General features: G+C 40.1%; 2 protein-coding genes across 5 annotated transcripts in view; one reads left to right on the top strand and one right to left on the bottom strand.

Moving 5' to 3' along the window:
* Positions 1-5823: 5823 nt before the first annotated feature.
* Positions 5824-163363, bottom strand: NLK (nemo like kinase). 2 transcript variants are annotated; one of them, XR_012913046.1, is made up of 12 exons: positions 161753-163363; positions 80716-80845; positions 69954-70009; positions 41177-41283; positions 39293-39378; positions 35188-35397; positions 32057-32158; positions 23705-23791; positions 12192-12390; positions 11191-11284; positions 7504-7630; positions 5824-6579 (listed from the first exon to the last, which is right to left on the bottom strand). XR_012913046.1 is itself a non-coding variant. In XM_020280950.2 (11 exons), the coding sequence occupies exons 1-11, from the start codon at positions 162208-162210 to the stop codon at positions 7576-7578; spliced, it is 1584 nt and encodes a 527-aa protein (XP_020136539.2). In that variant the 5' UTR covers positions 162211-163363; the 3' UTR covers positions 5824-7575. The 2 variants fall into 2 exon arrangements, 1 of the variants encoding a protein (XP_020136539.2); XM_020280950.2 differs by having other exon boundaries at positions 5824-7630.
* A 116908-nt stretch (positions 163364-280271) lies between these two features.
* The window catches only part of LYRM9 (LYR motif containing 9), a 13690-nt gene continuing 5603 nt past the window's right edge, over positions 280272-288358 (top strand). Inside the window, exons 1-2 of one of the 3 annotated variants that reach the window (XM_075994325.1) lie at positions 280273-280351; positions 288239-288288. The gene's annotated coding sequence lies outside the window, so the exon portion shown is untranslated. Of the gene's footprint in view, positions 280352-281167; positions 282305-288238; positions 288289-288358 lie in introns of those variants that run through there. The other 2 variants (XM_075994324.1, XM_075994326.1) reach the window with 2 other exon arrangements.

Below are 288358 nucleotides of genomic sequence, written 5' to 3' on the forward strand. Positions count from 1 at the left end.
ACTATAAGTAGAAAGAAATTAATTGGTCAACTAATATATATATAGAAAAAATTAGCCGGGCATGGTTGCACATGCCTATAGTCCCAGCCACTCGGGAGGCTGAGGCAGAAGGATTGCTTGAGCCCAGGAGTTTGAGGTTGCTGTGAGCTAGGCTGACGCCACAGCACTCACTCTAGCCTGGGCAACAAAGCGAGAGTCTGTCTCAAAAAAAAAAAAAATGAAATTTTTGGGTACAATCACTTGAATATGTAGGGCATACTAGGTAATGTATCAATTGTTAAATTTCTTAGAAATGATAATGGAATTGTAGTCACATAGGATAATGTCCTTGTTTTAAGAAGATACATGGGTGAGGTTTCATAATATTTCAGTGAAACCAAGAAAGTACATATATTTGTATATATAAATGTACACATATGTACATATTTGTATATAAATAGTCTAATAGAGCAAATGTGGCAAATTGTTTAAACTGGTGAATCTAGATGAAGGGTATATGGATTTTCATTATAGTAGTTCTTTCTACTTTTCAATAGACTTGCCATCTTTTTTTTGGTTTTTTTTTTGAGACAGAGTCTCACTTTGTTGCCCAGGCTAGAGTGAGTGCCATCGCATCAGCCTAGCTCAAAGCAACCTCTATCTCCTAGGCTCAAGTGATCCTACTGCCTCAGCCTCCCGAGTAGCTGGGACTACAGGCATGCGCCACCATGCCCGGCTAATTTTTTTGTATATATATTTTTGGTTGGTCAATTAATTTCTTTCTATTTTTAGTAGAGACGGGGCTAGTTTTGAACTCCTGACCTCGAGCAATCCGCCCACCTTGGCCTCCCAGAGTGCTAGGATTAAAGGCGTGAGCCACGATGCCGGGCCAGCTTGCCATCTTTTGAAATAAATAGTTTTTGGCAGGACAGAGGTAGACAAGCCTAACTGCCTTTTCAAAGGAAAAAAAACCTTTCTTTATTAAATAGAATTATCAATTTTTTTTAAACAGAACTGGAAACTTAATTCTATATTTAATTTTTAGATTATGTTTTTCCAGAGGACTTCATTTAAGTATAGAGTTTATTTGAGCTCAAAGCTTGAGGATGGTCACTCAGAATTATAGATTCAAGCTGCACTGAATATATACTGCCCCAGAAGACTTTAAACTTTATTATAAAATCTTAGGGAATACATTAAAAACCTAATAGAACTAATAAATGAGTTCAGCCAGGATGCAGGATATAATATCAATATATAAAAATCAACTGTATATTTATATGCTACCAAGGAATAATCTGAAAGTGAAATTAAGAAAAGTCCAGCAAAAAAGAATAAAATTCTTAGGAATCAATTTAACAATGAAAGTGTAAGACTTGTACAGTGAAAACTACAAAACACTGTTAAATAAAAAGCTAAATAAATGGAGAGACATCCCCTGTTCATGAACTTAATGTTAAGATGGCAATATTCTCCAAATTGATCTACAGATTCAATGTAATCCCTATCAAACTTTAGATGGCCTTTTTGCAGAAACTGACAAGCTGATCCTAAAATTCATATGGAAATGCAAAAGACCCAGAATAGCCAAGATTATCTTGAAAAAGAAAGAAGTTGGAGGATTCACACTTGCTAATTTCAGAGCTCAATACAAAGATATAGTAATCAAGACAGAGTGGTACTAGCAGAAAGACAGACATACATGTTGATGGAACAGAATTAAGAAATAAACCCCTATATTTATAGTCAATTGATTTTTTTTTATATCCTAAAATGTGGAAAAAAGAATGAAAATAAACAAGTAGATTGCCTAATGATCTGTCCATTTCTGGGACAGCACTTTATGAATTTTGCATACATTTAAAATTATGGTAAAATATATATAACATGAAAGTTGCTAATTTAACCATTTCAAATGTACAGTTCAGTGGCATTAAATACATTCACATCCTGCAAACATCACCACTATCCATCTCTAGAACTTCTTCTCAGACTCAAAAGTCTATGCTCATTAACTCCTCACTCTCTCCTTCCTCCTCAGCCTCTGGTAACCACCATTCTACTTTCTGTCTCCATGGATTTGACTATTCTAGGTACCTCATATAAGTAGAATCATACAATCTGGCTTATCTCACTTAGCATAATGTCTTCAAGGTACATCCTTGATGTACATGTATCAGAATTTACTCTTGTTTTGAGCCTGATCACATTGTATGTATATATCACATTTATCCATTCATCCTTGATGAACATTTGGGTTGTTGCCATCTTTTGGGTATTGTGAATAATGCTGCTATGAACATTGGTGTACAAATAATCTGTTCACGTCATTGCTTTCAATTTTTTTTTTCAGAGACAAGGTCTTGCTCTGTCACCCAGGCTAGAGTGCAATGGTCTGATCATAGCTCACTGCAACCTTGAACTCCTGGGTGCAAGTGATCCTCCCACCTCAGCCTCCCAAGTCACTGGGACTAACGGTGCACACCACCAGGCCTGGCTAATTTTATTTATTTTTTTACAGAGACAGGGACTCACTACATTGCCCAGGCTACTCTTCAACTCCTGGCCTCATGAAATCCTTCTGCCATGGCCTCCCAAAATGTTGAGATTACAAGTGTGGGCCACTGTGTCCAGCTTCAATTCCTTATATATATACCCAGAGTGGAATTGCTTGATCATTTTTTAGGAACTGGCATACTGTTTTCTATAGCGTCTGTACCATTTTATATTCCTACCAGCAACGCGTACATGGGTTCCAATTTCTCCACATCCTTGCCAATATTTCTATAACATTTTCTGATAATTTTTAATCATTAGCTTTAAATATATTTTTACTAATTGGAAAGTCCTCACTGGCAAACCAAGCAGTCAAAACAGATTTACCTTCTGTTGGAAGAAGTCTGTGTTCATTTTATACATGTTTCCACAAAAACCATCTTCACTTCTCAATTTTAAGACAGGCACAGCTGTGCCATGAATCTGCTGCCTGGAAGAAAGAAAATACTGCCAGTCTCAGTATTTTTCCTAATGCTCTCTTTGGTTTACTTTCCAGGGGTTCTCTCTCAGGATTGATGGATTATGAAGTAGTGAGATGAACGAGGTAATGGTCTTTATAAACAAAAACTGTTTCAAATTGTCCCTTTAGTTGGTAACCCAGGAACACTGTGTGCCACATTAATATCTGAGATGTATAATAAGTACATATTTTTTTTGTAAGTGGGAGAATGATGAAGAGGGAAGGGAGGAGGAAATCCTGAAGGGAAAGAGAATGGGGGTGGAGGAAAAAAGGCAGTGATATTAACTGTCTTAAGAACCTATGTACCGGCCGGGCGCAGTGGCTCACGCCTGTAATCCTAGCCGGCCGAGGTGGGCAGATCGTTTGACCTCAGGAGTTTGAGACCAGCCTGAGCAAGAGCAAGACCCCATCTCTACTAAAAATAATAATTAAAAAAAATTAATTGGCTAACTGAAAATAGAAAAAAAAAAAAAAAAAGAACCTATGTACCCATGTACCTCCTAGAGAGTCTTCATTTATCCTCAGGGGGGTGTGTATCCCAGTTTAAAGAATGCTGCTGTAATTTATCACCCCCACCCCCAAACAAGACATTATTATTTTATACGGTCTGTGATGCTTAATTTTCCCCACATGCTCACCAATTTCTTTACTATTCTTGCACTGGAGATCTGCTTTTAGTTATTACTTTTCTTTTTTTTGAAGTAACTGCCCTTTAGGATTGCCTTTGGTGAAGCTCTGTTGATAGTAAACTTTTCTGAAAATGTCCCCAAAGTTGTCTTAATTTCAAAATCCATGCAAATTTTACATTCTATTCTTTTTTTTTTTTTTTTGAGACAGAGTCTCACTTGTTGCCCAGGCTAGAGTGAGTGCCGTGGCGTCAGCCTAGCTCACAGCAACCTCAATCTCCGGGGCTCAGCGATCCTCCTGCCTCAGCCTCCCAAGTAGCTGGGACTACAGGCATGCGCCACCATGCCCGGCTAATTTTTTATATATATATCAGTTGGCCAATTAATTTCTTTCTATTTATAGTAGAGACGAGGTCTCGCTCTTGCTCAGGCTGGTTTCGAACTCCTGACCTTGAGCAATCCGCCCGTCTCGGCCTCCCAGAGAGCTAGGATTACAGGCGTGAGCCACCACGCCCGGCCTACATTCTATTCTTATTTAAATATTTTATATTAAAAGATCTATTAACATACCATAGAGGGAAAACAAAATAAAAATTCTAAACCTTATGAGCCATTACAAGAGATTATCTCCATCTTCTGGTTTCTTAAGCTGCACACAAATTGCAGATGATTACAGCCCTAACTTATCTGTCCATACTGACTCTATTGGCCTTAGGAATTCCACATTTTTGCAATTCCCAACAATAGAGAAATAAGACACAAATCCCCTTCGTTGGGTAATAAGCAGGTCAAAATATTTTCTCTAATACTTACCTGTGAAGAACTTTAGTTTCAAAATGTTCTATGTGCTCTGAAGGAAAAAAGTCAAAAATACAAAAAAAATGTGCAACCCATAGATGTGAGTGATGTAATTGTAAGTGATGAAAGCTGGTGTTCTTATTTAAGAATTATTGATATTAATAAGGCTTCCTTATAAGCAATTCTTGCTCTTAGTAAGTATTCAAAATTTTGTTGAATAAACTAATAAATATATATGTATTAATTTATATGAGTTAGAACAGTCAACTCTCCCACGCTGGGAAAAAATCCATTCATTTTGCTAAGTAAAGAAAAGATAGGAAGAAGTCCATGCCACCTCTAAACTCAAGAGCAGTGTTGCTTTATCCGGCCTCAGGGAAAGTATTCTGAAGTTAGGCAGTCTGATTTCAGGCCTTGATTCCACCACTGAGCTGGGAATTCTTCCTGGCCTGGAAGTGCCTTTGGGCTGTTAGGGATAGTAGGCAGAAAGGAAGAGCAGAGAGGGAGTCAAGTCCCTTCACCAGTCTACTTCATACAGAGCAATCTACTTTTATTTAATGTATCAGACTTGAATATATTGGAGTAAGATTTCACATGAAGATCTGGTCCTTTGCTTCAAAAGAAAAAAAGTTTGAAAACAACTGGATTAGAGACTCTAAGGTCTGGAAAGACTTCCATATTTTAACTTATTTATTTATTAATAATTTCTTTTTACAGGGGAAACTGTCCCTTTTTAACATTTTTTAATTTTTCTTAAGTGATAGGGTCTCGCTGTCACCCAGGCTGGAGTACAGTGGCTCACTATAACCTCGAATTCCTGGGCTCAAGCGATCCTCCTGCCTTAGCCTCCCAAGTAGCTAGAATTACAGGTGTGTGCCAGCACCTGTAAATTTTTTTTTTTTTTTTAGTAGAGGTGGGGTCTCACTGGGTTTCCCAGGCTGGTCTTGAACTCCTGGCCTCAAGCAATCTTTCCACCTTGGCCTCTCAAAGTGCTGGGATTACAGGCATGAGCCGCTGTGCCCAGCCAGTTAATTTATTTATTTGAGGCAGTGTCTTGCTCTGTCTCCCAGGCTGGAGTGCAGTGGCACGACTGCAGCCTTGAACTCCTGGGCTCAAGCAATCCTTCTGCCTCAGCCTCCTGAGAAGCTGGGGCTACAGGGGCAAGCTACCAGAACTTGATATTGTATATATTTAAATCATGTCTTTGATATCCATTAACTAAGTTTTCAAAATGTTTTTGTCAATCTAAAATTTCTTGGAAGATTTAAAAAACAACTAATTTCCTCAAAGATCAAACTGGAAATATAAATAGGAAAAGTCTCAAAACTTTGCAAAGTCAGGATACAAGCCATACTGAAGAGAGAAAACAAAGGGAAAAAAGTGAAATAAAACAGATGACACATCTTTTTCAAATGTCACATTTAATGTTTTCACCACTGTACTTCAAATCTACATTGTACAAAGTGACCAGAAAGTGTGCCACGGTAATTGACCAACCTCTGAGATTGTACCTTTCACACCAGTGTCTTCTTGGGCTCTTTTGATACTAAACACGTTTCTCATTCAAGTGAATTGAAATGCTTCAGTTGGGTTGATTCTCAGGAGCCTCATAAAAAAAAACAAAGATATTGCACCATCTTTGTTTAGTAATTCAATGTTTGTTTCTTTCACAGCAAATAATTACTTCATTGAAGTTAAAACTTCCAAACATAACTTATTAATAGTCTTCAAATTCAGCTCAGATCACTCAAGATGAAAATACTCTGCTAAATACAGATAACTTACAATAACTTTAACAGTTAATTGTCCATAACACACACCAAGGTTTTTTCCTAGACCAATTTTAAGACGATCCATTAGTATTCCTTGTACAGGTGAAAAACGATCTTCAATTTTCTTGTCTTTTTATTTTTAATATAAAAGTTGGAAGGGACATTCAAGTTTCAAGTCTCCACATTGAACTTAAAAAAAAAAAATAGTCATCATCAGCATGTGGAGGTAAACAAGCCAAGTTGTATAACTCCAGGAGGTAGAGGCCTTCAATTTGTATTCATATATACATATGCACAGAAGAATTCAGTGTTCCAACAGCAAAAAGAATTTGTCAAAAAGTAATAAGTTATTTACTACTGTGACATTTCAAGACTCCCACAGCTTTGCCTAAGGACACAAACACATTTGACATAATTCCCTATGTGCCTTTTTTTGTGGCTTTAAATTTTTTAAAAATTTGTTTTTGTCTTTTATTCATTATTTTTTTACTGTCCAGTGCAGGAAAAGTCTCACAAAATTTCACAGACCTAAAATGTGCAAGCTAGTTCTCTCTCTATACAGTAATGTTGGGATTCTGTTGAAATTAGCCCAGAAATGAATTATTTACACACATGAAAGATGCATGCTTGGGGTTCTTTTATGTAAGAAAGAGCAGAAAAACTTCTAATAAAAATAGATTAAATATATATATATATATATTTATACTGGGTGAGGAAAACAAAAGTTTAGTCTCGCCTAGTCACAAACTCATTCTCTCTACCCACAACATTGGATTTTAGACAGCACACATCACCATCACGGCTCTAATGAGAAGCTAATTATAGGGCTTGATCATTAGGTGGCATGCCCCTCCTCCCCCCTCCCCCCAGGTGCAGCCACGATCAGCTCACGTGGCTCCATGATTGGTCGCAGGCAAGGTTTCTAGATTCTTTAGTTTTAGAAAACCCCCAAATCTTTAGGAATGGCTCAAATATCAAAATGTATGACTGTTCTTTGTGTGTGTGTGTGTTTGTTTTGTGTGTGTGAACAATCTCACTTCATTTTAAAAAAGAGAAACAAAACAAAACAAAAACATAAAACCCCAAACTCCCAAATTTGGTTCAATTCTCTTTTGTTCTGAGGTGAGCCATAACAGCTGCACTAAATTCATAAAACATGTGCAACTCTGGATAAAATATTTTTCTTCTAAAAGCACAACCACTTTACAAGATTAAAAGTCTAGTAACATTTCTAAATATTATTCATATCATACAAGTAGTGGTTGTTAATTTAAAACTTCATTAGTAAAATTACAGTACAAGCATGATTAACCTCCAGAATTGCAAATCCCAGACTCCAGTGGAAAGCTACATTACATCTTCAGTAGTACATTATCTTCCACCATCACTCCCACACCAGAGGAGATGGGGGCATCTCAGATGGCTGAGCAACAGTGGAACTGGAAGAAAATGGAGAGATGGTGAAATTAGTTGTAATGCCACAGTGGGCAAGGGGGCAATTCACTACTGCCTGTTTTTTTTTTTTTTTCTTTTATAGATATATTTTAAGGCTAGTCAAGTGAAGCAATAGGAGTGGAGAAGGAACAAAGGAATCTGTAACTGGTTCTGATCAATTAGTTGTAAACACCACTGCATTTGGACCAGCCACTATTGCTTGATTTACTCTCTTCCTTTAAAAAAAATTGTAAAGTCCATTTCTGGATTTTTATTTGTTTCTTTAATTTCTCTAAAGTTGAATTTGTTCCAAATGTTCATTTAAGGATCTGTTATCTATCATGAGGCAATATGGTATGGTGGCTAATACATGGGCTTGAAAACAACATGTCATTTACTAGCTGTGTGGTATAGAGCAAGTTCCTTAATCTTTCCTCACTTGGAAAGAGATAATACTGTCTACCTCGTAGCATACTGTGATGAATAAATTGAGATAATGTATGTAAAGTGTTTTCTATGGTGCCTATGTCATAATGTAAAGTAAATGGTAGCTATTATAAATAATAACGTCTATAATCAATCAGGAAAACAGCCTTTTATTTTTTTTTTGAGACAAAGTCTTACTCTGTTGCCCAGGCTACAGTACTGTGGCGTCAGCCTAGCTCACAGCAACCTCAAACTCCTGGGCTCAAGCGATCCTTCTTCCTCAGCCTCCCGAGTAGCTGGGACTACAGGCATGTGCTGCCATGCCCAGCTAATTTTTTCTATATGTTTTTAGTTGTCCAGCAAATTTCTTTCTATTTTTAGTAGAGATGGGGTCTCGCTCTTGCTCAGGCTGGTCTCAAGCTCTTGAGCTGAAACGATCCGCCCACCTCGGCCTCCCAAAGTGCTAGGATTACAGGCGTGAGCCACTGCGTCTGAAAATAGCCTTTAAGGATGTAGAATTATTCATTTAAAAGTAGCCTTTCAGCCGGGCGTGGTGGCTCACGCCTGTAATCCTAGCACTTTGGGAGGCCGAGGCGGGCGGATTGCTCAAGGTCAGGAGTTCGAAACCAGCCTGAGCGAGACCCCGTCTCTACCAAAAATAGAAATAAATTAATTGACCAACTAAAAATATATATACAAAAAATTAGCCGGGCATGGTGGTGCATGCCTGTAGTCCCAGCTCCTCGGGAGGCTGAGGCAGTAGGATCGCTGAGCCCCGGAGATTGAGGTTGCTGTGAGCCAGGCTGACGCCACGGCACTCACTCTAGCCTGGGCAACAAAGTGAGACTCTGTCTCAAAAAAAAAAAAAAAAAAAAAAGTAGCCTTTCAAACTACAGTGACTTTGAGAGGACTTAGTGTGAATGAGCCTCACATGCATATTTTTATCAAGTATTAATGGGGTAGTATGGATAATCATTTAGTATCTGTTATCAACAGATCTGTTATTAGTTATTTCCCATGTCAGGGTTGCTAATTGGATTGTAAATTTGAGGAAGAAGGGTGTAACCACTCCAGGACCCAAGATAACTTGCACCTGGAGGGTGCTAAAACACCTAACATCGACTAGGTCACTGAATCTTAGGGGAAATTATTAAAACAAAGTAATTTAAACCAAAGAGAAGTAAAAATGCAACTTAATTCCTTCTTTCTATGGAAAAATACATGGAAGAAATGAGTGTCACCTGATTTACAAATTTTAAACAAAAATTCTTGACTGTGGTTCAACAAACTACTTCGACCAAACTACTTCAATATAACCTGGGAAAGGGAAAGAGAAGCAGGAAGATGGGAAAGGAGAGGTGAAAGGAGACCATGTGGCCTGTCAGATCCAAATCCACCCTTCTTTGTACTAATTTGTTATACTAGAGCCAGCCTGTTCATGACTCCCCTTTGGCACCTGGCTTAATGTTAGCCTTTGTCAACAGAGGGCGCTGGGAGGGCACTGCAAGGCTGCAGCATCAGAAAGCTTCCCTTCCTGGGGGTGTGGTGGTGGTGGTGGTGGTGGTGGTGGTGTGTGTGTGTGTGTGATTTGGAAGGCCCAGCATGTGTATGTGTGTGTGTGTGATGAAGGCCCAGCATGTGTGTGTGCGTGCGATGTAGAAGGACCAGCGTGTGTGTGTGTGTGTGTGTTATGTAGAAGGCCCAGCGTGTGTGTGTGTGTGTGTGATGTAGAAGGCCCAGTGTGTGTATGTGTGTGATGAAGAAGGCTCAGCGTGTGTATGTGTGTGATGAAGGCCCAGCGTGTGTGTGTGTGTGATATAGAAGGCCCAGCATGTGTGAGATGTATAAGGCCCAGTGTGTGTGTGCATGCATGTGTGTGATATAGAAGGCCCAGCTTTGGTCGACCGAAACTCCCTGGCAAGTTTCTCAGTGGGTCTCTTTGATGGACCAGTTCTGCCCACACCTTTTGGCCCATTCCTTTACCACCTTCATACTTTGTGTTCCTGAGGTTGCCATACCATCTCCAAAGAGGTTCTTAGGTGGAGGGCCCTCTTGTAAATTCTTAATTTCTTTCTTGTATACTCTCCCTCAGTCTACGGGGAGTAGTTGCTTTCTGCATTTGCTATTTCAAGACCCTTCGGAATCCTCTTTTATGCCTTTTAGTAGTTACCCATCTTTTCCTAGTTAATGATTACTGTTACTACATTTTCCCCATTCTTTTTTTTTTTTTTTTGAGACAGAGTCTTACTCTGTTGCCTGGGCTAGAGTGCTGTGGCATCAGCCTAGCTCACAGCAACTTCAAACTCCTTGGCTCAAGCGATCCTCCTGCCTCAGCCTCCCAAGTAGCTGGGACTACAGGCATGCGCCACCATGCCCGGCTAATTTTTTATATATATATTTAGTTGTCCAATTAATTTCTTTCTATTCTTAGTAGAGACGGGGTCTCGCTCTTGCTCAGGCTGGTTTTGAACTCCTGACCTTGAGCGATACTCCCACCTCAGCCTCCCAGAGTGCTAGGATTACAGGCATAAGCCACCACGCCTGGCCAATTTTCCCCATTCTTATTACTAGAGTGGTTTCTTTTTCCTGACAAGACCCTGATTGATATAAAGAGTTAGGGGAAAAGGGATTAAGAGAAGGAAAGGACAAAGAGACACAGGAGAATGAAGCTTGCTAGGTTCCAAAGTAGGTTGATAGCTCTACCATAAGCCTGTTGGCTTCTCCTCTTAATAGCCATACCAGCAGTCGACCTATAAAAAAACCCAACATTTTCTTGCTTCTAGTTATTATTAAGGGGGTTGGAATAGTAGTGGGAATGGAGGTGACCATGACTAACTCCAGGGCAGGTGGCTGCCATGCTGCTGCTGCAGTGGGACCTCATATACACGATCAGGTGGCACAATGGTCACCTGGGGGAAAAACTGCAAAGCAACCAAGGTGAACTGGCAATAGTGTGGAAACTGAAACTTACATTTCTAATATGCTTTTTCTAAAGCCAAAGTTCATTAACAGAAACTGTTTCTGTCTGACCTTTTATCTATGTTATCTAATCTAAATAAAAACAGAAATATGCCAACAAAATCACAACAGCATCCTTTTAATTCTAAAAAGAATGTCAGAATTACATACATATAGTTACCTAATAAAGCTCTTAAAAGCAGCAGACTGAGGGTTGATGCAGAGAGGCACTCTGTTTCCTTTCTGCTGTTCCAAAATGAACTGGTGAATAATTTCTGTGGAGAAAACAAACATCATATAATCCATGCCAATTTGCAGGCCTGGGAGCAGTGAATTCTCAGCTAATTCTAGCGAGCATTTGAACAGCATTTCCTACTGGTTTAATTAAATCAAATACACATCATCTATCAAGTAGAATTCAGCTGAACTTTCCTGAAACTAAAATGACAGTTGTTGCTAAACATAGGCAAAAAACCCAATGGTGACATTACCTAGAAACCCCATCAGTGGGAAGAATAAAATGTTCTACAAATTTGAGAGAGACTCCACAGGGTTAGCATTACGAGTGAACTCTTCTAGGTTGTTGGTAATTACTGCCTTTTTGAAGATCATTTTAAAAACATTAGTTGGTAGCTTTAGGTATGCAGTTTTGGGTAGTTACTTTGGGGACTACCTTTTCTATTCCAAAATGTCCTAGGAGCAAGTCACTAAAATCATTCAGAATTTTGGATGTCATTATTCCCACCCTATCATAATAGAAGATTGTGCAATGCAATTTTACAAGTAAACTATCAGAAATTTCTTTCTCTTGTCATCATCCAAGCAATGATTACCTCAGTAAATTTTTATCCTTTTTGAAATTTTGTATGTTACATAAAGAAGTCCAATGTGTTTCACTCAATGAAATGACACTGAGTAAATACATATCAAATATGTTTTGAGTCACATTCACTGAATAAACTTTGAAAACAAGGACAAAATATTCATTTCTTTCTTTGACCTTCCCCTAGATGTAATATTAAATCAGCATTTTTATATCCTGGACAAATAACTATATTCAAGGTTGTAAAATAAGCCTATGGAGAAGCTTTGGTCACCACCCAGACCTCAGCTCTTCCTGGCCACCTAACAGAAAAAGTTACTAGTCATCTTGCTTGGCCAAAGGCCAAAACAGATACTCACCTTTAACCTGTCGGACAGAACTGAGGTTCTTCTCAAAAGTGTCATCAAATTTGGGATTGGTGACAGGCTCAAAGTCACTGGTATAAACTCTTCCAGTAGAGGTGGAAAAGCAACATTTACACATACAGGTGTGATAGCGTAGTCGCCCTTCATCTAGGTAGGGGTGGGCTAAGGCATCCTTAGCGGATATTCTTTTGGACTGAAATCAAATTTAGAGACCAGTACATCAACACTACATATAAACATGACTGTCCACACAGGATCTTTCACAGGACACAATAACTGCTTTACAAAGCCTACACTTAATTTAGAGCAAATCCTGTGCAAAGAAGGATCACTGAATTTAAAGATGGGTAACATAGCATTTATAGGGAGTATATGACTTAGGAAAACTACTGTTATCAGCTACTACTATATAGCACTTAGAAATGCCTTTTTGCTAAAATTCTGAAAAGTTTCTGCCTTGAGATGTATGCAGGGTCAAAAATGACAAATATCATGACATTAAATATGTAATACTTCCAAGAGGGTAAGTTTACATTTTAAATAACAGGCTATATTTTCTAAATATGTGCCAACATTTAGAAGAGATGTGATCACACTGGCAATTTTCTGAAGTTGCTTGAAATTTTATTCTCTTCAAATATCAGAGTAGGGCAAAAGCATATCTAAAGCTGCTGGAATTAGGCAGCAGATAGTGATCTGACTGCCACATTTTGAGAGCTCAGTCTGAATACCAGGAGTCTAGTCTAGCCTGTGTTTTTTGGCACTTTAAATCAGAATACTTAATATTCTAGTTTCAGGTTTACTTGAAAATCATAAACTTTTTAGCTCATTGCTCCATTAAAAAACTAAGGAAAAAATTATCCCCTTTTTTAGCTCAGTAAACATATGAGTACTCTAAAAGAAAGTGAATTTTAAAGGATTTAGGGATGGACTCAGAGTACAGAGTACAACAAAAACTGTCACTTTGCCCTGTTTCCAATATGATCAAGTACTTGACATAACACAGTTAAAAAAAAGAAAACCATTTTGTACTAAAAAAAACCCCCCATAAATAACTAGATCATCCTTATTGGTTTGGGTCCCCCAAATAATGTTTCCCATAAACCTGGATTCCCTAAAAACACTTTTATCTCTGATTTTTGCTATTCTGATGTAAAAAGGCATGTCATGAACTTTCACGATAAGATAATCAGAGAAGAAAGAGGCTGTTTATCCACCATGAACAGACAAATGTAAACTCGGTAACTCTGGTTTTTTAACCTCTCAATACCTGTCATGTTTTGTATTTGGTGATCTAGCTCTTCTGAAGTCTGATTCCCTTGGACTCTTAGCAAAGTAAATTTTTTCTTCTTTTTTTTCCTTAAAAAACTCTGAGCCTTCCCTTTGTTAGCTATTCCTGGAGGTTCCACTGGGATAGAGTTCCACTGTTTGAACCCAAAGAAACAAATAGGCTGACAGTGCACTGTGCCCAGTCCTAGACCCCTTTGAGCCCTTAGTTCTCCTTCCTTGACTCCTCTGGTCACCAGTTTCATGTATGGGACTGAGCTCTCTGGCTTTTCTACACTAAATCTGGCCACATCTGTTTGTGAATGAACATGCCTACTCTCGACAATGGTGGGAGCAGTGATTGAGTCTGGGTTTTAATTTTATTATCTGATCGTTAATTCATTTTGTCAGGTGGCAGAGAAATTGGGTCTCAGTCAGCTGCCACCAGCAGCTGGAATCTGCTTCCTATGTTATACTTTTGTGCCTGTGAATTGTGAAATTTCCTGAAACTTAATACTGCAGAGATGAAAAGATTTTGGTGTTTCCGTGACTATGGATAGCATGCTCTGTATGTTCTGTGTGTATCAATATGGGCTTCTCTAAAGTGTTTTACCTAAGAGAAACCTTTGAACAAAAAGTAAATCAAATCCCTGGCAATGAAATCAACTTCCATTTCTCTAAACCAGGCGGCGTCCTCAAACTATGGCCCGTGAGCCACATGCGGGTGTTTTTGCCCGTTTGTTTTTTTACTTCAAAATAAGATATGTGCAGTGTGCATAGGAATTTGTTCATAGTTCCAACGATCTGAGGGACAGTGAACTGGCCCCCTGTTAAAAAGTTTGAGGACCCCTGCTCTAAACATATTAATGTCTCTTTAGGACTTCTTAAATAAGACTAAAGAAAGGAGACTATCATTTTACAAAGGGTATGAACATTGAAAAGAAGAAACTGTACTGCTAAATTGAGAAAGAGATCACAAAATTACTCAGATTGTCAATAATGGTGTTCTTTTGAAGGACCTAATGGTGCTTAATTACATATTATATATCTTAGTTACATATTGCACATATCTTGTTTCTTTAAATGATCAATATTTGTAATAGGTATGGACACCTGCTCCTATACTAGATTTTGTTGATTTATCAAAATTGGCTCCTCTAGTTTTGAATGAAATCTAACAAAATTTTGCATTTTACAAATATAAAATATTTCTAAGTAAACAAATTGATGTACTTTGTATAATTTAGAAGGGAACTGATATATTATGAGATCTCATAAAATTAAATGGAGCAAATTCCTATTCCAATAAGCTTTTAGAAACAATATCAATACATTAAACATATGTAAAAAAATTTAAAGATTTAAAAAATATTACTCTTTCTTTTTTTTTTTCTTTTTTCTTTAGCTAACTACAGTGAAAATGAATACTCTTTCTTATGCATTAAATATGTTGGTTCTTTAGAAATTGTTTCTTGCTAAAGCTGTGATTTAAGGATTAAATAAGGGGCCAGACGTGGTGGCTCATGCCTGTAATCCTAGCACTCTGCAGGCTGAGGCGGGAGGATTGCTTGAAGTCAGGAGTTTGAGACCAGCTTGAGCAAGAGCGAGACTCCATCTTTACTAAAAATAAATTACATGGGCAACTAAAAATAGAAAAAAAAAATTAGCCCGGTGTGGTGGCACCTGCCTGTAGTCCTAGCTACTTAGGAGGTTGAGGTAGGAGGATTGCTTGAATCCAGGAGTTTGAGGTTGCTGTGAGCTAGGCTGGCACCATGACACTCTAGCCTGGGTAACAAAGTGAGACTCTTGTCTCAAAAAAAACCCCAAAACTTAAAAGTTTTAATATCAGGTATATAACTGATAAGATAAAGAGGTTATGTGATATTTCTATGCAAGATGACTCTGGACAAATTAGTGTGAGTTAACAGTTGTACATTTTAAAACATATCTGTTTTCTTTTTGATCTTACTACCATGAAAAAATAATGCTAGCAAAATATTCTAGTTTATACCAGTTTTGAGTTTGTTTTCTTACAAATGGTCTAATCATTTCTTTGATTTTTTTCTACTGGTTTTGCTGCTCAGATAAGCTAATATCGCTTTGTCTAATATTACAGAATTGCAAAATTATGTGTTATGTGCATGCCTATAATTTCAACTACTCAGGAGGCTAAGGCAGAAGGATTGCTTGAGCCCAGGAATTTGAGGTTGCTGTGAGCTAGGCTGATGCCCAGGCTAGAGTGCCATGGCATCAACTTAGTTCACAACAACCTCAAACTCCTGGGCTCAAGCAATCCTTCTGCCTCAGCCTCCCGAGTAGCTGGGACTACAGGCATGTGCCACCATGCCCGGCTAATTTTTTCTATATATATTAGTTGGCTAATTAATTTCATTCTATTTATAGTAGAGATAGGGTCTCACTCTTGCTCAAGCTGGTTTTGAACTCCTGACCTCGAGCAATCCTTCCATCTTGGCCTCCCAGAGTGCTAGGATTACAGGCATGAGCCACCACCCTCGCCAAGAAATTAGTTTTTATAATGCTACAAATCATAAGGACTGAGTATGTTAACTTAAATTTTAATTTCCTGATTCTTAGTTAACATTAAGACCCTACTAATATTGCGTTAATAAAGTGTTTGTGTACCCAGACAACATAATTTTATACACCTAGGCTCTTCATTAGTACATTACAGAGTAGCCATCAACAAACAGTTAAGGCCAGGCATGGTGGCTCATGCCTGTAATCTTAGCACTTTGGGAGGCCGAGGCGGGCAGATTGCCCAAGGTCAGGAGTTCAAAACCAGCCTGAGGAAGAGACTCTGTCTCCACTAAAAATACAAAGAAATTAATTGGCCATCTAAAAAATATATATATATATAAAAAGCCGGGCATGGTGGCACATGCCTGTAGTCACAGCTACTTGGGAGGCTGAGGTAGGAGGATCGCTTGAGCCCAGGAATTTGACGTTGCTGTGAGCTAGGCTGATGCCTTGCCACTCTAGCGCAGGCAACAGAGTGAGACTCTGACTCAAAAAAAAAAAAAAACCAAACCAAACCAAACAAACAAAAAACAGTTAAAAAAAGATGTGCATGTACCTTTGGGTTACGTTAGAGTACATATTTGTTTTTTTAAAGAATGTAAATAAGAATGGGTATTATGGTAGGAAGATGTGCATGCAAGAAAAGGGATGCATTTTGTTTGTCAAGGGGAAAAAGCAAATAATGTCTCAATTCTTTAACATCATTGTTACTTATTGTTGTTAAAAATATTGCTTGTAACTACCTATTGTCTTTGGATAAATTAAACTCTGGAGATTTGCTTAATGTCTTTACTATTTTGAGGTAATAGCTAATCAAATCTTTATAAATTAATTATTATACCTCATCCATTCTAATATTGTTGTTAATTTTTATAATAAAAGAACCACAGCCCTATTATCTTAACATACTCTGGTGGTTTCTGCCTTTTTCTTTTCTACATTTGCATAAAGCTTCCTCATATAAGCTAAAGATCAGGAAATGAGTCTTACAGTGAGTTTTCTGTAAGAAACCTTATAAGGACCTCAGTAAATAATTGTATCAGGTACTTCTGACTATTGTCATCAGGGAATAAACGCATAGTTATGCTTGGGCCCAGAAGTGTTTAGGATTTTGGAATATTTGCATATACTTTTTCTTTCCCCATTATAGACAGGGTCCTGTTGGAGTGCAGTGGTGTGATCACAGCTCTCCCACTGCAACCTTGAACTGCTGGGCTCAAGAAATCCTCCTGCCTCAGCCTCCTGGAGTAGCTGGGACTACGGATATGTACCAGGAATATCTGCATATACTTGATGAGCTATCTTGGGGATGGAACCCACATCTAAATTCGTTTCATATATACCTTATACACATAGCCTGAAACGTAATTTTATACAATATTTTCAATAATTTTGTGCATGAAACAAAGTTTGTGTATACTGAACTACCAGAAAGCAAAAGTGTCACCATCTCAGCCACCCATCTGGACTCTCTGTAGTTGTTTGGCAATACCATCAGTCTTAACTGAATTTATATGTTACTGATAGGCAATCATTTTCTGACACTTATTCACACATAAGTCCTTAATGGTAAAAAAAACATGACATACCATAAACACAGTGAAAAACATGTGTTCAGGGTAACTAAGCAGCACAGTAGCAACACCAGAATACCTGTATCAGCTGTTAAACAACGGCAGCGATGAAAATGGTAGGCTTTCAGTCTTCACCTATGATACTGTGTTTTGATTAAAAATGGTACACTGTCTAGCGTCTTATTATTTTTGGTGAAAAGAAACATCGGAAACAGTTGAGGAGCAAGGAAATGGGTTATCTAGGGATGAGGAGGCATACTGCTGGATGGCTTTTAAAAATCTTTCCTCTAGAGTCATCTTCCTTATTAACGGTTTTTGTCTTAGAAGTCTCTCTTTGATTTTATAAACTGACATGATTTCTTATTCTGTTATGAATGCACGCTGCTCTAGTCCTTCGTTCAAAAGGCCTATCACATTTTCACCATCTTGTCTATAGGCACTTTTCCTGCAATGTTAATGTCATCTTTTTTCCCCCAGCCAAATGGAGGAGAATGCTGTATTCATCAACACTAACATCATGATCACCTTGATTCAGAACCATTTGAGCGATTTTACCATTGGTCCATGAATAAACAACTGGAGCCTCATTATCAATTAAAAACTTTTTTGATACCCACTTCTTCCAGCTTACTGATATATTACTCTGAAGGTATATTTTCTATATATGGAAAGAGGTCAGACATCTTTTTTTTTTTCACTTGACATACTGAAGGAATCCTTCAAAGTTACCACCATGTTCATCATCATCACTGAACATAGTTGCAGGCCAGAGGTTGTGCCAGGCACACCCAAGTGTATCCTTAGTCACTATGTTCTGAGCACTGGCAACAGCATATATGGCATCCTTCATGCCAAAGTCCTTGGTAAACTTTCTATACCTATGTGTTTGTTTGTTGTTGCTAGCATGCTGTCCAAGAGCGTTTTATATTTAGTCTTCACTGATTTAAGAATTCCTTGGTCACATGACTGAATTAATAAAGTCAATTAATAAAGTCATTTGGGAGAAAGTACATGGCATAAACATTATTTTCAATGAGAATTTCAGCTGGAGAATAAGCAGAACAGTAGTCAAGGAATAACAAAATCTTACAGTTATCACCTAGTCCAGCTTCCCTGCAATAAGCATGAGCTGGTGATAAAAAATGTTAGTGAAACCAATCAGAAAAGATGTCCCTGGTGACCCATGCCTTTTTGTTAGCATAATACTGGAATGGTAAGAAATTTACTATTTGAAAATGGTAAGAATGCAAGCTTGTGCCTATCACATCAAGTTTACACTTATGCATGCCTGCTGCATTAGCATATGCCAGCACAGTTATTCTGTCCTTGGTTTCCTTAATTCCCGTAGCCGCTGTCTCATCAGATGTAGTCAGTGTCTTTCTAGGGCAATAAAACCAAAACAGTGATGTTTCACCAGCATTTTAGACTTGTTCTGGTGTCAGATTTTCATCAGCAATGACTCTGGTAAACTCACCAATGAATTTTTCCACTGCTTTGTGATCAGCAGATGTTTTATCACCACAAATCCATTGGAAAATTTCATGCTATGTCTTTTCTTAAATTTCTATAACCAGTGTGTTGAATATTCATAGTTCCCTTTAATTTTCATTTTATCTTGATAGAGTTTTGCTTGTTTTATGACCAGCATGGCATTAAGTGACATGTGTTTACTGAGATACTGATGGATCCTTACTTAACTACATGACCAAGATCTTCATTTTTAGTTTTATGCAGTGTTTTTCTATTTCTATTCACTTTTGTTCATCACTCTCAGCACAAAAACTTCACCAGATTCTCCTTCTGTTTCTTCAGGTCGTATATTGTAGTCATTTCAACACTATATGTAAGGCCTTTCACACTTACATCACTGTCCAGTTTCTCTAACAGCTTGACTTTCTATGCTACAGAAAAACATAAATACTTCCTCTTTTTATTTTATCACTGTTACTCGTAGGGGTATCTGCTGGCCTTTTGGACATTTTTAACAAAATCTTTATACCACAGAGCAGAAAATAAGCGCGCACACACACACACACACACACACACACACACACACACACACAGTGAGTAAGGCACATAGCTCTTGACCCCATGTGGGGCATCACTGAGAACCTGTCATTGGCTTGTCTGGCCCGCACACACACTATTTTATTATCCTTTGTGGGCATGCTTGTGTGAGGTGATCTGGTTGTGTTTGGAAAAGAGATATGACAGCTGAAGAAGGCTTGGAGGGTCTTTTTCCCTTGGGGGCACTGAATAAACTGTGTATTATTTGTCTGCATTTTGACTACGACTTGTCATCACATAAGGTCAGATGCTGAATTTTCCATTTGTGGCATCAAACTCAAAAAGTTTTGGAGGCCAGCTGCAATGGCTCATGCCTGTAATCCCAGCACTCTGGGAGGCTGAGGCAGGAGGATTGCTTGGGGCTAGGAGTTCAAGATCAGCCTAGGCAATAGTTCAAGACACTGACTCTACAAAAAATAAGAAATATTAGCTGGGTGTGGTGGCATGCGCCTATAATTCCAGCTACTTAGGAGGCTGAAGTGGAAGGACTGCTGGAGCCCAGGAGTTTGACGCTGCAGTGAGCTATGTGCAGGCCACTACACTGTAGCCGGGGTAACAGTAAGAGATTCTGTCTCTAAAAAGAAATATAAATAAATAAAATAAAATGCAGATTCCTAGGCTTTATCCCTAAAGGATCCTGATTTAGGGAGATGGAGTGCTAGGAGTCTATAAATTAAAAAAGAAAAAAAGGCCAGGCGCGGTGGCTCACGCCTGTAATCCTAGCACTCTGGGAGGCCGAGGCGGGCAGATTGCTTGAGGTCAGGAGTTCGAAACCAGCCTGATCAAGAGCGAGAAAGAAATTAATTGGCCAACTAATATATAGAGAAAAAATTAGCCGGGCATGGTGGCGCATGTCTGTAGTCCCAGCTACTCGGGAGGCTAAGGCAGAAGGATTGTTTGAGCCCAGGAATTTGAGGTTGCTGTGAGCTAGGCTGACGCCATGGCACTCACTCTAGCCTGGACAACAAAGCAAGACTCTGTCTCAAAAAAAAAAAAAAAAAAATGAGAGAAAGAGAAAAAGAAAAACAAAAGGAAAAGAGACTTGAGCTAGCACATAAGGATGTTCGGCTCCTTGCCATGTGACTCCACAAAGAGTCACCACCAACAACAGGGCCCTCACCGGATGCTACCCCTCAACCTTGGACTTCCTAGCCTCTGTAACTATAAGAAATAAATTCCTTAAAAAAAAAAAATGGGGGGCTGGGTGCAGAGACTCACGCCTGTAATCCTAGCACTCTAGCGGGCAGATTGCTCGAGGTCAGATTGCTCGAAACCAGCCTGAGCAAGAGCAAGACCCCGTCTCTACTATAAATAGAAAGAAATTAATTGGCCAACTAATATATATACAAAAAATTAGCCAAGCATGGTGGCACATGCCTGTAGTCCCAGCCACTCGGGAGGCTGAAGCAGTAGGATTGCTTGAGCTCAGGAGGTTGAGGTTGCTGTGAGCTAGGCTGATGCCACGGCACTCACTCTAGCCTGGGCAACAAAGTGAGACTCTGTCTCAAAAAAAAAAAATTTTGGAGTAGCAATGCTCTACCTGTGTATGTCTGTGTGTCTGTGTGTATGTATCTCACCATAGACAGCTGCCTCTTAGATTGAACCAAGTAACTGAATCAGAATTTCTAGTAATGTTTCAGTCCAGGAGAGGACATGTTGTGGCAGTAGACCGTTTAGCCCAAGATCAACAAAATGAGAATTAACTAGTTACCTCAGACTAAATGGACTAAATAAACAGTCTGATTTAATTATGATTAATGGTCTATTTCCCAAGGATATTAAAAACAAAAACCTCATTTCTTTATTCTTAATGTATTGCCAACTCTCAGTTTAACAGGTTAAAATCAGAATGAAACTCTCTTTAAATTGTTCTGACTGAACCCTCAGAACTAGAAAGAAAAGAATCCTTAATATAGATCATAAACTTATAAAGCATCAGGCCAATTTAAAAATAGTAATTCTATAAAATGTAACAACATATATGGGTTGGCCTTGTTCTATAAAATGATAAAAATGGCTAATTATTTAGGTAGTGTGCATTAACTAAATTTCTTTTTTTTTTTTTTTTTTTGTGAGATAGAGTCTCACTCTGCTGCCCGGGCTAGAGTGCTGTGGCATCAGCCTAGCTAACAGCAACCTCAAACTCCTGGGCTCAAGCGATCCTCCTGCCTCAGCCTCCTGAGTAGCTGGGATTACAGGCATGTGCCACCATGCCCGGCTAAATAAATATATATATAAAAAATATATATATTTTTTTATATATATATTTATATCTATATATATTTATACACACACACACACACTTTTAGTTATTTAGCTAATTTCTTTCTATTTTTTTAGTAGAGACAGAGTCTCACTGTTGCTCAGGCTGGTCTCGAACTCCTGAGCTCAAACAGTCCACCCTGCTAGGCCTCCCAGAGTGCTAGGATTATAGGCGTGAACCACCGCGCCCTGCCAGATTTCTTTATTTAATGACCATGTAGTTATTTATGTAGATTCAGTAAGAATATGTCCTTCTCCTTACAGATAAATCTTTGTATTTATAATTGACCACACCAAAAGTTTCATTTAATTAGGTGTGATAATCCCACTGTTAAGGAATAAGGACTACATTTCATGCGTAGAACTTATGTCTAAAAGGCCTCCCAGGAAAATGTGCTTCCTATGGCTAGGAAATTCCAGCCTTAAAGGTTGTAAAGACTGACTTCCTGGCAGATCAGGAGTATTAATAAACATGGGATCTCAGAAAAAGAGGATACCTGACAGCAAACCTAGAAGTGAATTAGGAGTTCCTCATCTAAATAGAACTAAAAAAGAAAATATTTCTAATACAAAAGTAAATTTTAACCCTAGGGCCTTTACAAAATCCTCTATGAACAGATAGAAATTACCTCTGAAGCTTGAATTTCACATGGCTCTGTGTTAACCATATAAAAGGAGTTTCTTTATGTATTAATCAACATCTTCTGTTAGCTTTGTAGATCATTTTGCCAAATAGCACAAAATATTAAACTAATGATACTAAATCACTAGCTTATTAAGCAAGTTATGTGACTGAAACTGTCCTTAACGGTGGTGGGGGGGGTACCTGTCCACAAGGAGAGACCATGGAAACAACTGCCACGTTGTCTTGCTTCTAATATCACTAAATACTCCACATCCCACAGTAAAAAAAAAAAAAAAAAAAAAAAAAAAGAAGAAAATAGAACATAAACACCAAATAAAAATCTACATTGTACCCTGAGATGTCACAAAAATAACCTGAGTTACCCTGATGGTTCTGGTCTCCCAAATGATAAAATCTAGACTATTTTTCAAAAACTTGGACTCCTGAACAGAATTTTTTTATCCCTAATCTTTGTTATGCTGATGTCTAAAGATAATTATGACCTTTATGGATCTGATAATCTTGTGAGAAAGTTGCTGTTTTCTCATTATACAAATCCATGTAAACTTGGTAACTTTGGTAGTTTTGTGTTTTTCTATCCTTTAAAATACCTGTTGTGTTTTGTATTTGGTGACTTCTTTGTATTCTTGGCAAGTAAAGTTTTCTTGTCTAAATGCTTCCATTTTTGAGTCTTCATTGACATTAGTTATTGGCACAGATGTAAATAATAAATATTCTTTGGATGAATGAATAAATGAAGAGCTAAACTTTGGTGTGATTTGTAGATATCCAAGAAGAGTCCAGAAAGGGTATTTGGAAAAGCTTCTGTCTCAAAACAACCCACACTAGACATTTCCTTATACATAATATAATGGGTAGATTTTTTCAAATAATCCTAAAAATTTTTTTCTCCTGATTTAACTTGAGGTCAAACTCCTTTTACAAAAACTGAGATAAGTAAGAATGATATGGTTTGTTTATCTCTTCAGCTCCTAGACTCTTATGTGTAAATAATCAAAATTCTGTGTGATGAGTGAGCATGATACACATGAAACTGGGGGTTTATCTTTTGAAAAGTCATTATTTACATTGCCAATCCATTCAAAACCAGGATGTTTCTCTTAGGACATATATTTTTAATTCATTAAAGAGATATAAAAATAAATACTACTTACTGGATCAAAGACCAACATCCTGCAAAGGAGATGAACAGCTTCATGTGTAGCCTGGCTAGACAGGGTATAGAGTACAGGAAGAGATGGCTGTGAAAAAATTAAAATATTTAAGTAAGTCTTTGTGTAGTCATGGAATATAACCAATTTAAGATAAGGTAAGTACTCAGCTAAAAAGAAAATGTTGCACGTAAGTCTAAATTTAAGGGGAACAAGTTTTCCCCTCATTAACCAGTCTTGGGAAGGCTTGAGAAAACCAAATGAGTGCATGTTAAGACTACTTAAAATTTTAAATGTCTCCCTCCACCAAATTTCCCCTTTGTTTACAGAAGTACACCCTAACAAATACACTAAAAATAAAGCTGTCAGTTTGAGTTAGAACAGCCATATGATATGCTTTCTCCTTTTCTGTTTATATGTGTGTTAGAAACACAGAAAAAAAGGAGTCAGTTCATTCATGCCAATACTTCTTCAGAAAGGTAGCCATTAATAATTTAGTTTCTAGCACTGGCTCCATAGGAAAGATGCAATACTATGGATGCTGCATTTCTAATTTCACTTTCTTCCCTCTAATTCACCAGCCATTATGGTTAAAGCCAATTGGGCCCAGTATACCAGCAACAGATAAGAAGTTTATTTTTCTTATAAGTGCAATGGAATCAATAGGAATGAGAAAAAATAGAATGCTTAGAAATATGCCCTAAACATTTCATTTGGAAATGTTTTTGCCAATTCTCCCAACATTCACACATGTTAATTTCCCCATTTAAAATAAACCGCTCCATTTTCTGTTTGTTTGTAAGTTCTGCAAGTTTGTAAGTCACTTAGCAATGTGGGAGTGGGGGCCACTGCTGAGTCATGAGGACAGGAGGGGTATAAAGAGTGCTCTATTAATGACTATGATTAATAGTCAGTGAAATAAAGCAAGGATGAGCTCCTGGACTTGAGTGAGAGGCCCTAAGTGATATGCCACAGTCATCATAAGCTAACTGTAGGGCTAGTTGCTGCAGCAGAGTTGGCCAGACTGTGCAAGTGTCCTGAGCAGACACGTTCCTATTAGTTTTCATCCAACTACATATAATTTTTAGACTTTACACTTGATGTAGTAATCTGTGACTTTAAAAGATAGTATATTAGGCTGGGCGTGGTGGCTCATGCCTGTAATCCTAGCACTCTGGGAGGCCGGAGGCGGGCGGATTCCTCGAGGTCAGAAGTTCAAAAACAGCCTGAGCAAGAGTGAGACCCCATTTCTACTATAAATAGAAAGAAATTAATTGGCCAACTAATATATATAGAAAAAATGAGCCGGGCATGGTGGCGCATGCCTGTAGTACCAGCTACTCGGGAGGCTGAGGCAGGAGGATTGCCTGAGCCCAGGAGTTTGAGTTTGCTGTGAGCTAGGCTGATGCCACGGCACTCACTCTAGCCTGAGCAACAAAGCGAGACTCTGTCTCAAAGAAAAAAAAGATAGTACATTAGGTTCTCCTTCTGCACATGTATACTGCTGACCTTTGAACAACACATGTTTCAACTGCATGGGATTGAAGTGGATTTTTTTCAATAAAAGTCATACCCAGTGTGCCTACCTCTTCTGCCTTCCCTTCTACCTCCTCTACCTCTTCTGCCTCTACCACCCTGAGACAGCAAGACTGATTCCTCCTCTTCCTCCTCCTCAGCCTACCCAATGTGAAGACAGTATGGATGAAGACCTTTCTGATGATCCACTTCTACTTAGTGAACAGCATATATAGTTTCCTTATGATTTTATTTATTTATTTATTTTCAGACAGACTCTTGCTGTTACTCAGGCTAGAGTAGAGTGCCATGGTGTCATTATGGCTCACTGCAACCTCAAACTCCTGGGCTCAATCGATCCTCCTGCCCTAGCCTCCTGAGTAGCAGGGACAACAGGCTCATACTACCATGCTCAGTTAATTTTTCTATTTTATGTAGAGACAGGGTCTCATTATGTTGCTCAGGCTAGTCTTAAACTACTGGCTTCACTTGATCCTTCTGCCTTGGCCTCCTCTAGCCTGCTAGGATGCTCACAGGTGTGAGCCATTGCATCCAGTTCCTTACGATTTTCTAAATAACATTTTCCTTTCTCCGGACTTACTTTATTGTAAGAATATAGTATATATAACATATAAAATATGTGTTAATTGACTCTTTATGTTATGGCTTTTGGTCAACAGTAAGCTATTGGTAATTAAGTTTTTGGGGAATCAAAGATTACATGTAAGCTGAGTGTGGTGGCTCAGACCTGTAATCCCAGCACTTTAGGAGGCTGAGGCAGGAGGATTGCTTGAGTCTAGGAGTTCAATATTAGCCTAGGCAACATAGTGAGACCCTGTCTCTACAAAAAAAAAAGTTATATGCGGATTTTCTTTTTTTTTTTTTTTTTTGAGACAGATTCTCGCTTTGTTGTCCAGGCTAGAGTGAGTGCCGTGGCGTCAGCCTAGCTCACAGCAACCTCAAACTCCTGGGCTCGAGCGATCCTTCTGCCTCAGCCTCCCGAGTAGCTGGGACTACAGGCATGCGCCACCATGCCCGGCTAATTTTTTTTTTATATATATATCAGTTGGCCAATTAATTTCTTTCTATTTATAGTAGAGACGGGGTCTCACTCTTGCTCAGGCTGGTTGTGAACTCCTGACCTTGAGCAATCCGCCCGCCTCGGCCTCCCAAGAGCTAGGATTACAGGCGTGAGCCACCGCGCCCGGCCTATATGCGGATTTTCAGCTGTGCAGGGGGTTAGCACCCCTTGCCACTGCATTATTCAAGGGTCAATTGCATTTTTGTTTTTTAATTAAATAAAAAGTCCCAATAAACAATAATACATATTTCTATTTGTACAAATATATGTAAATAAATGAAGAAAAAACATGTCTGGAAAGATGTTCTCAAATTAATTCAGAGGAGACTGGGACTGGGGGTGATAGTTGAGAATGACTTTAACTCCCTGTAAAATTTCCATTTTATTTTACATGTACTCACATATGACTTGCATATATACAAATGAAATTTTAATAAATCTGCTATGAGGTGTAGGTACCAGGCAGCGAATACTGGCTAAGAACACAGGTTTTGGAGTTAGAGAAACCTATTTTTGAGATCTGGTTTATGACCTCAAACACGTTATTTAACCTCTGTAATCTTCTATCCCCCATCTGTAAAAAGGAATAATAATGGTACCTTATAGTGTTGTTTTGAGAATTTTTTTTTTTTTTTTTTTTTTTGAGACAGAGTCTCGCTTTGTTGTCCAGGCTAGAATGAGTGCCGTGGCGTCAGCCTAGCTCACAGCAACCTCAAACTCCTGGGCTTGAGTGATCCTTCTGCCTCAGCCTCCCAAGTAGCTGGGACTACAGGCATGCGCCACCATGCCCGGCTAATTTTTTTTCTATATATATCAGTTGGCCAATTAATTTCTTTCTATTTATAGTAGAGACGGGGTCTCGCTCTTGCTCAGGCTGGTTTTGAACTCCTGACCTTGAGCAATCCGCCCGCCTCGGCCTCCCAAGAGCTAGGATTACAGGCGTGAGCCACAGCGCCCGGCCTGTTTTGAGAATTTAATGAGCTAATATATAATAAGTGTTTAGGACAATACCTAGTGTATAACAGACTTCTAATTATTAACAAAAAATGGTTATGTGCATCTACTTTGAATAGCTACTTAAATGAAAACTAGTTGAAAGCAGCTTAGTTTTTCTTTTTATAGTCCTAACTAAAAAATCTTGTATTGAATTTTTAGAAGTATTTCTCATGAATTTAAATCATCAGTTTAATATTCCTACATACTGAGTAATTGAGAATAAGCAGGCTGGGCATGGTGGCTCACGCCTGTAATCCTAGCACTCTGGGAGGCCGAGGCAGGCAGATTGTTTGAGCTCAGGAGCTCCAGGCCAGCCTGAGCAAGAGTGAGATCCCATCTCTACTAAAAATAGAAAGAAATTAGGTAGACAACTAAAAATACGTAGAAAAATTAGCTGGGCATGCTGGCGCATGCCTATAGTCCCAGCTATTTGGGAGGCTGAGGGAGGAGGACTGCTTGAGCATAGGAGTTTGAGGTTGCTGTGAGCTATGCTGACACCATGGCACTCCAGCCCAGGCAACACAATAAGACTCTGTTTCAAGACAAAAAAAAAAAAACAAAAAAAAAAACGAAAGAGAGAGAGAGAGAGAGAGAGAGAGAGAGAGAGAGAGAATAAGTATAGTAAGATATAACTTGCTATATCTGAAGACCTTCACTTAGCAGCATCACTGAGGATTACTAGTTTTTTGGTAAAAGTTAGAGACTCTTTGTTATTTTTATACACACACACACACACACACACACACACACACACACACACACACACACACACTCTTCTTCTTTGAGACGGGGTCTTGCTCTGTTGCCTGGCTAGAGTGTAGTGGCATCATCACAGCTCACTGCAACCTCAAATCCCTGGGCTCAAGTGATCCTCCTGCCTCAGCCTCCTGAGTAACTAGGACTACAGGCATGTGCTACCACATATGGCGAATTTTTTTTGTATTTTTTTGTAGAGGTAAGGTCTTGCTATATTGTTCAGGCTGGTCTTGAACCTCTGGCTGCAAACAACTTCCATCTCTACCTCCCAAAGTGTTAGGATTACTGTGCCCAGATGAGGCTCTCTTTTTGTGCATACATTTTTATTTCATGTAAATAGTAAAGTGTTATACATCTCTTTCTGCTTACTCATAAGCTTAAAAGGAATTCATCTATAAGTTTTCTATAGGTTTTTGTAAAGATCTTATGTTAAGGAATAAAAAGGACTGAACCTTATCAAATGCCTTTTCTGCATTAATTGAGATAATCATGATTATTCTCACTTAAAATGTTAAAATATATGGATAGATTTTCTGTAGATGAACCATCTTTGCAGTCCTGGGATAAACCCTACTTGATATAATTTTCAAAAATTCACCAGCTCTACCCACTATAACTTTTTTGTTTGTTTGTTTGGAGACAGAGTCTCACTCTATTGCCTAGGCTAGAGTGCTGTGGCATCGACCTAGCTCACAGCAACCTCAAACTCCTGTGCTCAGGTGATCCTCCTGCTTCAGACTCCCTAGTAGCTGGATTTACAGGCACAAACCATCATGCCCAGCTAGTTTTTTTCTGTTTTTGGTAGAGACGGGGTCTTGCTCTTACCCATGCTGGTCTAGAACTCCTGAGCTCAAGCGATCCTCCCGCCTTGGCCTCCCAGAGTGCTAGGATTATAGGTGTAAGCCACTTTGCCCGGCCTAGAGTGATAACTTAGGCACTGTTCTATGCCCTCCTTACGCGCATTATTTATCATTATTACAATTTAACGAGCTACAAACCATCTTTAACCCTCATTTTACAGATGAATAAACTGAGATATACAGAGGTTAAATATAATAATTTGCCTAAAGTCACAAATGAGTTATTAGTAGAGTCAAGATTCATACTCAATTTGTCTGAAAACTGTATTGTACACTTCTTTGGACACCATCAACATGTTGTACAATGTGGTGAGCCTGCGACTGACAGCACAGCTGGCACTCTTAATTACTACCGTCCAGAGAAACATATAAGTATATACTCTGTGTAGAGCACTATGATAAACACTATATATTTTATAGAATAGTCATGATATATAGAACAATAAAGCTATATTGTATATCCCAGCGACATAATTAATCTTTTAAAGTTAAAAAAAAAATCCAGGTGGCTGGGCGTGGTGGCTCATGCCTGTAATCCTAGCATCCTAGGAGGCCAAGGCGGGAGAATCACTTGAGGTCAGGAGTTCAAGACCAGCCTGAGCAAGAGCAAGACCCCATCTCTATTAAAAAGTAGAAAGAAATTAACTAGGCAACTAAAAATAGAACAAATTAGCCAGGCGTGGCGGTGTGTGCCTGTAGTCCCAGCTACTCGGGAGGCTGAGGCAGGAGGATCACTTGAGCCCAGGAGTTGGAGGTTGCTGTGAGCTAGGCTGACGCCACAGCATGGAGCAAGACTCTGAATGAAAAAAAAAAAAATCCAAGTGGCTACATATCAAATATATTTGTGAATAGGTATGTATGTGTCTTCCAATCTCAACTGTAAATAGCCACAATATGAATGGAGATATCTTCAAGCAGCTACTAATAGGCCAACAAGAGCACAGAGGATATGTATCATGAAATCAGGGAATGGGTAGGGAGTGGGAAGAGAAAAGGCAGAATCTGACTAGTGGGTTAAGAGCTTCAGGAACCTATTAACTTCTCTTGAGAGCAATGATCATACAAAGACTGAGTAGTAAATGTAGATAAAAAGCTGAATTTCCACACTGGAGGAAAAATGGAAGCAAGCAATATCCTAGGTTCATTCACATTCAATTATACATGGTAGGTATAAATTACTCTATATACATTTAGCTTTGATAGTGTTCAGAGGTCATGAACACATGTCTAAGGAGATCACTTCCAGCATTGGTTAAAAGCCATTTAAACACTTTAATGTCTGTGCAAAGTGTATCTAGCCTTTGAGCAGAAATGGTCTCCTAAGTAGCTTGCACCTTACCAGTCTTCTCTTCAATACCAAAATATTCTGACACCAAGACTTGCCAGGGCTACCCTTAACTTTTACCATGGTGCTCCCTTTAAAGCCATCACTAAACTTAGTGATAAGCAAAAATATTACTATTAAGAGGCCAATTCATGTAAAAATATATAAGAAAGGATTTTGTTACACATCTCAATCTATTTAAATAAAAGTGGAACTTTGGATTTACCTTTCCTTGCCCTTTTGTTTTAGAAAATAAACATTTACTATATTTATTTAATTAAAAGCTCTAGGTTTTTACAACCAACAGATTTTATGATTTCTAGTAGAAAAAGGACTCACTTGCTAGGAATGCTCAAAGCAGTGTTCAGTGACTTTTGGTGTAGTAAGTTACATTTTTGAACCGCTGTAGACAGCAGACAGGAAACTCGTCAGGAAGCCTTGTTTTCCAGGCTACTGTTTAATAACTCTTTGACATAGAGGATTAATTAGCTGGCAACCCTTAGCAATAGTTAAACTCCTCTAGAGATGTAAGGGTCGCACCAGAGTGTCTGATCTTAATCACTTTTCATTATTGGTTACCTCTAGCCAGGCAAGATTTGCTGACCTAATCAGGTCAGTAAAAGAGGAAAATTATTTTGCTACTTCTAAGGACACAGTTACCATGAGGTATTGACAAATTAATCTTCCCAATCCTGGCCAATAAATGGAACATAACAGATCTTGTTAGCTTCTTCTATAATATAGAAATTTCCTTTAGGTTAAAACTAACTACACTCTTCTTAGGGTGTTAGGGCCTCAAATTATTTTATAGTTTTAAACTAACTGCAACAGAAAGATGTGGGCATCAGAGTGCTATTTAAAATGCAAGCGTACATCTCTATTTACTAGCCTGGGCTTGTTTTAGAAGACAACACACATTAACATTGTCCTTTATGCTTGTGAAATAGACGCTCTGGAGTCACACTAGAATTACAGAGAGGAAACTGCAAGCGAAGGCAATGCCTTGACCAAATGTCTTGCTGGTAGTATGAAAGGAGCATCAAACTCAGGCTGTCATTTGGTACCATCAATCTAAATGTCCAATTCAAAAGAAGGCAAGCCCAAGAAAATTAGTTCCCAGGTGGTCCTGTCTGAGCCTTATCTGTTCTGTTTTAGCTTGCTGTTCCTAGGAAAAGTATTCCCCTTACTCACTCTTGACATCATTAAGCTGTTTTGTCCAAAGGAGATTAGGAAGGTACTTGTAAAAAAATGCTGTTAAATCAACAGGTGGAGATAAAAACCATCTTGTCTTTCTCAGCAGTGACTTGGCTGGCTGCAAGTAATATTGATCAGTATAAATCTGGAAATCTCTCTTCATACTTCTTTTCTAACAACATTCACATCTGATTCTGTGTTAGTGGCAAGAGTGCAATAACAACAGCTTCACATTCCTGGCTGGAATAAGAGATACCAGGTGTTTTGGCTCAGTACTTGGAAAGGACATATTGATATACATGTACTAGGTTATGCCACTGAGGTCAAAGCTATGTCTCCAGTAACTTTTCCCATATACATCAATAAACCAGGAGATGCAAAGTCAGGAATCACTTATTAGCAAAGGGGCTGCAAAAATATGCACTTTCTTCTGTGGCATGGGGAATGAGAATATTTTATTTAGTTTGAGAAATATTGAACATTTTCTTACTTAGGACCATGACATAAAAAAATATACAAAACCAACATTTGCATCTTTGTCTAAAAACTTCAGTACATTATTGTATTGTAAGGGTAATCTTGCCCAAACAGATGGTTACTAGATATAGATCCCTTCCCCCTCCTTTTACCTGTTTATGAGGACCCCTGAGTATGTGTGCCTTAGCGCCTTCACAAGCCGTCCTCATTGCTTCCAGTGATGGTGTGCCCAACAGATCTGTGATCAAATCCAACTACAAGGAAACATAAAATCCAGATAAATAGTAAGCTCATGGAAACAACTTTTCATTACTCTTCAAGCACAGCCTTAGGGATGAGAACCAAATTTGGGGGAAAAACCTTACAATAAGCTCCAGATTAACTGACAGGAGCCCCTACTTTCACCTTCTGGCCTGTTTAAAAAAAAAAAGATTTATAGGAATTTATAAATTCCTTATTTAAAGAAATCTTACATATAAAATTCCTATTTATTATTCCTATTTATTAGGAATCCATATGATATAGATAGAAATATAGAAAATATATTTTGGCAAGCATTCTAAGGCTAGAGCAATTTACAAGTCTGCCTCTATCTGCCCTATTTTCTTGCTACTGTAGCATTTATGATCCTTGCAGAGTTGAACTGTTCTTCTGTTGATGGCTAATGACTGTTCTTTTCAAAGAGTAAATGAATGGATTCTGATGCTTCAAATGGATTCAGGCTCATCAAGGAGCTAATCCACATATCAGACAGCTGTGATTTAATACATACTCAAAACACACCTGAAATGAAAGCTAAGCTCTCAATGTTTGGGCCAGTACATACCCTTTATATTGTAGTCATGCTAGAAATCTACACTAGCAGAAAACTGTGGTACTTAGAAAACGATGACATCTTTTAAGACCATATTTAGTTACCTGGGCACAATAAAAAAAAGACCAATACAACAGTCTTCTCACAAACAAGTCTTTGTAGGTAGTAAATTATCTTACCAATTTTCTGTAGTGCTATAATTGTTCTAACTTGATAATTTAATTAGGCAATAATATTTCATTTGGCTCCCTCCAGGATAGGAAATTCTTACCTAGAGAATACTTCTTTTCCTGGTTCTAGGGTTGCCAGATAGAAAGCACCATTTTCTGCATTTATCTAAACCATGGGATAGCCATCAGCATCACTGCCCTCCAGGTTAATGAAGATACTTGAGAAACTTGTTTTCCACAGAAGTAAATATTTCTATATAAAGCATTTTGGGGAAAGTGTGTAGGTGATACTTTTGGACTTCTAATAATCACACTAACAGCAGCAAGAAATGACTAGCTCATGAAACCAAATGGAAATATTCAGAAGGTTGTCTAGAATGGGGCAGATCTATGGATGAGAAATACTTTTATGAAGTCTGCTGGTACTAGAGTAATTATTTCTCAAATATACAAAGAAAACACAACAGAAAATAACTACTTCTTTCCATTTAGGTTAGACTCTTTTCCTATTTTAAATCTTGATTTCTCACCCAAAACACATCACAAATTAGGTAGATATGAGTTCTCCTTCAGTGGCTAGGTCAGACTGGCAAACTCAAGACCTATGTATTTCTCTAGAAAATGAGATACCTGAATCCCATCCCAGTTGCTTCACACTTTCCTTTATGTATCCTTTTCAGCAACAACTCAAGATTCTTGTTCAATGTATAGGATTTGAATATCTCCTTAATAATATTTATTTATTGTTTGAGACAGTCTTGCTCTATCAACCAGGCTGGAGTGCAGTGGTGTCATTATAGCTCATAGCAACCTCAAACTCCTGGGCTCAAGTGATCTTCTTGCCTCAGCCTCTCTAGTAGCTGGGCCTATAGGCACACACCACCATGCCCAGCTAGTATTTCTACTTTTTATTGAGACAGGGTCTTGCTCTTGCTCAGGCTAGTCTCAAACTCCTGGCCTCAAGCTATCCACCTGCCTTGGCCTTCCAGAGTGCTAGGATTACAGGCATGAACCACTGTGCCCACCCAATATAGTTAAAATTTATGAATAAAAAATAGTTAGGAATTATCCCAAGAAAACATGTGTATTAATGAATTTGCTTTAAAGACAATTAAAGCAACATGAATGGTTTCTTAAAGGTACACTTTAATCATCTCCTGATGATTGATTGATTCTATCTATCTATCTATCTATCTATCTATCTATCTATCTATCTATCTATCTATCTATCTATTTTGAGACAGAGTCTCGCTTTGTTGCCCAGGCTAGAGTGAGTGCCATGGCATCAGCCTAGCTCACAGCAACCTCAAACTCCTGGGCTCAAGCAATCCTACTGCCTCTGCCTCCCGAGTAGCTGGGACTACAGGCATCTACCACCATGCCTGGCTAATTTTTTCTCTATATATTAGTTGGCCAATTAATTTCTTTCTATTTATAGTAGAGACAGGGTCTTGCTCTTGCTCAGGCTAGTTTCGAACTCCTGAGCTTGAGCAATCCGCCCGTCTCGGCCTCCCAGAGTGCTAGGATTACAGGCGTGAGCCACTGAGCCCGGCCATATATTTAAATTAAATATTTTAGCCTAATAATAAAAGTTAGCAATTTTTCTAAATGTGCAGATTTAAAGAAATCAACATAGTATACATTTACATTGAAAGCACAAAGTGTTAAATACATTAAATTAAATACATTAAGTCTAACAACTGAAGATTATACCTGTGCAAATTGTTACAGCACAGTGTGCTGCTACGTATCAGTGCATGTAATAAAGTCAATACTCCCTCTAATAGGCTTGTAAGTTACAAAATGAATCTCTGTAATCTTCAACTTCATAACTTTCTGAATTTTAAGTGAACTTAAATTGGCTAAAAGCAAATTATGTTCCTTTTCTTTCTTTCTTTTTTTTTTTGAGACAGAGTCTCATTCTGTTACCTGGGCTAAAGTGCCATGGCATCAGCCTAGCTCACAGCAACCTCAAACTCCTGGGCTCAAGGGATCCTACTGCCTCAGCCTTCCAAGTAGCTGAGACTACAGGCATGTGCCACCATGCCTGGCTAATATTTTTCTATATATTTTCTATATATCTTGTTCTTGCTCAGTCTGGTTTCGAACTCCTGAGTTCAAACAATCCACCTGCCTTGGCCTCCCAGAGTGCTAGGATTACAGGCGTGAGCCACTGCACCCGACCTACTAAAAGCAAACTGGACAGTAACGAATAAGGCCAAGACATGTGCAAGATAGGTTTTTCCTTCAAAACTGTGATAGAACTGAAAGCTACTAAAGCCTTAAAGTGAAATCATACCTGCTGAATGGGACTCTGTGCCTGAAACAATATTCTTCGTCCAAGTAGTTCTGCAAAGATACATCCAACAGACCAGATGTCAATAGCATTGCTGTAATGACGGCTGCCCATCAGGATTTCCGGAGCCCGATAATACTGAGTAACAACTTCCTGAGTCATATGACGGGATTCATCTAATTCTTCCACTCTGGCCAATCCAAAATCACAAATCTAAATAGAAAAGACAATCAAAATATTGTCAAGTAGACAAATACATTTTCAAACAAAACCTTCATAGACCTCTAAACTTTTAAAAGTTTTTAATGATACCGGTAGAGTAGATTTGTGTCAACAGACAATCTGGTCTTATCTGGTTGAGAAGGAAGAAAGTCTCAAGCTTCCATATAAAGTTCTATGTAAAATGATGAATCTTAAAAATATTCTTCTCATCTTTATAAATGAAAATGTCTGTTTTTGAATAACTGAACTAAAAACACTAGCTCAATGCATATTTCTATGTTTAATTTAGAAAAAAAATATTTTTAAGACTGGCTTTTAGAGGAAGATATTATAAGATAAAAGAGGTGTACCTTGAAGATCGCCTGAGCTGAAACTATTGAAATATATATAGTAAAATTTCTTTAAAGCTATGGGTTTCAAACTGAGTCCTACTGAATCTAGTTCTGACAAACTACTTTAGGAGTTCCATAAACATTTTATTCAAACTTCACATTATCTATTTATTTAAAATACTAATTCACACTCCACTGTGTGAATATGTTAAATTGTAGCACATTGGAGAATATTAATACTACTAAGTCCATTGATTTCTTCATACTATAGATATTTAATTGAGTACCTATTATATTTCAGACAGTATGCTAGACAGAATTTGGAGACACAGCAATAAATAAGAAAGACTGGCTAATTTCTATACAGACCTAGGAATAAATCTTTTTTATTTCTGTTTAACTGAAAAGTATGCTGAGCTTGCAAGATGAGCTATTACTAAAACTACTGCTTATCTCTAGGAATTAAGATTTTCTTGATATTGGGCAACCAAAACACAAAAAACTGGAGCACTAAGGATGAGATCAGTAATGGCCATTTAAAATTAGATAGTAATGGCCATCTAAAATCCAGTGGTCTCACTAATTAACTTTACAAGTCAATATTGTAAGTGATGAAATAACATTATAAATCTGTTTTCTAAATTGAGGTTCCAAAATAAGATTTTATTTGAAAAAAGGTTTTGGCAGCTTTAAAAAAGTCTGAAAACCACTGTTTTAAAGAAAACAAAATTTATCCCAATTTTTGGCAATCCCTTCTTTCTGACTTGAATCTGCCATGTCTGGTCACATCAAATGAATTTATATGTATATGTGGGAATAAATCAGTATGAAGCCAACATCTTTAAAACTTAAAAATAGGGGAAAAATTTTCAGACCACACAGAAAAACAATGTAACAACAAAACAAAAGTCTGAGTTCATCAAATCCTCTCAAAGGCTGGTGTTCAAGTAACATTTTAAAAACTCTATTTCTTGGCTGTGACTCTTCAGGATATCTTTTTTTTTTTTTTTTTTTGAGACAGAGTCTTGCTCTGTTGCCTAGGATAGAGTGCCATGGCATCAGCCTAGCTCACTCACAGCAACCTCAAACTCCTGGCCTCAAGTGATCCTTCTGCCTCACCCTCCCGAGTAGCTGGGACTACAGGCATGCGCCACCATGCCCGGCTAATTTTTTCTATATATTTTTAGTTGTTCAGCTAATTTCTTTCTATTTTTAGTAGAGACAGGGTCTTGCTCTTGCTCAGGCTAGTCTCGAACTCCTGACCTTGAGCAATCCTCCCACCTTAGCCTCCCAGAGTGCTAGGATTACAGGCATGAGCCACTGCGCCCGGCCCAGGATATCTTTTAAAGCAAAACCAAACCAAAGGAAAGAACTTAGATTCTTTCTTGCATTTATATGAAGAAAACTGACCACTCATCTAACAAAAAAGGTCTTGTGTTATAAAGGAAATCTATTGTTAAAAACATTAGTCCGAGCTGAAGTTGTTTTTAGCAACTTATCAGGAAGATAATCTGAGCCCAAAGTAAAAAGCTTACATGATCAGATAACTAAAAAGAATCCAGCAAAATTATATGTCTTGTGCTTAATAGGAAGTATATTCACAATATGAATACTAATTAAAAAATGTTTTATTATAAATATCATCAATGAATTTGTACATTTGAGAAGAGAGAATTAGTGTCTGTATCCTAGCTGTCTATTCTGGCTTTTCAAAAGCAGATCTCTGAGTCAAAGGAGCAGAGCAAATTTTCAATTTGTTCTAATTTGTGTGTTGTGTATTCATAAATGACATTTTCTTTTAGTTGCCCATTCGTGTAGCCAGAGGTGACAATACCATAATAGACAATTTGGAAAATGAATTTCAGCAGTTAATGGCATTAAGCATGACAGGTTCTGTACAAAAGTCCTTTGTGAAGTCTTCCAACCAAAAATCAAAATAAGAAAAATTGGCTTAAATTTACACAAGACTGATTTGGTATGAACAGTACAAAAAATTACTAACTGTAAGGTTTTAAAATTTTTTTAAAAAAAGTTAAAATGGGTTTTGGGGATAGGTTGCAAGTTCTCCTTAAAAAGTGAAAAAGTAGTAGAAGGATGTACTCAATGACCTATAGAAGGAATATTTACTAGACTCTGGGGACAGTTAACTTCTCTGTGGAAACAAAAGACTGAACTACAATATCAGCTATTTTCAGGGAAAATATGAAAAACAGGTTTTTATCTTTCTATAGTTAAAACAGGGTGAGGGCTCTTTAAAGTTATATCATGAAGAGAGAATTTTCATTCATAAATGGTATAATCTACCAGCTTTTAAAGAGAATTGGCCCACAGTTCAAAAAAGCATTTAAAATAAAATATGAATATACTTAGCTTTAATACTTAGTTTAACTGCCAGCAACCTAAGTAATAATGACAGTCGTGATTACTTTTAAAGTAGGTAACATTTAAAAAACAGTTTTTTCTTTCCAAATATATGAGTTGAAATGTTTACTATAGACTAAAGCTCTATATAATATAGCAGCCACTCATGAAATAAGTGGAATTTTTATTTGCTTACACACAGATGACACAGCTCTGGGAAAGCTCTTATCTCTTATGTCTACCACGAGGAAAAACACCGTAGACCTCTCACTATTCAGAAGTTCTGCCAATACGTATCTGTGTTAGAAGTGAGAAAATGCACACATGTGGATTTTGCGATTTGTGAGCCACTCTAACAAAAGACAATGGGGGGTGATACAAGGGAAAGAAGTAAAATTGAAACTGATAACTTGAGATTTTGGAACTACTAAATATAAGTAATCCTGTAATCAATTCCTGTTCAGAGGAATAACTGAGGATTGGCTACTATATATTGTGGAAATACATTTCATAGGTGCATATACCCTTTTCTGGCTTAGCATTTTCATTTTTAAGTAGGTTTTTGCTTCCTCCTTTGCTACCTTAGTCAAACAATATATAGAAATATTAACTGTGGGCCAGGCATGGTGGCTCATGCCTGTAATTCTAGCATACTGGGAGGCCAAGACAGGAGGATTGCTTGAGCTCAGGAGTTCGATATCATCCTAAGCAAGAGTAAGACTCTCATCTCTACTAAAAAAAAAAAAAAAGAAAGAAATATTAACTATGCAAAAATGTAGACAGTCTTCGTAAAAGCCATGTTTCATTCTCACCTAAATAGAAGCTTGCTGATCTGCTATTTCTTCTGATATACATTTCCTTCAATAATGGAGCAATCTGAAAAGCCACCTTCTCCATTCTTCTTTCTAGTTATAATGTAACTAGAAATTCAGTGTTTCCAAAACATAGGCAAAATATCATGAAAAGAGCATGAGGCAGGAGTACAAATTAGTTACTATGGCCATGACCAGTGATATTGCTAGTGAAAACTGGGTACTTTTTTTTTTTAATGAAGGAATGACACTCTAGAAACTGAGTACTTTAACTTTCAGTAATGAAAATAAACAACTATTTCTTCCACAAAAATATGTTGTTCTTAAGCCTGCCCTGACATTCTTATTTCTCTCAGAAATTTACATAAACTGAAAAGCTACCTTTAGAACACAGTTGCTGTTCACAAGGAGATTCCCTGGCTTAATGTCTCGATGTAAAATGCCAGCTGAATGGAGATATTTCAAACCTGAAATAACAAAGAGATTAATTGTAGATATTTAATTCCTTTTACTCAACCAATGATTTGGGAAAAACCTTAGAAGAAAATAAAATAGAGGATTTAAAATTTTTTCCTAAATAACTGCATAATAGACATTATTAAAAACTTGACTTATACCTCAAAAGCCTATAATTTGGGTACAGTAAAATAAAATGTCATCAAAGGTTTGCAGTCTAGAGATAACATCTATAATTCAAAAGATTATATAGGTTTAATTACAGATATGCCTCTTAGGCACTAGAGTTAAGACTGACCACACTAATATCCTTAGATTGTGCATCAGTGTGGCTACTAGAGTTCTGCTGTTGATACTCTTAACCTGCAACTCTGAACCTGCTCCAACAAAACAGTTCCCATTAACTAACCAACAGGGAGCCTTTCCCAGTTCATATTTTTCACCAATATGACAAAATTCAGGAACTTGGCCAGGTTAGTCAGTAGTATTCATTACTGAGAATCAAGAGGGTAATTCATCAATTTTTAAAAATTTCTGACATATTAAAAGACTGATGGCTTCAGCACTGCTAAAAGTAGCAGCCTCAAGGTTGAGTCTTTTTGGAATAAAATGTAGCAAATCACATTTTTCACATTTATAGACAGTATCTTTGCCATTTCTTCCTGCCACAGAATATCAAAAGATTTCTGGATGGAGGTGAACTTTCTAGTTTTAATATTGTTTGTATGTTTTAATCCCTGTGGCAGATGTTTTTCAAACTCTATAAAGAATCTGTTAATTCTATATATTCTGTGGGGAAAAAAGAATTTTACTAGGTAAGAAAGCTGTTTCAACTTTAAATAATTCTCCATTTGTAATGGCCAAGTTCTGGAGGACACACCTGATGGCCAGAAGAGGCATCAATAACGTTGGCCTCAATCCTTTCTCAGTCAAGTCCATGCTCTTTAATGAGCCAGTCTTAAGTTACTTAGCTGGCTGTTTCTATAGGTCTTCGTCAACTTTGTTTTTAAGGGTCATTTTGTTTCTCTAGAGTTGCACTCAGGAATGCCAGCTAACACCCTGACAGGTCCACCCACTGCTGGCTTGCAGGATGGATGTTATTCAGAGGTGATACAGTCACTTTTCACTTTAGTCATCTGATGCGACATACTCCTACTCTGTGGAGAACTAAAGACTGTTTAGTGGATTTGTGACAAACAATCCTGCTTATTTACCTCCCTAGATTAACCCACTCAATTACTTAATTTGCAGGGCCTTGTCTTCCATCACTAAAAATAAAAATAAAAACTGTTCGGCCTCTCTTAAAAGCCTCTTATTTAACATCAAATATAGAAATTGTAAAATATGCCTTGTTCAAAAGAAAAAAGTCGGCCGGGCGCAGTGGCTCACGCCTGTAATCCCAATACTCTGGGAGGCCCAGGCGGGCGGATTGCTCGAGGTCAGGAGTTCAAAACCACCCTGAGCAAGAGCGAGACCCCGTCTCTACTATAAATACAAAGAAATTAATTGGCCAACTAATATATAGAAAAAATTAGCTGGGCATGGTGGCGCATGCCTGTAGTCCCAGCTCCTCGGGAGGCTGAGGCAGTAGGATTGCTTGAGCCCAGGAGTTTGAGGTTGCTGTGAGCTAGGCTGACGCCACGGCACTCACTCTAGCCTGGGCAACAAAGTGAGACTCTGTCTCTCAAAAAAAAAAAAAGTCTTTAGGGACGAAGAAAGCCTTGAAAAGTCAGATTAAAGTCCAAATGAGAAGTAAAACATTTTATTTAAATAGTGACAGTGCCTTTTTCTTCATAAAGAAAATCTTACCTCGCAAAATCTGATAAAGAAAAACTTTGACATGATCTGAGCTGAGTGGTTGAGGAGAGACAATAATTTTATGTAGGTCACTCTGCATCAATTCTGTGACAACATATCTTGAGGTTTTAAGTTAAGGAGAGTTCAAAGAATTCAGCCCCCAACCCCTTCAAAGTAGTTATCAAATCTAAAGAATAACATCCATTCTCAAAGCTAGAAAAGTTTAGGGAAAGAAAGCTCTTAGACAGCATTATAAAGGTGGGAATTCCAGCGCTCACGAGATAAAACATTGCTAAAATTAAAAGAATTTATACATTTAAAAGTCAGCAGAAGTAAACAACCAAATGATTTTCTTATAATCAGCATTATAAAAGAGAAAACCAAAGGCAAACATTTTAAATAACAGCCAAGCCATGAAAAGTGTGAAGACCAAGGCCAGGTGCGGTGGCTCACACCTGTAATCCTAGCACTCTGGGAGGCCGAGGCGGGTAGATTGCTGGAGGTCAGAAGTTTGAAAATAGCCTGAGCAAGAGCGAGACCCCATCTCTACTATAAATACAAAGAAATTAATTGGCCAACTAATATTTATAGAAAAAATTATCCGGGCCTAGTGGCGCATGCCTGTAGTCCCAGCTACTCGGGAGGCTGAGGCAGTCGGATTGCTTGAGCCCAGGAGTTTGAGGTTGCTGTGAGCTAGGCTGACACCACCGCACTCACTCTAGCCTGGGCAACAATGTGAGATTCTGTCTCAAAAAAAAAAATGTGTGAAGACCAAACAGTCCCGAGGCCTACTCAGACATGTTACTGCAGTGTCCTTTGAGTTCAAACAAAAGGTGGTTGGTGATCTCATTGTAGGTCATTGAGGCACCAATGGAAAAGATCACAACCTATCCAACAACTGTGGCTTAAGTTACTTTCTAAAATAAGGTATTCCTAAAACATGTAAAATGGTAAATTCAAATCCAAGTCTCTCTACAATCTTAACAATTATTTAACTTAGTATACATTTATTAAATCCCTTACTAGGTTTTAAGATTATTATACTTTGTACTCTTTTGTATCCTCAGAGTTTTGCTCAATCAATACATGGCAAATGTTCAAAGGCTGGAGCCTGGGGAACCATGGAGATGTAGAATTCAGAACTCTTGCAAAGCACATGAATGTTAGAAACATTAAGGAATCAAAAATTCAGGTGAATTTTATGATTTAAGTATAACATTACTCATGACAATTTCTAATTTAATGTTTCAGCAAAAACAAGTAAGAGGCCGGGCACGGTGGCTCACGCCTGTAATCCTAGCACTCTGGGAGGCCGAGGCGGGCGGATTGCTCGAGCTCAGGAGTTCGAAACCAGCCTGAGCTAGAGCAAGACCCCGTCTCTACTATAAATAGAAAGAAATTGGCCAACTAATGTATAGAGAAAAAACATTAGCCAGGCATGGTGGCACATGCCTGTAGTCCCAGCTACTCAGGAGGCTGAGGCAGGAGGATTGCTTGAGCCCAGGAGTTTGAGGTTGCTGTGAGCTAGGCTGACGCCACGGCACTCACTCTAGCCTGGGCAACAAAGTGAGACTCAACAAAGTGAGACTGTGTCTCAAAAAAAAAACAAAAACAACAAACAAATAACAAAAAAAAAAAAAACAAGCAGGAAAGGGGACAATTTAGGGGTAGGGAGGAGAATTAATAAAGATTGCATTTGACATAAACAATTGAAAACTCTGAGATTTTTTTTTACAAATGGCTTTAGGGTACTAAACTATAGGGTTTCCTTCTCCCTCATTAGTTGTTCTTTCTTAGTCTCCTGGTTTTCCTTTCTTTTTCAACCACTTAACGTTGAAATGACCCAAGGTTTTGTTCTTGGTCCTCTTCTCTCTCCATACTTACACTCTTGGGTATTTGGATCTAGTTCTATGCCTTTAAATAACACCCATACTGATGACTCCCAAATTTGTAATCTCTAATCTTTCCTTAAGTGCAGATTTGTATATCACACTGCTTACTCATCATCTCCATTCGATGCCTAATTGATATTTCAAACTAACATGTCCCAAACTGTATTTTCGCTCTTTTCTCCACCACTTTTTTAGCTGCAAGCTTTCCCATAGCAAATCCATTTTTCTAGCAAGTTGCTCACACCAAAAACCACATCAAGGAGTCATTGACTCTTCTCCTTCTCACTCACCATACTCCAATTCATCACAAAATCCTGTGAGTTCTGCCTTCAAAATTTAGTCAAATTAGGCCACTTCTTATGCCCACTGTTACCATGTTGGCCCAAGACTGCTAGATTTCTAAAACACAGCAACTAGGATAAATTTTTTACTATTATATTTTTGTTTTGCCCATATATTGAGATTTATTCTATTATATAGAAAATATAATTTTAAAGGTTTTACACTCCTAGATGTTTTAATCTTAGGTTTTATCATCCAGATCCTTTCCAAAGAAATATAATCTACTTAATAATGAAAGTTAGTGAGAAAATGAGATTTGGCATGTATAATTTCCTTATAGGACAGTTTTCAGTGACATGTTAGAATTATTCTATAAAATGATAAACAGTTAAATTATGATATTACTGGGGCTATATTTAGTTTTTCTTCTTAATAGTTTTTATTCAACTTTTTCTTATAAAAATTTTCAAACACAGAAAATTTGAAAGAATTACATGGAGACTACCCATATATATATATATACACCTAACACCTAGATTCTATATTTAACATTCTGCCATATTTGCTTTGTCACACAACTATCCATTCTTTTTCCAACCATTAGTTCATCTAAATTGGATGCATTTCACAGAATCATCTTTTAGGATGAAGGCCAAATTATGTCACTTTTTTGCAAAAGCTTTCCATTTCATTTAAGAGTAAAAGCCAAAATCCTTAAAACAGCTTATAGGTCATAAATCATCTGGACTTCTTCTCTGACCTCCTGTTTTATCACTTTCCTCCTGGCTATTCTCTAAACATGCCAGATACACTCCAATCTTAGGTCTTTGCTCTAGCTAGTCTCTCTGCATGGACTGCACTTCCTGACATCTATTTGGCTAACTCTTTCAGCTCCTTTGTGGTTTTACTCAAATCTTATCTTTCAAACGAGGTGTACCTTGACTCTAATACTAGCTTTGTGCCACATAATGACTTTTCAGTCAACAGTCGAACACATGGACAAAGGTGGTCCCATAGGTTATAATGTAGCTGAAAAATTCCTACTGCCTAGTGATGTCTTGATAACCCTGACCCTGTGTAGGCCTGGGCTGATGCATGTGTTTGTGTCTTAGATTTTAAAAAAACATTTTTAAAAAAACTAAAAAAATTTACATAGAAAAAACTTATAGAACAAGGACATTAAGAAAACATTTTTGTACAGCTGTACAATGTATTTTAAGGTGTTATCATAAGAGTAAAAGTGTCAAAATTAAAAGTTTAGACAGTAAAAAAGTTACAGTAAGCTAATTTATTATTGAAGAAAAAAATTTTAAATAAATTTAGTGTAGCCTAAGTGTATAGTGTTTATATAGTCCACAGTAGTGTACACCTAGGCCTTCACATTCACTCCCCACTCACTGACTCACCCAGAGCAACTTCCAGTCCTGCAAGCTCCATTCATGGTTAAGTGCCCTACACAGATGTATCATTTTTATCTTTTATAACATATTATTAGTATTCAAAAACCTTCATTGTAGAAAATAGGAAATACGAAGAAGCCAAAGAATATAAAAACTACCCAAATTCTGTTTTTTTTTTTTTTTTTTAGACAGAATCTCCTTCTATCACCTGATGCAGTGGCCTGATCATGGCTCACTGCAGCCTCAAACTCCTGGGCTCAAGTGATCCTCCTGGCTCAGCCTCCCAGGTAGCTAGGTTTGCAGGTGCATGTCACCATGCCCACCTAATTTTTTTATTTTTTGTAGAGATGGGGTCTTGCTCTGTTGCTCAGGCTGGTCTTGAACTCCTGGACTCAAGCTATCCTCCTGCCTCTGCTTCCCAAAGTGCTAGGATACAGATGTGAGCCACGGTGCCTAGCCCAGATTCTACCTCTTTGAATTAATTTATAACATTTTGATGAAAATAATGTGTATGTCTACATATATGCATATTTAATATAAAATTGGGATTATAATATACACGTGTCTTTGTTGCCTTTTCCCTTAATAAAATATAAGCATGTAAACAAAAAATAAGCATGGAAACTATCATTTAATGATTTAATAAAGCAGGGTTTTTATAACTGTATAATGCTCTAATGTGTGGATATATTATAATTCATATATATATATATATATATATATTTTTTTTTTTTTTTGAGATGAAGTCTCACTTTGTTGCCTGGGCTAGAGCACTGTGGAGTCAGCCTAGCTCACAGCAACCTCAAACTCCTGGGCTAAAGCAATCCTTCTGCCTCAGCCTCTTAAGTAGCTGGGACTACAGGCATGCGCCACCATGCCCGGCTAATTTTTTCTATATACATATTTTTTTAGTTGTCCAGCTAATTTCTTTCTATTTTTAGTAGAGATGGGATCTTGCTCTTGCTCAGGCTGGTCTAGAACTCCTAAGCTCAAACGATCCACCTGGCTAAGCCTCCCAGAGTGCTAGGATTACAGGCATGAGCCACCTCGCCTGGCCACACTTATATATATGTTATAATTCATCCTTGTTGAAAATCTAAGCTATTTCTCATTTTTTAAAATTATTTTAAATATCCTTGAGATAAACATACTATACATACAGCTTTTGTGACTCTGATTGTTTCCTAATGATAGATTCTTTGAAGTGCAATTATGGTGTCAAAGTAGGATATCATATACAGATGGCCCCAGGTTACAGATGAGATATGAAATACGCTCCTGAGAACATCTTTAGGTTGGATTTGTATATAACTCGGATACATGATGAACAGTGCATATATGGTAATAATAACATCAATGGCTCATGTGGTAATAATAATACAGTATGATAGTATAATAATACCACACCTGTATTGTAATATGTTATAGAAACCATTGTGCTCTTTCTTTTAATTCAAACAGAACATAAAAAAACAAAATCACTCAAAAGTTTAGATAGGAGACAGGCGAAATTTCAAAAAAGAATATTGAAGGTTAACACTCACCTTATATTGTATAAACACTAGACTAGTAGGAATGTTACACTTATTTTGATCTTCTAACCAAATTAGTAATAATTATTCCATTTCAATAATTAATCCACTATGCTGCTTAGTAAAAATTGATGCTTTCATTGGAACACTGCCTTTCATATGTTCCATTATTCTTACTTCAGCCTTGTTATTGCTTGATAGTCGAGTAACTGAAGCCTAATGCTTTCCTAATGAACAATAGCAACAGGCCTTGCTCTGAATGTTTATTTCTACAACCATTTCCACCGTAGAACCTTTCTCTTCCCTGCAGGCTCACCTGGACTTGCGGTGGACTTTCGCTTTAGAGGCATGGTCATGAGTATAAACACAGACTCACAAAATCAAATAAAAAGTTTAAGACAAAAATGATGCTGTGCGTAAGCAACCATGTAAATAATGAGACTAGCCTAGCATAAAGATGCTGCTCGAACTAACTGCTTATGCCACGTGGGCTTGTTTACATGAGCAGAAACTAGATCACAACTAATCGCTTATGTTATGTGGGACAGTTTATATGCACAGAAGCTAGTTGCTGATTTATTAATTATTTAATTCTAAATTATCCTTATGGGGAGCTTTAGGATCCCGTTCCTAAGTATGGAATGCTGTAAGTTGGGTCATCCATTACCCAGGGACTACTGGTATTCTTTTTTTAAAATTTAAAATACTGTGCGCTCTTTCTACGGTATTATATTTATTTTTAATATCATTTCAAATCTTAAATAGTATTCCATTTTATGTAAGCTGTCACGAGTTAAGTAATCCTCTAATACTATATGTTTACAATATTATTATAGCTTTAGGGTATTGTTTCATGAGGGACCCTCGATTACATACAGATCCTCTTTCTTTGGTTAACCTATTTCTTTAGAAAAGAGTCCTCTAATCTTCTGTCTTAGGAGATACAGGAATCAGCCAGGAATCTATCTGAGTGAGAATAGGAGCCAGAGATACCATAGCTCTCAGCACGCTGTCTCCAGGGAATAAACCCTTCAGTCTTCTGCAGGATAGGGGAAGAAGATCTAAGCATCTTAATACTTCTTAACAGGCTTGCAAACAGTCCTATGTTTAGGCCCACCTATATCCCTACTTTCTGAGATACTTGATGCCTCTAACTCCTGATTGTTTCTGATGTTCTATAGCAAGAACCACCCTGTTTCTGGGGTCTCATTATTGCCACCTTAGGTTTTTGCCTCTTCTAGTCTGAATTTTTAACTTTTTAATGACATTTAAAGGAGACTACAGGAAGGAGTAGTAGTAAAGATTTGTGTTCTATCAACTGTGTTTTCAAGTTGAAACTGTTTATGTGTTTACTAATCACATGTGTGCGCATGAGAGACAGAAAAAGGAGAAAGGCAAGACCAAATTGTTTCTGTTCTTTGCTCAATTTCCTACTGGGGTGATAAGTTTTATTTGTAAGACTGCTTCACATATTAAGGATATTAACCCTCTTGTATACATTAAAAATTTTTTTCTACTAGGAAATCTTTTTTTTTTTTTTTTTTTTTTTTTTGAGACAGAGTCTCACTTTGTTGCCCAGGCTAGAGTGAGTGCCGTGGTGTCAGCCTAGCTCACAGCAACCTCAAACTCCTGGGCTCGAGTGATCCTTCTGCCTCAGCCTCCCGAGTAGCTGGGACTACAGGCATGCGCCACCATGCCCGGCTAATATATATATCAGTTGGCCAATTAATTTCTTTCTATTTATAGTAGAGACGGGGTCTCGCTCTTGCTCAGGCTGGTTTCGAACTCCTGACCTTGAGCAATCCGCCCGCCTCGGCCTCCCAAGAGCTAGGATTACAGGCGTGAGCCACAGCGCCCGGCCTCTACTAGGAAATCTTAATCACAGGATATGGATGGGAAAAAAACTGCTATTTGCACTTTTGTTTTTTTTTTTTTTTTTGAGACAGAGTCTCACTTTGTTGCCCAGGCTAGAGTGAGTGCTGTGATGTCAGCCTAGCTCACAGCAACCTCAAACTCCTGGGTTCAAGTGATCCTCCTGCCTCAGCCTCCTGAGTAGTGGGGCTACAGGCATGTGCCACCATGCCCAGCTAATTTTTTCTCTCTATATATTAGTTGGCCAATTAATTTCTTTCTATTTATAGTAGAGACGGGGTCTCGCTCTTGCTCAGGCTGATTTTGAACTCCTGACCTCGAGCAATCCACCTGCCTCGGTCTCCCAGAGTGCTAGGATTACAGGCGTGAGTCACTGCACCCGGCCATATTTGCACTTTTAAGTTCTAATTAGAAGCCCCAATATTCTTGAGTTGCTTCTAGAAATCTCAAGGGACAAAAACAGAGGAACATTACACAGAAACAAAATCCAAAACACTTCACAACTGATATCCTTGTATTAAATATTTTGCTATGGTCTGAATATTTGTGTCCCCCTAAAATTCATATGTTGAAAAGTCCCAGGAAGATGCTATTAGGAGGTGGGGCCTTTGGGAGGTGATTATGTCATTAGGGCAGACTCCTGATGAATGTGATTAGTACCTTTGTTCCATTCATAAGCAGCCTAATGGAGTTCATTGGTCCTTCCACCATGTTAGGTTATAGTGAAAAGACTATGAACTAGGAAGTGGGTAGTCAGCAGAAACCAAATTTGCTGGTGTCTTGATTTTGGCATTCCTAGCCTCCAGAACTGTGAGAAATAAATTTCTTTTATAAGCTACCGAGTTTATGGTATTTTGTTATAGCAACCTGAATGGTCTAAAGACAGTTGTCAACTTGAAGTTTTATTCAGGGGGGAAAAATCCTAAGGAAAAAAAGTATAAAGCATTTATCTACATGGACGTCAGTCATATCTGCTGAGCTTATTGACAATTTTTTGCTCTTGCCAGGATTGAAAAGTTTTTGCATGGATGTGAAGAGCAGGTTATATTCTATTCTGCCTCATATATCTACAAAATTGGCAGCCAAGTTGTGATGCCAGAATCTTTACTGTTAGTAGTGAGAGTTGGTATGCATGCAAGCAGCAGAGAGAAAACATCTTAATTTTCAAGTTATCAGGTTGAATTCATAGTGCTGGCACTTGGAAAATCTTGCTTTGACTTATAAAAGGAATACACTGATACAAAAGGCAAAAACAGAGAATAAGTATGAAATAATGTCATATGTTTTCTTCTAACAGTGACTACATTTTCAAAGAAAGGGGAAAAAAGGAAAACATTATCTGCCTGGAATGAGTACTGTTCTAACCAGATATTTCATAGTTACTCATTTCAGAAAAAAAAAAGTCTGACATTTCATTTCAGATCACAGTTCACCCTAACCTACTGGTTTTGAACAGACAAACCTGACTATTTTTGACCAACTATAATAACAGTTTCATACGGTTAACACAAAGTTTTACCAGATATCAAAAAACTGAAAAGGCTTTAAAAATGAATATAGAGCATGATTTCAAATGTTAAGTCAATTCCTCCACACTAAGACCACATATACAAGTGCATAATTTTTCACAAAATATAAACCAGTGGGTAGTCCCTCTGCTAAGCACAAATGACTACATCACCATGTCACTATCTTTAGGATCTGTGAACTTGAAAAACCTTTCATTCAACCTTCTATTATAATATTTAAGAAAGGAGACTTTAAAAGAATGCTACTTTCACATCTCTGCTCCTTGAGAAGATGACAGGTTTAGTTAAAAAAGAATAGGGACAGATTAATTAACTCTAATTATCCAGAAAATTCAGGGTGAAATACATAGAACTCTTATCTTTACCATTTTCTGTTTACCTTTGTGTAGAGATGCTTTCTCTTTCTTTAATATCTTTTAAACATAAAAGACTGAGAAATTTAAACTATAGGATTTTTACAAAGTGATTAAAATAGTCACTTTTCAGAATAAGTTTTGTGAAGCTTTAGTTTAGTAAAGTAAATTCTTAGGGGAAATACATTTTTCCCTCCATGAATAAAGAAGTTTTTTCTTCACAGAAAACAATGCAACAACCAGGCCAACCTTTAAAAATTTTCTTTGGAAAATATAATTCCTGAATTTGAAGATTTAAAAATATAGCTGCAAAAATTCAGAAGCAACACACATCACCTTATGATAAGGTTTCTGCTTTGCTCTGGTAGAAATCCTCTGAAGTCTCAATCCCCATCATAATGTCTCCCAGATGTCTCAACTAGTTGCCATGCCAACTGAAGCAGCTTAAATTAAATGAAGGCCTGAAAAGGCACCTGCATCACTCCAGGTCTGTTGCACATTAAATAAAGCTCTCTTGACAGGGACTCAGAGGTGCCATTAACTTGAACAGCATCTATCTGATTATTGTTTCTGAGTAATTTAATGAGGGTCTCCAAACAAGAGTAAAAAGAGGGTGCTCTTTTCCTCTCCTGGTCTTTCTAAATCGGACAGCCTCTCCAACAGCTGGTGCACCCACTGTGTCAATGACTTTGCTATGGCCTTTTAAGTTACCATTGGGTGAAGATAAAACTATAAGACCAAAGTTAAGGCTTTTAGGAGAATATTAGCAGATTAACCATTTCCCCTATTAAAACTTGCCATTAAAAATATGATTGTTAAAAACACACTGTGCATAGTATGCCAACTTCATGGTAATTTGAATAGCCTGCTATAAAATAAATTGCTGCTGATTGCAGCAATTAGTTAAGTAGCTCCATGAAATATGGATTTCAAATGTACTGATTTGCTTCAGAAAAACGAACGATGCAAATGAACAATTACAAATGTATGGGAGGGGGAAGTGGCTCTGATGTCTCAGATGCCCAAGAGAAATAATAGTGTCTCTGTGTTGTTGCAAAAAGTTATTATTATTATTTTTAATATTAACATTTCAGGCTTCTAGGGCCGAGCATGGTGGCTCATGCCTGTAATCCTAGCATTCTGGGAGGCCAAGGTGGGTGGATCGTTTGAGCTCAGGAGTTCAAGACCAGCCTGAGCAAGAGTGAGATCCCATCTCTCTACTGAAAAAAAAAAAAAAGAAAGAAATTAGCTGGACAACTAAAAATACATAGAAAAAAATTAGCCGGGGATGGTGGCACATGCCTGTAGTCTCGGCTACTCAGGAGGCTGAGAGGCAGTAGGATTGCTTGAGACCAGGAGTTTGAGGTTGCTTTGAGCTAGGCTGACACCACAGCACTCTAGCCGGGGCAACAGAGTGAGACTCTGTCTCAAGAAAAAAAAAAATTCAAGCTCCTTTACTGCTTTCTCAAGCATCAGTCACTGGAGAACCTTACTTACCAGAAACACAAACTTGGGGGAGAGAGGTTATGTGATTTACCCAAGGTCACATTCCAGTCAATAAAAAGCAAAGACTAGCTGAGGTTTCCTGACTCCTAGTCCAATGCTCTCTCCAACCTACCAAGCTGTTTCTCATAGGAACTTGCCTTTGTAAATCTACTATTCCAATTTCTTAACCAAATATCACTGTATGCAGATTACTATGGAATGAAAAATAGCTGAGTTACTTTAAATCATGGGCTATGAGGAGAAGAAAAGGAGAAAGGACATTAACATTTTTTAAAGCTGCTATGTGCCATTTTATATGTCATCTCATTTAATTCTCATAATACCTAATTTAAAACTACTGTATTTCTATTTAAGAGACAAGCACACTGAGGCTGGGAGGGGTTAAGCTATCTGATATAGAGCTTGAATTCAAACCTAGGTTGTAATGATTCTTAAGTCTGACCCTTTCCATGAAATTATATTACCTCAATCTGTTTACCATTAAGAAGAAAACGAAAAAGATGAGACCAGCATTACTCAAATGTTGAAAAACCAGGCTTCAAGCAAAATCAGAAATTCAATATTACATTACATAAAGCAGCTTTTAGAATTGTTCCATTGCCATGTGTTTTCAAATGGGAAGTTATTCTTCAATAAATTCTGAATAGCAGGAGGTAGAAGACACCATTCTAAGTAATAGAAATGCAATGGTGTACAAGACAGCCTACTGCCCTCACTGAGTAACTCCAGCCTAACCAGGGAGACAGACAAAGAAGCACCATTGTTTCACTTAAACAATTCTCTCAAAGATTACACCAGTGTTATGGCTGTTAATCTCATAAAAGCCCTTAAGCACTATTTTGGAACTGAATACACCACACTTGCCATCCACCATGATAGATCCAATAGGAATAAGAGAAACTAAGTAGCAAAACCAAGATATATAGATCTCTAAATTATTAGAATTGCTAAATTCCAATAACCACAGAAATTTACACATGTGAGAAACCATCAAGAAAAAAGCTTTCTTCAGCTTCTACAAATTTCTAATTTAGATGTGTACACTAACAGGTAATTTATCTATACTATATCTGTCAAACACACTTATATATACACATATACCCATTTGTTTCCTAAAATGGTTCACCTTAAAAAATTTTTTTGAAACCACATATGAAGTAATAAAAACAAAAGCAATTAACATTTACTGAGTCCTCACTATGTGCCAGACACGTCTCTAAACACTGTATATGAATTATTAATATATAAATGAATCCTCACAACACAACAAGCAGGTTATGCTAAAGAACTAATTTTTCTTTTTGAGTTTTAGTCTTTCTTTTTATTTTTTCTTTTTAGTCTTTCTTTTTAGAAGGAACTGAATCCTAAGACATCTGAAGTAACTACTCAAATCCATATCAGTATTTTTTATAGGTTTTTAAAATTTGTTTTATTTTAGCATATTATGGGCGTACAAGTGTTAAGGTTACTTATATTGCCCAGACCCCCCTCCCCCCTCGAGTAAGAGCTTCAAGGATATCAGTATTCTTATTCCTTTCTCCCTAGCATATGAATTTTAGTCTTAGTTCTATCATTGGTAAAACACAACTGTAAATAAAAAATAATCCCACAGTTTGTAGAGGGATTATCTCAGCTTGCTGAAAAGTATTTTTGTGCATAGCTTTATTTTTGTTTTTAAAGAGACAGGGTCTTGCTCTGTTGCCTGGATTAGAGTATAGTGGCATGGTTACTGCTCACTGTAACCTCGAACTCCTGGGCTCAAATGATCCTGCTGCCTCAACCTCCCAAGTAGCAAGGAATACAGGCGCACACCACCACACCCGCCTAATTTTTTTAACATTTTTTTGTACAGTTGGTGACTTGCTATGTTGTTCAGGCTGGTTTTGAACTCTTAGCCTAAGTGATCCTTCCTCCTCAGCCCCTCAAAGCACTGGGATTACAGGCATGAGCCACTGTGCCTGGACAGCTTTTTCTTTAAAAAAAAATTTGTTTTAAGTTCTTTCCTTTTTTTATTAAAAAAACTGGATACTAAAATTATATAAGTGCATCATCATTAATGGGTTATAATGTCAACCTTCACAACATGACATTCTTTAGAGTAATGCACACCAGTGTCAACAGCTGAACTGTTAGTGCATAGTGCCCAAATACTAATAATAAGCAAGACATCCTGCTAGACTTCCACAAAGTTTGCTGAGGAGGAAAATGTTTTCATGGAGAACAGAATTTGAGGCAGGAAAAAACAAAAATAAAGAATCTGGGCTGGGCATGGTGGCTCACGCCTGTAATCCTAGCACTCTGGGAGGCCGAGGTGGGAGGATTGCTCAAGGTCAGGAGTTCGAAACCAGCCCGAACAAGAGCAAGACCCTGTCTCTACTAAAAATAGAAAGAAATTATCTGGACAACTAAAAATATATAGAAAAAATTAGCCAGGCATGGTGGTGCATGCCCGTAGTCTCAGCTACTTGGGAGGCTGAGGCAGAAGGATTGCTTAAGTCCAGGAGTTTGAGGTTGCTGTGAGCTAGGGTGATGTCACAGCACTCTAACCCGGGCAACAGAGCCAGACTCTGTCTCAAAAAACAAACAAACAAAAAATCTTCTGAGGATCAAGGAAATAAGGTGGGAACATATTAAAGATACCAAAAAGGCAGAGAACCAAAGCAGGGTGCTTATAATTAAAAACAGATTTGTATAATTTTTTTCTGATGCAAAAATGATTATGGCAAGAAGATAAGGAAACTAATCAAGAGCCTGGCAGCCAACTATACCTCAATGACATGCCTCCCCCGACCTCTTGCTCCAATTAAAACAAATCTGTACTATGTTCAATATTTGTTTAACCCACCTATATGATGCTGCATCTATTTCAGAAAGTAATTTAAGAACACATAGTAATCAGGCTCATGCCAGAAATCCTGACTATCCCAACTGTCAAAGGTAATTCTGCAGAAAAAGCTACATAATCACCACAGAAAACAAATGCTGACATCAAATTCTGACCTTCAATTATGAATAAGATGATGAGTGCTTTTCTGTTTTTAGGAAGTCATGATTACTCAAGCAGTCTCACAGGCTGCAGGACTGGTGCCAACAGCATCTTGGTTTAACCACCATCATTAGCATCAATAAATACTGACTGGGTACTAAGTGGGTGTAGAGAGCATGCTAACGCAATGACAAGACAGAGAAAAAAGATGGATGAATGCAAGGCGTAAGTCAAGAGGTCAGGAAAACACTGACATTAACATGTAAAAATCAAGCAGACAGGACAAAAAGGAAGCAAAAAGAGTTTAATGTACATGAATACAGAAGCTTGACCAAAAAAGAAAAATAGCCGATATTTACTATAATTTTCTGTATGTTAGAAATCTAGCTTTAAATTTGTTTGCCTCACCTACTTTTTTTTTTGAGACAGAGTCTCCCTCTGCCACCCAGGTGCAGTGGTGTCATCAGCTCACTGCAATCTCAAATTCCTGGGCTCAAGCAATTCTCCTGGCTCAGCCTCCTGAGCAGCTGGGATTACAGGCATGTACCACCATATCTAGCTAATTTTCTATTTTTTGCAGAGACGGGGTCTCTCTCTTGCTTACGCTGGTCTCAAACTCCTGGCCTCAAGTCACCCTCCCACCTCGGCCTCCGTAAGTGCTAGGATTACAGGCATGAGTCACTGTGCCCGGCCTTTCACCTACTCTAAGAAGTAAGTCTTATTATGATTTCATTATATTAATACAAATGAGCAAAGAGGTTTAGAGAGGTGAATTAGTCAAAGGTCATAGCTAGCATGCAACTTGTACTCTGTTCTTCAAAAGATGAAGTAAATCTCAAAAATATAAAAACCATAGAAAAAAGGTAAGAATAAAATAATTCCACTTCAGAAGGGAGAAGGCCTGGAAACTGATTTTAAAACGAGTTAAATAGATTTAGCAGTGGAAGGAAGTGTTTTTAGGCTTTGGAACCAAAATGACCAGGGTTAGGATCTTGACTCTGCCAATTTTTAGCTTGATAACATTAGGCAAGTTAAATAACTTCTCTGAGTCTGTTTCTGCATTTATAAAATAGGCACAATGACACTGACTACACAGGGTTACTGCTAGGATAGAATGACATATAAATGCCTGGCACATAGGGAACAAGAATTGGGTGGTAGCTGCTATTGCTGCCATTGTTGCTGTTACAGAAGGGAAAGAAGGGTACTGAGTTAAACATCAACATGCCATATACTGTGCCAAATGTCCTATATACCTATATTCATTTGTTCCTTGCAATAGCCCTGTAAGGAAGAATATTATCTCCATTATCACTGAGAAAACAGGTTCAGGAAGGAATAGTGAATAATGTTTTCAAGGTCAAAAAGCTAGTAATGGGAGAAAAAATAAGAATTTGAACTCAGGACTACCTGATGTCAAAGTCTATGGCCTTCTGCAAAATCTATGACTGTGCTCTTATTTCTTCCTCATGTTCCTCCCCAAGGACAAAAGCAAAAGAATAAAAGTAAAAAACAAACTGGCAACCACTCAAAAAAGCTCCTTTAAGCCACTGTGATCTCAAAAGGATATCACCATTGAAGAGAAAATTTTTATTTACTTACATAGGGAGTGATTAAAAGTGCTAATCCCTGTGAGACCTCTGAGAACCCCCACACAGGGGACTCCTGGTTTTGGTAAAGGGTTTCTAGTAGCCTGAAGGGTTTCTTTCTTAGTCTTTAGCTCAGCATGGTAAAAATTAGCTAACAGATTAATATTCTGTAACTGACTAATATTCCACACATCCCCAAAAAACAAACACACACACAAAACCCAAAAGTTTGCTTACTCATGCAAAGCATATTTCCTTTGGAAAAAAATGCCACTTCAACCTGATCCTATTTTCTACCATCTGCTTCTTTTGCCAACTCTTCTAAGTGACGTGTTAAAAAGAGGAAAAGACTGTCAATTAAACATGTAATTATTAAACCCATTGCCAATTGTGCAATTCAGGGCTCTTGATTAATATTTAATAATGACATGCATAGGCTATGTAGAGAAGAAAGTAATATAAGTAGTACATAAATAAACTGTACTCTGGCTAAAATTCAGATTTGTGCTAGTGTGCTATAAGTCTATTAAGTTTCCTGAGGTATTGCTCTCAAATAAATTGAGTTGATAGCAGGAGACTCAGCTGGTCTATGTAGTGGCTAAAAGCCCCACTAATTCCCCATATCCTCCAATTAAGGCAGGTCTGATATATTTAGTGGCTTCTGAAACCTCTAGGTCTCTGCATAACACATGCCTCCTGGTGTCTAGCAACCTTAAAAAATAGAAATAAAGTCAGAACAGTGGGATATGACAAAAAAGATCAAATAAATACCATCCCATGGGCTTCCCTAAACTCTTATACCTGAATTAAATGTCAAGAGGCTAATAATCAGAAGGTTAACCAGAAGGTTAAGCAGTTCAGGAGAATGATAATGGGGTTATGAGGCTTTTCAGAAGCTCAAATTAAGTGTGGCTTTGTTGTTATTCAATATTACCCTCTAATAGTTAAGAGCTCTGGCAGCATTTCATTCCCACCAGCTGGGAAGTTTTAGAGATATATTTACTTTTTAACGGAGAGGTGAAAAGACTCAATTCAAGCTTTAGAATTTTTTTTTGGCTTCACCTGGAACACAGGTGTTTCAAAGAGCTAGCATGAATAAGTTGTTCCATCTATAGTGACTCTCTTCAAAGCAGAGGGTAAAAAATTCCAACTGTGAATTGGAACTTTGAACAGTTCTTTAAAACAATCTCAGGGTTTGCTATACACTAAAGCCTAGGTAATCTTTATGCAGACAAGAAAGGCTTTTAAAGGAACTAAAAAAGGGGATATGACTATTACTACAAGGCATATGAACAGGGGTGGTTCTTGTGATCTCAAGCTGAAGGAGAAAATTATATCACAATGGGATAAAGGTCAATTTTCCACATTCCCATGTTCAGCCATGCCAACCCAGTCTATGACTTAGATTTTTCCCACCTCTCAGACAAGAGAAGGAATAAAACTGATTCATTACACAGCATTTAGAGAGTCAGTAAGAACTGGAGGAATTTATAAACTATTATAAATAAATGCTTACTATCTACAATGTATTGTACAAATATGTCATAATAAAGCACTGCTAAATAAGCACTTTAATAATAGCTAACCATTCTGGACAACTCAAGTTGTGCATCTATGTAATACTTTTTTTTTTTTTTTTTTGTAGAGATGAGGGTCTCACCATGTTGTCCAGGCTGGTCTCGAACTCCTGGTCTCAAACAATCCCCCTGCTTAGGCCTCCCAAAGTGTTGGGATTACAGGTGTGAGCTACCACGTCCAGCCCTATGATACTACCTTAAAAAACTATCAGGTTCAAAAACTCTTACCATCTCAAGTTCAAATTATAGTAAGCTGGTTTACCTGCCCAACTGAACTGCAGTCTAAGAATGCATTTAATGTTCTATGTGCAATGAGCTACTGATGAATTAAAAAGTTTTTATGATATGTTAAAAGCTTTCAGCTAACAAAAAAGGTATTTAACTGGCTTAGCTGGGTTGGGATGAGAAGAAAATGGGGAACCTGTTGTATTAAATTATTTCCTATGGAATGAATATGGACAGATAGATTTGAAAACCTCATTTTGATCCCTAAACACTCTTTACTTACTTAAGATAATGGAACCTTGATCATTCTTTTTTAAATTTCATATTGACAGAAACTAATGCTAAGGCAGATTATAAAAAGGAAATCTTGGCCGGGCGCGGTGGCTCACGCCTGTAATCCTAGCACTCTGGGAGGCCGAGGCGGGCGGATTGCTCGAGGTTGGGAGTTCGAAACCATCCTGAGCGAGACCCCGTCTCTACTAAAAATAGAAAGAAATTAATTGACCAACTAAAAATATATATACAAAAAAATAGCCGGGCATGGTGGCACATGCCTGTAGTCCCAGCTACTTGGGAGGCTGAGGCAGGAGGATCGTTTGAGCCCAGGAGTTTGAGGTTGCTGTGAGCTAGGCTGACGCCACGGCACTCACTCTAGCCTGGGCAACAAAAGTGAGACTCTGTCTCAAAAAAAAAATAAAATAAAAAAAAAAATAAAAAGAAAAAAAAAAAAATAAAAAAAAAATAAAAAAAAATAAAAAGGAAATCTTACAATATTAAATATTTATCAAGTAGGCCCCATTTTGGTCAACAGTTCTACAATCTTTTTTTTTAATTTTTTTAAAAATCTTTATCTTCATATGAGAGTGGAACAAATATGAGAATCAGGTGACTTTCCAAAGGACATGGTAAATTCTTGATTTAATAAAACATAGTGTGCAGATACCCAAGCCTGGCCCCTAAAGCCATGGAATCTCTGATATGACAAGTACGACAGTTAAAACATGCTTAAGCACTAACATGCTTAAGCACTAATTCTGACATCCTGCATTCCTGTTTGAAAGAAGAAAATTCCAAAACCATAAATATGTGAGACTTCATAAAATCTATCCTGACATTTTTTTCTTCCAAAACCAGGTTGAAGGAAATTTCAACCTAAATTTCAGGTATGAAACTGTCTGATCTGAAATAAACTTGAGGGCATTATATAGTATGGATAATGACAATCTGGCTTATAGATAATGTTGATTTCAAACAACGCTTTCTACATGGAAGAAAAACAGCAATGTGTCACAGAGAGAACTGTTCTCTTATAACAAATAGTCGGCCCTAAATCTCATCATCTTCTTCGTAACAAAAAGCATGGGCACCTTTGCAACCAGAAAAAAATCAGTGTGCTTCAATTAGAATCACTGACCTTTTCTGAAGCATGCCTGTGTTTCTCTATAGAATCAATGGAATAAAAGGTCACGTTGTTAAAATGTTTGAATACAACAATCTCTTTCCGAAGCAAAGGCAAATTCCTTTCTTTTAAAAGTAACTACTTTGTCATATAGAATGTCAAAAATTAAAACTACCTCAACGTAATTTAAAACTGACTTAAAAAAATCAATTCTACTATGAGAAAATAAAAGAAAAAATGCTGGAAAGCTGTCATTCTAGCTACTCTGTTATAGCTCAGAAGGTTCTGTCAGATGAGTCCTTGTCTCTTAAGCTATAACCATGAACATATAAAATAAGAAAAGCATGCTAGAAAAAAAAATATTATTTCAAACCTCAGCTCTCTTCTTCACAAAGTGTTCTGGAGGAGGAAAAGACAAGCTCTGTGCCTGTCAAATGTAGATGACAGAGCCTGGTGATTAATTGTCCACCATCATAACCCTCCAAAGCAAATTCACATACACATAAATCCAGAGATTAAGAGCCAAGGAATAGAAGCTAAAATGACTAGGATAGTCATCACTTTTCTAAATATAAAAAAAGATATTTGAAAGAGATTAGGAACATTATTCTACTGCTTGAATTTTTCATTCATGAAGAGAAAGGACAAATTCTTTAATTACCTCTTAATGCATTCAGAAGGTAAAGAATGTACACAGTCATATAAACCACATCATGCTTCCTATTGCCAATACAAGAATATTAACACTTTCTTCAAAAGACAACGAGCCCTCAAATCAGACCTTCTGAACCTTTCCTTAACAGGTCTGAAAAACTTAACTTCCATGTCCAGACAATTTGGTTTCAAACATCCTTCTGCTTAATAGGATTTGAGAGCATTTACTCCATTCTGACCTACTGTAAATATGCATGAATGATGTCATCAAAACAGAGCAGACTGCTATAAATGGTATAAAGAACCACAACAGCATTATGAAGGGAGGGCAAGTTTCCCAACATACCAATCTATAGATGCTTCCTTACCTACCCAGTGCTACCCATCACCAGTGTAGCTCATTTTTGGTTGAAAAGTTTAAAAGACAAAATTATTAAAAGGAACAGTTCTAAAGGGCAGAGAAGATTCAAAATAAAGAGAGAATAAAAATCTACAAGAAGAAACAATCTTGGAGAGGTATATCAGAAAAGTCTGTGTATGAGTATTTTTCATGGCAGTTGAGAAGAGATGAAATAAATAGTGGTCCATTTAATAGTATCTGCCTCCTCTGTCTAGATACATGATCCAACATAGTGCCTAATGCAGTTGTCCACAGTACCTACTTTCCAATGTTTACAGAATATTCTCTTATGCACTTAGACATAACAATAGATTAGCATTATTTCACACTGCTATTTAATTAGAATAGCTATGCAAAAAGGGTTACATGGACCCATGAATAGGAATAAGATAGGGCTTAAAATTTTGTGGAAAAATAAGAATACAACTAGAAATATTGAAAGTATACTTATCCTACTAATATGTAACTGCTCTTGTACTGGCTCATATAAGAAGGACTACTGAACACTGAAATACAAGTTGTAGATAAGGCCTCCAAGCTCTATTTCTATTTTCGGGAGTGGGAAGGGGGAAGAGAGAAGGAGGACGGGGCACTTTTTATCCATGAGAATGTGGTTAATATCTCTATTGTAAAACTGATTACTCTGGTATTATAATTATTCGAAAACTGTCTATCATCTCTATTAAACTATGAGTTCCTTAAAGGTAATGGCAATGATCGTTACATTTTATATTATTGATACATCTTTGCTAAGGGTAAAGTTTGAAAGTTAGGGCATAAAATGAATATTAAGTATCATGAAAAACCATCTGGGAAGATGCCAAGCATCATTCTGTTCTCCTTTCACAACAGTCTATGCACAATAGTCACTGCCTCTTAGCCCTAAGAGTCAGGTCCTTATACACTGTTTTTTGTTTTTGTCTTTTTTAAATTGTGGTAAAATATAAGTAACATAAAATTTACCATTGTAATCATTTTTAAGTGTACAATTCAGTGGCATAAGCAAATTCACAATGTTGTGCAACTGTCACCACTACCTATTTCCATAACTTTTTCATTATCCCAAATGGAACTCCGTGTTAAGTTTTTCAAGTATACTTCAGATGCTGTTACTCCTCATCACAAAAATCTTTTATTGGACCTCCAATACCTACTGAATAACGACCAATTTCCTTAGTTCAACATTCAAAGCCCTCCATGACTTTGCCCCACCTAGGGTAATTTCTCATTATCTGTGCATGCTAAACACTAGCCAACTGGAGGATTTACTACTCCCTAATTATGCTCCTGATACTTACTCCTTCCCTCTGGAATATCCGTCCTCTTCAATGCCACCTGTCCTTCTCATCCATCAATAATCATCTGAAATGTCTTTTCCTCCACAAAGTCTCCTTATTGTTTTTTCTGCCTGAAGTAATCTCTCCTTCTTTTAAAGTCCCACACCACCTATCTATATTCTTTTGGTACATTCTACCATATATGACAGTTATTTCTTTACATCTTATCTCTCTCCCATAGACTGTATTCCCCTTGAGGGAAAGCATTAAGAAGTAACAGAGCATATTGGGTTAAAAGCACTCCTGGCCAACTGGACTATCCAACGTGAGTTTAAATCACAGCTCTGTCATTTCTAAGTGACCTTGGACAAGTTATTTACCTCTCTGAGCGACAGTTTCTTCCTCTGTAAAATGGAGATATGAGTAAAGTATTTAGGACAGTGCCTGACACATTAAATTAAAAAAAAAAAACTAAATAAATGAATACTTTATCTTTGTAGTCACCACAGAGACTAGTACAGTGTCAAACACACAGTAGTGCTAAAGGTTTGGCTGAATAGATAAACAAGGTTGACCAGGTATTGACAAAGTGGTGGTGAAGTCAGGAATTACCTGTTCTAGATTATTCTGGTTTTTTCTTTTTCTGCATTTCTATCCTAGGCTTCAGAGGTCCGGAGCCAGGATTGGTGACAGTGGGTAAGTAAAAGTTTTTGTTTTAAATCATCAAATGTCTTTCAAGTAATTCAGCTTGCAAACTAAACTGGTAAAGAGTGAAAAGCAGACCCTCAGTGTTCCCAAGATACCATGGTTCTTTTCTATTATACTTTCCAACCTATATTATAGTAGTTATTTAAGTGATTGTATCCTATACTAGATTATAAACCTGGAGGCAGAGACAATCTTATTTGTCTTATTTGAGAAGGACTAAACACTTATTTTGTTCCTACTCTATGTCAGGCACTGTTCTAAGTGCTGGTAATACAATAGTAAACAAAATAGACAAAAATTCCTGATTCTGAGAACACAGTTGATGCTAATGTTTACAGAATAAACAAACAGGAAATTCTTACAACATGTGAATCCTCAAAGCTCCCAGATTTCTGGTCCTTGCTGGTACTATTATTACAGAATGAGTACACATACATATCCATACATGCATTTCATTTGGATTATTCTTCGCTCTTTACTGACTCCTAAGATTCCCTGAGAGTTATAGGAGCTGTTTCACAGCACTGGAGACTCTAAATGGCCAATTCTGACACATAGGTTTCCTCACTGTCTTTATAACAAGAGATTTTTGTTTAAACATTGCCTACACAAGCCAAACCTTTCATCCAAACAGGGACACTTCTGAAAGTGAAAGAAGGAACTTAATAATAATGTCAGAACATCAGGTAAAATCCAGGGCTGTCTCAATATATCAGGATGCATGGTCACTACATTAGACTTTGCATTTCCATTGGGTTTAGAATGTAATTGATGCTAGCACAGAAGACCTATATCACCCATATTTTTGTCCATAAAATGCTAATATTATGCTTCAAGTTAAAAATAAGCTTTTCCTAAGGCAAATCAAATTTTTATTTCCAATCTAGTAGGCATCCAGTACTTTCTGGGAAGAGGCCTGTTTATGTGTATTGTATAGTATCCAGAATCCTGACTTAAGTATAATAAATATTGTTTTCTAATCAAACAATTAGAACTGTTTTTTTCTTGGATTAAATTTCAGTAGGCTCCAAGTAATTAAGTACCAAATTGTTTTCATACAGATTTCCAAACAGAATAGTATAAAATGAAAATGTAATCCTTTAAAAGCTAATACATTAGCTCAGAAAAATATATAATCTTTAAAATTATTAAAGAATATATTTCCTAGGTTGATGTATTAGATTAAAAACTATGAAAACAAAAAGCCAGAAGATACAGAGGTCATGATAGCATTTATTGTTCCTTCCACACCTGACTTATGCTACATCTGTTGCACCCTGTAGGCAGATTTGTGAACAGTTACAATCTAGATATTATCTTTTTCTTTAGTTGCTGGAAGGAATTATCTAATCTTTTTTTTAGTTGCTTGAAGGAGTTACCTAAAGATGCATGGTGTTTCAAAACTCAAGCTAAAATTTTGGTGGGCACTGATATAATCATTTTTTTACAGTTTAAGTCTCTTTTGGGGAATACATATGATTAACCTCATGATACTATATGATGATATTCTTACTGTATACTTTATTACACAAAAATGCTCATAAAACTCAGATTTTCTAAAATGATATTAAATATTCAATTGGATTTTAAGGTATCTGTTACTTAAAATGTCTACTAAACTTTGAATATGTAATACAACATTCTACTTTTACTGATTTTAGAAAACAGTATAATGATGTTAAGATTATTTCTTTTCCCTCACAACTTAAATAATGTAAACATATATTTTTAATTCTATGTACTGATCCCTTCTTCTAAATATTAATACTGAAACATGCATTAGATGCATAGCAACATGCTCAGAACTTGCCTAAAAGACAGTCTCTTACAGACCTCAAAGACTTTCTGAAAAGCATAATGCCATAATCATATATTTAAAATTCAAAATATTACCCACTCTAAAATCTACAGATGCAATAATCCTCTAAATTAAAAAAAATTTGTCTAAAACCACAAATAGTGTATGTGCATGTTTTTTAGATACTACAGAGGGAGCTGCTGACATAGATAATATATTATGTTGAATTCACATTGTAACTTGAGGTCCTATTTATCTTTAGTATTTTTGTGTTTTAGGTAATAAGCGTTTTTTTAAAATTATTTTTCAGAGAAAATAAAGAATAAGGAAAATGAGAAAATTTGGTTTTTTCCTCTGGCTACAACACATTTATTTGTATTAAAAACACAGGATGGGCCGGGTGAGGTGGCTCACGCCTGTAATCCTAGCACTCTGCGAGGCTGAGGCGGGAGGATTGCTTGAGCTCGGGAGTTTGAGACCAGCCTGAGCAAGAATGAGACCCTGTCTCTACTAAAAATAGAAAAAAAATTAGCCAAACCACTAAAAATAGAAAAAATTAGCCAGGCATGGTGGTGTGTGCCTGTAATCCCAGCTACTTGGGAGGCTGAGGCAGGAAGATTGCTTGAGCCCAGGAGTTTGAGGTTGCTGTGAGCTAGGCTGATGCCACAGCACTCTATCCCAGGCTATAGAGTGAAACTCTATCTCAAAAAAAAAGACAGGACACAGAAAACTTCCCATTCAGGATATTAAGACAATCAGCAGCAAAGGCAAAGCATATATATAACTAAGGTATTTCTTAAATTTTCCTTTACTAGGTATCCTGTTACACAACCTTTTAGTATCCTGTACTCCAAGCTAAATCATTCCTTCCTAAAAAGTCTTTATAATCCTGTGGCAGCTCTAGACATGATCCTTTTTATTTAATACATTAAAAGGATTCAATTTTTTTCTAAATGATACCACTATTGGAAAACATTTATCTTTTTTCTGTGCATGATTCCACATATAGCTAAAAATTATAAGACAGAAAACATAAGAATATTAAGTCTGAAATATTTTTCCATCTATAGTCAGCTAACTATTGTGAGAGTGATATGTCAATTTTTTAACCTGAAGCTAAAAAACTAAGTGCTATAATGAGATGAAATAAAGTAAAATATTTAAGTAAATGGCATACTAGAGGGTTTCATGAATATTTATGACAAAAGCTCTTTATTTGAACATTTGTGAACAATTTTGGGGAAGGCAATTTCATAGAAATATTCTAACTAATGAAATGGGCTGAAATTAGCCATAATATCTACTAAACCACCTATGCCACTCATGGTATTTTTTTGTTTTTGGAGACAGGGTCTCGGCTCTGTTGCCTGGGCTACAGTGCAGTGGTGCAATCATAGCTCACTGCCACCTCAAATTCTTGGGCTAAAGTGACTCTTCCGCCTCAGTCTCCCAAGTAGCTGGGACTCTAGGCACGTACCACCATGCCCAGCTACTTTTTCTATTTTTTGTAGAGGCAAAGTCTTGCTTTGTTGCTGGTCTCGAACTTTTGGCTTCAAGCAATCCTCCCACCTTGGACTCCCAACAGTGTTGGGATTACAGGTGTTAGACACTGTACATAGCCCATTCATGGTTTTAAACCATAACTACGCTAACTTTTCCTCTGTTCTATAAATATTTGAAATAATATAAATCATGGCTCTCTCAGACTCAATTAAATTATGGTCAATGACAATAAGTGATTGAGAACTCCTATGTTATAGAAACACATACAAGGTTTTTAAAGGACTGACAAACCCAAGTACACAAATAAATGCTTAATATAAACAATTTGTACTTGAACTATAAAATAGAAAATGGATATGATGAATTAGCTAAGTATTCAATGAAGAGAACATAAATATATTTGGCATTTATTTAATATACCCATATCCATCCTTATCTTACACAAAAACATTCTTTCCCCACAGATGGCCTATGTGCAGTAAAGGGTTAACTTAACAGATATGGGCTGCCCAAACCCTGTAGATTACAAAAGTCTTCAGGACTGACCTCTGTATGGCTCCTGGGAAATAACCTTTGAACCACTGCAATGTCCACATGATAATAGTGTCTTAGTATAGCTGGCATGTTGGCTGTGCCAGATAGTTTATGCTAACAATATGATTTATGGTAAATACCTATTTTTGTTTGCTGTTGCCTTGGGCTATCCTATATTAGTTTGACCACTAAGGGTAAAAGGAAAAGAGGGCTGGAGACTGAGTAGTTAAGGTTAGTCACCTGTGTACTCCATGCTTATGTGACTGATCCACAATAAAAATCCTGAACATCAAGACTCAGATGACTGGGAGGCTGAGGAGGGTGGATTGCTCGAGGTCAGGAGTTCGAAACCAGCCTGAGTAAGAGTGAGACCCCCATCTCTACTATAAATAGAAAGAAATTAATTGGTCAACTAATATATATAGAAAAAAGTAGCCATGCATGTTGGCGCATGCCTACAGTCCCAGATACTCGGGAGGCTGAGGCAGGAGGATCGCTTGAGCTCAGGAGTATGAGGTTGCTGTGAGCTAGGCTGACGCCAAGGCACTCAATCTAGTCTGGGCAACAAAGTGAGACTCTGTCTCAAAAAAAAAAAAAAAAAAAAGACTCAGATGAGCTTCCCTAATTGGCAACATTTGGCCATGTTGTCATACGTCATTGCAGGAATAATTAAGGGCTGCCGATGGGACTCCATTGGAAAGGGCAACTGGAACATCATGCTAATCATTATGAGTCATTTTCCTTTGTTGATCTTAATCTGTATCTTTTTGCTATAATAAACAGCTTTTCTGGGTCCTTCTAGGGAAAAATTGAACCTGAGGGTGGTATTGGGAACCTCTAAGCTTATAAAGCAGCAAAATTCATATTTAATAAAGGGAATTTCTTCTAATTTCAAAGTCTGGTTTCAGTAACTTCATTTCCAAAGTGGCAGAAATATTACATAGTACCACATACTGATAGGAATGGCTTCTAATATATGGATTTCCTTCCCACTAACTAAAAGGATAAAGAGGGTTGCTCCCAGCCAGGTAAAGAAAGAGGTACTTCTGTTAAAAGAAATAATTGCTGCCCAACTCCTACCAGCTCCCTCCTTTTCTTTAATGAGGACCCAGGTAATCTTCAGGAAGTCCATGAAATGAAATCATTAATGCCTCCTCCTTAGTTGCCACTACTGACCTATAGTTGAGGAAAAAAGAACTTTCTTGATTTTCCTACCTTTGGGTTAATTATGTACTTTTTTTAAAAAAAAGAGTGTGTCAGAATCATCTGACCTGGCTTAAGGTCTCGTCTATACAAAGACACTTTTATTAGCCAGGAACTGGTCAAGGGACAGTCCTTACTTTAGAATATGCAGGGTTGGAACACCCCAAGTCCATTGAATTAATCCTTTACAGCAGAGGTCCCAAACCTTTTTGGCACCAGGGACCCGTTTCATGGAAGTCAATTTTTCCATGGACAGGGTGGGTGGGAAGAAGAATGGTTTTGGAATGATTCAAGTGCATTACATTTATCGTGCAAACTTCTCTGCTAATGATAGTCTGTATTTGCAGCTGTTCCCCAGTGCTATTCACTGTCTCAGTTCCACCTCAGATCATCAGAGGTTAGATTCTCAAAAGGAGCGAGCAACCTAGATCCCTTGCATGCACAGTTTACAACAGGGTTCTCGCTCCTATGAGAATCTAATGCCATTGCTGTTCTGACAGGAGGTGGAGCTTATAGGTGATGCAGGTGATGGGGAGCAGCCATAAATATACATAAAGCATTGCTCCTTGCCACTCACTTCCTGCTGTGTGGCCCGGATCCTAACAGGGCATGGACCAAGGTTGGGGACTGCAGCTTTACTGCACAAAAAGATTAACTCCATAAAGGATTTGTGGATTAAAATATCTCCAAATATTACAGCAGAGGATTGGTTCTAAGACCCCTGGCAGATACCAAAATCCATGGATGTTCCCTTATATAAAATGGCATAGTATTTATATATTTTAAATCATCTCTAGATTATTTATAATACCTGATATAATATAAATGTTATAAAAATAGTCGTTATACTATATTGAATTTTTTTTTTTTTTGAGACAGAGTCTCACTCTGTTGCCCAGGCTAGAGTGCCATGGCATCAGCCTAGCTCACAGCAACCTCCGACTCCTGGGCTTAAGCAAACCTCCTGCCTCAGCCTCCCCAGTAGCTGGGACTACAGGCATGCACCACCATGCCTGGCTAACTTTTTCTATATATTTTTAGTTGGCCAATTAATTTCTTTCTATTTTTTAGTAGAGATGGGGTCTCGACCTTGCTCAGGCTGGTTTTGAACTCCTGACCTTGAGCGATCCGCCCACCTCGGCCTCCCAGAGTGCTAGGATTACAGGCGTGAGCCACCACACCAGGCCTGTATTGTTTTTTATTTGTATTATTTGTTATTATTTTTTCCAAATATTTTTGATCCATGGGATGCAAAACAGGCAGATTTGGAAGGCTGAGAGCACAGAATTCAACAGCTTTTAGTTTACCAGATGAAAGATCAAAACATCCCAGCAATGTTGATCAGTGACAATTCTATCACTTTATATGGTTTCCCAACTCCCTAACCAGCTTAGTTTTTTCTTTCTTTTTGGGAAGCTCTTACTTGTTCCCAGTTTCTAAGGAAATCGTCAAAGATAACTGTCTAGTATGGAATTACCTACCACCTCTGTAAGAATAAGATTTTCATTTGTCTCACTGCTGAATCAGAAAATGTATCTATTATATTGGTTTTCATTCTGAGTCACACACCTAAAGTGTTAATAAAAAGCCTAAAGTATGAATAAACTGCACTATCATGAGCTCACCAAATTCAATGATTTAGGATTCCCTGTCTTTTACTTAAAGTTTTACCAAGTTAAATACAGAAAGAAACTAGTGACACTTTGCCTAGGAATGTCAGATGGGCTAACCTATGTCTCAATTTTTTTCATGCACAGTCCCAGAAGCTATTACCATGCATTATTTTATAGTTCATTATTATTCACAATACCTAACACACTATTGTTAGACATTAACGGTAGTAACAGAATGTTAAAGCCTCTATCCTGAGACAATCATATAAGTAGCGGTTGAAAGCAAAACTATATAGTCAGACTGCCTAGAATCAAATCTCAATTCCAACAGGTACTAGCTCTGTGATCTTGGTCAAGTTTCTTACCTTTTGTGCCTCAATTTCATCTTCTGTAAAATGGGAATAACCACAATACCTTCCTCAGAAGGTTGTTACAGGGATTAAATAAATTCATAATGTGTAAAGAATTTAGAATTGTGCCTGACATCTGATAAAGAACCACAACCACCACCACCACCATTATTCTAAGGGATATAAGACATTTGACTTACATTTAATTTTCATCTTACTCCAAGTATTATAAGAAAGGGCAGTATTATTCTCTTAACTGATAGGCAGCTGTTGTAGAGTGGCAAAAACACTTTACTGGGTTCTACTAGAACATGGCTACCTCACTGGTTTCATTGTAAAACTGGAAATGGTAATAATCTATATTATAAGGCTGTGTGGGGATTAAATAGGATATCTATTCAGGTGTCCTGTTCTGTGGCAACATCACACAGGGTATGCTGATAATACTCAGCTCTGCTGGATACTTAGGATTTCAAAATTACCTGGTTCCAGTACTCAAGCACATCTGTAAGGGTGAGATTTAATATATTTCAAAGCATGAACCCCAAAAGGGGCTAGAAGAACAAATTAATAAAAAAATTGTCCCCTTCTTTTCACATTAGGATACATTTCTTCAAAATAGTCAATGTGTGGAGGCTGGAGTATGTCAAGGGCAGAGAGTACCTAAGGAAAGGAAAAAAAAGTTAAATTTAGAGAACTAAAAAGGAAACAAAATTTGACATAAATGCAAGTAAATACTATTAACTCTTTAATTATTTAAAGCTCAGTTACAGTTGTCCACCAAAATTAAATTTGTCAGTCAAGAAACATAGTCAAAACATTAAGATTTACAATCTAACAGACAATTCTACTTAAACCAAAATGAGAGAGGCAATTGGGTCATATAACATGCTTCTAAAATCCCTGCACAGAAGAAAATGTGGGCGAGAAGTGCCCAATCAGTGTTGCTCTAAGAGCAGGAGCCATATCATTCATTCCTTTATTCCTCTGTTCAACAAATATTTACTATTTGCATTGTACCTGGCAGGCACTGTGGTAAGAGTTATACTGATGAACAAAATAGTATTATCCCTGCTCTTATGACAGATGATGGGAGATGCAAGCATTAAACAAATAGTTACACAGATATATAATTATAACATCTATTACTGTGAAGAAAAAATATAAAGAAAGATGGGAGAAAAAGCTTCCCTGAAGTAACACTACTGTTAAGATTTGAAGGTTGAATGGGAGTTGGTCAATAATGGGCAGCCAACGTAAAGACATTGAGGCAGATTCTAGAAACAGAGAAGCCAGTGCTTATGGAAAATAGTGGATAGGAAGAAAATAGATTAATATCACATAAGGTAGAAGAGGAAGGCAGGAAATATATCACACAAAATCTCTTCAAATTGTATTAAGCATTTTGGATTTTATTCCAAGTACAAGAAAAGAAGTCACTAGGATGAGGAAAAAAGACCTTAAAACTTTAAGACCTTTATAAAAGCAGCATACTACCAATGTAGTTTCTGCCATCAAAACATAACAAATAGGCCTACTTCCCCTACCAATTTTCTAGCTATTCTTTTAAGTCCCATCTATGATGTCACACCTAGGAATCTGAACCAATCTCGCTAAGCTAATGATAAATACTAGAATCAAAGGACATGGAAGAAACTATTGAATAGGAGATAAAGTGTGTGGTACACATTCAAATTTAATGATCTGTGGCTTAGTTTTTTAAGAAAAATTTTTTAATATAGAGATTTTCAAACATAAAAAAGTGGGCAGAATAGTATAAAGAATACCCATGTAAGCAATATCTGGGCTTAGTTATCCACACACAAAGACATTCCTGTTTCATCTCTACCCTTTACTATCTCTATATAATTTTGAAGCATATATCAGACTTCTTTTAGCCATACATCAGTATCTCTAATGAAAAAAACTTTAACCCTTTGCACTCGGATGTCAAGTGTGACTTGACACGGTTAGCAAAAATTATAGAGATTAAAATTACTCTTTGAATGTATCGATAATTTGAAATATAAAAAAATCCAAATAAATAAGTTTGTATGAAAAGAAACTCCAGTTTTTTATTCTACTGTCGCGCTTTGTAAAATCTGGGGTATTTAAAAAATTAAATCCTGAGTAGAATAAAGGAATCAAGAAAAAAGCAAGCAAGTGCAAAGGGTTAAAAGCTACAATGATCAAATTTTAAAAAGGTTTTTAAATTGTCAAATACCCAATGCTCAAATTTTATAAAAAAATTTTGTTAGTCTAAATCAGGAGCTAAATAAGATTTTCATATTATGATTGATTTATGTCTTTTACCTTTTAGCCTAAAGACTTCTCCTCCATCTCTTTTTCTTTTCCTCTTACAATTTACTTGTGGAAGAAACCTTGTTCATTTTAAAGGTTATTCTTTTTTCAGTCACGTATTTCTCAATTTGAAAATTTTAAGTAAAGATTTATCTTATTACACTAAAATCTCCTGTGATGAAAAAGCCCACACTAACTTTAAAGCCAGTTAGAGGTTTCTAAATAAATTAGATGTTTTTATAAGGAATATCTATCCTTCCTTTTTGAATTAAAATATTTATACTTAGAATTTTAGTACAAATAGAAAACAAAATATTTTCATTTCTTCAAAGAATAATTTTAATCATAAGATAAATTTTTTTATTTCTATATTTTTAAAACCTATAATTAGCCAGCTATATTTTTAAACCTATAAATTTATTTCTTATATGTGCTAGAATAATTTTTAACATGAATATTTGATGCTTGAGGAAGGCAGTTAGAAATTAGTGTTTTACTTGACATCTTTTGGACACTCTGTATCTGAGCAACATACATCCTGTCTAAGGGGTAAACAGAATGCAATGTGTGACAGCGTCCATTAGACAAAACTATTTAACACTTCAAATCTATCTGCTATAATTAGAGGTTACCTAGAGGAAAGTGACAACCATACATTATTAAACCTTGATAGAAAAGAATGAGGCTTTCTTACTCCATATTTGATGAGGCTTTTTGTAGAAAAGCCATATAAAACAAGGTTAGACATTTGTACTACAGCATTTAGCTGTGATTGTTAGCTTCAAAGGTGCAATGTTTTATTTCTTTTTTTTTAATTTTACTTCCTTTTTATTTTTTCCTGAATTTACTTTTTGTGTACTTTCTAAGAAGGTGCAATGTTTTAAACTCTGCCTGAATTTTTTAAACGCCTGTTGTTATCCTCTTCCTCTTTCCACTCCAAAATGTTTATCGAAGTATGGCATTACACAGTGTTTCTAGGTGGCAAAAACAGTACTTAACCCAGTAGAAATGATCCAGAAATCTCAGAAGTAATACAAATGAATAAATGAGAAGGAACGGTAGCAGATTTTCAAACTCTAGATCTCATGCCTGACTCCCCCATTTAAATAGCTGGAGTTCCTCTATAAAACCCACTATTATTTGAGGGAATAAAGTACAGGAGATTAGCCTTAAGATGTAAATAGGAGGATGCCTGAAAAGACTTGGCTTATAAAGAGTCAAAGTATCCCAAATTACCACCAACTCTTCAAAGGATTTCAAATACAAAAAACATAAGCAGACTTGTCTAATTAAAAAGTGAATTAAAGTTACATCTTTAAATGATAGTCATTACCAAACAATGTCTCAACACATTTCACAAACCTTTTAGGAAACAGAAGCTCATTATGTTTGTGCTTTTTAGGATTTTAACCTCCATGATATTAGAAGATTCACTATAAACTGGCTATATTATAAGCTCAGTATCAGTCAGCCCTTTATCAATAAAGTAAATGCTGTGAACAATCTCAATGCTAACTTATAAAGACAAGAAATTTATCTGTTCATTCAATAAACATTTACTGAGTTTCTACTCTGCCAAGGACTCAAAGACAAGGATAAGCCACTTAAAAGGAACCCAATTAAATCCCATGTTTAGGAAAGGAGTTACTTCTTCCCCATTCTTACCCTCAATAGAGTCTAAATGCTTTAAAGTAGGGACTATGTTATTACTATTATTTGTTATAGAGTTGTAACATAAAGTATACAAATCCTAAGAGTATAATTTGGCCAGCATGGTGGCTCACATCTGTAATCCTAGCCCTCTGGGAGGCCAAGGCGGGAGGATCACTCAGGTCAGGAGTTCGAGACCAGCCTGAGCAAGAGCAAGACTCCATCTCTACTAAAAAATAGAAAGAAATTATCTGGACATCTAAAAAAAAAAATATATATATATATATATATATAAAATTAGCTGGGCATGGTGGCACATGCCTGTAGTCCCAGCTACTGGGGAGGCTGAGGCAGAAGGATTGCTTGAGCCCAGGAGTTTGACGTTGCTGTGAGATAGGCTGATGCCACGGCACTCTAGTCCAGGCAACAGAGCAAGACTCTGTCTCAAAAAAAAAAAAAAAAAAAAGAGTATAATTTGAAGAATTTTTACACACACACACACATACAAACACACATATATATCCCCATGTAAGCACTATGCAGATCAAGAAATTAAGCATTTTTAACACCTAGAAAGCTCCCTTGCCTTGTTTTCAGTAAAAACTCATCTACTATTCTTATTTCTGTCACCATAGATTCATTTAGCCTGTTCTTAAACTTTATACAAATTGCATCATAAAGTATGGAGTCTTTTGTATATGGATTATTTCATTTACTGTTATGCCAGCGAGTTTCATTCATGTTGTGGAGGTCAGTGGTTCACTCTTTTTATTGATGTGTATATAGTATGCCATTATATGACTGGACTATACCACAAAGAACTTCACCAGAGTACTGTTGGCAGACACTTGTGTCTAATTTCTAGCTATTATAAAGTTGGCATGAGCATTCTTATGCATGTCTTTTGGTGGATACATATGCACTCATTTCTTGAGTATATGTATACCAAGGAGTAGAACTGCTGAGTTGTTGGGTAGGTATATATTTAGTTTTAGCAGAAATTGTTAGTTTTCTTAAGTAGTTTTACAAATTTATGCTCATACTAGCAATGGGTAAGAGTTTTAGTTGATCCATGTCCTTGTCAACAGTTGGTATTCTTTTTTTTTTTCTGAGACAGAGTCTCACTTTGCTGCCCAGGTTAGAGTGAGTGCTGTGGCATCAGCCTAGCTCACAGCAACCTCAAACTCCTAGGCTCAAGCGATCCTATTGCCTCAGCCTCCCGAGTAGCTGGGACTACAGGCATGCGCCACCATGCCCGGCTAATTTTTTTTTCTATATATATTAGTTGGCCAATTAATTTCTTTCTATTTATAGTAGAGACGGGGTCTCGCTCTTGCTCAGGCTGGTTTCGAACTCCTGACCTCGAGCAATCCGCCCTCCTCGGCCTCCTAGAGTGCTAGGATTACAGGCGTGAGCCACCACGCCCAGCCTAACAGTTGGTATTCTTAATTTCACCCATTCTGGTGGGTATATAGTGGTATCTCATTGTAGTTTTAATTTACATTTCTCTGATGACTAATGACTTTGAACATTTTTTTCATGTGTCATCCTCTTTCGTAAAATGCTTAAGTCTTTTACTGATGGTCAAAACATTTTGATTTATAGAAGCTATTTATATGATTATGATATTTAGATATAGAATTTACAGTCTAAAAATAAAGTAAAACACTGATTTCTAATTGTCTTCATCAAACACTAAATATTTATTTTAAAAATTGTTCTAGCCCATAGTACATTCTAGAAACAAGTATGTTGTTAGATAAATATCTGAAGTTTATATTTTCATTCTCTTAACTTTTGATTGACATTAGTTCTTAATGTTAATGGTGTCCAATTTAACATCTTTTTTTATGATTAATGCTTTACTTGTCCAGTTAAGACATCTTTGCTTATCTCAGTCATGAAGATATTTGCCTATGTTTTTTTCTAGAAGTTTTATTACTTTACCTTTTATATTTAAGTCTATGATCCATTTTGAATTAATTTATGAGTATGGTTTGAAGTAGGGGCTAAGAGTCACTTTTTTTCCCTTATGGATATCTAATTGACTTAGAACTGTTCATTGAAATGACCACTCAGTCCCCCACTAAACTGCAGTGGCATCTCTCTTGTTAATCAGGTGAACATGTATGTATATGCCAGTTTACAGACTTTCTATTCTATTCCATTAATCTATTTATCTGTCCTTGTTCTGCCTCAATACCTTGTGCTTGGTGTCTTCTGTTGTTCAATACCTAAGATTGAGTCTCAATACCTGATAGCAGTCTTAATACCTGGTAGTATGAATTTCTCACTTTATTCAACTTCTCTAAGATTGGCTGGGCTATTTCAGATCTCTTGCATTTCCACACATTTTACAATAAGTTTGTCAATTTCTACATACATATACTCTCAAAACCCTGCTGAGATTTTGATTAGGATTACACTGAATATATAGCTCAACTTGAGAAGAAAAGGCCTATCAACTACATTAAGTCTTCCAATGCATAAACAAGGGAGACAGCACTATTTTAAATTTGTCAATAATCTGCCCAGTACCACAAATTTTAGGCACACAGCAAACAAAACCAAATCCCCTGAAAAGTAACCCACCTCTACAGCATCCTTTGTTTCTTCACACTCCTTAGCAGCAAAACAATTAGTATTACTGTTAGTATTACTTAGCAGTTAGTATTACTAATGTCTACAGCTGACTAGCATGTCTGCATTCAGAGAAGGGTCCTATCTATTTTTCCCATATTGGTATGATTCTACTTAAGAATCCAAAGAGGCCTTGTTTGAGTTAAGCCAGACTACACACACACACACACACACACACACACACACAAATGAATGACGCTTCTTTGCCTCATTCTACCCCTCCTTAGAGCACAGCACTCCAGAGCTAAGATTGTATAAAAGTAACCCTGAGAGAGATCACTAGAGTGATCATCATTCCACACCCTGGAATTTTTTTCTGTCACTTTCATTCACTTATTCAATTTTCAAACAGACTGCCTGCCTAATGTGTGCTTAACGCTATGCCTAAAGAGAAGAAAATGCCCAACACTTGTATTATGGGGGCTTTTAGCAGGAATCAACGGACCCTCGAGGGGGCTCTAAAAGGGCTGTAGAGGACAAGTGAAAGCCTAAAATGACATAAAAATTCTGTGTATGTGCATTTTTTGAGAAGGTTCATAGCTTTCATCAGATTCTCCAAGGAGTACAAGATTAAAAAAAACTCAATCATCACTTACCATGCTGATCATATGACAAACTATGCATGTATGCATGCACAAGTGCACAAATGGGTGTAGAGATTATGCCAGCTTCTATAATAGCTTTTGACTAGACATTGTGATAGGGCTAAACAACACCAATCTTTAGAAAGTTAAACACATTTCTGTTTCCCTAAATTACTACAGCAAGGTGAATTTATCCTTTAAGATGGTGAAGTAGCTTCTCAGATATGTGTAAAAATGCAGTCAGATCACCTGAAATCAATGAATTTGATATAGTGACTTTGAAGGTTCCTTTCAAAAGAAAATCCAAAGCCTCCCAGGGCTTTATAGCTATTCTTCAACACATAAAAAGCAATCCAAATTAAAATCCAACTTTCCTACAATGACCAGGTTAATCTTTCTAAATGCCATTTTTATCATGACATTCCTTTCTTCTTCAATCAAATCTTATTCTCAAAAGGCTCATCTTAAGGTTTTCCTTCTTTGCGTCTGATGCATCTTTGAGTTTCTAAGTCCACAACAACTTCTCATTTTTCCTTAATATTACGGTACTAGGCTACCACCATTCATCTGAGCAGCTTTAAAAATTACAGCTACTTGGACCTTAATCCTAGAGATTTCAATTTAATAGGTCTGAGGTAAGACCCATGAATCTGTGTTTTAAGGCTCCCCTCTCCAGGGAGCCTTCTAATACACTACCAGGTTTGGTTGTCCAACTCTCTGCTATGCACACAACAAAGACTGTCCTGCATTAATGTTTAACCATGCAGGCAATCTTCCTATAGCACCTTTATTATAGTATTTATCATATTATGAAAATCATTTAAACTAATTAAAGGTAAAGACCCCAGAAGCTAATGTAGTTTAGGCATATAGGATGTGTATAATAAATGCTTATTGAATTAATGAGTATGTGCCCGGAGCCAAAGAGATTTACAGTCTAATCTCTGCCGCCCTGATTTTGGGTAAGTTACTTAACCCTAAGCTTCTGGTTCCTCCTCCATAAAGTAGGGTTAATAAGCCTTGACAAGATTTTTAAGGAATAAATGAATTAATATACGTAAAGAACCTAGCATACCTCCTGAAACACAATAACATGTGTTAAACACAATCCTTCAAAAATGACAATATTTTAAGCTTTTTTTGAATCTGTGGTCCCCAACCCTGGTCCACCCCTCCTTCCACTGTCCACACCTCCCCATGAAACTTAAGAAGGGGGGCACACACAGGAGGAGGTGAACAGCGGGCTAGAGAGCAAGGGAAGCTTCCTCCATATTTATAGCCACTCCCCATCGCTGGCATCACGGCCTGAGCTCTGCCCGTCTCCCTGCCAAATGGAAAAATTGTCTTCCATGAAACCAGTCCCTGGTGCCAAAAAGGTTGGGACCAATGCTTGACCTACCTAGCACTGCACTCCTTACACAGGACACAATTAATAAATAATTGTTGCCTTAACTACGTCAAATACCAGTTGCCTCTTAGACTAGTATTCCACACATACCAGGTATGCTGGCCCCAAAATGCATTTGGTGATAGGTCTCAGAGCATAACAGAAATTCATGACATATAAAATAATGATGCCATGTCATCTTCATCTCCAACTATCTGCCTCACTTTTGAACACTCCCACAGACATCAGAGGCACTCTTCTTTCAAAATTTTTTACTTTCTAATTTTTTTAGAGACAGGGTTTCACTCTGTCACCCAGGCTGGAGTGTAATGGTGCTATCACAGCTCACTGTAACCTCCAACTCCTGGGTTCAAGCCATCCTCCTCCCTCAGTCTCCCAAATAGCTAGGACTACAGGTGCATACCACTACATCAGGCTAATTTTTAAAAAAGATTTTTTTGTAGAGAGATGAGGTTGGCCTCAAATTCCTAGCTTCAAGCATTCCTCCAGCCTTGGCCTCCCAAAGTGCTGGGATTACAGGTGTGAGCCACCAAACCCAGCCTATTCTTTTAATGATAGAGACCAGGAGTTTCAAACAGTGATGTTGAGGTGTGTGTGTTTTAACAGATTCATATGCATTTTCAAAATTTAATTTCTGTAACAATCATATGCAGTTATTTCTGCTTTTACCATGCCCACTTTGCAAATGAGAAATTTAGTGTTTAGAGAAGGTCCAAGACACACCAAAACCCAGTTCTTATAAACTACATTAGGATTGGTTGTGTGGTTTAATTGGTATGATTTTCAAGAATTCAGTTTCTTGGGGGATGGACACACTTGAAGCTGTGACTCAGGTGGGGCAAAGGCAATATATGTAACCTAAACATTTGTACCCCCATAAAATGCTGAAATAAAAAAAAAAAGAATTCAGTTTCTTTCTTTTCTTATACTATTTACTCTGACACAGTGTTTGTAACTTAGTTATTCCATAGGAATGAGCCATGAGCAAAGGTACCAACTAGATAACAGCAGTTTATTATATCACTCCTCCTTTACAAAAGAGGCCAAGACTGGTCAGAATATAATAAACCATTGAAATCTTTAGTAAGCAAATTTCTGATGCCACTTTTGAAATATTTCTTCACCATGGATACCTTTACTTGAGTCTCTGACAATGTATATAAGGTCTATACTGTTTGATGCTGGAGTGGGTACACTAAGGCAAATTCAAGAAATAAGTAAATAAGCACTAGACATCATTCTAAATTACTTCTAAAATCTGAGGAACCAGTTATAAAATAGCAACTCAAGTGGCATTTTGAAACTTATTAAAACAAACCAACACATACATATCTAGGCAGTTCCAATTGACTAAAAAACAGCAATCCTTTTTTTAAAAGTTTAAGGAAAAGAGATTTCAAGTGGGATAATGAATAAAATGAAATAGTCAAACCAAAAAGCTTCATGTGAACCACTTTATAATTTACCACATTTAATTTACCAAATACCTCAAGCTTTTGCAGATTTCTTCCTTAAAGTGAGACCCAAACTTTGGCCAGAGTTCTAAATATTTCTGTGCAAATAAGCACTCAGACTCATAAGGAATCATTATTTTTCTGATAAAGTTTTTATTACAGCAATTAAAATAGCATAGGTTCTACATAAAGAATTTAAGGCAGTTTTTCTTTTCATATGAAATTGAAAACAGATTCTAATACTAACAAACTCCAGGCAAATATTACACGTACCAAATTTTTAATTCAGGATTAGTTGGGGAGAAGCTATCTCTCAAAGCAGAATGAGTCTATTTGTCCATGAGTCTTCACATTTCTAAACACAGCCACAAATAAGCTAACCTATGTTACCTTAAGGGCTGTACTGTTTTTATAGGAGAAACTGTTTTCCACACCTCTAACAACCTATAATTAAAAATATTAAAGGACAAAAATAAAGCACTTAAAACCAGGGGCCAATTATTCATACTCTAATCACTCACCAAATATTACACTCTATTTTTGTGTTGAATATTAGCATTATTTCTCAGCTAAATATCAACATTTGCTTTGCATCAATTAATATTTATCTATCAATCAATAAATCTTAGAATTCACTTTAATTTGCTCATTGTTCAGTCATAAAAAAGGCTTAATATGTCTCAGGTTTCCAAGCCACTTACTAAAATTCTTGGCTGTGGTTTCTTACTAACCTATTTTTTCTACAAATACATACTCCTTTTCCATGGGCTTAAACTTATTCAATAGCTTATAGTCTTAGAATTTAAAAAGACATTCAAACTGACAAATGCAGAGTACAACACCAAAATTTAGAAGCCAATCTGAAACTTAATAGGTTCAATGTTTTCTAATTTGGAGGTTAGGCCTTGTGCAAGTCATACAATTCATAATGTAATTTTCAAATGTTCAAATAAAATTTTGATAAAATGGACTCCCCAGGTGGCTCTAATATGTTGCCAAGGTTCAAAACCACCGATCTGGATAGTGAAAATTTAAGAAAGTCGTACAGACATAAAGAGCATAAATAAAAGGAAAAGCAAAGTACTGAAAGAATACAGCTTAGAAAATGTGTTGTGTGCATGTCCCTTGAATAAGACTATGTGAACTAAAAGCCTATCAATAGGTATTCCATAACCTCGCTGGTACGCTTACTGTTTTTCAGAGTTTGGCATAAAACTATAGCCAATTTCTAAATTTTACTTGGACATACCCTTTTAAACTCTCATTTGCTCTTCACCAATTCAGTGAAGTAGGTTTAGGAAATAGTTTCCCCCAAACATCAATTTCACTTACATTATCATGTTTAAAAAAACACAACATCTTCAATTCTCGGAAGACCCTTTTGCAAGAGACCAGATTCTGGAAGACGTTGGGCATCTTTTTGAGTGCTACTCTCTTTCCATCTCTTGGATCTGTTACTGACCTGAAGAATTTAGAGGGAGAGGAAAAAAAGACAGAAATCAATTCCAAACCTTGTTCTCCAATGTTTCAGATCATGACAAATATCCTTATCATAAAACACTCAATATTAAATACACTTAATAATGCTTAAGGTATCAGTGGGAAAGATAAAAGAATACACACCTACAAATAAAGAGAATGTTTAGCTACTCAACTCATCTACCACGCTTTAACAAGAAAAAAAAAATTGCCGTCTAAATTTCAATAAACATCCTTTCTGAGAGGTTATTTTTAATACATCTGATGTAGGATGGATATTACTAGTAAAGTCATTTTAAAGATGGGGGGAACCCAAACAAAGAGAAACAGCATAGAACACTGACATGATAAAGGTCATATTGGTCTTATGCTTTATTTTCATAACCATATTCAAAATGGAAGGGATGTTCAAACATAATTTAAATATTTTGGTTTCTTCTTAATATATATATATGAACATCTTTCAGTAGTATGGACTTCAGTATCAATAGCAGCTGAACAATGTACCCTCCTCAGAAATCTGAGTGTCAAACTAGGGATCCCTTTAGTTCCAAGTAACCATTCCTTTGTTTCCCAGCTTTTAGTGTAGTAGTTGCTTCCTGTCTCTTTAATAGCTCAATGTCCTTTTTTCCCCTCTTTTGCCCTTCTAACATCTGTGCAACCAATTTCCTGTATTACATTTCTCCATGTTTGAAATACTAGTGCAGTTTCCATTTTTCTGACTGGACCAAACTGATACATATTAAACCAAATAGTTAAAAGAAAAAAAAATCAATAAATTGGGTACATATGGTCAAATATCCATGAATTAACTTAGAGGGTTTTTTTTCCCCTTATCCATCATACTAAGACTAGTTTTCTTATTCCTGTAGAATTTATTCTATCAGATTTATTTAGCTAGATTTCTGTTTAACATTCTCAGCCTAGCATTACTGCTCAGTTCCTGTTCGATTCATCTAATGCTCTAGGTATCTCTCCTAAATTTTTGTCATTTTAAAATTTGATCCATGTGTCATCAATGCCTTTATCCAAGTTATTAATTAAAGTTTAGAACAGGACTGAGAATAGATAACACGCTTGTTAGAAAAACAGCACTAGAAACCATCTGTGAGACCAATATCCAATCATTAATCTTGGGTATGGTTATTCAATTAATTATTCATTCAGTTAAGTACAATGACTTAATTTTTTCATCTTGTCCACAAGGAAATCAGCCACCCATCAAAATGCCTTCCCCAAAATAAAGCATTCCTGTTAGCTACCTATCTAAAAATCATACCAAACTTCTTTATGAATTCATCTTAGTGATCACTACTTTCTTTCTTAAATGCTCATGAAACTCTAGTATTTTTCTAATATTTTTATATATTCTAGTATTTTTGAACAATATGGAGGCCTCCACTTTCTTCCACTGATTGAAAATTTGGTAAACCAATGAAGTATTATCAGTTTTGAGTTTTCAATAGCTTGATATGTAATGCAGGCCATGAAACCAAACATTCATGACTATTGCTTAAAAACACCAAACCAAACCTGCAACAACTGCTTAAAATTCACATAAACTAGAAAAGGAAAACATGGAGGAAACTGAGTATAATATTATATTTGGACTCTTAATGCTCCAAGTGGTGCAATTGGTTAGCATGTAGTACTTAATACAGACTCTTAAAGTACCTTTTTTTTGTTCAAACACTCCAATTCTGTATCTAGCTAACTAGAAGGGAAAAATGTCAATGACATAAAAAGGAAAGAAAATTTGGATCATGTATTTAATTATCATGTCTCTTTAGTCTTCTTTAATAAGGAACAGTTATTTATTTAACATGTCTTTCATGACACTGACATTTTTGAGTAGAGGCCATTTACTTTATAGACTGTCCCTCAATTTGGTTTGTATGGTGTTTTCCCAAAATTTGATTCGAGTTATGCATTTTTGACAGGAATAACCCAGAAGTAATGTCTTCTCAGGGCATCATATAATGCACATGACATCAGTATGTCCCATTACTCATGACAATTTGAGTCATTTGGATGAGGTATCTGCCAGGTTTTTCCTTTATGAAGTTACTATTTTTTTCCCTTTATAACTGTGTAAATATCCTACTCCTCACCAAACTCTGACCCATTACCTTTAACATCCACTGATGATTTTTGCTTGAACCAACTATTATGACGATAATTGCCAAATGGCACTTTAATAATTTTAATATCTTTAACAACCTAGCACAAGTAAATTGATGTAACGCAATCAATTTAAGGCCCTTTCCAAAGGCCTCATACATTACCTCTTCCCAACTTCTGAGTACTACTGGTGACCCTATTGTTTGGTAAGGAAAGTTAACTCTAAGACAAACCCACTCTTGAATATATGTGACACAGGCTCAAGGTTAGTACTACGCCTTGTAATGTTTTAAGGTAAATTCACAAAGCAGCATTTTGTTTTATTATTCATGCAAAAGCCAGTCATGCCCGTGGCTGGTAACAATATAACTCTAATGAATGTGAATGGCAGTGCAGCAATTTCACGCCATGTTGAGTTTGTTCTCTCTTAACTTGAGGTAGCAGATGCTTTAGTTCAGCACAAACAGCACCACAAAACACAGATAAGTGTGGAAGCATGTTATACAGGAATTCTTTTATTTTCTTTGTTACTCTAAGGCTTGCCATGCTTAGTTTCTCTGCTGTTGCAATATGCTAGTTATTCCAACTGCATTTGCTAATGAAGCTCCAGCTGTAGAGATAATGTACACTTAGGACAACTTTCCTCATTTCACAAAAAAGGAGCCATCCTTAGACTTACAATTCACTTACAGGGCAGTTACTTTCTCTGCTTACACTGGATGCCCTAAATAAAAGTGTTATCTGTCATCTTGGCTGATTACCATCTTAAGCATTCAAGTTATACCAACAGGAGTTTACTTCTTAAGTTTTAAATTAATATTTGATTCTTCAAACAATATGTTAAAAATAAAGTTAGGGTTGTGAGAAAGAATCCTCTCTCACATCTGTCCAAAGTGCATCAGTCAATCCTTCTTTACACTTAGAACACAGATTCAACTATTTTTCAAAAAGCAAGGAGAAACTACAAGCCATTTTTCAGTGAGGTTTACAAAAGAGTTGGTCAAGAGTACAACAACAAAACAGGAAGCATTTCAGATCTGTTGTGGCCATTTTGTTATAGAGTTTTCTTAATCCCAGAAAACTGTGACCATTGCCACAAATCTGCTTAAATTACTGACAAGCAGAAAATGTGGAATGAAACAAAAGTGAAAATTATTGGGGATACTTCCCCAGGCACTAAAATGTCACTTAAAAATCTACTAGCCAGCAAGGATCTACAGGAAATTACACGTTCTTTATTCATTTTTATGTGAAGAATCTTTCCCCACGTATCTTTTTTAAGTAGTTTTAAAGTTCATGTTTTTGATACAGGTTTTTAGCTATTCAAAGCAAATAAATAATTTATAGTAAGAATGCTTCCATTTAGATTAAGAATATCAAGTTTTTCTAATTCTATTCACGTACAGTTGTAATCAGTAATCCTCTATTTTTTGCTATACATACTACAATTACTATGTCAACTATACCAATACAATATACATCTTAGTAACAGAACTTCTTAACTAAACTCTACATATTTAGATTATTGCCTAACATTCATTTTGAAATTCATTTCCTTAGAAGTTATTTTTATTTGTATATAGATTGCCTGCTTGAGAAAACAAAAGCAAACTATGAGGCAATTTTTTGACAAAAAATAAGTCTAGGAAATGTATCCTATTTGTACCTTAGTCCTTGTTATATGTTCAAGGACACAGAAGAAATTTATGGAATAAAGAATAAGGAATTTATTTTTGTCTCACTGGTCTTTCTAACCAGAATTTTAATAGGCTATAGGTTGTGTGCACTTTGCCATATTTACAGACTTGCACACTATTTAGAAAAAATCCTTCTAGGCATCCCTGCCCCCACCCCAAACCACACAAATAAAAAAGGATTCTCATCTTCCATATCTAGATAATTTGTTCCATCAGCTGAATTTTTTTTGATTTTTTGTGTGTTTCTCCAAGTCTGGTTCTTGTTGAGTTGGCTGTATGCAATAGAAAGAGACTATTTTCTCCTTTTTTTCAAGACACATAAAATAACCTCCAAATTTGCTAATTAATATTATAAGGGAAAAAGGCCTTAAATAATAGCTAAATCAAAGCAGTGAAATAGTTCTTTTTTTCATGTCCTTTTAACAATATTCATCATAAGACACAAAACATGTACATTTAACTGAAAGAATTAAATATGAACTTATACGTCCTCTAACTCTGTGTTTAAATAAGTATAAACAGCAGATGAGATAGCACAGGGCCATTCTGATCTGTAGCGAGACACCTAAGGGTGCTGATAAGGGAGGAGGGATAGGGAACAGGCAAGCCATTCAATACCAGGCTGCTGTGTTTATTTTCAAATACTTATTACTAGTAAGACCTAACTTTTAAGACCCCTTAAGTTTCCCACCAATAATATTGCATAAGTTAATATGTAGCTGAAAATCTTTTTATGCTAATTCCTGTGGTCTTGGGAATATTTAATTGTTCTTTAGACAATGAATTAATTAGTTCCATCCATACTGCAGATGCTGGAGAGATATAGAGACTCTTCCTCCTTAGTCACTGTCAAATATCTCTGTGAGGAGTCTGACCTGCCTGCAAGAAAGTTGCCACACCGTCTTTTCAATGGGGATTTTTTCATGTTAGAGGCTGAACATCATACAGCCCAGTCTGCCAAGTCTAGGAAGTTTTCACGGCCCACTAGACACAGTCCTCTCTTAGAAATAGACATATGAATATTGCATGGGGAGGAAAACCAGTTGAAGGAATGAAGGAAAGGTTTCTGTGCAAAGCCACAAAAGAAAATAATTGACAACTGCATCTCCTTGCATGTAAACAACTTTGGGCAAGAAGAGGTCACAAAGGGCAAGTAAAACTAAAACTATGTCACACAAAAATGCACTTGCTTTTATTCTGGCTGATGACTTCCCCAAACACTTATGTTCAGTAATAAAAACACTGAGGAAGACAAAATTTTTTTTAAAATTTAACAAATGGCAATTTTTTTTGCACATTAGATTTATAAAGATAAAAGACACCTCATGAAAGAAAAAAACAATTTTATTCACATGGTAGGTTTACAACAGTGTGGCTTTGCAAACATCAGAAATCTTAATGAATTTAGAAAGAAAGTTCATATCAGACAAAAAAAGTTCTGAATTATAGAGCATATTTATTATTTAATATTTCAATGGCTAAGTTAATATTTAATAATTACTTAATATAAAATGTAGGCCCCAATATGCTGGTAGTTAAAAGCAAACTGAACACACCAACAATAAAAAAAAAGGGGGGGAAATTTGAATATGGCTTAGAATTGTGGTGAAAAATAAAATGTCCATATTTTCTAGTGATGCATACCTAAGCATAAATAGGTGAAATGACATGAAATCTAGGCTTTGGTATTTTTTTAGCGCTGATTATGCAGAGCAATAGGATTTGTTTTAAAATACTTCCACATCAAAAATAAAAAAGGATAGTTGAAACAAATGAAGCAAATCTTGATAAATATTAAATTTGTGTGGTAGGTATAGTAGGGTCTAATTATACAAAACTAAAGAAAATAATGTATGTTTGAAAATTATCAAAATAACTGAAATGAAATTTATAAAAATACTATTTACAGTACTATAAAATACAATAATGTAAAAAATATTCCACATCCAAGATTAAAGCTAACAGAGACTATGCAAGACTTTGACAGAAAATGACTAAAATACAACACTGGTGAAATGAAAGAATAAATGGAGAGATATATCACATTCATGGACTGGAAGGCTCAATATTGTAAACATTTCAATTCTTCCCAAATTGATTTATAGATTAAACAAACTCCAATCCAAACCTCACAAAGTTTTCTTTTTGTGAAACAAGATGAATTCGTTCTAAAGTTTTTATAGAATTCCAAATGTGGTAAGGACAGCTAAAACACTCTTCAAGAAGAACAAGGTAATTAAAAAACATTGTTCTACCAGATATAAAGACTTATTATAAAGCTACAGTAATTTACATAGTGTAAGTGTGGTATAAGCATAGACCAGTGAAATAGAAATATGACCTAGAAATAGATTCTGGCATATATGGACACTTGGCTTATCAAAAAGGTGGCATTGCAGAGCAGTGGAGACAGAATGTATATAGAACTCTTCTACAAGTCAGTTTCTTAAAAGTCTGATGATAGCAAATGTTTTGTTAAGATGTGCTGCAAGGACAATTCTTACAGACTGCTGGTAGGACTGTAAATTGGTACAATAACTTTGGAAAACAAACTGGCATTATCTACTAAATAAAAAAAATATATATATCCTATGACTCAGCAATTTGACTCCTAAGTTTATACCCAAAAGCAGTGTACACATCTATTCATTAAAACACACATAAGCACGTTCATAGCAGCAATATCTGGAGTATCCTTAAAACTGGAAATAACCCAATTATCCAGAAACAGTAGAATGTTCAATATATAATATACAGACATATGATACATAAATTGTAGTATATTCCTACAATGGAATACTCTATAGCAATTACAATGAACTACTGCCATGTACAACACAGATGAATCTTACAAACACAACTTTGAACAAAAAAACCCAGTCACAGCCTGGCGTGGTGGTGGCTCACGCCTGTAATCCTAGCACTCTGGGAGGCCAAGGTGGGCAGATCGCTCAAGGTCAGAAGTTTGAAACCAACCTGAGCAAGAGCGAGACCCCGTCTCTACTATAAATAGAAAGAAATTAATTGGCCACTAAAAATATATACAAAAAATTAGCCAGCCATAGTGGTGCATCCCTGTAGTCCCAGCTATTCAGGTGGCTGAGGCAGGAGGATTGCTTCAGCCCAGGAGTTTGAGGTTGCTGTGAGCTAGGCCAATGCCACGGCACTCTAGCCCAGGTACAGAGTGAGACTCTGTCTCAATAAAACAAAACAAAACAAAAAAAACCCAGTCACAATGAATATATACTGAGAAGTATCATTTCCATAATATTAAAAATATAGGGGCTGGGCATGGTGGCTCATGCCTGTAATCCTAGCACTCTGGGAGGCCGAGGTGGGAGGATTGCTCGAGGTCAGGAGTTCAAAACCAGCCTGAGCAAGAGCAAGACCCCGTCTCTACTATAAATAGAAAGAAATTAATTGGCCAACTAATATATATAGAAAAAATTAGCCGGGCATGGTGGTGCATGCCTATAGTCCCAGCTACTTGGGAGGCTGAGGCAGAAGGATCACTTGAGCCTAGAAGTTTGAGGTTGCTGTGAGCTAGGCTGATGCCACTGCACTCACTCTAGCCTAGGCAACAAAGCGAGATTCTGTCTTAAAAAAAAAAAATATATATATATATATTAAAGATAAATTCTAATATTTAGTGATGTACACTTACGAGATAGAAATTATTAAAAAAGTAAGTGGTGGCCAGGCTCAGTGGCTCATGCCTGTAATCTTAGTACTCTGGGAGACCAAGGTGGGAGGATCACTTGAACTCAGGAGTTCGAGACCAGGCTGAGCAAGACCCAATCTCTACCAAAAATAGAAAAAATTACCTGGGCGTAGTGGTGTGCGCCTGTGTCTCAGCTACTTGGGAGGCTGAGGCAAGAGGAGCGCTTGAACCCAGGAGTTTGAGGTTGCATGAGCTATGACAAGGCCACTGCACTCTAGCCAGGGTGACAGAGCAACATTGTGTCTCAAATAAAAAATTTTTAAAAAAAGGGAAGTGCTTAGCATAAAAATTAGGATAGTGGTTATCTTTAGGAGGAGAGGGTAATGGTGGGAGAGCGCATAGGGGACTTCTGGGTGTTGATGTCCTATTTTTCACTTAGAATGGTGGTTACAGAGGTTTGCACTTTGTGATATATCACTGAGCCATACATCTTATTTTGTGTATTTGTGTTATTCAATAACCAAAAAGGGTTTTTAAAAAGGCATACTTCCCAGCTTAATTTTCTAGCATACAAAAGCATTTTAGTTTGAAATCTGGATACTGAGTAATTTTTAAAGAAGATGATTCTTTCCATTATTTTTCACATAGATACACATCTATACCAGGCCAATGGATTTTGTCACTTTTCCCCCTGTGCCACAGGTTCATTCTGTAGAGAGGAGTATACTACAATATCTTTTTTCTGTTTTGGTAGAATTCCAAAGGAATTTGCTTGCTTAAAAAAATAAACATTTTCTTCATCATTACACAAGAATACCCTATTAAGAAGCATACCACAGGAAAGTGCTGTCAGCAAATTTAGGAGGACAGTCCCACCCCTAATCTAATCACAATCTCCTAACTTCTTTCATTGTGAAGCGAAATGCTGAAGCAGCTACAATATATAGATGTGCTTCAGGTTTTTAATTAGTTAGGCTGTTAAAAATAACCAAAACCCAAAATATTGCAAAATCAAAACAGGAGGCAGGACTTCCAGCTGTGGCAAACTGAAGAGGTCAGCAAATCCTCTCCCCACAAAACAACTATAAAACTAGACAAAGGTGTCAAAAACAAATATTTCAGCACTCCAGAAACTGGCCAAAGTCAAATGACAATTTTAAAAGTGTTTATTTATGAAAAACTGCTGAAATTTGAGTAAGAAAAGTGTGAGTTAGTGGTATTACTGCTTGGAACTGCTCCTTACCAGCTCCCCCATGCCCCAACCAAGCACCAATCCATGCAATAGGTTTTCCTAGGCAGGGAGGGCCACTAAAACCAGCAGCTTCACTGTCTGAGGCAGTTTACATGATTTGAAGGGCAGGGCAAAAAACCCACACCCATAGCTATGAGGGTCAAAGCATCAAACTCAATTGGAAAAGAACAAAGAAAGGGTACAGCTCTGCTAGCCAGAGGCTGCTTGTCCCAGTTGGGAAGCAGAGCAGGCTAACAGAAATCCAAAAATTTAACAAGGAAATTCTGGAAATGAGAGAACCATAGAGGGACTAGATCAATTCTCCACACATCCCTGGCTGACTGGTGGTTGAATACATGCCCAGAGACCAGGCTCCCCCTATAATACCTGGCTGACTGGGAGGCTTATTGCATGTGAGAACTGAGAAGGCTTAAAAGCTGGGGTTTATCTGAAAACTGGAAATGCTCCCCCAAATACATACACATACACACACACACACACACACACACACACACACACACACCAGCAAAAGGTGGAAGCCTTATTGGCTTAAGATGTTTGAGCACAACCTTTAAGGAATCCCTGGATAACTACTAAGCTATGCAGACAAAAGGGGGACCCCAAGAAGGCTAGGCTAAAAATTAAAATAACAATTAAAAAACCTAAGCAAAGACCTGAGTGGCTGCACCCCACAGAGGTGAGAGATTCTGTACATTAAGTCTCTAGACAAATTACTTAAAAATAAAGCAAATATACATAATGACAATAATGACAACCCTCAGGGGAAGGGGGAAATAAGATCCAGAATTGTTACAATATATTATCTAATATGTCCAGTTTTTAGCAAAAAGCATTCCAAGACATGTAAAGAAAGGAAAATGTGACTCATACTCAGGGGAAAAAGCAGCAAATAGAAACTGTTTCTGAGCGGGCCCAGATGTTACATTCAGAAAAAGACTTCAAAACCTGCTATTATAAAAATGTTCAAAGAATTAAAGGAGACCATGTTTAGGAAATTAAAGAAAGATATGGCAATAATGATGTAACAAATAGGGAATATCAATATAGAAATAGAAATTACCAAAAAAAGAGAGAACCAAATCAAATTCTAGATTTGAAAAATAAAATATTAGAAATGAAATATTCACTAAATTGACCAAATAGCAGATTTGAAAAAGCAGAAGAATCAGTGAACTCAAAGACAGATTAATAGAAAATATATTAATATAATCTCAAGAACAGAAAAATGTTTGAAAAAATAAACAGAGTCTCAGAGACCTATGCAATAATACTGAGTGCACCAACATGCATATAATGGGAGTATCAGGAAGAAAGGAGCAGAAAATATTTGAAGAAATAATAGCTGAAATCTTTCCAAATTTGATGAAAAATAATCTATAGACCCCAAAAGCTCAAAAAACCCCAAGATAGACACAAAGAGATTCACACCTAGACACTTCATAGTCAAAAATACATCAAAGTCAACACAAACTCCTGAAATAACAAGAGAAAAATAAATACAATAAATGACTCACTTCTTATCAGAAATAATGGAAGTCAGGAGGCAGTAGAATGCCATATTTCAGTGGAGAAGGCAAACATTCTATAAAATGAAAATATTCCAAGATATATATACTAGCAGCAAATAATATGAAGATGAAATTAAGAAAACAAATTCCATTTACAACACAATCAAAAAGAATAAAATACTTAGGGAGTAAATTTAACAAAAGAAGTAAAAGACACACTACTGAGATAAATTAGAGAAGATTTAAATAAAGGGAAAACATTTCATGTTCATGGATTAGAAGACTTAATGTTGTTAAAATGGTAATTCTTCTCACAGTGACTCATAGATTCAATGCAATCCCAATCAAAATTAGAACCCTCATACATTACTGGTGAGAATGTAAAATAGGACATCTACTTTAGAAAACAATTTGGCTAAGTCTTAAAAAGTTAAACATAAACTTACCATGACCAGTAACTCCACTCTTAAGGTGTCTACACAAGGAAAATGAAAACATATGTCCACACAAAGACGTACATGTGAATATTCATAGCAGTATTATTCGTAATAGCCAAAAACTGGAATGAGTTAAATCAACTAGCAAATGAAAACAAACTGTGACATCTCTATACAACAGAACAAACTACTACCTACAAACATATGGATAAACCTCAAAAATATTATGCTAAGTGAAAGAAGCCAGACACAAAGGCCATATAATGTACGATATCACTTATATGAAATTTTTGGAAAAAAAAATAGACAAAGCATCTCAGTGGTTGTCTGGGGTTGAGGTGGGAACTATTAATGTGCAAGTTTCGGGAGTGATGAAAATATTCTAAAATTGCGTCATATTGATGGCCGCGTAACTATACATTTACTAAAAGTCACTTAATTACTTATGATGGGCAAATTTTACGGTATATAAATTATGCCTCAATAAAGCTATTAGAACAAAAGCAAATCACTGCCACAGAATATAAACTGTTCATAGCATTCTAGGCCATTCTGATTTTATTCTGCATAGTTTCCTCCTTTTTCCTTTAATATAGTTCTTCCACTTATCCAAATAGGTCACATATTAATCACTTACTTAAATACAGAAAAATTTTCATTCTGTCCTTTTTATTTTCATATCAGTGTTTTATTTAATTCATTTGGAAATTCTTATAATATATGGAATGAAGTATTAGTTTATAACAATATATACTATGGATCAATTTTTGGAACTGCTATTTTGTTCTTAGGTTTCTAGTTTGTTTTTCAACCAATACCCAATAATAAGTGATAACCAATAATTATCACTTTGTATGTCTTCCACCTGTACTTTTTCATATATACTTTATTGCCATTTTATCAGTCTTTTAGGCAGCTGCTACTAAATGTCGCACATCAGAACCTACAGAAAAAAGTGGGCTTTAGAAAAAGAAACATAAAAACCATAACTCTTTTTTACTTCATTAGCTTATAGCAGGGCCTAAGAATTTGTATTTTTTTTTTTTTTTTTTGAGACAGAGTCTCGCTTTCTTGCCTACGCTAGAGTGAGTGCCGTGGCGTCAGCCTAGCTCACAGCAACCTCAAACTCCTGGGCTCAAGCGATCCTGCTGCCTCAGCCTCCCGAGTAGCTGGGACTACAGGCACGAGCCACCATGCCCGGCTGATTTTTATATTATATATATTAGTTGGCCAATTAATTTCTTTCTATTTTTATGGTAGAGACGGGGTCTCGCTCAGGCTGGTTTTGAACTCCTGACCTTGAGCAATCCGCCCGCCTCGGCCTCCCAGAGTGCTAGGATTACAGGCGTGAGCCACCGCGCCTGGCCAAGAATTTGTATTTTTAAAAACTGCCAGATGACTCTGAATTTTAACCAGATTCAACAACCATCCCTTTAAACTCAATGCTTCTCTAATTTTCAGGAATCACCTGGATACCTTAAAAAAAAAATCTATAAATAATAAAAAAAAAATCTATAAATGCAGACTAATTCCCTCATCTGGGATGAGGAATGGAGATTCTACATTTATAACAAGCTCTCAGGTGCTGCTGCTGCTGCTGCTGCTGCTGCTGCTGGTGGTGGTGGTGGTGGTGTCAAGACTTTAAGATATTATGTTGGAAATCTTGGTTAAATATTAAATCTAGTAATCAGTATAGTAGGCATGGAAGTTTAATACACTTAGCCTTCCAATTAGCCAGTACAACTTTCCATTTATTCAAACTTTTTATACTTGCTATTAATGTTTTATTGTTCACATACATATACATTACATTAAAGCATTTAATGTATACTATTGTAAAGAGGTGTACATTTGTTGCTATATTATCTATTGTTAAAATACAGTGACATACTTTACTTTCTTTAAGTTAAAATTTGCAACTTTTCTAAATTCAATTATTATGCTGTTGAATTCTTTATTAATAGATTTTCTAGATATATAACAATCATTTGCATTGTGATAGTTTAATATCCTTCATACATATATCTGAATCTTGTTTTTTTAAAATGTTTATGTGATGGCTGACATTTGATAACAGATAGCATTATTTCATTTATTTTTTAATAGAAGATTCCTTTATTTTTTCATTTATCTAATGTTGACTTTTAGTTACAAATATATGGAGAAGCCCTTTATATTACCTTTATACTTTTTAGGGTTATCAGGAATGGGTATTAGTTTTTCTAAGATATTTTTATGATATTTTCAAATATTTGAGGACATAGTGATTTTCATAAACTTTCTCTTTTAATCTACTATATTATGAACCCCTGAGCACAAGGATTCTACTAAGTATCTTTGTATCCTCCCAGTTCTTAGAACAGTATCCTATCCCAGGGTCAATGAACACTGGTAATGGAATGAATTATGTTAATAGTTTGATTTACACTGAATCAATCTTGAATTTCTATACTAAATCCCACTTAGTCATGGTGAATATTGTTTTTAAATGCTGAATATCTTTTAATATGCATCCTATTTACATTATCCTTAGAGTTTTTTCATTTCAATCAATGTTCATCAACAAGATTGGCTTCAATTTTATGTTCTGGCCTTACCAGGCACCATACCTGTCTGCCTCACAAAATAAACCAAGTAGCCTTCAATTTACTTCAGTGTTTAGTAGCTATTTCTACAATATAGGAATTACATATTTAAAAATATTCACCAGTGATTCCATCAAATTTTCTTGTGTTTCCTACTGCAACTAGTTTATTCAAAATATCTAGTTGTGTAGGGTTTTTAAATTGTTATATTCTAGTTTCTAAATTTTATTAAAAAATTATTCATTTCAGTAGTTTTCGCCTTAATTTTATCTACCTTACTCTGTTATTTTCTTAGGTCCTTTTGAGATTAACTAGTCCATACATATACTCTGTTTTTTAACTTGTTAAAATAGGGATGTGGAGTTGAATAAAATGATAAGTTCAGCTTTGCCAGCCTTATGAGCTGGACAATTGGTGATGGGGGTTTTCTTGTCTTTTAAGTAGTTTTTGGTAGTATGTATTTCCCTTTTTAATCTGGTTGAAAACCTGCTATGTTTTGTTACTCATGTCTAATTTTACTCCACCACAATCTGAGGATGGTGTATGTAAAATTTATGTTGAAAATATTTACTAAGAATTTGTACATACTCAAATATGTGCACTTAAAACAAAGTGCATATGCCTACCACTTACATTTCCTTTTCTCAAAAATGTACATTACTGAGAGGCAACTGATTTTTAGTTTATTTGAATGGAAATTCTCATAATGAGATAGTCTCTTACTCTGGTGTTCTGGTATATAGCTCTTACATTTATCAGTTTTTGTTTCCCTTTTTTCCCTGTTATGTTATTTGCAACACATCTGCTGGCATATAAGAAGCATGGCTGCATAAGAGATATCCCAATTTTACAAAAGAAGTTTTGGGATAAATATTTTAAATATTTTCATTATATATGAATAGCTAATGATTTTAAAGTGGCAATATACAGGAAAACACAATTTTGTTCATATAAATAAACTCACTGTATAATAGAATTTAGTTGAGGATAATAAGTTCTGAATAGGCAAAAATATTCTGAAAGGTAAAAAAAATATCAATGTTGTTTGAAGTATGTTTTCAATAAAATAGGTGCAGTAAGGTGCACAAATCATTATTCTATATACTTCACGCCAGGTTCTTCAACCATAATATGGGTGCTTTAGATGCAGGATGAGTTTTTGGAAAACATATTTGGAAAAAATGCAGTGGGGTATATATTGCAATTTACTCCACTCGATTTTTAATTATGGTAAATAGAGCAATAAAGGAAATTACATACATCACCCACAATAGGAACAGCAAACATTGCAAACAATTTTTTTCATATGTTGGTGTTCTGACACAGGGCTGCAGGCTTGGCTCTAGGCACTGAAGCCTGCTGGCATGATGTAAGGAGTAGAATGGCTCTAAACGAGTAGGGTGATCATAATTAACTAACGATGTCTACTCCAGACCCACCTGGGGAAATGAGTATGGGCTCAAAAGCTGCTAGCAAGAGATAACAGCTTTCTTCAGTGGCCAACCTATGGGTGAATCACCAGGTCTTTTTTATAGCTTGATTAAGAAGTAGGGGGGTGGGGAAGGGTAAGGAGTGGAGAGGTTGGGGGCCGGAGGAGAAAATGGCTGCCCTAACACCTGGCAGGGGTTTATTTGATGACTGAATCTTGCTTTTTCCTAAATCCATTTTTTACAAGCAAATGACATCTACAACCCTTTGATGAAGAACCCATATTTTCTCTCATTTGAAAAGCCAGTTAACTGGAAGGAGATGAAAACACTATCCCAGGTTTAGATTTGAAGCATACCAGCCTTTGGATCAAATAATTTAAAAAATTTTACATTACCAATTAAAATATACATATTTAGATTAACATAATTACAAAGCACAAAATCTCCCATAAAGAGGGATGCATTTTCTTCAGCCACAGCTCATAAGCATTGTTAGAGAAGCTACCTGTTATACCACAGGCAGAACTTCAGGTGTGTATTACATTGCAGGAGGATTTTTTAATCCCCTTTTGGGATATGAATTTAAAAGACAGAGTTGGTTGAAAGGAGGTGCCTGTTTCCTTTCCCTTCAGCTATAATAGAAATCTTGAATCAAGGTGAAGATTCAAGGTAGCAATCAGAGACAGTCATGCAGGATGTGGTTGAATACAGAAAAATGGTCTGCAGCCTGGCATCGTTCTAAAGAATACAACACTTAACAGAAAAACTACCTGAAAAATGGAAGGCCACTAAGTTAAGCAGAACTAAAATGAGATTCAACGGTGCAAGAGTTTTAGTAGTCAGAGTCAGGGAAAGTGGACATAAGAAAACCATAAAATTGGCCGGGCGCGGTGGCTCACGCCTGTAATCCTAGCACTCTGGGAGGCCGAGGCGGGCGGATTGCTCAAGGTCAGGAGTTCAAAACCAGCCTGAGCGAGACCCCGTCTCTACCATAAAAATAGAAAGAAATTAATTGGCCAACTAATGTATATAATATAAAAATTAGCCGGGCATGGTGGCGCATGCCTGTAGTCCCAGCTACTCGGGAGGCTGAGGCAGGAGGATCGCTTGAGCCCAGGAGTTTGAGGTTGCTGTGAGCTAGGCTGACACCACGGCACTCACTCTAGCCTAGGCAAGAAAGTGAGACTCTGTCTCAAAAAAAAAAAAAAAAAAAAAAGAAAACCATAAAATGGATTTAGGAATGGCATCAATTTGTTCTTAGTTTCTTTCTTTTGCTATTTATATCCAAAGTACCATGCCAGCAGGAAAAAGGCTTTCCCTGAACCTACAGGGTTCCAAACAGAAACATTTCAATACTATTACTAACCTCTCCTATGAAATAACTGCAAGTAACTTCCAAATAGATGTTGAGTTCTGAATCACTTCTTGAAAGACGTGCTCTGCTTGTCATCAGTTTCACCTCGGGAAGAAGGATGAAACTAACCATTGTTAGTGATGGGGACAAAATATGTCAAGTGTGCTTGCCAAAAAAAAACCTCTCTGAAAACTACCACTTACAACATCCAATAAAAATAGCTAAAACCTAGCCACTGTCTTCTATGGACTGGCCCCACTTCCATAAAGCAATGATTGTTTATATATAGCAATTTTTATCTGGTCACAAATCCCCAGGAGAAACAAACCAGAGAATGAGAAACAGCCAAGATCTATTTGAGAAAGAGGTTGGAAAAGCAGCTTTACATACTTAAATTATAAAATCCTATATCAAAATCCCTGCTCTGCTCTTGGAGAATATACTAGTTTCAGTGAATAATGTAATAAAGTAAACATCAGGCAGGAAACATATTTATCAGTAGACAAAGGGTCAACAGATTTCTTTCAAGTTGAAAAGGAATGCTGGAATGTTTCATTTATTATACAACAACTACAACCAATAATAGAAATAGAGTAAATGTATACAACAAAATGATACATGTATGAGTCAAAAAAATAGCAGGAAAAGTGGTCAGATTAAATTTTTCAAAGAGCTTGTCAATCTTAAAACTATTTCTCTTGGAACTTTAGTCTAAATGGACACTATGTTTTACATTTTCAAAATATAAACCTTAATCAGATCTTAAGTTATATATATAGATGGCACCTGCTAAGTTTAAGCAGATATTAGATTTTGCCTGTTTTCAAAAGTATTTACTCAGAACTTAGTTTCCAAAATTCATCGCTGATGTGTTAATTTTCTATCAGTGGGATAACCAGATAAAATTTAAAATCTATGCGTATTTCCAAATTCATTATCTCATCTATAAACACACACAAGAAACAATCCTTTTACTGGATCTTTAAATATGTAGCGACTATCTGAAGCAGCTGTTTGTAAATTTATATGCACACATATTTACGTATTAACACATTAATTGCCATGTGAGTTGTATTTAACTCATGCTGGTTTTGAGCCCAGGGCCTCGTGAAGCATATGTATGTAACTCACATATCTCTTTACCTTGGGAGCCGTGTGAACTATTTTTCAAGTTGCATATAACTCATGCACAGAAAACAACAAAAATTAACAAATTTTTCATTAAATTAGAAAGGACTTTTGCTGTGGAAGCTTTTATTCTACTTTTCATAATAAAACACCATGGTCCCAAGGAAAAAAATTTTTTTCTAGTATGGCAGTCAATGTATTAATAGCTATATCTATATATGTGGCTGAATATACAACTTTCAAACAAAAATTTTCATGTTGCAAAAGTTCCAAAGTTCCGAAAAAATGGCAAAGCATAATCTTAAACTCACCCTTGTTTCTCTCAGACAACATTTTAAACACTACATTATATACAAAGCTGCAAGAAACAGAGTAAGAATCAAATATACCAAAATACCCGCGCCCCCCACTTCACTATCCTTCAATTTTTTGGGGGGGGATGCATCTTTCCCCCTCAGAGAGGTGGAAGGGAATATATAGAAAGAGAATACTACTACCAGAAGGTTGTTAGAGATTGCAAAATTGCTCCCCATAGATACTGGAATTTTCTTTACGACAGAAAGACAGAAATAAGAGCCACATGCAAATTATTTATTCTTTCTGCAAACTTTTACTGGGTTATACCTAACTATGATCTAGTCATGGATAGGTGCTAAATGATATAAAGAAGAAGATAAAGCTGATGCTTTTAAGGAGACTTATGTCTCCCGTAAGAAACCACAAAGAAAAGATGCAGGTCAAACTCTAATAAGAAATGAACTGTTGTTATTCATCAGGCTTTCTAAATCTGCTAAATTTATTTTGCAACCTCATCACATTCCTTAGAAATCAGAAATATTCCAAATATCCATTGGCTGACCAGGAAAAGTTTTTTTTCTACTTACGTATAAGTCAATAATATCCAGACATGTTCAATCAAAGCAATTACTGTCAGCAGACATCTACAGATCATTTTTAAAAATCAGTTAATATAAGTTTTTCCATTGTGATAAAAATATATTTCAAATAATCCCAAAGTGAGGGGGAGAAAAAGAGGAGCATAAAAACAAAAGTAGGAGACAACAGAAAACAAAAAATAAAATAGTAAACCTAAACCTCACTGTATCACTAATTACATTAAACATTAATGAACTAAAACCTTCAGGCTGGGTGCGGTATAATCCTAGCACTCTGGGAGGCTGAGGCAGAGGATAGCTTGAGGTCAGGAGTTTGAGACCAGCCTGAGCAAGGGCGAGACTCCCATCTCTACAAACACACAAAAACAGAAAAATTAGCCAGGCATGGTGGCTGTAGTCCCAGCTACTAAGAAGGCTGAGGCAAGAGGATCACTGGAGCCCAGAGGAGTTTGAGATTGCAGCAAGCTATGATGATGCCATGGCACTCTAGCCAGGGCAATAGATCGAGACTCTGTCTCCAAAAAAAAAAAAAAAGTAAACGAATGAAAAGAATACTTAATGTACAATGTAAGTATAAGAAGCCCTTATGATGGTTACATTGACATCAGATAAAATAGATTTCAAGACAAAATTTATGCGAGAAATATAGAGATGGGCTGGGCGAGGTGGTTCATGGCTGTAATCCTAGCACTCTGGGAGGCTGAGGCAGGAGGATCGCTCAAGGTCAGGAGTTCGAGACCAGCCTGAGCAAGAGCAGAGACCCCGTCTCTACTATAAAGAAATTAATTGGCCAACTAAAAATATAGAAAAAATTAGCCAGGCATGGTGGCACATGCCTGTAGTCCCAGCTAATCCGGAGGCTGAGGCAGCAGGATTGCTTGAGCCCAGGAGTTTGAGGTTGTTGTGAGCTAGGCTGATGCCACGGCACTCTAGCCTGGGTAACAAAGTGAGACTCTGTCTCAAAAAAAAAAAAAAAAAAGAAAAAGAAAAAGAAATAGAGATAGTTTATATACACAGAAGGGCAATTCATCAGGAAGACACAGCAATCATAAAAGTGCATATGTAGTGGAGTACCTAGCCAATGCAACATGGAAATTAATTAATTAATTAATTAATTTAAAGAAGACATACGGATGGGAAAGGAAAAACTTAAAATGTCCTGAAATGACAGATGATAAAAATCATGCATGTAGTAAATCTTAAGAAACTTGTAAAACAGCTACTCGAATAAATGATTGCAGCAAAGTTCCAGGATATGAGGTAGATTTAACAAATTAGAAGATAAATTTTTTTAAACAACTCCTGTTACAATAAAATAGCATAAAAATAATATACTTAAGAATAAATTTAATGGAAGATATGCAAGGCCTATACTTTGAGAACTTTAAAACACTGCAAAGAAAAATTAGAGACAGTTTCAATAAAGAAAAATATATACCATAACCATGGATTCATGTCCATGGTTAAAAGACTTAAAACTATTCAAATGGCAAACCTCCCCAAATTGATCTTTTAGATTCAATGCAATTCCAATTAAAATCCTGCAGGCTTTTTAAAGGAAACCAATAGCTAATTTTAAAATTTATATGGAAAGGCAAAGGACCTAGAATAGGCAAGACAATTTTGAAGAACAAAGTTGAACGACTCACACTATTTTGATAAAGCTACAGAAATCAAGAAGGTATGATATTTGCATAATGACATACAGATCAACAAAACAGGACAGTCCAAAATTAGACCCATACTGATATGTCAAATGATTTTCAAGAAAAGGGCCAAGGTAATTAAATGAAAGATAGTTTTTTCAAACAATGATGGAACTATGGGATATCTACATGGAAAAAAATGAGTCATGACCCCTACCTCTCACACTATACACAAAACTAATTCAAAGTTGATTATAGACCTAAATGTAAGAGCTAAAGCTATTAAGCTTTCAGGAAAACAAAATAGGAATGAAATTTTTGTGACTTTGGGTTAGGCAAAGACTTCTTAGGACGCAAAGAAGCAGAAGCTATAAAAGAAAAAAAAATAGATGAAATGGACATCCTAAAATTAAAAACATTTGCTCTTTCAAAGACACTGTTAAGAAAAAGAAAAGGCAAGCCACCAAAAGAGACTATTTTAAAGCATCTATCTTACAAAGGGCTTGTATCCAGAATAAGTAAATAACAATCCAATTAACAATGGGCAAAAAGATATGTAGATGGTCAATAAGCTCATAACAGGATATTCAACATCACTTGTCAGAGAAATGCAAATTAAAACCATGGTAACATTCCACTACACACCCACTAGAATGGCAGAAGTTAAAAAAGACTGACATACATAGCACTAATCACACTATATTGTAATTATGGGCATGTCTCTCTATTCCAGTAAAATGTGAGGTTATGATTAAAAAACAAGAAAAACTGAAAATAGGTGGTAGGTAGGATTTATAGCAACTTTAACTCTTATACATTGCAGGCTAGAATGCAAAGGGTACAGACACTTTGGAAAATGGTATGACAGTATCTCATAAAGTTAAGCATATACTTAACCACGTGACCTAGCAATTCTACCCCTAGGTATTCACCCAAGAGCAATAAAAATATATACCCACATGAAAACTTGTACACAAACATTCATAGCCAAAAATTTGGCACAATCCAGATGCCCATCAAAGTGATGAATAGATTAACAAATTTTAGTATATCCGCATTACAGAAAACTCAATAATACAAACAAATGAAATAGTAATACACAAAAACAACATGGATGAATCTCAAAACATGGTAGGAAAAGTCAAACATAAAAGATTATGTCCTATATGATTCCATTTATTTGAAAAGACAAATAAATGTCTAGAAAATTACTTTTCTAGATAAGGCAAAACTATAGTGACAGAAACTAGATCAATGGTTGCCTGGGGCTGCAGGTGGGAGAGGAGACATGCTGCAAAGGAGTAGGAAGAAACTTCAGGGTGAGAGATTGGTTGTATGTCTTGATTGTGGTGGTAGTTCCCTGATTATATATAATCATCAAAATTAGTCAAACCATACATACTTAAAATGAGTAAATTTTATTATATGTAAATAAAACCTTAATTTAAAAAATAACAAAAAATCAGAAAACAACATAAATTACACTCTGCTGTACTGATAAAAGAACTGAAACCATGAAATTTTATTTTTTTTTCTCATAGACTTGGCAAAAATTATACTAGTGATGAAAGGGGTTAATTAGTGTATGTCTGGAGAGTAATTTGGCATTGCATACCTAATGCCTTGAAAAATAAGTGGACCTTTTGACCCAGTAATTCTATTTCTGGGAAATTTCACTACAGAAACAGACAAATTAAATAAGACAATGTATAAGAATGGTATTGGAAAACTTTTGATAGCTGGGAAAAAAACCTTGTATGCCCAACAATAAGTGATTGGTTAAATAATGAAACATGCATCCAATTAAAGTGATGTGGCCAATAATATACATGTGTCCTTACTGATGAATGAAGATATACTCTATGTCAGTTTTCCTCCCTTTTCCTACATTGTATTCTGGTACCTTTCACAGAAATGTTTATCTTCTTGTGGAAGTTACGGTATAAATAGTGACTAATAACCAACATAAGAGTCAGATTTCTATTATTAGAAGAAAAATAATTCATCATTTCCTGCCTTCTTTTACCCCACCTTGGGCATATGAGGTTATACTTTCTGACTAATTCTTAAGACAATTAATTGGGGGGAAAATCACCCTTTGGACTTAATTTAGTATTATCACAAAAAATCTGACATGAACCATTATATCATTTCAAGAAAGCTCTGACCCATAAATTGAATTAGTTATTTTAATAATTTACTTACAGTTTGCCCTGTGGTAGATAAAGGAGTAATAAAGGGTTCTACTGCATACTTTTTTTAGTTTTTCATTATCTGGGCTTCAGTTCCCTTACCCATAAAGGGAAAATGGAACAGTGCTAGAGCCAGCCATTTCCAGTTCTAAGGAAGATTAATCTATTAATCATCGGTCAACACCTTCAATAACAGAACTGGCAAATGCAAAGAGCTAAGACACAAACCTTTGTCGACCAGTATGATATACTTTGTAAACATTCACTTAAAGAAAAAAAAGAGGAATAGGATCCTTATTAAATCTTGGTGAATTGAAACTCAAGGAACATTCACCATAATGTAAAATAGAAATTAAATCTGTCAAAACTAACAAAAGCAGGAATCACAACTGAAAGTGATATATCCTCAGTGGTATCCGAGTTGATAAAATTTGAAGTCGATCACCTTACTTAAGACACTGAAAATGTGTGAGTATCTATCATTAAAACCATATCGGCATCAGGTAAGATGCCTCACACTCCTATAACTACTGTAATTTCAAACAGAAAAAAGCAGTAAGCTTCTAGTTATTAAAGGCAAATAATTTATTGTGCCTGCTTTAAAATAATGTTTCCCAATCCAACTAGGCTCAGATATTCAAATCAAGTAAGGGTAATTCATTTATAAAACCAAAATACAACATGGGTTCACAAGTCCCATGTATAGCCAATTTTTCCTGCAACTCAGCATTACTTAATTCAAAGAAGAGACTAAATAACCTGTGCAGAATGTATGCAAGTTTGACCGTAGAAAAAGGAGATTTGAGTTTTATGGATTTAATGTCAAGTCAAAAAAACCAAGTTAAGTACACATATGCATAGGCAAAAAATAAAATTCATTTATTAAACTTTTTAAATAAAGGAAACAATTACATTTAGAAGCATGGTCATTATAAACAACAGCATAATTTAAAAACTTCTATAATCAAAAAGTAAACATTTTGCTACATTCAGATAGAATGAACAATATTTGATAGTACAACAAAGTGACTATAATCAACAATAAGTTAGTGTATACTTTAAAATAACTAAAAGGGTAGAATTGGAACGTTCCTAACACAAATAAATGATAAATGCATGAGGTGATGGAAACCCCAATTACCCTGATTTGATTAATTTACACTGTATGCCTTTATCAAAACATCGCATGTACCCTATAAAGATATACAACTATGTACCCACAAAAATTAAAAATAAAAATAAAAAAGTAAATATTTTACTATCTGAAAATTTTTTGTGCAGCTGCCTTCATAGGTTATACAATAAAAATAACTTGTAATATAGACCCTGTACTTCAGTGTCTCATTTTTAAGTTAAGTTATATCCCAAACTAAACTGAAATACAAGCAATTGGCTCAAGCAAAGTTCCATTAGATGGAAGAAGACTAAAACTTACGATCGTTAAGTCAGGCTGGAGATGGTGGTGATGGGATGTGGTACTGCAACATAAATGGTAACACAATACATGAAAACAAGGGAAAGACTCTATCCTATTACTGTTTAGACCCCACAGTGTCTCACATATTCTACAAGGCAACTGCTGGGAGAAGAATGTACTTCTTATTTTCTAACAGAAATGAAATGATTCTTCATTTGTCAATAGTAAGGGCTTTTCTTCTTCTTCTTTTTTTTTTTTTTTTTTTGAGACAGAGTCTCACTCTGTTGCCCGGGCTAGAGTGCTGTGGCATCAACCTAGCTCACAGCAACCTCAGATTCCTAGGCTCAAGCAGTCCTACTGCCTCAGCCTCCCAAGTAGCTGGGACTACAGGCGTGCGCTACCATGCCTGGCTAATTTTTTCTATATATTTTTAGTTGCCCAATAATTTCTTTCTATTTTTAGTAGAGACAGGGTCTCACTCTTGCTTAGGCTGGTTTTGAACTCCTGACCTTGAGCGATCCTCCTCCAGCCTCACAGAGTGCTAGGATTATAGGCGTGAGCCACCACACCCGGCCAGGGTTTTTCTTCTTAGACTGTTTTCTTGACAGTAGTGATTTGTAAAAGGAGATTTTTATTAGGGCCTCATTTCCTTGTTGAGGAAAATTAAGATGTTTCAAAATTCACTCTTTTTCCTTTTGTTCTTTGTTGTTTGGAAATAATAGATATGGGGATGGGGAACTAGAAGTGTTCAAAATCTCCCTGGGCTCCAGCACTGAGCTCAGCAGTTTGAAACCAGCTGAGCAAAAGTGAGACCCTGTGAGACCCTGTCTCTACCGAAAGGAAAAAAATCAGCCAGGCCTAGTGATGCACGCTTGTAGTCCCAGCTACTCAGGAGGCTGAAGCAGGAGGATTACTTGAGCCCAGAAGTTGGAGGTTGCAGTGAGCTATAATGATGCCGCTCCACTCTACTCAGGGCAACAGAGCGAAATGTCTCAACAACAACAACAAATAAGGAAACTGAACCACCATCCTCACAAGCCTCCTTTACAAAAAACAACAACAAAAAACCAAGATCTACGTAGGCTTTGACTGATTTGTATCAATGACCCATTAAAAGTTTCTCTCTTGATGCCAAGGTATCAGGATTCCATTACTTAAATTCCTATAATCTCAGTCCAAATGCAAATGGTTGACAGACATTTTCTCTTCCTTCTATATTCCTTTGATTATATCTCCCCTCAGGTCTAGAGATCTGAGGCAATACTGTAGGATTTTTTAAAAATACAAGAACATTTCATTTTCAAAAACTCAAGTCTGTACCAATTGAGTCACAATATTAAGAGTTCTGAGAGATTGTGGTCAGCCTATATTTTCTTGGCTTAATTATGGTAAACTAGGCTAAAAGTAAACTGTATTGTACTTTTTTCTCATGCAAAATTATAATTTTATATAGTAGAATCAAGGACTTATGAATTTTGTTATCCTCTTCAAAAATTAATCTCTATTTTTAGTGAGTACGTATAAAGTCCAGAATGCTTTTTAAACTAGATTCCTCTGAAATCAGTTGTTACCATTCTCTTCCAACTTTTTCAAAATAGTATATTCCTGACCTATAAAAGAATGCCTATGCTGACAATTTCTTGAATGTCACTATTTAATAAATAAGGCATCATTATCATGAATGTACAATTATACTTCATTTGTGGGAGTGGGTCCTTACGTCAGGAAGTGAGACTTGAATAGAGAAATGCATGAGAAATTTTGCAATAGTTATTCTCCATTCTGGTTTTATGATTTTAATGTAAGTGCAACACTTAGAATACACAACCAAGAGGAAAGGACAGGAACATACTTGGGAAAAAGATGACTTTTCTATTTGAGCCAGCTATTTCAGAAAAATCCTAGAACACTTAGTGTCAGAATGCCATCTGGCTGTACTGCTGATGTAAATTTCAAAATGTCACTTTAAGGACTGATGCAGATTTTTTTTGTAAACTCAGAAACATTAAAAGTTACACCAGGCTGGGCACAGCGGCTCATGATTATAATCCCAGTACCTTGGGAGGCTGAGGCAGGAGGATAGCTTGAGCCCAAGAGTTTGAGATTGCAGTGAGCTATGATGATGCCACTACACTCTACCCCCAGTGACAGAGTGATACACTGTATTAAAAAAAAAAAAAATTATACCAAAGCGACAGTCACCTGGAATCAGGGATAGGGGAGTGGGGGAAGTAGGCTGCCTAATGGAATAATTGCTTCAACCATATTTACTGTAATTGCAGAAATTTGGAATAGGATACTCTACATCCTAGGATACTCTGATCAAGAAAAGACTTTTACTGGCACCTTGCTTTATATGAAGCCCTAAAGATTAAAGCATACAATTATACTACAATCCTGAGCAACAGGATCCTTGCCTCTAGAAGTGAGACTTGGATAGAGACTTGTGGCACGCATCTGAAGTCCCAGCTGCATCTTTCCCACGAGCTCTAAATTTCTTCCAAAACTAAGTGAGTTACAGTCTGAAAAATTTTTTTAAAAAAAGTAATACAATTCTATCACATGTAGAAGCTGTTAATCTGAGTAAAGAATGGAATGACTCTGACAAGGCTTCCAGGTAGACTTTCCAACAAACTCTTCCCTAGGGTCTAGGCCACTGTCCAAGTTGACTACCCTCCCAGTTTGAGAGGTACTGCACTATTAAGGGGAAAGATGGAGGCAAAAAACAGGAGGACCAGGACAAGAATGCAGCAACAATAACATGATGTAACATTTGCTAGTACCATGTATAACTCATGGTCACTTCTCCTGTGATAACAATCTTTTTCTAGCACTCACAATAACAACTTCCACTTAAGGTGGCTATTATTTGTGCTTTCTCAATTTTCCTTCCCATCTCATTTTGGTAAGCAGATCACATCCCCCATCACCCAAAAAGATTTAGAAATTTTGAAAACTGGATCTGGGGGAGGTCCTCTTTCCTTTTTGGTTAAAGAAGAGCTGTAAGGATGTGGACTGAGAGCTGCCTCTGCCATGTGGAGAAAACAATTAAAAAACTAAACACGATTTGCAGAGAAAGAGAAAGGAGACAAGAGTCTTGATAATATTCAAGTCTTGCATTTCAGATACACTGAAGGCTAGTACTACTTCTGTCCATCTTGAAGTCTGGTCGTGTGAGCCAACAAATCCTCTTTTTAGCGAGTACAAACTGAACTTTTGTACTCCAAGAATCCCAACTCTTACACCTACCTTTACTACATGCTTATTTTCATGTGTCTAAAAATATTAGCTTTTGTGTCTCCTTGCCCTCCCCTCAAAGACTATAAACAATATGATTTCCCCTACAGCAAACCCCTACGGATGGCACCGTTTAAAATAATCTTTTTCAGATACTTAAATCTTCTGATGGCTAACTTTTCATTACATATTACCATGGATGCAAATCAATAGCTCCTCTGTCAAGAACTCTTTTCCAATACCACTTCCTTTTCTGGTATGGAAGCCTTAAACTCAGTCAACTAAAGGCAAGTGGCTATTGCTGGGGTTAATAATGCACTACTTATAAATATATCCATAACAGTTATTTCAAAGATGCAAAAGAGAAAGGCGGCCTTATAGAAATGTGTGCTTGCTTTTAGGTTCCTAAAACGGAAACAATCTGAAATAAACTCTCAAACTACTTGGGTATTTTGGTTTTGTTTTGGGGTGTTTTTGCTTAGAAATCTAAAGAAAGAATCTAGCCATTCCCTAACAGTAAATCTTAGGAAGTTCTGAAAAATTATAGTCTTTTTAGAGCTTAATTTCACCTTACATAAATAAAAAAATAAATCATTGTATTTGTTCAGAAATTATTATCATCTGATGAGACTAACTGCTATTGGAAAAACCTATGAATCAAATATATTCTAGTAAAAATAGTACAGTTTCTTTATGCTATCCCTATTATTAAGCAATAGTCATTTTTTGCAATCTTTTGTCATTTTCTTTTTACAGATGTTGGATAAACATCTCATGTGTTATAATGCAGATCATATCCTGACTTAGGCAGTTTGACAGCAGAATAAGGCCTGACACAATGTTTGTCAATTATTAACACTAGAAACCATTAAAGAGTCCAGTACAACACCAATAACTTAGCTGCACAAATAAATGAATAGTGAGGTCTCCAACATGCAATTTTCATGGGAAGGATTGTTACCTTCGTTTTTCAAACAGGAAAACTGATGCACAGAGAAGTTAACAAACTTGCCCTGGGTCACAGGGAATAAATGGCAGAACTGGGATTGGATTAAAGTCTGCTAGACTCTACAGTTGGACTCTTTTACTATACTAGACTGCTCCCTCTCAACTCTGAAGTTCTATGAAGCAGCAAATGTAAAGCTTTCCCTCCATATCATCCAAGGACCCCTTTGACCACAATTATATTTCACAGAATTTTTCTTTTTATTATAAATTGTCCCTCTGAGTATGCCTATGGAGCAAGTTAATGGAAATATATAGTGAGGATATGGAGGAAGACTTAATAGGGATCGTGCACAAAAGTTCTACTTTTGGAAATACTATTGTATATAGATCAGCCTACTTTAGGAGCACTTAATACTGGTTTCATTATGTATGTAAGTAAGTATGTATGTATTTCAGAACCAGAACTATATTTAAGAAACACATTGTATATTTTTCCAGCATCTGGTCATGAGAATATTTCAAAGAAACCAAAGCTCTTTGTTTCATTAATATATATGCCCTTCTCCCAACTCTCCTAAACCTGGCTTAAAAAACTTTAAAAATATAACAAAAAATAAGTCACTTAGTTTCTTAGCTGTTTCTACATGAGGGCAGGACACAGTCTGTTTAGTTTCAGTACAGGGTGTCCCGAAAGTCACTGTATATAGGGAAAATGGGAAATTATAGCTAAATGTACATTTACAAAATATTCACTGCAAAATTTTACAAAATTTCTCCTTTGTATGGAGACTTTTGGGACACCCTGTTTTATTTCCCTGTGCTCGTTACACAATATGTGTTTGCTGAAAGGGAAGGCTTTACTAACTTAAAAAACAAGGTTAGAAAACAAGAAGTTTATAAAATACAATTGACTGAGTTTAAGGATGGAATCGCTTTAAATAAGGGAAAGAGAAATCCTAAAATACCACGCCAAAATATTTACATAGTTAATGAGAACAAGGAAATTCCCTTTCAAACTATGGCTTCCTCCAAAAAGAAAAATAAATATTACTGAAATGGAAGAATTATCACATATTGTGAAAATGTTCTAGATCTATTTTTATTTATTATAAAGAAATGTGTATACCCACAAGTTTCCTGAAACTGCTAACATAATAAATGTTGCATTTTAATGATCTAAATTCTTTTTGGAAGACAACAACAAAAAAAATGTTGACTATCTTTTCCTTACCTTTCCTTCTCCCCCTTTCTTTCTTTTTTTTAAGCTATAAGCAACATACCAATCTTAATGCGTTAAGACTAGAACCATAAGACCAAGGGAAAGTTGGTCTTGACACAGGGATATTTTACTTATTACCATTAGAAATGGTGGGGGGAAAGCTGCTGTGCAAGTGCTACATGTTACCAATCCAAAGAGGTTATGCCCTTTGGCAGCACATTTAAGAAAAACCTGTATGTTGTTAGTTAGCTCTGATGATTTCTAGGTATTTCTTGTTCAACAAGGGATGCTTACCTGGCAACGTATCAAAAGATGATAAAATGTAATTCAGGACATAGAAGACAAGCTGGTTGTCAAAAGAAAAAAAAATCAGATGCTAGCAGGACAAAGGCTTTTTATTTTGGAAGATACATAACAAGGGCATTAATAAAAACAAAGGGTAAGAAGAGAACATTATCCGGTATGATCTGTTTTACTTGGACTAAATGCCATGTAACCTGCAATGTGTCTTCCAGGTCCTGGAATCTGGGATACCTCCAAGTGAAATTAACGAGGGCCTCTTAACAAGGAAAGGAATGGCTGTACAGATCAGTCTTACTGGAGTCTCAGAGAGTACTATGAAAATTTTGGTCACTACATTTTAAGGAAATAGGTCTGTATCTATGAGAATAACTTTTATTTGGTAGATTACTGAAATGTAACTAATTATGTGGATGGGATTTATGTAGGAAGGGTTATTTTATATTTAATGAAATGGAGCAATAGAAGCTATTGACCTTTCTCAAATCAGTGATATATATCACTAAATGAAATATATTTTAGACACATATATACACATAGACATTAAATGCTCAAGTACTCATTGCCTATGTAAAATGTTTGCTATGTCTGCTTCAGATACATTTTATTAAGACATTACGGCCGGGCGCTGTGGCTCACGCCTGTAATCCTAGCTCTTGGGAGGCCGAGGCGGGCGGATTGCTCAAGGTCAGGAGTTCAAAACCAGCCTGAGCAAGAGCGAGACCCCGTCTCTACTATAAATAGAAAGAAATTAATTGGCCAACTGATATATATATAAAAAAAAAAATTAGCCGGGCATGGTGGCACATGCCTGTAGTCCCAGCTACCCGGGAGGCTGAGGCAGAAGGATCACTCGAGCCCAGGAGTTTGAGGTTGCTGTGAGCTAGGCTGACGCCACGGCACTCACTCTAGCCTGGGCAACAAAGCGAGACTCTGTCTCAAAAAAAAAAAAAAAAAAAAAAAAAGACATTAAATGCTTCAGATTCATCTGAAGACTGCATCTTTATCTGAATCTCTCCCTCCCCAGAGTTTACCATTAACCTGGCCCTGGCATGAATTCCTAATACTCACACTCTAAATTTTGATACATAGGACCACATCCATAAAAACGTAATTTTTTTGTTCTAAAAATTTACATAGGCCAGGCGCGGTGGCTCACGCCTGTAATCCTAGCACTTTGGGAGGCCGAGGCGGGCGGATTGCTCAAGGTCAGGAGTTCGAAACCAGCCTGAGCGAGACCCCGTCTCTACCAAAAATAGAAATAAATTGACCAACTAAAAATATATATACAAAAAATTAGCCGGGCATGGTGGCGCATGCCTGTAGTCCCAGCTACTCGGGAGGCTGAGGCAGTAGGATCGCTGAGCCCCGGAGATTGAGGTTGCTGTGAGCAAGGCTGACGCCACGGCACTCACTCTAGCCTGGGCAACAAAGTGAGACTCTGTCTCAAAAAAAAAAAAATAAAAATAAAAAAATAAAAATTTACATAAATGGCTCACACCGGCCTGGGCTTTTTTACATATAACTTGCTTTCTCCCAAATCAGCCTTGTTTTTAAAATTTATTCACATTGATACATCTAGATCTAGTTCAATTTATGTATATAGTATAGGATTCTATTGTATGAATACATTATAAACCCATAGATCCAAGAAACTCATTGAATCCCAAGAAGAAATATGAAGAAAATTACTCCAAAACACATCATAATCAAATTGCTCAAAAACACTGATAAAGAGAAAATCTTAAAAGCAGCCAGAGGAAAAAAGACATGACAGCATATCTGTCATTGAAAACAATGTGAACTGAAGATAATAGGGCAACATCTTTAAAGTACTTAAAGGAAAAAAAAACTATCGCCCTAAAATTGCATATCCAGCAAGAATAACTTTCAAAAATGAAGATGATATAAAGATTTTTTCAGATATACAAAAGCTAAAAGAATTAATCACCACCAGCAGACCTGCACTCTCTAAGAAGTGGTAAAGGAAGTCCTGTGAGCAGAAAGAAAATGATACTAGATGAAAACCCAGATCTACACAAAGGAATGAAGAGCATGGGAAATAATAATAAGCACAGGAAACAACAACATAGGTAAATATAAAGACTTTTGGTATTATTTAAATCTCCTTAAAAGACAATCAGCTGTTTAAAGCAAAGTAACAACAATATAGTGTCTGGCTTAAAACATATGTAAAATGTATGACAATAATAGCACAAAGGCTAGAAGATGAAAATAGGTGTAGACTATTGAAAGGTTACTATGCTATGCATAAAGTAGTATAATATCAACTGAAAGCACATTGATCACTTAAAGATGTATACTATAAACCCTAAGGTAATCACTAAAACAATATAGCAAAAAGTTATAAACAAAAAGCCAATAAGAAAGATAAATGGAGTCATAACAAATACTCATGATCCATAAGAAAAAATTTGATAAATTGGAAGTCATCAAAATTTGGAACTTATGTTCTTCAAAGAACACTGTTAAGAGAATAAGAATGCAAGCCACAAACTGGGAGAACTTATTTGCAAATTATATATTAATAGCTGATAAAGGATTTGCATTCAGAATTAAAAAAACCCTCAAAGCTCAATAAAAAGAAAACAAACACAATTTTTTAAAAGTTGGGAGACTTGAGTAGACACTTCAACAAAAAAGACATAATGGTAGACCATAATCATTAGCAAAATGCAAATTAAAACCACAGTAAGATACCACTATACACATATTAAAATGTCTAAAATTTAAAAGACTAACCATACTAAGTATCAGCAACAATGTAGAGGAACTGGCACTCACACACTGTTGGTAGAAATGCAAAGTGGTAAAGTGCTTCGAAAAATACTAAATAATTATACATTCACCTACCATATTATCCAGCCATTCCACTCCTAGGTGAAATGAAAGCACATGCCAATGCAAAGATATATAAATGAATGCCCATAGCAGCTTTATGTGTAATAGCCCCAACCTAGAAATAATCCAAATGCCCATCAATAGGTGAATGAATAAAGAAAAATATGATATATTCCTACAATAGATTACTACTAAGCAGTAAAAAGGAATCAACTATTGATTCATGCAACAACATGGATGAATCTCAAAATAATTAGGCTGAGTAAAAGAAGCCAGATGAAAAAGAGTCCATTCTATATGATTTCATTTACATAAAACTCTAGAAAGTATAGACTAATCTGTAGTGAAAAAAACCCTGAATATGGCAGTGGTATAGGGGAGGCGTGGAAGGAAAAGATTAGAAAGGGAGGGAGGAATTTTTTTGTGGTGATGAATATGTTCAGAATCTTGATTGAGGCAATGGTTTCATGTGTATACATATATCAAACTTATCAAATTGTACAATTTTAGTGTGCAGTTTTCTGTATTTTAATACAGTTGTCTAAATAATTTTAATCTGTCTTCATTAACCAGATTGTTGGTGTTGGTATTCTGAGTGCTGTGTGTGCACTGTGGGATGAAACAAATCAAGTACTTATGTGAGGTTCTAATTCTATATTTCTGGCACCACTGAAAACCAGGATTATCAATACCTATATGGGAAGAAGGAAATTCAAGCTTAAGATCAGAATTTTAATAATTAGTTTGAATTTTAAGTATCAGTATGAAATCCTGATGTCATTTTATATTAAAAGGATCTGCCCACTGAAAAGGCCTAGAAGCAATGACCAACCCAAAAGCAATGAGTACATCTAGTGCCAAGGGGACCTTGGAGAAATGGTTGATTCCAGGTCTGGGATATGAAATGTACAAGATGAGCCTGAAACATACTGTTAAATCTAGACTACTAGGGTTATGTGAAAAGGACTCAGGAGCCCAGTGGCCTCAAGATAGTATAAGTTGCACACCAATGAAGACAATAAATTCAGTGAAATGAAAATACCCAATATGCTTAAGTCTATAAATTAATATTAACTCGTCACTGTTGAAGGATGCTAGTGAGCCAATTCATTATTTTGAAAATGGATAAAGCAAACAAATCATGCATTTTTCCTATATTTTTCTTTTTAGAGGCAGGGTCTCACTATGTTGCCCAGGCTGGACTTGAACTCCTGGCCTCAACCAGTCCTCCCACCACTGCCTCCAGAGTCACTGAGACTATAGGTATAAGCCCCCACACCAGGCCTCATCTTTTATACAAACTATACCTAAGAACAAGTAATCAAACAGAAGATAAAGTTTTACTTTATAGAAATATTTCAGCTAATAACACGTAATAAATCAGAAAATAAAGAAGAAATAATGGAATTAGAATATCATTTTGTGAACCTTAACAAATTAATAAATCTAAGCATTAATCACCAATATCTACTAATATTATAAAAGGAGAGGTGACCCAATATTATATGCCTCCCGATTTAAGGACAGACCACTGCACAGTGAAGTAGTCATATCTACCCACCAAAAAACAAAACAAAACAAAACAAAACAAAACCACAAAAAGGAAAAAAAAAATCAAACATGAATATGATCAAGCCTTTGAATCCAATTACCAATGAACAAAAGAGAGAACAGAATAACATGCTATACCACATAGATATAACCAGTAAAATCCAGACTGTAATATAAACTCTAAGACAAAACCACCTGGATTCCTCAAAATTAAATTCCAATGAGAATAAAGGGAGATATGTGGAGAGGGAACCACTCCCTAGATGTAGGCATTCTCAAAGTTCAGCCTTCTTTTTATTTATCTAACCTCAGTCACTGTATAAGCTATAAATCTTAGGACTGATTACCACATCTCTCAAGCTGACACCACAGAGATGACATGTCTAAAGCCCAACCTCAACATCCAATCTAACCACCTACTTAATGTACTTATCTAATGCAAACGAGGTCACTTTCTTCTTCAAAATCTTTGGACAAAACAAAACAATATTGAATAAAATCCAAATTTCCTCTCCTAACAATTCAAAGTCCAATTTTGTTTCTAGTTTTAACTCCCTTCTTTTCCTCTACACATATTCTAGTCCATTGCCAAACTAGACAACAGGTATTCTTCAATAGGTCTACACGCTCTTACCTAATCTGTTTCCATACCATAGCTCAATTTACTATTTCCATTAGCTGAAATATTCCCATGGATAAGAACATGACCAATTTTCTTTTCTAATTTATATTCCTTTATACACAACAATAATGGTGAATGATTAGCATTTCTGCTGTATCTCTGATACTGACAGAGCATAAACATCCAAAGAACCAAATAAACTTATCTCTACAAATTCAATTAAAACTATTTGTTAGGCTGGGCGCAGTGGCTCATTCTTGTAATCCTAGCACTCTGGGAGGCCCAGGCGGACGGATTGCTCGAGGTCAGGAGCTCGAAACCAGCCTGAGGAAGAGTGAGACCCCGTCTCTACTATATATAGAAAGAAATTAATTGGCCAACTAATATATATAGAAAAAAAAATTAGCCGGGCATGGTGGCGCATGCCTGTAGTCCCAGCTACTCGGGAGGCTGAGACAGAAGGATTGCTTGAGCCCAGGAGTTTGACGTTGCTGTGAACTAGGCTGACGCCATGGCACTCACTCTAGCCTGGGCAACAAAGCGAGACTCTGTCTCAGAAACAAAACAAAAACAAAAAAAACCACTATTTGTTAATACCTACATAGCTCTAACTCATCTCTGACCCACATTTCCTAAATTCTCTCTCATTTGGTACATATAGGTGGCCTATATAAAGGTAAAAAAATTAAACCAGATAATTTTTAAAGTTATAAACTCTAGGCTTGCTAGAAATGGGGTAGTAACTCTCATGTACATGTAATGTGGTTAACTTTTCTGTCTCTAAAAACTCATTTATTTTGCCTAAGAACAAAATAAACTCATTTATTTTACCTAAGAACAAAAGGCTCACTCATAACCTTTATAAAAATTATTTTGTTTGCAGTATACTCAGTATTGACTTGCATTTTTAAGTGAAATATAAGTGATTCATTAGTCACACCTTATGTTAGAGTAAAATACTAATGTTAGGGCAAAAGACATAAGATCTTTAATGTATACAAATTCAATTATGCATACTTGGTAAAACATAAAAATAATACAATAATATTGTATTTTCATACATTGTTGGTGAGTATAAATCAAAACAACTGTAGGCAAAGACCTCTAGTTGCCATCATCTAATAGCATGTTCTCCCCCTTTTCCTCAGAAACAGAACTTCAATTTTTTCCAAAGCAGTAATGCACTAAGCTTAAAAAACTATATATATTTTCCTACTTTGCTGCAACTAGGGTAGCCATGTTATTCAATTTTGGCCAATGAAATACATATGAATTATGTGTGATTTCCAGCAAAGATTCTTAAAAGGAAAACCTAGTAACATGTTTTTCTTTGCCTCTAAGAGGTACAATTGGGTGAGTGGGGAGACAAATGAAGAAAATTTTCTCAACTTTGTATCTTTTGAATTTTAAACCATGTAAATGTCTTACATGCACATAATTTTAAAAACCCACAAAACTATAGTTATTTTTTAAAATCATTACTGGTTTAGTGAAGAAAAATGGCGACTTTGGTATAGTCATGCATCTTTTAACAATGGGGATACATTGGAGAAATGCATCACTACATGATTTCATTGTTGTAGGAACAACACAGAGTGTACATCCACAAACCTAGATGGATGGTATGGTAACACACCTAGGCTATATGGCAGGTGTCCTCAAACTACAGCCCGCGGGCCACATGTATTTTTGCCCATTTGTTTTTTTGTTTCAAAATAAGATATGTGCAGTGTGCATAGGAATTTATTCATAGTTTTTTTTAAAACTACAGTCTGGCCCTCCAACAGTCTGAGGGACAGTGAACTGGACCCTGTTTAAAAAGTTTGAGGACCCCTGCTATATGGTATAGCCTACTGCTCCTAGGCTACAAATATGTACAGCATGTTACTGTACTCAATTTGTGTATCTAACATATCTAAACATAGAAAAGGTAATGGCATTGTGTTACAACTTTGGCTATGTAGTCACTGAGCAACAGAAATTTTTCTGCTACATTATAATCTTATAGGACCTCATCTTATCTGCAGCCTATCATTATTTGGGTACTTGACTGTATGGTACCTGTCCCTTGTTTAAGTTTAAATTTAATTATTTACTTGTGAAAAATACTCCTGGGGGTGGTTATAACGGAAATTGCCTTTCTGCAGGTTGAGGTAAACTTTATTTACTCTATGTATACCAATCAGAAAAAACTGCCAACAGAATAGTATCAATGGGGGGAGAAAAAGGCATAAAATGTGATAATTTTTACCTAATCAGTTAAATTACAAATCTAGGGCACTAGAAAAAAAGTAATTTCCCAGTGACATTTTTTTCTGATTAATCATACACTAAACTTTGATGTACTGAATTTGATTTGTACAGCATGGAACAATACTGCAAAAAATACAAAAGGCAATGGTACAGAGGGTATAACCCTATTGAAAAGTCACAACTTAGGCAATTCAGAAGCCTGGAAAATTTTACCCTCTTATTGCCTCTTTTTGGATTGGCACTTAGGAGATCGGGTTTTTTCTATTCCTGGCTCTGTAACTCACTAACTTTCAGACTTTGGGTTAGATACTTAACAAAACAGTATTTTCTAACTCAAGAAACATATTTTAGTCTTATAAGCCAGTGAAGGTTATCAATAAGCGTGTGCTACAATATTTTTTGACTACCTACCATGTGTTAAACGTTTTTATAGAAAAGGTTATATCATTTAATCCTTATGATAACAATGTAAGATGGGTTCTTTTACTTTCACTTTACAGATGAAAAAACAAATACTCAAAGGTATTAAAGAAGGTGCTCATAGTCACACAACTACTAAATGCAGAATTCAGGTGATGAACTAGGCTGCTGCTTCTGTGTCCACCATTAAACCCACTACACTTAACTCCAGTGAGCCTTAGCCTTCTTGAATACTGGGCTAATGGGTCTTCTACACAGTCCCTAACTAGCTGTATTATGATATGGCTCATTTCTTCACAACTGTTTTGTCCTAGGCATAAGCAGTTCTCAGGGAAGTTTGCTATCCAGTGGGACAGAGGGTTGTGTGTGGGGAGGATTTGAAGACCATTCAACATATCTCAAACTTCCCCTCTTTGCCTACTTCTATATATTCTCTTCATATCTGTATGTTACCTAATGGTTACACAAAAAGTTTTCATGGAAATATGAAAATCCCACCTTTAAAAGAAAGATAAAACTGTATCTATTGAATGGCCAGTGAGATTTAAAACAATCAATGTGCACAAGACTTGTGTTCAAAACTCCAAATGTTTTAAAATCCATGTTGCACAAGGAATGATTAATTGCTACAAAAGTATCACAAAATGTACCCTCAAGCACATTAGAGTTACTGGTGGAATTTTTTAAAAAATGGATGTTTCTACCTCCTGAGATTTGGATTTAGCAGTTCTGGGCCGGGTACCAGACATCTAATGTACATCCCTGGTTAGCATTCACTGCAAAGGCTTAGACTCTACATTTTAAACTTATGTAATAACCTAGTACAGGAAGTTTTTCCTTTTCAATGTAATATAAGGTAATATCCTGTCAATATCATGAAAAATAATATTCTTCTCTACTCCAAAAACATATTTGGTCAAAAAGTAATCAAAATCTCCATATACAAATTTATATATTATCCAAGAAGGGTGATAAATGTTTATTTATTCAGCAAATACTTATCCATCACCTACAAAGGGCTATGTTAGGCATTGTTACATACACAAAGGGGACAGACACCCATCCTGACATCTAGAACGTTTCAATCTAATAAAATTAAATAAAATTAGATTCTAGACATCAGGCTGTTTCACTGGTGTACATAATTCTGAAAACAAATGGAAGACTTAACTAAACAAGCTAATTTTCTACATGTCAAGCAGCAGAAGGAATGGTATAGTAATGACAGTGTGGGAAAAGGAAGATTTAATAAAAACATAAGGATGGATTTTTCCTCTGCTTATTTCTAAACGATGTGACTATTATTTCAAATAGGCAGTCTTCTCTATGCACAGTTTTTATGATCAAACAAAACACTTTTTAGGGAGGGCCATAGTAGAAACCTTAGCATTAAACTACACAGCATAACCAATTCTAATGGCTAAAAATTCCCTACTAAATGACTATTTAGGTATAACTTTTAGGATAAATGAGAAAATTCTAAGATGTGCACCTGCATATATTATATTACTTAGACATTACAAACATGTTATTTCCTCAGTGTTTACATTTCAAAGCTTTTACAGCCAAAAGCACTCTACTCAATTCAAAAACTGACAAGCTTTAGTGAAGACAAATAAACCCTTTTGGACCATCAACTTTAGAGGTCAACATTAAATTCTGCTTTTCAATTTCAGCTCACAATCCAAACTAATCCTGCAATAAGAAGAGCTGCTGGAAACACAGGGGATTGTGCTTCCCTTTTAACCCCACCTACCCTTTTCCGCAGCTTCCTATTCACAAGGGCCTAAAGGCATCCTGATTTCAGACAAAGGGAACAGATAAAATGGGAATGAACATATTAGCAGAAACTCATACTTAAGCATCTGGGACTTGTAAAGATGCATTTTGCCAAGAGATTTTCTTATAATTCAGGTAACTCAAGTGAATTTTACATGTTATGCTAGCACACACATCCCTTCCCCCCTCTTGATAGCTGATAATGTTTTCTAAAACACAAGATTATATAGAAAACTATTTTCTTTGGCCAGACCTGTCAGAAGAAGCCAGTCTTATTAATATGTTGCAGATGCAACATTTCTATTTAAAGAATTACTTAAAAAACAGCATGAATGGGAGGGGTAGAGGGGAACTCCCCTTTATGCAATTGATAAGCTTTCAGTGATTAGGGGTAGAAAAGCATTCCTAATATATGTTCCTACAGGTTGATTTGCTTAGGGACTTAGAATTTCTTGGAGATGTCACCACCAATTGCAAACCTGATAATGGGTAATATTTAAGTCAACATAAAACCCAACTACCTTTGCTACCCAGTATACATATCATCAGCCCATGTGAAGGGTTAACAACAGAGGCTTCAGGATAAAGCTCAAAGGTAAGTTTTTTGTTTTATTTTTTTAGACAAGAGTCTTATTCTGTTGCCTGGGCTAGAGTGCCATGATGACAGCCTAGCTCACAGCAACCTCAAACTCCTGGGCTCAAGCGATCCTTCTGCCTCAGCCTCCGGAGTAGCTAGGACTACAGGCATGCACCACCATGCCTGGCTAAGTTTTTCTATATATTTTTAGTTGGCCAATTAATTTCTTTCTATTTTTAGTAGAGATGGGGTCTCGCTCTTGCTCAGGCTGGTTTCGAACTCCTGACCTTGAGCGATGCAACTGCCTGGGCCTCCCAGAGTGCTAGGATTACAGGCATGAGCCACTGTGCCTGGCCTCAAAGGTAGGCTTTTAATCAATCTTGCCCCACAATGGAAGAGACTTTCCTCTAGTTCTTTCTGGTGTATATTTGTTGTTGTTGTTTTCTTGGTGGTGGGGGATGGTGGGCATTATAATTTCTAAAATTCATTCAAAGTTGTATTATCATTACCACTTCCCATCCCAAAAATATATAACCATTATCACTTATTCATTACAAACCCAGGTCTAAAAGCAAAACTGATTACCTCAAGGAACCAAGCTCCTTGAATAAAAGGAATACAATTAAAAACATTAACTTATACCAGAGAAATCTTTAGAAGCAACTAGTTCTAACATTTGGGGTGTTTGGTTTTCTGTTTTCAACAAACTTTCAAAATATTTGACGAGCTTATGCACTATGCTGATCTGCCAACTTCATCTATGAGAAACTGCAAATGAATGAAAGAACTAAAAAGCCTGCAAATGCTATACTTGATCCTGGTTCCATCCTGCTTCTCAATTAGGTTCTCACTTCATTAGCAGCATGAACTTATCCTTCATTCATAAGTGTGCTAAGTCCCAATTATAAGCACAATTTCTCCTGCCTAGACATAATAATAAATTTAATGATTACTTCTTTTAGATTGTCATAGTCCTAGCCTTTGGCCAGTGGGTGGCAGTGGGGTTAGTAATCACTTTCAGGATCTCAAAAAAGTTAATGGATCCCCTTCTTAAAAAGTGACATATATACAAACATGCCCCAAATATTGCATACAATTTCAGCAATTTGCAGATCTGAAGCTGCTAACCTGCAGGTTAAGAATCCATAATATTGGGGAAACTGGATAGCCACATGCAAAAGAATGAAATTAGATCCCTACTTTATACCATATCCAAAGATCAACTCAAAATGGATTAAAGACCTAAATGTAGTACCTGAAACAATAAAGCACCCTGAAGAAAACAGGAAAAGCTTCACTACACTAAATCTGGCAATGATTTCTTGGATATGACATACAAAGCACAAGCAACAAAAGCAAAAAAAGACAAACAGGACTTCATCACACTTAAAAACTTCTGTACAGTAAAGGAAACATTCAACAGAGTGAAACTGTAGGGATTGTCTCCCTACAGAATGGTAGACAATATTTGCAAACCACATGTCTGATAAGTGGTTAATTTCTAGAATATTATAAAGAACTCTGAAAACTCAACATCATAATGTGATTTAAAAATAGGCAAAGGACTTAAATAGATATTTCTCCAAAAAAAGATATACAAATGGCCAAAAAGCACAAGAAAAGATGCTCAAATTACTAAATATCAGGGAAATGCAAATCAAAAACAATGTGATATCACCTCATACTCATTAGGATGGCCACCATAAAAAAAATGACAAGGGCTGGCAATAATGTGGAGAAAACTGGAACTCTTGTGCACTGTTAGAGGGAATGTAAAATGGTCTAGTTGTTGTGGAAAAGTATGGAGGCACCTCAAAAAATTAGAACTAGAATTACCATACAATCCAGCAATTCTACTTCTTGGTATACACCCATAAGAATAGAAAACGAGATCTCAAAGAGATATTTGTATACCCATCTTCACTGCAGCAAAGATGTGGAAGCATCTGTCCATCAATGGATAAATAAAATTTTTAAATGTGGTATATATTATACATTCAATGAAATAGTATTCAGCCTTAAAAAAGAAGGAAATCCTATCATATGCTACATCATGGATGAACCTGGAGGACATCATATTAAGTGAAATATTCCAGTCACAAAAAGACAAATACTGCATGGCTCCACTTACATGAGGTATTTAACGTAGTCAAACATACAGAAACAAAAAGTAGAATGTAGTTACCAAGGAGTGACAAGGAGGGGGAAATGGAGAGTTATTGTTCAATGGGCAAAGTTCCAGTGAAAAACTCTAGAGATCTGATGTACAACAGTGCACATATATTTAACACTATTATACTATATATTTAAAAATGATTAAAATGGTAAATTTTGTTATTTTTATAGAGATGTTTATGTGTGTGTGTGTGTATTCATGTTCTATTCCATAGAATCCATAAGAATACAATAAATCTGGGAAGGGAGTCTGAGGTCTATTTTAGCCTGCAAATGAGTACAAAATAAAATGGAAAGTGGGTGAAACTGGCTATAAGGAGACCCACTATGAGAACACTGCAGTAATCCTGGCATGAGGTAATAGTGATAAAATTCACTGGTGTCACAACTGAAATGACCCCCCAGAAAGTCAACACTTTCCTGGATCAAGTTCAATCTTCTCAACAAAAAGAAGATTTTGCAGGTTTTGGTTTGCTCTATATAATTTCTTTTTTAAAAATGGTAACATGATCATACAATCCAGCAATCACACTCCTTGGTATTTACTTAAATGAGCTGAAAATGTATGTCCACATAAAAATCTGCATATGAACATTTACAGTAGTTTCATTCATAATTACCAAAACTTTGGAAGCAACTGATATCTTTTAATAGGGAAATAGAAAAACTGTGGTACATCCATAAAATGGAATATTATTCACTGCTAAAAAGAAATGAACAACCAGGCCACTAAAAGAAATACAGGAATCTTAAATACATATTACTAAGCAAAAAAAGCCAATATGAAAGGGCTACATACTATATAATTCCAACTATATGACATCTGGAAAAGGCAAAACTATGGAGGCAATAAAAACATCATGGTTTCCAGGTGTTTGGAAGGAAGGATGAACAGGTGGGGCACAGAAGATTTCTAGACCAGTGAAATGATTCTGTATGATACTTTAAGGGTAGATGTATGTCATGTTTGTCAAAACCCATAGAATGTACAGCACAGAGTGAATACTAATGTAAACTATGGATTTGGGCTGATAATGATGTGTCAATGTTGGTTCATTGATTGTAACAAATTTAACACTCTGGTGGGGGATGCTGTTGGTGGGAAAGGGGTGGGGGTGCGTGTGTGTGTCTGTGTGTGTGTGTGTATGTGTGTGTGTGTCTCAGAGGGAAAACAGGTGAGAACTCTGTACTTTCTGAATTTTGCTGTAAACCTAAAACTGATCCAAAAAATAAAGTCTGTTATTAACTTTTTAAAATTGGTAACAAGATCTATTTTATAATATAATCAAAGGAGATTTTATAGTCATTTTTATTTTAATGCTTGAAAAAAAAGGCATGTTATTTCAGGAAATCTTATAATAACTAAATTTTAATTTCCTTCTATTGGATATGCAATGACCTAAACTCCCCTTCAGCTGCCATTACCAAAATAATCACATATGCTTTCTGGGAGAAAAAACCGTACAGTACTTCCTGGACTGAAGCAGTACCTCATCTCATGATCTTAGCTGATTGAATGAATACAGACATTTATAAGCTTCATTCAATGCCACATTAATAAATATTTACTTTAAGGTAGAAGACCCTTATAAGAACTCTGTTTCATAAATTCCAACTATAACATGCTTGAGAAGTGGAACTTTCTGTAAGTCTGTATTTGTTAAAAATATTAATCTTCTGGCCGGGTGCCGTGGCTCACGCCTGTAATCCTAGCTCTCTGGGAGGCTGAGGCAGGTGGATTGCTCGAGGTCAGGAGTTCAAAACCAGCCTGAGCGAAACCCCATCTCTACTATAAATAGAAATAAATTAATTGGCAAACTGATATATATAGAAAAAATTAGCCAGGCATGGTGGTGCATGCCTATAGTCCCAGCTACTCGGGAGGCTGAGGCAGTAGGATCACTTGAGCCCAGGAGTTTGAGGTTGCTGTGAACTAGGCTGACGCACGGCACTCACTCTAGCCTGGACAACAAAGCGAGACTCTGTCTCAAAAAAATAAACAAATAAAATAATTAATCTTCTTTCAGAGCTTATGAGAGACCTATGATAGTAATAAAATATAAGGTTAATATTATAAAAATATGATAATCCTAGAGTTAGTTTATCATCTCTAGTATGAATGAATTATAACACATCATTGGCAAAAAGAAGGTGAAGTTTCCAAACATTTTCTTATTAATTCCCTCCATATTAATGTGAGGTTTAATATAATAGCATTCTCTGTATTAAATTGATCAAGATGCCTAATTTTATCACTAGATTAATGTTTTAGATTAACTGATAGTAGCAGATGCCTAATAGACTTTGAAATAGTTAAGTATTCCAAGACAATTAATTCTCAGGAATAACTTATCCCCAAGGGCTGGCAAACAAGAGAAGAGGAAGGCAGGGAAAGGAGATTTTTATCTAGTATAAGAAAGAGAAGTACAAAGCAAAGAAAGGGAAAAAGTAAAGGAGACATAGGTATTGTGTTTCCCCCCAAATAAGACAGGGTCTTATATTTATTTTTCCTCAAGAGGACACCCTAGGGCTTATTTTCAGGGGATATGTTATTTTTTAACAACAATCTATATTTATTCAAATATAGTTAAGTCATCTTCTTCTGGAACATCTTCATAACTCTCCAAATCCCAAATTCCATCCTGAATTTCTTGTGATTCTATTTCCTTTAAAACCATTGGCCCCAATCTCTCCTGTCAAGCAAGAGAGCTCTCATGGGGTGCTGAGAGCTCATCTTCTTTACCACTCATCTTCTTTGACAAGGGCTGCTCATCTTCTTTACCGCTCCTCTCCTCCCCGAAATGCATGGGTTGTGCAGATACGCTGCGTAGCCACGCCCATCACTAGGTCTTATTTTCGGAGTAGGGCTTATATTGCGCAAATGCTTAGAAATCCTGCTAGGGCTTATTTTATGGGTAGGTCTTATTTTCAGGGAAACACAGTACTAACAAAAGAAAGCACCAAGAAGAGGAAATAATAAAAAAGGACCTGGCATGACCTACAGTGTTGAATTAGCATAATTTTATTTATATCTCTGACTGAATATAATTCTCAGTCTTTCATGCTACAATGTTACTTCAGAGGCAGAAGAAATAGGGAGAGAGCAAATTATGGTCAGATGAATCCAATTACCACTTTGGACTTGATTTGGTTAGAGGACAGGTGTTTGAATATAAGGCACGTACCACTGACAGCTAACCCTCTCTACCCCATTTCTTTCCTTCCACTATTTAATAAACCATAGATTATCTTTTAGTCACATAATTAACTTCCAATTTCACATACAAAGAAATGCACAGAAATACAGATACTCTTTCACTTTCTCTATTCTCAGGCAAAATACAGGCGAAAAGCACCTTTTCTGATAGAAAAGAATATAGCTCTCAAATTATTTCACCTAATCTACAGTAACTACTGCTGTGGACTTTTCACATGTTGAAATCCCAATTGCTGTGTGATGACATTAGGAAGTAGGGCCTTGGGGAGATGATTAGATCATGAGGGTGAGGCTCTCTTCAATGGGATTAGTGCCCTTATAAAAAGAGGCCTCAGAGAGTTGCCTTTCCTGTTACACCATGTGTAGACACAGTGAGAAGGCACCATCTATGAACCAGGAAACAAGCCCTTACCAGACAAGAAATCTGCCAGCGCCTTAATCTTAGACTTCTCAACCTTCCAGTACTGTGAGAAATTCCTGTCATTTATAAACTACCCAGTCTGTGGTATTTTGTTATAGCAGCCCCAATGGATTAAGATGTTCACTAACTTTTAAAGTTATCCAAATTTTTAATTATCATTTTCTTTAAAAAACCCTATGTCTCTAAATTAGAAATAACTTGAAAGAGATCACTATCGATTTTAGCCCCCAAACACTAAAACCATCACAAATGTCAGCAAAACAGAATTATCCTTTCCTCAAAGCAACACATATGAAAAAACAAAAGTGGACTTTCACTTTACCAGTTTCAATTTGCTGTTTTGATATATGGAAAAATGTTTTTAAAAGATAGATTTTCTTTGCTGATGTTTTTGGCTTTTATTTATATCCTCCCATTCCAAAACAGATGGGTGGTAGCTAAGAAGGAAGCATACAATATAAGACTTAATGGTGGGGGGAGGGGGGGTGGGGGAGGGGAGAATAAGCATTTGGGGAAGGGAAAGAATGGATAGGAAAGTTATGAAGTAGGGATGAGGGGCTAGAAAATGGTCAATACCCAAAACATAAGCTAAAAAATTCTACACTCCTTAACTGAGGCAGTTGCACACTTGACTCCGAGCAGCAGCCAAAGCAAAAGAGGAAAACAAGAATAGTTTTTAAGTTGAGGCATTTTTCATTCAAAGGCTCAATTTTGTAAAACAAGACAAGCAAGTCTGAGAGCTCAATAGTTATGTCAAAAATCCAAAGAGATTAAAAAATATAAAACAGAGATGAACTTGAGGCACAAATTATACAGAGTGGTTGTCCAAGCAATGCTAAGAAGTTGTCATACAAGTTGTTCTTGACTAATAAATAATTCTTACATACTTCAGGGAAATAGCCCTTCAAATAATAGAGGTGGGGAAAGGTTACTTCCATTTTTGCCTAGTGATTACTTGCAATTGATTCATAATTTTTGGCAACTGCAAACACAGCCTGTTTAGTGGCAGACCTGTTCAGTGCAAAGCTAGCAACTACATTTGCTAGTTTTACATAAATTACCTTAAAGAGAAAACTTGTCTACTGAAATATATCAGAATCAGTTGTCCTGATCACTTGAATGCTGAGAGTCTGTTTCTGAATGTTTTTAAAAATTGATTTGTCTGCCAGGTTACATAATATAAGCTAATAGGCTAATACAGCTAATACTCCTTATAAGAAATGTAAAATTATACCATATTTCTTTTTTTTTTTTTTTTTTTTGAGTCAGAGTCTCGCTTTGTTGCCCAGGCTAGAGTGAGTGCCGTGGTGTCAGCCTAGCTCACAGCAACCTCAAACTCCTAGGCTCAAGCAATCCTGCTGCCTCAGCCTCCCGAGTAGCTGGGACTACAGGCATGCGCCACCGTGCCTGGCGAATTTTTTCTATATATATTAGTTGGCCAATTAATTTCTTTCTATTTATAGTAAAGATAGGTCTCGCTCTTGCTCAGGCTGTTTTGGAACCTCTGACCTCGAGCAATCCGCCTGCCTCAGCCTCCCAGAGTGCTAGGATTACAGGCATGAGCCACCACGCCTGGCCACCATATTTCATTAATTGTAAGATGCCACCAATGGTAAATGTACCATTATTTTATGTACCACCAAAAAGGAAAAACAAATCCTATTTATTAAGCTATGGGATGTGAATAATTGTAAGAAACATCCTGATTTGAGAGACGTTAAAATGAGAAGTACACATTGGAGAAATGTTTACAAGTGAAACATGCCAGCTTGTTTCATTATGAGCCAGCTCGTTTCAATATAAGCCAGCTCAGTGTCCATGTCCCAGGCTCTGATGTTGGTACCTCCTCTTGCCTTCCTCTCTGACCTATGCCTTCTCCATTGTTAAGTCATCCTGTTTTTGCTTTTTACCAGGAATTCTTCTCACCTTCCTTTTTCATCCTACTGCTTAACTCTTTTCCCCATCTGTACATCTTCAAATATGTGAAAGGATGCTATGCAGAAGAAATATGTATTTATAAAATCCACTTCTCCAATGGACAACCCAAAGCCCTTTAGAAATTTTATTTTTGGGGGGGGGGCATAGTCTAGCTCCATCACCCTGGCTAACAGTGGTGACCTGTTTTTTTAATTGGAGGATAAGTATATAATAACCGTAAAATAATTATATAATTCACCACAAAAAGAAGGACTTAAAATCAAGATCATTTAGGGAACTTCTCCATTTTTTATTTTTATGCTCTTATTACCTATCGTATTATTTTTTAAAAATAGTAACCCAAAGGCAAAAATTCCCTTCGATGTTCCAGACACAAAATGCGTAATTTTAAAGTGGGCTCACATTTAGAACTGGGATGTAAATCTCTGTTTGCTCCAAAATCATACCCCTGCAGCCTTTCTGGAGATTGTAAGACAGATAACACTTTAATCATATCTTAATCCCTCCTTAAATATGACCAGCCCAAGCAATTCGCCAAATAACAAATAAAATTATTTTATATTCAACATGCTGAATACACTTTAATTGCTTTAGAAGTTATTTTCTGAAAACAACAAGTTATAATAGTCCTAGCTGGAAGCTTAAAATTTCAAGATTTGGTTATAAAGATTGTGAAAGCTGAATTCAACAAACTTTGGTGAATACCTATTACATGCTAGGGACAAAGAAATAAATGAAATCCAGTCTCTATCTTTGTGTCTACAGGGATATCCCCTCTTTAAGAACGATATAGCCAGGCGTGGTGGCTCACGCCTGTATCCTAGCATTCTGGGAGGCAGAGGCGGGAGGATTGCTCAAGGTCAGGAGTTTGAAACCAGCCTGAGCGAGACCCCATCTCTACTAAAAATAGAAAGAAATTAATTGACCAACTCAAAATATATATACAGAAGATTAGCCAGGCATGGTGGCGCATTCCTGTAGTCCCAGCTACTCGGGAGGCTGAGGTAGAAGGATCGCTTGAGCCCAGGAGATTGAGGTTGCTGTGAGCTAGGCTGACGCCACGGCACTCACCCGGGTAACAAAGTGAGACTCTGTCTCATAAAAAAAAAAAAAAGATATATATATATATATACACACACACACACACACACACACACACACACATATACATACACACACATAAAGAAGTATGAAAACAAGCATAAGAGAGTAATTCAACCTGTCTGGGTATAAACATGGGAGTCACAGTTGAGCAAGAAAGGAAGAATACCTAAAGAAGAGAAGCATATCTGAAGTAAGGTTAGAGGAGGATGCATATACTACAGCTAAAGTAGATAAAGACTGAAGATAGGGCTGAATATAGACTTTTTTAAAAATCATTTTTCCCCCTATATCTTGTCACATTTCACAAGCAGCTAGAGGTAACTCCCAAAGATACAATGAGTATAGAATAAAAGTAAATTAGGTTGAAAAATATATCTAAAGATGTTGGATAAAATATATGGTTAACCTTAAGGAGGACGCAAAGGAATCCCTAGAGAATAGAAAACATAAATTCACAAGGGTAAGTAACACTATATAGTCAGAGTTTTCCCTGGAGTTATTGGCCAATTCTTGGTAGATGAATGTCTAGGTTTTAATAGTCTACTTACAGAGAAGACAGGAAGCCAGGTGGGGCTCCACCAAGGATACAGATTAGATTAACACCACTTTTATCAATATGCCAGGGCTCCCCTCCAACCTCCCACAAAGGCTGTACCCTTAATGGGTGAAATAGGAAAAAACTCATTCTGCAGAAAGAGATCATTTTTTGGCTTAGTTCTTGGTAGAAGAGTAAAACCTAAACATGTCTCCACTGTGAATTCTTAATAAGTCTGCACCTCTGTAGGGCTAGAATTCAAACTAGTTGTGCGGCCAGAAAAACTCAAGTCAAAATTTACTTTAAAGTAGGCAGTACCCCTAGACACTCAAATAATCTAAAAAAAAAAAATTCCCAGCCTCAAGAAATGACAACAAATAAAGTACCAATGAGATGAGCTCAATTTAAAAAATCACCAGAAAAAGAAATAAGCACCTATGAGTCAGACAATGAATAACAAACTGTAGAATTAGACCAATAAATAATGCAGATAAGAGTATTATGAGTTATAAACAACAAATAAGTATTTTTCATATGCTTGAATAAATATAATAGGGGGGAAAGTATGATGGCATAGGAGACTATTAAAATTGACCAGGAAGGCTTGAAAAGAAACAATACTTATTTATTACCTTCAGACTTTACGTATTCATGTTAAAATTTCTAGGGCAGCTGAAAGAACAAAATAAGGTGTGAAACTTACAAACAAGAAGAAAAATATGAAAAGCAGGACATATATAATATATAAATAAGATGGTAGGGATAAATTTTAAAAGATCAGTACTCATGATTGATATAAATAGATTAAATGTTTCACTTACAAGTTTTTACACTACAACTAGATAAAAGTTTAATTTAAGTATATGTTGTTTACCAGAGACATATAAAATATAAGAATAGAAATGTTAAAAGTAAAAGGACAATGAAAGAGAGGTTAAATGATATACCAAACCAGTGGACAAAGAAAATTGGTTAGCTATTTGCAGTTAGAATGTAGAAACAAACAAGAGATTTTTCCTTAACAAAGAAAAAAAGGTTAGATAGTAATGAAATCAGTTTTTATTTGTTGGTTGGTTAGTTGGCTGGTTGTAGACAAGAAAGCTGAGAGCTCAAAGAATGTAAATGAACTGAATTCCAGAAAGAGAGAAGCCCTTGCTAGCAGAGAATATACCTCAAGCCCCTTTCATCCTTGAGGCACAGTGGGACAAAGAGCAAACTGGCCACTTGAAGAGGGGAGGAGAAACCAAAATAAATTTTAATACATTTTCATTGGCAGAAAATGATTGGTTTAATTAATTAGAAAGCTGAGGTATATACCCAGAGTCTACACCTATTCTGCCAATTCTTTCTCATGGGGCCTCCATGTAAGAATCAGCACAACTGCTGAGAGAGATCCCCCTCAAGTAACATGGTGCCTTAACTGAACATAAGATTGGGAGCAAAGCAATTCAATATGGAAAATAAAGTTGTTTTTAACAAAAAGTGTTGAAAGAACAAGTTATCAGTATTTTAAAAAAACCCAAAACAACAAGAAAACCCCCTCAAGTCCTTATCCTATTCCATATACAAAAATTAATTTGAGATGGAAAACTAAACATAAAAACTAAAACTATAAAACTGCCTTGAGGTAAACAAAGATTTCTTACATTGGACCAAAAGTGTACTACTAATAAAAGAGAAAACTGATAAATTTAAATTCTCCAAAATAAAATTTTCTATTCATCAAAAGATACCATTGGAAGCTGAGACAGGACAGTCACTTGAGGCCAAGAGTTCCACGCCAGCCTGAGCAATACAGTGAGACTCCCATCTCTACAAGAAATAAAAAATTAGCCGGGCCTAGTAGTACATTCCTGTAGTCCCAGCTACTTGGGAGGCTAGGCAGAATGATCACTTGAGCCCAGGTTTGAGGTTGCAGTGAGCTCAGTGAGCTATGACAATACCATTGCACTCTAGCCCGGGCAACAGAATAAGACCTTGTCTCAAAAAAAACCAAAAACCCAAAACAAAGCAAGATACCATTAACAAAATGAAGAGCAAATATTCACAATATATTTATCTGTCAAAAGACTGGTATTCAGAAAAAAACATGACTCCTACAGTGTAATAATAATGACAAATCAATTCTTTAAATCGGTAGAGAACCTGAATAGACATATCAGATAAAAAAGATATGCCAAGAGCTAAAAAATAGATGAAAACATGTCAAACATTATCAGTCATCACGGAAATGCAAATTAAAACTAAAATGAGATACCACTTCACATCCATTTAAATGGCTATATTCAAAGACTATCAAATGTTGCAACGACATGCAGCAGATTGGAATTCTCATCTTTACTGGTAGTAGCACAAAATGGTGAAACCACTTTAGAAAAAAGCCTGGGCGCGGTGGCTCACGCCTGTAATCCTAGCTCTCTGGGAGGCTGAGGCAGGCGAATCGTTTGAGCTCAGGAGTTCGAAACCAGCCTGAGCAAGAGCGAGACCCTGTCTCTACTATAAATAGAAAGAAATTAATTGGCCAAATAATATATATAGAAAAAAATTAGCTGGGCATGGTGGCGCATGCCTGTAGTCCCAGCTACTCGGGAGGCTGAGGCAGCAGGATTGCTTGAGCCCAGGAGATGGAGGTTGCTGTGAGCTAGGCTGACACCACGGCACTCACTCTAGCCACTCACTCTAGCCTGGGCAACAAAGCGAGACTCTGTCTCAAAAAAAAAAAAGAGAAAACTGTTTGGCACTTTGAATAAAGTTAAAGATATATCTGCTTTACAACTTGGAAATTCCATGCCCAGATATTTGTCCCTGGAGAAATGAAAACATATATACACAAAAAGACTCACATAAGAATGCCTAAAACCAGAAATAATAGAAGAATGGATAAACAAATTATGCTATATCCATACACTGAAATGATTCAGTAATAAAAAGAGAAAAACACACCGATACGTGCCAGAAACATGGATGAACTACAAAAACAGTACATGTAGAGTGAAAGAAGCCTGGCACATAAGAATACATAATATTATATGATTCTATCTATATAAAACCTAAGAACAAGCAAAATTAATCAAAGATGACAGAAACTAAAAAAGTAGTTTGCCTAGGGCAGAGGGAAGGGGATGCATGGTGGAACTCACTGAAGTGAACTTCTTGGGGTGATAAAATGTTCTGAAATTTTGATTGAAATAGGACTGAAATCTGATGAAAATATTCTGTATCCTGATTGGGATGATGCTTATTATCATCAAAACTCTTTAAAAGGGATACTTAAGATCTGTACATTCTGCTGCATGTAAATTACAACTGCAATTTAAAAATTAATTTAAAAAAAGGAAAAGTGGCAGGTGGATTAGTAAGAGAAAAAACAAACTGTAGGAAAAGTGTTTTTAAAGAGAAGAATTAGTACATAGTTAGAAGGCTCAATACAATAGAAAGATACAAATTCTAAATGTCTATGTACGTAATAAAAGCTTCAAAATAAAGCAAAAATTGACAGAACTAAGAGAAATAATACAGATTCACCAGAGTAAGAGATTTTAATATATTTCTCAAAAGAAAGATTATACATATAAAAATATATTTAATTACATAAAGTATATAATATTTAGATAACACAATTAGCAAACTTTATCTAGTGGACAGACACAAAACATTACACTAAACATTACACATATTTATAAAAAATGATCACATACAAGGCCACACCGTAAATTTCAACAAATTCCAAGAAAATGACATAAACCATGTAGATCACATATTCTAATCACAATAAGATTATAACACAACTTGAATGATAGCATAATATCATTTTTGAAAATCAAAAACACTTCTAAATAATCTACAGATTAAAGAAGAAATGAAACACACAAATATGGCCAACTAATTATTGGAGAAAGGTACAAAGGCAAAATCAATGGGGAAAGGGCAGGTTTTTCAACAAATAGTATTGGAACAACTGGATATTTGTATGTTAAAAAAAGAAGCTCTACCTAAACATCACAACTAATACTAATATTAACTAAAACATGAAATGCAGATCTCAACATAAATCATTAAACTATACAACTTTTAGAAGAAAACATAGGAAAAAAGATTCATGACCTGGGTCAGGCAAACAATTTCTAGATATAATACCAAAAGTATGATCCATAACAGAAAAAACTCATCAACTGGACTTTACCACAATTTAAATGTTTGCATTGCAAAAGACACTATTGACCTAGTTTTTTAAAAAAGAACTACAGATGGAAGAAAATATTTGCAAACTGCACACATGTGAAAGAGGATTTATATCCCGAACATATAAAGATCACTCAAAACCTAATATTGAGAAAACAAACAACCCAACTAAACAACGGGCAAAGGCTTGAACAGATACTTTACCAAAAAGGATATAGAGATGGCTAATAAGCACTTGAAAAGATGCTGAATATCTTTAGTCATTAAGGAAATGCCAAACCACAATGAAACAGCATTATACACCTATTAAAATGGCTATAACTGGGGACAAAAAAATGGGCATTACCAAATGCTCACAAGTAACTACAACGATCTATACTTTGATGGTGGGAATGCAAATTGCAATCACTTTGGAAAACAGTTTGGCAGTTCTTATAAATTTGAACATATAATTTGACCTAGTCATTTCAGTCCTAGGTATTTAACTCAAGAGAAATGAAAGCCTACGCTCACACAAATATCTGTAAATGAAAGTTCATTCCAATTTGATTTATAATAGCCAAAAATTAGAAACAATCCAAATGTCCATCAACAGGTGAAAAGATTTAAAAAGTTGTAATATATGGAACATACAATGGAAATGAACAAACTCTATTGATACATGTGACACAAATCATAAGGACTGAAATGTGCCCATTGGATTGCATACCTAACTGCTAGTTATTAACAGGTCACTGGTTATTTATTTGTCAGAGCAGTTTGAGCCATATGGTATGTGTAAAAATGATTGTACATTGGATTGTGAATAATGAGAGGTGAAGGAATAGAGACAGGGATTGAAGACCACTCTCTTTCAAGGAGTTTGGCTATGAAGAAAAATACAGAAATCAAGCTTTATAACACAGAGGATGATGAGGGCTGAATTTAGGTGTAAGCCTTGAGCATTTGTAGACTAAAGTGAAAGGTACTATATAGAGATAGAGGGTAAAAACCTGAGATAAGAAGATAATAGATGGAGCAAAGCTTCTAGAAAAAAATAGAAGAGAGCAGGATCCAGAGACAGAAAAGTAGAGGTAAGCTAACTATGCTGATCTAACATTGTCTGTGGATATAACAGGAAGTTATACAGTTCCTGCATCCTTTGGCTTTATTTTCTCTGTGAAATAAGGGATGAAGTCATCTGTAGAAAGTGAGGAAGAGGTAGAGTAAGCACTTGAGTGATAAAGATTTGAAATAGCTGTGTGAGCAATGGAGAAAATAACTCACTTGAGACAAATGTTAAGACTTGGTGGAGAATAGTACTGAAGGCCCAGCAAAGGTTATAAACCATGAATGATGTCAATCTGCCATACACTTTTCTAAATGTTTAGGGATGAGCCTCAAACAAGTTATGGGATAAAGGCAAATGTATTTGTTCATCACTGCCAACCTGTAATAAAGTTTGGGTACACACTAGGAGTAGCATTGACCTAGACTACTACAGCTACCTTCTCCCAGCTTCTAGATCAGTTCCTACTCCAAGTCATTCTTCTTAGTACTGCCTGAGCTACCTTTTAAAAATAAATCTGACAATTTTAATCATCTGTTTAATTCACTTAATAGCTTGCTAGATTCAGATAAATCTGAAGGTATTAATCTAGCAAACAAGGTCCTTCATAATCCAATCTCTTATTCTCATATCTTAGCAATCACGCTCTCATCCTATACTCTATAGCTATAATGAACTAATTCCAGGTCCTCAAACAAACCATGATCTCTTGTGTCCCCATGCCTTTGTACATGGAATTCTTTCTGCTTGAGACATCCTTCTCCCTCATCCCGACCCTTTCATCATCAAAATTTAACACAAATATCATCCCTAATTAGGCCTACTAGAAAAAACTGCACTGCCTAACTGCATGGGGGTGCCATTCACAACATAATGACGTGAAAAGTGTCCCCTTAGAAATTGCACCAGCTGAGGCTCTGGGTATCCCATCTATTTCTTCCCACAGTAAGCATCCTGTGCATATCTATATGTATATCTTAATTGTAATTTGTTTACAGATATTTAAGTACACGTTTCTTCCACGTAGGGATTGTGTCAGGGAAGCTTTCTTTGCCTCACAAATTACACTAGGTTTGTTCTAATTAATCATTCTGGTTTTCTCCACAAAACAAAGATGATAAATGCTAATACATAACAGCTAATATCTATTGAATGTTTACTTTAGGCAAGACATTATAGCATTGTTCATACAGTATTACATTTAATATTCCCAAGAACCTGAAATACGTACCATTATAATCTCTATTTTATAGAAGGGGAAACTGAGACACAAAGCAGTAAAGCAAATTGCCTAAAGTCACATGGCCAATAATAACGGACCGTGAATCTAGGTAGATTATCTCAAGAGGGTGTACACTTAAAATAATTTGTTTAAGCTGGGAACAGTGGCATGCACCTGTAGTCCTAGTTACATGGGAGGCTCAGGTGGGAAGATTGCTTCAGCCCAGGAGTTTGAGGCCAGTCTGAGCAACATAGCAATACTTTGTCTCTAAAAACTATGTTTGGCCGGGCGCGGTGGCTCACGCCTGTAATCCTAGCGCTCTGGGAGGCCGAGGCGGGCGGATTGCTCGAGGTCAGGAGTTCAAAACCAGCCTGAGTGAGACCCCGTCTCTACTAAAAATAGAAAGAAATTAATTGACCAACTAAAAATATATATACAAAAAATTAGCTGGGCATGGTGACGCATGCCTGTAGTCCCAGCTACTCGGGAAGCTGAGGCAGCAGAATCGCTTGAGCCCAGGAGTTTGAGGTTGCTGTGAGCTAGGCTAATGCCATGGCACTCACTCTAGCCTGGGCAACAAAGTGAGACTCTGTCTCAAAAAATAAAAAATAAATAAAAATAAAAACTATTTTTTTAAATTAAAAAATAATAATTTGTTTAATGTCTGCCCTCCCTGTTTAATGCCATACTAATTTAGTTCCCAGTGTACCCTCAAGGCCTAGTACATAGGTCTTCAATAAATATGTTTGCTAACTTAAAGATGACTCTAAATTCAGACCCTTACATTTATCCCTACCAAATTTCTGCTTGTCAGTGTCTGCCCATTATTCTCTCAGAATACTTGTCACCTACTATGTTGGCCATTTTTCCTGTTCCCCACTGTTTTGCAAATTTGTAAGCCTTCTATATCATCAAATAACCAATAAAAATGTTGCTAACTCCTATATTCAGGTTCAGAAAATTATTTTGACATCTTTTTTTATTTTTTTATTTTTTTGAGACAGAGTCTCACTCTGTTGCTCTGAGTAGAGAGCCATGGCATCAGCTTAGTTCACAGCAACTTCAAACTCCTGGGTTCCACCTCAGACATCCTCCCGCCTCAGCCTCCTAGATTGCTAGAATTACAGGCGTGAGCCACTGCGTCCAGCCTATTTTGACACCTTAAATATGGACATTTACCCAAATACTTAACTGAAATAACAGGTATTTTAAAGGGCTAAATAGACATGTTAACTTGATAGGGTTTCCCACAAAACTTCATTTTACCTTAACTTTTCTCAAGGCTTGCAGGTTTCCAACAGGTAAATCAACAATCTTTCCCCATTTCATTCAGTTTAATTATTTCTTAGTTTTCAAATGCACTTCTCAGGGTTTCTCATTTTGTCACAATTCCTTTCTGCTAACCTCCTATTTGTCACAAAGCTCCAGAGAAGAAAGAGTAGGGAACAAGATGTTCCATATTTTTTTTTATAGTACTCCATGGTATACATATACCACATTTATTAATCCACTCATGAATTGATGGGCACTTGGGTTGTTTCCATAGCTTTGCAATTGTGAATTGTGCTGCTATAAACATTCGAGTGCAGGTGTCTTTTTCATAAAGTGACTTTTGATCTTTTGGATAAATGCCCAGTAGTGGAATTGCTGGATCAAATGGTAGATCTACTTGTATCGCTTTGAGGTATCTCCATATTGCTTTCCACAGAGGTTGAACTAGTTTGGAGTCCCACCAGCAGTGTAGGAGTGTTCCTCTCTCTTCTGTTTAAGTCCATTATTTCTTTGTTGATTTTCTGTTTGGAGGATCTGTCCTGTGCTGTCAGTGGGGTGTTAAAGTCTACAACTATTATGGTGGTGTTGTTTATCCATTTGTTTAGATCAAGTAGAGTTTGATTTATGAATCTGGGTGCACCAAGGTTGGGTGCATATATATTTAGAATTGTTATGTCTTCTTGTTGAACTGTACCCTTCACCATTATATAGTGACCTTCTTTGTCTTTTATTACTTTTGTTGATTTAAAAACTAAGTTATCTGTAATCAGGACCGCCACGCCAGCTTTCTTTTGGCTTCCGTTTGCTTGAAATATCGTTCTCCCCCGCTTTACCTTTAGTCTAATTGCATCCTTGCAGGTTAGATGTGTTTCCTGAAGGCAGCAGATACTTGGCTTGTGTTTTTTTATCCATTCGGCCAGCCTATGTCTCTTGAGTGGGGAGTTCAAGCCATTCACATTTATTGAGATAACTGATAGGTGGGGCAGATTTCTGTTGATTATGTTGGGTTGAACTTTGTTGCTTTGTTTTCTCTCTTGAGCCATTGTAGTGTCTGGGCTTTAATCTTTAGCTTTGAGTAGATTTACATTCATGAGTGTTTATTGTGCTGATCCGAGGGTAACACAGTTTTGCATACTTCTTGAAGGGCTGGTCTTGTCTTGGTGAATTCCCTCAGTCTTTGCTTATCTGAGAATGTCTTGATTTCTCCTTCATATACAAAACTTAGTTTTGCAGGGAATAAGATTCTAGGCTGGGCATTGTTCTGTTTCAGAAGAGTGAGAATGGGGCCCCAGTCTCTCCTTGCTTGTAAAGTCTCAGTAGAGAAGTCTGGTGTTATTCGAATTGGCTTTCCCTTGTATGTTACTTGCTTCTTTCGTCTTACAGCTCTTAGAAGGGCCTCTTTAGTTGATATTTTGGTCAGTCTGATGACTGCATGTCGTGACGTCTTCCTGTTTGCATTGAATCTCCCAGGGGTCCTCTGAGCTTCTTAAACTTGTATATCGAGATTTTTAGCAAGGCCTGTGAAATTTTCCTCTATTATATCTTCAAATAGCTTGTCCAACCCTTGAGTGTTGTCTTCTTCCCCTTCTGGCAACCCTATGACCCTCACATTGGGTTTCTTCACATAATCCCACAGCTCTTGTAGGCCTTCCTCTTTTCTCTTATTTCTCTGCTCTATCTCTGTGACTGTTTTATTTAGTTGGAGGGTGTTATCTTCAATCTCTGAGATTCTTTCTTCTGTTTGATCTACCCTGTTCTTGAGGCTTTCCACTGAATTTTGTAGTTCCCTGAATTGATTCTTCATTTCCAGGAGTTCAGTTAAATTTTTCTTCATTGTATTGATTTCTTTAGTGAACTTTTGTTCCAGGTCCTGGAGGCTTTTTGTGGTTTCTTTGTGTTGGTTACTGAGTTGTTCTTGCAGGTCGTTGAATTTTCTTATGATCCACATTCGGAATTCTTCTTCTGTCATTTTGGTTGCCTGATTTTGGTTGGTGTCCATTTCTAAGGGGCTGGTGCTCTTCTTTGAGGGTGTGGTTTCCGTTTGGTTCTTCATATTTCCGGAGTTCATTCGCTGATTTCTTCCCATGTTGATCAGTTGTTGCTTCTTTCCTTTAGGTTTTTGTTTGGGTATTCACACGCCTTGTTTAGTTTCTGAGCCGGTAGGTGGTGTCTGTGGGTGAGATTTGACCACTCCCCGTATAATGAGTCAGTAGGTGCCGTGAAGAGGGTGTGCAGGGTGTCCTCCTTGTCAGGAGGTGGGGCTTGCTTGGAGGAACAGGCTATGCTATTGTTTTTGTGACCTGTGACCTCAAGATGTTCCATATTAATAATTGAACTTTTGTGAGGGTGAGGGAATAAAACTTCCAGAAGTTTGACTCTACAATGTAACAAACAAAACAAGGGGTGACTTCTTAAAAATAGAGCAGTTGTCAATCTGTCTTAATGTAATGATTTTTGATAAAAGTTATCCTGGTTTATTGATTGTGTGAATTATACTATAATACACACGGCTTTAATATTAAACTTTCCTCATTATCCAAAGCACATCATTTTAGTAAATTTTAAAACTTTTCCTTAAAACATTGCACATTCCAAGTTCTGATTTTAAAAAGAATTTTTTAAAAAAATCCATACGTTCACTCTAAGAATCCTCAGTCATTCTCAGCAACTTTCTAAGTGTTATAGGAAACTCAATAACAGTATTTACATTCAATGAAAGAGAACTAAATGAAAGGAAATTGGTAAAAAGTTAGTATTACACACAGAACTGTTTTGACCATGAGGGCACTAAAACTCAGAATTAAGCCACTAAATGAAGACTATGGAGTCACCATTCTAGGAATTCTAAGAAAATGCTAACAACCTGCTTCATATATAATTGCTTTTCTTTCTCTCTCTCTCTCTCTTTTTCTTTTTGGAGTTTTAATATGTTACTCTTATTTATGTAGTTTTAATAGGCATCACTTTCCAAATCTTCTCCACTAAAGTACATGGTATTGTTTCCTAAAAGAAATAACTTTATGATTTAAGAAATCTAATATTAATATATCCCTTGTATAGCAAAACTGAAGGTAGGACTCTTCAATTATTAGGACATTAATCTAGTACACTGGAATGATGAAATGATTTCTGTGTCTCCTCTATTTTACAAACACAAAATAAAGCTTTTAAGGAAATAAAACTGCATTTCTAGTTTTAAGGAACAAACTCTCATTAAACACTTTCATATTCAGTGGTATTGAGGATAATAAGCAGATATCATTAAGTATGTCTTATAGCTGAGATCTTCACAAACCATATGATAATTTATATCACTCTTAAATTCAAGTTAGAAACTCAAGTAATATTGAAATATCACACAAATTAGCTGGTGCTACTTCATCACTAACAGTGCTGAATCATAACTGAGGTGGCAGAAAAATAATCTCTGGGTTAGTTCCAGACATTTTTTTCAAAAATTTCTTTTCAATTTGCTTCTAACTATAAGATTATAAACAACTTTTTAAAATATCTCACAGAATTACAGAATAAAACATTGAAACTGGAAAAACTAGTACTTAACCTTCAACTCTCTTTGAATTACTAGGGAAGTCTATTTAAAACTAACTTCTCGTACCATCATCTCTTATATACCATGTTCCTACAGCATTGTGCTAAGAATTAGTTACCTGAGGATGCAGGGGGTTTTTTTTTTGTTTTTTTTTTTTTAAGAGATAAAGTCTTTACTAATGGCCAAGGAAGAGGTTAAAAAAAAAAAGAGATAAAGTCTTGCTATGTTGCCCAGGCTGGTCTTGAACTCCTGAGCTCAAGTAATCCTCCCACTTCAGCCTCCCAAATAGCTGGGACTACAAGTACGTGCTAGCATGCCTAGCTTAGAATGCATCTTTATATAATGACAAGTGCTCAATGTTAAACTTCAGAAATTATTCAAATCCCAATTTCCCTAAAATTCCCCGAAACGCAGATTCAAAAAACAATAGAATCATTACAGTTTATGTGAAAAGAAATATAATTACTTTTAATACAAAAAATTATTTTTATTTGGTAGGGTAAACAAAGTGGTAAAACTTATACAACTATCTTTGACACTATAATGGACACTATAAAAAGTTAGCTAGAGAAAAATTTAAAAGGTATGTTTTGGCTGGGTGTGGTGGCTCACACCTGTAATCCTAGCCCTTTGGGAGGCCCAGGCGGGCGGATTGCTCAAGGTCAGGAGTTCAAAACAACCCTGAGCAAGAGCGAGACCCCGTCTCTACTATAAATAGAAAGAAATTAATTGGCCAACTAATATATATAAAAAAAATTAGCCAGACATGGTGGCGCATGCCTGTAGTCCCAGCTACTTGGGAGGCTGAGGCAGAAGGATTGCTTGAGCCCAGGAGTTTGAGGTTGCTGTGAGCTAGGCTGATGCCACGGCATTCACTTTAGCCTGGGCAACAAAGCGAGACTCTGTCTCTAAATAAATAAATAAATAAAAGGTATGTCTCAAAGAAGCATTTATATATAATATTTAACTTAGTTTGGTCTTTCCTCCGGTTTGAGGAGCCACAGACTGGGCAAAATATGTGCAAAAGATACATCTGATAAAGAACTGTTACCCAAAATATACAAAGAACTTTTAAAACTTAACAATAAGAAAATGAACAGCTCGATTTAAAAATGGGCAAAAGATCTAAACAATACCTTACCAGTGAAGGTATACAGATAGCAAATAAACATGAAAAGATATTCAACATCATGTGGCATTAGAGAATTACAAATAAAAATGAGATACTACTACACAGCTAAAAATCCACACACAACACTAAATGTTGGAGAGGATGTAGAACAATAGGAATTCTCATTTATCGCTGGTGGGAATGCAAAATAGTATAGACAGTTTGGCAGCTTCTTGCAAAACTAAACATACTCTAACATATGATCCAGCAATTGTGTTCCTTGATATTTACCCAAATGAACCAAAAACTTATGTCCACACAAAAATTTGCACATGGATGTTTACAGCAGCTTTATTCATAATTGCAAAAACCTAGAAGCAACCAAGAAGTCCTTCAGTAGGTAAATGTTTAAACTGGTATGATACAGTGAAATATTACTCAGCACCAGAAAGAAATTAGCTACTAAGCCACTAAAAGAAATGGAGAAACTTAAATGTATATTACTAAGTGAAAGAAGCTAATCTGAAGGGCTATACACCATATGATTTCAACTATGCAACATTCTGGAAAAGATAAAACTATAGAAGCAATAAAAAGATCAGTGGTTGCCAGAGGTTAAGGGGGAAGAAGGGATTAACAGGTAGAAGTACAGAGGATTTTTAAGACAGTGAAACTATTCTGTATGATACTACAATGATGGATAATTGTCATTATATATTACATTTGTCAAAACCCATATAATGTACAACACAGAGTAAGCCCTAAAGTAAATTGTGGACTTTGGGTGATAATGATTTGTCAATGTTGGTTTATGGACTGCAACAAATATGCAGGATGTAGATAGTGAGAGAGGCTGTATATGTGGGATCAGGGGGTATATGGGAACTCTTTGTACTTTCTGCTCAATTTTGCTGTGAACCTAAAACTGCTCTAAAAAATAAAGTATTTTTTAAAAAACTAAAATAAGATAAAATAAAACAGATTATAAACTATGATCAAGTGGGATATATCCCAAGAATGCAAGGTTGGTTCAATATCCAAAAATCAATTAATATTCAATACTCTTTCGTGATAAAAATACTCAACAAACTAGTAATGGAAGAGAACTTTCTAACCTGATAAAGGGTAACTGCAAAAAACCCACACCTAACAACATACTTAATAGTGAAAGACTGAATGCCTCCTCCTTAATTAAGATAAGGAACAAACACAAATATCTGCTCTTGCCTCCTGCATTCAACACCATACCGGAGGCCCTTAGGGAAATTTGGCAAGAAAATGAAATAAAAGGCATCTATATTGGAAAGGACAAAGTAAAACTATTTCTCAAATCTTAAAGAATACATTAGAAAACTATTAGAATAAAATTAGGTTGTAGAATGCAAGATACAAAAATACATTGTGTACATAAGCAATGAACAATGCAAAAATGAAATTAAGAAAATAATTCCAATTATAATATCACTAATAAAAAATACTTATGAATAAATTTAATGGGAAATACCGTTTATTTTTAGCATCTTTTAAATAAAAGAAAAAAAATTTAACAGGAAATATAAAATATAATCAGAAAACCACAAAATTATTTAAAGAAATTAAAGATCTAAATAAATGGAAAAACATTCCATGTTCATGGAATGGAAGACTTAATATTGTTATGATCACAATATTCTTCAAATTGATTTAGAGATTCAATGTAATCCCTATCAACGTCCCATTTGGCTTTTTTGCAGTAATTGATAAGTTGATCCTAAAATTCACATGGAAAATAAAGGGACCCAGAATATCCAAAACAATCTTTAAAAAGAACAAAACTGTAAAGTCACATTTCCCTATTTCATAACTTACTATAAAGGTACGGTAATCAACAGTGTGGTACTGGCAAAAGGACAGATTTATAGATCAATGGGACAGAATTGAAAGTCCAAAAATAAACCCTTATATTTATGGTCAATTGATTTACAACAAGGGTGCCAAGGCCATTCAATTGGGAAAGAACAGTCTTCAGCAAATGGTAATGGGACTACTGGATATCCACACACAAAAGAATGCAGTTGGACCACTATCTCACACCATGCACACACACACACAAATTCAAAATGGATGACAGACCTAATTATAAGAGCTAAAAGTATTAATATAAACCTCTTAGAAGAAAATATAGAGGTAAATCTTGATGACCCTGAGTTAGGCAAAAACTTCTTAGATATGACACAGAAAGCATGAGCAACCAAAGAATAGATAAAATACACTTCATCAAAATTAAAAACTTTTATGCTCCAAAGGACACCATCAAGAAAGTAAAAAGATAGGCCAGGCGCAGTGGTTCATGCCTGTAATCCTAGCACTTTGGGAGGCCAAGGTGGGAGAATTGCTTGAGCTTAGTAGTTTGAGACCAGCCTGATCAAGAGCAAGACCCCATCTCTACTATAAATAGAAATTAGCCAAACAACGAAAAATAGAAAAAATTCGCCAGGCACAGTGGCACATGCCTGTAGTCCCAGCTATTGGGAGGCTAAGGCAGGAGGATCACCTGAGCCCAGGAGTTTGAGCAACGCTGTGAGCAACGCTGACGCCACGGCACTCTAGCCCAGGCAACAGAGTGAGATTCTGTCTCAAAAAAAAAAAAAAAGAAAGTGAAAAGATCTTTCCACCATCTTTCCATGCTGCCATAATGGTGCACATGAATGTCTTGGCTAATGCTCTCAAGAGCATCAACAGTGTCAAAAAAGAGAAGCAAACATCAGGTTCTTATTAGGCCATGCTCCAAAGTCATTGTCCAGTTTCTAACAGTGATAATGAAACATGGTTACATTGGGAAATTTGAAATCACTGATGATCACGAGATAGGAAAATTGTTAAGAACCTCACAGGCATTTAAAACAAGTGTGATCTGCCCCAGATTTAATGTACAACTCAAAGATCTAGAAAAATGACAGCATAATCTGCTCCCATCCTGTCTAATTTCATTGTACTGACAACCTCAACTGGCATCATGAACCACAAAGAAGCAAGTCAAAAACACACAGGATAGAAAACCCTTGGATTCTTTTTCTAGGAATGTAATACATATGTGTACAAATAAAGTGCCACAATGGGAAGTCAGAGGGAGTGAAAAGACAACCCACAGAATGGTAGAATATATTTGTAAATCATTATCTGATAAGGGACTGGTATCTAAAATACACACAGAACTCTTACAATTAAATAACAAAAAGACCACCTAATTTAACAATGACAAGGCTCTGAACAGCCACAGCTTCAAAGAAATCCAAATGGCCAATAAGCATGCAAAAAGATGTTCAACATCATTAGATATATATATTTTTTGAGACAAAGTCTTACTCTGTTTAGTTGTCCAATTTCTATCTTTTTAGTAGAGACAGGGTCTCGCTCTTGCTCAGGCTGGTCTCGAACTCCTGAGCTCAAATGATCCTCCCACCTCAGCCTTCCAGAGTGCTAAGGATTATAAGCATGGGCCACCATGCCCGGGCCCAACATCATTAGATATTAATTATCAGGGAAGTGCAAATCAAAATCACAACAAGGTGCCACTCACACACACACTAGTATAGTTATAATAAAAGAGGTAATAATAAGTTTGTCAAGGGTGTAGAGAAATTAGAACATCATACACTGCTGGTAGGAATGTAAAATGGTACTGCTGCTTTGCAAAAGACTCTGGTAGAAGTTAAACATAGAGTTACCAGATAACCCAGCAATTCTAGGTATACACTAAAGAAAAATAAAAACATATGTCCATACAAAACTTGTACACGAATGTTCACAAACAGCATTATTCATATTAGTAGAAACAATCCAAATGTTCAACAACTGATGAAGGGAGAAACAAAATGGTATATTCAAACAATGTAATATTATTTAGTTGTAAAAAGTGATAAAGTACTTATACACATTACAACATGGACGAACCCTGAAAACATGTTAAGTGAAAGAAAGCAGTCACAAAACACAATATATTATATGATTCCATTTATATGAAGTATCGAGAAAGGTCAAATCTACAGAAACTAAAAGCAGATAGTGGTCACCTGGGGCTGGGGGAATTGCAGAGAATGTGGAGTAACTTGCTAATGGGTATGATGTTTCTTTTCAGTGTGATGAAAATATTCTAAAATTAAAATGAAAATTTACTCTGGGAATATACTAAAAAGCATTAAATTGTACACTCTAAATGGGCAAACTGTTCATACATGAATTATATCTTTAAAAATCCATTTTTTAAAAAAGCAAGTGATAATAAACACAAAATTCAACATAGTGGTTTCCTTTTGGCAGGGGAGGTAAGACAGAGAGCTAGGACGGGGAGGTGCTTAAGGGCAGCTTCAACAGTGTTGGTTATGATCTATTTCTTAGGCTGGGTAGTATGTTCATGGATAGTCTTTTTTATTATTCTTCATAACCTCCATCACATATCTTTAATATATATCAATATTACATTTGTTTGTTTAAAGAGCAGAGGCCTTGGTCGAAGCCTTATTCTGCTACCTATTAGCTGTGTGGCCTTGGGCAAGTTATTTAGACCTCTTTGAGCTGTAGCTTCCTCCTCTAAAAATAGGGACATTATCATGTATCTCTTAGGGTTTTTCTTTATAATAAAGAAACTCTTACAGTTTTTTTCAAGTAGAGGTTTTTATTATAAAATCCAAAGTGAAAATCCACTGTAATTCCACCTCTCCAAAATAACCATTATTAGTAGATATCCCAGACTTTTCTAAAACATGAGTAATAATTTTTTATACTTTAAGAGGACATTGATTTTTACTTAATAAATTATGGGCATCTTTTAAAGATAACCACTTCACTATTCATAGATATTTAGATTGCTTTCAGTCTGGGAGGAATATAAATAACATCAAATGAACATTTTTATAAATAATACCTTTGTATCCAAGCTCAATGATTTCTTAAAAGGGTTTGTGCGTTCAGTTTTGAGAAACTGTTCTCCCATCAAGCCTCCATCAATCTACAAAATTTGAGAGTGTGTTTTACTACATCTACAACTGTAGGGGTTATCATTTATTTTAAAATGTTGACCTACCAGGTTAAAAGTGTTACTTCATTTCTGCATTTGTTAACGAAAGTGAGAAGAATCCTTTAATGGTTTTTAACAATTTGTATTTCTTCTATGAACAGCCCATTCTCTAGCTTTTGCACATTTTCTTTTGGGTTATTCACCTTTATTTCTTATTGACTTTAACAGCTCTTTAAACACTAAAGATATTAACTTTTGTTATTCAACATATGTTGCCAGCATTTTCCCCTAGTTTCTGGTTTCTCTTTCAGACTTTTATAATGGCTTTTAAATTTTACCAAACACACATTTTAAATTTCTTCATAGACAAATCTGATACTCTTTTCTTGTTTTGATGTCAAGATAACAGGCTCTTTCCCTCCAAGATTGTAAAAATAATAATAAAAAGTTATTGATATTTTAACTTTTGGCTTTGTTTTTTTAAATCTTTAATCCACTTAGACTTTATTTTTGTACATGATAAACACAGATCTAACTTTACTCCTACCCACTGCCAGTTAAATATCTCAATGAAGGTACAAAATAAACCAGTGGTGTGCTGGAACTGGTTCATACGGCTCATGAGAGACTGTTATATTTTCTGGAATTTTGCAAGCTCATTGTTAAACATAGCCATAAAAAACTATATTATATAAACTTACAATAAAATAAATCATATTTAAAACACAAGTAATAAGTATCAGAAATCATCATTCCCTAATTATCTTATTATGATTTATGCTCTTAAGGTTATTTATCTGTATAGTTAAAATACTACATAATAATGTGCTGCTGCATATCTTCTTCTAATTCAACATTTAGTGATTTCACATTAGGGGCTTGAAATTGGCCATTATAGGAGTATTTACACCAGAAAAACCAGCAAATCCTACAAACTACACCTTTTTTATTTTACAGAGAGGCTGTTGTTAAACATATACCAGCATACTAATGGAATAAGCTATTCTTTCCTCACTAATTTTATAGAGGATCTCTAGCACATACTAAACTGACATTTACTCATAAGTTTATAAAACAGAATAAGGAGTTTAGAATTTTACTTTTTTTTTTCTGTGCTAGCATCACAGAATGCTTTGGTATGTTTTGACGTATCAGATGAGACTTTGAACAGTTTCTGTTAACTGGATCTCTCACTATTTTTCTAAAATGAGATCATAGCATTGCATTGAAAAAGGGTATTTTCCCTAAACAATTCAACAGCATTCTTAACTTTATGCAGATTATAGAAAGCAGTATAAATAAAGGACTATTTCTTTTCAAATAAAGGACTATTTTTGCACATAGTTAGATACCATATAATATTTTTAAATTACAGCTCTTACTCTTAAAAAAAATCTGAAAACAAGGAAACAAAACCACTACCACTCAGTTGTCTAAATCTCTCCGTTAAGTATTCCCTCATAAAAATTCCTCCTTTGCAGGAGGAAGTAGGGATCTTGAAATATACAGTGGCAAGAGTCAATGATGGTACTCTTCTTTGAGAGTAGCCATCACATACAAATTTAGCATTACATCTTTCTTTCTTTTGTTTTTTAGAGACAGTGTCTTGCTGTATGGCCCAGATTGAGGTTCAGTGGCTATGCACAGGCACAATCATGGCATACTACAGCCCCAAACTCCTGGGCTCAAGCAATCCTTCCTGCCTCAGTCTCACTAGTAGCTGAAACTACAGGCACCCATCACTGCACCCAGACTAGAAACTTGCAATTCAACTACAAACAAGCACCCAACCTGGACCAAGTTAGGCTTTGGAGAAGCAAATGAAACATGACCTCAGCCTTTGAAGCTCTTGTCATTTTTAGTGGATCAGTGGGTAGAGAATGAGCACAAGTGGTAATAAGCATTTGTTTTCATTAGCATTAAGAGAGAGAAAGAAACAGAGAGATTGATTGTCTTCTAAGAATGGGCATCTACCTTAAAAGAAAAAGAAAATCAAGGTATAAAAACTAGTTAAAGTTTGCCCACTTACAGAGACAAGCTGGTATACGTTGGTAACTAGACCCTCAGCACCTAAAACCAGCTAAACATTATAGTGTCCCTATTTTAATGTCTTTCCTGCTTAGGTATTGTAAGAAGTCAGTGATTTTTTCACAGATACTGATAACAGCTGCATCAAGTAAACCAGCAACTGCTGCCTATATATTTCCTTACCTGTCACAAGCCATTTAGAACTCCAGCTACCTCATTCTAGGTGTCGAAACTATGTAATGTAATACCTGGGTTGACTCAGTAGAACCACCCTTTTTGCATCTAAACCAAAAAAAACCTCACTTTTAAAGGCTTGCTGACATGTGATTTCTAGTAAACATAATATCTCATATTGTAGCCTAGGGAGCAAACACAGCAGCTGTCCTTTATATACACACAACTGTGGCTTAATATACACAGAGCAATGATTTCAACCATTTCCAATCATTAACTAATACTTTAGATGTTAAAATCTATTTCTTGGGGCTTTGTACTATATATAGAAATAATCATTTCCCTTTGAGAAACAATGGCTCATTTACTGAAAATGAGTTTAACAAAGGAATTATTTGGTAGTGAAAAATACAGAGCAGTGAATTGGGTGACACAAATCACAGCATCATCAGCTCATGTGACCGCATTACAGTGATTTACTTAAAAAAAAACAAAACATAACTATAGCAATTTAAAATTTAGCTTCAACAATGTAATAGCCTTAATCATGTCCTCTGTCACAGAACTGTAGAACCAGATCTTAGGATTCTTATTTTGAAAATGTTCCCTTAAGTCCCAACCTGAAAGATAAATAGCACAAAAAAGAAAAACTTTGCAGAATGGAATATTTCTATTCTGCCTAAAGCTTAGTATTGACACTGGTACATGTTTCAGTTACACATTTGATTCACAATGAATTTTGTTTTAAGTATTAAGAGAACAAATAGCATTCCAAAATAGTCACAAGTTTTAAAACTTCCAGCTCCTTCTCTAGTTGGAAAGCATACAAAACTTATTACATGCAACAGTGAGTTGATGCAGTGACCATAAATTTCTTAACACTGTATGTCTAAATTTACTTGAAACCCAATCTCAGCAAGTTCTGTAGAAATAACCTCAAACTAGATAATGCAAAAGTCATAAAATGTTAATCTAGAAGAGTGGTTTACAGGTATATTGTACAATTCTTTCCAATTTTTCAAATTAAGGTTTAAAGTTTTTCAAAAAATACATGGGATGATATGCTCAAAATAGATACACAACACAGTTACATATAACATGAAAAGACTTGAGTTGTTCCTTCACCAAAAACCTTGTAGCTTACATCAAACCAGAAAACTTGGAGTCACTGACACATACAAAACCACCAAGAGAATACTCTATATAACCTATGGGTTTTTTTTCCAGATGTATTGTTCCTGGTTTCATTTACAGAGTTTTTGTTTTTTATTTGTTTTGCTTTTATATGAACACTTCCTCCATTTTCAATAGGCATTAAGTTGGACAGGTATTACTGGTAAAGCAGCAAAAGAGCAAAGGTTCTGGCTCAGCTCCCAACCAGCTGTGTAACCTTGAACAAATCTCTTAGCTTCTCTGGGTCTCAATTTTCCCATTTATAAAATAAAGCAGTTAAACTAGATGCATTCTAAAGTATCTTCCTATTGTATAAATAGAGGTGGAGCTCTAGGCTTGTGAGAATGAAAAAGCCCTTAAAACAAATGACCATAATCTACCTTTGCAATATTAGTGAAACAAACAAGATATAAAATTGTAAATATACAGTGTGCTCATGATCCCAACTCTAATATTACAAACACACTCACATATTCCAGGTAAACAACTTGTAAACCAATACACCAAAATGCTATTAATGGTTATCACCCAGTTGTAGGTTACAAGCAACAGCTTTTCCTTTTGGCTTTTCTCTATTTTTCAAGTGTTTTACAATAAACACATTATTTACTTTGATAATGGGGAATAGAGAATAAAACATAAAGGAAAAAGCTTCCTTGTTTGTGCTAAAGGAAATTTTACATTTGGAGAGCATTCTAGAATTTGAATGAATTTTTCAAAAATAGTTGGAGTTAACAGAAATGAAATCTCTAGTGAAGTCACATACCTGAGAGTTGTCAATAATCATACAAAAGTTGTTAACTATTTTCCCTAAATTAGTAAGTTTTCAGGAGGTACTATTTTTTTTCACTTACACTGAAACTGGTAATAATAATTAAGATAGCTAACATTTACACAGTGCCAGGCACAGTTCTAAGACTTTACATATATAATAATTGATTTAATCCTCACAACAGCTATTACTGGATATGCTATTACTATCCCCACTGTACACATGAAGACTATGAGGCATACAGTGGTAAAATAATTTGCCCACAGCTAATGAGAGGCAGAGCCAGGATTCAGAGTTAGTCTGTCATCAGAGTACAGACTCTTAACTACTAAACCACAATGTCCCTTTAAAATGTTAACTGTTGTCCTCCTCAGGTCATTCTTTAAATGCTTTTGTTTTGAAAGTCCTTCTAAACTACTTTTCTTTAAACTGAAAAATGACTGGCCAAACTTTTACTAGCTTAAAATTATGATTCTTTTCCAAGGCATTACCTCAAAATTATCGGGAATATAATTTAATCTCCATACATATCACTAAGTGAATACTATTATAACATCTGAGGAATCAGCATTAATTACTAAGTTTAACACTGCAATGTTTTAATAAAGAAAGGTGCTTTACTGATTGACATTATTTGTCCTCATGAATGTTCTGGAAGGAGTCCTGTCAACCTTTCTAAAATTTCTATTTTATTGACATGATGTTTTAAACTGGGTTATAATTAGTTTGGATTTTTAAAAGAATACACATTAGTGTTTACGTTGAACACTGACTATAATACACACCCAGTTAACTTCACAATAACCCAAATTACTGTAACATGCAGAACCTGGGAAAATGAACACAGAGGAAGCCAATCAATTAAACATGGTTGAAGGTTCTCACATAATTCTCTGAGTCAGTTCAAACCCAAGCTAAGTATACATGTGTCCCCTTTTCTGCACAATACCCACAATACTTACCATTTTTTATGGCCTCTAGATTACTTTTAATAAAACTTAAATTGCCCTCACATCTGTATGACTTAATTTCCAGCCCTGTTGAGATCAATATAGAAATCAATAGTTTTCTATTTTAAAAAATTAAAAAAGAGAGAGGAAGTGAAGAAAGTAGGGGGAAAAAACCCCTTTGCACCAGGCTGTGTTAGATGTGCAATGAGACAATCACCCAATAATTGCACCCTTTGGGTACTTCTGCACTGGTAAGATAATACAGTGAAATAGAGTCACCTGGCTTATTTCAATTTACTTACACAATTTGCAAATCTGCAACCCTCTGCCATGGCACATTAAGAAAATTAGCATGTAAGAAAAATCACCTGCTTATGTAAATTGGAAGATGATTTTTATCCATGCAGACAGGGAAAAAAACCTGCAATCTGGGTCAAATGACTAATTTATCTATTTGTTCAAATGTCTCTCCTCACCTTTTCTCTGTAGCTTGGAACAAGAATTTTAGGTCAAGGAATGGATAAACAAAAAGTTTCTGTGTTGTCCATTCCCCTGTAAGAAGTTTGCTGCCTGACACTATTGAGCACTAAACTAAAACTGAAAACAAGACTGAGAAGCTTATATGGATAACAAAACCACAATACTGAGAAGGGGGGAATAAGAAATCAATGGGAGATGATCTGCTCTAACTGGGAAGAAAAGCAAACATGGCAAGGATCAGATACCAATTTTACCTCTGCTACATTAGGCAAACAAAGCTTCAGAAAAGGAAAATACCCCAAATAACTCAGGGCCGACAGGACAACTTCTCTACAGAGAACGTTATTGCAGTTCGCTCTATAATCACATCCAGTCAAGTCCTGAGTGCCTGACATAAGTTAGATAAATGCATTATCTTAGTCATTAATGACTGCCTTCCTAGCATCCACTGCTGGTATTCATCCCTCATACTTATAACTGACTAAATCTCCAGGTTCAGGGGTGGGCCTGATTGCTACAAAAGTAATCCCATCTCCCATTGACAGTGACTGGTTCAGAAATGACTACACAATCCAATAAAAGCAAAATAAATTCTATAACTGCGCCAGTCAATAAGGTAGTTGGTAGCTACTGAGCACCTAAAATGTGGCTAGACCAAACTGAGACACGGTGTAAGCAAGCATTAAGATACACTCTATGTAGAAGTAACCCGAACTTGTGATGATAAAAAAAAGAAGAAAAAAAGAATGGAGGTATAAAGTATAAAATTAAAAAAAAAAAAAGATACACTCTAGATTTTGTAGACTTAGTATGAAAAAAATCTCATTAATAATTTTATAGTGATTACATGTTAAAATGACAATATTCTAGGCATAGTGAGTTAAACTATATTACTAAAATTAATTTCATCTGTTTCTTTTTACATATTTTACTGTGGCTACTAGAAAATTTAAAATTACATACATGGCTTTCATTAAGTATCTACTGGATAGCCCTGCTGGTTTTTGTAAAAGTGCTCCCATCCCTTTATACAAGAGCTTTAGGAAGTCAGTCACCTCTAAACTATGCCCTGAACTGCTACAGCCTTAAAGATGCATCAAAGCTCATTTTCTGGGAGGCTCATATGCAAACCAGCAAGTCCCCTCTCAACAAATTCTGAATTTAAAAGAGACTCCTAGGAAGAAAATGTGTTAAAGCAACTTGTAAATTAATGTAAGCACTGGTCCCCACATCCTATTACCTGATTACTAACAAAAAAAAAAGACAAAATACTGAATAGAACATTAGATTTCATTTTAAAACTTTAAAATCACTCAAAATATTTAAGAAAGCAAGTAAGTCTAAAACACCAAAAAGGTAAAGTATTATCAGAAAAATAATAGTATCAAATTGAAATAAATGTAGGAAGAAACTGATTGATCATTTACAATTAGGCAGGCTCTCTTCTACTACTGAACCACATGTACAATCCTCCTCGTCAATAAGTCAATAACAGGAGAAAACAAGTCTCTTGAACAAACTGCACATTTAAAATCTGATCCCAGATTTGAAAACTCTATAGAAATTATCACACTGAAACAGAGAGACATCTATCTCATTCTTCCTTTAAACAATTTAGTAGTCCTGAAGACAAAAAGCTGTCTTGTCATCACTAGCAGATTCTACTATTCAGAAATATTGCCACTATGTTTTACAAATATTAATGCCATTTTATAATAGAATCTTAGGAAACACAAGACTTTACTAATAAGGAAACCAAGGCTAAGAAGTTTAAATAACTTTACCAAGGTCATGGGGTTGTTGACAGGAAGGCTCAGACCAGAACCTCATCTCCTAACAAATTTAGTTTAGTATCCTATTACTGTATCATTAAAAAAAAAAAAACTCTTCCTATGGAAATACCACCTTGAACATCAAGCTCTTTGGTTTATTAAACTAGAAATAAAAACTTATGATTTGGAAGAATTTTATTGACAATTTAAAAATAATAAAAAGTGTTGCTAATACTTAAGGTGTTCTTTAGAATCAAACATACATATATATTAGAGAGGGAAAAAAACAATCATTCCCTCAAATGCCATCAGTGATCTACTTGCTAAATGCATTGACTTTTTATCTGTACCAAAGATTACTCCCTAACAATCTTCTGCTATACTTAGGTTGTCAATCACTTCCACTTCCAGCAACTTCTTCCACCTATAACTGCAAACATTCCCTAAGGCTCAGACTCCCCATATACTGTATAACTGTTTATGTGCTGTATATATATATATGTGCTTTATTCATAAGAAGAGTAAGATTTTTTTGCCTCCCCCATTATTAATAGTTTCTCAACTCTTTAGTATGACATTCCAACTTCTTCATGATCTAGCTCTAGCTCACACCTCTACCACCTCCATTACTGCATGTTTAACAACTCCAGTCCTAGGGTCTCCTGCATATGGGTCCATCAACCTAGAATGCCCTTTCCCATTGGTTCACTCTCTCTCATTCTTAAAACTCAACTGCGGCATTACCTATTCTAGGAAGCATCCATATCTTCCAAAGAAATCCCTCCTCTATGCTCCCACAGTATCCAGGGTCTATCCTATTACTGCATTTATGACATTGAATTATAATTATCCATTTACAAATCTATCTCCCCTACTAGGTCATAATTGCCTTTAATCCCTATCATGCAACACAGTGCCTGGCAAATAGCCAACACACAATAAATGAGTATTGTAAGAACAAGTGAAAGTAACATATCCTTAAGTTTTTATTTAATATTTTCAAATTTCCTTTCAACCCTCCACCAAGGCTGTGGACTCTCTGAGAGTAGGAATGTGTCATTTTTCATACTGTTTACTTGACTATAAACTCCTTTAACAAAAAGATCACAACTTAAATATTTCTCCTCAATACCAAGCACAATACAAATAATAGCATAACTTTGATGGAGGCTTGCAAAATAATTTATAGAACTAAATATCTTCATTCAGTGCCTACAAAAGTACTGGTCCATAGCAGGTTGACAATAAAAATAAAGACTACTAGTGAGTTCCAAAAGTGTCAAAAGCATTCACTCTCTGATAGTAAATATGATTCAATTAGTTGAACTAATTCAAAACACAGATACAAAACTGGGTTTAGGTAAAGAGCACCAATCATTATGTGTACAGACACACTCTCTCTACCCACACCATTACAACTAATTATTACAGTACAATCTCAGTGCAGTTCCCTTAGAAGTCACCTTTTCATGATGTCAGAGTGCCAGAATTTTTTCTAATGCCTGTTAGCTAGGTACCTTAGAACTACAGACTAGGTCTATCATGACTTGTCACATGCTCATTGACAGTGTTAAAACTGTTGCCTTAGGCACTTTCTGTTACCCCTAAGCAAAAATAGGATCAAACTGACAAGCTATTTTAGTAAGGAAATCATTGTTAATCTGCATTAGATTACTTATCAACAATTCACTGGAGTATCATGGACACACAGGGACTGATAACTAAAACCCAAAGACAATCATATAATGAAAGAATTTCCAGCCAACAGCTTCTTTCCATTTATTGGTTGGATGACAAATGAAAAAGTTTCTTTGACCTTGACAATTTCCATCAATGAAACCAAATCAGCATATTAAGAAACACCTAGTATATGAACAATTGATTTTTGAATTGCTAGGACATCAACAAATCTAATAATAACCAACAATAATAGCCACTCAATTATACAATATAGAAGACAGTGAAAACTCTTGACACTCCAAGTTGTGAAGATAATGAAACATTCCAGTATTCCACTAGAGGACTTTTTATATCAAGGAATGTTTCTACAGCTGCCTATGCTGTGAGGATAAAAACCCAGAATTTAGACTCAAATATATATTCAGTTAATGTATTTTACAAATATTTATTCTTCTGGCATAGCATATGAAGGCAACTGTATCTGCCCCCATTTCTCTTTTAGGATGCACACCCAGAGGTACTAACTGATGGCTAAAAAGATGGCATTTAATTTTGAGAGATGATGTTGTTTTAGCTTATGTGAAAAGGCAATGTTTCTGAAATGACTTCTTTTAATAAAATCCATTTGTCTTCTTTTTTCCTAAGCTGATATTCAATTATACAACATAAGATTTCTCCCCAAGAATAAAACAAGTTTCTTTTGTTGTGCTGTGGTTTTGCTGCTTTATTTTCTTTTTTTAATTTTTGTTTTTAAACATATTTGGATAATCTTGTCAGAAGCCTAAGTACAAAGTAACTTTCAATGTTAGGCTATGGAGTTTCAATCACCAAAAAACTGGTGCAATATCATTAGATTGTGTTACTTTATTCTCTAACTCTCTTTGCTTTCTCTACTTTATGATCCTGAACCTGCAGTTTCTAAAAGTAAGTTCATTTGTAGTTAAAATTAACAGTATAGATTTCCACATTTCTAGTTTCACACGGATGCTTTGTTATGTCTAGAAGAGCAACCGTTTCCTTTTTATGGCGCAAGCTCTGCTTCTTCAAAGCTCTTTTCACAAAGCAGACCCCCCAAAGAATCCAGCTGTGGCTGTTAATCTTGGCTGATAGTGAAGAAACTTCTCAATACTACAGATTCTTAACCTGTAAAACACAGTTAATAACAAAATACACTTTAGTATACTACTCTTTCTGATGCAACTTAATCCAGGATTTTCCCCAAACACATTCCAAAAACATTCTCTATTTTTCCAAATTATAGTTTGCTACTTGTGGAGTAAGAGGACCAGAGAAAACATAAGAAAAAAAGATGCCTCTAATTTTCACAAGATGAACAGCTAGAAAATCTTCACAATGCATGAGGGTTTCAACTGAATAATTTTCCGTTAAATCACACACATTTCCTCCACCTCACTGGGATCTTCCCTAGCAATTCATATTTTTTCATCCAAATACAAGTAAAATGAATTTCCACTAAAGCTGAACTTTAACAATAAAGATGTCCTTTGTTACATTCTGTAAAGAAAAAATTAATTTCCTTTCAAGCATATAAAAATTCACAATACTTTCCAAAACAGTGCAGATGATCTGACTAGAACACCTACCAAGTACATACAAACATGTGTATTACTTTCTGTTTTCAATTAATTGAGATAACAGGACAGAATATTTTCCTCTTGGCTCTAAATTCAACCTTTTTTTTCTTTTTATCTCCATGGCATATAACACCTATGGTATTTAAAGTTATGCCTCCAAAAATAGTCTGCATGTTGATTTCATCTGATAAATCTGACAATCTATGAAGATACTTTCATGCACATTAACTCAACAGCTTAATTTTTCCACCAACAATAACTACAATAAAACAGCTAACATTTATTGAATGCTTACTGTGTGCTAGACAGTGTACTCATTGATTTGCAAGAATTACCTCATTTAATACATTGATCCTGAGATAAGTACTATTATTAGCCCCATTTTATAGATGAGGAACAAAGAGGTCAAATAATTTATCAAGATCACAAGAGTTAGTAATATCACTACAGTGATGCTCAAGTTTTGAAAGACATAAGTAACCTGCTGAAGGTATCAGAATAATAAAATTCAAAGCCCTCCAACTTTAGTTGGAATACAAAGGCAACGGACCAAATGAATGCAAGAATATTTGATCTTAAAATTAATCAGACAAGTCCCAAACCAAAACATTAATTTTATAAAGTAGATCAGGGGTCCTCAAACTTTTTAAAAAGGGGGCTAGTTCACTGTCCCTGAGACCGTTGGAGGGCCCTTGGTGAGTGCAGCGGACATTCCACACATGCGCACTGTGGGCCCAGGACGAGTGGGCTGCTAAGCAGGACAGGCAGCGGTGGCAAAAATATCCAGCGAGCCAGATAAATGTTCTTGGCGGGTTGAGTGTGGCCCGCGGGCCGTAGTTTGAGGATGCCTGAAGTAGATGCTTTTCCCAGACTCACTTTTATCAAGGTGCCAATATGCATCATTAATTCGATCTATGATATTTTAAGGTTGTCAATTGTCAAAAACTACCTGGATTTAGTGGTCCTCAAACCACTCTTATGTGGTCAGCTTTCTCTAACTCTCAAAATTATATACTTCATAAGCCCTCACTCTTTGTCCCAAAGTTGTCATATCCTTCAGCATAGCATTTTCCTCTGGCAAAGGTGAACTACAGACAAAAAAAGTATTAATAGATTAATATTACCCTCACCAAATAACTGAAGTTACTGTTTGTGGGTTGTTTTGTGTTTTGTTTTTGCATTATGAAATTGTCCATTTGAGAGTTTGGAATTTATGACGTCTGATAAAGAAAGTCAAATTATATATGATGTCTTGATAACCCATGAACAACATTCATTCTATCAATGAAAATGAATGCATCTCAGGCTACCTCACAATCACATTACCAGGTAAACTGGAACACTTACTTTGAGATAAAGCACAGCAGACAGTTGTTAATGAAACCTTAATTGAACTGTCAAAGCACCACCTTTACCAACAAGCTAATGGGTGATTCACTAGTCTTACACAACTGTCCAATACTGATACATTATTCCACTAGTTAAATTCAGCAAAAAGATAGTCAAGTAGAGACTACTAAACTGTTCAGTGATAAATCTAGTAAAATGCTGCATCACTTCTACAAATCTCTCTCCTTGTCTATGTGGAGGAAGAACAATTTCTCTCAAAATTACATGCTGCTTTTTTAGCCATTAGTTAGTACCACTGGATGTATGTCCAGAAAAAGAAATGGAGGCAGATATTGTTCCTTGTCATATGCTATGCCAGAAGAATACTTGAAAAATACTTTAAATGGATATATGTTTGAATCTAAGTGAATCTTATATTATCCAGGTAGTTATATGGTACTTTGAATCAAATGATGCATCACTAGAAGAATATTTTTATGTAACATTTTAATCATTTTAGAATATAGTAGTTTCAGATTCATAAGGTGCTTTCTAAATTACAAAGAAAAATTGGTTTCAGTTAGTTAAAAAGTACAAAACCTCACTAATATCTTTAACTTGGGTATCAGACTACAAATGCAATTCAGTCTGGTTTTCAAATCTCTAGATTTAACAATCTTACTTAGATCATAGAGCAGATAAATTTCATATATAATAAGCAATTCAGACAGCAAGTCATCGATATGTGAATAGAAAAATAGAAAAGTATTTGTATACTAAAACATACACCTGGAACTCTTCCCTTTTTTTCACACCAATTTCACCTGTAACAGCTGATAAAAATACATCAATGCAGCTTACTAGAAAACTTGGTTAAAGAAACAAACAAGAACGGAACCAAGTGAGGACACAGTTGAGAGGGTGATCATCTACAAGCCAAGGAAAAGGCCTCAGAAGAAATCAAGCCTGCACCTTGATCTTGGATTTCTAGCCTCCAGAACTGTGAGAAATAAATTTCTGTTGTTTAAGGCAAAACAAAGAAGGATCTGTTTATGAGATCAATTAACCAAGCAGTAAAGATGCTATCTTACTGTGTTAGGTACTAGTGAGAAAAAGAAGTACTACAGAAGACAGTCCTTACCCTCAAGGGGCTTACAAATATAGTCAGTGAGACAAGGCAAACATGAAATAAGACGATGAACAAAGGAGTACTGCAAGTATATGGTACAAACTTCATAGGTGGTAGACTCTAGAATGGATTCAAATCAAACATATTTGGATTTTCAGACAGCAGTGATTCATAGTAGCCACTAGCAGAATATTTGCTTTATGAGATGTTTCAGCACTTCAGTTCTTTACTGCCCCTCCCTTTTTAAAAAAATCTTTTCCCTTACCAACTTGAAGTTAAAACTTCTACAAGACACATCACCTTTTGATAGAAATGCAAGTGAATAATGCCTTTAGAATATATTCAAGAATGCTGCAACTCATTTCCCTTTAAGTATCCCTAGTTCTTTGCATGGTATGCAAAGCACTGAAAAGAAAGCAAGCATCCAGTTCTAAGAAAATCCAAATTCTAAAAGTTATTATAGTAAATCAATGACAATATGTAAAGGAGCAACCTTTTCCCTGTCTGCCTGTGCCACTGCTGTACCCCCTCCCCTCAGCCCCTAACAGAAACTTGGAAATTCTCAAGGGTCAGGCAAGGATTGGAAGTTCACAGCGAAATCTCTGAGGATAGGCTATGGAAGAGAAGAAAGGCAGGCAGGAACCAGCAGGTCCCTGAGCAGAGTGACTGGGAGGCACCATTACCAGCTACTCTTTCCCACCTGGAATCCTACACACCTTGGAGAAGGGACCGCTACAGCAGCAACCTCCTTGGAGACTAGGGAGAAAACACAGGAGTCTACTAATTTTTTTTTTTAAAGGATCAGATCACTCAGTAGCCTAGATTATAAAATCTGAAATATAAAGACGGCCAGTTATAATGCAAAAATGATATTCATATCAATTTTAGCCTCAAAAACAATGACAAAAGGAGATATTTACCAGGCTATTTGCAAGAGTTCATTTTCCTGTGCTAACGAGGGCTTTTCTAGACATTAACAAGAATCTATTTTGGGAAGCACTGAAAATATCAATTCATCTATCCACACTGGAATTCTTAATCCTTGAAAAAAAAAAAAAACTCAGTTCACTGTAGTTTTGATAGGAATAAATATATTCTATTATAAACTACTAATCTTCCTAAAAAGGGTAAATAAACCAAAATGTTACACTCAAGAAACTCTTAGACTTTTTAAAATATCCTAGCAAAAGTAAAGCAGTTTCATTTGTTTAAAAAGTATACTTCCTACTACAGCAACTGACCAAGGTATAATAGTAACTTAAGAGGCACTAAATGACACTAAAACATTACACCGAATGTGGGCCACTGCATAGCTAGTCTACTAACCTCATTTGTGGTACTCATGTGTGATGCTATATTTAATACATTCTTATCAAAAGGCTAAAGCTACATACTTCCCAACTGTAGCTTTACAGTTTAAAATAAACCACTCAAGCAATGAGCTCTGCCATTCTTCTGAGGATCAAGATCATGAAATAAGGAGTGAAAAGACAGAAAGGATAGGAAAGTAGTTATGTAAAGTATATCCTAATGACAACACTACTATAAAGGAATCCAGGTTGAGTCAGTCATTGACATTTAATGCAACCGAGCAAATGATCCAAACTAAATCAAAACATATGAGAGATGACCAAGGTCTTTGCAGGAGATGAGTATTTCATACATACATCTATTGATCCTACATTCAGTGGCTTGCTTAGGTTCTCAACAGGAAAGTTTGGTAGACAGCAAACTTATGTGTGTTACTCATGAGAAGGTGCTTTACCAAGCCTACACAGCCAACACGTTAGGCCTCTTTATCAACTAAGTGAGAGTGGCTTCCTACAGTTGAGCTGAGGAGCTTGCTCCACTTTGGTCAACATGGAGAAAACCCTAAGGGTTGACTCACCCAATCACAACCATGAGGAGAAACCATGAGAAGTTGTGTTTTTCCTTTGATACTCACCAGACAACACCAAAGGCTCCATATCCAATAGGTCTATCCGGCTCAATATCCAGCTGCTGTTGTGGATGATGCGAGTGCTGATGATGGTGCGCCTTAACTGTAGCAGCTGCGGCAGCCTGTACCTGAGCTGGGGCTGCTGCAGCTGGTCCAGGAGCCTGACCCGGTGCCGGTGATGGGAAATATGGCTGTTGTTGCCCAGGGTTTAACATGGCTGCAGCTGCAGCCGCTGCTGCGGCTGCGGCAGCTGCCGAAGAGGTATGCTGCTGTACGGGGTGTACAGCAGCAGCCGACCCCGGATGAAGATGGTGTTGAGGGTGGTGGTGGTGGTGAAGGTGAGGAGGAGGGAGATGTGGAAGGTGGTGGTGATGGTGGTGGTGGTGACCTGCTGCTGCTGCAGATGTACCGCCATTGTAAGCCGCCATCATTTTTGCATTGGCTCTTGCGCCACAAAGAGACATTCAAAAAAATGCCCTTTGATTGGAAAGCAAACTGGGTCAAGCTGTCATTTGGCCATTTAAAAATGAAGAAAAACCACTCACTCCACCTCGAAAAACATAGAGCGTAACTGGCTTTATGTCTTCATCAGTCAATTCAAACAACTTAGAGGATCTTGGTGTTTAATTTTGGGGTGAGCGTGTGTGGAAGGGTGTAGGTTGCCAAAAAAAGGAAAAAAAAAAAAAAAAAGAAAAACGAAAAAGAAAAGAAAAAGGAAAAAAGGACCCCTTCCCCCCAGGATTCCTGCCACAAGTGGGTACTAAAACTCCATTCTTAATTTGGGGGAGGTTCCAACTTTGAATGTGGGAATAAAGACCAAACCTCCCGACCCCCTGAACTCCACACACGAAAAGGATCAGGTAACACACCACCCTTGGAATCTTGTAAGAGGGTTGACTCATCTACCCCTTCCATTCCCACATCCTTTTCTAAACACCTACCACCTCCTCAAAAACACAATTTTTAAAATTCCAACCACACTAAATTGAAAAGATGGGGGGAAATTTTCAGGGAAACCGGCTTCCAACTTCCCCCCCCTCCAACTCTCAGGCCTTCCTACATCTCCCCCGACTCCTAGTCAGGTTGACCTGATTTGGAGGGCGGGGCGGGGGGTACTAAACTTTCCTGGGCGGAATGAGCCAGGGAAGGAGCCTAGAGTGAGGAGAGGAGGCGACAGGCAGGACAGAGAGGAGAAAGATAACCGGGGCAAAAGTGACGGTAAGGAGGTGCAGGGAGGAATGAAAGAGGGGTGGGCAGCACTCGGACTCCCAGACAGAGGGAACCGCCCCGGGAGAAGGTTAGGGTCCCGGGGCCAAGGAATAGGAGCCCCGGGAGGCGGGCGGGGTACGGTCGGAAGCGGGCTGACTCCTGCCCCCGCCGCCGGCTGCTTCTGCTGAGGAGGGTTGGGGGGGAGAGCGGGTGGGTCCCCCCGCGCGACGGCCCCCGCAGGGCTCAAGGCTGCTCCGTCTCCCCCCCCTCCCCCCCACCCGGCTTCAGTCCCCGCGGCCGCTTTCTCCTCAGCCGCCGCGGCCGCTTTCTCCTCAGCCGCCGCCTCCTCAGCCGCCGGTGCCGCCGCGGCCGGACTCACCTCCCCTAGCAAAGCCGGATAGAGCGGAGCCAGCGGCGGACACGCGCAACCAGCCGCCGAGGCCCCGCCCCCGCCTCACACTGACCGGCTGCCCTAGCCAATCCACGCCCACCTGTCCGCGTCCGCCTCCAATCCTGGGCCGGGAGCTTCAGACAGGCGCACTGTTCGGCCAGTGGCAACCAGGTGAGGGTCTCCTGGGGAAATCCCGCCCCCTAACCAGGATGGGCAGATAGAAAAGCCAATCAAAAGGCAGAGTTCGACCTGACCGACAAGATTGAAAGCCAATTAAAACCAAAAGATCTTCGTGACATTTTTCTTTCGCCTCTCTCCTCTTTTCTTTTTCTTCTTTTATTTTTTTTGGCAGGAGCAGGAAGCTGCGTGCTAATCCCGCCTGCAAAAGCTGGAAGAGAGGGGCGGAATGAAAGAACCAATCATGAGCCGGAAACAAAGAACAGCGCAACCAATCCTTGGGTTGAAGATGAAGTGGGCGGAACTGAAGCCAGATAGACACTTTCTTTAACAAATGGAAAAAAAGATTGATCTAGGTCCCGCCCTTTAAATGTCCTATGGGGCAGGATTATGGAGAATTCGCTGTCATATCAGAGACGACCTCTTCAAGGGGCGGGACCGAATGAAAGGGGTGTGGTCTTTAAAGTGGGCGGGACCTGGATAAAGAAGGCGGAGTTCAAACCATCTCTGGTTAATTGATAGGAGCCCTGTACTACCGCTTTTAAAGCGTGAAGTATGACAAGATAAGGGGAGAAAAAGGGAACGTTGAGGTTCAGAAACTCAAGGTCCAAGGTTACTTACTAAGAAGACAGTCACAGAAGAAACTCAGTAGACTAACAGTTCATAGCCTGCGGCTGGTTCTCCATGGTTAATCCTGGTCTTGGCAAAAAGAGGAGTAATTTCCAACATTCAAAACTCCGCTCTCAACAGATGATAAAGTTGTCGATGCACATTAAAACAACAAAAAAAGTAAATTTAACCACAGAAACAGTAATTGTCTCCCATGTTTTCTAATTAAGTTTCAGTCATTGAAATCTTACTAAATATCTTTCTTTCGCACTTCACTTGTCTGATTTAACTCTTATTTTAAAATGTGAAATAATAAATTTACAGAACCTTACCCCTACTAAAACTGTGTACTGTCATCTTTGATTCCTCCTTTGCCTGTCCACTCTTCCCCTTCCAATCATCAAGTCTTAAACATTTTTAAACACCTTTCACCCCCACTTCTCCCCGGTCACCACAGCATTACCCAAATTTACACAATTAGCATCTTTAATGAATCTCCCTGCCTATTGGGCCAGCTCTCCTTTAATCTATCCTCCGCTAAGGGCATAGTAAACTTTTACAAAAACAAGTCTGACCATGCCCCTACCCTTGAATAAAGTCAATAAGCCTAAATGGCCTGGCAGATCTGGTTCCCGCCTACCTCGAGGAGTTTATCTCTCATCTCCATCCTCTATACTTCAGATATTCTCAACTTATTGCAGTTCCTTGAATACTTTGTCGCCTCTAAGCCTTCATGCATATCTTCAGCCCAAAACACTTCTCATCCACCTTCACTCCTCTAATTCATTCTTCAGGTCTTCCATGCACCAATTCTGTTCTAGAGTATGAGTTTCTGTTATATGTCTTCATGGCACTGCCTTCTTCATATCACTGAGAACTCTATATTTTAATTGCTTATTAAATTTGAGCAAGACAGTGAGCTTGCCTATCTCATTCAATATGCCTGGTTCCTAGGACAGTGCCTGAAAAAGGAGAAGATATTGCAGATCTTCATGAGTTCCTGAGTGCAGGAAAGTGGGTACAAACCCAAGCTCTGCCATTTACTAACTCCATAACTTAGGCAATGTAACCTTTCTCAGTTTCAGTTGCCTCAACTTATATAATAATATGTGCCTCATCAGGTTGATATGAGGAGTAAATGAGGTGGTATTCATAAGTGCTTGACAAATAGTAAAACTTCAATATATGTTGGTTCTCTTCTACCCTCACCTTCACATAATATTTGGGATGCCTTTCCAATTCTCCAGTGCACATCAATCTCCTCCAAAGCTTAGTTTCCTAGAAGCCTCTTCGACATGCAAATTATCTGGATCCACCCCAGAACTACTGAATCAGAATAGGGGTGGGGGGAGAAGGAATCTGTTTAACAAGCCTTCTAGGTGATTCTTAAACACACTGAAGTCTGAGAAGCACTGACATAGGAGAAAGGGACTTAGTCTTCTTAAAGTCTGTTTATTTTTCAGGACTTAGTATAGTACTAGCACATAAAAAGTGATCAGTACATGTGAAATAAATAAATTAATCTAATCTGCCAGATAAATGATTGAATATTAAGGGTTATTTATTCCTTCCACAAACATTTATTGAGCACCAATAAAATCTAGTCATGGTGCTAGCTTCAACTATGTGGGAGGGGGATACATGTACAGATGTTCTTTTAGTCACGATGGTGTTACATCTGGATAAATCCATCATTAATTGAAAATATCATAAGTTGAAAATGCATTTACTACACCTGACCTACTGAACAGCATAGATTAGCCTACCTTAACATTCTCAGAACACTTACATTAGCTTACAGTTGGGCAAAATCATCTAAAACAAAGCCTATTTTATAATATAGTGTTGAATAGCTCATGTAATTTGTTGAATACTGTACTTAAAGTAAAAAACAGAATGCCGCATGGGTACTCAAAGTAGTTTCTACTGAATAAATATCACTTTTGCACCATCATAAAGTTAAAAAAGCATAAGCCAAAGTTGGGGACCCTCTGTATTAAAGTCTCTGCACCCAGGAGTTCTAAGTCTGTCTGGAGCAGGAATTTCCAAAATGTTTGTTGGTGTTTTATAATGTACACAATGTTATAGAGTAGTATACATATATGGAATTTATAAATAAATAGAAATTCACAAACTGAGGAGTTGTGCTCAAAAAAATTTCTCAAAAATATTGGGAAGTCATTGGTCTAGCGACCATGTAATTAATGTTCATGGTTTTGATCAGTGCTGTCCTAGAGATATATGACAGCTATATAGGAAATTTTGTGTTCTAGTAGTCACATTAAAAAGTTGAAGGAAATTGGTAGAAGTATTTTGACATATTTTATTTAACTCAATATATATAAATATTGTCATTTTAACATATAATCAATATAAAAAGATATTATATATATGGTTTTTGATGCTAAGTCTTTGAAATCTGGTTTGTATTTTGTATTTACATACAGCACATCTCAATTGAATTAAAAATACAATTTCCTCAGTCACTAGCCACATTTCAATACTCATTAGCCACATGTGGCTAGTAGCTTCATAGTAAACAGCACAGATCTGGATCATGGGTTTGAATTTTAGCTCTGCCCCTTACTAGCTGTGTGACCACTGGCAAGTTTCTTAACCTATTTTAATGGGAATTTACTTGTCAGTAAAATAGAAAGCATCCCCCACTTCTGCAGTTGTGATGATTCAAAGAGACAATCCATGGAAAGCACATAGCCTGGGGCCTGCTAGCTCCCCATTAGTGGCAGTTAACTGGGATGGTTATTATTAGTACAGGTATTACAATCCAAGGCAAAGTATCCCAAGAGTCAGCTGAGAAACACATTTTGGGCACAGCTCAGTTCATGTCCCCAGCATTCCATCCACGTGGGGTGGCTGTCCCCTTAAACACAGCACCAGACAGTACAATTTCCGGCTTTTTCCATTCCGTTCCATTTTCAGGAGCTGAGCATGATGAACGAGAAGTCGGAAGTGAGTCAGCAGGATAGCACTTAGAGCCTAAAAAAGCAAGCAGGACATCAGAATGCATAAGCAGGAATATAATATGCAGGAAGTGGGAGGTGATCTTCCCTTTCTTCCAAGAACTGGCTCACCCCATGAGTTGTCGGTGGAGACTTTGGAGAACTTGGGCCAGGCCCAGGGGGATTAAAGGACTACAAAGGGAGCAACTCACATTCAACGGTGCTGGGTGCTCAACACATGCCATCTCATGTAAAAAATCATCCGTATGTCCCGTTTTGCAAGTGAAGAAACAGACTCAGGAAGGCAAGGTAACTCATCAAATCTCATACAGCTAATGAGTGACAAAGTCAGGACTGGCCAGCTCCACAGTGCCTATTCTTCCCATTGCACCCCTCATTCTTACAGGAAATGGCTGAGGAAGTGATGGTATGGGCACTTAATGTTTTTAAGCTTCAATATCCTCATCTGTGTAATGGGAGTTGTAATACCTATTTTGAAATAGAAAGTAATATTTCAGAGAATTAAAGTCACGCATTACTATATGAAACATCTAGCATGATGCCTGACTCAAAGTAGCCACTCAGTATAGGTAGTTTCCTTCTTTGCTTCTAAGCATTGCTTACTTGTTAATATTTTCCTGGTATCCCTATTTCCAGCCCTCCTCTGTTTGGGGAGTTGGTTGGAGAAATGAGATGTGATGCTTAAATCCTAGTAAATTGTAAAATGCTTCTCCTAGTTCCCCTCATCCATGTTCCTGAGCCCCTCAGCCCTCCGTCAGCCTTGTGACAGGACATGAAGTTGTCAATGCCAAAGTAAAGCCAGAGGCTTGATACGAGAGAGTGTGAGCAAGGCTGCAAACCTTGGAGGCATCTGGTAGTGCTGCAGGAAAAAGGGCATGTCCAGGATCAGCTACAGGAAGGCATGGCAAGAGAAGCCAGACAAGACAGTAGAAGGATCAGTCAGGGAGTCAATAGCAACTAAGATAGAGATGAGACAACAAGCTGGGGACTGGGTGAGGCCAGACAAATCTAAGTTCATGCATTGTCCACACCTTCTTCCCCCACAGTTGGTCCTCCACCTACCTCAACAACACAGCCTTGAGCCCCAGCAAGAGTTCCCTTTGCATATATCTGAGGACCTTGGCCTCATCTTGCCCCTCTCCACTTTTTCAGCTGCTGAGTGGGATATTCATCTCAGCTCCAAACCCCAGGACCAAACCTTAGACTTGACTCACATCTTTGGCCATGTGAATCAGGTAATGCCTAAAACTTTCCTTCTTCCCTGGTAAATCAGTGATGAACATTTTATCTTAAAGTTCATAAAAAAAAAATTTTTAAATATATTCCAAAATCGTTATGCTTAGCATTCATAGATACCCTTTATTACTTTGACTTCTTAAGGCTCAATAAATGAAAGTATAACTCACATGCACTGGACATAACAACAAAATGAGGGCATTTCATAATGTTATACAGGCCTTGGATCTATTTTCAGCTTGGACTCCAAATACACTATACTTTTCATCAAAAGGGCAATAATGAACCACACACAAAACTTCCACCCATCCAACCCAATACACCAAGTTACAGAGCTCAGCTTTCACAACAGAATAAAGGTTGCTTTCTTAGGAATTCCTCAAAGATAGTGGTCCCAGGTTAGAAAGAAAGCTGCTGCCTTTAATAGCTATTCCTAGCGTTAGTAGGCGAAACCAAGTTCTCCAAGACTACACTGAGTACTGTGTAGGCAAAACTCAGACAGTGGTGGTTCCCAGACCTTGCTGCATGTTGGAATCACCTGGGGATCTTTAGAAAATACTCATGCCTGGCTTTAATGGTATGCTGGTAAATGTTTAACAATCAGCTGTCTAGAAAGAATAAAAATGTCCTGATTTGTAGCCAATATCCATGGTGCAAAAACTTCCACCATGGTTGATTTCAACCTACCAGTAGGACATGACTGAAGGCAGGGTTGGGAAGAGATCCACACAGCAGGCTCGCCAGAGCAGCCGGATTCAGCACAACAGTGCCTGGCATCCCCTGCCCCACCCCCACTTAATAGGTATGGGGTGTGACCTGAGCATCAAGATTTTTAAAACCTCTCCAGTAGACTCTAATGTGCAGCAAAGTTGGGAACCATGGGCTAACGGGCCACATAATAAGGTCCCAGAGGCAAGAAACAGGCCACTTGTTTGCCTTCCAGTGACAGCTGGGTTGTAATACCTGTGTTCTCCAGTGGTACATTTTCTCTCCCTAGCAAGCCTCCATGGAAAACTAGATCATCAGCGGAAGGTTGCTTGATGGGCATGGTCTCAGAGCGTGGGTGGGGTCGAGGGTGGGGGGCAGACAGGGGTGAGAAGGGGAGGCCAGTGGGAGATCCAAAGAGCCAGGGTCATTGTGTGAATGTAATTGTCCACTAGAAATTCTTGGGCGTGCTGGAAACACTGATAAATTCCTGCTCCAGGACATCTCTCTGGGGATGTCATTATCCTTCCATTAAAACTGTCTTTATTCTGCCTGGGTGGCAAGCGCTTGATTTGCTTAATTCTTAATCGTTATACCTTTGGTTCTGCTGACTGAGCTCTAGTCATTTTGGGTGAAGAATACCCTATACCCTGCAGGGCAGGTGAGGGAGGAATGACTTTCTATTACAGATGGCTGGCTGGGCCCCACCTCTGGGTTCTTGCAGCCCCTCTACTTACTTCTGTCACCTGGTATTTGTCACCTGGCCTTGCAGATGTTTACTGTCTGTTGCTTTTGGTGCTCTGGGATCTCCCCAAGGGCAGGGACTGGGCTTCTTCTCTTTTTCTCTGCTTTCCCAGTGCCCAGTGTTGGTTCTTAAGCTGAAGTAAACTGAGCTCTTCTATCCCATTATAAAGTACTTTAAACTTGCTTTTAAAAACACAAGTAATTCATGAAGAAATTCTTGTTTTTAAAAAATTCAAAGTTTACTATTTAAGCAAAACGTACCCTTCACCCTTTCATCTACTCTCCTCAGAGCTAACTACTATGATCAGTGAAGTGTGAGTCCCAACTAGCCATTTTACGTGCATTTGCACACACATGCACGTGTTTAGAAAGGTATGGTTTTATTTTTCGTATTTTTTAAATACATGCTATTATATAATACTACACATATAGTCCTGTAAAATGCTTTTTCACTTAACAGTATGTTATGGTGATCTTTTCATAATAACCTATTTTTTTATCTGCTTTGTTCTTTCAAAATGCTGTAGTTAAAAAGGGACCTTGAGACAGGATTTCAGTGCAATTACTTTATGTGGAAGGTGATCCCAGAAAACAGGCGGATGAGGAAGTGAGACAAGAAAGGGAAGGAAGCCAATAAAGGGTGTTTTATCAAGCAAGTCATCACTGTAAGTAAAACCAGAGCTCAATTCTACAGGGAGAGTCTAGAAGCCGACGTAATGAACAATTGTAGCACATTTCTACCTAAGGAGAGCCGGAGTGTTTATCTACTGAGTCCCATTTGCAGCTGATTGAGGGCTGCTTCAGAGCGGCATTGACTCCCAGGTACTTTTGGTTTGCCATGCACCTGGGCAGACAGGGCTCTGGTGGCCACAAAAAGCCTTCCACCAAGGAGCTGCAGGTGCTCCCATCTGGAAGTCTGTTGGCATACGTAGACATGGCAAGTTCCAGGTCCTGCAGGTGGGCACTGAGAGCGTCACTATGGAACAGATGTGTCTTGCTTCATAAATCCCTTCCCATTGAAGTTGCTGACATTTGTTACACACAAGGCTTCAGGAAGTGGTCCCATCCATGTGTCCTCATGCACACATGGAAATATTTCTTTAAGATAGATGCCTGCAATGGGTCCATCCATTAAGCAATGTTTCTCTCTAATTTTACTCTCCTGGGTTGGACCTCTGAATTCCCAACTGCCGGAGTGAGCACATTCCCAATCCTTCAATATTGCCCTTTCAGGAATTCTTTCAAGACTGAAGAGATGAAAGCATCTAATGACTTTCCTACTGCCCCGTCTGGGCTTCCTGTGGCCTCATCTATTCTCTCCACAGGCTATCCCTATGACTTTGCCCTTGTCTTCTGCCTTCCAAAGCTGTTGCTGCTGGTACATTCAGATTGCAAGCAGTACTCTAGTAATACAAATAATTTTGGAGCAGTGGGCTCCTTCTACTTGGTCAGGTATGTCACCTCTGTTCACCTGCCTTGGCTATCATTTTCAGATACAGAGCGCCCGTTCATGACAATCTGATATTGTTCGATCTGTGCAATCCTTTTTATACAGTTGTTAGCACAAGGACAGAACTTAGTTACAAAAAAGTTACAAAAAGAAGTTAAAAAATCTTAAATCCAAAACGTTATTTTTACTTTTAAAATCAACTTTACTGAGCTGGAATTTACATCCAATAAATATTTTAAGTTCAATGAGCTTTGACAAACATACATACAATGTAGTCATTACCCCACAGAAGAGAGACCATTACTATCCTTGTCCCAGTTAATCCCTCCACCCTTGACTTATTTGAAGCACTTATTTGCTTCCCATCGCTATAGACTAGTTTAGCCTGTTCTAGAATTTTATATAAATGGGATTATACTGTACACCGTATTATACAGTATAATCCCATTTATATAAAATATTTCTTTCATTCAAAATGTTTTTGGGATTCACCCATGTCATTGCATAGATCAGTAAATCTTTTCTTTTTATTGCTGAGTGGTATTCTCTAGTATAGAGGAATTTGTTTACTCATCCACCAGTTGATGGACGTTGGGGTTATTTCCAGCCTTTGGTGATTATGAATAAAGCTTGTAAGCCCGAGTGTGCAGGTGTTGTGTGGAGATATGTTTTCGTTTCTCTTGACCTTGAAATAAAATGGCTGCATCATAATGTAAGTATGTTTAACTTTATAAGACATAGCTAAACTATTTTCCAAAGTGATTGTATCGTTTTACATTCCCACCAGCAATATATGATAGTTCTAGTTCTCATCCTCACCAACACTTGGGACTGTAGTCTTTTTAATTTTAGCCATTTAAAATTCAAAAATATATTCTGAAATACACTCTAGTGGATATGGAATGGTATCACTTTGAGGTTTTAGTTTGTATTTCTCTTATCACTAATGAAGGTGAAGGTAAATATATTTTCATGTTCTCCTTGGTCATTGTATATCATCTCTGAAGTGTCCATTCAAATCTTTTGCCCATTTGTTAAATTGAGTACATGTGTTTGTTATACTGTCTGTACATAAGTCCTTTGTCACACACACACACACACACACATATATAATATATATAGTGAATATTTTCCCCAAGTCTGTGACTTGCCTTTTCATCTTCTTAGCTATTACTTTTGAAGAATAGTAGTTTTAAATTTTGATAGAGTACAATTTACAAATTTTTTCTTCTATGGCTAATGCTTTTGTGTCCTAAGAAATCTTCGCCTACTCTAAGGCTGTAATAATTCTTTTCTTATATTTTCAGCTTTTACATTTGAGTCTATGATTCATTTAGAGTTTATTTTTGTGTGTGATGTGACATAAAGGTCCAGGTTCCTCCCACCCTCCACCCCAATTTGGATATCCAGTTGTTCCAGCATCATTTGTTGAAAAGATTATCTTTACTCCATTGGATTATCATAGCACCTTTGTTGAGAAATAATTTGACCAAATATGTGTAGGTCTGTTTATGGACACTCTATTCTGTTCCATTGAACTATATGTCTGTCCTTATGCCGACACCACATTGTCTTGATTAATATAGCTTTATAGTACATCTTGAAACCATGTTATTTAAGTCTTCTAACTTTGTTCTATTTTTTTCAAAATTATTGTGATTATTCTAGATCATTTGCACTTTCATATAGATGTTAAATTTAGCTTGTCAATTTCTATCCCCCCAAAAAAGGGCCTTATGGGATTTTGATTTGTATTTCATTGAGTTTATAGATCAATGTGAGGAGAATTGACATCTCAACAATATTGAGTCTTTTGAGCCATGAACCCGGTATATCTCTCCATTTGTTTAGGTTTTCTTTAATTTTCCTGAGCAAAGTTTTGTACTTTTCAGTATATAGGTCTTGAACATGTTGTGTTACATTTCTGGAAGTGTTCAAGATTTTAGATGTCATTGTAAACGGTATTGGTTTTCAAATTTCATATTCCAGTGATTCATTACTGGTATATAGAAATACATTTGATAGTTTTATATTGACTTTTCCTTTTATAGCCTTGCTCAGTTCATTTATTAGTTGTAGTAGCTTTTTTCTAGATTCTTAAGGATTCTCTAATCATATTAATCTGATAATAAAAACCATTTTATTTTTCCTTTTCCAATGTTTAGGCTTTTTATTTATTTTTCTTAACTTATCACAGTGGCTAGGACGTCTAATGAACAGTTAAATAGAAGTGATGAGAGCAAACTTCCTTGCCTTCCTTGCCTTATTCATGATCTTAGGAAACATTCTTTGACCATGTGTTTCAGCATTAAGAATGATGTTATTGGCTTGAGGCCAGGAGTTCGAAGATAGTCTGGGCAACATAGCAAGACCCCATCTCTACCAAAAAAAAATTAAAAATTAGCTGGGTATGGTGATATGTGCCTGTAGTCCCAGCTACTTGGGAGGCTAATGTGGGAGGATCCCTTGAGTCCAAGAGTTCAAGATAACAGTGAACTATGATCATACCATTGCACTCTATCCAGCCTGAGCAACAGAGCTAGACTCTGTCTCTAAAAAAAGAAGAATAATGCTATTGGTAGGTAGGTTTTTCATAGATGATAATCTTTATCAAGTTTTAAAAATTCCCTTTTAGGTTTTTTTTTTTTTGAAACAGGATCTTGCTCTGTTGCCCAGGCTAGAGTACAGTGGCATCATTGTAGCTCACTGCAACCTCGAACTCCTGGGATCAAGCAATCCTCCCAAGTAGCTGGATTGTAGGCATGTGCCACCACACCTGGCTAAGTTTTAAAATTTTCTGTAGAGACAGGGTCTTGCCATGTGCCCAGGCTGGTCTTGAACTCTTGGGCTCAAGGATCCTCCTGCCTCGGCATGGAGCATGGTTTTGGAATCAAGTAGACTTGAACTCTGCCACTTTTCAGCTATGTGACCTCGTTGAAATGTTCAAATTTTCTATCTTTTTCTTTTTTTAGAGATTGGGTCTTGCTATGTTGCCCAGACTGGTCTTAAACTCCTGGGGTCAAGTGACCCTCCTGCCTCAGCCTCCTGAGTAGCTAGGATTACAGGTGTGAGTTACCACCCATGACTAATTTCTCTATCTTTGACCTCAATTTTCTCACTTGCAAAATAAGGATAATTGCTTTATTTTTCAAGGTTATAGTGAATGATATCAGTAACAAGTAATATCCAATCAGGTGCTTCCCTCTGCTGACTGCAGATTCCATAACTATGCCCAGCCTAAGACTTCCTGGGATTAACATGTCATCCCAACCACTACAAAAACAAATGCACTGTTCCAAATGACACCTAATTATAACATGTTCACTGCTTTTAATAGTATATCCAGAAAGAATGATTCACAAGTCTTGGCTCCAACTCAGATGTTCAGAGAACCTTTATTGTTAGTCCATGCATGTTTCTTCTCAGGCCTGGAATTCTCCAGCTCTGAACACATCAGGAATTAAGGATGCCAGGCCAAAAAGTGTGAAATGATGTTATAACTCCCAGGGCAGAGATTCCAAATGCCAGCCCCAGAGCAAGTGTCTGATGAAGTGTTTCACACAGACCTCTGTAGAACAAGAAATATAAAGATGACCTGTGAGTTCTTCATAAAGCTAAATGTATTGTCCCTTATTCTGAGATTCCATCTCTCCTACCTTTTTGGTGTGAAAATGTCCTTATATTGTTGTTTTATGATGGTAATGATTTACTATTCTTACTTGGTATACCAAGTTAGCAAACTTATCTTAATCTCCCACACACTATCGATTGAAAACAAATTACTAGACTGAGAAATAGCAGAGTATATTTTCCAGGGGATATCAGTATGCCTAGATTTGTGTCTTGGTAATAGACAGTCTATGGCCATTATTACTCAGGGCAACTATGGACCTGTTTGGAGTCACTTCAGAGTTCCAACCTTCATCCTACAGCCAGGGGGGTTGTTGGTCCCCATGACAAAGAAGGGACTGGGTGCAGAAGGCCTGTGCTACTCTAATGGATTGAGGCCAGCCTCACCTAACCTGAAAAAAAGTATAATTATCAATTTGTGGCTGTAAACATGGGGAGGTTGGGGACAAGTTGAAAAAGTCATAAAGCTGGATAAATACCAAAGTAAGGGGCCTACATCAACATGTTGAATATTTTGAGGAAGCCCAGGAATTGTGGGAAGCCTGGTGTAGGGCACAGAGAAGGAATCAGGAGTGAGAAGAAGTTTAGCCCACTTGGCTGAGACTTAAACATATAAGCCTCCGTTTTCATAGCCATTAAGTGCAAATGATTGCCCTGCCTTGCTCCTCTGGAGTGTTTACTTGGAGATTGAAAGATAATGGATGGGAAAGTACTTTGCAAACCACAGCATCCCAGACAAATTTAAGAAATGATTCTCTTTTACTTTGTTGACAATTGAGAAGGCAATATTTCTAGACACATGACATCGCTCCAGGCAATCCCTTCACTGAGAAGAGATGATGAAAATGTACATGGCCCATAGGCTAAATACTGTCAGAACATGTTATCACCAAATAAATCTGGACAAGCCTATTTTTAATGCCATGTTCCCAAACCTAGTAAGGAGGCAGAGAGACTCCATTCTGATGAGATGCTGGATGCAAAATGGGGTCTGAGGGTCACAAAGGACAGCCAGGGGCTGTGTCAGGGCTTACACCTCCGTATTCTGGGTGAACACCTCAGACCGTAGTTGCACCGCATGATATACTGGTGTAAATTCAGAAGATGGCTCAGCTGAAGACCTGGCCTAGCCCTAGCACATTTTTCAATCGACAGTAAATTATTTTCATTGCCCTAAGATGTATGTTGTTAGGATGTATTCAGATTATAATCTGTTATTTAATAACAGCAGTTATCATTTATTAAATGCTACCTGTGCGAGTGGACTATTTAAAGTGCTGTAGTGTATTATCTCATTTAATCCTTCCAGCAATCCTATAAGGAAGGTACTATTATTGTCTTTATTTTTAAGATGCGAAAACTGAACCATAGAGAACTAAACACCTTTCCCAAGGTCATGATTTTATAAGTAGCAGAGATTGGATGTTCCAATCAATTATGAAATGACAGATCATTCAGAAAATGCTTGAAAAAATTAGTTAAAGATGTGGGGTGAGAAGAAAATCTAAATCCCTATATCATACCATATACCCAAATAAATAAAGATGAATGCAATAATCACTCATGTTATGTTTACTATGTGCCAGACCCGATGCCAAGCATGCCAGAAGCATTAACTAATCTGAGCATCAGGACAATTCTAGGAGGTTGGTACTATTAATTTTATTTCTGGTTTTCAGATGAGTAAACTGAAGTTCAAAAAATTTAAGTTGATCAAGGTCTCTCAGTTAATAAGTTGGGGGAACTGGTATTCAAATCCAGAGCCAACTAACCCTATATCTTTTACTCTCTTTTTTTGTATGTATCTTATACTTTCTTTTAAAATGTATTTTTTAATTTTTAATTGACAAATTATAATTATATATATTTATAAGGTATAATGTGATGTTTTGATATACAATGTGGAATGATTAAATCAGGGTAATTAACATAACCATCACCTTGTATACTTTTCTTTCTTTTCTTTTTTTTGAGACAGGGTCTCACTCTGTTGCCCCAGCTGGAGTTCAGTAACATCATAGCTCACAGCAACCTCAAACTCCTAGGCTCAAGCAATCCTCCTGCCTCAGCCTCCTGAGTAGCTCGGACTACAAGTGAGAGAAACCACGCCCAGCTAATTTTTTAATTTTTTGCAGAGATGGAGTCTTGCTCTTGCTCAGGCTGGTCCTGAGCTTCTGACCTCAAGCATTCCTCCTGCCTCAGCCTTCCAGAGTGTTAGGATTGCAGGCTTGAGTCACTGTGCTGGGCCTCATCTTTTTCTTTTATTTTTTATTTTTTTTTTATTTTTTGGGGAGTGAGAACATTTGAAATTGACTCTTTTAGTGATCTGGAAACATACAATACATTATTATTAAGTTTAATCACCATGTTGTGCAACAGATCTGAAAAACTTATTCCTACTAACTGAAACTTTGTATACTACAGCTTTTACTCTTGACTAGCACACTACAGTAATTATCGTTAAAGAAGTGTTAACATTCATACCACAGAAGGATTACCACTAAAGGAAAATATTTGGGGTAGGGAAGACATTTCTAAACATAATACAAAAAGGCCCAAACTATAAAGGTAGGAAAATATTAGTAGATTTGAACACATAAATATTTAAAAATTATATGATAAATTAAAAGACAAATTTTACACTAAAAATATTTGTACTTATAAAGAGTTAATAGTCTTAATTTTGGAAGAAACTTTACTAAACAAAAAACCCCACATCCAAATTTTTAAAATGGGCAAAAAACACAAATGAAGATACTTGACTAGCCAATAAAATTCAACCCAGAAGTTTAACCCTAGTAGGAATCAAAGATGTGCAAATTTGAATGATACTTAGATTCCATTTTTCTCATATCAGATTGGCCAAAAGAAAAACAATGCTAAAATCTAGTGTTGATTATGTTGTAGGGAAAAAGGCCACTCATGAACAGTGCTGCTAGGATTGTAAATTCTTATAGCCATTTTAGAGAGTGATCTGTTAATATGTTTTAAAAGTATTAAAATATCTTTTGATCCAAAACTTCCATATCATAATAAAATAGTTGGAAATAGGTACAAAGATGAATGTTCATTGTAGCATTCTTTATAAAAATGAAACGTTGAAACAAATGGAATGTCCAGCAATAGGAGATCAGTTATGTAAATTATGGAATAATCCCATGCTAGAATAATACTCAGCCTTAAAGTGAAATTGTAGGAGAGTAGATTTAAACTCCGCTCCCAAGGATTCCATAGGGGCCCTGTTGGAAGGTAGTAAAAGGGGAAATGTATGACTAGGGCTTCAGCTTCCAGCCTTTTCCCAGCCAGATCAGCTCACTTCCTAACTGTTCTCTATATATTAGGGTTCTGAGTCAGAATCCATTTAAAAAAAAGGGGGCGGGGAGGTGTACTCCATGAACATTGAAAAAACTACCACTATACATAAATATGTCTGAAGCCACTGGCCTTTAAATAAGTTGCTAAACTTCACTGAGCCCCAGTTTCTTGATCTACAAAAATGAGAAAAACAGCAAAGGCTCTTGCCAAATGAGAATTCTAGGAGACGAAACTTCCACTCCAGGTTTTAAGCAGGTGTACTTGGATTCACTCCCACGTCTGCTTGCTTCCCAGAGGTGTCTTCTTGGATGGCACTGCAGCAGCACACTTTCTCTAGAACTGTGTCATGGAGACCTGGACGCCCAGGGCCTTATAGAGGGCAAGGACGTTGTGGATATGCCTTATAAGGGATGAATGGACTGGCAGGGAGGCCACACAGACAAATCCAGCCAGGTTGGCTGTGTGGGGATGACAGGGCTGAAATGTGTCATCTCTGCTCTGGCTCCAATCTCTGCACCCTTTTTTATTCATAAGCTTTTTATTTTAGAATAGTTTTAGGTTTTAAAAAAAGTTGCAAAGATAGTACAGAGTTCCCACATACCTGGCTATTGTTAACATCTGACATTACTATGGTGCTTTTTCTTTTCTTTTCTTTCTTTTTTCTTTTCTTTTCTTTCTTTCTTTCTTTTTTTTTTTTTTTTTTTTTGAGACAGCATCTCATTCTGTCACCCAGGCTAGAGTACAGTGGTGTCATCACAGCTCTCTGCAACCTTGAATTCCTGGGCTCAAGTGATCCTCCTGCCTCAGCCTCATGAGTAGCTGGGCCTACAGGCACGTACCACTGCACCCTGGTACATTAATATTAACTAAACTCCACACTCTATCAGATTTCACTATTTATGTTCCTTTTTTGTTCCAGGATTCCAGCCAGGATACCATATTACATTTAGTTGTCACATCACCTTAGACAGTTTCTCAGACTTTTCTTGTCCTTAATGACCTTAAAGGTTTTGAGTGATACCGGTACGGTATTTTGTCTCTCAAATAGGTTTATCTGAAATCTTTCTCATGGTTAGACTCAGGCTATGGGTATTTGGTAGGAAGGCCATAGAGGTAAAGTGCCATGCTCACCATGTCATATCAAGGGCACATGCTATCAAGATGATGTCACTCTGTTGATGTTTATCTTGATCGAGGGGCTGAGACAGTGTTTTCCAGTTTCTGCATTGTAAAGTTACTCCCTCCGCCCTCTTCCATACTGTATTCTTTGGGAGCAAGTCACTACACACATCCCACACTCAGGATAGGAAGGGAGTGTCTGTGTCCTTCCTGCCTTATCTAGGAACCCTCATCTAAGAACAGCATTCACTTTTGGAGCCTCCACACTCTGAGACAGATCCCTGTGAGTTTACTATTGGGATTTTTTTAGGAGGGTGCTTTTTAGAAACATGAAACATGTTTAGATATAGAGGACCTTGAGGGGCCTTCCTGAGGTTAATTTCCAGAGCTGCTCTGATGACCCTTCCCCATTCTGGATCCACCTCTCCCCAAACCCCTGAAGAAGGATTGGCCTGGGAGTTGATTGTTGTCTTTTCATTGTCATTTAAACTCGGTGAAGCATTCAAAAGAGCTAGGAGTCAAGGATGGTCACACACTTTGATTCATGAGCCAATTTTTAACTGATTGGCAGGGACTTACTTGAATAGTGTTCTAGATGCTTAGAGGCCTGGCCTCAGGCTGGGAAACTTTCAGATCAGGTGCAATTAATGCCCACATCCATTCCCCTTCTCCATGGATCCCTAAACAAATGATTTGCCAATGAACAGGAAAACACAATAGACTTTTGGTTAAACTACAGTAAATGGTCTCCTTCCTTCCTTCCTTCTCTCCTTTCATTTTTCGTTTTGTGGCTGTCTGATCGCAGAAGAGTCCTGTTGAAAGACATAAACTCTTGGCAGCTAAGCCCACATCCTCTATTTTGTGTCTCGCCCTCACCAACGTGTATATAGTAAGGCTCGGTAAATGTTTATTGAAGGTACTTTAACTTGAAGGTACTCATTTGCTCAATCCCAAGATTCTCCAAGGCTTTATTTATGCTGGCACAGGAAGCACCTTTTTAAAACATGATATTGATATATATTCACTTAAATTAATTAATGTACCCATCGCAACTCTTCCCTTTGGCTCCGTGGACAAGCTCATATTACAAAGCATATGACCCTAATCTTGAAAAAGTAAAATGATGCTTCAGGTTTTATGCTGATACATTTGTTGTGAGCAATAGATGGGAGGAAATAGAGCATTTTACATGGTGCTGGCACATAGTTGGCACTCAGTAAACATTAAATATTGTTATTGAGAAGTATCAAGCCTTTTTGCCCCCCTATTTTTTTTTGGGATTTGTTAAGTTATGCCATTGTACCAGAGATTGCATGGATAGGAAAGTAGAGTGAGAGTAAGGAGATAGGGGGAGAGGCCATTTCATGATTTATCAAATTTTGAATACAGGAACCTCATTTCTTACCAAAAGAAAAAGTGCAAGAAATGCAATGATAAGTAAAGTACAAGTATGTATATCTGAAAGACATATTTTAAGTCAGGTGTATAGGAAAGACCATCTCGACTTAGCCTTGTATTTTGATTTATTTAAAAAATATTTAGTAATAATTTACCATGTGCGAAGCATTGTGCTAGGTTTGAGGTTATGACAGTGACTAAAACAGATTTGGTTCTTGCTCTCATGGAGTTTACTGTCTACTGGGGGACATGGTAGATAATAAAGAAGCAAACAAATGAATATGTAATTATAAAATGTGATAAACACTAACCATGCCTAAAAGGCAACTCAAATTCAATTTGTCCAAATTAAATTCTTTGTGTTTCCCTTATACTTTGTCCAGTGTTCTCCATCTCAGCAAATGGTACCACCATTCACCAGTTACTTAGGTTAAAAACCTTAAAGTGATCCTTGACTAAGCTCGTTCTCATATCTTGGCCATCATATCTTTTGGCTCTACCTTCAAAAGATATCCTGAGTCCAACCTCTCCTTGACATTCTCAAGACTACCGTATTGTCCAGGTCACCATTATCTTTCCCCAGGAGTATCCAATACATCTTGATGCTTCTACCCTTTCAAGGTCTATTCTCTACACCCCAGTAAGAATGGTCCTTTTTAGCATCCCTTCCAAAATGCATAATACCCAGGAATAAATTTAACCAAGAAAGCGAAAGATTCCCACACTAAAAACTACAAAACGTTGCTGAAAAAATTTAAGGAAGGTCTATATAAATGGAAAGACATTCTGTGTTCATGGATTAGAGACTTAATATTATTGAGATGGTAATACTATGCAAAGTGATTAACATATTCAATGTAATCCCTATCATAATATTAATAACCTTTTGGCAGAAATGGAGAAACCAATTCTCAATTTCAAATAGAAGCAAGGGGCCATGAATAACCAAAATAATACTGAAAAAGACGAACAAAATTGGAAGGCTCACACTTTATGATTTCAAAACTTACTGCAAGGATACAGGAATCAAAACAGTGGTAGAGGCATAAGGATATATATATAAACCAATGGGAGAGAATTAAGAGTACAGAAATAAGCCCATATATTTATGGCCAGTTAATTTTTGACAAGGATTCCAAATCTGTCTAATGGGGGAAGAATAGTCTCTTCAACAAATGGTGCTGGGATAACTGCATAACTGCATGTAAAAAAATGAAGTTGGACTACTACTTTATACCACAGACAAAAATGAACTCAAAATGGATCAATAACCTAAATATAAGAGTTAAATCCATAAAACTCTTAGAAGCCAACAAAGGTGAATCTTTATGATCTTGGATTTGGCAGTGGATTCTTAGATATGACACCAAAAGCATGAGCAATAAAAGAAAAAAAATAGATAAATTGGACATCATCAAGATTAAAAACTTTTGTGCATCAAAGGACATTATTAGGAAAGTGAAAAGAGAATTTACAGAATGGTTGAAAGTATTTGTAAATTATGTATCTGATAAGGGCCTACTATCTGGAATATAAAGAACTCTCACAACTCAACAATAAAAAGACAAACAACCCAATTTAAAACCAGGCAAAAAGAGCTGAGTATGGTGGCATATGCCTGTAGTCCCAGCTACTTGGGAGGCTGAAGCAGGAGGATTCCTTGAGGCCAGGAGTTCAAGACTAGCCTGGGCAACATAGTGAGGCTTCATCTGTAAAAAAAAAAAAAAAGAAAAGAAAAGAAAAGGCAAAAAAGTTGATCAGACATTTCTCCAAAGAGGATATATGAATGGCAAAAAAAACACATGAAAAGATGATGCTCAACATCATTAGTCATTATAGAAATGCAAATCAAAACCACAAGGTACTACCTCACACCTAAGTGTGACTAAGAGGGCTATAGCAACAAGATGAGGATGTGGAGAAGTTGGAACCCTTTCATATTGCTGGTAGGAATGTGAAACTGTTTAGCTGCTGTGGAAAACAGTTGGGTGGTTCCTCAAAAAGTTAAACATAGAATTATTGTATCATCCAGCAATTACACTGCTAGATAGATACCCCAAAGACCTGAAAACTGGTACTCAGACGAATACATATACCTGCATGTTCACAATAGCACTATTTACAATGGCTAAAACGTAGAAACAGCCCAAATAGCCATCAATGGATGAGCAAATAAACAAATTGTGGTGCATATATGTACAATGGAATATTATTCAGCCAAAAAAGGAATTAAGTACTGCTACAGGCTATAATGCGGAAGAAAACATTATGTTAAATAAAAGGAGCCAGGCACAAAAGGTCATATATTACATGATTCCATTTATATGAAATATGCAGAATTAATAAATCCATAGAGAAATATTGGTGGTTGCCAGAGTCTAGGGGGAAGGAAAAATAGGGAGAAACCACCTAATGGCCAGGGGGGTTCCTTTTGGAGTGATAAAAATGTTTTGGAAGGTAGAGGTAGTGGTTGCATAACATTTTGAATTTAATACATGTCATTAAATTGTTTACTTTAAAATGGTTAACTGCTCTCAAAAAAAAAAAGAAAAAAAAATTAAAAAAATATACTCTTTCTGGATACTCTCAAAAAAAAAAGAAAAAAAAGAAAAATAAATAAATAAAATAAAATGGTTAACTTTATGTTGTGTGAATTTCACCTCAAAAAAAAAAAAAAAAAAAACACTTTAAAAAGAAAATCATGGCCAGGTGCGGTATCTCACAACTGTAATCCCAGCGCATTGGGAGGCTGAAGTGGGAGGATTGCTTGATGCTAGGAGTTCAAGACCAGCCTTAGCAACATAGCAAAACCCCATTTTTATAGATAGATAGATGAATAGATAGATAGATAGATAGATAGATAGATAGATAGATAGATAGATAGATAGGTATTCATATTATGTCACCTTTACTTGTTTGAGATTGAAGAATCTGCTTGAATCATATCAGGTAGGACCTTGGGATCAAGCTTGATAGGATGCCAAATCATGATCAATCAAAAGCATTTTACCCTGAAAGATTACTGTCTCTGGGTCCAGACATATAGACTAGCACTTTCTCTACCTATAAGAGCATGGGTCAGAAGGTTGCTTGAAGAAGCAAGGAATTAGCACCAGTGGTAGTAGATTGATGGATCCCTACTGACATTAGCCTACGGTGTCCTGACTCATCTTTCTCATGATAGTGATGGCTTTGCCAATGGTCCATGATGCTAAAGGTCTGATTGTTGAGGCTCCCTCAGAAATGGCACTACTAACCCTTGCTCCAGGGAGTTCCTTCTGTCTACATTCTCTTGACTGATCAACCTTCTCTTTCCTCTGCACGACCCATCCATTCAATTTGACACATTCTTTAGGCTTAGTAATAGCTTCCATTATGTATAGGAACTACCCCTGTCTTCTTCAGGTGATTACACATATGTCTAATCCCATCCATTATTTTATTTAAGGTCCAAGTGTATGTGTATGTGTGTGTTTTAATGGGAACCTCATTTATAGACTTCATGTAGCCACAATACTCCCAAAGTCACCCGACAATGGCTGGGTCATTCTCAGTTCAGTGGTTCTCAATTAGGACTAGATCAAGGGTATTGTGGCAGTGGGAGGGGCAGTGAATCAAAATCACCTAGGGAGCTTTTCTGAACTTTCCATGGTTGACACTCTACCCCGCTGCCCATTCTGATAGTCCAGGGGGTTTGGGTGGGTGTGGAGACACAAGCATGAGTATTCTGGATTCTGAAAATCTTTTTCCTTCTCTTCCATCCTTGTGAGAAATATCATATACTTCAGGGGAGCCAATGGCTCTGGGTGGGAATTTGATATACACAGACCCTTATCGAAAGGATTATCCCTTTAATCTGTGAATCCAGATCCCAGCTGCTTTAGAAGAGACAGGAAGATCCCACAAGACTGCCTTGGATACTTTTCCATCAGCCAAGTCTTTGCCACTATTTTTGTTTCAGAACCACCCACCTAGTTGAGGCTTTCTTTCTCAGGAAAGACATTTACCCACCAGAGTTCTCACCCACCAGAGAGTGGGAAAGAAGAGAACTGGTGGAAGTAGGAGCTGTAAGGCAAAAAGAATATTTGTCACCTGATGACTGATTCCACCCCTCTACTATTTCTTTGCAACACGAAAGGCTGACACTAACGACTTTTAGAAAGTGAAGGAATGGGTGCATGAGTTCACAATCACTTTTGTGGCGGTGAAGGGCAGAGACGCAGGTCAAATCCTCTTTGCAAAGGTCAAATCCCCCAACTCACTTGGAATCTGGGTTGGTGAGATAAGCAGAGTGGAATGTCAGCTTCAAATTACTCCATTTGTAGATGGTGGTGCTTGTCAATGGAGGGGATCCTTTTCCATGGGAGATTAGGAAGAAAGAGGAAAAGAAACAGGTATTACTGTTGGAATTCTAACAGCATTGAGTTGGGCCATTTGGTTTTTGGGGTCTGGACAACAGTAAGATATGAGTGATCTTTAGCAGTGGAATTTTAAATCTGTCAGTGTGTCAGTATGATGCTTTAGAACAATCTACCAGAGCATGTTCGGTAATAGTTAAGAACTGGTTCTGCCCCAGCCCTTCTCTCTCCTTTCTCTTCCCCAAAGCAAAGACTAAGACTGAGAGGTGGCTAAATCAACACAGCATGGAGTGACTAAGTGCTTTAGAATAGTAGCTTCCAAAATGGAACTGATTCCTTTGACAGACATGGCAACATGGGGCCTACAGAAATCTTTTGTTTAGTTCACATGATAGCCTTCATTTCTGCATGGCAAGGATTAACTGGAACTGAGAAGTAGCGTCTCCCTTTAGACAGTTCTCCTTAGTTCCCGCCATTCACACGGCATATGGATGTGCTTTTGTACCCAGGGCCGTTTGACCTCAGACCTCCTTCAGTGTGCAGGCAGCTGCCGACATGTCCCAGACCACTCAAAACCCAAAGGAGAAAGCATCGATGCCTATCCAGGAAAGCCCAGAGAGAACCGCCAAGTGCAAACCTCCTCCAGTTGTAATGGGGGAAACACGTGGGAAGTTCCCTGGAGATAGTCCTCCTAGAAGACATACGATATGGTAGAGAATGCAGTGGCTTCTCTGTAATAATGCAGAAGTGGTTAGCATTGATCCCTGAGCAGTTATCTCTTACACCCAGTAAATTCATTTCTAGGCTCATCGGATAATCCAAATGCAGCAGTTCTCAACTGAAGTAAGTGTTTTGGGTTTGAGAAAGTATTCCTAGTACTGACACATACCACCATTCCTTCTGATTAAGAACCACTGTCCTAACTAGTCCCTAAGTCCTGTGTGATCACTTCCACAGGGACTATAGCTCCTCCTTTACAACCGTGCCTTAGCTCTGAATCCTTGAGGATTGTTTTATAACTAACAGTAGAAGGGGGAACCCCTGAGGTTTATAAAGGTTGTCAAGAGCAGTGGTGTTCCTAAATATGTCTGTACATCAGAACCATCTAGAAACCTTTAAACATTCAAAGTCCTGAGCTCTGTTACACACCTACTGAATTAGAATCTTTGGGAATGGGGTCCAGGTATTTGCATTTTTTTTTTTGAGACAGAGTCTTTGTCACCCTGGGTAGAATGCAACATCATAGCTCATAATGTGGTGTCATCATAGCTCACTGCAACCTCACAGTCCTGGGCTCAAGTGATCCTCCTGCCTCAGCCTCCTGAGCAGCTGGGACTACAGGCCCACACCATGACACCTGGATAATTTTTCTTTCATTCTTTCTTTTTAGTAGAGACAGGGGTGGGTGTCTCACTCTTGCTCAGGCTGGTCTTGAACTCCTGACCTTGAGCAATCCTCTGGCCTCAGCCTCCCAGAGTGCTAGGATTACAGGCGTGAGCCAATGAACCCAGCTGATATTTGCATTCTTAACACGTCCACCAGGTGATTCTAATGCAGCCATCCTAGCATCAGCCTGTGCTTCCAAGACAGCTTTTGAGAGACACTGGCTCACAGAAGTGGAGGATCCTCCTGAACCTTCCACATTCATCCTGGAACCAGCAACCTTGTGCCCCACACTCAATCCATATTATGCCATCAGAACCTTTTCCCCTGTTGGAGTTCCTGAAGCCACAGACAGTGGCTTAATACTATAGTCTGGTGTTAAGACTGACCTGAGCTTGAATTTTGACTCTTCCATTTGCAAAGTGAGTGGTCTTGAGTAAGTTACAGCCCTCCTCATACCTTAGCTTCCCCATCTGTCCGATGGTGATAGTAACACCCACCTCCCCAGGGTTGCTGTGAGATAATTCCTTGAGACAACATGTGTAAAGCATCTGACTGAGATTTGGGTACATGAGAGTTATGCAGTAAATGCTGGCTCACTTTCTCAGCCTTCCAGCAGTAGGGTCAATTGAGTATTCCTAGGAACTCTTGGGAATCTTCAGCCAAGCACCTTAATACCAAAGTATAAATGTCAGCCCACGACCCAATTTAGAGAAGAAAGATCCCAATTTAAGTAGCTCTAAAGACAACTTGCAGACCTTCGGGCTTTATATATTAAAATTTAAGAATCTTCTCTATGTATTAATATATGTGTGCTTCAGTTCAGTTCCCTTAAACAAAAGCTACTCCACATGGCATATTTACTTCTTTCTATAGTCCATGCCTGCCTCTGGGGGAGAAGAGAGAGAATTATTTAAGCTTCATATCCTCAAAATAAGGCCAGAAGATCAAGCCCTCCAACATATGCCCTTAATCCCCTTGATAATTTGGGAAAAGCTGAAGCAGCTACGTAGGCATTTTCCTAAGACATGGAAAATAAAACCAGGCAGGATGCAACTATAAAAGACATTAATTTCAACCCAGTAGGGGCTCGTTAAAAAATTTTTAAAACTTATGCTTTTGGGAAACCTAAACTTTATGTCAGAATCAGCCTCAGTAGATAACCATGCAACATTTCCTAAAAAATTGAAGTGATACAGGTCTAGAAAGTTTATTTATCTGAATAGGTTTTTAAAATTCTCTAATCTGGTTTGCAAAATTTCTAATCTAGGTTGGATTTCAGGTGCCTTCTGGTATGCTAAACCTACAAACTCGGACCCAAAGCTTAAAGCTGTGGCAAGAAGAAAAAGAAAGGCAGGACAATGTGGGCAGAGGCCAAGTTCCAAAGTTAGAATTAAGGAAGTACTGGGGGAAGGAGCTGTCCACGCACCGGGTGCTGACGACCTCAGCAGGTTACCGCTGTGAGGCTATAGGCAAAAGTAGTGTATGAGACAATCTTGGAGACCTGTGAGAGCCTGCCTCACTTTGTGAATTTATGCACCCAAATGGAGGTAAGGATGGTCCTAGATCAGGACGGAATGCACCTGAATCAGGTAAGGCCATCAGCGCCTGATGTCTTTGTTCTGCCCAGACATAGAATATGACTCATAAACACCACCTGGAGTTGGAGATAGCACATCCCAAGAATCTCACAAAGGGTATGGGGGTATGAAAATTATATTTCTTGAGCACTCAACTGCCTCTGTTAGGGTCTTTCCTTCCAATAACACATTTTAATCTTAAGATGCAGGTATCATTATCCTCAATTTAAATTGGGGAAACCAAGACTCAAAAAGGTTAAGTAAAGTTACCCAGTGTTAGACAGGCAGTAAGTTGTGTGTCAACTTCCTTCAACCTCGGCTTCTGCCTATAAAATATGTCCAACTTCCAAACTTGTATCCTTTTACCATGTGAAATTTATCAAGGGCTAAAGACAGGACCTGGGCAGAACCATGTCTATTGGATGAAAAGGAAGGCGGCCCTGGGAAATCAGAGTCAGGAAGTAGATATTTAGGCTGGATGTTAACTCTATTGCCTTGTTTCTGTCTGAGAGGAGCATCTGGTGAAAATAATGCTCAATTTCTTCCTCAACCAGGAACCTGTCATTTGTGGTTACCTACAAGGTGCTTACCAGTGAGACCAACCCTGTCAATAAATGGAAGTGATCTCAATTCTGATGTCTTTTCCCATATAGGGAGCACGGGCAGCATTTAATATGTCCCAAATGAACTCATTCCTCATCTCATCATACTTTTTTCCTTATCTTCTCTGCCTCAGCTGTTTCATTGAACCAACCTGTAAATCTGAGATCCATAATTGATGCTTTCCTTACTCTTGTTCTCCTAACCTTACAAGATCTACTGGTCAGTGTTACCTCTATATATCTTTGTAACTCTTTCACTGCTCTCAGTTCAACTGCTATTGCCCTGGTTCGGGTCACCATCATCTCCCACCTAGACTATTATAGGGCACCCCTAACTAGTGCCCTTGCCTCTAATTTTGTCCCTCACAAGTCTGTCAAAATAATACAACATGCAAAGCTGACCATATTATCCCCCACATTTAATGCAGTGAGCATAGTACAGTGGTTGAGTTCTGGAGCCAAACTACCTGGTTTTGGATTCCAGCTCTGCTATTACTGTGTATCCTTGCACAAGTTACTTAACTTTCCTGTACCTTAGTCTTTTTATCTATAAAATGAGGATGATAATAATGATACCTGATTCCAAAAGTTGTTAAGGATTAAACAAAATAATGCCAGCCACTGCTTTATTTCTTTGGTCCCTTTTATAGCAAAAACTCCTTGAAATGATTTTTTTTTTTGAGACAAGGTCTCACTTTGTCACCCAGTCTGGATTACAGTGGTGTGATCATAGCTCACTGCAGCCTCCAGAAAAATGACTTAATATGTCCCATCACCCAATTTTCAATAATTATCAATGGATGGCCAATCTTGTTTTATTGCTTACCTCTTCTTCTGGATTATTTTGCAACAAATCCCAGACATATAATTTCACCTGCAGATATTTCAATATATACTGCTAAAAGATAAAAACTCTTTACAAAAAACTCAAAATACTATATCACATCCAAAATATAAAGGTGATTCTTTAATATAATCAAGTATCCAACAGATGTTCAAATTTTTTATTATTCCAAATGTCATTTTTTTTTCAGTTCATTCAAATCAAGATATAAATATGGGCCATTCATTGTAATTTGTTGATTTACCTTTAAATCTCTTTTAAATTATAGGTTTCTCCCTCCATCCTTTTTTTTTTTTTATTCTTGCAATGTTTGTATTGAAGAAACAAGATCATTTTTCCTGTAGAGTTTCCCATAGACTGGATTTTCCTGATTGTATCCCTGTGGTGTTGCTAAATGGGTTCCTCTCTCCCCGTGGTTTTTATAAATTGATAGATACAGAGATTTAATCAGATTCAGGTTCCTTCTTATTCAGAAGTATATAATATATTTTTATTTTGCCATTGGTGAGCATTGTCCAGATCCATTCATTCATCAAGAGCCATAAAATGATGATATTCTATCGTTCCTTCCTTAATTGCTAGCTGAATACTTCTATAAGAAGAAACATTTTCTCATTAACTCTTTGGTCACTTTAAGGAAAAAGAGGATAAATGTTTTGGGTTTTTTCCCCTTTATTTGGTAATTTTCTTTTCTTTCTTTCTTTTTTTTTTTTTTTTTGAGACAGAGTCTCACTTTGTTGCCTAGGCTAGAGTGCTGTGGCGTCAGCCTAGCTCACAGCAACCTCAAACTCCTGGGCTCAGCAATCCTCCTGCCTCAGCCTCCCGAGCAGCTGGGACTACAAGCATGCACCACCATGCCTGGCTAAATTTTTGTATATATATTTCTAGTTGTCCAATTAATTTCTTTCTATTTTTAGTAGAAATGGGGGTCTCGCTCTTGCTCAGGCTGGTCTCAAACTCCTGACCTCGAACGATCCACCCGCCTCGGCCTCCCAGAACGCTGGGATTATAGGCGTGAGCCACCGTGCCCGGCCTATTTAGTAATTTTCAAAATAATGAGTTGGTTCACTCTCCTTTTCTTTTAAACCCACTCCAATCAGGATTTCACCCGCACTATGCCACTGAATCTGCTGTGGTTGTGGTCACCTGTGAACTCTCTGTTGATAAATTCAAAAGCCAGTTCTGATTCCTCATGCTGACCCATCAGCAGCATTTACCACTGACAGTCAACCTCTCCTTGAGACTCTTCACTTGGCTTTGAGGACAGCATCCGCTCCTTGTTTCCTTCTTTTCTCATTGTTCTTCCCTTTTCAGTCTCCTTTGCTGGCTCATCCTCATCTCCTTAAGCTCTGATGCTGGAGCATCCCAGGGCTGTCTCTAAACCTCTTCTCTATATATACACTCAACTTCCTTGGAGATCTCATTGAGTCTCATTATTTTTTTTAAATATTTTTTTAGAGACAGGGACTTACTCTGTTGTCTAGGCTGGAGTGCAGTGGTGAAATCACAGCTCACTCTAACTTCAAACTCCTGGTCTCAAGTGATCCTCTCGCCTCAGCCTCCCTAGTAGCTGGGGCTAACAGGCCTGCGCCACCATGCCCAGCTATTTTTTTTTTTTTTTAAAAAGATGAGGTATTGCTGTGTCGCCCAGGTTGTTCTTGAACTTCTGGCTCAAGCGATCCTCCCACCTCAGCCTCCCAAAGCACTGGGATTACAGGCATGAGCCACCCACCCCTGGCCTCTTTATTTTAAAATACCATTTTTTAAGCTAACTACTCCTATATTTCTAGCTCCAGTCCATACATAATCCACAAAGACTCATATACAGCTGTCTACTGATCGCTTGAGCTCAGGAGTTCCCGACCAGCCTGAGCAAGATCGGGACCCCATCTCTACTAAAAATAGAAAATTAGCTGGGCATTGTGGTGTTCGCCTGTAGTCCCAGCTACTCGGGAGGCAGCAGGATCACTTGAGCGCAGGAGTTTGAGGTTGCTGTGAGCTAGACTGATGCCACGGCACTCTACTCAGAGCAACAGAGTGAGACTCTGTCTCAAAAAAAAGAATTTTATCTTTGAGTCTGTGTTTTATAAGCGAGTCTGATGGGACTCTGGAACATGCTCTGGGGACTTGGCACCCCAATGCACACGTGGTCGTGCCTCTGTTGCCCCCCACCTCTTCTGAGTGGTTCTCGCCTATCTGCTCCCCCACCCTTTCCCAGGAGCTGCTGCCGCCCTCAAAGGGGCCCTGGACATGGGCATGGCAAGAGTCACAGTTGGGCATATGTGTACCCCGCGATCCAAGTCTCAGTGTGGGGAACCTGTGAGGGTCTGTACTTGCCCTGCCAGTGTCTCTGTGCTTCAGGAATACAACGTTAAATAGCAAATAAAAAATACCATGACTATTAATGGGTACAAAAATAGACAGATAGAGTGAACAGTATTTGATAGCACACCAAAGTGACTATACAGGTCCACGATAAGTTACGGTATATTTTAAAATAACTAAAAGAGTGAAATTGGAATTGGCATATTCCTAACGCGAAGAAATGATAAATGCTTGAGGTGATGGGCACCCCAATACCATGATTTCATTGTTACCCGTTGTATGTCTGCATCAAAACATCACTGTACCTTATAAATATACACAACTATTATGTACCCATAATAATTACAAATAAAAAATTAAATACCATGACTAATGGAGAGAGAGACTATGGAAGAAAGTAAAAAGCTTTGCTCTGATTTTGAGCAAGGGACTTTGCACACTGTGCACTGAAAGTTTTCACCTGCACTCTGTGTAGCCATCCCTGTGGTGCCCAATGGATATTTGTGGAATGAATGAATGAATAATATATGCAAAGCTCTTAGAAGATCTGGCATGTGGCCAGCATTCAGTAGAATTTAGCTATTATCAGCTATCAGCTTATTAATGGCCACTTCTTGTTTCCGGTTTAACACTCAGGTTACACCTGACTATAGTTTTCTCCCCACTCTGTGATGTTTCTGGCACATGCGTGCCTTTGCTTATTGTCTCTTCTCTGGTGGGAATTCTTTTTCTCTTTTCCTCTTCTCCACTTTCACTTATATGGCTACCACTCAACTCGGCCATTCCTTCCTCCAGGAAGTCTTCCCTGACTTCTCCTGGGTCAGATCCTCCCTCTCTGTGCTCACTTAAAACTCCTCATCCTCTTCCTCTGTTGGGTTTAGTTCTTCCAAGGGAGGTCTGTGGCAGAGCTTCATCCACAGGCCTAGAAATTTCTCTGATGGGCCTTGGAATGTGGCTGTGTCAGTTTAGGTACCTATTTTGCTAAGGGTGAGTTCCCTTCCCAATCCTGTGGCCTCTGAGTTAAGCATTTGCTCTTTCTCTGCCTTATGCTTTATCTAGCACCAGGTGGCTTGCTCCGATTTAGTCCCTGGGTCCCAGTAGGACAGGGATGTGACAGGCTGAACTGCAGCCTGCCATTGGGATCCTGACACCCATCCCAGTTGCATAAATGGACAGTTCTTCTGGAATGATGCCTTTGGGCTAGCATTGGAGCCTTGTGTGATTTTCTTTTTTTGTGTCTGCTTTTAACCCCTCTGACCCTCAGTGTCTTCATCTATGAAATGGGAATAAAAGCACTCATCTGGCAGGGTTGTTGAGAAGCATAAGTGAAGAATACCAGCCCAAATAGGATCTCAGAAAATGTTTGTTCCCCCCTGCCACGTGTAGTGTTAGCTATTGGCTGTGCCATTGGCGTGGACCCTTCCCGTTGGCGGGGTCCACCTGGTTTCCATGCTGCTGCAGACAACTTTAAGCTGCTCTAGCTCTACCCTGGATGACACACTGGTCTTGCCTCACTGTTAGTCCCTATCTTCCCAGTAGGTCCTCCTGGCCTCAGAGAGGGGGAAAAAAAAATCATTGGTTTGGTTCAAGTGTGATAAACAGTGATTGACAGGCCTGAAAAAGAAGCTGTTGAATAACGAGAAAAAAGCCTCTAATTATTCCCCTTAACTTGTCTGTTATCCTGTCTGTTCAATTCATTCTTTGACAACTGTCTTTCCCCCCTGCTTTAGCTGTTTAGGAATAAATTATTTTGAAGAAATGTGTTTTCAAATAAATTTGTTAAGGCTAAAATGTTGACATTTGGAAAATTCTCTCTATTCTGAATCTGAGCTCCCCCACCCTCCGCTGCGAGGCTGGGAGCTGCTCCAGTTAGGGGAGCACCGTGATGGCAGCTAACAGGGGCCTCGGGTCAAAGAGGGGCCCCCAGCTTCTGGCCCTAGATCCTTTGCAATTAGCTGGGTGACCGTCTGGCAATGCCTTACCCTCTCAAAACACAGTCACTTCACCTGTGAGATAGGCACACGGTGCACACTTCTTGGAATAATGGATGTAAAAGAGCTTTGGAAATGCAAAGGAGTTTTAAAATATGGTGTTGAAAATATTTATCAGGTCAGTGAAAAAAAAAAAAAAAAGAATGGCTGACTTTGGGCCCATCAGCCCAGTTCCTGCCATTGGAATTCCTCGGTCTCTGACCTTGGTTCCTCAGGCAGGGTCCTCTGCAAAGGTAAGTCCTCAGGTCTCTGTGATGAAAAGAACCAGTGAACTGCTCAGGGACTGCCCTGGGACTGGGGGAGGGGGAGAAACTGAGGAATAAAAGGGCTTTTAGGAGCAGGGAGAAGAGGTGGGGAGCCTAGGATATTAATGCGGGAACTCAGAGCCACAGGTTTTGGGGCCATTATCATGGCTATTGTTGCCTTCACCCACATCATTCCCTCATCTTCCTCCTTCGCTGTTGCTGGGACCTGAGTCAGTAATGGTCATTGTCAGTAACCTGGGCGTGGTTTACTCCAAGGAGTGGATTCTCTTGATAGTAAGTCCATAATGGTCTGCTAGAGTCCCCAGTGGGTGAGGTGAGGGGAGGAGGCTGAACCAGGAGCAGGGAGTCCCTGACTATTTTTTTTATTTTTTCCTTCTCCACTGCCCAGGCTGGGATGCAATGGCTATAGACCTGAGCTCAAGGGATCCTCCCGATCCTCCCACCTCACAACCCCTTCCCCCCAGCAGCTGGGACTACAGGCATGAGCCAATGCGCCAGCCCCTACCCAATCTTACAGTCAGTTTTTTAGAGTTGAGCTGATAGCTAAGCAGCACTCCAGAAGAAGAGATCTGAGCATTAGACTAACAATATCAATAACGAACATTTTGAGCACTTTCTATATGTGAGGCAGATGCCAACCAAGGGGACTTCCTGCGCCTGAAGATATAGATAAAATTGGCTGCTGTCCACGCCACCAACTCTGCAGCCTGTGGAAGCCTAAACTTCTCCCCCAGATTTCTGCGACTGGAAATGTGGGCTCCTAGGGCCAAATCTGCCTTTCAGGCTCCTCTGTCCCGCTGGCTGGCTCCCCTCCTGCACCAGACCATTCCAGACATGAAATTCAGTGCACTTCCTCCATTTCCACAGTTCCAACCCCTCCCGTCAGCATTTACATGGTTATAATGGGGGTGGGGAAGCGTGGTGGTCACACATGGTGCAGCTGGCGTTGCTCTCTCTTCCCTTCTGTCTCTCCTTCCCTTTTTTCCATCTCCACCCATCACCCAATCCCCTTCTCTTTTCCTTCTCTCCTGACCCTTGCCTGCTTTGAGGCTTCCATAATTGTCCTCTATCGAGTTATGAAAAGTAATTACTAAATGCAATGTGGTCTCCTGGATTGGACCCTGGAACAGAAAAAAGGACATTAGTGGGAAAGACAGATGAAATCTGAATTAAAAAAATCTATACTTTAGTGAGCAGAACTGTACCATGTTCATTTCTCACTTTTGACAAATGTGCTATGTAAGACGTTAACTTTGGAGGAAACTGGGTGAGGCGTATACAGGAATCCTCTGGACTGTCTTTGGAACTTTTCTGTAAATCTAAAATGACTCCAGAATAAAAAGTTTGGTTTTGAACAAAGTTCTTTCCCTTCTCCTCTGATGATGTCTCAGCACCACCTGTCATGGCCTCGCCTTTTACCCTAAACTCACTCTTAAGGTTGTTTCCCAGAAATATCAGTTTTCTTCCTATTAGCATTTCTGGGGCCACCTGTTAAGGTAATACAGTTTTCTCTTTCCTGCTTCAAGTATACATTATCTTACTTAATCTACACAACAACCCCTATGGCAGGTATTATTACTCCTAATTTCCAGGCCTGGAAACTGAGGTCCATGGTAGTTGAGTTTTGTGGCCTAGTGAGCAGCAGAGACAGAATGAAATCCAGATTTTTGACTCCAAGACTCACGCTCTCAATTGCTGTTAGCAATTCCTTGCTTTCCTTTTGGCAGGGGTTGTACTCTTACATCAGCATTTAACCTCCTATTTCACAAGTCAAGGTATCCTGGCAATTGTTGTAAGTTAATCTAGGCATCTCATATATCCATTCATTAATTCAACATCTATTGAGTACATCAGGCCGTGTGTTGCCTGGAGTCCTGGGTATTAGGGTTCCAGAAATAAGTAAGACATGATTCCTGCCTTCAAGGAGCTTTAGTCTGGTGGAGGGGACAGACAGGAAAACAAGGTGAATGCAATTGGGCAAGTCCAGCTGTGAAAAGGTGGGGAGCTATGAAAGAAGGGGTCGCCCACATCTGGGGCTCCTGGAAAGGCTTGATAGCAGAAGGAAGGCTTGATTTAAATCCTTAAGGATCAATAAGCATTTTCCAGGAGGAATCAGAAGTAGGGGCAGAGCACTGTGAGCTGAGGAAACAGCAAGAACAAAGGCATGGAGGTGACAAGGAACACCAAGGAGGTGTCAGCACTGTGGCTTGATGGGGACATGGTGTATCTGTGCATGGGGTCGTTGGGGGTGAAGTCAGACAAGCACAGGGGCCAGGTCATGGGGTCCTTGGGGCCATGAGAAGGAGATTTGACTTTACCCCATGGGTCATGGTGGAGGGGCAGGGTTGAGTTTTAAGGAAGGGAATGACATGGTGGGATTTGGGCATCTGGAGCTAGGAGAGGAAGGATTAAAAGGGCAAGTCTGGAGGCAGGAGATGGGTTAGGATGCTGCAGTAAACCAGGTGAGATATGACAGTGTCCTGAACTGGGAAAGTGGCTGTGGGGATGGAGAGGGAATGGGTATGGGAGAAGTTAAGAATGGCAACTCCAGGCCAAGCTCAATGGCTCACGCCTGTAATCCCAGCACTTTCGGAGGCCAATGTGGGAGGATCACTCAAGGCCAGGCTTTCAAGACCAGCCTGAGCAGAATGAGACCCTGTCTCTACAAAAAATAGAAAAATCAGTCAGGTGTGGTTGCTGCACCTATAGTCCCAGCTACTTGGGAGGCTGAGGCAGGAAGATTGCTTGAGCCCAGAGGTTGCAGTGAGCTATGATAATGTCACTTCACTCTAGCCTGGGCAACAGAGAAGGACCCTGTCTCAAAAACAAACAAACAAACAAAAAAACCCAATAATAACAAAACAAAGAATGGCAACTCTATCGTGGCCCTAAATTTGGAATTACTCTTAACTCCTCCTCATGTACTCTCAGTCTCTTCATCCAATCCATCATCAAATCCTCCAGGGTCTACCTTGACCATATATTTAGAATCTGATCACTTCTCACCACGTCTACTATTACCACACTAGACCAAGCCACTGTCACTTCTCACTTGGATTATTGCAATGACCTCCTTACTTGTTTCTCTCCTCCGTCCTTGCTCTCCATGGCAGCCAGAGGGATCCTTTCCAAGATGAGCCACATCCTGTCGCTCCTCTGCTTCCCATCTCATGCAGGGGACAATCCATCTTATCATGACCTGCAGGGCACTACCTGCTTCCCTCCGCAGCTACCTCTTCCATCTCATTCTCTACCTCTGCCCCTCATTCACCAACATCAAGCCACACTGGCCTTCCTGCCATTATTCCAACACACCACGCCTGTTTCCATTCCAGGACTCTTACATTGACTTCTCCTTCTGCCTGCAGATACCTGCACAGCTCCGTCTCTCACTCTGCCCAGGCCTGCGCTAAAATGTCATCTCAGCAGACAGTCCTTCCTGGACTGCCCTGTGTTAAAAGGCATCTCTTCACTCACTCTCCTTTTCACCTTGTTTTATTTTTCTTCATAGCACCTAGCCACCTGCCATATGAAATATTTATTTGTTTGCTTACTGCCTCTCTTGCCAGGCCCCCACTAGAATACAGACTGCATGTAAGCCAGTATTTTATCTGTTCTGCTCCCTGCTGTGTCCCCAGCGCCTAGAGCAGCACCCAGCACTTAGTGGGCGCTCAGTAAGTATCTGTTGAAGTCCTTGTTGAAAAATAGGATTGCTAGTATTTGGTAATTGTTTGGATATACTGAAAATAAGGTATAGGAAGAGTTTGAGGGGTTAAGGATTTCTAAAGCAGGGTTTTATAGAATAATTTATGTGGTCATTACCAAGCATTTCTTGTCCTCTGTCTGGGTCTGTCTAGGACACCATTAGATGTCACCACATGTTTTGCTCCATTAAAGCCTCGTTAATGCAAAAATCTCAAGACTCCTGAGGAGCAAAGTATGATACCAGATCTGAGACCCGGGCTAGGCAGGAGGAGGGCACTCCAAGAGAACACTTAGCTTGCTTATCTACTGAGGATCGAGCGTGGAGTGTAGGTGGCATCTTCTGTGCCTAGTCAGGACTTGTGCTAAGGAATGCTAGGCAGAGGCATCGTTGTGTCTGTATCCAAGCTGTGGACACTGGCCTGAGGATTCCCTCTGCCATGGGCTTATGGGAGCGTGGGTGGCAGGACATGAAAAGGAACAGAGGCCACGGCCGGATGCATGTGGCTCTACACAGAGAAGCCGGATCACTCACCAGGTCTGACCTCCTAAGATGGGGAAATGGAAGGGGAGTATGTTAATTTCCCAGCACTGCTATAACAAAGCACCACAAACCAGGGGTCTTAAAGCAACAGAAATCGACTCTTTCACCGTTCTGAAGGCTAGAATTCCAAAATTAAAGTGTTTGGAGAGTCAGGCGCCCTCTAAGACTCTGGGGTTTTTCCTTGCTTCTTCCTGGCTTGGGGAAACTGGGGCTATTTGTTATCTTTGCAGGTTCAAGGGTGGAAGCCCAACTATAGCAGCAAAGGCTGAGGCCAACACAGAGAGAGAAGCAGAGTTGAGGGGCGGAAAGGGTCCCCAAATCGCTCAGATACACTATTTGAGCCTCCACATAGATCCATAGGGGCCTGAAGCTATGGCACCCCCCACCATCCTTCTGAGTTATGTTAGCTAACACATCTCTTTTTGGGGTTGGGTTTCTGTTACTTGCAACTAAATACTCTAGTTCTTACAAATACATCAGTACAGCATGTATCTTTTCAATATATTTCCCTTTACTTGGGGGAACTTGAATGAATCTGTAATTCACACTCAAAAGCACCTAAGTGAAAGAATGAGGGAGGCATTTAATCCCCCATTTCATAGTTGAGAAAACTGAGGCCATACACTGTTCTTATGGTCCCACCGCTAGTAAACATTGGAACCAGTCTATGAACCCAGTAATGGATTCAAAGAGTAGGGATCCGGGGGTTGTTTTTCTCCAGTTTGTGCTCTTGTATTTCTTCAGAAGATTTGAGTAATGATTAAGGATAAACCATTTATGCCCCAGCTCCACAACTCACTTGTTATCAAGTTACTGAAACTCCCTGTGCCTCAGCTTCCTCCTCTGTAAATTGGAGGCAATAATATTACAGACCTCATAGAACCGTGGTAAGAATGGAATGAGATTTTAGATAGATAGATATTACGTAGAGAAATACAGATATAGATACACACAATGCATAGTACAGTTTCTGGCACATAGAAAACACTCAATAAAGATTGGTTATTATTATAATAATTATCGTCACCACCATCATCATTATCATTAAACTCCTGGGCTTAAGCCCAAAGCCATCAATCTGGGCCTACACTCCCTGTCGCTAGCAGGGGGACAGCTGCACTCCAAAGGCTCGGGATTTGGCTGTTGCTGGTAGAGCATCTTAATGTGGCTCAGTGTTTTCATTTCTGTCATTTTGTTGTACCTGCCCCCTGAGGCAGCTGAAGCAGAGAAATCCCTGAGAAAAATAAATAAATAAAATAAGTTGTGATGAATGAAGCCCCCTTGCTGTTCTTTACGTTCTAGCTGTTTTTCAAGGTATCTTTTGGTAAACAGGCCAAGACTCTGGAATCCGCCAAAAACTGTGGGCACAGGTTGTTGCCCCCAGAAGTGACAGATTGGGTAAGGTGGAGGCCAGCAGGTGGATGGGGACAATATGGGTGGCTTGGCAGACAGCTGCCGGGGCAACAATGCAGTCTGGAAGCAGTAGTTTTCAAATTCATATAACAGCATGAAGATCACCCATTAATTAGAGTCACAGATATTCAGAAGCCAGCTTAGCAAACTCTAAAGATTATTTTTAACTCCACACACCAGACAGCCGGGCTGGCTCCCCTGGCAGATCTGTCAATCTCAGCAGATCTGAGCTAGAGTCATGGAAGGTGACAGCAGGGGAAACAGTGGGCCAGGACAGCATTCCTTTTGGATGTGCAACAGTTGAAGCGCCTTTAGACTAGGCAGACCCACCCATGGACCACACCCCCATGGCAAATGAGGGGCCCCTTTCTGTTATCAGTTCTTGCCCAGGCCTTCTATCTGCTCCTGCCCTTGAATGATGAAAGAATCATTCGAGTTCCTGATACACCAGTGTTGTCTCTTCCTTTTAGTCCTGCTCTTTGGCATTTAAAGATGACCTTCAGCATCTCTACTTTGACTTTAGCAGTTACAAGGACAGGCCTGGATCTCCAGTCCCTCTGCTTTGGATAATGCTCTACCTGGCTGGAACCTTACCTTGCACAAGTCTTTTCCATCTCTTTTCCCACCTTCCCACTAAGAGCATTGGATAGCTTTCCTTCTCTTCTGCCTCCCTCTTCCCCAGAGATTCTGATTCAGTAGGGCTGGGCTGAAGACCAAGCATCTGAATTTCAACTTAAGTACCTGGGGTGACCTGGGGCAGGTGCTCTATGGCTCACGCATTCATAATACTGCTTGACAGGTTCCATGAACATTCTCTCCCTTATCTCCTTTACTTGTATAAGGTCCCTGTTCTCTTTAGTTGTGGCCTCTTAGGTCATGCAGAGAAATGAATTCAACTTGCAGAGACTTGGGAAATTTATTACTCTCATGAAGCCAAGAGGCCACACAGGAAGAAATGATGTGACATCTCAAGTTCATTGATGAAGAAACTTTAAAAAGACAATACAGATAAATTTTTGCCACTATTATCTTTTCCACCCATTCTTTATTAAATCTCCTCTGTCCCACAAAAACCTCTATCCCGTGATGAAGAGTAAGAGAATAGGCATCCAGTGGTTGCTTTTCGGGGCCTTGTCTTCTTTTGGATTCCTCACAATGGACAGCACCTTTAATCTTGCCCTAAATTCCAGAGATTTTCACTATTCTTAAGTCCACCACTATGCTTTGTAGACCCTCAAGTTACTAACACTCTGTTTATGAGACAGGATAACTTAGGTTCCATTAAGGCGGTCATAAAACGCTTTAGATTAAAAAAAGTAAGTTGTAGTAACATAGTCTGAAACAAAACAGATAAGAAAAGCCACTGTGTAAACAACAGGTCATTTAGGGCCCCTCCATCTTGGGGAAAGAAAGGGAGATCCCTGCTTCAGACACAGAGAGGACAGGAGAATGGTTTTTTTTCTGCCCTTTAGCATAGTTTAGTCCATTCCTGTTTCATGATCAGAACTTCACGTGGTTAAGATTGTGTAGCATTGGGTTTCTGTGGCCTGATGACTTATAACACTCAACTGGCTTGCTTGAGCCTCACAACCTTTCAACATAGTCTCATTAATTTATTAATCAATCCTGCAAATACTCATTAAGTTGTTACTGTGTGCCAAGTGTTCTGCTGGGTCTTTGATATGTACAGAGGTGAGTCCAACAGGATCTTTGTCCCCAGGAAGCCACAGTTTAGGGGCTCATCCCTCAGAGGGAATCCAAGCCAAGGCCGCCATTTTTTCTTCTCCACAGGACTCGGTTACGAGTCAAGAATGAGAGATCATGATCTTGAGATGCAAGTACTGGGCCAAGGACTTGAAATGGCTTTTCTTGCATGGGGTCACCAGGTCCTAACCACCCACCTCCTTCCCCTGAACTCCTCTAACGATCTCCATCTCCTGGCGTTCACCCCCTTGCATAATGCCCTTCCCTTAAGTGATTAATGATCTTCTTCTAGCAAATAGAATATAGTAGAAGTGATAGGATGGTCCTTCTGAGATTATAAAAAGACTGCGGTTCATGCCTTGGGTGTGCCCTCTCACTCTCTCTCTTAAATCACCTGTGCCAGGGAAGGCAAGCTGCTGTATTGTGACCAGTCCTAGGGAGAGGCCAGCATGGTGTGTTGTAAGGAATTAAGGTCCTTAGTCCAATAGCACACAAGGAACTGAAGCCTGCCAATGACCATGTGAGCACGCTTGGAATAGGCTCCTTCGCCTCTGGTCAAGTCTTCAGATAAGACCACTTCCCTGGCCAACAGCTTGACTGCAATCTCATGAGAGAACTTGAGCCCGAGGTGCCTGGCTAAGACATATCCACATTCCTGACCTGTAGAAACTGAGAGGTAATAATTCTTTTTTTATTTTAAACCACTACACTTTGGTGTCATTTGTTATGTGGAAATAGATAATACAACACGTTTTCTGCCTGGGCTTTTCATTTAGTCATCTCCCGCCTGGGGGCTTTTCCAAGGACCCACTCAGCCTGTGATAATTAGAACTGGGAGACTGGAGTGTGTTGTGGAAGGCACTGGAGTTGGAGGAGAGTGGCTGGGGCAGCAGAATGTAATTCTGCGATGACCTCATCCCGCAGAGAATGGCTGTGGAGGAACACAGGCTGGGGAATAAAGCCTCTCTGTCGCCCAAGTCCAGCTGGCTGGGCCAGGTCTGAGTGCCAAGCTTGAGCTAAAAGTGTTAAAGACTATGAACTTTCCCTTGGTGAGATTGGGGCTCCCAGCAGGTCACAAGGGACAGGATGAGAAGTGACAGGGCACTGGGACAGCAATACAGAGACTGGAAGCTGTTGTTAGAGTCCAAATGACCAGGCTCTGCTACTTACTAGTTGCATGACCTTGTACAAATTGTTTAACTTCTCTGAACCAAGCATTTGAAGTGGGTATTGTCATAATATCCACTCTGCAGGGTTATTTTATTTTATTTTATTTTATTTTTGAGACAGGGTCTCACTTTGTTGCCCAGGCTGGAGTGAGTGCCGTGGCGTCAGCCTAGCTCACAGCAAACTCACACTCCTGGGCTCAAGCGATCCTCCTGCCTCAGCCTCCCCAGTGGCTGGGACTACAGGCATGCGCCACCATGCCCGGATAATTTTTTCTATATATATATTAGTTGGCCAATTAATTTCTTTCTATTTATAGTAGAGACAGGGTCTCACTCTTGCTCAGGCTGGTTTCGAACTCCTGACCTCGAGCAATCCGCCCGCCTCGGCCTCCCAGAGTGCTAGGATTACAGGCGTGAGCCACCACGCCCGGCCCTCTGCAGGGTTATTTTGAAGATTAAATTCGATAATGTAGGTAAAGCTTTTAGCAGAATGCATAATAGTTGATACTGCTATTATTCCTGGGAGGGGCCCCAGTTGGAGGTTTTGCAGAGATGGTTTCTGCTGTGATCTGGGTGGGTGGAAGGGGCCAGCAGGGCCCCCCAAAGCAGGGCTGTGGAGCGCCATCTGGTAAGCCCCTATGAAAAGTAAATACAAAATTAAAAGGCCAATGTAGGCACCGGACACTACCCCAAAAGGGAATTGGAATATCAGAAGATTTGTATGAAAAGCCCTGTAGTCTACTCAACATGTGGTAAACCTTCAGATCTGGCTCAACCTTTATTTGACATAAAGAAACTCTTACAGACAGCTTATTCCGAGAAGTCAACGAACAAAAATGGGCAAAGGTTCTCATCTAGAAGTCATGACTCATCGTTCTCCAGAGAATTCATACAGGAGCAAAACCCAGGAGTGTGAATTCACACCTCATTGATGTCAGCAATTTCACACTGAGCAGAAAGTATCAGTCTAATGAGTTGGAAAACCAGACAATATTAGAAGAGAAGTGAAGCTTTAGAAATGATACGAAAGTTTTTGTAGAAAAGATCACAGAAAATCTATGATTATAAAAGATAGACATGATTGATCACAGTTGGGTGTAAAGATTTAAAACGATGAAAAAAATTGAGCAATAAGAACATATATGACCACTTTCCAAGGTTTGCAAGGGTTATGTTTCTAAGTCTGCTATATTTTGAAAATTGTACATGTGTTGGCATTGCATAGATGAATCTAACATAATTCTGAAGGTGAATATTGTACACAAGGCCCTACAGAGTACATGACATGATGGGGCTGCCTCTATATGATCAGTTCCTAAAGGTTTTGAAACATTAGTAAGTAGAAGCTGGAAAAATGCTTATTTAAAATGTATAGCCAGGCGTGGTGGCTCACTCCTGTAATCCTAGCATTCTGGGAGGCTGAGGTGGGAGGATCGCTTGACGTCAGGAGTTTGAGACCAGCCTGAGGAAGGGACCCCATCTCTACTAAAAATAGAAAAAAAATTAGCCGAGTATCGTGGTGCATGCCTGTAGTCTCAGCTACTTGGGAGGTTGAGGAGGCAGAAAGATTGCTTGAGCCCAGGAGTTTGAGGTTGCTGTGAGTTATACTGACACCACTGCATTCTAGCAAGGGCAACAGGGTAAGACTCTGTCTCAAAAACAAAAACAGAAATAAAAAAATAAAATAAAATTTATAGATTTGCCAGGCATGGTGGCTCATGCCTGTTATTCCAGCAGTTCGGAAGGCTGAGATGGGAGGATCTCTTGAAGCCAGGAGTTGGAGACCAGCCTGGGCAACATAGTGAGATCTCATCTCTACAAAAAACTTTTTAAAAATCTGCTGAGCATGGTGGCCCACAGCTGTAGTCCTAGCTACCGTGAGAGGCTGGCTGGAGCCCGGGAGTTCAAGGCTGCAGTGAGCTCTGATTTATACCACTACACTCTAGCCTGGATGACAGAGCAGGACACCGTTTCTAAAAAACGAAATGAATAAATAAAATTTACAGATCATTTTCTGAATCTAAATTTAGGAACTTTATTTGCTTTTGGGGAAGACTGCTGCTTTCAGAAAAAAAAAAAAATCTCATAATGACCCTTTAATTATCCAGACGTAAAACATGGTATTCACTCACTGTTCTTGGAGGAAATGGTGATGTCATTGTTAAACTGACTGTAGATATCGATAATGTAAATTATGACTCTGCAGAGCTACCATTTATTGAGCCTTTACCATGAGGTCATAAGAACCACTTGGGATGCTCATTAAACATACAGGCTCTGAGCCCCTCCCTGGAAATCTGATTCACTAGATCTGGAGTAAAGCCCTGGAACTCATGGGTTTAACAGAAGTCCCTCATTGTTTCTATGATGGGACAAGTTTGGGAAATGGCAATTTACATGATTTATGTCAATTGTTACAATTGCACCCTGAAGCAGGTACCATTCTTATCTGCATTTTACAGACGAGGAAACCAGCTAATAGTGTAAGATGTAGTATACCCAAGTCAGATAGCTAATAAACAGGAGCTGCTGACACTAGCATCTTGGGCTGACTGTCTCCAAAGCCAGGTGCACAGCCATTATACCGCACGGACTGGGAAGCGTGGTTGAGCAAGGGCTGCAGCTCTTAGCTGGTTGGTTATTTCCACATACGCCCCTCTGGGTTAGGGGGTGGGCAGTTGTGTGCAGGGTTTGGGGCACAGAGGGAAAGAATGGGAGGGCTGAAGTCTTTTTGGTGTGAGACTTTACGACCTCTGAGCTCAAGCAGCACTGCTTTGGGACCAGGAGACAAAATGTGACACAGAGCTAGGACTCTGGATCCTGTTTAGTGGTGATATTGAGAGCACCAAGAGCTTGTACCCTCAAAAGGTCACTGGTGATCTTAGAAGGGGCATCCACAAATCTCCCCGAGATGCTGCCAGGGCTGTGACATAAGACAGGAATGGGAAAGAAGGAACATGGTGGATGTTGGGTGGTGATTGCAAGTAGATGGGGACTGTTTTATGAGCATATAAGATAACACCCTGGGGGCTATTCCAAGTAACTGGGGAATGCCTTTTGTAAGGGAAGTTGAGATCAGATGGAAGCCCAAGTCATTGTCATGTGGGCAATAAAAGTTAATGGGGCCCCATTTTATATTCTCACACTGGCCAAGACCTTGACACTTAGATTACGTAATTGGGCTTTTAATGTGTCTAGACCTCATTGTGTTCCTTATGGGCAGGAGCTGCCATACAGTGCCTAGCCCAGTGGGAGAGACCCAATAAAGATCTTTTGTGTTGAACACAGAAATTTTGAGCTTCACAGCTCCCCTCTTTCACTAACTGTTCCTCAGTTTCCCCTTCCTTTGTATTCCATGGCCCAGCTTTATTTCTGGCAAGGGCTAACCAGGCTCTTATTTGCTCTTCTCACCTCATCTATTCCTTAGGAAGTGGGTGGAAGAGGAGGGATGATGATTTATTGAGTGATTTGCAAGATGCTGGCCTAAGCACACACACACACACACACACACACACACACACACACACATACACACACACGCACACACAACTATCATTTGATCCTCACCTCCACCCTGGGAAGAAAATGTTGCCCATACATGATAATGAGGGTTCCCCTACCCAGACCATGAAGATAAGGAAAAGCAAGTTTCATTTTGAGAAACAGACTCTTCAATCCCTACACAATGGATGGGAATAGCCACTTATGGTAAAACGAAAACCTACTCGTGAGGATGTGACCAAGGGGTTTGAGACCCCTGCTCTCACCCCCGATGCCACCCGAGGTGACAAGAGAGGCATCCCCTAGAGGGATGTCATTGAAAAGTGGGAAGCAAGAGATGGCTTTCTGGGTCCTTTAGGGGAAGACAGGGAGAACAGAAGGCAAGGGGTGCCTGGCATGGTGGAAAACGGCACCAGAAGGACCTGGCGGTGCCACACACTGAGGTTGAGATCAACTAAGCAAGTCACAGGCTCTTATTGCAAGCTCAGCAAGCAAGACCGCCTCCCATGGGTCCCTGGAAGGCAAGCGTTGGGGTGGGATCAAGCTGTTGGAGCCAGCATGGTGAGCAGGTCTGCTCCCTGGCCTCCCGGGTTTCATGCTCCAGCTCCTGTGCCCTGGGACACTCTGATCCCTGAGAAATGGATCATTGATGTGCCGACAAACCAGGTCTGGGAGCTTCCCAGGCCACGGGCAGATCCTGGACTGTGGTGAACTGATCAGGGAAAATGTCCATGTGGATCTGGCTAGCCACCTGGCCTTCCCCAGGAATGCCCCTGGTCCCAGGGCATGCCTTTTGCACAATAGAAAGTGTCACTCCCTCCATTCTGGCAACAAAACTCCACTCAGAGATTTAAAACCCTTGGCCAAGGTCACTCAAGCAAAACCCTTTTTCTCCTGGCCCTGAAGCCCACAGGTATCTCCTCCCTAACTCTCCTTCCAGAGACTGTTCCCCTTCCTTTCTCTCCATTCCTTCCTCGCTGGCCCTCCTCTCCTGCCCCGCAGCCCTAACAGTTTCCACGGGGAAATCCCATTCTGGGTCAAGGCTGCACCCTGGGAGTCATTGAACTCTTGCTTCTGTCCCCTTCCCGCCCTACCCGCCTCTGCTAAGGCCAAGGACCCCTAGCAGTGTCACTCTGTAGTCTCAGAATGCAGATCTCTCTCTACTAAAGCAGGTGTCTTAGAAGGTGGACCTTGTTATTGTAGAAAGCAATGAGTGTGGGAGGTTAAAATGGCGTCTGTCTCCCATGGCTCAGGTGAGCAAGCCTGAGTGGCCCTGGGTCAGTGCTCTCGTCTGACAGGGGCCCTTGGAGACAGTGGTCTGGAGGCCTCTGACCTGGTTTGAGGGGTGTGAGGAGACATGCTGTTCAAGTTCCAAGGGCAGTGGCATGCTGGCTCATGCCTGTGAGCCTAGCACTTTGGGAGGCTGAGGTGGGAGGATCACTTGAGGCCAAGAGTTTAAGACTGGCCTGGGCAACATAGCAAGACCCCATCTCTAAAACAAGATTTTAAATCAGCCAGGCATGGTGGCACGTGCCTATAGGTCCAGCTACTGGAAAGACTGAGGCAGGAGGATCACTTAAGCCTAGGAATTTGAGGTTGTAGTGAGCTATGACAACACCACTGCACTCTACCCCAGGCAACAGAGTGAGACTCTGTCTCTTTGAAAAACCAAAGTGCCAAGAGCAGGTTGAGCTTTCTTCAAATGATGCTGTGGCTTTAGACTTTTCCTTTTTTACTACATTTCATCCTCACAATATCCCCTTTCCTGGGAAGCTTATATCTCAGAAAAAGTGACTAACTTGCCCAAGGTCCCACAGCTAGTAAGTGGTGGAGTAGGGGCAGAACCCGGGTCTGTCTGATTCTCACTCTATTCTGGCTTGGAGGTCCCTGTGTAGGTGGGGTGTGGAGTGTCCTCTTGGGCTTGAAGTACAGGAGCAATTATGATGCTTCTAGACAGTCCAAGCCTGTTGAGAGTGGTATATGACACATGGTAGGCACGCGGCAAGTCTGTTGTGTGCATGAATGAATGAAGCAGTGACCACTCAGGTGTGGAGGAGACTCATGGGTACCTGTAGCCCTGCCCCCTTAGGCATCCCCTTCCTTGGTCTTAAAAAGGTCCCTAACTCTGCACCTGATGTCATCAGCCAGGACAGAAGAGATAACTTTGGTATAGATGTCTTCTTTTTAAGGGAAGCCCACTGTGTGAACACTAGAGTTGTGGGAATACTAAATTATGATGCTGGTGGCTGTTTTAAACAGATATCTGTGAAGGAAGGTAAAGCAAGACCCCACCATTTGTAAAGGCTTACAAATGTGGGCAGGGCCTGGGGAAGACATAGAGAGTGCAAACAATGAAAAGCTGTCACAAACAACAGAAAATTGTTTCTTCCAGTCATAATTATGCTTTCCAAGAAAAAGAACTAACATTTTGGTATATTTCCTTCTAGCTGTCCTTCTTTGCATATTTCTTTTTTTGTAGAGATTGTAATGCACATATATTTTTGAATCCTGTTATTTTTTATTCCATAAACATTTACCCATGTTGTTACAAGCTCTTTACAGACATTAGTTTTATTATTTATTTATTTTTTAGAGACATGGTCTTGCAATGTTGCCCAGGCTGAGCACAAATGCCTGGGCTCAAGCGATCCTCCTGCCTCAGTGTCCTGAGTAGCTGGGACTATAGGCCACTACACCCAGCCAACATTAGTTTTGGTAGTTGAATAATACTTCATTTTGTGGATGTGCTATAATTTATTAAACCATTCCTCTACTTCTAATCATTTAGTTTCCATTTTCCTCCATTACAACTAAGCAGTTCTGCAAAGAAGACATTTGTACATTAAACTTTTTCCATATTTTAGATTATTTCCTAAAGATAAGTTATCAGGAGTTGAATACTGGATCTCAGGGAGTGATATTCTTAATATTCTTGAGACTATTACATTCCCAAATTTAGGGAATTTTCTCATCATTCTTGAGAATCCAGGGTCTGGGTTCAGGCAGGCTGAGGACAAACCCCTGCTGTGAACTTGGGCACCTTGGCTGACATTTCTGAGCCTCAGTTCCTTAGTTATGAATTGGGGATTACGACTGTGCCCTCCTCACGGGGCTCTTGTGAAGAGAGGAACAAGTCACATGGACAAAGCTCAGTGCTCAGCATGGAGTGTGCTCCCTAAATATTAGCTACTGTTAATTTGCCTATCTTTGGTTACCAGTGAGAATGGATGCTTATGCTTATTGTCTGTTTATATTCCTGTGGATATGTGTGTCTGAATTAAGATATATTATTTTTAAGGTGAAAAACTAAACCATAAGGGACTCTGAAAGGCACTACTCATTAGGTAACCTAGCGGGTGTGCAGCTCTTTCTCAGGGTTCATCTGACCTTAAAGAAAGGCAAGTCCTAGAGCCCTGTAGTTTCTATACAGCGCCTCTCCTTCTGGCTAGCTTTAGAATCCATCATAGAACTGTCATCTTTCTCTTTAAATGTTTCCTTTAAGACTGACTACATCCTTAAGTATGATTTTTATTATGTTGAGAGATCCCGTGGGAACATATCACCAATTGTGGAATAAATTCAGAGAAAAAACTAGATTTGATTTCCAGAAATCCGTAATACCGCTGAACTCTCCAGGAGCACATTTCTCAGTAAAGCGAGAGCTCCCAGGGCGAGACTGGAGTCGGCTGGGGCCAGCTTTGGCCCTTCAGGGGCAGAGAACAGCCCAAGCAGCCGCTGCAACCTCCCCTCCCGCTGATAACCTCTGTAAGTCCATTTCCTGTCTGGTAATTACGTCCCATGTGGTACTTAGCTCCTTCATATCAATGAAGCCAAATTTCCCTGTGTAATGGAGTGAAGCCCAAGTGTATGTGGAGAATGGAAGAGCAGCTTTGGCAAGGTAGGGGGTCCTTCTCTTCCGAGGTCTCCTTGGGGGCAGAGAGGGTAGCCCTCCCTGGAGGAGGCCTCCCATGCACCAGGCTTTGCTGGGGGCTTTGCATGCGCCGTTCCACCTACTCTTCACACTGATCCTTCCTCCCCAGCAGCTTGCCTTTGCTTGCATTGTCCAAGGCCAGCTTTTGCACCCTCGTGCGAGGGGGCCATGGGCGGTGCCTAGGTGAACACAAGACGCTGTGTGCCAAAGGCTCTGCGGGGTGCGAGGAAGGAGGAGCTGCAGGAACTAGCCAAGGTTAGCGCTCCTGAGCCCTCATACCTTTCTGGGATTTCGCCGGGGCCACTGACCCTGCCCAGCCCCGAGTGTGCGTGGGCGCGTGTGGAGCCAGGAGCAGGGTGGGGTAGAGACCCCCTGGCAGGCACTTCTTCAGGATGCCAGCAGCCCAGAAGCCAGCTGTGGGGGAGACGTTTGGAGTGTCACTGCAGCCCTTGGGGAGGACAAGGCAGGGAAGCTTGAGCAGAGACAAGGCTGGGGCTGGTGTCAGAATGAGTGGGTGCAGGCTCATGGCCTTGAGGAGGGAACTTGGTCACAGTGAACAAAGAGAGCACTCGTCCCTTTATCGCATCCTCCTCCGTCTTCTTCCTCTCCTCTCTCTTTGTCTTTCATTCCTCTTAGGCATCTCCTGCCCATGATCAGGCTGCACCTGGGGGAGGGGGATTCATAATCTTTTAGCTTGACGGAGAATGGGAGGGGTGCATCAACTGTCCGGAAGGCTGAGAAAAGGGTAGGAAGGCTATTGGATTAGACTTGGATCCTTGAGCGAGCTACTTAGATACCGCTAAGTCCCTTAGATTGCCGATCTCCAAAATGGGCATAAGAACAGCTGTCTCGCACACCTCAATGGACCGAACGGCAGGTGGAATATACACCCCATTTTGACTCGAGGGGATTTCTGAGTATGTGCTTGTCTTTCAGTGACATGTCTGGGGAAACATATATACATGCATGTTTATATGTAAATATGTGCACATTCCTAACTCCACACACACACAATCAACTGAATGCATGTCTTTTTGACTTTTAGGAATTGAAAACCACCACATATAATAATAAGTAGTTACTACTTACTTTTACTTACTACTTACTTACCTTCGAATACTACATACTCTATGCTAGAGCCTATCTAGACTCTGTATATATAGTCTCTTACTTAATCCCCCAAGCTCTATAAGGTAGGTATTATTAGTTCCATTTTACAGAAAAGAAAACGGAGACTCCAGGTTAAGATGATCACTCAAGGTCATGGATCTGGTTAAGTGTTAGATCTGGAACTTGAAACAGGCCTGACTTTCTGAGTCTTTAGTCTTAATTGTTACATCGTTTCTAAGAATCTGGGCTTTTCTTCACATCCATAGGTAGACATTTTTGGAAAGAGTTCCAAATACCACTTTCCCCTGATCTGACTCCCCCCACCTTCCAGTCCTCCCGTGGCTCCAATACAAAGTGATCTATGACTTGAAGTGGGAAAGGCTTTGGGAGTGTGCTTTCGGCACAAGCCCAGGATGTTTTCCCAGCCCCTCCCCCACCCAGGGGAGGGAGCGCCTTAGCCGGGCTTCAGGCTCAAGACAGGGGTCCCAGGGGCTCTGCCTAGTGGGCTACCTTTCCAGACCAGAAGGTGCTCCAGGTGGCTGCCTGTGGATGGGACCCTGGCCCCTGTTTTCTCTCCATACCTCCTGTGACAGCTCTGGGCCTCTGATGCCTTCTCCTTGGTCTGCCTCTTCCTTCCTGAACCGGTGCCCTCTGTTTCGCATTATGCAGAATTCCAGCAATCCTAGCAGGGTGAATTCACTACAATTCCAGCTCCTGAGCCAGCAGAGAGACTCATCTCCAATTTTGCCAATTCAAGAAAGAGTTGGCAATAGCTGTAGGATAGGAGTGAGAGCATGGGCTCTGGGGCCATGGGTTCAAATCTTTGCCCTGTGTCAGATACTTCATTAAGTGCTTTGCACATACAATTCTCATTTATATCTCATAACAACCCTATGAAGTAGATGTCATTATTATACCCACTTTACAGATGAGGAAACTGAGGCTCATGGAAGTTAGGGTCACACAGAAAGTAAGTGAGAGAGCCAGGATTCGACCAGGACTGCCTGACGTCAAAGCTTATGTATGCTCTTAATCCCTCATTGCCCTGCAGGTCCCTCAAAGACCTCCTTGTAAAGAAAGTTCCATGTGTCTCCCTCATCTCTTTCTGGGGCTTCCTAAGAAAAACCCCTGAAGTTTGAGGGTGGCTGCAGTTGGCTCATGTCATGAGATGAGAGGCCAGGACACTGTGGTGCTGGGTGATCCTGTGGTGAGCTGGCCCCTGGGATCGCCTCTTCAACTTGAATGCTGGGGACACTGTTTCCAAATTGACTTGCAAGGGGTCCCCTTCCTCTAGGGGTGTCTGGCAGAGTCACGATGAGGTTTGAAGGGTCTTAAGGAGTGTGAACAGACAGGGTAAAAATAAACTTACGCATTAATCCATTATCCTAATGATCGTCCTAAAGATAAGCTTGATCAGATATGAGCATTGCTAAGATTGATTTGCCTAAAATAAGAATCTCATTTGCATTTTTCTGATTTTCCCCTACTTCATTTAGCCACATTAAGAGACAGCTGCAGCTCTTACCAAGGACAAACATTGAAATATATGGATATTGCCTACGTGTATTCATGGCGTATAGAACCCTCCCCGCCCACCTGTGTGTGCTGTAATCTCTCTGTCAAAGGAGAGGAGGGCAGTTTAGGGAACTTCACGTTGATGGCTCTGGCATGCTAGTGGAGGGTCAGCTTTTCCAACTTCCCTTTGATCAGAGTTTTAAACTTGTATATTGGTGGAGCCAAAGAATATGCCTGGGTGAGTGTATTGGAGAAGATCCTAATAGTTCAGGTCTGAATTAGAAGATATAACTTCATATATCTATTTTTATTAACTATTCATGTTAATCCTGAGAGATAGCTAGGGCAGGCATTTTTATTCCCATCTTACAGATGAGGAAACTGAGGCCCAGTGAGGTTAAGGTAAATGGTTTAGGTTAAATGCCATATCAGTAGTGTCCAAGACCCCATGACTCCCAGGTCTGGGTCTCAAACCTCTTGACTTCCAGGCCAGTGTTCTTTGCTATTGGACTCAGATGCCAGAACAGCTCTTGGGAAGAGCCACCTCTCTCAGAGGAGAAGACTTGGTCATGGTCATACAAATGAGGCTGTACCTTTCATGCATTTGACCTCCAAACACCCTTCATGAGGGAGACCAGGCCATATCTGTGAGCTGATGAGGAGCATTGCTGTGTGCTTCTTGGCAGAGCTGACCATGGACAGTAAAGACCCCTGAGGCCATAGCTCCTAAGCTTCAGAGAGATCCCACTGACTCTGTTCCCATCTTCAACCTGAGGGCTGTTCTCCTCTATGGCCAGCTCCTCTTCAACCTGATTTGGTGACTAATTTTTGAAAGAACATGGAAAGAACATGAGCTGTGGAATCAAAGCATCGCGGGTTGAGTCCTGGCCTTGCCATTAATGTCAACTGGGGTCACAGGGTATATTCTCTTTCGGGACACTATTTAATATATTAAATATGTTTTTAATTAAATACAATAGTATTTCATTTAATACATTATAATATCTAATACATTATTTCACTTAATCCTACAACACTCCCTCAAGAGAGAGATTAATGCTAATGTCGTTGCCCCCATTCCATGGATAAGGAAACAGATTCATAGATGTAGAAAGTAAATAACTTATATAACTTCCCCAAGCCAGCCAGGCTTGCTCCCTATGATTCCAAATCTTTTTTTTTTCTAAATTTTGCTTTTTTATAAAAAGAAAAAATAGGTAATATGTTCATTCCCTTGGCTCCAAATTCAAAAGATACAAAAAAGAAAACAGTAAAGAATCTCCTTCCCACCCTTGTCCTCCAGCCACGAGTGCCCCTTCCTGGAGGCAACCAATTTTGCCAGTTGCACGTGTTTTCTTTCAGAGATTTGTTATACATATATAAGCAAATAGGCAAGTATATTGTTTTTAGCCTTTTTGTGTGTGAAAGTATAAATCCTTTTTTATTGAAGAGATGTTGTTAAAGTTTTACATATAAGACAAGAGTATGCCATTGATTTGGGTAATATTAATACCAAAGCAGTATCTTTAGTTAAACATGCTATAGTATTTCAATTTTCCCACCTTTGCTCTTGCTTTTTCCTTAATATAAAATGACAGACTCCTCACAGTCCTCACCTGGCAAGCTCCAGGACACCGTTCAGGGTATGGCACAGATGTTGTCTCCTCTTGAGAAATGTTTGCAAGCCTCTCTCCTCTCTTAAAGGTTATCCATTTCCTTCTACATTTCCCACGCTATGCTATAATTATTTTCAAACTAACTGTATCCAGTTAGCTATCAAATAGCCTGATAGCTCTCAAGAGCACATTCATTCATTCAATAAGTACGAATATACATATGCTTGTTTTTGGTGAGGGTCTGCTCTTTTTAGTTTAAGTGGCAGCATGTTAAACATGCCACTCTGCACATTTCTAATGGCTTCCTAAAAACCTTTTATTATAGGAAACTTTCACACATATATAAAAGTGGAGAAAGTAGTGTGAACCTACTTATAGCCATCAGCCCATTTCGACAATTGTCTACACACGGCCACTCTTATTATAGCTACACTTCCCACTCCTAGCCCCTTTCCCCTGATTATTTTAGAGCAAATCTCTGACATCATATCATTTCATCTTTAAAGTCTTCCACATATACCTCTAAAAGAAAATGAGTTTAAAAATCCCCACACGTCCACACATGTAAAAAAATAAGTCTTTAATATCATAAACTATCTAGTCAGCATTCAGATTTCCTTGGTATTCCTTCTCCCCCCCCCACCCAAATGCTTTGTTTAAATCAAAATTCAAGCAAGGGCCACACATTGCATCTGGTTGACATCCTTGCTTTTTATCACCTAACAAATACTCTTGAAGACCATCTCCTACCAGAACAGAAAGATCTTCTTTATTCTTTTTCCTGTTGCAGGGCATTCTTTGTATGGATGTATTAACACTGTAATTCATTTAACTAGCCTATTGATGGACATTTAGGTCGTTCCCAACCTTTTGCTTTTGCAAACAATGCTGCTCTGAGTAACATTGTACCTACGTCATCTTGCACATGTGGGAGTGTATCTGCTAGATAAGTTCTTGGAAGTGGAATTTCTGGATGAAAGGTTTGTTATTTAAAAGATTATTGCTGGATTGTCCTTAGAGGTTTTATCAAAGCAACTGACACTTCCACCAGCCATGTAGGTTAGAACCTCTTTCCCCATGCCCTCCTCAGAAGCACCATCCTCTCTCAGACCTCTGTCCATGTAGTTCCCTTTCTCTAGAATGTTCTGTCTCACCTTGGCAATGTAGTGAACTCTTGTTCTTAAGGCTCAGCTCAAAGCCTCCATCATAGCATACATCACACTGTGTCCTTTGTGACTTATCTTTCCCCTTCCCTGGCTAGTGAGGTCCTTGAGTGTGTAGACCAAGGCGCACTGTAGGTGGCCTACATAAATTGGGCTAGAGAGGTACTGAAGGACTGAGTGAGATACTAGGGCAGCATTTCTAGGTCTAGTTCCAGCAAGAGTTCAAGGACTTCTGCTCAGTTTCCTTGGATGGAGCGAACTGAGTCACGGGGTGCATCATCCACTTTTGGACCACTCTGGTCCCCAAGTATTGGAGCCCAGGGGAAAAAAAAAAAAACCAATCGCCACACTACCCAGCCCCAGATGCCCGCAGCAGATGGTACGGCGTCACTGAGGCCGGAGGTCTGATTATCCTAGACCCGCACCTCTGTGGATTCTGACCTTTCAAATTGTTTTCTATTTAATCTGGGCTGGAAGACCTTGCTTTTTGTTGTTTTAAAATCTGTGCTCTCTTCCCACCCCACAAATGAGACAGTCATCCTCCAAATTACTATTATCTGGAAGGGCAGGAGCAGAATTAGGCCCCACAAAAGCAAGTTAGGCGGGCAGGTGGGAGTAATCCCGTGTGCCCGAGGTGGGGGAGGGTGCGGCAGATGGCTCCCCAGGCAAGCCTTGAAAGCCAGGATTAAAAAGTAATTTTCAGCATGCTGAAAATGGGACCGCAGATTTGGGTCACTGCAATTAACTCTTTCCCAGCTGCAGGCAGGGGCCTTGTGGCCGAGAGGAGTTGCCCTGCCTAGGAGAGCTGCTAGGTAAAAAAAAAAACAAAACAAAACCCTTGGCTTCACCTTGGTAAGGCTCAGGGAGAGCATCTCTGGGAAGCTCAAGCTCTTAGGGTCAGCCTCTTCCCGGAGACAAGCCTCTGCTTCCCCTCCAAATCTGGAGTCTGTTAGAGGGAAGTCCCTCCTAAGGCTGAGAGAGGCATTTCACCTCAAGGAATTGGGTTATTATATCAGAGGCTAAAGTGGCACTTTATCCTGTTATCAAAAGCATCTCAGGGCCGGGCGCGGTGGCTCACGCCTGTAATCCTAGCACTCTGGGAGGCCGAGGCGGGCGGATTGCTCGAGGTCAGGAGTTCGAAACCAGCCTGAGCACGAGCGAGACCCCGTCTCTACTATAAAATAGAAAGAAATTAATTGGCCAACTAATATATATATATAAAAATTAGCCAGGCATGGTGGCACATGCCTGTAGTCCCAGCTACTGGGGAGGCTGAGGCAGAAGGATTACTTGAGCCCAGGAGTTTGAGGTTGCTGTGAGCTAAGCTGACGCCACAGCACTCACTATAGCCTGGGCAACAAGCGAGACTCTGTTTCAAAAAAAAAAAAAAAAAAAGCATCTCAGGCATTTGCCGCACAATAGATGGGGCAATTACTTCCTGTGCTAGAGATGCTACATTTTCCCCCAAATAGGATCTTTCAATATCTGTTCTCTTGTCTCCCCCCAACCCCCTTGCCCCAATCTGCATATCTGCAACTCCCCAACCAGAATTTCTTTATCTCAAAAGCCGATGCATTAACTTCTCTTCCCTAAGGAATGATTTGTTTTTTCGTTCTTGAACGGTGAGATTGCAACTAATGGGTTTTCCCTTTTCTCTTTGGTAGCTAGGAAACTCAGAGACACATTCGCAAACTAATTCCATGTTCTCTATGAAAGCATTTCATTTTTTTTATCTATCTTGTTATTCTATTCTAATTTACATATTCCTTTGGTCTTGATTTGATTTTTCTGTTTATATCATGCTATATTATTGATATATGCTGTATGTTATATCAAATCTGTGCAGCTAGGTAGAGTATAAATAAGTAAATGCAGAAATAATTCCTATATAGATTCATTCATTCGACTTTTAAAATAAGCACCTGTTGGGTGCTTAATACTGTAGTACTTGAGTGGCTGATAAAATAAAATGTATTTAAACATTTATCACCTATTATATAGCAGGTATTATGCCTAGGCCCTTTTATGTCATCTATTTTATGTCCAATAACAATGTTACGATATAAATAATGAAATGAGTTGCAATACATAAGGCATTTAGCCCAGTGCCTGGTACACAGAAAGTGGTAAATAAGTGGTAGCTATTCTTCTTCTTAGGGATCATTACCCTCATTTTGAAAAGGGGAAACTGTGGTTCTGAAAGGTTAAGTTATATTGCTGTGGGAGTTTAATAAAAAAAATGAATCTAGAGCCTGGTAGACAGTAGTTATAGCTGCATTTGTTGTTTTTTTGGCTACCTGAATTCATTGCTCCTTATTTCAGTACCTGTTCATCTATTTCTCTTTGGGAAACCACTCCCTACCGCTTTTGTAGTTCATGTTCTCTGGGCCAGGCTTCGTTCCACGTGCCAGGGGCTGAGCAAGTGACTCTGTTCACCTAGCCACAGAAATTGGTTCAAGGTGCAACTTGTGAAAGCTAAGATTTGCGTTGGGTGTTACTGGGAAGAGACTTGCCTTCCTTTTTCCCGGGTGGGAGCTTGACCGTATACACTGTATGTGTACACACACAACTGGAGGTCAGGCAGCCACCTTCCCACCCTGAGTAGAAAGCCCATATGACAATGGAGCCAACCCAGAGAAAGTGGAGTCTAGAGATGGAGAAAGCAAAAATAGGTCCTGACGCCATCTCTCAGTCCCCTGGGTCAAGCCACAGTGGAAGCCTGTAAGGTCTGTTCCAGTGTCATTTGGTCGCTGCATCAATAAACTCCCTTTTTTTGCTTAACCCTGTTTGAGTTGGGTTTCAGTCATTAACAACTAAAAGGATCCTAACTTGTACAAGGCATTCAATAAACTTTTGTGTCTGTTTCCATTTAATGGACTCGCCCAATGCCATAGCTAGTACATGGCAGCATCAATATTTGAACCAGTTCTGGCTCCAGAGCCCATGCCTGTCATGTTCCCTGCCTACAGGAACGTGCACTCTAGTTGGGGTGCCAGATGGAGACAAACGAAACAGCTAGATGATGAGTCAAGGTGGTGACGGCTGGGCCACTGGGTGAAAGCTACAGGCACAGTACTTCTGGAGCCCCGCCACCCTGCACTCTCAGCCCCGGAACCTGTGGAAGGTCTGGGAGAAGCACGAATGCTGATTCACAGACATGCCAGCTGGCTCTGTGAGTTTCCATGCAAGGAGCTGCTGATGCCTCTGCCCATTTAAAGGAGAAAGCTTGCACAGAGCAGAGGCTGAATGCAACGGACACATCCACAGCACCTGACCCTGACTCACCATGTGACCTCTCTCTGGCCATGCCATGTCGCCTCCTGGGATGAGCTTTCTCATCTGCACAATGAGGGCGAAGCTTGGCAAGTGAGACACAAATGAGATGTCATAAATCGGTAGACCGGAAGGTTGCTGCTGGACAGCCCCATCTGAGCAATGGCAGGACTGGGTCTCTCCTGTCTGGCGTATCTGGGGGTCATCCAGGGTGCTTGGGAATCAGTCCAGCCTGACACCATCTCCACCGCACTGGAAAGACTCTCTGCTCCCCTAGCTCAAGGCCTTGTGGTGCCTGCCCTGTCACCACTGCCCAGAGCGCCCTTCTGTCTGTGGCACCGCCTGCGTCTGGACTGCCCCTTAGTGTGATGCGTCACTGCCCTGGACCTCTGATGGGACAGGGATGTCCCTTCCCCAGTTCTGACCTGGTGGGGAGACCCGACGGGGACTTGCCTTGCTTTGTGTGCCATCGTAAACTCATAAGAAAAGAGAGCCGGATTGTCAGCTATTGGGAGGCCTGGTGTGGCCCTGGTTCAGCAAGGATTGCCACTTTCGGGACAATACAACTCCTTGCCTAGGGAAGTACCCGGAGCTACTCATAGGAGGATGAAAGAGGCAATGTCCCCACTCAAGGCCGATTACAACAAGGGTGAAAGATGCTATTGTTACAGGCAGCACATTCAAAAGAAATCAGCCTGGTAGGACAGAATTCTGCAATGGAGTTGCTCGCCCAGCTTGGCTCACTCTGGCCAACAGATTCATCACCCTAATAATCAGCTGATGTTAATAACCACCCCATGCAGGGTATAAAGATTAATGGTGATGGTCAATGTTAAAAAATAGGCTCTCCAGAGGAAAAAATATGTTTATTATAAATTTTATATAATTTATGTTTATGATAAATTTTTATACATTGTATAGATAGACAAGATGTTGTTACCAACTGACTATATAGCCCCCCAATTCTTATGTTGAAGCCCTAACCCCCGAAGTGGCTGTATTCAAAGATGGGGACTTTTAAGGAAGCAATTAAGGTTAAATGACGTCATAAGAGTGAGGCCCTAATCCAATAGGATTAGTGTCCTTATAAGCAGAGACAATAGCGAGCTCGGAGTCTCTGCATGAGCACACACATCAAGGAAAGCCTAATCGAGGACACAGAGAGAAAGTATGCCATCTACAATCCAGGAAAAGAGCCTCACTAGAAACCAAATTGGCTAGAACCTTGATCTTGAACTTCTAAACTCCAGAACTGTGAGAAAATAAATTTATGTTGTTTAAGCCACTCAATCAATGGTTGTTGGCTGGGCAGGGTGTCTAGCCCTTGTAATCCCAGCACTTTGGGAGGCTTTGAGGCCAGGAGTTGGAGAACAGCTTGGGCAATGTAGCAAGGCCCAGTCTCTATAAAAAATTTTAAAATTAATGGGACATGGTGGTGTGTACCTATAGTCCCAGCTACTAGATAAGATGAGGCAGGAGGATCACATGAGCCCAGGAGTTTGAGGTTATGGTAAGCTGTGATCATGCCACTGCACTCCAGCTGGGGTGACAGAGTGAGACCCTGTCTGTAAGAAAAAAAAACAAAGAGAAATCCATGGTTACTTTGTTATGGCAATCCAAGCTGACTAATACAGATGTGTAGTAATTTACAAATAGGAATAAAATATACAACGCTTTATTGTAAATTCCACACAGCCAATTGATTCTCACAATGCTTTTGCTTTTGTTTCTATAGCCATACTATGATTTCAATTCATCCAGGATTCAACAAAATCAGACTATGAATAAATGCTACCCAATTTGGCAAAAAAGGAACTCATGGCATTAAGAAACGAGGATAATTCCAACATGGCTGTTAGTTGATATGTTCATTTATACTAGGGAGTAAAACAAAAGAGAAACAACAAACATGTATACCAGAACTTCATTTGTTCATCAGTGACATAGTGACTTCTTTGCTGAATCAGGTAGTAGGTTTTGAATGCTGGAAGCACATTTCCTCAGTTTTTTTGTGCTAGTTATAATATAACAGTCACAGACACAACATGCGTTTAAGTTTAATCTGCATTATTAGCATTTTTTCCATAATTTTCTTAAATCTGTATAATCAACAATTTCCATGGCACAAATACTACCATGGCTGATTTCAACCCACCAATGTTAAGCCACTAAATGTGGAGTTGGGAGGAGAGGCACAGTAGCAAAATCTATGCTATTAATAGATACAATATTACACAGTATTTTCACCATATAGATACAATAGATGTAAATAACCTCAAGAACATACATGATAATAAAATATGGTTAAATAACCAGGAAGTGATGAGTGTTGAGCATTTCTTATCTTTGCTTTTATTGTAATTTATTTCATTATAGGTATATAAGGGCTATCCGGAAAGTATCCAACCATGTGACCATTCTCATTATATTAACAACGGCTGGATACTTTCTGGACAGCCCCAGTATATAATTTTATTTATTTATTTTTGAGACAGAGTCTCACTCTGTCACCCAGGCTAGAGTGCAGTGGAGTCCTCATAGCTCACTGCAACCTCAAACTGCTGGGCTTGAGTGATCCTCCTGCCTCAGCCTCCCAAGCTGTAGCTGGGACTACAGGAGCTCCATGCCCAGCTAATTTTTCTATTTTTTTTTTTTTTAGCAATGTGGTCTCACTTTATTGCTCAGGCTGGTCTTGAACTCCTGGCCTCAAGGAATCCTCCCACCCTGGCCTCCTAAAGTGCTGGGATTATAGACACGAGACACCGCACCCAGCCAATAATTTAATTTTTAATAATGGCCATGTTTAATACCCATCTTGCAACATTTCTGAAAATTTAACAATTGGCTCTCAGGAGCTGGTGCAAGCTGGTTCCAGCACTCCGCTGTCAAGTACAATTGTGACTGGCTCAAACCAAACTTAGCAAAGAGAAGTAGACCAATTGCTCAACATACTAATACCTAACAAACAGACTTTGAAGGCCAGTTCCTCTTCCCTAAGTGGTACCATTAGCCATGAGGATGAGGGAGTAATTCTGGGTCACTGAGGTCATGCTCCAGGTCATGCTTCTTAAAATGTGGGCCCTGGAACAGCAGCCCCAGCATAGCCTCAAATTTTTGTAGAAAGGCAAATTTTAGGGCCCACTGTCCACCTACTGAATGAGAACTTCTGGGGATAGGGCCCAGCAACCTGTTTCTGATGTCTCTGGTGTACGTTCAAGCTATTTCTGATGCACCTTCAAGTTTCATGTTCCTTTCTGAGGGCTATTGCTTGAACAGTACTGCTCTTTGGTTTATCCCACCATTGCTCTTGCCCCATGCTGTGGGTGATAAGAGTATCAGCTTTAATATTTAGAACTCTTGTCACTACTTTCAGGTGTGCTCAACGTACAGTGGTTAGGACAAGGGTTATCATCAATCGGTTCTTGTGCAAGTCTTCACCTCCATCCAATAGGCTTGTAAAGTGGTGCTGTGGTCCAGGGGCTCTTGGAAGCGTCTCTGACCCCAGGGCTCAGTGCTTACAGCATCTCCATGGGATCAATATTCTCCTGCACTGCGAGCATAGTAGGGGTGGTTTAAATTGCTTTTCATCAGGAGAGGGGTTCCTACTTGGACTGAGAGTTCAATATAGATGCCTCAGGTGTTCTGTCCTGTGACACTGACTATAACATAAAGTTAAACATCCTTCCTTGTAAATTAGCTGAAGTCATAGCAATCCTGGATCAAACGAAATTGAACAATAAGTCATTTTATTATTTTCCATAACCGAAGTCAATGGGCTTTGGGGTTTGCTGGTTTAGAGGCTCAGCGATGGCATCAAGGACCCAGGCTCTTTTTGTCTTTCTGCTGTGCCAACCTGCATAGTGAGCCACCCTCCAGTTGTTGGTAATATGGCTGCAGTGGTTCCAGCCATCACAGCCAGGGAGTACAAAGTCCAGAGCAGGGGTTCTTCCCGAGACTCCATGGGCAAACTCAGCCATGATTCTGAATGGGGAAAAAGAATTACATCATTAACCTCTAACTGAAATTTGGCATTTCCTTCAATTATGAATGCAGGCAACAAGTACAGTGGTAGTAGTGTACTGTGGCTTTGCATCCAAAAGAAATCGCATGTGTTTTCATATAACAATTGCGAATATATTGTAAAATATCATTTATGCCCAATCCCACTTTGAAATTGTAGTAGTTATTAGACCCACCATTAGATCTTGATGTTAAATGTGTTAATAAAGTATCACATATATTATTATATCATAAATATGTTGTTTTAATATTTTAATAAATGTGTTATAATTGTTTGCATGTAATTTATTTCATGTATTTTAAAAAATTAGGCCCTCCTGGTATTGTAGCAGCACCTGTAGTTCCGGGTATTTGGGAGGCTGAGGGGAGGATGGCTTGAGGCCAGGAGCTGGGCAACAGCCTGGGCAACATAGCAAGACCCTGTCTCAACTATTAAAAAAAGTTTTATGTGTATATATATATATATAGAGAGAGAGAGAGAGGGAGAGAGAGAGAGAGAGAGAGAGAGAGAGAATTCTATTAATAAGAAGGGGTCCATAGAATTCACCTGAGTCCCAATGGAATAAAAAACAAAAAAGTTAAGAATCCCTGATGTAGGCCGGGCGTAGTGGCTCACGCTTGTAATCCTAGCACTCTGGGAGGCCAAGGCGGGCGGATCACTGGAGGTCAGGAGTTCGAAACCAGCCTGAGCAAGAGCGAGACCCCGTCTCTACTATAAATAGAAAGAAATTAATTGGCCAAATAATATATATAGAAAAAATTAGCCGGGCATGGTGGCGCATGCCTGTTGTCCCAGCTACTCGGGAGGCTGAGGCAGAAGGATTGCTTGAGCCCAGGAGTTTGAGGTTGCTGTGAGCTAGGCTGATGCCACAGCACTCACTCTAGCCTGGGCAACAAAGTGAGACTCTGTCTCAAAAAAAAACGAAAAAACAATCCCTGATTAGAGGAAGAAGAGACGCCATTTCCTCTGGTGTCTCTTTCAAGAGAGAAGAAACATTGTATCTCATTGGCCAGAATTGGGTCACATGACATTCTTGAGCCAATCATTGTAAAGGGAAATGGAATTGTGAAGGGAAATGAATTATCTCCCTCCAGGAGGTGTTGGTCATAGTCAGCTTTCCTTGAGGCAGGGGGTTGCTTAGGGCAGGGTGGGTAGCAGAGGAAACTGCGGTTCTTTTAGGAAAGAGGACAGGGCTACTGAGGAAGTCGTCCCTCAGGTGCTCTGGGTTAAGAGTTGCTCAGGGTCTGCTTCACACCCTGCTACGTACCAGCAGGATAAGACCAAGACAGAAGGAACAGCACATTTACTTTTATGTGAGCGCTTGGGGACAGTAGGGAGGCAGGAGGGGCTTTGTACCTCTCCAGAAAGTTCCCCAGAGGAAGTTGTGCATTGGTTGATTCTTGGAGAATGAATAGGACTTAGCTAGGAGAAAGGAGATGGAAAATTGTTCCAGAATGTGGAAATTGTATGTGCAAAGGCCAGAGGCATGAAAGAGCATGGTGTGTTCTGGGAACTACCCCTTGTCTAATATTTGGTAAAAGAGAGGGAATAATAAGAAAAGAAAAGGAGCTGGGGAAGTGGCTTGGGGTGCCAACATAAAGGACCTTGGCTACCAAAGTTGGGGTTAGAATTTTATCTTGGTGATCACAGGTAGTGTCTGGGGGGGGTTAAGTAGAGCAGTGCCGTGATCCTGTTTGTTTTTCAGAAAGATCATCCTGGCTGTAGTGTGGAGAATACGAAGAAGAGAGCTAGACTGGAAGCAGGGAGACCACTTAGGAGCTGGTCATTAAACCCAGGAAGAAAAGGTGCTGGTCTGAACAAGGTGGGGGCAGTGGGGCTGGAGAAGAGAGGGTGGCCTTGACAGAGCTCAGGAGGCTGGTTGGATATACCATGGGGGAGGTGGTAGTGAGGGAAATGGATAAGTCCCAGATAACCCCTATGTGTGTGACTTAAGCCAGGGGCAGGTTGTAGAACCATTCAATGAACAGGAAATAGGAGGCAATAGGAGCAAGGAGAGGTCAGAGCAAGCGATGAGATCATAGGTTCAGAATTGGACGGCTTGTAATATCATTTTGGCTCCTTTCTCACTTGGCATTCCCATTTCTTGTATTTTCCCTGAAAGCTCGGAACCGCCACAACTTTTCCACGAGAACCACGAGGCTGGGTCTGAGAGCTCCAAGATCCCTCTGAAAGCAGGAAGACATGGTGGAGAAGGGGTGGCACCCAGTAATATAATTTTTGCTCCACTGTTCCAAAGACTCACACTAAAACAATTAAACCTCTAATTCTGTCTCCTAGTGTACCAGAAAATGGAAGCTTTGCAGGAAAACCAAGCTGTATTATATAATAATTACAGACTTTTAAATAAGTATCATAGGTGATATTTAGCACCAAACAATAAGGTGTTGAAGACCTTATTGTTTTTTTGTCTTGCTCATGGAGTGAAACCAGACTCAGCAGAATTCAGGGACTTTTAAATATATTTGGAGAGTGACTCTGAGCCAAGGTGCCTGCCACTTTACCAAGTAAATCATCAAGGCAATAAGAGGTTGGAACTTCAGCCTGGGGAGATGGTTAATTGCTTTGCCCTCTAGTTATTGTTTTGGTTCTACACTGTAGAGTGTAGCATTCCAAGAGAAGGGCTATAAATTTCATGGTAGAATGGCGGGGCTGTACTGTGGGGCTAGGGGTGGGGTAGAGATGGGAAAGATAAGCTGTCCTTGTTGCCAACCTTAATTATCAATCATGGGACATATGTATGTTTTTCAGGCAATGGTGTCTAATGGAACCCTTCCATTTTCTTCCCTGTGTTCTCAACCCCTCCCCCAACTCATATATACATATGTGCACCCATCAACAAAGTATACACACATGTGGACCCATTCAGCAAAGCCCTAGGCTACCCATCATTTTAGATACATGTATGCACAGACTTAATCACAGATAGTTTTAATCCAGGTCCTTTAAAAAGAAAATTCCCAGCTTGAGAAAGCAAATTTCCTGAGGACGTAGAAGGTCGCATTGATTTCACAGGCCCCCTCCACCCCCCACCATGCTCTGGGTCCCTTGCAGCCATTACTATTTCCTGGTCTCTTGCCCTGGGCTTTGTGCTGGGCAAAATGTACCAGTTGCACTGGTTCTGTCCTTAGGAGCTGACGAGTGAAGACTGGTGGCATTCGCGTGACTTTGGCTGTTGAGGGCGGAGGCGGCGATGGTTGCTGCTGCCGCCTTGGGTGTTACCTGGGTGGGTGGGGTGGCAGAGAGACAGGTGGGCTCTTTCACACGCTGTACATTGGTGAAGGCGTTTTGTGCTCGGGAGCTGTTTGTTTCTTTGCCTTGCAAGCTGTTGGATGCCTCTGCTCAAACAGAGGCCGATTCCCCAGCATGCACCCTGTTCAAGTGCTGCCTTGGGAGGTGTTCGTACTTCCCCTCCAGCCAGGCTGATCACCGGGGCTCTCTCCCCACGCAGCACGGCTTCTCTGGCAGGAAGCAGGCAGGCTTGCTTCTTCCTGGCTGTTTGACAGGAGCCCAGGGTGGCAGGAAGTGCCTGAAGGCAAGGTGTTAAGTCAAGGGAGGTCAGCTTTGGGATGGGTTGGCAGTGGATCCGGAGTCCAGGGGTCACAGGGGCCCTGCCAGGAGCAGGAGTGTGATCTCTGCTCCACAGGCCCAAGCCACGCACTGCTGGCCTTGTGGGCACACCTATGGAGTAGGTGGTTAGAGCTGGCAGGCTGGTGACCTGCAGACAAACCTGGCCTCATTCAGGTGAGGGTCAGACACCAGAACAGTGTTTCACAAAGTCTGTTCCGGAACACTGATCCCATGGAAAGAAACTACAAAGGATGAAAGGGTTCTGCGATTAAATAAACTGGAGAAACACTGAGTTAAAAGCAAACAGATCTCTTTACTGAAAGAGACTGAACTCCTTCGCATTTAAAATTTGCTAAAGAGCATTATAAATCTTTAGGCAGGGATCAGAGTTCATAATATTTCCCAAACCCACTGGGCAGTGGAACATTTTTTCAGGTGTAACATCTCTTGGGGGGAGAGTTCCATAGAACACACTTTGGGAAACCCTGCCCTCTGCTTTCCTTGCACGCCGGGTTTATGTGAACAGGCTGGGTGCTCAGCTCCTGGTGTTAGGATATTTTTGGATTTTGAATCTGGCTACTCTTGACCTTGCTTTTGTTGTTTTCTGGAATACTAGTCAATGCATACATCAGAGAGAGTCTCCCAGGGATCCAGATCTTTTGATTTTAAACAAGACCTCCATTCTTAAGCTGCTTTGCTCAGGATTGCACAGGTGACTTCAGATAGTGAAGTAGAAGGAGTCGTTAAGAGGTGCCTGCTTGGAGCAGTGGTGGATGCTGGTGGCGAATAACCTTGGCTTTGAACAACAGAGAGGGCAGACCAGTGTGAAGATGGATTGATCTGCAGGAGGAGAAGCTAACACTGCAGGATGGAGTGAGAGGGAGCAATGCAGTCTAGCAGTAAAGAACTGGGTCCTAAAGTTCAGCAGACTTCATTCAAATTCTGGCTTGGCTGTTCCTTGGGTGTGGGATCCAGGCAAGTTTCACAACCATTCTGAGGCTCAGTTTCCACATCGATAAAATGGGGTTAATAATAGTACCCACTTCCCAGGGTATTTGTGAGGAATAAATGAGACAATACATGCTGGTCAGCAGACGACCTCCTTCAACTCAGGGGCTCAATGAATGCCTTTTTATGAAGTTCTGATATAGAAACAAAGATATGTCAGTTGAGAGGAGGGACCAGGGAATGAACGGGCACTGCTGTGCACAGAAGGCAGATGGACGGGGATAAGGTGGACAGGTGGATGGATGGAGAGCTATGGTCTGAATGTTTGTGTCCCCCCAAAAAAATGTGTATGTTGAAATCCTAACTCCCAAGGTGACAGTATTAGAAGGTGAGGCCTTTGAGAGGTGACTAGGTCATGGCGGTGGAGACTTCATGAATGGGATTAGTACCCCTTATAAAAGAGACCCTTTGCTCCTTCCCCCATGGGAGGACCCGGTGAGAAGATGACGTCATCTATGACACAGGAAGCAGGCCCTCACCAGACACCAAATCTGCCCGCACCTTGATCTTGGACCTCCCAGCCTCCAAATCTGTGAGAAATGAATTTCTGTTGTTTATAAGCCACACAGTCTTATGCTATTTCATTATAGCCACCCAAGCAGACTAAAACAATGGGGCCACCTTGGTGCATTCAGGATGGTCACGTTGAAGGAAGGAGGGAGGCATAATATAGAGTTTGTTTTCTACTTCTGCAGCGTGGGCCAACCTGGCTTGAACTTTGCTTTCAACAGTCAGCGTACTGACGGGAGCAAAATCGCTACCACGTGCAGTCAACTCTAACCTGTGCCATTTGGAGTCTGGAATCCTTTGACATGCCAGGGTGGTTCTGTAACTGCGCCGGGGGCTGGGCGAGGGATCTCGGCCACTGCAAGCCTGGCGTCAACACAACAGAAAGGAAGAAAAGGTCACTGGCATTTTGGGATGCCTGGAACCCAGTGAACCTAGCCATGAGGTCACCAGTTCACCCTCTGGCTGTGCAGTCCCGTCTCAGGAGGTGACTCATACCCTAACGGAGGGGAGGAGGAGAGAGAATGTGCAGCTTCTCCTCGCTGCGTAGGCTGCTGCCTCCGGGCCAGACCCAGGCCATTGGCGGAAAGGATTTGAGGGTTCAAAGTGAGGCCCGAGTGTGCTGAAGCACTTCGTGCCATGTGAAGGGAATCAGAGGAGACAGCTGGCCTGTGAGTTATTAAACCCATACCTGGCCGGTTTCAAAGAGCATCTTCCTTGATGTTGAAAAGCTCCCAGGCCAGTCTCCACCTGGTTCTCTAAGGGGTGATCAGTGGGGTGAGAGGGGGCTGGGAGGGCAGTGTAGTGGGGCCTCCAGAGCAGGAGGCTGCAAGCCCTGGAAGGGGTTCTTTCTGGATGTGAAGGATGTGGGCTCAGGCAGTGTCAAGATCCAACCAGAACCAGTATCAATAGCCAACTTACGATGTTAGGAGCCTTTCCATGCACTGACTCTCCGACTCCTTGCAACCCTAGGTGGTGGGTTTTTTCGTGAGCCCGGTTTTGCAAATGGGGAAACCAAGCCACGGACAGGTTGAGGAACTTGCTTAGAGCTCCTGTTAGTATTAAGAAGCAGGACTTGAACTCAGGCAGTACGTCTCCAGAGCTTGGGTGCCGAACCACGGTGCTATCGTGGAGTTCAGCAAAAATGGAATCCAGTGGCAGGCTAGGTCAGAAACATGGGGAAGGAGTGTGAGCTCCTTGTCTGGCTGGGTCTGAGCTCTGGGAGGCAGGGTTGTGGCAGGCAGCAGCCTCAGTAATATCTGAAGTTCAGTTGTCTTATGGATAGGAGCGAAGAACAACAGAGGCGGCTCGGATACATTTTGCTAAGTTGCTTGTGGTCTTTGCCAGTGTTTTGCCCCAGCTCCATGCATGAAATCTGGGTGATGGAAATGAGGTTACCTCCTGGCCCTGTGATGGTCCCTTATGCTTCAGGGATAAGAGGATTCTGATTCCCAGGAAGGAGGATGAGAACAATGCTTATAGTGAAAAGAACACTGGCTTTAGAGCCGTACAGGCTAGGCATGAAATCTCACCCTAACTCCCATTAGCTCTGTGACTTTGAGAAAGTTTTTGAACCTCTCTGAGCCTTGGTTTTCTCATCTGTAAAATAGGACTAATAGCATTATTGCGAGCATTAAATTAGATAAATGGTGAATGCTCATTATACAGTGCCCGAGGCATGGTAGGTGTTTGGTCAGTGTAAATTCCTCCCCTCCCCATACTTGCTTTCTTCTCCCTCTTTCCTGGGAAAATAAGATTTGCTAGGGTTAAAAAAAAAATGCTGCCATGTGCGGTGGCTCACACCTGTAATCAATCCTAACACTCTAGGAGGCCGAGGCGGGCAGATTGAGCTCAGGAGTTTGAGACCACCCTGAGCAAGAGTGAGACCCTGTCTCTACTAAAAATGGAAAGAAATTATCTGGACAACTAAAAATACATAGAAAAAATTAGCCAGGCATGGTGGTGCATGCCTGTAGTCCCAGCTACTTGGGAGGCTGAGGCATGAGAATCACTTGAGTCCAGGAGTTTGAGGTTGCTGTGAGCTAGGCTGATGCACTCTAGCCCGGGCTAGAGTGCATCAAAAAAAAAAAAAAAAAAAAAAAAGCCAGAGAAAGGTGGTGTAGCTGCAAGCAAGGGAGAAGCATGATCCCAGTCATGCTTGGAGAAGACAAGGGTGCAGAGGGAAGCCCGCTGGCCGTGCCTGGCTGCTTCTGTGCGACGGCAGACAGCCCGGCATTGGGTCTGCCCCAGAAACGGACCCCCGAGGATGCACACACCGGCAGGCTGGGGCTGAGATGGGCCTGAAGCAGCAAGTGGGAGCTACACCCTCGAGAGGGCTGAGACAGGAGGAGGTAGGCCTGAGGCCCTGACCCGAGGGGGAGGACAGGATGGTGACTTCCAGCAGGCAGGGAGGGCCAGCTTATCTGCAAGAGCCCAGCCACTCCCTCCCTTCTCTCATCCTTCCCAGGAAAAGCAAACCAGGTGAGTTGTGCCTCTGAGCCACCAGAAAAGAAAAAGGCTACAGAGAGAAGACGGGTGGCGTGCATTCATTCCTTCTTTCGTTCATTCAACTAATGTAACTGAGCGCCTTCACATGTGTCTCAGCCCACAGGCGGCTCATGCAGGCCTCACTTCACAAACAGCACACTTTCTAGCCGTGTGACCTTGGTCAAGTCACTTAACTTCTCTAGACCTCAGTTTCTGCAGCTGTATAATGGGTTAGAAGACACCTACCTGGTACATGGCAGGCACACAATGAAGATTGTTTCTCTTTCTTTCCCATCTTCTCCCCCTTTCCAAATGTCTGCTGCAGAAGGGAGGACCTCAGGCTGCCAGCATTCATTTGCATGTGATTTTGTATGAATGTGGGGTGTCTTTTAAGCCGGGAGGGAGAAAGTTGCCAGAGGCTCACTTTTGTCTCCACTTGCTGTGTTAGCCTCGACTGTTTCAGTATCTATTGCTATAAAACTGCAATCCCCAGTCCCCAGGCTGTGGACTGGTGCTGGTCCATGGCCTGTTAGGAACTGGGCCACACAGCAGGAGGTGAGCGGTGGGTGAGGGAGTGAAGCTTCATCTGTATTTACAGCCGCTCCCCAGCACTCGAATCACCGCCTGGGCTCCGCCTCCTGTCACATCAGTCACTGTCTCCCATCACCCCCAGATGGGACCGTCTAGTTGCAGAAAACAAGTTCAAGGATCCCACTGATTCTGCATTATGGTGAGTTGTATAGTTATTTCGTCATATATTACAATGTAATAATAATAGAAATAAAGTGCACAATAAATGTAACATGCTTGAATCATCTCAAAACCATCTCTTCACCCTCCCCCTTGACCTCCCCAGTTCCATGGAAAAATTGTCTTCCATGAAGTTGGCCCCTGGTGCCAAAAAGTTTGGGGACCACTGCATTCAATGAAGCATCTCCTCAAATTAATGGCTTAAAACAACAACAATCATTTTATTATTATCTCTCATAGTTCTGTAGGCTAACTGGGGGTAAATAGGTGGTTCTCACTCAGGGTCTGATTGGCCGTTGCAATCAGATGTTTGCTAGAGCCAGTCATTTCAAAGCCTTCTTCACTCCTGTGACCGACATTTGATGCTGGCTGTCAGCTGGCACCTCAGCTGGGGCTGTCACCCATGAACTTACAAATGGCCTCTCCGTGTGGTCTGGGTTTCCTCACAGCAAGGCATCTGGGCTCCAAGAATAAGAGTTCCAAGAGAACCAGGACATTACTTCTGCCATGGTCACAAATCTGCCTAGATTCAAGGGGAGGAAATGTAGCCCTTGTCTCTGGATAGGAGAATCGTCAATGTCACATTGTAAGAACATGAGGGATGGGACAGGATGGGACATCTTGTTGTGGCCATCTTGGAGGATGCAATCTGCCACACTGCCCAGCCAGGAAGAACTGCCAGCAAGAAGGCTTGTGGCTTGACTCCTGGGGTGCCATTGCTGGTGTACAAAGAAGACAGGGCTCTTGAGAAGAGGCTTTGGGTATAGGAGAGAGTGGGGGTTCAGTCACTGCCAAGGTAGTTCTTGAAACTCTGTGATTCCAGAATTGAATTAGATTCCTCTAGAGGACAATGAGCAGAAAAATGGAGAAAGGGAAGAATAACAGAGCTTTGCATTGTGGGAACTTGTTAGGGTTTAGGAAAGAGTATTTAATCTTGCTCTGGTGATGTTCTGGTGTTCTTCCAGAAGACCTACTTAAGCTGCTTGAGGAGGGCCCAGAGCTCAGGGGATGGGGAACTACCCTTGGGTCAGAGGTCAGTGGGCACTGACCCTGGCATCTGGCAAGGGTGGCAGCAGCCTTCTCCCCACATCACTGTTTCACCCCCAAAGTGGATGGCCATTCCTAAGTCATCCACTCTGGTATGCTTGGGACAAGCCCGCCTTCTGCATAAACAGACATCATGACACCTGCCAACTGTCCTGCCCATTCCTAAAAACTAAATAAATATGAGAGTGAGTTTGGAATTAATCTTTAAAAAATTCTCTAGTTGGAAACAGAGTGAACTCTATGGAAATATATACGATCCCTCTCCCTGTGGAAAACAAAAGAGGGAGCTCTCCCTGTTCCGCCCCCTGTGAATGAGGCAGAGATTAATCTGTTGAAATCAAATGTATAAATTATACATGGACGGGAACTGGCTCAGGGATAAGGTGTCTGATAGGGTGCTGATGGAAATGAAAATGAGGCTTGAAAGATCAATTCTGCTTTTGAATCCGCTCCAGCCCTACCGATGCCCCTGGGCCTGCCTGGCAGAAAACACCCTGACTTATCAAATTAGAAAACACCACATCCCCGAACCTTTGAAACAAGCACCTTCAAAGTAATTGCTAATGTTTTGGATGATATTTCTGCGCCTCACCAGGAATAATAAAAAGGCAATAAAAGTTTGAAGGCCCATATTTTTGCTGCCTGATGGCTGATGTAAATCAAACCCACCTCTTCAAAGGGATAGATGGAAAGTTTTATAGTGAGGCTGTTGCCTGCCAAGGGAAGGGGGATGGACCTTAGTCTGGGAACAGGTGTCACTTCCTGCCCAGCCATTGCTGTGTGACCTTCAGCCTGTCATTTAACCACTCTGGGCTTATTGCTCTTCCATTCATCTATTCACTTATGAAGTCACCTATCCATTCACTTGGTTTCATGAGTACCTACCATGTGCCAGGCACTGTGCTATGCACATATTTGGTGCTTGGTAAATATAATCACTACAGAGGTGAGTATAGCAAGCAGTTCTAGGTCAGAGAAACAAAGAGGTAAATTGTAATGCCACCTTGCTAGAGTTAAAACAACACTGATTAGCGGGTTTGAAGATGGGCAGGTTTATAAAGGAACAGAGATGGTTTTGCCTAACAAAGAGGATTACTCCCTGCTAATGATCGTCTGGCCAGGGCTTCCCAGGATGCCCTCTGGAGAGTCTTTAAGGTGACCTCTGCTGAGAAAGTAGCAAGAGGGAATGAGCTGAGATTGCAGAGGGGCCATTTAGGTGAGGTAAGAAAGAACTTAACTGTGCAGGTTGTAGGTGGAGGAGTGAGAGAGTGGGGGTTGATGTAGTAGCTCTCTGAGGTCGGGGACCTTCCCTCTGTGGCCGTGGCGTTGCACAGGGCCTGGCTCATAGAAGGGGCGCCACGTGTTTCTCTTTAACAAATGAATAAACAAATGGTTCATTACCTGGCGTTATTTCAGGATAGAGCAGATTCTCCCTTGTTTGTACAACCAAGGTACAGACTGATATAACAACCTGGCAGGGGAAAGCTGAGGCTCTTCCCTGCCTGTGATGTTATTTGGGCCCATTTGAACTGAATGGCTCACTCTTTTCAAAAACAGTGTTATGAAGGGTATAATATGCATCTAGCAAAGTGTGTCAATCTGAAGCAAACAGCTTGCTAATTTTTTACATAGGCACACACCATGTGACCACCCCAAGATCAAGATCTAGAACATTTCCCACTCCCTGCAAGACTTCTCATGCCCTTTCGAGCTCCTCGGAGGAAACCACTACTCTGACTTCTTTGCTAACTCTTTTCGTAGACTCTACTTCCATGTTCCCATCATATATATATATATATATATATATATATATATATATATATATATATATATAAAATTTAACTTCATTCCAGAAAAAAAAAAATGAACAGGTAGCTTTTTACCTTCTGACATCAGAAAACATAGAATCAGTAAACGCCAGCTCAGGAAGGGCTTAGCACATCTAGATTAAGGGCACCTCCCCTCTTCAGGAAGTGGGACACCTTTTCAACATTGTCATTCCCTGGACCCCATATGAGAAGAACTGTTGCATTTTTAGTGTCTTTTGATTAAGAAAATAATGAGCAGGGACTGGTGGTGGTGGTGGTGGTGGCGGGGAGTGGGAGCTACTGTATAGTGGGGACAGAGTTTCAGTTTGGGATGATGAAAAACTTCTGGGGATGGGTGGTGGTGATGGTTGCACAACAACGTGAATGCCACTTAAAGCCACTGAATTATAGACTTATAGATGGTTAAAATGGCAAATTTTATGTATATGTGACCATAATAAGAACAACAAAAAAGATAAGCTATCGTTAAAAAAATAATGACCGAAATTCCTATGAATTCATTGACTGCTTTAAAATAAATGCTAATTTTATTAACAACCATTGATTCTCTGTTCATGTGAAAAATAATAGTACATGTGTGTGTGAGAGCTATCTTGGCCCCACCCCCTGAGAGATTCCTAAAGCTTAGCAAGGCCTGGGAGACCCCTGCCTCCTCCCAGTGTCTAGACCCACAGATTCAGACGAACTGCTCATTTTGACACTTTTACCCCTCAGTTGAAGACCCTGTGGCTCCCAGAGGTGGGTGACTTATCTAAGGTCACACAGCCCACCTACAGCAGAGCTGGGATAAGACTTCTGGGCTCCGGAACCTCTAGCAGCGGCTCTTGTTTCTGTGCCCCCTCAGTACTGCACCAGCCGATGACACATGTTCTTCTGAGCCTCTTTGACACTTAACCAGATGTGACTAGAATCACCTTCACTCGCAGGTCCCACCAAGGCGGGAAGTAGGATGTACAGCCGAGGGATGAGGCCTCCCGGTTCCTTTTTTTTTTGAGACAGAGTCTCGCTTTGTTGCCCAGGCTAGAGTGAGTGCCGTGGTGTCAGCCTAGCTCACAGCAACCTCAAACTCCTGGGCTCAAGGGATCCTTCTGCCTCAGCCTCCCAAGTAGCAGGGACTATAGGTGTGTGCCACCATGCCCGGCTCATTTTTTCTATATATATCAGTTGGCCAATTAATTTCTTTCTATTTATAGTAGAGATGGGGTCTTGCTCTTGCTCAGGCTGGTTTCCAACTCCTGACCTTGAGCAATCCACCTGCCTCGGCCTCCCAGAGTGCTAGGATTACAGGCGTGAGCCACCGCACCCAGCCTGGTTCCTTTGTAATTTGACCCTGAGGCTCAGTGGGGCCGTGGGGGCTGACACAGGCTCATTGTTATCATCAAGGTTGTGTATGGCTCCTGCGAGCAAGGAGAGATGCACCTGGAGCCACACTGTTCAAAGCTGCAGGCCGGGAGTCGAGTTTCCGAACAGAGAGTGGGTGCCTTGGCTATTCTGGCGAGAGCCGACAGTAAGGAATTCTCCTCTCGCGCAAGCTGTGCAGAGCATTTTGTGTTGTGGGCTGTCCTGCCCCCGCCTTTCCCTTCCCCGGGCTTTGGTGGATGCTGCTGCTCCCCAGCCCCCTCCCAGACACTGCTAACGACAACCAATTAATTCAGCATAATTAGGTTCATTACAAACCCTTAAAGGTTGGCAAGTGTTTTCTCAGAGTGCAGAGCAACCTTCCTGCACTTTCTCAAAGGGACAGGGCTCTGAGCCAGGGAGGGGCGAGAAGACGGAATCCTGTGGCATCTGCCCAGTGGGGTACCCAGGAGCTGTTGGCTGCTGGATCCAGGCGGGGCTGTGCACATCCCAGCAGAGCACAGACTTCCCGGCGCCCCCACAGCCCTGGTTAAAAATATGATGGCAATGGGGACGTGGCAACACACCTCAGCAGGAACATCAGGCCACCCTTGGGGCCTGCCAATAGGCGCCAGCCTCGTGGGGCTGAGGATGTCAGTTCTGCACTGAGTGGGCCTCTGCTTGGTGACTATAGGAAAGGAGCCCCCATGGTGGCCATAACCCAGTGAGGCTCAGCAGACAGCTGGCAGGGGCTGCTCTTTGGACCTGGTCTTCAGAGGGCGATGAAATGCTTGGGAGAACCAGCAGCAGCCCAGACAGGGTGGAGTCCCGGAAGGGGTGCTGGACCATGGTGGGCAAAGGACCAAGGAGGCGTTCCGGAATCAAGCAGGCCAGGACTGGACTCGTAGCCTGAGCCTTGCCCACCATGTGACTGTGGCTTCTCTGACCCTTATTGTCTGTGATCATAAAGAGCAAGGTACTAACCCCCCCCCCCCCTTATTTGTTGGATTGTGAGCATGAACGAGGTGATGGAGGATGTCAATGTCATCATCCAGGGAAGAGGCCCGGCAGCCAGGCAGCCTGGATTGCAATCCTGGCTGGGGCAAGTGACTTCACCTCCCTAAGTCTCAGTTTCCTCATTTGTGAAACAGGGATAATGATAGCATCTGCCTCCCAGGAGTGTTGTGAGGATTAAACGAGCTCTTAGAAGGGTCCTGGCACACAGTAGGGGCACAATATACGTAAGCTATTGTTACTGTTATTAATGATATGTGTAGAGTGCACGGAACCCTCCCTGCACCATCACGAAGGCTCTGAAATTGTTTATGCCACTCTCTCCCCAATGACTTAAATTCCTCATTTCTAACACAGGGGTATTGATGCCTACCTATCTCGGTAAGGCTCATCCAGGAAACCTTCCCTACGCACCCTCCTTCCATCCCAGGAGGACAGGGTCTTCCTCCCGCGCCCCACCGCAAGGCTGCAGACTTCCATCGGGGCCCTGAGCACACGCAGGTGTCGGTGTGTCATTCTCCTCTTGGAGCACAAGCTGTGAGGACTACAGCGTCCCTGTGTCCCTGTCCCTCACTTAGTGCCTGGTGTGTGGGAGACACCCAGCGAGGTTCTGCAGAGCGGGCCACTGTGGGCGCCAGGGCCATGCAAGCTGGACGTGGATGAGGACACATGTCAGAGTGTGTGGTGGTGAGCAGCCACCGTGTGGAGTGGGGATCAACAGGGCTCATGCCTGCCAGTACCTCAGGTCTCTTTTCCAGAAACACGAGTTTCTGAAACCCTATAGACGCAGCAGAGGAGAGGACTGGGATGGAACACAGGGGAGAATTATGCAACTCTCCTGTCCCTGCTCATCCCCCAGCCCTCTGGATCCCTGATCTTCCACCCTGGGTTAATCATCCAGTCTGCAACACTAAAACCTCCAGGGGAGCTGTTACAAACCCAGAATGCCCAGAACTCACCCCAGACCAATTAAATCAGAAATCCCAGAGGGTGGGACCCAGGCATTCGTATTTTCTTTGCAAGCCCTCAGGTGATTCCAGCGTGCAGTCAAGGTTAAAAATATCAGATCATCTAGGGAAAGACACTGCTTCAGGGCCTCGGGAGCTACAGGATGGAGTGATGTGTCTCCGCCGCCCCGTTCACTCAGGTTTCCAGTGTTGCCGTTTAGAGGAGAGCTTCGAGAACGACTGATACCGGCATCCACTATGCACAAAGCCCTTGTCTGGCTGCTGAAGGGAATACAGCAACAACCCACAGCAAAGACCACAACAACATTTATTAAGTGCCTATTGTGCGCAAACAGACATTTGCTAATTCTCACAAAAATTCACGAAATTTTTAGAGACGAAGGATATAGCAGACACTAACACCCTTCCCATGTTCACGCTCATATGCCCAAGGCTGCTTACTGCCAACAACCGCGGTGTTTTGTTTTGTTTGGGTTTTGGTTCTCTGGTCAAGGGAGCGTGCTAGGACACTCACAGAATGAGCTAGAAACATCCTCAACCAAAGGTGGATGGAGAGTTGGTAGATAAACACCTAGTTTTTTACCTCTTGGCTGGGACAGCACTGAGATGTATTCTATACCAGGGATCTCAAACTTGTCTGCACAATGGATCACTTGGGGGATACAAAAAAAAAAAAAAAACTTGATGCCCCAGCCGCCTCCCAGACCAATTAAATCTGAATCTCTGTGGATAGGACTTGGGCATCTGTATTTTTAAAAGCTCCCAGGGGATTGCAATGCTCAGCAGGTTAGGAAATGGTTGGTGTTCTACACCGTCTTCTAAAGTTGCCCAGTAGGACTGAACTCCAGTTAGTTGCCCAGGGTGGTGACTTGCTTAATAATGTACCCTACCTGGGGTTCTTTCCTCACTTCCCCATTTTCTGACTGGTACTTCCTGGAATCACCTCCCAGTACACCTGTTATTTGTAAATCCTGGTTTTAGGGTCTGACTTTGTGGCGATCAAAGGAAGTTGAGATCTGGAAAGGCAAAGTGCCTTGTGGAGAGCTTCACAGTCAGGACATGGCAGAAGCAACATGTGAATTCTTGCTCTCCACTTTGTACCTTGCGGTGTAATGGAAGAGACGGATATTCAGAAAACTACAATGTAAGACAAAGAGAAATGAAAGATCAGATAGATGTTCAAACAAATGCCAGAGGAGTATTCAAACAAACCAGCCCAGCAATTAAATGTGATTAGGAGTCAGGAGAGCCTTCATGGATTTGCAATCATTTATGCTAGGCGAATGAGAGGGATTGCCCTAAGTGGAGATGTAGGGCAGGGTCAGTAGCAATGTTGGACTGGGAGGGGCAGAGGCCCAGAGACAGGGCCCAGGGTGGATTTGGATGAGTGAGTGGTCAGTTGGGATGGTATGTGAGTGGGGGCTAGAGAAGGTAGGTGGGGGGCTTGGGTGGTCCTTGGCCTCCCACATTGGATCTCCTTCTAAGGCGGGACTGGGTAAGGTCTTCTCTCGGGAATCTCTCAGCCAGACTGTGCAGGCAAAGGGCCAACCTAGAGCCATGTCCGGGGATGGGGTGGGAGGGGGAGAAAGAGGTAGACCAATGTCAAGTCCTGCTCATGACTGTGGGCTGCTTATAAAGATGAACCATCCCACAGGGACAAGGTGGCTGGGGTTGGGGGCTCATCTGATACCCCTGCCCTTGTCACCACCCATCACACTGCTCCTCACTGTACCAGCTTCTCATGATCCAGAAGGCTGAGCCTGCTCCGGCTGCAGGACCTTTGCCTCTGCCGTGCCCCTGCCTTGAGAGCTCTTCCTGCACTTCTCAGAACGGCCCCTTTTCCGCATCACTCAGACTTCTGCTCAAAGCCCACTTCCTTAGAGAAGCCCTCCTGGGCTACCTTCTGCTTTCCCTGTCCTCTCCCAGCCCCACGATTCCCTCTCACATCTCCTCATCTTCCTCCTTTACTGCCCACAACACACCTGAACTTCACCTTGAGTCTGTTTCTGTTAGCTTCCTTCTCCCGTCCTTCTCCCCTCCCAGGCTACAAGGGAGTAGCCAGACACTCTGTGTCTGTGTGTCTGTCCCCTCAGCTCCTAGAACAGCCAATGACTGAACTAGACTGGCTGGACTGGCACAGAGAGCTGTGCAGTGGGAGCCTGGGTGAGTTTTGGGGGCCGGAGGGCGGGGGCCGCCTGTGCCCTGCCGCGCTGCGTGGGTGATGTCGAGCCGTGCTCAGGCGGCCAGGCTGGTCCACACGGCCAGTGTCTGACAGTGGCCGATCAATACAGACAGCGGAGCTAAATCAGGTTCAGACCCAGCTCTCCTGGGTCGGTGTCATCCCATAAATAGCTTCACAGCAGGCCACAGTCTAGGGCGCAGCTCTTAGCACACCCCCCCCCCCGTGCCCCAGAGCAAGGGGGCCCAGGAAGCCCCTGTGTGCTCCTGTGCTCGGGGCTGTTGCTCTTCTTCTGCCCTGCCTCCCTCTCATCCCACGCACTGCAATGCCCTTTCCTTCTGCATTTTATTTCCGTGCCCAAGGTCTGAGGTGGTCACGCACACGCTGACATTTAAAGACCCAGCCGAGAAATCAATCAGTGTGGTCTGTCCTTCAGCGCCTCAGGAACCCGTGTAGCTGAGCCAGGCCTCGGCCGGCTCACACCCTATCGATCTGCGATGGCAGCTGTGGGCTGCTGAAGTCACATGGGAAACCTGCTGTGGGAAAAATAGGGGGCAGTGTGTCCGAATGGCCAGGAGCCCTGGGAGGCAGACTGCCCGCACTTGAAGCCCAGCACTTGTCATTTGCCCGCTGTGTGGCCTGGGCCACTTGCTCGACCTCTCTGAGTCTCAGTAAATGGGGGAGGACTAGCATCCACCCCAAAGGACTGCAGTGAGGATAGAATGAGTTAACAAACATAAAACACAGAGAACGATGTCTGCTCTATAGTGCTCAAATCAATGTTAGCTGTTGTATGGTCTTTAGACGGGGGACAGAAACGGTGCCCACCTCCCGAGATTGTTAGGAGGATGAAATGAAGCAGCTCACATAGAATCCACCTAGCAGGTTGTAAACACTCAATGGATATTAGCTCGGCCACTCAACCTGGAGAATATGAGCCAAAGATAAGAACCCCCTGAAATAGTAGGGACAATTAGGAGTGACAGAGGATTGCAGTTGTGAGTGCACATACTACCCGACTGCTCAGGAAGGTGGCCTTCAAGCAGGGTGGGGTGAGCCTGCCGAGACGCTGGCTGCCAGGCAGGCAGTGTGACGCTGCTTTGTCCCAAGGAGCTTGTCCAGTCTGCGGTGAGACAGAGGGCCATCTGGGCCGGGGGTCACGGGTCCTCATGTGACTCCCAGAGCCCGATTAGTGAGCTGTGGGAGGCAGAAATCCTCCCCAAGGAGCTCCGGGCTCCAGGTCTCAGATACAATGTCCTTTTTATATCTATCCTATGTCTGGGGCCAGGACCTGATCATATGCCTGTTTGGATTGAGGGCAGAGGGGAGAGAGAGGGCCAGCAGGGAGAGGATTAAGAATTACCCAAGTCCCATAAACGTGACCTGAGACAACCCTCCGGACTGGAATGTGGCAAAAGAAAAGTGCGTTTAGCGCCTGGGAAATGCTGCATGGGCAGGAGGGATTGGGCAACCGGGGTAACGGAGCTCTGGGCTGTGAGCTTTGCGTGCATTTCGTGGAACTATGTCTGAGGTCTGAAGTCGCATGGCTGATAAGGGAGCTGGGATCTGAACCTAGGTGCATAGATTCCAGAGCCTGTGTCCCCACGATGGTGCTGGCCGGTACCCCCTGGAACAGAGACAAAACAGGAAATCTGCCAGGGTTTACCCAGCCTTCTGTAAGGGGAGGGTTCGCTGTGCAGGGCAGACACCGTATCCAGGTCACTGGAGAGGGGAATTCTGTTGTGGCCAAGGTTGGTGTGGCCATACTGGTGAACAACACCTTGAGAAGCTCTGTTCCCTAGACTCTCGTTCTGTGCTCATCTTCAGATTGTAATTTAGTTCCCGGGCACCTCGCTGGCAGGATGAGGTGTCCTGGATGCAGATGCACACGTTCCTGTTGCTGGTAAGACCTACTTCCCTTCATGAGTGACAGGTTTTGGACCAGGGTGGCAACGTAGGGTAGAGGAAAGAGTACGGGTTTTACAGTCAGACCGGTTTCCCACTCGGCCTGCAAGTTCCTTAACCTCTTTAAGCTTTGATTTCCTTCCTCATCTATAAAATGGGGTTTAAACAGACCTACGCTGAGAGAGCTATTGCAAGAAACGCCTAACCCAATACCTGGTGCACTGCAGGGGTTCAACAACTGGTAGATATTTTTAAACACACTGACATTCTCATTTGTCAAGCAGTCTTTTCTGAGTTAGTCTCTGAGCCACTGGGTAGAGTCAAGACGAGAATTTCATCAGGTTCTAGATAGAGATCTAGACTGAAGATGCTGATCCTTGGGAATGCTCTCAGAGAAGCCAATGTATGGGGCTAGGCTTGGCCTTTGCAGGCTGTGACGGTTAGGGTCCCCAGGAATCGCATGGTTACCTGGAGGGGCAGGAGGTAGTCTGAGCTGGATGGTGAGGGTAGACGAGTGTTTGAGAAGGAGAACTGAGGCTCAGGGACCTTATGAGCCCCCAGTCCAGAGAAGACCCCAGGAAGCCAACAAAGCCAGAGACAGGATGCCGGGGCACTTAGGGATGGCAGGGAAGCCACAGGCCGGACCAGCTACCTCCCCACCAAGAAGCTGCACATTCACAGCACCCGGGGAGCTTTGTAAAAACCAATTCCTGGGCCCATCCTTGAGAATTCGGATTGAGTAGATCTGGGTTGAGACTGGTGAAATTGTACTTTTATACAACATTCTCCATGGCAGAATAGTATGTATAGTATGCTACTGTTATAAATATATCTATATATGTATGTATTTGTAGAGACTTAAAATACCTCTGAAAGGATACACAAAAATCTTTGGTAATTGTCTATGGGAAGAACTGAGGGTCAGGTAGGAAAGGAAACATATTTTTCATTTATACCCATCTATGGGGTTGGAATTTTCTTTATCACATGTATTGCATTAATGACATTAATTAGCACAATTTTAAAATAATTTGTTGAGGTGAAATTTTTATGTTACCTCAGTAACATAAAAATAACCATTTTAAAGCAAACAATTCAGTGGCATTTAGTACATTTGCAATGTTGCACAACCAGCACCTCTATCTAGTTCTAGAGCATTTCCATGATTCCAGATTAAAACCCCGTATTCATAGAGCAGTTTCTCCCCATTGCTCCCTCGCTCCATTCCCTGGAAACCACCAGTCTTCATTCTGTCTCTAGGGATTTGCCTATTCTAGATATTTCATATAAATGAAATCATACAATATGTAACCTTTCTTTGTGTCTGGCTTCTTTCACCAAGCATAATGTTTTTGAGATTCATCCAAGTTATAGTATGTATCAATACTTCATTCCTTTTTTTTTTTTTTTTTTTTTTGGAGACAAAGTCTTGCTCTGTTGCCCAGGCTAGAGTACAGTGGTGTCATCACAGCTCACTGCAACCTCAAACTCCTGGGCTCAAGTGATCCTCCTGCCTTAGCCTCCTGGGTAGCTGGGACTACAGGTGCATGCCACAATGCCCAGCTAATGTTTCTATTTTTTGTAGACATGGGGTCTTGCTCTTGCTCAGGCTGGCCTCCAACTCCTGGCTGTGCTAGGATTACAGGTGTGAGCCACTCTGCAGGGCCACTTCTTTCCTTTTCATAGCCCAATAATATTCCATTGTATGGATATACCACCATGTGTTTATCCATTCATCTGTTGATGGACATTTGGGCTGTTTCCACCTTTTGGCTATTGTGAATTGTGCAGTAATAAACCTGCCTGGACAGGTGTGAGTACTAGATTTCAATTCTTTTGGGTATATACATAGTTGTGGAATTGCCGGATCATATCGGTAGTTATTTTTAACTTTTTGAGGAACCACCAGACTGTTTTCCACAGCAGCTGAACCATTTAACATTCCAGTTAATACAATTTTAAAGCGTTCAAAGATGCTGGGTACAAAAGAAGAAAAAAAAATAAGCTCTTAAACTTCTGGTTTCCAAATTGGAAAACTCTAATCATTTCCTTAAAATTTTGGGGGGGCTCTTGGTGCCCTTCCTAACGGGACCCTCCATTCTGTGCCGGCACAAAGAGCGGGGTCTGGCTGCCCCCTCTGCCCCTGCGCCCCATCTCTCTTGCCCTCCGTGCGCACAGTCACTTGTAACTTATTGTTACTGACTTTGAAAGGAAGCTTTCAGCTGCTCCATTCTTCCCCTGTTCGTTGAAGGGCTGTCAATGGGATGGGAATTACAACCCTCGCTGCTGTTATCTGTGTCGTCTGGCTGGCTGGCCTGTTACTGGCTGCACTTCCCAGGGAATTAATCCCCTAAGTGTGGATGGCAAATGATGAAAACCTGGCACATAAATAAGGAGGCAGGCAGCGCTCCGCTGACACGCCTGGAGAAGTGATCAGCTTGTTCTCGTGTACCCTGCTCGATGTCCCCAAGCCCCAGGGCCACTCGTCCACAGGGAAACAGCCAGACTTTCATTCATTCATTCAATGAATATTTATGGGATGGAGTGCTTGTTCTGTGTGGCACTGTTCTAGATGTTTTTGTGTGATGTTTTAGATGTATCGTGTACGACTCATAACAGCCTTGTAATAGAAAGATATTGTCCCCAATTCAAAAGGAGGAAAGGGAGATTCAGAGAAATTAAGAAAATTTCCTAGAGTCACACAGCTAGTAAGTAGTAGAACCAGGACTTGAAGTTGGATTCCCTAGGGTCTCTGTCCCTATCTCCATTCCTTCAGTACTTATTTACAACATGCTGTACGTGCCAGCCACCTTTGGCAGGCACTGAGGATGTCTTAGGGAACAAAGACAGACAGGTGTAAACTCTCTCCTGTTGCTCTTCTACCAAGTCCTATGACTCCTGGGCATCCTCTCACACCTACTCAATTTCTTCTGCAATGTTCTCTCTCATCTAATGAACAAATGCAGCACAGACCAAAGAGCCGTGACCTTGAAGGTGAATTAAACTCAGGCCCTGGGATCATGCCTCCTTGGATAAAGATCTAAAATCTCATGGTTCAAAGATGTGGTTAACAAACTTCGTCTTGCCCTTCCCCTGCTCCCAAACCTCCCATGGCCCAGAGCCCTACAGACATTTCTGTGACATGAGAAATGGTGATGACCCAAATAGGGTCTCTCCATGTGAGCCAAACCATGCAGAAAGGTTGGGGAGAACATTTTAGGATGTGCTTTTCTGTGCACAATGTGAAGTTCATGGATGGAGAGGCATCAGCTGGGCATTAGGCCACGGAGGGAGGCATTTCTCCAAACTGGGAAGCAAGGCGAGGGCGTCAAGACTAAAAGACCAGTTCTCCCTAGAAGATGCCCTTAAGACATAGACACCCCCGGTTCATTTGTGCACAGTGGCCATCCCCTTTGCTTTAAATCCTTGCTTCAGGTTTTGCATATTCAGGCAAGTTCGTGCTCATGTTATGCAGGTAAACATATGCTGAGAGGTAGCAGTGTTTATTTTAGTGGAAGCATTTATTTTAATAGCTTTATAAATCACACCAGGATTGCATTTATAGCATCATTAAGGATCTGAAGGGGGTCACTTACATGTTTAAGTTAGGCTTTGCTGTTACAGTTTATGGGAAATATTATATGCTATCAAAGGCAGAAGGATGATAAGCTGGATCCCACCTTCCTCCTACCCCCACACCTCAAAAAATAAAGAAATGAAAGAAAATAATAAAAAAGAGAAAGAGATTTGAGACAGAGACATGGCGGGGGGCAAGGGAAATCACGTGAAGATAGAGGTAGAGATTAGATGGGATCTGACTCTAGAGTTCATGCTCTTAACAATGCTTCCGGTAGAGCCCCTAATACCAGCAGGTACCAAATTTTTTTTTTTTTTTTGAGACAGAGTCTCACTTTGTTGCCCAGGCTAGAGTGAGTGCTGTGGCGTCAGCCTAGCTCACAGCAACCTCAAACTCCTGGCTCAAGCAATCCTTCTGCCTCAGCCTCCCAAGTAGCTGGGACTACAGGCATGCGCCACCATGCCCGGCTAATTTTTTCTATATGTATTAGTTGGCCAATTAATTTCTTTCTATTTATAGTAGAGACGGGGTCTCGCTCTTGCTCAGGCTGGTTTCGAACTCCTGACCTCAAGTGATCCGCCCGCCTCGGCCTCCCAGAGAGCTAGGATTACAGGCGTGAGCACCCGCGCCCGGCCAAATTTTTGATTCCTGTTCCCGCATGAGACAGGTGGTGTCTGGTTCAGTTTGGCTTTTTGGAGGTGCTGGTCCTACCCACACACACACACCATGGATAGCACCACATGAAAGCACCTAAATATATATAGTTTTAAATGAAGAGCTGTAGACAGTGAACAGGAAGATTTTTACTGGTATCCTTGTATTGCTGCCAACCTCCTCTCGAGGACTAAAGAGTTCAGGATTTGGAGTCTTGAGACCCCCCAATCTGGCCTCTATACCATAAAGTTGGAGGACTTTGGACAAATCGCTTTTAAACTTCCTGGGTCCATTTCCTCAAGTATAAAACAAAACGGGGACGGTGACACCAGCACCTTACCCACGAAACAGTGCAACATCGCATCGTGCCAGTGAGACAAAGACGCGCTTAGTGAACTACACAGCCTTGTAGGTCCCCGTCCGCACTCTCCAGCTGCTGCCGAGTTTGGGACTGAGAGGAACCGGGGCCTCTGAAGGGAGGTGCATTTGTTTCCTGTGGCTGCCATAACCCATTACCACAAAGGGGGGGGGCCTTAAAAGCAACAGAAATGTATTCTCTCGTAGTTCTTGAGGCCTGAAGTCTAAAATCAAGGTGTCGGCAGGGCCGGTTCCTCCTGACTGCTTGGAGAGAGAATCGGTTCCAGGCGTCTCCCCTGCGTCCTGTGGCCCCTGCCATCCTTGGCATTCCTTGGCTTGCGGATGCATCCCTCCCATCCGGTCTCTACTTCCGCCTTCACGTGCCTTCCCCTGTGACTCTGTCTCAAATCTTTCCTTTCTCTTCTTTTTCTTTCTTTCTTTTCTTTTCTTTTTCACTGTGCTATGCCTCAATTTCCCCATCTACCAAATGGGACCAGTAGTAATTCCCACCTCACAGGACTGTTGTATGGATTAAATAGTTGACACGTTTAAGTGCCTTGCTCAGTTAGTGTTAGCTCCCTTTCTTGTTTTTGTAGAAAGGGCTTCAAAGTTGCTCACTTCCAAGGGCCAACCAGAGCTGAACCATCTTCACAGCCTGGCATGGAGACAGAGCAGACTTTTTATTTATTTATTTATTTTTTTGAGACAGAGTCTCACTCTGTTGCCCAGGCTAGAGTGCAGTGGCATCATCACAGCTCACAGCAACCTCAAACCCCTGGGCTCAAGTGATCCTCCTGCCCCAGCCTCCCAAGTAGCTGGGACTATAGGCACATGCCACCACACCTGGCTAATTGTTCTATTTTTTGTAGAGACAGTGTCTCACTCTTGCTCAGTCTGGTCTCAAACTCCTGGCCTCAAGCAATCCTCCCTCCTCAGCTGGGGCAGCCGTCATCTGAAGGCTTGACTTAGAGCCATTCCAAGATGGCTCCCCCACACGGCTGTTGGCAGGAGGCCTCCGTGCCTCACCACATGGACATTTCCATGCTGCTGGTGTGTCCTCATGACATGGCAGCTGGCTGCCCCCAAAGTGAACAATCCGACAGAGAGAACCAGGAAGAATTTTCAAAACCCTTTAGGACCTAGCCTTGGAAATCACACACCATCACTTCTGTTGTATTTTATGTTATAAGTGAGTCACTGAGTCCAGCCCATACTCAAGGAGATGGGAATTAAGTCTTGTCTCTTGAAGGGAAGAGTCTGAAATAATTTGCGGAATTTAAAATCTACCACCATTCATTGTTATTCATTTCTATAGCAAGCTTGGAAACTATTGTGTTGCCCTCTAAGGAAAATTTGTGTCTAAAAAATGAACACACAAAAAGGCAATGCATGAATCTCAAGTGATGGATTATTCAAGCATTTAAGCAAGTAGCTGCCTTTGGAAAGGGGAGATTCCCAGGGCCCACTAAATAACATCATACCTTTCATTTGCACACCAGCAGACCACCCCTGCCCTAGGAAGATTCCACTTCTCTTGTTCTGCCAGTGGAGTCCAAGAATCTGCATTTAAAAGCTCAGCAGGGGCCTGGTGCAGTGGTTTAAGCCAGTAATCCTAGTAGTCTGGGAGGCCTGGGGTGGGGGATGGCTTGAGGATTGCTCAGGAGTTCACAGCCTGAGCAGGAGTGAGACTCCATCTCTACTAAAAATAGAAAAAATTAGGTGGGCGTCATGGTGCGCGCCTGTAGTCCCAGCTACTCAGGAGGCTGGAGCAGGAGGATCATTTGAGCTCAGGAGTTTGAGGTTGCAGTGAGCTGTGATGATGCCATGGCACTCTATCTGGGGCGACACAGTGAGACTCTGTCTCAAAAAAAATAAAAAGGAGACTGAATCCCCATCCTCACTCACCCCACCACCACCCCGCCATAAATAAATAAATAAATAAATGCTCAGCAGGGAAATCTGATCTTGCTGCCAGGACTGCTGGTATAGACAAATGTTTTGCCCTCTCTAACCCCTTGACAAACACACACACGGGTGTGTACACACAAAGCCCCTGATTATGTTTTGCTTGATCTTCCAGTTTCCTGGCCTCCCTCACCAAATCTGGCTGCCTTCCAGTTGCTTTCCTGGTTTGTTGGACATTGGTTTTCCATATGATTTTCAGCTTTGCTTACTTTCTTATCTCTGACTTCAAGGAATGCCACCCTTCCCTCCTCAGCCCCCAGCTCTTGACTGCACCAGCCTCTGTCCCATCCCTGGGGGACCTGGGGGACCTGGGGGTCCAGGCTTACCCAGCCTGCCTGTCCTTTCCCTCCACGCACTCAAACTTCCATCCTTGACTGCTGGATCTATTGGCCAGGTCTCCACTACCAGATCAAAACAGAGGGTGCAAACAATTATCCATGTAATTCAGACACTCATTCAAGCAAAAATGATGATGTTTTTCCTCCTGAATGATTCAGATAATTATTTTAATTCTCTGCTTCATTTTTGTCTCTGGAGCCCTGACCTCTTCATTCTGTGACTCTAGTTAAAATTTGGTCCCAGTGATAAATATTTCTAATCTAATTGTCTCCTCCACTCATGTTCCACAGGCGGTTATTTTCAGGGAAAAGGATCTGTAGGTAATTGAGAATTAACTTTGGTCCTGGGCAATATGAGAATTAAAATAAAGCTGTCATGGCATACTCACTAAATCTGCATTTCACTTTCTGGAAGGGCCCCTCTATTTCATTCCTCCTCAACCCCTGTCACACGCAGCAGCAAGGAGCAAATTACCATTTATTAAACTCTAATTATCATTCCCGTTTTTCAGTACCATTCTCTGTGTACGAGTGCAGCACACAAGCCTCTACTTGCTGCCATGACATGAGCAATACGTCTTGTTAGCATAGCATCCATATTTATGGGCAGGGTTGAGTGATGCTCCAGTGACATGGTACAAAGTCAAATCCCCTTAATAGAAGGTTAGGGACATGTCCTGATTTTGGAGCCATCCAGCCACACAGCAGATGTGGGGGATTTGAGGGGACTGAACAAAGATTTAGACCGTTTTGAGACAGTTTCAAGCCTTTTGTGGGAATCCATAAAAGTTCAAGCAAAGAGACACCTCACTTTGGGGGGGAAAGCCCATGCTTCTTTATGGGGGTGTTACAGAAACTGGAAGGCTGGCAGGAGATAGCTGGGAACTGTTCCGTTGTGCTCAGAACAACAGCTCAGAGAGTACATTGTAGATCCTATTTGATCTGGCTGGGTTTGGACCACTCCTCCGGGCCTGGGATGGTCCAGGCTGAGCATCTGTCTAAGCAATAAAAGTTTTTCATAAGATTCTTCTGTAATTACCTCCCATGCTAGGTAACCCTCGAGTGGTTGCCAGGCTGAGTCCTGTGTCTTATCAGAAAGGGAAAGCCAGCTGTGTGGTTGGCACCTCATCAGCCAGGGTTGTTCATGGATGTGACACATCCAATGGGTCTGGCCCAACAAACTCAGGTCTGACGCAGCAACTCCGAAGTCCACACCCTTTTTAATAATACTGTGCATCTCTCCCTAGAAATTCAAAGCAGACTCCTTTATTTCCTGTTTCTCATTGCAAAACTTCACCCTGACTTCTGAAAAGCATCCAGATCCCAATCACCATCTCGTGCAACCAAAGGCTGCCCACAGAGACGCAGCGTGACCTGCCCACTCCCATAGGATCCCTCGTCTCCCAGCCCAATTCCATAGCACTTGCCAGGTGGTCCTGCCCATCTGAGGAAGCTTCACATTTAACTGGCTGGTCATCCACCCCTCCTGGCCCTGGTAAAGTTCCGTAGCCCCTGGGGCAGTTTCCTGATGCATCTTACCTGGTCTCCCACTTCTCATCTTAACTCATTAGATTCAGAATCTGGGAGCTGGAAGGAACATAGGAAGGAACCTGGTGAAACATTTTCATTTTGCAGAGGCGCTGGGGTGGGGGTGGGGTGTCCCCTCCCCCCTGGCAGACACCTGGTGTCTCTTCACCTATTGTTCAGCAGGGGCTGACAGCTCCCCGCAGGGTAATCACCCTCAGCTCATTAACAAGCTGTGCTCATTTGCATGTCTAAATATCCCTGTACATAGAAAACAGAGACTATTACATCTTCCCCTTGTGTATATACAGGAAAAGGGCAGGGAGGAATCAGACAGGAAAGACAGATCACACACCCCTTCCTCTGTGCCTCCCAGGCACCTGTTGGTCACTTTTTGTTTTGTTTTTTTTAAAAAAAAACCCAGCCCATTCTTTCCTTGCAGACAGAGCATTGATAAACTTTATCTTGTAGTTACTGCCTCCTTCCTCTTCATTTGGAAAAGCTGTGAGTATTTGCTATTTTTACCTCCCTCATTTCCACCTCTTCTCTGGCTCCACTTCCAGGAGGATACCCCAACCCCTCAAAAAAAACAAAAACAAAAATCAAAAAAACCATAGGCTTCTGCATCCATCCGCTTTATGCAAATGCTGCAACACATCCATCCTCATTCAGCCTGTTCAGAAACAGGAACTGTCTATCTATAGATCAGCCTGATTGCAGTTCATTTTTATACAGCTCGAGAAGCGTGAAAAGTCACAGGCTGGGGCTAAACCAGCCTGAAATTGTCATGCAGATGATCATGGCACATGTAGATCATTTATTTCAGGAGCACCTTGATGGGCCCCCAGAAGCCACCCCTGTGGATTTCTTGTCAGTTTGTAGGGAAAAATGCTGCAGTAATGATGCCTTCTAGGGCTGTGCCATCTTAATCATGGGTGGGGACATTCGTCTCTGCCCAGCTGCCGGCTTCCTGGGAAAACAAGCTCCAAAGCAAAGGAGCTCAGGGCAGGAAGACCAGTCCTGAGAGCTGGAGAGGCTGGTGGGGGATCCTGGACAGCAGTGGGACTTCCTCCCAGCTTTGCCACTCCACCCATTCTGCAAGTATTTATTGGATCTCCTACTGTGTGCACAATGCTCCACTAGTTCCAAACGAGTTTACTTTACAAGCGCTTATAAGTGCTTGCTGTCTGCCATTTGCTATTCTATCTGCTTTACAAATACTAACTCTCTTAATCCTCATCACAATCCTGTGAGGCAGGTACTATTATCCTTACTGAACAGATGAGGAAACTGAGACCCAGAGAGGTTAAGTAACCTGCCCAAGGTGGCACAGTTCAAAAGTGTGGGGCCAGGATTCTAACCAGGGCAGTCTGGTTCCAGTCTGTGCTCTGTCCGTGCAGCTGGCACAGTGACAGAATGCAGTGATAAGTATCTGTGGCTTGTTGCTCCAGCATCCATTCCCTTTCCTCTGCACACAGCACCCTGATTCTCTGTGGGGGAATTCACCTCTCCTAGGTGGCTGCGGTGTGCTTGGCCCCATGCCCAGCTCCTGGAGTGGGTCTTCATTGGTTTAGGCAAATCCCATCTCCGGCCACCCCCATGGGTTGGGGTCAGGCACCTGGCCACAGAAAGTGAGTCCTAGGGATTCTGAGGAGCTACCTGGGGACACTCTCTGTTCCACAGGACAGAGCAATGTAAGGAAGGCTGCAGGTGGGGAGAGTGAGAGTGGAAGGGCATGTGGAAGCCAGAGCAGGAAGCCAGAGACAAAGAGACAAATCGATTCTTTGGTGAGGCCGGGCGCTGTGGCTCACGCCTGTAATCCTAGCACTCTGGGAGGCCGAGGCGGGCGGATTGCTCAAGGTCAGGAGTTCGAAACCAGCCTGAGCAAGAGCGAGACCCCGTCTCTACTATAAATAGAAAGAAATTAATTGGCCAGCTAATACATATATAGAAAAAATTAGCCAGGCATGGTGGCACATGCCTGTAGTCCCAGCTACTTGGGAGGCTGAGGCAGGAGGATTGCTTGAGCCCAGGAGTTTGAGGTTGCTGTGAGCTGGGCTGACGCCACGGCACTCACTCTAGCCTGGACAACAAAGTGAGACTCTGTCTCAAAAAAAAAAAAAAAAAATTCTTTGGTGAAACTGTTTAAGCTTTGCCTGAAGCCAATACCATCTCCAAACTCTTCAGTTGCCTGACACTTAGTAGGTTTCCAATAAATATTTGTTGGCTACATGAGCTAATAAAATCCCTTTATTGGCTAAGTCCCAGTTTAAGTTGGGTTTTCTGTGATTGGCAACTGGAAGATTTCTAATCCATACACACACACACAGACACACACACACACCAGTGATGAAGAAAAATGTGGTATATATGTATATAGCACATGCCGACGGAAATTAGTCTTGTTAAAACAATATTCTGTAAGGAGGTGGAGGTTTAGCCCTTTTTAACCAACAGCATCTCAATTCTAACAGGAATGGTTCCCTGGGTTTGGGTGTCTATTTATAATAGCAGATGGTTTCTTTAACACATTAACTACCACGTGAGTTGTATTTAACTCATGCTAGTTTTGAGCCCGAGGCCTCCTGCGTGAAGCACATGTAACTCACACATCTCTTCACCTTGGGAACTGCGAGAACTATTTTTAAAGTTGCATATAACTCACGCACAGAAAACGATTAAAAATAACAAATTTTTTATTAAATTAGAAAGGATCATTTTGTTTTCAAAGTTTTTATTCTATTTTCGTAATAAAACACCATGGCCCCAAGGGCAGTGTGTGGCAGTTGCTGTGTTAAGCTGGGAACTTTTTGAAAGTGACAAAAGGATTTGTTAAGGGTAAGCGAGCCCACACTCTGAAGTGAGACCTAGGTGTAGAGTGTGATACATATTTATAGGCCATAAATTATCAAGCCTCACAACAGTTCTGTAGCAGATCTTCCCTCCCTAATGAATGGTGGTCCCTGTGGCCTAGAGTGGTCAAGGGAGCAGCTCCTGGCCAGCCAGGATTCTCTTCCTAGGCTCCCACTGGTTTGCCTTAGTTATGGATTCCTTTATGCAGAATTAAGGAAGATGATGAGGAAACCAGTCCTTCCAAAATCAGAAGTTCATATATTCAGTTAAAAACTAAGCCAGCAGAAATGATTCATAAGTTTGATTCCTCTGGCCCACCACCATGACCACTTTATAGATTGTCAATGTCATACTCCCCTTGCTTCTTCTGAATACTGGGCTCCCCTTGTTTTCATATGCACATTTAACTTGTTTGCAAGTGCTAGGGATACGTTTTCACTTTGGGATCCGCCCCCCTTCCTCCCGTGCTGGCTGGGCTTCTCTTCCCTGGGGATCACAGAGCAATTCCTGGAAGGGTGTGTGTGGAAGAGTGGGTCTTGGGTATTTCCAGGTACTTAAGATGCATAGGAAGCCTGAATGCAGGTCAGTTAAGGAGCTGGTGTGATGAGGCCCATCCTGTTTTAGAACTTAGAGTCTGTGGGATTTCTTTCCCCCACCCAGCGATGCCTCAGTGTTCTCTGAGCACCAGCAAGTCCCCATGTCCTCCTTCTCCCCTGCATCCGCTCCCTTCTCTGGATGTCAGGCATCCAGCCTCTCCTCCTGCCCTGTACCCAACACCGGCCCCACGTCATGGCATCAGAACATGCTCCCCCAACACCTCCGTCCCCCGGTCCTCGCTCTTCATCCCCCTGGAAAACTCCATCCTAGAGTGCTGCTGCTGCTGCCTCTCTCACTCCCTGCCCAGGTCACAGAGGGCCACTGTTGGAGAAAGCCACAGAATAACCCAGCAGGGCCCGTTCATGGTCCCCAGCCCCTGCCCGGCCCCCAGAGCTGCCCGGAGCAGCCTCCTCTCCTATTTCCCTTGTTAATCAAAGAAGAAAGTGTCACTCCTTGCCTCAACTAACCTCCTCACTCTTGCCCCCTTCCCTTGCACCCAGGGATTCTGCCTTTCTGCATGAGATGATTGAGGCCCTTAAAGGCAAGAGACTCCAACTTCACCCACTCCACCCACATCTTTTCCTTCTCTGCTTTCCTTAAGAAAGAGCAGTTATCTTTCCTCCTATTTGAGGCTCACCCTTTGACCTTACTTCCCTTCCCTCCCATTCTAATTCAGACATTGCCTCATCAATTTTTACACTGGTCCCCCTTCCAAATATCCAAATGCCTCTGCTCAGCCTATAAAGATGCAAAAGATTTTTGCTTTTTAACAAAACCTTCCTTAACCCAAGACCCCTTGTAGCTACCCTTTAACTTTCCTCTTTCCCTCCCTTCCCTTCCTCTCCCTTCCCTTCCCCTTCTCTCTCTTCCCTTCCCTTCCCTTTCCCCCACTTTGCTTCCCCTTCCCTTCCCTTCCCTTCCCTTCCCTTCCCTTCCCTTCCCTTCCCTTCCCTTCCCTTCCCTTCCCTTCCCTTCCCTTCCCTTCCCTTCCCTTCCCTTCCCTTCCCCTCCCTTCCCTTCCCTTCCCCTCCCTTCCCTTCCCTTCCCGTCAGCAGAGGTCTTCATGCTTACTGCCTCCTCTTCTGAACTTCTTGTTCACCCTTAAACTCATTGAAATCTGATCCAGCCCCCACTTCACTAAATTGCTCTCATGATGGTGACCTCCTTGAATGCCAAATCCATCAGTCACTCTTTGGTCCTTAACTGACCAGATGCTTCTACTGCCTGCGACACTATTGATTCCTCCTTAACATCCCCTTCCATTACAGCACATTTTCTTGGTTCTCCTCCTGGCTCTCTGATTGTACTGCTCAGGATTATTTTGGTCACAAGTGACAGAAACTCAACTTGAACTAGGTTAGTAAGAGTTGGAATGAATTAGCTCACGTAGAAAGTTCTAGTAAGGAAGGAAATGTGGATGGAGCTCGGGAGTGACCATACCAGGGATGATGGTGGCAGAACTCTCCAGGCCTTCCATCACTTCTCCTCTTTCCATGATGGCTTCATTCTCTGAGACTACCATGGTTAGAATGTGTGCCCTCCAAAATTCAGGTGTTGAAACTTAATGGCCTTAAAGTTTGGGCTTTTAAGAGGTGATTAGGCCATAAGACCTCCTCCCTTGTGGCTGGGATTAAGGCTCCTATAAAAGAGGCTTCCAAGATCAAGGTGTCAGTAGGGGTGGTTCTATCTGAGGGCTGTGAGGGAGAATCTGTTCCATGACTCTCCCTCAGCTTCTGGTGGTTTGCTGGCAATCACTGGCATTCCTTGGCTTGTAGAGACATCACCCAATCTCTGCCATCACCTTCCTTGTGTGCATGTGTCTCTAAATGTCCCCTTTTTATAAGGACACCAGTCATATTGGATGAAGGCCTACCCTAATGACATCATTTTAACTTGATTACTTCTGTAAAGACCCAATCTTCATGTTGAGGTACTGAGGGTAGGACTTAAATATATCAATTATTGGGGGGCACAATTCAACCCATAACAATTACTAGCCTATCCGTGGAGGATAATAAGACAATACATAGTATGAATGCTGCGACTGAGACTCCCACTGCAGAGTTGTTGTAAGGATTAAAATATTATAAGTGAATCTTCTGGGCACAACGTTGGTATTTAATAAATGCCAGTTTCCTTCGACCTGACTGTAGACGTCACTGTAATTTTGAGGCTCCTGGAGGAAAAAAAAATGTTTCAGGGATAGCACGGAAACCAGAAGATGAAACTATAGCAAACATTTATTATTCTCTTTGGCCACTCAGCTCCTGAACTCCTTTCCCTTGTTGGGGTACTTTCTACCTAATGAGTTTTGGAGGAATTAGAGGCTGTTACTTATCTCTGAAAGCTAAATATCCCAGACTCCTAGTTGTCTCAGATCAGTTCCAGGGCCACTGGGACACTCTCTGTGTAGCCCTCAAGCCTGGTTTTCTACCCTTGCACCCCCAGAGATTCTGGGAGCTACCAATATCCCTCCCTAAATAACGTCATCTGCTTAAATCATTGGAATTGGTTTCTGATGCAACTAAGAGCACTCACTGATATGAGTTGCAAAAGATGAAATTTTAGGCACCAAAGACTGTTCCGTTATGGGCAAAGCCAAAACAGGACATCTGCATGTTCAGCTGAGATTCTGTCGTCCACTTAGATGATAGAATTATTGGAAACCAGTTTGACGGACCATTGGCAATTGGAGACAGAAACACAATCAGCTAAGGTATGGTGGTATCTGTCACCCTTATCAAAGTGACAAGTGGGAGGGGGGTGCTGGTTGGTCTGGCAGAACTGATAAAGGAAGGATTCTGGAATGCTTCTTTTACCAAGTGTGTAAACACAGTCTGGAGTGAAGTGGTGCCAGTCCCTCTCTCTTGCTCAGAAGTTTGCCTAATGATGACGAGGAGTGGTGGCAGGTGAACAGGGCGGAAATGAAAGAATCACTGATTTTCCTGCCAGGAGGCAAGAGACTGTTCCTCCTTGGGATGTGCTTTGAAGAAACATTCTAGCATTTGGACAGATTTCTCAGGTTATAAAACATCATATTCTTCTCTGTTTCTTGAGCCTTCACGATGGATACTGTTATTTCTTCAAGTCTTTAACGATTCCGCCAGGACTCATATAAAATCTATGAAAGAATGTTAAAAGTAGATGTGAATGGCAGAGACCCAAGAATCTGTGTGAGCTTAAATATCTTAAGTCTGCAGAGAGGTCTGACGAGGAGACACAGATCTAGAATTTCGGAGCTGTACTGGGCCTTCTCAGTCATATATTCAGGTCCTTTTATTTTACAGATAAGTAAATTAAAGCCCGGAAAAATTAATAGCCCAAGATATCAAGTCCCGCTTGGCACCTGTGCCTTGTTCTGGACAAACATTCTTCATTATATCACTCTGTCTCCAAACCAACCAACCAATAAAACTCATCAAGTGGCAGAAAACAAACAGGAGACTGGAAATGTCGTCTATGCAGGCAGATTTTTCATATTTGAGGAAATGGCAGGTGTTAGCGCATTTGAAGTTCAATAAGTGAGTCTTATCCTAAAAAAGCCCCGTCCAGGCCTGGTAGGTTTCCCGACATTCCTTATTCAAGGCGGTTTGCAAAGATCTAAATGAAGGCTGTTATCAGACAAACAAAACTCCAAACTTTCACGAATGTAAGAAATCAGAGGTAAATTGTCTAAGTATTGTCTACTGTCTAGCTAGCATAATAAAGGTATGAGCATCAGAATTCTTCTCTGCTCTGTAAGCTGTTGTCCTCCAGCCTCTTTAGCTTAGGGGTAAAAAATGCAGTCTTCCTACCAACAAGTAGTACTATTCTCACTCTGCTGCCACCTGCCCCATTGTGAGGGGGGTCCCTGGCAGTGGTGTTAATAGGTGTCCCTCGGCCTGGTCCTCTTGTCCTTCACCCTCCACCCCCATGTCCATATTCCTGCTCCATGACTCCAGCTTGTCTCCAGGTGTTTCCTGTTGATACCAGCAGAAGACATGTGGCATCTATGCCGGGGCTGCCAGTGCCCAGTGTTGAGAGCTGTTCTATCTCTGCCAAGGGTACTGCTTCCCACACCAGCCAGCGTGGCCCATTTCTGAGTCATCACTGCTCATGGTCAAAGCTTCTAGCACCCAGGCTGGGGTACCATCGACAATAGCTTTGTCGGTTCCCTGCAAAATTCATTGCACCTGACTTGACCCTGGAACTCACTCATTCCCTATTGGAAGGGTTGGGACCTTCCAGGTAACCAGCTGCAGGATAATCTCGGAGACAAACATTTTATGGTGCTCGCATCATCCTTTAACCTCCTTGTCTTTGAACCAAACTGGGTTGCCTTAACTCTCTAGAATGATTCAACTCTTACTAGCTGGGGGGATTTCAGCAAGTAGCTTACCCATTCCAGGTCTCATTTCTCATCTGTAAAATGGGAATAATACTTGTCTCATTGGGTCATTTTGAAAATTAAATGATATCAAGCATTCCATGTGCGAGGCATGGAGTAAGTATTCAATAAATGGAAGGTATTCCTAGGAAACTTTTTCAGTCCCCCCTAACCAGCTTTCTTTTTTTTTTTTTTTTTGAGACAGAGTCTCGCTTTGTTGCCCAGGCTATAGTGAATGCCGTGGCTCACAGCAACCTCAAACTCCTGGGCTCAAGCAATCCTCCTGCCTCGGCCTCCCAAGTAGCTGGGACTACAGGCATGCACCACCATGCCTGGCTAATTTTATATATATATATATATATATTAGTTGGCCAATTAATTTCTTTCTATTTATAGTAGAGACGGGGTCTCACTCTTGCTCAGCCGGGTTTCGAACTCCTGACCTTGAGCAATCCGCCCGCCTCGGCCTCCCAGAGTGTTAGGATTACAGGCGTGAGCCACCGCGCCTGGCCCCCTAACCAGCTTTCTAAACATATCTGACTCCCAGAATTATTTTTTTTTTTTATTTTTCCATTTTTGTTTTCACCTATTGAGCACTGTCTGTGTACTGGGGACAGAGCCTAGTACCTGGGAGTCATTATCTCATTTATTTCTCACAATAGCTCTATGAGATGGGTATTCCTGAAAGCCTTGTTTTAAGGATGAGTAAACTGAAAGCCATAGCTTGCCCAAGTTCATACCTCTGATAAGTGGTAGAATCAGAGTTTGAACCCAGAACAAACAACTCCAAGGCCTGTGACCTGACCTGCTCTGATATATTGTCATTCCAGGGTGAAAATAGCTTAGTCTCAAGCTAGTCCCTTGTTGCAAAGTTTTCGTTTTTGGGTGCATGTGCGTTTGTGTTTGGACTATTATTACTGAAGAAAATTCTGTAATGTCATATTAGGTTAACTAGGAAATTCCCAAAGCTGGGGCTGCGGCTCTTCAGCTATCTCGTGTGTTCTGTTTGTTTGTCCAGATATGCTGGGATCAGGGTGCGTCTCTCATTTCCTGAGTTAAGCTGGGAAAAGGCATGTTACCCTGGGCAGAAAGCGTGTTCTCTTTCCTCAGTCTTTCACAAAACTGGCCTTGCTCCTCTCTTCTATGGCAAAGGTACAAGGAAAGGGGTAGACATCTCACCCCTGCACTTACTTAAAAAATAAAAATAATTTATATAGACAGAATGTTGTTTTTGATTAGTAAATTGTCATGCTTTGCCTTGTCTTTTGTTCATTTGTTTTTTGAGACAGGGTCCCGCTCTGTTGCCCAGGCTGGAGTGCAGCGGCATCATCATTGCTCACTGCAACCTCCAACTCCTGGGCTCAAGCGATCCTCCTGCCTCAGCCTCCCGAGTACCTGGGACTACAGGTGTGTGCCACCACACCAGGCTCATCTTTCTATTTTTTATGGAGATGGGTTCTTGTTCTTGCTCAGGATGATGTCGACCTCCTGGCCTCAAGCAATCCTCCAGCATCAGCCTCCCAAAGTGCTGGGATTACAGGTGTGAGCCACTACATCTGGTCTCTGTTTTATTTTTGATAACTTTTTATTTTGATATAATTTCACACACAGAAAAGGCACAAGAATAGTACCAGGAATTTCCTTATCACTTTCTCTCAGTTGTTCACGTTCATCTTCTGTCTTTCATTCACTTGCTCTCTGCATTGTTTATAAGCCATAAAAATGTAAGTTGCAGATATCATGTCCCTTTACTCTTGAATATTTCAGTGTATGTCTCCTAAGGACAACCACATAACCATAGTAGTTATCAAAATACAAAAATTTACATTTGATACATTATAGAGTTCATATATCATTTTTTTCTAATTATCACAATAATGTCCTTTATAGATATTTTTCCAGGTCCCAAATCCATTTCTGGATTACCTATTGCTTTAAATTATCTGTCTCTTTAATTTCCTTTAATCTGCAACAGTTCCTTATCCGTATTTTCTGTATCTGTGTATTTTCTACCTTGACATTTTTGAAGGCAGGGCAGGTAGTATAGAAGCCTGTGCTTGCTGCTGGGAGGGGGGCTTCGACAGGTCGTCCTGTCCCGCAGGAAGGAGCCTGGAGAGGGAAGACAAGGGCCTTGGGACTGCCGTGGCACTCATTTGAGAGGCCACCACTTGAGAACCCCTCTGGACTCCTGGAAATGACTAGAAGGTGGGCCTGGAGTGTCTTTGTAGGACACTCCTGTGGCTCTGAAGGAGTTGACATGGACGAGAACCAGTAAAATGTGTTTGGTTACTATCCGCATGCCTCTTTGTTCTCTCCATCCCCGGGCTTGGGAAATGCAATTGCATCTTTATTCTGTTTCTTTCCGTGACTGGCCCGTATCTCATGCTCAGGTCACACCTTTGTTGACCAGTTGGGATTTCTGAGCACTGATTGCAATTTACCTGCCCAACTTCCGACCTAAGCTCAGTCCTCTGGACTCAAAGTCCCATCTCTGTCCCCGTGCACACCCTTTTCCTCTATCCTCTGACCCAGCCGTGACCTCCTGCCAGCACGCTGCACTGTCTGCCTCATCTTGCCAGCCTGGCACCACTCCCAGAAAGGCTGCCCTTGGCTTGTCCTATTTTGTTTCTCTCCCTAATTTGATGCTGACATTGACAGATAAAGACAAGGGAGACAGCCAGACCCCAGGGCGTGCCCAGTAGGTAGCATTCAAACACCAACAAGCTAATCCTCAGGATGGAGGATCATGCCCGGATGAAATCTGAATCTCCACCACTTGGTACGGGAGGGGAAAACGGCTTGTGAAACTGCCATGTCGATAAAGCCATTTGCCCCACCAGAAGATTCCAATCTCTAGAACTCGGAGCCCAGTTTCTGGGGAGGATAGACAAATTTTGATGAGAGGAAGGAGCAAGGAGAGGTAGAGAGAAGAGGTGAAGCTCTAGCAAGTTAAGGGTTTTGGACTTCACAGTTTTACCCTGGCATGGCCCGTGTCCTGTGTGAGACATTTCTTATTACAAGAGAGAAGTAGCACCTGGGACCGTCTGCCTATGTGTTTACTACCCCACACCTGCCTCATCGGAATTGTCTTCCGCCCAGATAAAAGCAGCAGTCACAGTGACAAATTCCTTGGCCTTTTATCTTAAACATCTTTACCACGGCACTGTATTTTATGGAATATTACATTTCCAGCACAGACTTTGCTTTTTGTTTTTTGGTTTTTTTCCTAAGACAGGGTCTCATTCTGTCACCCTAGCTAGAGTGCAGTGGCGTGATCATAGCTCACAGCAACCTCAAACTTCTGGGCTCAAGCGATCCTCTTGCCTCAGCCTCCTGAGTAGCTAGGACTATAGGCATGTGCCACCATGCCCCGCTAATTTTTCTTTTTTTTTTGTAGAGATGGGGTCTTGCTCTTGCTCAGGCTAGTCTTGAACTCCTGGCCTCAAGTGATCTTCCTGCCACGGCCTCCCAAAGTCCAGCACAGTCTTGAAAAGGAAGAAAACACCTACTATGAGGGAAGATTCCAGCTAACTGCAAATGGGTATGGGAGCTACACTTGAATGCCCTCAGTGGCCACAGTGGAATTAGAATTTGGGGGCTCCTGAGAGAGTTTGTGGACACAGGGGGCACCCCTGGACTCTTGGCCTTGACCATGATATGGCGACTTTGGATGTGCTGGCTGCCTGCCCTTGGCAGTCACCACCGGCCTTGGGGGAAGCACCCAACGTCTGAGAGCCTCCTTTTGTTCTCATCTCTTTCCTAACAAGCCTTTATCTAAATGCAAATGCGATTCCAACTTTTTGATTGGGGCATGATATAGTCATGCATTCCAGGAAAATCACAATTAGTGAGCGATTTTATATGTGACTCCCGGTGTCTTTGTTTGGAAGGTCCGTTGGTTGTGCAGCGCTCTTGATGTGAGTGGCCAGGAGTCGCTCTTCCCGTGTGTGTGTGTGTGTGTGTGTGTGTGTGTGTGTGTGTGTGTGTGTGTGTGTGTGTAGGGACCTCTGCCAGGTTTTCTTAGACTGAAAGGTGTTGCCTTCTTATCATCCTAGGGGAGATGGTGGTAGTGGAGGGGGCAGTGTGAAGGGGGTGTGATAGTCTACCCTAAACTATTTTTCTGGAATATGCTGGCAGCTAAATCTGGCCGAGTTTGTGGGATCGGGTGGAGTTTCCGTTAGAGTGGCAAGGCAGGGCACACTTTATCTCAAGGTTTTGACTATAGTTGGTATTTAGGGAGACACTCGCCTGGGTAATACCGTGTTTCCCCGAAAATAAGACCTACCCATAAAATAAGCCCTAGCAGGATTTCTAAGCATTGGCGCAATATAAGCTCTACCCCGAAAATAAGACCTAGTGATGGGCGTGGCTACGCAGCGTATCTGCACAACCCATGCATTTCGTCCAAGAGCGGTAAAGACGACGAGCAGCCCTTCTCATCTGCCCCATCGTGACAGCTACTATCCCAGCGGTGACCGGAAAGGTGCGGGCAGCCCCACCAACAAGGTCAGGTCCCAGCCATCCTGTGTGTGCTGCAAGCTGAGGCTTTGAGGGGAAAATAACACATCCCCTGAAAATAAGCCCTAGGGAGTCTTCCTGAGGAAAAATAAATTATAAGACCCTGTCTTGTTTTCGGGTAAACACAGTACCTGCTGCAAAGACCACTTAGGGACAGCCTGATTCAGAGGGGCAGTTATATTCATCCTGGCTTTCCACATGCTGGCTGTGTGACCTTAGATAACTTGCTTAACCTCTCTGGACCTCTAGTTCCTCATCTAAATGATATTACCTAACTCTTAGGGTAATCGGAGGATTTAGGAAAATGAGTTAATATTTATTTATATATTTATAAAGTGTTTAGAATGGAGCCATTGCCTGAATGATATTACCCTTTCCTGCCTCTGCTAATAGCATCTACCCTCCACTGAGTTCCTATATTATGTCGCAGGCCATGTGCTAAGCACTTTATGTGCAATTTATCTTGTTTAATCTTCAAGGATACAAAGCAGTATTAGGGCCCCTGTGACCGTTAGTTTCATTTGTCAACTTGCCTAGGCTATAGTACTTAGTTATTTAATCAAACACTAATCTCAGTGTTGCTGTGAAAGTGTTATCACCTACAGTCAGTTGACTTTGAATAAAAGATGTACCAGCCCCTTCAATCATGTGAGCCGAGTCCTTAAAACATATCACTTTTAAAAATGTGCTTGTGTGCGTGTGCGTGTGTGTACACATACGTGGAAACTGATGATCAGAGAAATGAAGTCATTGCTCGAGGTCACACAGCAGAATTTGGCAGGATTTGAATCCATGTCTCTCTTACCGCCAAGCTAACTTTCCACTGCAGGATGCCGCCTCTCTGGTCATGCCATTTCAGTTGCAGCTGAGGGGACCTGTGCTTTCAGCCTGTCTCGGAGCATGTAATGCTTTCTTGTCTTCAAACTCAGAAGAAAGAACCTACAGAAGTGTCATTCCTCTGACCATGTGGTCGGCTCTATATTCTAGGTGGCGTTTGGAGAAAAGATTGCAGTAAGGAGCAGGAGAGAGAGGACAGGGAGGAATGAGAGTTTTATCTGTGGGTTTTGGTTGCAAGCAGCATGGTATACACAAAAGAAAGAATTAGAAGGATATCGTGGAGGTGGAGAAGCTCACAGCAAAAAGTGCTCTGTGGGCCGCGCCTGTTTGTTCCCGGACACGGAGAGGAGCTGGGCTTATACAGGGAGGGGTGCCAGGAATTACCACCCACAGGAAACAAGGGAGGTTTTATTTCCCAAAAAGAAATTGGGGTACTATTAAGAAGGGAAATGGACGCTTGACAGCCAAAATGATCAACGACCACTATAGAAATAAAAGATTCTTAGATTGGATCCCTTTTTGCAAAATAATTCAGAACAGGCCCATGATAATTACCCAGAAATGGGGTGATGTAGAGCATATCTTTTGGCTTTAGCTTGAGATTTTTGGCTGTAGGAAAAGGCTCTTTTTATACAAATATTCCCGTATGAAACATAGCTGGCAATAATAGTAACGGATATCCATCGAACACTGACCAAGTATGCTGGGCACTGTTCTAAGTGCATTATTTTGACGTCATCTCATTTTTCACAGCAACCCTGTGAGGTAGGTGCAATTATTGTCACCATTTCACGTACAGGAACACCGAGAAACACGGAGGTTAACTTAACTTGCCCACGTGGCCAATGAAGGGTGAGCAGAACACAATAATGTCCTTTTGCAATTCTGATCCTGGAATATTAAATAAGATCGGAGACTGTCACATAATCACAAACAGCAAAGGTCCTGGAGGCAAGCCTTCCTGCTCGCTGGAGAGCTCGCAGGGTCTGATGCTCGCTTGATAAAGACTCAGCCTTGATGTCTGATCTGAGGCGTTCAATTCCATTTTCCTAATGGCTGTCAATCAGTTCCCCACTGTTTCCCCCGAGGCCGGACCCAGCAGGGGTGTCGTCAGCACTTAGGAATAGCATTAAGAACAAAGCCTGATTCAGGCTGTTTGTTTTTCCCCAGTGAGATCGCCCAACCCTCGACTCAGTCAGGAATGAGCTCAGATGTCGCTCAGTGCGGAATGAATTGCTTCCCAAATCACCGGGATTTCCCGAGGCACCCGATACCACCGGGGCCAACAGAGATGAGATGTGAGTTCCAATAATGCCTGCGATCACTTTCGCTTCCAGGTACTTCACTCTTCAGCTCCGCAATATTTGATAGAAACAGAATGCGAGCCTCAGCTGTCATCTGAAATTCCCTGCAAGCCCATAGTTTTAAGAAGGTGAAATTAAATTTTAAAAATACATCTTATTTAACCCAATAATCCAATGAATTACCATTTAATAATCCAATAATTACCATTGTGACATGTAATCCATATAAAAGTTTATTAATGAGGTATTTTACAGTCTTTATTTTCATAGGAAGTCCCTTGAAATTCTGTGTGTATGGCGTGCACAGCCGGGTTTTGAGCAGCCACATTTGGAATGCCCCTAAGCCCGGTGTGGCCAGTGACTGTCGCGTGGGACAGCGCAGCTCTGGACCGTCACACTTTCGACAACTTCATTCCTCAGATATGGGGGCCGGTGAGATGGCTGCATGGTCTGTGACTTCATGGAGTTTACATTCTAGGGAGGGGAACGTACAATAAACAAGTGAGCCTGTAAATAAACAAGGTAAGTCTAGGTCGCAACGTGCAGCCGCTCAGGAAACAAATCAGGTGAGAGGGTGACTTGGGAGGTGCCGAAGGACAGAAGGAACCAACCACGTGACAAAAGAGGCAGAGCCTTCCAGGCCAGAGGCCAAGAGGTGATGCAAAGGCCCTGAGGCGGGGACATGCAGAAAGCAGGGCCATAGGCTGGGACCAGGGTGCCTACTGTGGGTTTTGGATTTTGTCCTAAATGTAAAGAAAAGCCACTGACCCATTTTTAGACAGGACAGTGGTGGGGTCTGATCTCAATTTTAAAAAGATGGCCCTGGCTGGTGTCAGCATAAACTGGGCAAATGAAGACCCTTTTCTTCCCCCCTCCCCCTACTTCACCATAAACACATAGAAATGACTTTCACTGAAAGCCACACAACTAAACTGAACGATGTGTCTGACTTTGACAGAAAGACAGGCAAATAACCTGGGTCCAGAGATGAAGAGGGGAGTTAAGGGCAAAGCAGGAAGATCCCGAGTGGATGATGTGGCTGCTATGAAGTGGGAGTGGGGCCTGGGGAAGGTTCCAGAATATAAACCTTAATGGCTAGGGGCTAGGACAGGGGACAAGGCTGGGGCCCGCTTGAAAAGGGAACTTGGAACTGAAACTCCTTCATAAATGCAAGATCCTAAAAGGGGTCCCACATCCTCCAATGAAATGACCTAAAATTCCCTCCCTCACTAACTCAAGGAGGAAACAAAATGTCTTGTGTTTGTTTTGGGGGAAAAAGTATCTATAGGAACTTGGAACCACAATCCTGTGCCATGCAGAGGAGTGGAGTAAAAAAATTATACCTACTGAGTGTGGGAATTCTCAAGCTAAGAAGGCAAATCAGTCCCAGATCGATGGGTTAAGGTGAGGCAGGGCTACGAGAGAGGAACTAGGTAGGAGGGTCCTGCAGTATTCACGAACTTTAACGTGTAAGTGATTCACCTGGGGATCTTGTTAAAATGCAGATTCCAATTCTGTCCATCCAGGTCCTGGGCGGGGCCTGAGACTCTGCATTCCTAGCAAGCTCCCAGGAGCTGCTCTTGGAGTAGCAAGTGTCTAAGCGACAGGCAGCGGTGGCTTGGACTAGGTTGGTGGTGGGATGGAGAGAAGAGGATGGGGTCAAGGGACAGGTTGGGGGGAGAATCAACGGGACTTACAGACAGACGTGGAGCGAGGGGAGAAACAAGGATGGCTTAAGGGTTTCAGGTTTTGGTAACTGGCGATGGTGGTGCCATTTACTGACCTAGGGAAGAGCAGGGCAGCAACAGGCTTTTTTTAGGAGAAGGGGGAGTGTGTGTGTGTGTGTGTGTGTGTGTATGTGTGTGTGTGTATGTGTTTGTATGTGTGGGTAGGGGAGGGATCAAAAATGCATGGCCAGGCAATTGCAAATACTATGACTTATCTCTTTTCTATGCAAAAATGTCATTAGGCGGCATGGCATTCAGGACATGGATGATCTGTTTTCCCGGTTTGGGCTGCCAACAGCAATCTTTGCTTCGTGACCCAATCTGGCAAGTCATAAAGGCTTAATAAATAGCCAGCTTTGGAAACGAGGTCCAGACATGACCAGCAAACTCTCTCTGCCTCTCACATACTTACCACGCGCCTCCCCTGATTAGCACCAGTGATGATCGCAGCACTTAATCTAGTTGAATTTAAGCTCTACCTACTGGAATCTTCCAAGCTCCCCAGCATGTAATCAACATGAACGCGAAGAGTGCTTGTTTTTAATAAATGATGTAACTGGCAGAGTTAAGCATTTTTCGGCCAAATATTTATTTTATAAAGCAAAATAAATTACCTTTGTGCCAGGCACTCTTGCTAGGTACTTTTACAGATGTTAATCTTATTCAGTAGCTACAGCAATTAATTTATTCAGTAGCTAAAACAAAGTAGGTTCTATTAATGTTATTCTTACTTTCACAGAGGAGGAAGGTGAGGCTCAGAGGGGTAAGTAACTTGCTCAAGGTCACACACAGCCAGTGAATGGAAGGGCTGGGGGTTGAACCCCCTGGCAGCCTTAGTCCAAAGTGCAAGTTCTCCACATTGCTCTGGGCTCCCAACTCCAGGCTCTGTGCCATGTGCTGAGCAAGATGAACTTCATAAAGCATCACTGCAGGCCTGGAGGAGTTTAATCTAAATAGAGAGGGAAGACGATCACGCAAATATATGTGACCTTGTGTCTCTAGTTAGGGTGCCCGCTGGTGTGCTGCTAATGTGAGTGTCATTGCAGATATTCCTTCAGAGATTCAGCAGAGTCTCCTAGAGATGGTGCAAGTTTAAACTGTGCGTGCAAGAATCATTAGGACCTGGAGAGAGAAGAGAACCTCGCAGATGGCAATCCCAGGTAGCGAGACTAATGCAAGTCAGGCAAGAAGGCAGCGTCTGCCAACAGTTTCTCCCCACCCCTTTTCTACCTCCCGTCTTCACCACTAAAATTCAAACTGGGTTTTCCAGGCCCAGGTTAATTGCCTGACCCCTTTCGGCTGAAACAGGTGTCCATTTCCCATGCACTCATGACATCCTGTGATTATTTCTGTCATTGCTATTTCCATGTAAAATGATCATTCTATGAGTTTCCTCCTTAATGTCAGGAGCGTTGTTTTATTTAAGTTTGACTCCGCAGAGCCCAGAACAATATCTGGAATATAATAGGTGTTTGATAAGTTAAAAAAAAAATTGAATACTTTTCTTGATGATTTTTCTCTCCTGTGCACTCCTCTGTTATTTGACTGCACTAGTCTGTATTTGTTGGCATGTGCCTGAAACACTAAGAGCCAACGTGTCTGTGATTTAAATGAAATAGTTTATTACTTCCATGTCAGAGTAAAAACAGACGAAGTCCAAACTGATACTGTGTCGGATATCCGGGATCCTCCTAGCTAGTTCCTCTGCCACCCCTGGTATGTCACCTTCATTTGTGTGGTTGAAGGTGGCTCACCACGGCATCTGTGTTGGAGCCAGTGGGAGCAGAGAAAGAAGAAAGGGAGGAAGACAGGCTTCTTGCTTTTTAAAGGTACAACGTGGAAGTTGCTCCCATAACATCTATTCACATCCCATTCTCAGGACCCACTAATGTGGCCAGATCTAGCTACAAGGGAGACTGGGAAAGTTGGATCTTTTTGGGTAGCCACCTAAGGCTAACATTTCTGTTACAAGAGAAGGAGAAAGCAGATATGGGGGTGTGGGGAGGGCAGGGACAAGGAGAGTGTCTGCCACACTTTTAGATGGCATTTATCAGGGATTCTTTAGTCTCAGCTGTCTCATTTGTAAAATAGGAATAATAATGTCCGTCTTACAGGGCGGTGATGAGTATTGAATGAGAGAACATTCATGATAATACATAGCATAGTGTCTAGCACATAAAAAGATTGTCAGTAAATGTTAATGTCCTTTCCTCTCTTTCCTTACTATGTTGTCTTATTGTAGATGTTTAGGCACTGAACTGTCTAACATCTACGTATCCATGTGATATGCTTGACCTATTTTTTTTTCTTTCCAAGGTACATTTGTTATTGAATTATTTGCAATTGCCGAAGCATGTGTGGTCATCTTATCTTTCCTCTGAGAGTATGAATTCTTGCATAACAGAGGCTATAGCTTGCACAACCTTAATCTTATAGCCTGGTGTGCCTTGTACCTAGATGCTCAATTAATAGCTGCTGAATGAATACACTGGTGATGAACAGAAGAGCTTTTTCCTTATGTCATTACTCTGTCTCTATGGAGTGAGATTTATCAATTGCATTGAGACAACAGCACGAATAAATCAGCATTATCCAGGCCGAGGTCCCACAAAAGGTTGTGCAATACAGGACGTAGACATCCCTCTCCCTGCCCTCAGGTGGTGCCTTTGAGCCAGAGAAGAGTCAGATCTTGGACCAGGTGACTCTACCCCCAGAACACACATCGTAACATCAGCTGCACTGCCACCATCTTCTCCCTCTTTCCTCTGAGTCTCCTTCCTAAAGAGAAGCCACTCTCCCCTTCAGAATTCTAGGCACCTTTCTTGTAAGTTAAAAATGCAAATACTGGGAGGTGGGGTTGGGGGGGGGAGGAAGAAAACAGTCCCAGAGGTCAACATTTTACGAAGAGTCCTGAAACTGTTCTGCCCATACATTTTGGTCATCTGGTTTGGGCGTAGGGGGGAAATTGCCCATTCACCTTGTGAAACTGGGTTACATTTTGACCATGCCAGGCCAGCTAGCCCCTGAGAGATGTATTACCATGGCAAATGTAAGGTCACCTTTTGGTTACCTACTTGACCTGAGCTTGTCATGTCTAGACACTCATGCCGAGGGCGACAGCACCCTGAAAATCAGACTCCTAGACTCTCCTTGGTTGCTTGTTCGTCCCATTTTCTCCAGCCTCCTGGGCCTAGCTGGGGGTGTTCCAGCTCCTTTTATGTCTGGCATTTCCTTGATCTCTGCTCTCCTCTGGCTGGGTTGCTTTCAGTGGACGCTGTCCCTCCCGCCCCAATCCAGGAGGGGCCCTGGCCTCTATGACAGCAAATCCATCGCACCACTTAAGTTTAATTAGAGCACAAAGGCGGATGATTAGTTTACACATCAAAGCACTGAAACAACTCAACAAATTGGCCCCATCCCAAAGCCCAGCGCAGGAGCTGGCCTTGAACTTGGAGGCCCTGTCTGCTGGAGCTGGGGAGGCGGAGATGAAAGCTCAGGAGCCCCACGCAGAGGCGCGTGGAAGGAGTTCTGTTTCTCAAGTGACGAAATGGAGCCCAGCTGTTTCCATCCCTAATGGGACCCCACCCTCTCTCTCACCTTGGCTTTCCACCTCCAAACCCTCCCTTGGCTGCTGCTTAAAGTTCACGTGTAGCTGACTCTCAATTATTTGGGGACTGCTTATTCAATCCACAGGTCATCCAAGCCCTTTGCTAATCCTTTTTTTTTTACTTTGTTACCTTCCAAGTGGGATGTTGACTGTTCATCAGGACACCTACCAGGGAATGAGAGCAGAAAGTAAACATGAGAGTAAACAATGAGAGCAGAAAGAACCAGGCCCCTTGGCTACCAGCTGATGATTTTTTGTTTGAGGTTTGATGGGGGAGGAGATAGAAATGATAGGTTGCAAGGAGGTAAATGCATTATTTCTGGGTCTCTCTCATGTGCACTCTCCTCCTTCCTTGTGGATGACCAGGAGGCCGCTGAACACATGAAAGCACTCTCCATTCGGCCATCTTGGCCTTTTATTACATTTTCCAGGTCCCTTATTGTCATGCTGGGGCCCGGGGTAACTGACTGTGTACCGGGAGACAGAAGCAGTTTGGTTCTTCTGGCTCCAAAGACTAGCCTGTTCATGATAATGATCACTGAAAAACAAAACAAACAAGAAGCCTTAAAAGTCCATTGCAGGAGCTGAGCCGGATTGACCTTCTTACTTGGTCTACACACATGCCCATCAAAACAACTGGTGTGTCCTGCTCCGGGGTCCTCCTGTCGGAATCAATGGCAGAGAGGAGACTGAAATCTGAGGGTCTTCCCCACAGCCCTCATCCCTGGGGACTGGGTGCGATCTTTCTAATTGTGGGGAGGAGAGAGCTGTGCAGGCCATTGATGGCGATGCGGTGCGTGGCAGGATTCCAGGGCCCTCGCTGCGGGCCTCGGGTGTGCGCGGGCATCCGCCGGGCCGCCGTGATGTGGGCAGACAGATGAATGCCGGCTGCCGCTAGCACAGGACGGTGGGTGGCAGCCGAACTGGGTGCAGACGGCTTGTAAGCACAGCGCTTGAGAAGGAGGATGACATTGCATTACCATAAACCAGGGGCCTATTGATCTGGCTGATGAGAAAGTCTTCCAAGGCACTAGGGTAATTAGCACAATGTACAGAGTAGCGGTTATCAGCCTCATTGCTTAATTAACAATGTAAATATCTTTCTAAATGACATTTTATAATCCTGATTAGACCCTCCAGCGTTTGCCCTGTTCACGGCTAGTTCCTTCCCAGATGCACGGAGAGTCGGATGGTCGCCCCCGTTCCCATGCCTCACGTCACATTTCTGCATCACACATGATAAGGCGATTGTCCATGCCCCACATCTCCTCTTTTGTATCTAACTGGGGGGTCTCCTCTGCCTTCCTCTCTCCAGCCCGAAATATACAGTCTGCCAATTGAATTGCCAATTAAAAGTACTTAATTAAATGTGAAAGGGGAGCTCTGTCATGTTCTGGATCCTGAACTATTTTTTATTTATGTGCTTAGCAGGATAAGTCATCTTAAATTAGCATCACATTTTTCCCTCTGAAGAGCATGTGAGAAATGAGGCTATTAGGAGGAGAGGTTTAACACAATATTTGTGTACACCAGTCATGGGTGCAAAGAATCATCCCAAACGCATATGTTGCTTTGGCAAAGCGGGGTTATTTTTCATATTTATTTTATTTCCTTATCATTTCTTGTTGAATTCATGTTTGCCATAGAATATTTGGCTTGCCTAATCAGACATATGTGCAGGGAACTTGATTGTTTTATTTCTTTGTTACTTTAATTTCACCTATTATTATTTTAGAGTACCAGAGCCACACTAAAAGATCATTGTTCCATGTCTAAGTTCCAAATGGCATACACACAAATCTTTATGGAGCTCTGGGGGCGGAAAGTTCAGAGGCTCCTACCCTGCCTGGAAGGAACGCCCCCAGAGCTATCCAGCACTGGAGGCCGGATGATTCAGTTGGTGGATTATTCTCTTCTGGTCTTGTTGCTGTCACTAACTGCATGATGGCCAATGCAGTCACACATCTACGAAGTGTGAGGGAAAAGTAAAAATATAAGGAAAGGGAATTTAACATAAACCGGTTGCATATTACACTGGTAAAATGGTAGAGAAGGGAAAGATGAATTTTGGAGGAATTTGCTGTGGGTTTTAATTAACCATCTTGCCCTTGTTCCCCATTATCATTGATTTGTGTGATAAGTGCCAATTATATGTGTCATAAGTATACTCCTTTTTGCTGAAGACAAGAGATCTTATGTGTGATGCAAATAAGGGTTCTCAGAATGCTAATTTTGTAATGAGCCAATGCATTCTTCAAGGAGTTTATAGTCTAGAGGGGGAATAAAACATGTGCATAAATAATTATAATGCAAAGTAGGAAACTGGTGTGTCATGAGACAGTACAGAAAGAATTATGGCCAAAAAAGAGGGTGGAGAAATAAATTATAGCTGAGAGATGTGGGAAGGCCTGCTTGAAGGTTGAGGAAAATTGGCACAAAAGCAAACTGAGAGTATTGGGTGTGGTTTCCAGAAGAGGGGAACAACAGGGAGAAAACACAGAGGTGAGACAGCATGACACTCATTTATTTTTATTTTATTTTGTTTTTTGTGAGACAAGGTCTCACTCTATCACCTGGGCCAGGATGCAGTGGCATCATTGTAGCTCACTGCAACCTCAGATTCCTGGGCTCAAATGATCCTCCTATCTCAGCCTCCTGAGTAGCTGGGACTACAGGCGTGTGACACCACGCCCGACTAATTTTTCTATTTTTTTGTAGAGATGGGATCTCACTCTTACTCTAGTTGGTCTCAAACTCCTGGGCCTCCAGTGATCCTCCTGCCTTGGCTTCCCAAAGTGCTAGGATTACAGGTGTGAGCCACAGAGCCCTGGCCCAGCATGCCATTCAAATGAGGGACAAAAAGCTGTTTACCAGGATCATTGTGGGAGGAAAGTGAAGGAGGAGAAAGTACCACAGGCAAGGCTGTGAAGGGAGGTCAGGGTTTGATCATCATCACCCAGAACCTGGAATCCAAGGCCACAACATCTGCACTGTTTTCTGTAGACCAGGGATCAGAGAACTTTTTTTTGTAAAGGGCCAGATAGTAACTGTTTTAGCCTTTGCCGGCCATATTGTCTCTGTTACAACTACTCAACTCTGCCATTGTTGTAAAAAAGCAGTCATGGGCAATATGGTAATGAATGGGCATTGCTAAGTTCCAATAAAACTTTATGGATACTGAGATGTGAATTTCATATAATTTTCACATGTCTTTTTTTTTTTTTTTTTGAGACAGTCTTGTTTTGTTGCCCAGGCTAGAGTGAGTGCCATGGCGTCAGCCTAGCTCACAGCAACCTCAAACTCCTGGGCTCAAGGGATCCTTCTGCCTCAGCCTCCCAAGTAGCTGGGACTACAGGCATGCGCCACCATGCCCGGCTCATTTTTTCTTTATATATTACTTGGCCAATTAACTTCCTTCTATTTATAGTAGAGACGGGTCTCGCTCTTGCTCAGGCTGGTTTCGAACTCCTGACCTTGAGCAATCCGCCCACCTCGGCCTCCCAGAGAGCTAGGATAATAGGCATGAGCCACCGCACCTGGCCTTCACATGTCTTGAAATATTCTTCTTTTGCTTTTACTATTGCTTTCTGCTATTGGAATAGGCTGGGGCATGAAGCTATAACCACCTCCTAACCTCTGAGATTTTCTTTTTCCCATAACCACAGACAGCCAAGTTCTGACTGAGCTTGGATCCTGCGTGCCAGAGAGCCCCGAAGTCAACACAGCACATGCGTTGGCGGATGTGATTCCGTCACCGCTGTGGGCCCAGGACGATGCTTCCGTGTGCAGCACTGGGGCAACATGGGAGCTGTGTGCGGACTCTGACACTATTTGGTAAGTAAAAAGAAATACCTAGGTTGAGAGTTTTGACAATCCATGTGTACTGAATGTGGTACATGGTCCTGTACTTTTACGAAACCCACACTTTAGTTCACTCTATACTGACAACCTTAAACCACCTTTCCTGGGCTGAATTAGGTCTTTCTGTACATCAGTAGGCTAATAATAGCTTCCATCCGTCTCCTGGGTGAGGTTCTGTAGTTTCCAGCAAATGATTTTTCCCTCCCCGCCCCCACCCTTCACTGCCCCAACCTGTCCTCCAAGGGAAAAAGGTAAAAGAGGAATGGAAGCGGGTTCAGGCTGGTGGGCCAGTGGGAGTCCTCTTAGCCCCCTCCAGCTCTCCTTCCCACCTAGATACCCAGAGAGTTAACACAGGAGTCAGGGAGGCCAGCTGACCTCCACTTGAAATGCTGAACCAGCTTTTCTCTTGGTGAGCTGGATGGAAACGGTTATTTATCTCGTTTCCAGATACACCTGACATAACAAAGGGTTGTGGGTTGTTTTTTTTTGTTTTTTTTTGTTTTTTTTTGAGACAGAGTCTCCCTCTGTTGTCCTGGCTAGAGTGCCCTGGCATCAGCCTAGCTCACAGCATCCTTAAACTCCTGGGCTCAAGCGATCCTCCTGCCTCAGCCTCCCGAGTAGCTGGGACTACAGGCATGCAGCACCATGCCCGGCTCATTTTTTCTATATATTTTTAGTTGGCCAATTAATTTCTTTCTATTTTTAGTAGAGACGGGGTCTCGCTCTTGCTCAGGCTGGTTTCGAAGTCCTGACCTTGAGCAATCCACCTGCCTTGGCCTTCCAGAGAGCTAGGATTACAGGCGTGAGCCACTGCACCTGGCCCCATAACAAAGGGTTTTTAAAAACATAAAATAAAATATATTTTTCCCTGAATTTGGAATGACATGTTTATATTTGAAAAAAATTATCTTATCTTCTTTCCCTTCATCTTCTCTGCTCTGTCTTCTCTTATCCAGAAAAGTCTTTAATTTTTTTCTCTTTTAACAAGAGCTAACATTGAACAATGTATGGCAAGGAAAGGTTAATTAGGTGACTTACAATATTTTAAAAAGAAAGGTGTAGTCAGATGACCCAAAGGTGCTGAGAGGTCAAGGAAGCTAAGTACAGAAAAGGAGCCTTTACTTATGACAACATGGAAGCCATTGAAATCCTTGTTGAGCAGTTTCGGTGGCTTGAAGATGGAAGCCAACTGTATTGGCTGGAGGGGAAATAGGGGAATGATAAGTGAGGAAGTGAGACAGCCTGTGTAGACAAGTCTAACGATGACTTCTTGTTACTTAGATCTCAGTTTAAATGTCACCTCTTTGGAGTGATCTAAAGTGGCCATCTGGTGATGATCACGTGACCACACATTTCTCTGCAAAGCACTTATTTATGACCTGATCATATCTTCTTTCTTAATTTGTTTTCTCTGCCTCTAGGACACCACACATGCACACTGATCATATGTGTGTTATTGATTCTGTCTCCCTAGGACCTGGAAGACTGCTTGGTACCTGGTAGGTGTTCATTGGTTGAATGAAAAGTTACAAGTTTGGCTGAGTGGAGAGTAGAGAAATAGAAATCTGTCTGGGGGTAGGGGATACAGAGTAGAGAGGTTGTATGTGTGTTTTTTTGTTGTTCATTTATTTTTAAATGGGAACCGCTAAGCCCAGTGCTTGTCAAATGTTGATGTGGCTCAGAACCATCTGGGGACCTTGTTAAAATGCAGATTCTGATTCTGCAGGTCTGGGCGGGATATTCTGCTTTTCTAACAAGGCCCCAGGTGAGGGCCCTGCTGGTGGTCCATGAATCGCATTCTGAGCAGCAAGGCCCTAGACTACCTTGGCATGGTGCTTAGAACGAACAGGTGGAGACAGGAAGATTAATGAAGCGGGAGGAAGTTATTCCCTAGGAACAAAGATTTTCAGAACACAGAGGGGATAGAATCCAGAGAACCTGCAGAAGAATTGGTTTTGCAAAGGCAGAAGGCAACTTTCCTCGGCATAACAGGAAAGAAGGAGAGGGGTGAGAAGAAGAGGGAGTTCTTGTCTGATGTCTACCCTTTCCATCAGGTCCTCAGCTGAGAGTGCGGGTGGAGGTGGGGTGTGGGAGTTCTGAGAAACAGAGTTATTTTCTTCCCAGGCAGCATCCGGTATGTCTTTGAGGTTTGGATCATAAATTTAAAGTAAAACTCATCAGCTCTGTTGTGTAATTTTCTTAACATTAATCTGCTTGGTGCAGGTTGGAGAAGGAGGATGGTAGAGTCACCCAGAGTGAGTGGGACAGAGGGCAAGAGGAACCAGGGAGTTGAGGTGTTAGTAAGGGAGTGATTTGAACGGTGGACCACAGGAAGTGAGGCCCCGGCACTGGGCGGAATTTGGCTACTCTGCCCCTGCTCTCCTGGGGCTCTAGTGGGGGAGGTAGATGTGATTGATATAATCACACAAATGCATACCTATCCACACGTACATGCACATATATGTATGTACCATATGTAAATGTACATGCATATGTATCAGAACCGTCAGCAGCATACCCACAATCCATTGCATTCTACCAGGCTGACTTCCGGCTGCCAGCTCTGCATCTCTTTGCCTGAGAGCATGGCAGGCCAGAAGTACCAGGGAATTGGTTGTCCCTGAGAGCATCCTTCAAACAGTAACTAAGAGGAACTGGTACATAAATACCCCAGAGTGGGATAACTGAGGTTCCACATTGGTTCCCAGCAGGATGAACAGGTGCCCATGGTCAGATATTGCTTGGCTCTCTTTATGGGCTGCCTTCCTTTCCCTGCCTCACTTCTCCAATCCCTTATTGGGTGTTTTCTAGAATCATTTTCCAAATAAACTATTTGTTCTCAGATCCTTGCTTCGGGGGCTCTTTCTGGGGGCATTCAAACCGAGGTATATATAATTATAAATTGTGATGCATGCCATGGAGAAAGGTATGGGCTCTTATTTGGCAGGGTGTGGGAGGAGGGGGGCAGGAATCTGCTCCAGTATGAGGTGGGAATGGGATGTCAGGGAAGGCAAGGAAGAGATCTGTGAGTCAGGATCTAAGGAGGAGCATGGTAGAAGGAGCACGATGCACTTGAGTGTCTGATGCAGAGGACCAGGGTCATAGAGTGAAGCTTAAGAAGTTAGACCCTGTAAGGTCTGTAGGACGTGGCTTATGTATTCAGAGAACATTGAGAAGCCACTACGGGGTCTACAGCTGGACAGTGACAAGATGAGACCTGCCTCTAACAATAAGTGGAGAAGGACAGGAGAACCCATATGGGAGGGACAGAGTTCAGAGGCCACTGTTATGACCCAGGTTTTGCATGGAGTTTTGCACATGGAGGAGTCTCACCAGGTGTTTGCTGAAGTGGAAGGTAACTATTAACTACAGATTTGATTGACCAGAACAACCTATTTCCTGGCCAAGCTGAATAATGGTTTGCCTTCATTAATATTGCCCTTTTTTCCTGGGCTGCTGCACTTAATTTTAGCAGCCTTTTCTCTTGGGAAGAGCATTAACAGGATAACTCCCTTCTACTTTTTTTCGTTCTCCACTTCCCTCCTTTCCACTCTCTTCACCACCCCCTCCCCATCCCTCCTCTTCCTCTTCCAAATAATCCTGTTTAGTAAAGTTTTTGGTTATTTCTTACAGTCTCCATTTCTATTATCGGTGGCATTTAATTCTTATCTCTAGCCATCTCAAAATGCTGCAGATGTAGTCACTGGAAACAGAATTACACATTGTGAACAAGGTAATTTTAAAGTGGATCTTTAGTCAAATGCCGTCAAAATGCAAAAAAGAAAAATGTTCCCAAGCACATTCACTGCTTTGGCAATACTGCCATGTACACATCCGGCATACATATTTGCTTTTTATGGAATAGGAAATGCCATTCCAAAGGTAATTTATGCAAAAAAATTGTGTGTGTTTGTATGTTATTTACAATTTGAAATCATGAGATACTGAACATATTTTCAAGAGATGAAAAAATGGAGACATATTCAGAGATGACATATATCTGATCGCAAATGTGGTCTCATGTGTGGGCATTGTAAATAAATTAGTATGGAACACACCAGAAATATAGAATGACATACACCTGTCAGCAAAGTTAGATTTATGGCGCCACAGAAAGTAACACAAGACAGAGGACCAGGAAGGGGCTAAAACCCAGCCAGTAAATTACTCTCCGAGTATATTTTGTAAATAGTCACAATTGTAACCTTTTCCCTCTTGTATGTATTTTTATAAAAATTTTAAAATCCTTACTCATCCCCTTCTTCCACCCAGCAATTAAAGAAAAAAGACACTAAATGTTTGAGATTTCATATCACCTTTATATCCAACATTTTCATTGTCTTAAAAACAAATCTTGTGTGGTCAGGGAGGGTTGTGTTTTGCAACACCCTGGTGTGGAGGAGACTTGTTCATCGGGTTTTCCATTTTTGCCCTGGTGTCCTCTTTTGGGACATTCACCCGTCACCCCATGCCTCTCACCCTGTGTTCTGGCAGGATTTGGGACATGCAATTGCAAACTTGTAAATAGCAACTTTGCATATTCTGAATAGAAGAGAACAACGTGGTACCACTCATTCTGTTCTCAGGGAAATCTGAGAGGAACAGGGGCGAGGGCAGACTGAGGGTCCTAAGTATTTTCTTCAAAGTGTTTATTATGCTTATTAAATCTATTGTACACTGATGAATTAATTTGAATTATTTACATGGTTAACCTTTGAGACAATAACCTGATGTAACAAGAGGATGCAAATGGATCATTTCTCTTTGAAATCCAAAAACAGGTTTAAACTAGAAGCATCAGGATTTCTTGTGTCTTTCCCTGTAAGTATTGGTTACAAACCTGCAGTTGTCAGGCTAAGTTACATAATGTCAGAAATCAAGAGAATGTGGTGATATATTTCTTAGGGAAGTTGATAAACTCCCCTGTGAGAACATGTCCCCAGACAGCCAACTCTGGGGTGACAGATTTCTTCAAGTACAAAGTCTTTCAACTCTGTTTATCTATAAATATTGTGCGCTGTCTGAAATGAGGCTGTTCATCTCCTAAAATTTCAGGGTAAAAGAAAATGACATGGTAAGAATGATTGGGTTTTCATTAGATTATGGGTCTAGTGTCTTTTTAGTGAATGTTTGGACTGGTAAGAATTCCTGAGTTTTACTACTGAAGCTGTGAGAACCTAAGGTTGCTGTCAAGTTAAAAGGATCAAATTCAAATATTTTTAAATGTAGGTTTCCATCATGACTTGGAAAAAATTGGAGATGGTTGTCCAAATCGCTCCTACTTTGGATTATTTCTTTTTCTTGATGTTTGGATGTTTATAAGGAATTTTTGTGAAAGGTAAAATCTTGTGTGTTTGTAGAGACAGAAGAGGCACAGGTGATTCTGAAAGTAGAGCCTTTCGGAGGTAAAGTGAACAGCTTGCATCTTGAATATTTTATGAGATCTAGGTATTAGAAGGATGTTTCTGATGCAGGAACATAGCGATCTAGGAACAAAAGGGAGATGGGACTAGAGAACAGACTGTGAAATTTCTTAAAAATATTAAATGATCCTAAGGCTGAACACAGGAGTGGATGATGTTGCTGCAGAGTGTTCCTAATAAGGGCTTTAAAAGCTTAATGATTTATTGATTGGATCTGCACTAATGATGTGCTCTTGATTATACATGTGTAAATAAGAGGGCTGATTTATGAGGGCACGATTGTATCTTTCAAATATATTTGGTCTAAGTCTACATATTGAAAATAAATGGAGGCAATTATCTGAATATTTCGGGGGCGGAACCCTTCACCCACCCCATCCCCAATTTGGAGACAGTCTAGTATGTGAGCTGAAGAGAAAAAAAAAGAAGAAAGAAAACTCTAAAGGGAGTTAGGAAAATACAAAAAAGGGAAAAGCCTTAAAAAATACTGTTAAGAAATATCCCCTGCTTCTCTTATCCTAAGAGGAGAAAAATAGATTTCCAGGTGCCACCAGGGAGCAATGTTTTCCTTAAAAAAACAAGATGATGAAAGAAAAAGAAAAAAAGAAAAAATTACAAGAAGTTGTCCTGTTAAATCAGCTACACATGGAATCTGTGTAAGGAAATCAGCCTTTTTGTTACAAATAGGTTTAAAAAGCCCTAGAGAAGAGAGCCGTGAACAGAAGCAATATTATCCACTAACAACCTCACTCCCTTTTAGACATCAGCTGAGAGGAGATCAGCATCATTGAACAGGGGGTTTATCTTAAGATAATGACTCATCTTTATTTCTTTCAGGATATAAAACTTGTATTTAAATCAATTCAGAGAAGCACTTTAGCTTTAAACATTAGAGAGTAGGGAGAGCCTATTTAATAAAACAGCATTATTTCATTTTCAAAGAATGATACTGGCAGTAGCTCTAAGTTTAAATTCTGTATTCTCTTCCTCAATTATAATTATAGATGGATCTGAAAGGAAGCATGCCTATTACTGTCATATTTATTCTTTTGACAGGTGTTATGGGACTGTAATTTGATGAAATGATTCAAAACGCAGATTCCTATCCAAACACAATTCTTGTCATCAACACGAGAGGTTTAGGCGAAGTCCTCCAGCAAACCTTTTCACAGGTCTTGAACAGTCCTGATATTTTAGCACAATCCATATTCAGGATGATGGGGGAGAGCTTGCCTTCAGTGCTTATATCCGGGGAAGCAACAGCCAGAAGGAAGTGTGGGCGTTTGAGGTAAAGAAAGTGGGCACAGTTTTTTCTTCACGGGGCGGGGTCGGATCTGGCAATGGGCACCCAGTAGGACCCCGAGTCCCGCGCGCGGCCGGCAGAGGGCGCTCGGCCACAGTCGCCAGGCGGGGGCGGTGCTGCGCCGCTCCGGGGGCGCAGGCGCAGTCGTCGCCGCCGCCGTGGCCGCGGCGTCCGGGGCTGGCGTCCCCAGTGGAGGCGGGTGAGCCGCGCCGCGCAGGCCGAGGGCGGGGGCGCGGGGGCGGCGGCGGCCGGAGCCACGCGGGGCGGCGGGGGCGGGCTGGGGATGTAGAGGCCGTGGGCGTCCTCCGACCCGAGCGAGACCTAGGGCCGGCTCGCGCCGCTCCTCTGCCCTCCACGTGCTCCTGTCCCGGGAGAGCCGGATGCACCGGAGCGCGGCTCCCGGGGGCGGCCCGGCCTGGCGCAGGCCTCACCGGGGCGGCTTCGGAGGAGCGGGGCAGGCCCGCGACGCGAGGGGTGGGGGCTGGAGGGAGCCCAGGGGTCTCCGGGCCGCTAGGCCGCTGCCGAAGTGCCGGGCACACTCCTCCGGCGTTAACCTCAGTTTGCCCGTTTTGAAAAGGAGACGTGGCCCCTTTACATCCCTCTGCCCAGGGCACCCCATGAGGCCGAGTAACCTTAACATTTTGATTTATGCATCTGAATAACAGAGCTAGTCACTCCGTGGCCAAAACCCCGTAGCTCTTAGGAGTAAATCTTTCTTTTTGCTGTTATTGTTCTTAAAAACAGTTTTACTGAGATGTAATTTACATAGCATACAGTTCACCTATTTCAAGTGCACAATTCACTGTCTTCCAGTATGTTCGCTGTATTGTGCATCCATCACCGTACTCAATTTTAAAACATTTTCATTACCCCACAAAGAAACACCTCCTTTAGCTATCACCCCTCCATCTCTTCCCAGTACTCCCAGCCCTAGGCAACCACTACTCTTTCTGTCTCTATAGATTTGCCTATTCTAGATATTTCATATAAAGGGAATCATACTTTATGTAGCCTCTTGTGACTGGTTTCATTCACTTAGCATAATGTTTTCAAGGTTCATGTGGTAGCATGTGTCAGTACTTAATTTCTTTTTATGGCAGATTACTGTTCCATTGTGTGAATGTACCACATTTGATTCATCCATTCATCAGCTGATGGACCTTAGGACTAATCTTAACTCCTCATCACCACCTAACCAGACCTTTCTGGATCTGACCTGGCCTTAGACAGCATCCTCTTTGTTCTTGCCCTGTCTCCCTGTGCCAGGGTGGGCCTGACAGTCTTTCCTGCCCTAGGCCTTCATGCAGGCTGCTCTCTCTGCATGCAACACCCCTTCAAGTCCTGGTTGTCCCCAGGTTTAATCTCCCTCTCTCAAGAAATCTGTGACTTGACTAGGTGAGGTACCCCATGAACCATTCTCTCAGGGAACTGAATTCCACTTCGTAGTGTTTAATTATAATTGAATAATTGGTTTTTTAAAATCTTCCATGAGGGTATGAGTTCTATGGGGTTAGGGGCTGCCTTGTTTCTCTTTCTGTAGCACCCAGCACCCTTTTGGTGCTCAGTCACTGTTTCATTTCTTACACAAACACACGCACACCTATGTGTCAGGTGCTGTACTATGCTAGGGCTACAGACATGAACAAAATAAGCCCCCTCCTCCCATGGAGCTTACATTCCAGTGGGGGCATACAAGCAGAAACAACTAAATCTGTGGCTAATGAACAGGGTCATGAAGAAAGATCGAAGGGATTATCGTGTGGTCAGAGATGTCCTCTTGAGTGAGACTTGGATAAAGGTGGCGGGGGCAGGAGAAATGAGCCATGCATGTGGGTACTGGTGAAGGAGTCAGGTATGTGATGACCAGCAAGGTGGCCAGAGGGAGGAGCATGAGAGGAAAAGGACAAACCAGGAGCTTTCAGCTCAAGGGTCATCTCAGATGAGCCCTGGCCGTGTGTAGAAAGAGCTCGAGTTTGGAAATTTGTACCTGGATACAAAGCCCATCTGTGGCTCTGGTCTGGTTCTATGTCATCTGTAGCCTTAATCTTCTTCGTCTGTAAAGTGGGAGTAGTGATGCAGTTGTAGATTAAATAGTCCCTATGGAGTGCCCAGCTCAGTGTTTGCTGCCTGGTAGGTACCTGCTTGCCACCAGGTAGGTGTCCAATACTTGTTAATTCCCTTCGTTTGCTCTCAAACCGGGTTGGTGTGTTATGGCCTGTGTGGGGAGACCCTAGGCACAATGTAGTCTGACACCAGAGTGATTCAGTTCAGAGTACTGATTGCTCTTCTCCCAGGAGCCCAGCATGTTTGCGTTTTGCATGGTTTCTGGTTTGCTTTGGCTGGGATAGCTCACCAGGTGCACTTTAAACTGGCAAAGGCTCAGGGTGGATTGTACTGACATGTGTGATATTCAGGGTGGTTCCTTAGCCTTTGAGACAGCAGGTGTGGTAGAAAGAGCAGAGAACTCAGAGCCAAAAGACCTGAGTTTGAAACCTGGCTCTGCTAGGTTCATGACTTCAGGACTGCCACTTTCCTCCCGGCTTTAGTTTCTTCTCTGGCAAATGGGAATCATTCCACATTTATTGAGCTTCTGTTGTGGTCCAGGCACTGTTAACTGCGGAGGAGTGACTAATGCAATGTGGTCTCTGTCCCCCGGGAGCTTATAGTTAGCAAGGAACACAGTTAGCCAAGTAATGGAGGAAAGGGTGAGATGTTCAAGCGCCTAATATGTGCCAGCCCTGGTGCCAGGCACTTTCCTTGCGTCAGCTAGCTTGATCTTTACAAAACCCTTATGAGGTAGGTATTGTGTTCTTCAGTTTACAGGGGAGGAAGCAGAAGTCCAGAGAGGTCAAGCAAGTTGCCTAGGATCACACAGCTAGTAAATGGGAGAGGCAGGCTTCTAAACTAGGGTTGTTTGTCTCCAAAACCTGCTCTATGTTCTTGCATCACAAAATATATAAATGATTGCAGTACAGTGTGATGACTCTGTAATGGGGTGTGAGCAGCCTGGGATGAAACCCTCAAGGAGGTGACACGGGAGCTGGATCTTCGAGGTTAAAGAGGAATTCATAAGGCAGGTGAAGAATTCAAGGTAAGGGAAAGAAAGAGATGTTGGAGAGCACAGCACATTTCAGAGGGGGTATAGCAGTTAATAGTAAACACACAGTATGTGCCAGGCACTGTGCTAAGTTTTTTAGGAGCATTATTTTTTTTTTATTTTTTTGAGACAGAGTCTCGCTTTGTTGCCCAGGCTAGAGTGAGTGCCGTGGCGTCAGCCTAGCTCACAGCAACCTCAAACTCCTGGGCTCAAGCGATCCTCCTGCCTCAGCCTCCCGAGTAGCTGGGACTACAGACATGCGCCACCATGCCCGGCTAATTTTTTCTATATATTTTTAGTTGGGCAATTAATTTCTTTCTATTTATAGTAGAGACGGGGTCTCGCTCTTGCTCAGGCTGGTTTCGAACTCCTGACCCCGAGCAATCCGCCCGCCTCGGCTCCCAGAGTGCTAGGATTACAGCGTGAGCCACCACGCCCGGCCTAGGAGCATTAAATTTAATCTCTACAAGAGTCCTATGTAGGAAATACTGCTACGTCCCCCATTGACATACGAGAAACAGAATTTGAGATAGAAATTAAGAAACTTGGCCAGTGGTCCCACAGCTGGCGAGTGATGGAACCAGGATTTGAGTGCAGACTCTCAAATCCCAAAGTCCATTAACTTAACCTCCAGGTTCTACCTGTGGCTAAAATGCAGGAAGTGTGGGAAGGATGGCAGCAGGTCAGATGCATGAGAGAAGTCGGAAGAGATTTCAGAAGGCCATGGGTAAAGAACTCCCCCAGAGGTTTTGAGGAAGGGGGGTGACAGGTGTGTTTTTTGGGAAGTACCCTTAGGTGGCGCTGTGTGGATTGGACTGGAAGGAGAGAAGCTGAAGTATTGGGGTAGTCCAGGCAAGGCATGGGTGCAGAGCTAGGAACCTGGCACCAGTGGGGATCAAGTGGGGGACCAAGGGTAGGGGGACGTTAGAACCTTGACCATGTGGGAGAGGGGCTGGAGAAGGCAGGGATTACTGCCCCGCTCTAGCTTGGGCGAGCATATACGTACGTGCAAGATGGAGCCCTGGAGTGGATGGGGGCAGGAAGCAGAACCACTCCATTCCTATTTTTCAACTTTCCCCATCAAGAAGAGTAATTGCATATTTAAAAAATGGCCTGTGCAGGCTTAATTTAGCTTGTATCAATGCTCAATAGGGCATAATTTCTGGTTATTTTCTGCAGTTCTATTCTTTCTTTCTTTTTTTAATATGTGACTTATTTTTAGGTACCCTGTGTCAGGACACAGGTGAGGGAAAAGGACAGTGGGGTTAAATGGAACCGTAGGCCTGTCTCTCGACATCTGTGCCAGTGATCCCACTCGGCTCCCAGGAAATTCCCTTTGTAGCTTTATTTCCTCTCTTCTCTTTGTTCTGTCATATTCTCTTTGGATCCTGTAAGTGCTTTTTTGTTAAGCATTTCTTAGCTGCCCTTTCCTTTATCTGTGTAGTTGATGTCAGCTTGGTGACTTTTTCTTTTTTTTCCATCTGTATGCAGGGGGAAGCTACAGATGATGTCTTTGTGTTTCAGAAAAGCACGAAGCAAGGTTTTGTAGAGAAGGTTGAGAAGTACTGGATAATAGTAAAGTCAAGTGCTTTTATAAATGCTTGAACCTGGTCCTGCATAAGCCCTAGGAGAGTTCTTTGTGGGGTTCTTAGCCCTGATGTGGTCAGCATTTTTATGGATGTCTCAGATATAGACATGGCAGGTGGTGCCGTGAGGCAGATAAGGGCATGGGCTTTGGAACCAAATAGACCTAGGTTTGATTCCTGGCCTTGCCATGTACTAGCCGTATGGCTTCCGGCAAGTTACTTAACCTCTCAGGATCTCAGTTTCCTCGTCTATAAAATGGGCCTAATGATACCTACCCTGTAATATTGCCATGAGGATGCAGTGAGATGACCATTTGAAAAGCTCTCACACTTGGCATGTGCTGATCACTTCCTGAGTGGTAGGTAGGAAGACATGCTGTTAGCTTTGCAGAGGGTTCTGGATAGGAGAGCTGGGTACGGCAGACTGTCCATCTCTGTGGCCCTAGGGCTGAGTCCAGAGTTGTACACATGCTAGATACTCTTGAGTGGCGCTGCATGGGTGACAGATGCTTAAGGCAGAAAGAGTTGTACCCCACTCGTACCTGTTAAGTGGTTGTTTCTGTGCTCTTGTTACGTTGAATTGAGTTGAGTTAGATAACAGAATCAGACACCCCAAGGATTTGTGGCAGATTGTGACTCTGGACTGAACTCATAAAATACAAGCCGGGCAAACATACTTATGAATAGCTCCTGGGAGAAAGGTGCCTTTGAGCCCAATGCCAGGGCCACATGAGGGCTCACGCGGAGAATGCAGTCTGGGCTGCATTCCTTGAATTCGTAGGTCAAAAGGGGTGCCAGCCCCTGGCCAGTGAAGTTGGTTTACACAACCAGACGATTGTTTTCCCGCTGGACAGTATATTTAAGATGAGTATCAATAATGGGGGTGTATATGCCTCAAGAAAGGAAAAGCTTTGGGAGATGATATTAGTAGCATTTTCGGGATGCTTAATGTTGGGAGAGGGATGAGGGGCAGTGGGAGGGGGTGCTGGGGTAGTTGACTGATTAATGAAAAGCTGGACTGGGGGTAGGTTAGGGAAGACTTTAGCCCCAGAGGGCAGAGCTCAGACCAATGAGTAGAATATTGCAGTGGTAACGTTCAGCTCAGACCCAGACAGACTTTCCAGCAGCTTGAGCAGAGTGAAGATGGAGTGCGGGTGAGCTCCCTGCCTCCGGGGAGCACGTGGCGGGAGGACAGCTGGATGACTCCCCACCAGGGAATGTTTCTAAAGTAACTTCTTATTAGGAAAATATTCAAAATATGTAGAAGTTAAATAATAGCACAGTGTTCACCGTTAGTGCCTGCCATCTAAATACAACATTAACATTTCACCACCTGTCCTTATCTTTCTTACTCCTTTCTCTCTGTGTTATCTTTTGCTGAGCTATTTGAAAGTAAGTTGCAGACCTGATGACATATCACCTCTAAATACTTCCACTTGCATCTCCCGAGGCTAAAGGCATTCTCGCACATAACCACGTTATCAGTATTCTACTCGGGAAAATTAACGATAATTTACAGAATCGTCAACTGTCCAGTTGTGGACAGTTTTCAGTTTTCCGTTGGGATTTTCAGCTGGGAGGTTGAGAAAGCGCCACGACCACTATGTGGAGAATGGCTGGCGGAGGCCCGAGGGCAGCCGGATGCCCTTCCAGTAATCCAGGTGAGAGCCTGAACTGGAAGCCTCAACCAGGGCAGTGCAGGGTGATCAGGGCTATTTTGAGATAACCACACAGGCCTCCCACGAGGCATAGTGCCAGGGGTGCTGGTTCAGGGAGGGCCTCTAGGAGGCCTTGTAGGCCATGAGCAGGAGTAGTCCGGATTTGATCCTGTAGACCAGTGCTTTCCACACCTCACTGCCACTGTCCTGATTTCGCCATGTCCACATTTCAGGTGCGTTAGTATTTGTTTGATACATTAAAAAAAATCAATTTTATGCCTATTTTTAAAAAATACTTTAAGTCATAATATCTATGAAAACATGGGTATTTTATGTTTTCATTACACATGAAAATAAATATAAAATCATAATAAAAAGATGTTGGTCCTGGCCGGGCGCTGTGGCTCACGCCTGTAATCCTAGCTCTTGGGAGGCCGAGGCGGGCGGATTGCTCAAGGTCAGGAGTTCAAAACCAGCCTGAGCGAGACCCCGTCTCTACTATAAATAGAAAGAAATTAATTGGCCAACTGATATATATATATAAAAATTAGCCGGGCATGGTGGCGCATGCCTGTAGTCCCAGCTACCCGGGAGGCTGAGGCAGAAGGATCACTCGAGCCCAGGAGTTTGAGGTTGCTGTGAGCTAGGCTGACGCCACGGCACTCACTCTAGCCCGGGCAACAAAGCGAGACTCTGTCTCAAAAAAAAAAAAAAAAAAAAAGATGTTGGTCCATATAGTGCTTCAAATAATTTTAGGTATTTGTCCCACATTTTGGGGAAAGTTGCCATGAATGGTGCAGGATGGGAGTGGACAGCAGGGACCTCAGGAAGGGACAGGACATGCTGAGATTTATGCTTTGGGAAGATCCACTCTGGCTGTTGGGTGGAGAACAGATTGTAGGGAAATGGGTTGGTAAACAGGGAGACCGGCTCGGGGACTGTTGCAGTTGTCCCAGTGAAAGGTGATGACAGTCTGAACCAGGGATGTGCAGAGGAGTAGGAAGGAGGGGACAATTGTGAGGAGTCATCCAGAGGTGGAATTTGATGGGACCTAGAAACCAGTGGCGTGGGGATCGGGGGACAGGAGTCTGGGATGCCTGGGAAGATGGAGGTGGCATGACAGAGGCAGGGAGCCGGGTGGAGGCTAAGGTCGGGTTGAAAGGGCAGGATAAGCAAAGCAGTTCTTGCTGGGGCCAAAGGGTTTGCCTCCAGGTTTAGCAATGATGCTGTGAGGTTCATTGCCTGTTAAATAATAGCAAACCCACACTTTAAATTAAATTAAAATGCTTTTAGTTTAGCTCTTCTAAGTGGACCCACACATGTATTCTCTACTAGTTATTACTGAGAATGACTAAGTATTATAATTGAGCTGAAAATAATCTGCCGCCCATACTTGCTGGGTTGGTTACTAAGTATTGCTTGGGGTTTTAAGCAGTGAAACAAAGTTGTGCTCTTTCCAAATGTTAATTTTGAGGACTGCAGATGGTGACCATCTGTTCCACGACTAGCATTTTACAATATTTGATTACTACTTTATATAGTTTGGGAAAACCTGCCAGGGGAGTCTGCCCGTCAGGTTGGGGACTTTGGTGGTATGTCCTCAAGGTTGCCCTTGAAGGTCTTGGCCGCCATTCTGTGGGGTTCCCCTCTGTTTGCTGGGCTCAAGGGTGGCCAGTCAGCCTGGCAAATCGGTGATTCATAGCAGGAGGAACTTGAGGAGCCCTGTCTTGTCCAGACTTCCTCAGAGCTGGAACCGTCAGAAGCTCATCATGGGAGAATCTGGAACTGCCTCCAGGTGGGTGGTTTTCGGCCTCAAATGAATTCTTTGGACTTGGTTTCTCTCAGAGTCTCCGCTCTGCCTTCTG

This window comes from Microcebus murinus, chromosome 18, assembly GCF_040939455.1.
Source record: "Microcebus murinus isolate Inina chromosome 18, M.murinus_Inina_mat1.0, whole genome shotgun sequence".
Classification (NCBI taxonomy): Eukaryota; Metazoa; Chordata; class Mammalia; order Primates; family Cheirogaleidae; genus Microcebus; species Microcebus murinus.

What these genes read in the sequence shown, in the direction of transcription:
- NLK (XM_020280950.2), bottom strand. Translation starts at nt 162,210, where the DNA reads ATGTCTCTTTGTGGCGCAAGAGCCAATGCAAAAATGATGGCGGCTTAC. An exon ending in GTTTTTTTAAACATGATAAT is followed by an intron (nt 70,010 to 80,715) that starts GTAAGTGAAATT and finishes TCCTTTCCTTAG; the next exon opens with GTACTCTCTGCCCTTGACAT. An exon ending in TCAGGGGTCCTCATAAACAG is followed by an intron (nt 23,792 to 32,056) that starts GTAAAAGGAGGG and finishes ATTTTTTCACAG; the next exon opens with CCATCTCTTCCTGTACTCTA.